This window comes from Poecilia mexicana, unplaced genomic scaffold, assembly GCF_051168715.1.
Source record: "Poecilia mexicana isolate PSO_F unplaced genomic scaffold, ASM5116871v1 scaffold_13, whole genome shotgun sequence".
In the NCBI taxonomy this organism is placed as follows: Eukaryota; Metazoa; Chordata; class Actinopteri; order Cyprinodontiformes; family Poeciliidae; genus Poecilia; species Poecilia mexicana.
Genome location: NW_028263382.1, coordinates 17,466,261 through 17,752,232, shown reverse-complemented (window position 1 = coordinate 17,752,232; position 285,972 = coordinate 17,466,261). Strand labels below are relative to the sequence as shown.

Sequence of the window (285,972 nt, the reverse complement as noted above, 5' to 3'; positions counted from 1 at the left end):
ACAACACTCCCAGAGTAGTAAACAACTAAAGAAAGAATGTACAAAACGTATGTACATTTGCATTTCAAATAAAAAAAAACTTCTTTGTATGTCAATATATTTTACACAGAACTGCTCAAGTAAAGCAATGCTTTGCCATTTTAGACAATCAAAGAGTTAAAAGGAAACGGCAGCCTTAGTTTATATCTTGAAACTTTCATTTTGTTCCAGCAAAATTAGCTTCTAATCTAAATGACAAATTAAATTAAAGTCATATGAACTGTCAATAAGCTTGTTCACACAACAAGTCATTAAAAATAATGTCAGCAATGTCTGCCCTGTTGTTTAGCATTAACTAAGGGTGGTCAAAGGTCTGATGCACCTGCAAACTAGGAAATGGCTGATATTTGACAGAAAAAGAAGACTAGCAAGACTTTTTCTTCTCAATGCCATCTTTTTGCTGTCAAAAGCATTTAATAACATTCCTTCAAAAACGACAAAACATCTCTACACGTTTAAAGCTTTGTTGAGTTTGAATCATACACAACTGTGTCATGCAAAAGCTGGCAACAGAGAAGTTGTGCATTTCTTTACTTTAAAAATAGGGCGGTAAGAGACTTATCTGCATTTATAGAATGGTAAAATATTAAAAATAAAATCTCTTCAGATAAACTGGATATAAATTGGAAGAAATACATAATTTATCAAATCTTCTCCATACTAAATTAAATAAATATTTTTGGATGACTTCCAATCTGTGACGTTGTTCTGTTTTATGTCTCGACACTACAGTGCCATGTTCTAAATGCTGAAACGTCAGTTATGACGCCAAACATTTAGTCAACCATGCAGTAAAACTGACACACCCATCCGACACCCATATTTCTTCCTTTATATGTTTATTTTATTTTATTTAAATGTCAACTCGAATGGGCAAAACAAATCATTCAAGTGCCTCAGAGGGAAAAAAATGTCATGAAAATGAGAAACTTTCTCATTTCCAAGGCACTGATTATCATTTTTTTTATGTCGGACTCGAGTGGCAAATGCCTCTTCTTGAATTATCAAAATTTTAAACAAAAAAAAAAATTGACCTGGACATATTAAAAGTATATATATTTTTTAATATGCTCATCCAGGTTTGCTCACTAATTTTAAATTATTTATTTTCTGAGCAGATGAAGAAATAATAAATGAAGTAAAAATATTATTTTTTGTATTTATGTTAAAAAATGTCTGTACTGAGTACAAAGTGTAATCAAAGTCAAAGCCATTGTTTATTCTGATTAAAGGGTGCCCTGCACACCCATTAGCCACAAATAAGCAGATTTATGTTTAACCACTATTCATTAAAAAAAAAAAAAAATGCTTTATTCCTGTGCTAATTTTGAGTCTTCGCATAAAATTTACACCACTCCAAATTTGTGTATTAGTAACCTTTTTGAACTGGCTCCAAAAATACTGAAGGGTAAAGGCAATGCACAGCCTGCACAGAACTGTTTTTTGGAAAATTTGAAGCAGGTGTGGATACAACCCGAACAAATGCTACAGTGGGACCAGTGAGGACTTTCTGGGATTTTGCGAGGACTGAAATGTCCCAGTCAAAAAGAAACTTGCTCTTATTCTTTCCTACATGAGAAAAAGATAAATATTCTCAGTTTCTCCTGAGCATATACAGGTAGTTCATCAGAGAACTAATAATTATTTGTTGATATTAATGAAACTCATAAAGCTTCTGTTACCATATTTTTATAGGCTGATTTTTTTTTCAAATGGATAGTTCTGGTTTTAAGTTAAGAGCGCATTATGGCTTCTACAGTCAACTCTAATTTCCCACCTACGTCCTCAAAGTTATCCTGTTTGATGTCATGAATTAACTTTGTTTAGAGGTCAAAAGTCACTATCAGGATTAGCTTCGGCAGGCAATTTGTATTGCCTCGTCGCTGAAAATGTGCTATGTAAATAAAATGACCTTTACCTTTACCTTCTGTTGTTTTGACCTTCTATATCACACACCAGGTGTGACATTCAGCTTTGGTTTGGTGTGAAAAATGTTACTGCAGACAAATGTTTATGAATGCAAAAATAAAGTTTATTTTATCCTTGAGTAAAAGCAATTTTAAAAAAGACAAATATATACAAAAACAATTGAGTTTGCTGCATGCAGCCAAGTTAGACATTATCTGAGAGATATGTTCTCTCAAAATATGTTCATTTGTAAAATAAAAATAAAAATAAAAATAAAACTATCTCACCACTCACAGCTTTGAAAGACTGGCTTAGGAGTCCAGCCTATCTGAACAGTTTAGCATACTGCTTCAAGTCAAAGTATCACTTTTAGCACATCAACCATCTGTTCATAATTTAAAAAAAACTCCTTCTTTGGTGACTTATTACATGTTTTTAATTAAAACAAAAATAACGCATGTGAAAGGTAAAAAAAAAATCATTTTCTTCATATAAATGTCATCACTGACAGAGAAGCTTTGTGTCAGTTAGCCATGTTTCACCAGCTAACATGACCTAACCTCCAAAAAACAGGTTTTTCATCAGATGATCATGACAGGTGTGGTTTCACATACAGACACATACAAAACTCACAAGAAGTGCCCTGATCCTTATTTGTAAATACAAAAGAATAACAAAACAATTGGTTAATCTGATTCAAGTTTAAATGCAAAGCATTTGGTTGTGGGCAAATGGTTCATCCACAGGTGCCTCGTGCAACCGTCTGTCCTTCAGGAATTCATTGTCGGGACATGCAATGGGCTACCAGTCAGATATTTCAGCCTACGCGAACAGTAAGTGTTTCACATCTTGGTGACATTAGGGGGGTTGTCAATTTCAATCACCTCAAAGCCCGGGTTGTCTTGTCCTGTTCTGGAATGGAGATGATGTCCTTTGATGTTGTGATAACAGTATGCACAATGTGACGTGGCTACCGGAACCACTTTGGAGAAGTTGGAGAAATCGACTCTGTACTTCCCTTCTTTGCTCCTGGAGATGATCGGCAGGAAGTTGTAGCCCCACATGATCTCCTGAGGAATGAAGGAGGTTCGCACCTGGAAGGAAGAACTTGTGGACTCTGCTGTGCCGTCCAGAAAGACCACAAGCTCGAACTCTTTGTCATGTAGTGTGTCCACTGCCATGTCAAAGAAAGGACTGCTCTTGTCAATAACGTGATGCAACGTGAGAGGAGTTACAAAGAATAAGTTGTCCTTCCCAGCATCTACCAGGAAGTCAATGTTCACTTGATCCATGATGATTGTCTCACCGTCTAGTGTGGTTGTTGTTCTCAGCAGCTTGCCATAGATCTGGCTTCCAATCATCAGTGTCTTGCGCAGGTTGGCCACTCTGATGGACAGGCAGAGAGTGCCATTTCTGGGACTGATGACAGCCATTTCACTAAACGTGACGGTCTTGGCCCTCTTTTTGGGTAGGGAGATCTTGGACAAGATGATTCCACACATGAAGCAGTTGATAACTGCTCCAAGAAGGGACTGGATAATGACAAGGGTTACAGCACCAGGGCATTCAGGTGTGATTGCTCTTCCACCATACCCAATAGTTTGTTGGGTTTCAAGTGAGTACAGGAAGGCTGTGGTGAGTCCAACGACATTGTCAACGCATGGAATGTGATCTGAAGGGGGCTCTTGCCATGCAAGATCTCCATTACTTCGGGCAATCCAGTACCACAGCAGGCCAAAGATAAACCAGCTGAGGGTAAAAGACGCAATGAAAATGAACAGGACAAAACGCCACCTGATCTCAACAAAGGTGGTCCAGAAATCAACCAGGAAGGCAAAGTGGGTGCTATACTTAATGTTTCCATACTCAATGTTACAGCGACCATCTTTAGTCACCAATCTGGTTCGCCGCCTTTTCCTCTCCAACATGTAGTCTTGGATCCGCTTGTTTAAGGCGCTCATTTTTCTCTCTTATTCAGTAATCTATGAGACAAAATTAGAAAGACATGCATTGTCAACATTGAAAAGCTGGTAAAATACCACACTAAATAATCAAATGTCACTGACAAATGGATAGGAGCTATCTAACATAGAAACATCTGATTGTGGCAGATGAACATTAGATGGTTCTGCTCAAATACATCAACTGCACAGTCTTAAAAATTCCTCCCCTCTTACTCCGTTTGCTGTCCTACCACTGTGCCCAACGTCCTTTTCTCAGTGTACGAAACACAAGATGTTATACAGAAACTGGTTTTGATGAAGACTCCCACATGTATTCTTCAAGACTAGAATCAGGTTCTTATTAACGTGTCTCAACAGAAAGAGGGGAGCTAAATAAGGCAGTAAAATTATTTAGGCAAGCCATTAGAGCAGTTCCCATGAATAACAACCTTCAACTTTATTAAAGCTTTAATGTCTCATAAGTATGCTGCTTGATATATGGCAACTGGCGGCGGTGGTGGCACCAAATTTCCACATTAGTGTGCAGTCCCTGTTCTTGCCAAGTCATGCAAAGAGCTATTTGGGTTATGTCATGTCTACTAGTGAAATGCTACTAAACAATCAGTGCAGAAGGTTTATATATTTTTTGGCAGTCTTCAAACACCACAGTAAAAACAAATTGGATAAGCACACTGTATTTCTTGTTTTGCAAGCTGTTAAAACCTCTTGGAGATAGGCTGGGTCATTCCATACCTAATCATTAGGTCAGCAGGTTTTCATGCATTAGGTCTGTAGTGAAATAATTTCAGGCATTTAGGGATTTTGCGTGTTATATGTCATACTAAATTACAGCTTTGTGTAAGAAAATGACCACATGTACAAGTGAAGGCATGCCGGGTGAGACTCATTAGATGCCTTACTGCCATCTTCAGCTCCCCATTATTCTATTTAATTTAATCTGAAAATATGCTCGATTTCGCTGTCCTATTTGACTGCATTAAATTCAAAATGAGGAGTAGTCACCACTCGTATTTTGTTTGGTTTGTCTAAAGACTTTTGGAACCTGTGTCAGTTTCTATGCGATTTAAGTACATGCAGTCTGATTGAACCTTTTCAGCTGGAAATCAAGGAAACGTCTTAGATTTTCATAACTGAGATTTTACATCGGAAATTGTGATCTTAATGTTAACCAAAAAAAAAAAAAAAAACTTCTATATTTTGTTCCATTTGCTATTTTTATTCAAAAACATGATCGAAGAATGCAAAGTCTTTTAACTCACCTGAATGGAAAACCTGTGAGGAGCATCCAAAGCTGAATGAATGACAGTTTCCTCGATTTCTCTGGTCTGAGGCAGCCGAGTTGTGTCCTCTTGTGCCAGACGAACCACCTCGTGTGTCTTTATACTGTCGTGTGTCAGCATGTTAGAATCAGTCAGGTGATGTTAACGCCCACAGGTACATCAACCCCCCCACCCCCCGCCCTCCACCACCACCATACACACACACACACCCACGCATATGCGTCGAATTTTCTAGCTCTAAAAACTTGTGTTTTGTCCACAAATGCAGGGCACCAAGGACTGAGATGACCTCTGTCATGTAACTACTGCATAAAGTGTTGCGCTGGTTTCAAACTTAGGAGTTTCATGTCTGAACCACAGTTTTTACGCTCTGAACTCACAGTAAAGAAGTAAGAAAAGGCAATATTGACAGTGTAAATGCGACGCATGCCCCTGTAAATGACTGGTTTTGTGCATCTCAATGTCAAACAGACATCAACTGTGAGAATGTTTGCACGTATGCATTCTTGAGGACATGTGATGACCCACTTTCGAAGCAATGAAATCCAGCTTCCAAGCTGTGAAGATGTGGCATTTTAAAATAATTTGAACCACGCTGAAAAAAAAAGTTACAAGTGTTTTCAACATACTGACATCTTTTTTTATGTTTCACTTGATCCAACGGAAGTCATAAGCCGCAAATAGAGTTGTCACCATCAATCCAAAATCAGCACTTCTTTACTCAGTGCAGACTTTTTCTTATGATACAGTGATAAAGCTTTTTCCCCCCAGACTGGGGATAGGGTAAGACACCAGAAAGTCAAGAAGATGATGAAACCAAACAGATTGCTCTCTGGGATTTGCTGAACGCAGAACCAGCTCAGAAGCTGCAGATGTTTAAATGCTGGGGGGAGAGTAAGTTGTAAATTGTGAAGGGATTCATTTTTCAAAGTGAATCTCATTACATATTGAGCTTGCTGCGGTATTACCTTACATGCTGTTCGGTGTTTGTTCTAGGAATATTTAATTACTATTGACATAGAATGACAGGGCTCATTTTTAAATCTTTTTTTTTTTTTTTTTGCGAGTTTGTACTGGTAAATGCTCAGTGATATCTGCATATTTTGTTGTTGTATATCAGTTTCAAAGGCAATTTACTGCCACATTTACACATCTTCTTGAATGTGGTTAGTTATTTTCCAGCAAATGGAGGAAAAAGTCACTAACAGATGACATAACTGTCATGACTGATAGACTCGAGCAGTGGCATATTTTTTCATCCAAGTAACTTTAGAGCAGAGAAATAAGATTTTGGAAACAATTGTTGCACAGTTGAAATAAATACATTTTGAAGAATCCAATAGTTCTAACCGCATCAAAACACACACACACACACACACACACACACACACACACACACACACACACACACACCCACACACACACACACACACACACACACACACACACACACACACACACCCACACACACACACACACACACACACACACACACCCCTACACGTGCGCACATATATATAAAAAACTTTTATTAATCACCGTACACTAGAAAAATCCCAGCAAATTATATTCAGTGAAAGGCACAATGCTTTGCTTTGTTTGGCACAAGCCGTAATTTAATCATTATGAAGGGCCTTCATTTATATGGTCGACATTTGTGGTTGTTGAGCACATTTTCTTTATTTTTTTTTTCAGGGCTTTTGAATTTGTTTCAATGAAAGAAACAGAGGCAGTTTCTGCATATATCAGAACATTCAAATGTCGCTTTTACCAGATGTTAAATAGCTAATTATACAAAATACCCAAACAGATATCTACTAGTCATTGTGCTCAGGCACAAGTCTTAGAACTAGGTTTCGTTAAAAAATAAATAGATGCAGTGGTCAGTCATCGCTAGGAAGTCAAAAGTCTAAAATCTACATACATATGTATGTAGATACTTTGTGTAAAGCGAGAATATAAAGCATTCTGGGAACACATCATGTACTTCAAACTTCCTATGGTCATGGTGATTTGTTTTTATATCACCATCTACATTTAATTTGTATATTTAACATAATATTCATCAGGTATTTAGTTCCAATGTCCAAGGCAAATAGACTTAAATTGACAGGACGATGGTGGTAACAATGGAAGGAGTTTGTGCTTCAATTGATCCCAATAACCTCACATTTTGAAGTCGTTGGTTTTATCCTTTTGCGAATGTTGTGTGTTTGTGAGCACAGGGAACAAGCTGAGAGAAGGGTGCAGCATTTTGCTGGGTCATTGTGTCACTGAGCATTCATATTCCATATCCATCATTCTCAGAGTAAAAATGGCAACGAGCTAAATGCCAACCACTACAGTCCCAAGCTGTGCAATGTGCTTGTAAAGCTTTTACCTCCTGTGGCAATTCAAATATTTTCTACAAAGAATTTCAAAAAGAAATATTTTTATCAATTTGCTGTCTTGTCATCAGTATGCATTTCTGCAAGATAATCTTATTTGGAAAGGCAAGATAAAGACCCAGAGGAATATGAAAGGTTGTTTTGATGATCCTAGGGTTTACGCATCCAGTAAGGTTTGCCAATGCAATGTGCATTCCAGTAGAAGGCCAAAAAAAGGCCAAGGACAACATCGTTAAGGCTTGAATATGAAGACAAGACCTGCCTGGCAGGTTGGGTTTGCTGTGATTATCCTCCAGAGTAATTTGATTACCTGTTGAATACAAGTAATCAAGGTCATGACCTGCAAATTAAGTCTGTAGATAATAAAATGGAAGATGCAGAATGCACCTATGAAGGTACAAATTTTATCTTTCAAAAATTAAAATCATTAATGAGATGTATTCTTCTACCCACACCCAGCTCCACTCTGACTGAGCAGGAAAAATAGCCTGAATATTTACATTAGTGACGAGGAGAAGAAATACAAAACCCTTTTTAAGCTTTAATCTCCTTCCTTATTCATTATTATTTCTCACCCTCATTCACGTCTCCAGTACTGTCAGTGCCAAGCAAAGAACAAGCTTTATTTCACCTCTTCATAATGTAAAATGACACCAGAACAAACACAAAAGAACATGTATTGTTCTACTGGCGTGATTAGAGCCACCTTCCTTAAAGTTCTGGTAACTTTGCATGTAAAGTATCACATTGCATGCATTTTCACACTTTGTATCCACTTTTATGGTTATAACCCTCTTTGCTCTTCACAAAGATAAAATCTGTGTGGTACTGAACAAAGGCTAAATCTCTAGTGTGTGGTGGGTATAATGATGGCCTGACAGAGCTTCTCTGCATAATAAAGCAGAGTGCTGTTAAAATAGAAGATGTCTTTAAACTTGTATAAGAAACTTCCAACATGAGCCCCAGAGGGCTAAGAAATACCAGAGAACTCAAAATCTTTTCACCTACAAGGCTTTGTGTCCCACTCAGAACAGACCCTGTCACAGGTTTCTTGCAGAATATAATGCCTCGTTAAAGTATTTGTACCGCTTGAACTTTTGCATACACTGCCAAAAACGCAAAACCTTACCAAGTAATGTAGGTTTAGTTTCTTGAGCAAATATATTAGTGCACTTGAAATACGACAAATTTAACTTACAAGTAACTGTTCAGCAAGATGTAAGAGCTGGCTTTTAGTAAATAATTTGTTAATTTGGCTCAAAACGTACTACTTCCATTGGCAGATTATTTCACTTATAACATGATACAAATGTCTTGTTATAAGTGAAATAATCTGCCAATGGAACTAGTACTTTTTCAACATTACTAAGGAATTATGGACTTGAAACAAGCTCTTATATCTTGCTGAGAAGTTACCTAGAAGTAAGTTGACAGATGACTAGACCAGAGTATCAACAAAACTGCAGCTCTTGTGGCAGTAATTTGTATCAACCAGAATGTGCATAAAGAAGAAAAAGGTGGTGAACCGGTAACTGGATAATGGTTCGTTGATGCACATGGACAGCAGAGGCTGATGATCCAATTCAGTCTGAACCACTGCAGCTCAAACTGCTGAGCAAGTAAATGATTATTGTGATAAAATGACTGAGAACACAAGTTGCTTTACAGTTTATTTTATATGATGCTGCACGGCAACAGATCAGCAAGTTTGGAAATGGTCTTAGAATAGTCTCTTTCAACAGGATATTGTGCTCTTCCACAAAGCAAAGATAAATGGTAAAACACTGGGTTTGAGGTTTTGACACGTCCTCCAGAGACCACAGATCTCAATCCAAATGAATTTATTGGAATTTGCTGGACAAGTCCAATCCATGAAATGCACCACAAACAAAATTAACGATCATGCGGAATTGGCTGTTAATATCTTGTTGCAAGAACCACACCAGACTTAGTCTAGTGTGGTCTAGTAAACTCAAACCTTAGTGGGTCAGGACTGTTTCCACTGCCCTGTCAACTCTCACACTCCTAAATAAAAAATACTGCATTCAGGCACCTTCAAAAGTCACCTGCTTGCTAAATAGAATCCGCCTATGTGTCATTATAAATGTAGCAATGTTTTACAAACGTTTCTATTGGTATGAACACTTCTCTAGCACATAAATGTCAGGGAGTTTGAGCGTTGACTGAATTACTCTGATGCAGTGCATATGCAGAACATCAGCCTGTGGGCAAAGAGATGAAAATGTCAAGTGGGCTTTCAGTCTTAGCTAATATATTTATGGTTTATTTTATTTTTTATTTTTTTACAAAACATACATTTTTATGTTTTGGCCTACATTTGCCATTTGAAGTTGAACTAATGCAGTTAATTGTTTTGCTTTAAATGGATATGCATGGTCCCATGTGGCATACGATTTTATTGTGAGAATATAATTAGATAAAATAAAATAAAAACTTGCCTTTGGAGGTGTTGCTGAAAAATGTGCGATGTTGCAACCTGAGTCTGCAAATGTCAACTTTTAACACTTCAAAGGAATGCACTTTCCTCCAAGGGTTGGAAAAAGCTTTATTTGTTCAAGTAAAGAGACAAATGTAGGATTCAGTTTTAGTTTATGAAAGTAATAGAAAAAGGATAAATTGGTCTGCATGCTTTTTTTTCCATCTTCATTTGTATTTACTTTATTAATACGATCACATTAGTCTTACAGGACAAGATTACCACAGTAATGCAGCTGCTTTCTACATTACTGTGTAGAAAAATACAGCACAGTACTGCACAACAGAGAAATACTGTTTTTTTTCTTTCTTTTTTTTACTTCCTACAGAACTGCAATGGTTTTTGAAGTATTTTATCTCACCAAATTACATTTCTAAACCTAAAGATGCCTTTTATCAAAGCTATACAGAAGAGGATTGGAGCCACTGAAAAAAATAATAAAAATAAAACAGTTCTGACTTTAATCTTAGAATCCTGAGATTAAAGTCAGAATTCTGAGATTAAAGTCAGAATTCTGAGATTAAAATCAGAATTCTGAAAAAAAGTTAGAATTCTGAGAAAAAAAAGTCAGAATTCTGACTGTTTTTCTCAGAATTCTGACTTTAATCTCAGGATTCTGAGATTAAAGTCAGATTTTTTTTTTCCAGTGGCCCTAATCCTCTTCCGTACTTCAGTGGACAGAGAATGGAAGTTATTTATTTATTTATGTATTTATTTTTCTCTCTTTCTGTTGGAGTCACATGCCATACCTTTTCCCTCCACATGGTGTCGCTGAGTCTAGGCAACCTGACAAAGGCAGGGATTAGTAACATTCTGTTCATCCAATGTCATAAAAGCAGATAAAGAAATGATATTTTTAGCATGAATAACTACAGCAGCTACAGCAGAATTTATGTTCCTTTTTTTTACTCGGATCGTTGCTTGGAAATAAAACATATGAACAGCAGTAACATGATATTATTATGTTAGAAAAAAAATCTCACTTATAAATTTGTGGTTAAACACTACCTGTGTGGAGAATAAATGGATGGAAAGATAAACTGCATGTTGACTGGGGAAAAACAAATTATTGCACTGAACTTTTCCTAAATAAATTAAGATAGCAAAATATGCAAACAGGAGTTCTGTTTTTGAAGTCTTCCCTAATCAGACAATGAGCTGACTTTATTGTTCATAGTGTCTTACTGTGTTAACAGCTTCTTGGTTAGAGTTACATATGTCAAAATGAAAAAAATTAAAAAAAATGTAACATGCTAACTCTAGATATTGATATGAATTGCAAAATTGTAACTTAAACTACCATCATACCATCCTAAATCTACACAGTTGTGTTTAAGGCTGTCTTTTTAAAGAATGTTTCTAGCAGGGTTTTATATTTACACTTAAATCGAATCTTTGCAAATTCGATTAAGCTCAAAAATAAATAGCTAAATCACAAATTATTAACTACATTAAGTGTATTCTAAAACATGATCTAAACTATTCATTGCACATACAACTGTTGCCCAGGTTCTTCATCAGTCAAAGCTGTAAGGACAAGTGGCAAAGAGAAAGTCACTATTGAAGGAAACTGGACTAGAGTTTTCCAAAGGGCATGCGGAAGACTCCATAACAAATAGGAAAGAAAAGTTCTTTGGTGTGATGAGACTAAAATTGATCTTTTTGGCCATCAGAAAAGATGCGATGTTTAGTGGACACTAAACACTGCACATCACCACAAACACACCACCCCAACTGTGAAGCATGGTGGTGGAGACAATTTTTTCCATCTGCCAGAGAGCTGCAGCTTCAGAGAATACGCATTTTCCAGCTACATCATTTTCCAATGACGCAAAGAGTAAAGGTAAAGCTGCAAAGAAATTGTTTGAAGATAAAGTGGATGTTCTGGAAAGGCCAAGTCAAAGCCCAGATCTCAGTTCAATACAGAAAAATATATATACTCTACTACAAGTTACAGTGTCCCTGAATGGCTTGTAGCAAACTAAGGACACTTATGTTCTTTAACAAATCTCTAGGACCTTCACACAAGAGCTGCATGTATACTTAGATTTACCATTTCTCTTCTACTTCTAAATTATGAAAACGTTTATGTTGATCTATCGAGGAAAACAAATAATCCACATTTAAGTTAAATTTGTGGTACTGATATGACAAGATTTGGAAGAGGGTAATTAATACTACTTGTTAAACTGATTGAGAGGGATGAAAAAAATACATTAAGCCAATAATCTAACAATAAATATCTAATAGAAGACTAGATACAAATGCCCTTTCAGCAGATTTTAAATAAGTCCCTGGTGTTTGTGGAGTGAAAGGACAGAGGAAGTGCATTCCAACATCTTGTGCTACTCTAAGCACTTTTCCAAGGCACTGCATAAATATGCTTAACTTACAGCTGGAACAGAAAACTCCAGTGAGTTCCAACATTTATGGAGCAATTTATTTTGTAAATAACTCTTGTTACATTCTCCCTTTTCAATATCGAGCCAGTCGTTTTCGTTTTCTTATCATGTAAATGAGCTTATATACTTCAGTATCTTTCAGATACCACCATACAAATATGATTCCTAGTTTTCAGTTAAAAACTTGGAACTTTATTTTGCAGTAAGAAACCTGACTTTATTTAAAAGATCTTTATGTCTGTCAGCTGATTACTCTTTAGACTCTGATTTGTGTCAGTGCAGTCCATCATTAAACCAAAGAATCATTAGGGAGCCTATTGGGATGAGTGTGGAAAAGTGGGCCGTAGTGGTCTGAGTGGTCAGGCTGAGCGGTCAGGCTCAGGCAACCAAGGGAAGCAGAGAAGATAAAGACAAATTAAACTTCCTAACATCCTAATACCAGAAAAGGAAGAACTAAATTCCCTGTCTTAGCTTGATATTTAAACCTCTTTGGAAGATAGTTTGGTGCAGGGCTCATTATTTGGGATTTTGGTAATTTATCCTCATTCGATACACGATTAGAGCAAAAATAACAAAAAAATCTCAAATGCTTTTGAATAATTTATCTTTGCAAATGATTCAAATTTGCAAATTTGCAATGCTTGAAAGTGTTTTCAAGCATGAAGCTTGAAAACACTTTCTGTCATGATGAGTGTAGCAGTAGTTGGACTCACAATGCCAGCAGAGTAGGAGGCAGCGGCGAGTTTGAGTCTTTTTAATATTGATAGGATAAATTTATAGGCAAGTAAACACAAGCAGCTGTCCAGGAGAAATAAAGAAACAATAACTGGAACAAACAGGAGAATCCAGTGCTGAATAACTGAAAAAGAGGAGATTATAGGCTGGGAACTTGATTAGGTCAGGCTGACTGGGAAAAGTCTGCAGCCGAGAGTAGAGACCAGAGAGGCAAGCTGAGTGAGACACAGAGAGATGGTATGGGAGTGGCAACGGAGAAGAATCACTAACTTGCAACCAGGAAAAAGATCATTCCAACAATAACAAAGAATAAAGTAAATACAACAGAATAAAGTTTCACTGTGAAATTTAAACACAAGTAAATAAACAGCTAGAAAAAAAATAATCTAAAGCAAAGAAAAGTTGACAGAAACACGAAAACAAGGCTGAGCACAATAAAACAAGAAATTGACGAAAAAAATACAAATTCTGAAAAAGACCCAAAAACCTAAATAACCTGGGATTCTGACACTTTCAAAAATAATGTAAGCACTGCACAGAAATTTGAAAGGGTTTCCCCACAGCCTGAACAGCACATGCAATAAAGTGGAAGGGACTGGGCTTTGATCGATAGAGCAGGAACCTCAGGAGGGGAAATGATGATTACATCCTCCTCAATCTGAACCGCTCGGTTCCATGATGCGGCTGATCAAACGGAAAATCCATGCCGATGATGCTCAAATTTTTATTTTCAACATGGTTAACGCGTGTGATAATTGGCATGAGTGTGATTCTAGCCCAGAGCTCTTATCCCTAAGCCAGTCACAGAGATCATCCTTTTTGCAGCCTTAATACTCGAGGTTCTGTAATCCAGTGTGATCACATCCACAGGGGCTGGAGGCTGATGAAAGAAGAAGCAGATCCCTGCAGTGTCACCGTGCGTTTAGCTGCTGGAGAACATGCAATAGAGAAGAACTTGAGGGAGGACTGCAAAGTCATCAATCACAATCCAGGAAGCGCATGAAGCAACTTCTGGTAGTAAACGGCCAAATTACTTGTCTTGTAATCTGACTACTTCATTCATTGTCGTCTTTATGTTTATATTTTTAAACACGCGTCTACCTGCTGAACATTGCTAAGTATCCATGATGCTGTCTTTTCCATCTATCACATTACCATACAAAAGAGTTCAAAATTTTGAAAAACCGCTGATTCAACTGAATATATGAAGAATAAATGATCCCACAGAGTCTCTTTTGTTTTTATGTCCGATTAATTTGCTATGAATTCCATCATTGCTTGGAGAGCATGCTCATCATCATCATGATGAATGGCATTATTGTTTTGTTAGGAAGTGCAGTTAGAGTTCTGGAAATAATTTGAGATAAATTAACTTGGCAGGTGATTTGAGCAAAGCAATTGAGCAATTAGCACAATGTTAACCTGGGAAGCTGTAGTCTTCCACTTTCAGGAAGAAAACAAAAATCCCCCTTGAAAGTATTGATAGTATATTCTTCAATATATATATAAAAATAGTATAGTAAGTGATTAAACAAATGCAAATTTCATTAATAACCTAATAATTAATTGTTGCCTCTAAGCTCTGTAGTTCCTTCAGTTGCCATGGGACTCTTTACTTCTCTGATCTCCTTGTTTGACTTGTCAGTTTGAGTGTAAATAAGGCCTTCAACTCACGTTTTCATTTTCATATTTGTGAAATCTAAGCTGTGACGGAATTTTGTTTTCTGGCAGAGGAAAAAGATGACGCTCTTATAAGAAAGTACGACACTTAATTGTGTGTTTATTTTTATTTGATAATTTCATTTTCTATTTTATGTCATTTTTATGGCTTAGATTTCTGAAAGCTCATTTGAACAAAATATAGATTGTGATATTGTTGGAAAGGATGTGCTGAAAAGAATATTGCTTGAGATGTTGAAACAAGTTTGAAATAAATTGAAGCAGTGCTGTCCTGCACTGAACTGGACATATTTTAGACAACACATGTAAATAATAGTAGTTGATTATGATTTGCATTGACCAAAGCTGAAAACAGAGGGCTAGGTGTTTAGCTTGGAGTCAGTTATTTACAATAAAGATCTATCTCTGCCATGGGATTTTGCTCTGGTTAGTTCATTTTTTAGCTTGTTAGGTTTTTATTCATTTCCGGTTTTCTGTTTCTACATTTAGTTTATTTCTAATAATAGAGTTTCTCTCCGTCGTGTTTAGTTCAGCTCCCCTTGCACTATCTGTGTCTTTCTCTCAGTTCCCCTGCTTAGTGATTTCCCCAGCTGGAGGAGCAGGATGGGAATCCCTTACCGGACTCACCTGGTTCCCATGATGCCATTCAGCAGTTCTCCATGTATATAAGCGTACTGATTATTCTTTATTCCTGGTTTCTTCTGTTGTTCCCTGTGCAGTTCAAAATAACATCCTGCTGCTCCAAAGCTCTGGTCTGCATTTCTGTCCTGCTTCAAGCTCACAGTGAATCAAAGTGGTTATTGGCAGCAGCAGCTCCTTAACCGGCTTCATCTACGTGAGAAACACAGCAAAACAGATCAGCTCTAAGTAGTGAAACCTACTAAATGAAAATGGGCACATATTTGACAGTAGCAGTAGCTGCTTTAGTTTATTTGTCTAGCCGGAGACGTAGAAAGGGGCCGTTGCCGATTTTGCTCATTAACTATTGAAGATGGAAATTTGTGACACAAATAGAGCTGTTGTGAGTACTTTAAGAACCCCCACGTGTCCTGAGTTAGATTTTGAAAACAGGTTGCGTCTTTAGAGTTAGAAGAAAATTTGGATCTTTTTGTGTGACATCCACTCAAGAACTTTAATGTGACATTCTGAATCTGCTGGCTTCTTTTCTTTATGCTCATCCTGCTTCACTTTTTTTCCTCCCCTTCTTCTTTTCTCCGTTTCTATTTTTTTTTATCACTCTTGCACCCTGCAGGCTTTTATTCAACTGCTGTTTTAGTGCAATTGATTATGCCAGCCTCCTCTTTAACACAGGTTTTTTTGTTTTTTTTTTCTGTCTGCAGTATCAAAACACACATACATATTCATCCCTTCTTCACACCATGTACTTGACTTATTTTTGGACCGATTTCTGTAAGCCTTTGCAATAGGAAGAAAAAGGCTCACACAAAGTTCAAATCACCAAAGACAAGGGTGGGAAAAGTGAGAATATCAGAGAAAAAACCCCACAGCTCGTAACATCCTTCACATCTTCTCTCCTATCCGCTCTCCCTTTCTCGCCGTCTCTCTCTTGCTCTCTCCATTACTCTCTCACTCTCCCTCACACACACAAACACAGACCCCCCTCTCGCACAGAAGTAGACAGAGAGCAGTGAAGAGCAGACGGAGCTGGGTGGCAGGAGGGAGGCAGGAGGGCTGTTGTTGATTGAACAAAGCCAGGGAAGGAGCGCACAGTCGTGGGGCGAAGAGCAGCTTTGAAATGCCTTGAAGGGAGCCTGCCAGTTACTCCTGCAGAGACCTGAAGGTAAGCCTCTACTGTTGAAGAAAAAAAAAAAAGAGGATAAAACAGAAGGGCAAGATAAAATACGAAAGGGAAGGTTTTTAAAGCTGCTGATGCATGATACCACTGTGGCACCACATCCAAGCTCCCCCCACCTATACATTTGACTGCAGTTGGCATCGCATGCTGCGTTTCATCTCTCCAATCCCTTCTCCAGTGACTTGTCGGATGAAAAGTGTGCATCTCCTTATGAGGGACCCAAAGCTGTGAGTGCCAAACAAGACTGTGATAAATAGCAAGAGAGGGAGGATGAGGGATACCAGGTAGTTGTGGAGCATGAGAGGTGGAAAACAAAAAACAACAACAAAAAAAAAAGTGTTGATGAGAAAAGTACACAAATTCCCCTCCTCCAGCGCTCATCACATCTTGCCCTGTTTTATCTTATGCCACTGCAGAGCTACATAGATCATCTCTATGCATCCACTCGCTCTCGTGGCGGGGGCAGGGTAATCAGAAAGGCAATGAATCTCTGACGCAAGCGGAGAGGAGCCTGTCAACAGTCCTGCTGTTTGGTCCTCCTCGGATTCTGCTCTGTAGTTCTTTCAGTGCAATGCAGGAGTTTCACGAGCGCAGCATCGGGGAGCAAGAGTAAAGCCGACGCGAACGTCGATGTGTGTGTGCCTCTGTGTGATGCAGCAGGAATTGTGGGGGGGGGAGAGTCTTCCACTTTACCATCATAAAGCACAGTATGTTGTATTGATTTTTGGTTTTTCACTGTGTTTTCATAGATGCTACAAAAGCAGAAAATAAAGTAACACGTTTCATGATAGCTGTTGGCAGTTTTCATGAATATTCGGAACTGCATTTAGAGAGAGATTTTTCATAATTCAAATCAATCTGTTTAGTATGTTGACTTACAAAATTTCTGCCTCGTAAGAGGGGTTGCTTGGAGCATTTGTACACGGTTGATGTCTAACATGCTAAAGCTGTGCATGTAGTCACAGCAAACACATTTTTAGAGAACAGTGAAAAGCAAATTGCAACTCGGAGGTGGATCAATTCAATCGTGAACTCTTGCCATACAAAACAAAATTAAATCGCATTTCTTTGTTTCTGTGCAGAAACTTTTAGAACAAGCTAAAAAGACAGAAAAAAAAAAAAAAAAAAACACAACTCCTAGCACACCCAGCTAATCATTATCAGGATTCTTCAACATCTCTGTGCAGTCAACATGCAATTAGCATATGGTGCATGTGAGAACATAAATTCTGTGTGGCGTAACAGTGATGAGGCATAGAAAGAAAAAGCATTGCTCTGGTTCAAACTGTTTAGAAAATCCTTCATAAGGTGGAAGCTAAATATTGGAACCTGCTCTAAATAGCTATTAGTGTATTTACTCCATGACAGCTATTGACACAAACTATGTCCTAAAGTTCACTGCATAGATTCTTTACTACTGTTTCTATATGGTAAAAAAATTAGCCCCTTCTCCTGCGCCATTTGCTTCGTACAGAGAGTCAAGAAGCGATTGCTTCCTGGAGGCTTGGCATCTGTTGAAGTTTTAAATGTTATCCAATTACTAACGTTTGCCTGTGACGTATGCAACACGAAGTTCCACATTATGAAGCTTAGTGGAAATTGCCTGTGCTGCTGTGAAGAGAGAAGCTGAACGAGGCAGCCCTTAACGTTAATTCAATATTTGGAAGCGTGGCCAACATGGACTGAACTCTGCCATTGCTAAAACTACAGGCAGTTGAACAGGAAGGCAATGGCCGGGCTACTGTTTCTGCAATTCAAAAATGGGTAATGTAAATTCAGTGGAGCCTATTGATTTGTCTCTCTGCTAAGTACAGTATGGACTGAAGGAGAAAAAAAATCAAAGAAATTTAACGGTTATTATCTAATTGTTTATCCTTATAGACAAAGCAATGTTTGTGAACTTCTATTTAAACAGGAAGTGAAAAACTCATTGAGAATAAAACAAGTTTTTAACAAGAGTGTCCTGGGCTATTCAGCAACAATTCAGTAAGGTTAAAACATAAAATTGTTTTACACAGAAGACGCGCCTCAGGTGAAAAGATGTGCTCAGTTCTGTGACAGGAGCGTGGGGCTCAACATTCTTACAAAAATTACCAGTGTACATATGTTACCATCATTGACTATTCCTTTGTGGCTTTAAAAGAAACATTATGCAATAAGAGTTTTCCAATTACTGCTGCTCATGCTGTGTTTTTAAAAAGGGTTCGTCAGAGGAGTTTTACTGTTTCACTCACGCTGTGCGCACTGTTAGTCTCTTTCAAACCATCTTTGTCCTCACCATTAAAAACTTTACTTTTCTACATTCTCAGACTAATAAAGAAAAGATAGAAGGTCAAACTGACTGAAGGATTTTTTAATAATTGTCCCTGTCACAAAAGCTGTCCATTTCCCAAAGTTACTTTTATCACTTTAATCTCCCGAGAGCGTGTTCACAGCTGATTGAGCCCTGACTGGGTATCCCAGGGAAGACAGTGAGTTGGTGAGATCTAATGCTTTTTGATGGACAGCCCTTTTAACCTTATTACCAGTCGTATCACTGTAGATTTAGCTCACGGTTGTGTAGATAGGTCCCGCTCCTTCTTGCCTGTCTTCCAAGCCCTGATCACCCAAATGGATGAGCAAAACAGGGCAAAGGGCCAGATATAATTCTCGCCTGGGTCAGAGGACATTCTCAAGAAGGAAGATACTGTGAATAATTAATTGGATCTGTTTTCTTAGTCAACAATATGCGTCTCCAGAGGGTATGCAGAATGCTCTGTTTTGTAGACAGATCTACATTTGCACATACCGCAGCAGCGTATTTGTGTCAAGAGCTTTGCCATGCGTGAATATTTTTTTCTTTTTCTTTTTTTGTACATAAAGCTCTGGAAAGTGTGTGCACGTAACAGAGTGCTGCACAAAGAAATAGTTCTCTTTTTTATAATACTGTTGAAAAATCTAAATGGTAATAATCTGTATTTGCAGCTCTAGCACTCTGATAGCAAGAACCCCCAACACTTGATACATGGCTGAATTTAAAAGTCACAGTCTTGCACTTTGTGGAGCTGAATGTGAATTTAATTCATTCCTGCGCTGTTTAATAAAACAGGCAGCATAAAATTTCCATCACAATCTTTTCCCTACCAAAGTGTTTACACTCTCATAAATCTGCAGCAAATACAAATCTGTGTCGACTCTATTGTCACCTGTGATGCCGGTGCGCAAGATTTGTAGTAGAAGCTTTGCCATTTCATATGCAGCCTCACAATACTTTCATACTACCTACAGCTTTATGACGCATAAGGTTTTAACAATATACGGGCCGTCCCTTCTGCCCACACGCAGAACAAAACAAAGCTTCACCTTCTGCCTGGTTTTAAAAAAAAAACTGTATAAAGGATGATCATTTTGTACTCTGGTTGCTCAGGACCTCTGTGTTAACACAAATACACATTTAAATAGACAGTCGCAGAAATGAGGGTAGTTTTTCTTCTTGCCTGGATTTTGCAAGAAAAATTATCTAATGATTATAAGTTGATCTGTGGTATATATTGAAGAGATGGTTAATTATTTTGTGTGGTATCAGTAATTCCTTTGCCTGTAGTGCAGACTTCGCATTGCAGTAAGATTTTACAAAATCATTTTAGCTGCTGTGAATAATTTCAAAAAAGTAAACAGTTTACGTCCATGAGATACAATTGCACGTTAAATTTTATGTTTGTATTTCAGCAGTGAAGGTGGTGGATTTCTTTTTTTCTTGAAGCCTTTTGGGTACGATACTGGTAAACTCTACGAAATCGTCTCAGCATGGTAAAATGAAAGTTGCTTGTTGCCGTCTGTTCCTATCCAATGGTAATGTGGAATTTAAGCTGGTTTGGAGTGAATCAACCAGGCTACACACAGCATTAATCCATCAGAGTTTGATGCTACGCAGGGAGTGTTAAACAAGATGAAGTACTTGTAAACTTCCATGGACCTCAAAACAGAGAGTGTCCTACAGATTACAATTTTAACACAGCGCAGAAAATTTACATCATCGTTCACAACTTCACCTTCTGTTTGCTGATTGGCCTCGTAGAAATTCTACCAGAGGCAATCCTAGTAAACAGGAGAAGGCCCAGACTCTGCTATAAGACAGATTTGAATACAGCAATGGCCAGGCTATCTTCCATGTGAATTTGCTAATGCTATTTTGGTTGTTATCAATCCTGATCAACTCATCAGCCTGGACAGCTGATTGAGAGTCAACCAGAATAATATGCATCATGTCAAGTCCAGGAAAAGCCCAGTACCGCAATGTCTTGGATGTCATTCTTCAAAATGACTCCAAAATCCCAAAGTTTTCTCCTCTAGACGATCTCCGATACAGTTAGCAGTGTCGACCGACTTAACAGTATAAAAAGATCATGAAAGATGCTTGTCTGAAATAACAGTGACAGCCTTTTCATACATACTGGTATGCCATGGATAAAATCGCTTTCTGCTCGAGTTCCTTTGAACACACTCACTTGAATATGACATCTGTCTCAAAAGTAAAGGAACTTTTAGCGACTTATAACATCACAGAATCGAACGGAAAGAAATAAGTCTCTTTATGATGAGATTATGCTTGAGCATTGAGCTTGCTGTATCCAACTTATCACAACAGAGTATTTTTATTGTTTTTTTTTTTTGTTGTTGTTGTTTTTACATTCTGCTGCAGTGATCGCTTCACCTACTTAGGAGGTGCAACTAAGAAATTCTATAACAGGAAGTGCCATAAAAATGAATATTTCAGGATAGCTACAGATTTCAACTCCAAGTTGAAATTATTTTGTGATTTCTGAAGTTTAAGTAACATTTAAAATGATTTTTTTTTTTTACCTTCATGCAGGCATACAGCTTCCTGTAGACCACTTGTCTAACACCGTCCTTGTTAACAGAATAGAATAAGACAGAATCCATCAGACTATAAATACGTTTTCAATCACTGTGTATTTTGTTAGACCAAAAATTATGTTAGCAGTCACTGTTAAAAGGTGTATGACTGTGAGAACAAAGGATCTCTGAATCGCTCCGTCATGCATCACAGTGCAATGAGCCTCTCACTTCAGTTGCTCTTCTGTCCAGTCAGAATTATGCACAGAGGATGTTTATTGTTCATTATAAAATATAACTTCGTCTTCATTTGCGGCTCCACCACAATTCTCAAGAGTCTATGTCCTTGCCTATTACAAAGCTGGCCACTTTATACTCGTTTGTCAAGATACCAAGAGGTTTGTCTTGTACTTTTTACTCCAGCAGACACAGAAAACAGTAAACTTTCAATCACAGTGTGACTAGAAAAAAAAAACAAAAACAAAAAAACTGCACAGCATGTCACTGCCAAAACTGAAGTAGAGGAAGAGACTGAGCCATTTCTCACTGTGATGGCTCAGTTTCTCTTCAGTTATTTGTTGTGAATAAAATGCAAGAAAATATGTATCTGTGAGCTGAAACCATTGACAAGTGGTCAGTGTGACACACTCAGAATTTATGAAAACCAACATACAACTTTCCACAGCTGTCTCATTTCCCTCATCATCTTTTAACCTTTTTAGAGTCCAACTGCAATTTTCTTTGTCAGACTGATATTGCTGTCTGTTGCGATTCTGCTATGGCATATTGGATTTTTTTAAGATCATATCATGTTGACCTTGCACAGTGAGGCATGGTCAGGTCTGGCACAAGAATGACCAAGAACAGCTTGCACAAAGCAAACTTTACCATTTGAGAGTGTCAGTGTGACCAGTGGCTGCTTTGTTCATGTTTAAAGGGTGGATCCACTTGCAAAAAATGTATTCCAGTACTTGAAACATTTTATGCCTTGGTTAGTGTTTTATGAGACCACATAATTATTACTGTAAGGTCACAGCGCTGTTTTCTTGATGCTGGCTTAGTGAACATGAGTGACATATTTAATTTAATGAAAGTGTGATTCCTCTTGCTTTTCCCCTTTAAACTTTGCAAATTATTGCAAACAATGTCACAGAGCCATAATGTGAGTTAATAAGAGTTCAGGTCTGGTCAGTGGGGGATAGAGTTAGTTCCTCTGGGTATTTGGTTGTTCAATGTTTTATATTCATAACATCTATGCACTTAAGACATCATCTTACAAGTGAAGGGAGATTTTATCATTGTTTGCTTTATGTTTATTGAAATGAGACTTCAACTCCTTTAACTAACTGTCTGGTATAACAATTGATTGATGCTTTGAAAAATGTGTACGTTCTTCCTCACAAATTGTGCATCTGGGGAATTTCCATTTCTTTGCGTATAAACAAAAAGTGTTTCTATTGCAGAAGAATCAATGGCAGGCGTAAAGAAGCATACGAAAGTCAAATTGATTTAGATACGAGATACTTCCATATCAAGCCTTCTTTCAGACTTGTGAAAACAACAAAAACATCCTAAAGGCACACTGAGCTTTTTAATTTACTTTAACTTATTATTGTAGTAAAACAATAATAAGTTAAAGTTAAAGTATTTATATATATATATATATATATATATATATATATATATATATATATATATATATATATATATATATATATATATATATATATATATTTTTTTTTTTTTTTTATCTAAAAGGAATATAACTATTTCTTAATGGGTGAGGGACTGAATGTAGTGTGAAGCCTTTTGGAGTCCTATAAATTTGACAAGGCACTATGCAAGTACATTTACCATTTACCCTAATTAAAATATCTGGCAACTCCTGCATAGCCCATATGCAGGGAAATAAGGAAATACAACCACTTGTCATGATACGTGCCCAAAATGTAGCTCTGTAATGTTCTCTCTTTGTGATGTCTAATTCATCTACAATCCATTGTGATGAAGTTCCTTGCTGCCATGATTGACTTCAGATGTCTCACTAACTGGTAATTATTGCTTCATGTATGAAGCAACCGCTTATGTCCTCTGGTTCTAGATGCACCAGTACATGCAGTCAAACGACTGACATAGCCACTGACACGCAAATTATGTCCAAATCAGAAGATTACGGCCTCTTGAGATGGTGTTTAAATCTCTTTGAGCCTTTTACATCTTTAAGCTCATTACTAGTCTGGCCATCCTGTAATTTTGCTTGTCTTGTCTGGGCTTTCTCCCACTGACAAGGATTCCTCCCGTAGAATTTCTGCTGAACCAATGGGCGAGCAGAAGGAGACGTTATGAATGATGACAAATTTCTGTGCCGTTTTAGAGTGGTAGTCTGCCTGCACTTTTAGCAATGGCAGCGGACAACGTGAACAAAGCTGTTCAGTCCGTGTTGCCCATGCTCTCTAGCATTAACATTTGGCTTGGCACTTCTCTCTTTGCACTGGAGGATGGTTGTTTACAGCGCAAGCTTCGCAGTGTCAAACTGGGACATTACATACGTCACAGGCAAACGTTTGCAATTGGATACATTTTAAAACTTGAACCAACAAACTCCACGCTTCCAGGAAGCCATTGTTTCCCAAAGCTGAGAGCCCAGACCCTCTGTACAAAGCAACTAACATAGAACAACGGGCTGATTTTTACAAGCCAGCTTATCATCCTCACTTCAGTGGAAAATGTGCTGCATTACTCAGCTGGAAAATACAGCACCCTGAAATTGTTCAACACATAAGTGACAGGTCCTAATCTAATTTCATTCTCAGATGATATGTGCTGACTATCGGAAGGAGGGGGAGGATGCTCAATGGGACAAGTATGGAAACACAACAACGCAATGAGAATTTTAATAGGGATCAATTGACCTTTGGGTCCCCCAGTATTCAGTGTGTACCACCTGACTCAGCAGCTCCATCCTGCCAGATTTAAACCAAGCCTCCCTGTTCTACGGTTCTCACTTGTCCTTTTACCCTTTGCAACAAGAATCATTGGATTTAGCAACTACAAAACTACACTTTAAATGAGATTAAATCCAGCGCAACTTCTGTGCATTTCAACCTCGACAAGGTGAAATGCAGTTTGCGGGAGCATGTGCACCAACCGAGTTTCACACATTTCAAGTCTTTTTTATCTCCATGTCGTCTCTCACACTACAGGTCAGCGTGGTTGAAGAGGGTGCTATTTGGCTCCTGTAGGTGTTGGAGTTTTAATAATTTTCCTCCCACTTAAGCAGTGATGTAAAATAATCCTTATCTTAAAAGAAGGGCTTTTGCAAGCTGCGGTGCCTAGCCCCACTGATGTATGAAAATACTGTAAGGAGAGAGAGAGAGAGAGATGAAACAGGGAAGAGTGAGGAAGATACATGTCAGTGTGTGGATGAGAAAGAGGAGAGACATAGAGGTATCATTAGGGAGATTGTTTTTTCACTGTGATTCGAGCTTCTTGATGCAGTGTCATGTCATTCAGAAGGTCACCCCATGAGAAGGACACACCACACACACTCAGCTCACTATCAGGCATAATAGGAAAATGGTTTAGTGATGTAAGTGTGAGTGCGTGCATGTGGATCTGTGGATGCGTGAGAATTTGATTGTGTGTTTGTAGGGCCAAGAGCCACACTAGCTGGGGATGAATTTAGTCTTTTGACCGAGCGACCTCATAGTGTCATAAGTGAGCAGAGATAGCCGAGGAAATATTCATAGCAGGTCTGGTAACAATGGCTCAAGGGGAGGCATGGAGGAAGGGCCGAGTAAGAAAGTTTCATTGCTTCCATGAACATGAAGAACAGAGAAGCTATGATGACCCCAATACTGTAGGTAGCTATCACACAGAGTGGCTGTGCAGATACAAATTGAGTCACAGAAGTCTTTCTAGTGAACATACAGTAAAATAAATAAATAAATACTGAAGAACTTTTTCACAATATTTAATATTACCACAGTGCAACTGCCATTTGGAAGTGTGGATTTTTTTTTACAAGGAGTTGTGTTAAATACTTATGAGTATTCTACATCTCACCCTCATCAGATTAGCTTATTGACAGAGAGCTAAACAAATATAAAGGCCACTCAGAAGGCAGCTAAGAGTAAAATGAGCTTTCATAATCTAAAACAAATCTGACTTCAAACATCAGCAGTATTTAATTCTATATTTAAAGTTGCACAACATTACTGGCAACATCGAGGCCCCATTACTATCTTGACAGCAGTAGGGGTTTTGCATTCTTTGAATTTCAGAAAATATTACATTAAAATGTAATCTAATGTACGATGGAATTTTTCTTACCATGAAAGCAAAGAAACATGGAGTAGTAAGGTCTTGTCACACATTAGCAAAATTGAACATTTTGCCCTCCATGTAAAATGCTATTTTGTGCAAAACTGATGATGCACATTACAAGGAGAACGAAGAACATCTCCACAGTGAAACATGAACATATTGCTGTGGGGAATGTTTTTCTTCAGCAGGGGCTGGGTCAGAGTAAAACAGAGGATACAAGGAGCTAAATACAGGATGGATCTCAGAAAACCTGTTTGAAAGTGCGGAAGACTTGAGACTGGCACAGATTTTACCCTTCCATTTAGAAAAAATGCTAAAAATACAGCAGAATAATAAAAAATAAAAATACATGTACTTTTCAGGTTTTTATTTCTAAAAGCAATTGTGCTCTTCTATATTGGTCTGTTATGTAAAATCTAAACAAAAATAAATTGAACAGTCCTTATATTACAGTTAATTAATTTTGATTTAAAACTAGAGAACATTATGTTTAAAGAAAAATAAAATAAAATACAGCATCAACTATGTCCAATTATGCTGATAAAGCAAGTATAATAACCAATGAATGTGCTTCCTAGTGTTTATTAGTGTTGTCATAATTAGAAAAATAAATAAAACAAAACTAGCTGGGTTAATTATAAAACAGCTCACTGAGCATTGGAGTTTTGCCAATGTAAAGAATGTAAATGACCAAGACAGCATTACAGACCCCAGGGAAAAATCATAGCACTCGTCAATGGTCAGACGGAAGAAAAGGTTTTCTGCTGAAGCGTGCTGTTCTCTGTTCAGATGATGGCTTTACAGTGTGCTGCGTCAGCAAATAAGGAAGAAATATGTAGTGAAGTTATCCCTCAAGAAACAAGTTCTGCGATTTGCTTGTACCCACTGGCTTTGAGCACAATGAGTGCTTTTGTTATCAGGATACGAACACAATTCAGCTAAAGCATCCTGTCACTCGTCTGGTAACAAGATAAATGCTTGTTACCCTCTTAAAGGGTGGAGATAAAACATCCCATCTGGTATCTCTATACGAACACCTCTCATTTGGGCTTGTCGAGTGTATCTCAAACAGACACAGCAATTACAGCCTTATTGAAAACACACATCAGTCGGGAAGTTGACAAATCCCCCAGAGAGCTATATTTAATTCGTGAGAAGATGTAAAACGAGCCTAATTCAGTGACCTCGCAACCCCCGGCGATGTATTCAGGGAGGGTTTTATGACAGCTTCTCGTGTGTCCCACGTCTCTGCTGTCCGCCTGTCCCTCTGTCTGTCCCTGCCCTGCTCGGATGCTCGTCACGTCGCTTTGCCCTTTGCTTTGGACCATCAATGTCAACACTACATTCCTGTGTGGAGCTCAGCTGTGACGCGTTTTCTCCCACCTCTGCAAGCTTTTGCATTCACTCTCCTTTCCTGTCGGTGATCAAATAGAATAACATCAAAGAAACATGACAGAGAAATGTCAGAAGTTGTTGAGGTCAGGACGCGGCCGCGAAAGTATCCATTTGCTTACTTCATCACAAGGTTGCATGCATCCATCTGGTTGGTTGGTAAATTTGCGAGATGATTTTAACACAGAGTCCAGGAGCTCTCTAAATTAATCACCTCTTGCGGGGCTCCGGAGGTGTTCAGATGCTAAAATTAGGGTTTTATCTGACACCTTCAGACACACACACTCATACCTCCTCACTTTATATTAGTTTCATTTATAAAAAAAAAAAAAAGTCACATGAATGAGATGACCCTTTTTACTTCTGCTGTTACACATGAAAGGTGTCTAAAAATACACTTTAAGAAAAGCAAAATAGAAAAGAGAAACAATCCCACTACAGAGTAAATTGTCAGCACATCATCTCATCGCTCCATCGGAGCTAAAAACAACCACAAAGACAATATCCAGACTCATGATTTCATGCAACTCTAAATGTAAAGCACCTTTATTCTCAGCGAGAGAGATGATTCATATTTACGTCCACAGTGGTTGCTGTCGCCGAGTTGAGAAACATACGGGAGCCGAGTGAGAGGTGTGCAGAGACTTGTGCGTCTGTATCTGTGCATGTGTGCACATGTACTTGAAAGGGACTTACAAGGCTGCCAATGAGGAGCCTGTGCTTTGGGAATATTACATCATTAAAAGCAGTGCAGCTGAGCCTGCCTCATCATCCCAGCAAATTAGCCAGCAGTGGATGCCAGGTCATCTCCCATGTGATGCAATACTTGGGTTATGCAGAGTACCGTGATATGATGGTCATAACGAGCTTAAATTTGGATGTCTTTGGTTCATTATTTTCATGTTGTGTGGGTGTTTTGCTACAAAGATTTTGAGGTAAATCCTTTTTTTATTTCTCTCTCTCTCCCTTGTGAGGTTAGGATTTGGTAACAAAAGTCCTAACCGTGTCTAATGAGACATCCAAACACTAGAAGGATAATTCCAGAGCTTGTTAGGGAACTAGTGCATTCTAAACGTAGGCAAGTACAGCAAATTGTCAGTGATTATTTTGACATTTTCAGTGTAAACATTTTGTAACTTACGTGTGAAGCTCATTAACCAGACCAGCAGCATAGCACACTTCGGTAATTGTGCTGTCAGGGTAGAGGGGCATTATGAAGAATATGTTTGAGCTACTATTTTCTAACACTGTGGATTCATTCATCTTCCATATGCCATTTAACCGTCAAGTTGTTGATGGTTAAGGGTAATTTTATTTCTAGTGAAATGACTGCTTCAACTAAGCAAAAAAAAAAAAAAATCTCTGCCTAAATATTCTGTTTTTCATATAACTGCATAGACCTACTATTTGGCAACAAAGCATTTGACATTAAAATGTTTTGTATGAAGTTAAAGTAAACAGAGGAATAGTGCATAACTCCAGTGAGTGTGACAAAGGAGTGTAACAGTTGAGAATCAGTACATGCAGAGATTAAGTTAAAATTTGGTGTTTATCCCAAATGAGGTGACCAAGATAATCATCAATAACCTGAAACCTAGCATACCTGTGTTCTGTCAACAGAGGTTCTCATAGATATTCTAATCTAGCTAACAATTGTAGTTTGTTCGCTAATTCTAGCTAACAAACTCAGTATTCCTTTATAAGAGCTTGTTTAAATTGGGACACAATATTCTCAGGGAGATTGTTAAATCTGTGCATAAGGAGGCTAAAATCATTGGACGTCAGAGGACATTATTGCAGATCCTCAGCTCCTCTGTCCTCCAGTTTCATGATGGTGATTGAGAACACAGCACTTACTAATTGTTTTGATAAATACAGATTATGTCTGTGGTTAATGGCATTTCAAGAATCAAAAACGAATCCATCTGTAAACTTTGTCAAAACCATTTTATGCCAAGGCAACTTGTTTTCATAAAAGTATTTTCACTTTCTTTTGAAATTATGCAAAACCTTTGGCCATGTAGATATGCCCCCCCCCCCCCTCCCCGTAACTTGCTAATACAGACATAACTCATCTTTGGACAGATATTTAAGAGTAGGTGGCTTAGTTTTTTTTTTTTTTTTTTTTTAACTGTAAATTTGGTGCATAAATGGCACATCCAGTTGATTGTGCTATTCGAGCAGGGATAAACACACATAGTTCTCAAACTCAGTTTTTGTTTGAGAATAAAAACTGAGGCATTGCTGGTTATAGAGATCTGAGAGGTGGAGCTCAAGAAAGGTTAGGTATGTGATGGTGGGTGGCAATTTCCCAGCCCACATGCAGAGTCACCCCAGAGATATCAGTGGTAAGTTTTAGTCACAAACAAAAAAGAATGGGCAACAGTTGGGGTCTCTCTGGACAAGTTGGGGTCATCCAGAGGGAAGTTATTGTAGGAATCGTGAACAGAGAGGCTGTATGCAAGCGTTGGGAGGGGCAATCAGGTTCTGGTGTGAGAAAGCATGCCCTGTGGTCGTATGATGGTAGAGCGCTTGTTGCTGGATAGACAGGCTAGGAGCTGAGGGCATCAAAGCTTCTGCGGATTGTTCAACAGGAGAATCTTGAGATGGATGGCAGGGGAACATAATTAAACCTCTGGAGCATGAAGACTGCATGACTCAAGAATCATACACTCTGACAAAAAGAAAAAAAAAAAGAAAAAAAGACATGCGGTCACATGAAGTTTCTGGAGATTTAAAGTCTACCATCAAGGTTAATCATCCAGCAAGGAGTGAAGGTCCTCCAGCTCCTATATTCACCAGAGTCCTGATGAGGTGACTAACCCCAGGTGTGCAGAGCCAGCAGAGCTCTCCAGCAAAGATCCTCTCTAAAAGGCTACATCCGCACAGTATCGATGCTCAATTACAATTTTTTTGCTGAAATCCTTTTTTTTTTTTTTTTTTTTTTTTTTTTTATGTGGTCGTTCAACACTGCTAATTAAGCCCGACCACAACAAGACTTCAGTGTGAACGGTTTGTGTCCCCAAAGTGGCCCAGCATGAGCAGCAGAAAAACATTGATGTCAGACACCAGCTCACTGTTTGGTAACAGTGAGCTGGTGTCTGACATCAGCAGCCGTTTAAGGACCAATTTTAAAGTTTATTCAGCAATGGAAGCCATCAGTATTGTCAGAGGATTATAACAACAAATAAAGATAATAGAAGGAAAGCAAAGCTAATAACGATGGCTTTTTGTGAAGCATCAACTGCAATTTCTGTTTCTGTTTGTATGTATAATCAGAGCCAGGAGTGGTCTGATTGTTATGTGATGCATAATATCATAGTCATAATTTTTACCATTGTTTATGTCCTCATTTTAATGCATCTGGCTTCTTCTGGTGCAGAATTATGACACATGTCTCATATCAATGACAGATAAGCAGAGTAGATTGCAACATGGCAGAAACTTTGAAAACAATCCGATATGTATTCAAATTAATACTGCACATGGAAGTGGCACATATTGGATTTTTTTGGGGTTGGTGAAAAGATCGGAATTGGGCTGTTCTAACTGTGACGAAAAAGCCAGATATAGGTCGCATATGGGCAGAGATGGTGGATTTGGGTCACATTTGCTTGCTGTGTAAATGTAGCCAAAGTTAAGTCACACTCTCAGCAAAATGCACAGCAGAATCCTGTCAGGGTGTGTCAGAGGTGGCTTGTGTATCTCTTATTACTCACTTAATATAAAAATATTTTCTAAACGCTGCTGATTTCTATTTTTTTTTAACATATTTAATAGATCCAACCCTAATTATCCAATTGACTCTATAGTGACTTGGTTTTCCGCAGAAACAAGATGTAAACATGTTTAATGCCTCATAGTAAGGACACTAAAGTTTGGGACAAAAAAAATAACCTATAAGTTATACAAACAAGTAAAATGAATATTCTGTCTTATTCATACACAATTGCAGACTGTGCCAACTTCCATTGGAGGGAGATAGAAAGATCACCCTTATACAAAATGCATTAAGGACGCCAAAGAGACAGATTTTCCTAAATTTGTCTCTTGTCTGTCCTCCAACACGGTGACATTTTTTGGGTTATTTATAGTCATCAATTAACCTAATGTGTCTGGTTTTGGACTGTGGAGAGAATCTGGGGAGAACCCAGGCAAATACAGACAATATCTTCAAATGCCACAAAACAAAACAAAACAAAACAAAACAAACAAAAAAATTACTCATGGAAACTAATCCCATCTTTTTGCAAGGCAACAAATGAAAAGTGTTGGCTGATAGGCAAAAAGCTCAAAGAAATAAATTCAGTCAGAAAATTCTTTGATAAGACTTAAGTTAAATTTTTTTTTTTTGTTTTCTGTGTCGGTTTAACTAAAATTTAACAAAAAAAACTTATAAAATAGAAATGTTTCACATCTAAGGTAATTAACCTGCTCTATGTTCCACAGGTGTGCTTCAGCTGAGGATGGCAGGAGATTCCCGAGTCCTCATGGACCACAACATGGAGATAGGGGTAACCCCTGCACAGGTAAACTGCAAATCCACCATTTTTCGCTGAAAGGTTGATGTTTGCTAAGCTGCAGTAAATAAGATGGGGAAGAATAAGAGGGACAGAAAACAGGCTGGCAATCTGTGCAGAAGCTTAACAGTACTCAAAGTAAAATGGCTATTAAATATGCAACTGGTGTGCTGTAAAGATTTGTTTGTGTATTTGAGAAGTGCTGACAAACAAAATATAATTAAATTTCCTCAATACTCAGATCAATGCATAATTCAGTTTTGCTAGCACTGAGAATGATAAAGAAAAGACATCCAACACTTGCCTCTATAACAGATGGTGGAGTCATGCTTGTTATCTGCACTCATTCCCCAGCTGACTGGAACTTTTGGCGGCTACTCAAGCCCGACAAAAAAAGGCTCAAAAAGGAAAAGGGAAAAAAAAACAAGAAACTTCCACTTACTGCTGCCATTCTGAGGCTGCTAATTAATTTGTTTATGGACCATCAACCCCAGGTACTGACTACAAAAGGCAGTACTGGTTGAGACAGCTACTTCTATGACTCAATTAGACCATACAAGATGAAATGAATGAGCTTGTTTTCATGAGTGGTGTAAAAAAACGGCTTTCTAAGCTACAAGCTTTAAAAATTGACTACTAAAGAAGCACTTTAGATTGCAGCGTATGCTGCTTGTACGATGTCATAATACACTATATAAAAGTGTGGCAGATGTATCTTAAGGTTGGACCATTCAAGCTTAACTGATTGTCCACTGTAATATCAGCACATGCTGCCACAGCTCAAAATCTCCTGCCCCCTCCTAGGGTAAGTTTAAAAAGTTGCAAGTAGTGAACTTATTGGCCCTGAATGTATAACTTTTACCTTGTGTTCATATGCTTTAATAACATTTCATCCAAACTGATCAAGCTGCTTCAATAAGTAATCGTCTCTCAGTTCTTCACTGAAATGTTCCTTTAACAAGGATGACCTCAAATCAATATGAAGAAAATCAATACAGTACACCCACATCTGACTAAAAGTGCATAATTAAACATAGGAGAGCAGTGAAAGTTCCCCTGACACATCAGTGATACTACCTTTAATAAACCTGTCTGGCAGGCTTTAATTGTAGGCTCCGTAATCGAAGGCACTGCAAGGACATTGTAGTGCTTTTGATTCATTTCTTTGCCAGCTAAACCGAGAGTGGAAAGCTGGTAAAGGCCAGCATGAACACAACAGGATGAAAATCTCTCAATGATATCTGCATGATACTGGACAACTACAGACTGCAGGTGTCCAATTAGCAGCAAAGTATATTGAGACGACACGTCATTTAAGTGAAAATTCCACTTTGTCACAGGTCATAGGTTTGTTTGAAAGCTCCACATGGCTTTGTCTTGATGTATGTTTGTTTTTGCTTCACTTCTATATGCTTGGGTCACTCAAAAGCAAAAAAAGGTCAGCCTTTGTTGAAATACATCACCGAAAGTGTGAAGCTGTAGTGCTATTTTCATTAACCCTGGTGGAAAATGACATTCAATTCGACAACAATGCATGGATGCTAATAGAAGCAGCTTGTGTCAATGATAACATAAGGGTCTGTTGGACAAGGATGGAAAATCTGCTCAAGCTAGCGTCCCTTAGCGTGCAAAAGGAGAGAACACAAGGGACACAGAGGGAGACAGGACACAGCTGTGGAGCCAGACCGCCTTGCTGGAGCGGGGCCAGCACAGACAAAGACCCCGGTGTCCTTGTGCTCTTTTGTCCTTAGTCTCTGTTTCTGTCCAGGTCTGGTCCATATGCACACATAGACTGGCACCTGCAATGTCAGTGGCAACCAGAGCACAGGAGGCAACTTTATGATGCAGCTATTGATTGCATTGGTGTCGCTGCCAGACAGCCAGGTGTAATAATAATAATAATAATAATAATAAATTTAATTTATAATGCACTTTTCATTAATAAAAATCTCAAAGTGCTACATGGTTCATCTAAGTGCATAATTAAACATAGGAGAGCAGTGAAAGTTCCCCTGACACATCAGTGATACTACCTTTAATAAACCTGTCTGGCAGGCTTTAATTGTATAATGTGTAATGTGTAATTGTGTTAGTTTTTCTAGTATCTCCGAGCAAATCCCATAAAGCAAGTTCACTTCTAAAAACGTTACCCCAGTGGTTCTAAAACTTTTTTATTAGAAAAAGCACCTCAATCTGTATGCGTTTTCAGGCGTTTCATTATCTTGAGTGACATTTTTGAATTATAGACTGAAATTTGTTGTGCCATGAAAAGAACATTACCAACATTTAATTATGTTTCCATTTTTTACTTGAAGGTTGAGATTTTAGGCAGTACAAGAACTACCCATAGCGCCTGTATTGTAGTTTGAGAACCATACACTTACAAAACATAAAGTATGTAAAGTAAATTTGTACAGGAAAAAAGTAAATGTTCAGTAAGAGCTTCTTTCAAGCTGTTTGTGCATGCTTATTTTGTTTTACCCTTTGTTTTTTCTCTCTCTCTCTCTTTTGTTGTCCATCTTAGGTTAAGAAACTCCCGAAACATCTGCGGGAGCCTCAGATCTCAACCGAGCGAACCCACTTGATTTCAGAGCCTGTAAAAAAGCCACGACAGCGGTATGTGCAGAAGGACGGCAAGTGCAACGTTCATCACGGAAATGTGCAAGAGACCTATCGTTACCTCAGTGACTTATTTACTACTCTGGTGGATCTGCGGTGGCGCTTCAGTCTATTAATTTTTACCTTGGTTTATGTGGTCAACTGGCTTTTCTTTGGGTTTCTCTGGTGGCTTATTGCACTGGTTCGTGGAGATCTGGTGCACGGAGATGAAGAGGGCTGGACCCCCTGTGTGGAAAACCTCAACAGTTTTGTCTCAGCTTTCCTCTTCTCTATCGAGACAGAGACCACCATTGGGTATGGCTATCGCGTCATTACAGAACGATGCCCTGAAGGTATTGTGCTGCTCTTGGTGCAGGCCATCTTGGGATCCATTGTTAACGCAATCATGGTGGGGTGCATGTTTGTCAAGATTTCACAGCCAAAGAACCGTGCCGAGACCCTCATGTTCTCAACCAATGCCGTCATATCGGTGCGGGACAACAAGATGTGCCTCATGTTTCGAGTGGGGGACTTGAGGAACTCTCACATTGTGGAGGCGTCAATTAGAGCGAAGCTCATCCGCTCACAGCAGACCAAAGAGGGGGAGTTCATCCCACTCAACCAGACCGACATAAACATCGGCTTTGACACAGGGGATGATCGGTTGTTCCTGGTGTCGCCACTCATCATTTCTCACGAGATCAACGAAAAGAGCCCCTTCTGGGAAATGTCCATGGCACAAATGGAGAAAGAGGAATTCGAAATCGTCGTTATCCTTGAGGGCATGGTTGAAGCCACAGGTATGAAGAAGGAAACAAATGAGAAAGTAGAATTGGAGGATATGCCAAGAATGAATAATATATATTTTTTTGCAAAGATAAAAAGTATGAAGTGACTTTAATAATGGATGGATGAGTAGATGGAGAGGAAATAAAGGTGTTCAACGGGTTTAATGTTGTAATTTATGAAATGACAAAAGGCTAATTGACTTTTCTTGGAGCATCAAAAACATTAAGACATTTAGTTCCGTAACATTAAAGTTGTAATGAGGATATGGTATTTCATAAGCTGATGACTGCTCTTCAATCAAAAGGGTTCCATGTAATTTTCTTAAATGGGACGTAACACTAAAACCTACAAAAGCATTTTAAGTGTTTCCTTGTGCTCTCAGCAGCCCTCATCCCCATTATTGCTACTTAAAGGTTTTGTCTTTGATTTTGTTTATTTCAAAATGAATAAAGTGTAGCTACCCACACTACAGGTTTTTGTTATGGGTAAATTCTGAGGTTCTGCCTGGTTACATTTACAAGACACGTATAACCGGAGCTGCTGCTGTGAGTAGTCAGAGGACAAGAATCCATAGTTAAATAGTCAGAATGTTGAAAAACAATCACAGTAAAAAAAAAATTTAAAAAATTAAACTGTATTTCTACACCAACAAGGATAATAAAGTTCTATTGACAGAAGATCTGGCATAAAATTCCAGTTAATGACCTAAAGAGAGAATCTACAGGAAGAATTGTTGTTGATATTCTGTAACATAGCAATGTGCTTTGAATGTTGTCATTTTTAATGATTTGTGTTTCAGTTGCTCTCTCCCACTTGGACATCTGTCTAAACACAGAATGCACAAGCCGTCCATTTGATTTTCTTTTGTGTTATTCAAATTTCTAGGGTGCATTGAACACAATGCCAGGATATGTCAAGTTTTCAGCTCATAGCTCTGCAAAAAAAATACCTTTGTTCTTAGATATCCAACTAAAAACTGAAAACACATATGTTTTTGCAACATTCTTCTTTTGTTTGTCTTTTGAAGGATTCTTAGGTCAGTGCAAAGATAGTGAGAAAATAAAACATTTCTCTGAAAGATAGTTTAGTACAAGAAAATATAATTTATGTATCGGTAATAAAAAATGCTGAAGCCTTCACAAAAAACTATAAAAGCTCTTCAGAGTGTCAGCCCCTTATTCTGCTCTTTGCTTTGTGCAGAGGGTCTGGATGCTTACTGGAAATTGCTTATAATGTAAATCACCACCTCCCAACGCAAAGAGAATTGCCGAGAAACAACTATGTTGTTTCTCGGCAATTAATTTCTTAATATTTGAATTATGGCCAATACAGATTGAATGGCCTTTACTGCCATTGCAAAACTACAACCACAGGCAGACTACAGTTCAAAAATGGCGAAGAAAATGACATCATACTTGTTGAAATTCATTCTGAGAACTCAAGCTAATTGGGAAATGGTTCCAAGAGACATTTTTGTAGATCATAAATTGCTACATGTGTTCCAAATTTCATAATACTGAATCGAAGCATGACTTGGAGTTCATCAGGTACTGTAGAGGAATTAGGCCCTGTCCACTGAATATTTGCATAAATATGTTGAAATTGGTGCAGATTGCATGTTAAATGTGTAAATTAAAGCTAAAATTATGACTACAGTGTGACATCTGCCTTCACTATTCCGCCAAGCCGTGCCGCCCAGTGAAAAGTCTCTGTTTTGGATATCGGGTGAGATCGACTGTGTCCCATATGACTCAAGCTCAAGTGAGGAGGAAAATGGGACCAGCAAGGGACCTTTCCAAGTGAAAAATGTGACTTAGATATTTTCAGGATCATACATGTCAAGTTTTTGACTTGAGAATATGGGAAATGTCGCCGGTGCTATTGTTGTTGGACACCCCATACAACATCAACATAGTTCAGATCTTCTATGCCAAGGATCTTGTGGCAAGAATGCAAAGTCTGAGGTCTGGTCTCTTTGTTCTCTGTAATATTTTGACTGAATGATGTCCGCCTTTCTTTTCTTGCTATCTCATGCCGCTGAGTACTTGACTCAGGCATGCGCTCACCTTTCATTTTACTGTGACATCACGCTGAGGTTATGCTATCACTGTCCTTGACTGCAAAGCAACAGACTAACACGAATTCCTAAATACCAAATTTTCCACTGTTATATGTTATATTCAGAGCATATGCCATAAAAATGTAAACTTGGTGAAGAGTTTTCCATCACAACCATTTTGTTATAGAGTTGTTAAAGTATTAGACCTTCACCTGACCCAAATACGTACACTCATTCCTAAACTGCCCTTGGGTATGAGTGTGTGCATGCTGGGTTGTCTGTTTTGCTCTGTGAAGGACTATTGAGGACTATTCAGGTTGCAAGTAAACACCCATTTAGACCTTCTTTAACCCTTGTGCGATCTTAACATTCTGTTTACTCCCCTTTTCTTACAGGTCAAAAATGACCCGCCCTGCCAAAACCCTAAAATAAAGCAAATTAATTGAATTTTAGATCCAAAATCTATTTTGCATGATAAAACAATCTGTCATTTGTCATTTCAACTCAGTTTAATTAATGTTTTTTTTGCTACATTATACAAAAAGATGATTGACAGTATTACACTCTTTTTTTCTTTCTACCACAGTGTCATAGCAGTTTTCTTTTACATAGTAAAGGTTTATTATTGTAATTAGATAAATGTGAACCTATTACTTCTGAATTACTGAAAGGGGGGAAAAAGTCAACAATTTGGAACTTTTTTGTCAATTCTTTAATGTTTTTTTAGGAAGTGAATTATAAAAATACCTCTTGTAAGACAACAAAAAAATGTTGCTTGATTTTGTGAACACTTTTCAACATCAACTCTTCTGTCGATGTTGACAACTTCAGCATCTTATGTTGAATAACATAAGACGTTGAACATCCTGCAAAATATTATGAGATGTTCGACATAAGATGAAGATCATCTTCTGCTCAACATAAGGTGTTGAACTTAGGAGGAAGAGCATCCCCATGAGATGAAGATGCTCTCATGTTGAACATATTCAACATAAGTCAAAGAACATCCTACGCTTAATCCCACGTTAAACATAAGATGAACACCTCATCTTGAACACCAAATGTTCAACACAAGATGTTCAAGAAAACCTTCAGAGCATGAAGATGTTCTTCACCATGTGAAGACGCTCCTACATTGAACATCTTCAGCACAATAATTTGTTCAACGTATGATGTCCAACATCTTATGCTAAAGATCCCATGTGCAAACATACAACGTAGCACCTGTTGGGCAGTGAAACATCTACTCATGACTTCAGCAAAGAACCAACTAGTGGTACTCAGATTCACCATACTTTCATATCTTCTATTCCTAATTTGTTTTTATTATGTCTGAGATTGTTTTCTGTTGTGTTTGGGAACTTGATATGAGGGGTTGGCTGCAGATTGAGAGTGTAGGTGCAGATAAAATGCAAGTTCAATTCGTACATCAATCCAGTTTCTTTGATATGTGTGCGTGCATGTGTGTGTGTGTGGGGGGGGAGGATGGTGCGTGTGTGTAGATATTAGAGAGTGTTTGTGTGTGGCCTTTGACAATCTGTTTTTGGTGTTTAAATGGTTTTCTAATTCATGGGTCCAAAATGACCCATAAGACAATCCCTAGTGGTGTACAGCCCACATGGAAATATAGACAAAAACAAAGTATCACTTTTTCTAATGATGGGGTTTTAGGAAATTTAGGAAAAGTCATACAATTTCAAGTTAGACAAAGATTGTTTAGGGCATTTTTCCTACAGCTAAACATGCTAATGGGTCACTTTTGAGCTAATGGGTCACTTTTGACCGGCAAGACACACAAGGGTTAAGTGAATGAAGTTGACAACAACTACTAAGCACAAACACACTTTTGCGGTGGCAATAGTGATTTGTTCTCACTGTACATAATGTCAGTTAACAATGACATTAAATATTTTAATGTCATTGGTCTCAATTAAATATTTTCACTACCATGTTTGCTTCCATCTAAGGAAGATGGTAGTCTATGAGGTAAAAATGAAAGAGAATAAACTTTCAAAATTCTGCTACAATAATGAAGCAAAAATGTTTTACACAACAACGTTATAAAATGAATGTACTCTTTAAAGTTTATTTTAAATCTGGAAATTGACTAAAATAAATTGGTGCAAAAAATATTGTTATACAATTGCAGGCATTTGTTTTTTTTATTTTTAATAGAATATGAAAAAGATCCCATCAATCAAACTCCATGAATCTCACACTAACAATTTCCCTTTTGGTCTTCAGGGTTTGCAAAAACAACTTTGCTATCTGCCGACCATTTATTCACTAATACATTTTTGCAGCAAATGTTTGCATTTAGAGAGTAAACATTTTTTTTTCTTTATTTCATAGTAAAACATTCCTTTCTTACATATTTTATTGTGTTGCTGCTATATTCCTCTTCATTTTATTAAATCAAATGAAAAACAATGCATCTCCACAATTGATTCACAGATCTCCAGTGCTGTAGTGTATCTCATCCAGTGTGCTTTATTATTTTAACAAGCCAGACACGGTGCAGCATTTGTTTAGCAGAAAACAGAGTCACCTGTAGGGTTGATGAAAGACGTTGTTTGACTGCAGCGCAACTAACAGTACGTTCTGAAAAATATGTGATGAGTCTGCAGTTTGTTGTAGAAGTACAATGATCTGCCAGAGGCCAAGTTATGTGCTATATGTGTTGCCGGCAACAGTTTTTTTGTTTTCATTATTTGATGCCTCCAAACCTGAGATGGAGGGTTTAGGTTTTTGCCCGTAGTAAAATTATTTATACAGAAAATAAGACTTTTTTTTTAAGACATTTCTCAGAATTCATAAAACATCCATGCTATTGTTGAGAAAACAAGAGGCTCTTTTCTTTTTTCTTTTTTTTTTGTAAGTTAGAATATTTTGCCATCTTTTCATGGAAGAGAACACATTGAGAAGAGACAAAAAGCTAAGTTTTCAAAAAGTATTTTACTGAATTATAACGGTAATGTAATGTATTAATCCCAAAAACGTATTATTTGCTTATTAACTCTGTGCTACAATCTGATCTTAATTGTTTCAGCATTGTGAATTCATTACGTGTGAATTCTATTGCAATTAGTTTTCTTTTGGGAACTATATCATTTGAAATCACATTAGGTTTTGCTTTGTAGGAAAATACATTACTGAATCCTTCATATCCTGTAACCAATAGTTGTTAAAAACAAGTTCCAGTGTACTGTATTTTTAATATTACTTGGACAAATGATGACATACAGGCCTCTACGTATGCAAAGCTGGCATGCCCTGATAGAAGTGAAGCTGTCACCATAGAAACAGGTAATTCCACAAAGTATTGACTCGTGGAGGTTGAATACAATTAGACAGCACAGTTGTTATATTTCGCTCTTGCAGTCTGAATTAGACACCGACGTGTCTCAAAATGCTGTAGAAAATATCTCAGTTTATCAGACATCCTTTTTTAGTTACCTCACTAATACTGAAAACAGCTAACTTTAAGATTTATTTGCACATGTAATGTGTAGTTCATTGTATGGTGCATTCACTGATTGGAACTATATTGGAATTATATTTTTTGAATTGAGCGATTAAATCTGAAAATAAAATCCTCTGGAGCTCTGCATAAAAATTATGAATAAATACATACAAGTTTCTTGATGGAGCTTAACATGTGGGACCCCCTTTAACTCACCTAAGTTGCACTTAGGTGTGAGTCTGTACATGCATAATTGTTGGCAATAGCTACTAGTTCTCCGTGGCCTTGCAAGGATTAAGGGTGGAAAATTATAATATGTGCGTGCGAATACACTCATTCCTGTCCATATCTGTTGCAGGAATGACATGTCAGGCTCGGAGTTCCTACCTGGATACGGAGGTGTTATGGGGCTACCGCTTCACACCTGTTTTATCTTTGGAAAAGGGCTTCTACGAAGTAGACTACAACAACTTCCATGACGTCTATGAGACCAACACTCCCGTCTGCAGCGCCAAGGAGCTGGCCACCAAGCTTCGGGACGAACCACTTTTGCCTCAGCTCCCGCTTCTAAGCCCCGAACCTAAAACGCAAACTTTTGACCCCCTGGACTGCCTGTCAGAGTTGAATCCACTAAGTCAGGATGAAAAGATGGAGGAAAGAGATTCAAGTGACAGGGGAGAGAACAATGGCTCAGCTGCTGCTCTCGAGGAGCCTCCAATCGCTGATTGACTTCCTGACTGCAGCGTTACATCAGCCAAGAAGTCCAGCAAAGACTGGAGCAGACGATGCTTCTTTTAATCAATGGCCATTTATTTACTCTGCAGTAATTTGAGACAACAGACTTTGTCTCCAGATTCCGACACATGCAATATTTCTCCATAAGAGCATCAATCTATGGCATAGATTGGTTTTGTAGACAAAATGTATTACTCATACAGAGGCACACATTTAAAATAACTATAACTACTCTTAGAGTTTAGGGGCTTTTTATAACCACAAGGATCACCAAACTGTTATTTCACATGAGTTCAAGTTTGATGGTTTAAAGCAAACTAAAGCTGGAAGCCCTGAAAGCACACCATGAGTTTATTGTGGATGCACCAATATTCTCATTTTAAGATGTTGTAAGTCTGCATTTTGTCTAAGCTTCCAGTCACTCCCATTGAGAGAACCTGTCTAAACAGTCACTTTAAAAAGCTCAAATGTCTGAGAGCAGCTTGCATGTGATAATAAAATCTTGCTTGTATTTCTTTTATTTTAAAATAAGAGACATGTTTTTGTTTCCTGTTTCTGTCAGTATTAATACAACATCTCTGCCACATAAAGGTAAAGACATAGAGCTTCTAGTTTGCAAAAGAAGAGCTTGGAAGCCACTGAAATGCTACACCTATTGGCAAGCATAGCGCAATTCTGTGTTTCTTTGTTCGACTCTTTTGTCATCGCTCTGCTGTCCTAAATACAGTCGCAGTGTGTTTCTGTGTGTAACGTCTTTGAACCACTGGGAGAGCTGACCCAAAAGAATCTTTATCGTACCTCATTTGGTATGCATCGTCTGAGTTTTAAAGGAACTATTATAACAACAACAACAAAAAAAAATGCTGACAAATGCTATATATGCTACTGACTTTACTCTTCTGTCAAGTATTTGGTTTGGTAAAGAGTTTATTCTAATTGCCATAGTAACCCAATAAATCCCTAAATTCAAGCCACTTTTTTAGGACAAAAAAAAAGCACAATTTCATGTAAGGGGATTAAACACTGACTCAACAAACCACAGAGCTGCTGCTGCTGCTGGCTGGTGCCTGTCATTCCTACTTAGAAATGGCATTTAGAATGTTTCAAAAAAGAGAAATATTTATGCCCATCTTCAGTTTGAAAGGTTTCTAAGTTTTATACACAGTGCAGTATATTAATATTTCAAATGTTTCACAAGCAAATTAAAATACTGTATGATTCCTCTTAGATATATTATGCTTATAAATCATGTATAAATATATGTTTCTGCCATGCAAAAAAAAAAAATACAAAGTGCCCAAATACTATGAAAAAGTGTTCTAACATTTATTGATTTTATGGACAACTCATTCTTTGATTTTTTTTTTTTTTTTAAATAAGTTTTTGTCTTGTGACTGGACTTGTAAACATGTTGGTTAAATGTCCTTTTTTTCTGGTTTTTACTTGTTATGTCACACCAAAATTAACATGTCAACTATTGCTCAGGTCAGAAGTTTGCATACACTCATGTTCATGAATGTCATTTTAGTTATTCTGAATGGCCTGTAATTCCTGCGACAGACTGGCGACCTGTCCAGCGTGTACCCCGCTTCTCGCCCGGAACGTTAGCTAGAGATAGGTACCAGCACCTCCTGACCCCAGTAAGGGAGAAGGGTGTAAAGAAAATGGATGGATGGATGGATGGATGGATGGATGGATGGATGGATGGATGGATGGATGGATGGATGGATGGATGGATGGATGGATGGATGGCCTGTAATTCTATAGCGCTTTTTCTGGTCAAGAAAAACCAAAGCACTTCACTCTACACTTCGTAGTGTGAAGTGCACTCATTCATACACTGATGGTAAACTGTTGAATATAACAGACACATTTTCTGTTATCCATGCATTGTGAAAATTGTAGAGATGGGCTATAATATTAATAATTTGTTAAACATCCCACTGCAGTGTTCAACAGCACCATCAACAAGGCTTTTATTCAAGGCAATATTCTGGTAGGATATTTGTGGATTTGGCCTTTTAGAGTAATTTCCTACTCTAAAGCCCTAATGTTAGCCCATGTTGTCCTTTCCAAAAGAGGTTTCTATATGTGTGTCCCTTGTGTTGTTGAAAAGGGGTATGATAAAGATGGAGCCATGTGTGGATGCAAGTGATTCTTGCTTAAAATTGTATAACCATTCAACTTTTAGACAGAAACTCCTTGAAAAATTAATCAAAAGTCAAAAAGTAATATGAGTGTATGTAAACCTGTTCACCAGAAATAATGACCTATGACAGGGATTATCGAAGTTTGCATTGTGGTTGACACAATAACATCGATTTTTAATATGTAACGCTACAATGAGTAAGGTGACAAAGTCTGGGGAAAGCAAAATTATAAACAGAAGAAAGTATGACTGATTATTTAAATTTGGGATTTTCATGGGCTGAATTCGAAGTTGCTCCACTGCGTGGCCTGCAGAGCCCCAGCTGTTTTTTTCAAGGAGGCTAGATGAACTGTGGTCATACTTTTGATACTGTAAAAAATGACAAGTCATCTGAAGCATCACGTAACTAAAGCAGGTAAACCCCCCAAAATCAGTGAAACATATATGAATGGATCATAAACCATAGCAACAGGAAAAAGTTGAAACAACAGCGATGATGTACTAGGGCCGGGCGCAGTTGTTTATTTGCTCTCTGAAGGGGCGGCTACGTCTCCCACACTTTGAAAACCTCTGACCTTTAACGTTAGTGTTTCATTAATAATTGTCATTAGAAGTCAACACTTGCAGGCATAAATAAAGCATCACTCCCCCTCTTTTAAAGAATCTACTACAAGAAATACAGGGTACTTTTTAAGCATGCAAGTTCTGTGATTTCTACAACATGATGCAGCGCTATCTAATATATTTAGAAGGAGACAAGATTTCCAGTGCTTAAATCACCCGCTCTCAAATCAGTGTTATTTTTCCAGAAACATATGTGTCTTTCTTTTCACAGTGACATTTAAGCACCTTATTCTATGTAAGTTAAAAGGCATCTGTTGAACAATACATTGGTTGATATTGAGGGATCATCTTCGATTTCTTAAATGTCATCTGTTTTCTGCGTGTTCTCATGGGATTAAACATGATATGGCCAAAAGAAGACAAACTGTATTCAGCATTTGCTTGCATAAAGAACTGGAAAAGTGTGTGACTGATTTTTTTTTTTTTTTTTTTTTTTTTTTTTTTTACACATGACTTTGCAAGTATACGCAGAATAATTTGCTTCACTCCGTCAGCTGTCTAGTTATGCAACCCACATGTCTGTGGGTAACACAAGTGTCTCTTCAACATATGCTACCTGAAAACTGGATTAGATCCGCATTTTCTCATGAAGAGGAATTTGCTTGTGTTGAAAGATCTTTGCCTGGTCTAAAGCTTCGGGTAGAAGTGTTTTCTCTCATCCTGCGAATAGATAGCATTGATTCTCACCATGAAATAATTGTGTTGACTATGAAAAGGTTGTGCAGTTAATAATCAATAATTTTTCACTAATATCCACTAGAAAATCTGAACAGTGTCCCTGAAAAAGCTTTGAGTGTAAGGGATTGCACTTATGTGCACAACTATCCACATTACAAACGGATATATTGGCATTTACCCTTCTGAAAACCAATATTACATCTGTTGCCCTTATCTGTTGTTTGCCCTGATCATGTTTGTTTTCCTGCATCTTTCCCCCAAATAAATGAACACCTACCTCATGAAGACGATAGAATTATTAATAATGCAAATATGACTTTGACCCCGAAAAACAGTTTTATTTCTTTTATTTAAGCAAAATCCAGTAAAAAAAAATTGTGAGAGTGGCACAAGGAGTGGACTGAAACTGGAATCAGGACATCGAGAGTCACATTCGACATGCGACATGTAAATAAAAATAAAGGTTATTCATTATAAAGGTTATAGTTATTGCTGCTATACAACAATTGCCTTGTTGCCTAGCAACAAGGCAATAGAAAGTGCTTTACAGGAATTAAAAGGAAATACAAGCAAAATAAACCAAAGGAAAGAGCAAAAGAAGAAAAATAATCTAATGTTCATCTAAAGTATGTAAGCTAGGTGCTCCTGTTCAGGGTTGCTATGTAAGTATCCTCTGGTCTAATTCCATTTCTGGGTTGGAAGAACAGGAGTCTAAAAAGTAGTAGCTAAGGTAGTTTTTCTGGATTCTAAGGTAGCTGCTCTAATCCTTGTTCTGGGTTGCTAAATAAGTGTAAGAGGAGTGAAGTCACTCTTGAACCCGAGCAGCCTCTTACCTGAGAAAAAAAAGAAAAAGAAAAAAAAAAACAGGGATGTCTAAGGAATGGACCTGGACTGTTGCTTAGTGGTCCAAAGTCCTTCTTCCAGATTAAATTAAAACTTGCATTTCATTTGGAAAGATGTAAACACTGTCTCCAGAAGAATGAGTCAAAGACATAACACCTTTTCTTTTCAGCAAATTCTTACTTGTATGTGTACCTTTCTTTTTTTTTTTTTTTTTTTTTTTTTTTGCAAATGTAGCCATGCAGAAAGAAGCAGAACAAGTGCTACACACATTTTATTAACCACAATGTAATATCGTTGGTTTAAATCTGTTTTTGAATAAAGAAGAGAGCGTTGTACAAAAGATTTCAACAAAAGGTCCATTGCTGGGCTTGTATAAATGAAGGAACATAATATTACAACTTTTGATAAGAGATACATTGGTCTGATGACTACACAACACAAACAGTAAAAAACATTAATTCTGATATTACTTTTAGCATTGACAGTGTGCCGAAAAAGTTCACTGAATCCCGGCAGCGTGCAGTCGAGGCTATTCTTGTCCAAGCTATTAAACCTTGGAGCTGGATCGTCAGCAGGATGACAGTCACCGATTCAGATCTGAATAATGTACGATGATGGATCTGACGCATCCACAGAATCAGTACACTGAAATAGGTACATTGAGGTGCTTGTAGCTGAGAGTGTGTGAGGGCCAATGAAAAAAAGAGAGAGAGAGCAAGAAGTGGGTGGTAAATATAAACATAATTACTCATTAGTTGGTCATTACAGCCTTAAGCCAACAGTAAATTTGTGTCTGCAATAATACATGAGAAATTTATGAATTATCTCATACATTCGTGCTTTAACCCCGCAATTTAAGAACGTTCTTACAGAAAATTAGGTTAAGGGCAAAGAACAGAAATAAATTCAATTTACAAACAAATTACCCAGCCGCTCATGGGTCGATATCAGATTCTTACACGAAGAAAAACATAAATAAAAATATCACGGTTTCATGGTATAACAGTGTCAATGTGAAAAATAGAGTATATGATCTAATACCTGTTAAACCAAAAGTGAACAGTTATCACGCTGACTAAGGTAAAATAGCACAACTTATTGCAGAAATAAAAATGGGGCATGTATTTATAATTGTTATTGTGAGCGCAAGTTAGAGTGTTTACATTAGTATTTAAATTATCTGTTCTCAGAGGGTCCGAAAAATATAACAGCAGGTCTTTGTTCACAAAAAATTAACAAAAGTATTACAGGCTTTTAATAATTGTTAGAATACAAAGATCTGCACAAGAGGAACATAGATATAGAAAAATGGCAATAACAAAGAATCACTATGGTAAATCCATTGCTGGGCCTACACAGTCACATTTGTTCCTTATTCCACAGAGGAACATGAGCAGGGACAACGCGACTGAGCATTTTCCTGTAAAGGAATACGATTTTTGATGCAGTGCCGTCAAAAGCCGTATTTATGAACCCAACTGAATTATTTTTTTTGGCCATGGGGTCTCCCTGCTGTAATTACATCATATTAAGAATTCAAAACATTTTTTACAAGGTGCTGTTATTCTTCTTCTGCTCTCATTCACTTAGAGCTACTACTGCCAGAGGAGAAGGTCTATGTGTCCCATTAATCCATGTGGTCTCTCTTTATTAGAACTTGTAGTTTAATCTCCTCTCTTTTTCTTGCAAGGTGCATATTAACTGGCGACAATTCTCCACATTCCTCTTTCAAGACTAGCTGTGCAAAAAAAAAAAAAAAAAAAAAAAATAGCAGTGGCAGTCCCTTAAAGCGATTCTCTGCAGCATTTGTCAGTGCGAAACCAACGTGCCCCCTGAATCCGTCATGTTTCAGAACCTTATGTAACACAGCTCCCACCCAGCAAAATGAACCAATTACCAACCATGCAGTGACACAGTGTTTTAGTCTGCTGTTTGCTCTTGGTGAACATTTGTCGGAGTTGAAGCGTTACACGCCGTGATAGATCTGATTTTACACATGTCAATGCAGGAACACCGCAGTGAAACATTGCAAACTGTAAAACACATGCACACCCTCTATTACCTCTACTAAACAAATGATTAAAGATAATGGATAGAAGTATGAGGAGAGAAACCTTCAGGCTTTAATGAGCATGATAAAGTGCTTCTTTTTTGACTTTGGGTTTTAATGCAGGCACAGGAAAGGTGAGAGAAACTTGCACCTGACAGAGCTCTGCTCTTTGATCTCTTTAAAATATGGCAGCTTTTGATGAGAATTTTTATGACTGAAGGAAGACTGGATCTTCACGATGAGGAGGGCAGGCATCACCTGCTTATAAAAACAGGTAGGAGTGCATTTTGCAGAACAGCCTTGTTTTTTTTTTTGTTTTTTTTTTTTTTTTCCAAAGGTAAATAAGAAAGATAACTGATGATGCTGATAGACAGTTTTAATATAACACTTTATCATCTTGTTGCTTGTTGAACAATTTCCTTTGTAATAGCAAATTAAAATGAAGAAAAACAGCTTACAGTGAATAGTTAGCTAAAACCCCCAAAGTAACCTTATGTAACAGATGAATTTCCTAGATAAAAAAAAAACTTGTCATAACAGCAATTAAACATTTTTCTTCACTTCCCCTCAGAAACTTAAGTCACTGCCCTTTCAACTGATTTGTCAACTGAGTCCTCGTTTAAAACAACAAAACCCAGCAGAGCATGCAAAGTAGATTTCATTAGTGCTGCCATTCTTAGTATAAAATTCGGTTGTAAGTTCAACATTAAAACTGTAGCAAAGGAAAACGCCACAGTATGAGGCAGTAGCTTTCTGCAACCACTTTGAAAACTGGCTCTTCCCAGGGAAGGAAAAGAGAACTGCAGCAGAAATATTTTTTTTTTATTTTTCTTTTATTTATTATTATTATTTAGCATGCTTTTTCTTTTGTATTTTTGTTAATTAGACAAAAAAAAAATCTTATTGTTAGGAAAACAGAAATAGCGGGTAATACTTATTTTCAGCCTCTTTCAAACACATAACAATGTCCTTAAAGTGTTTTAGACTGCATATTATTATTATTATTATTATTATTATTATTATTATTATTATTATTATTATTATTATTATTATTATTATTCATAGCTGCATATTTTTCAGTACACTGTCAGTCATAGCCTCATGGAATATATTACAAGCAGTGTGAACTTCACACATTTAGGTCCACTTTTCAACTAACTTCGGGTGAAAGAAAATCATAAATTAAACTTGCAAAATTTTCCAAAAAAGAAAAGTATGCTACTTTTTTTTTAACCCTGAGTATTGAAAGAACCATTCAGATGCTTTAGGCATCTTCCGTGACACACCTCTGATGGGTGACATACATTATGCCGCCAGGGATTAGAAGCATTCAGCATTTCAACAGTGAGTTAGGGTGCAACATGGTTCAGTGAGTTGCAATAAATTGTTTGAATTTAAGATTTGAATATGTAAACACTAATGGGAAAATTATTATCCAAACTTATAAACAAGGCCAGAGGAATAACATCTAATCTGTTTATGATCATCTAGCCAGCACAGACAGAAGTTGGTTTATATTTTCTTGTTTTGCTTCTTTACGTCAAAAACTCAGTAATAAAGAATAACTTTCAGAGGCTTAAAGTTGTCTTGACATAAAGGAAGTGCCCAAACTCTGCATAAATCTAGTTAGCCTGTAATTTATTCTGGCCATAAGAGCTACCTAAAATTATAGTTATTCATTACATGTTTTTGTGAGGCTTCGTGTTTAACTTTGCACCAATATTTGTGCAAAAAGAACTGTTGTGCAAGTAAAATCTATAGCACAGCATGTGAAGTAAACCAATGCTTTAGAAATACTAAAAGTGGACCACCTTTCAATTTTCCAAAGAATTGTCATGCTAGGAAAAAAAAGAACTACCTCATGCAATCATTTTTTTGCGCACATATTTCCGTCCTTTTGTATTTCTGTCGATTTCTCTCGCTCATTAAATGGGTAACACTTTTGACTCTTCTGCCTCCTACGCGCCAAAACAATACCAGAACAGGAAAGAACGCTGTCCAGCTCTTACCTGAATGTGTATGACTAACACTGTTCAGGGTACAAGTGTGGTCACAAGTACAAAATGAGCACTCAAAGTAATATGTTACAGGTTTTCGCTCAGATTTGAACAAAATTTGGATATACAGAATGCTCTGTAATTATCTAATGCAGCATGACCAGAAATGACAAAGAACAACAATAGCTCTACCTTTATATGGTCCAGATTGTCCCTCTGGCTTATTTTACATTTCTGCTCACCACAAGTACATATCAAATTTATAATCCATTTTTTAATATATATTTCACAATTGCTTGGTCTGAGAGTAGGTTTTGGGTTTCAGCTAATAAACTAGCTGTATTTGGCCATTTAGGGAAACAATTTGGGATTACGTAGGACTCAGATCACATCACTATGCACCTATGCACGATGTATTGATTATATTTGTTCATAGAGGATTATTTACTTGTTAAAAAGTTCTGGATTAGACAAAAAACGAATGAATAAAAGATAAATAGAGGTGGCCATCCAGGGTGTGGCCCCAGAGGATGAAAACATTTTTAAAAATATACAGATCCATTCCCATTCAATAACTCAGAATATTACTGAAGAGTCGATATATTTTAGGAACTTTATCACTAATTGAAAGATATCATATAGATTATTTATGCAAATACTTTTATTTTCTGTGAATTATGCTGATTCCCCACTTATAACAAAAACATGAAATTCAAATTTAGAATGCTAGATCAGACCAATAAAAAGAAGCTATTCTTAAAAACAGAAATGCGGGCTTCATTAAAAATATGTTTAACACATACTTAAGTATTGTTATTTTCAAATGGTATTTTTAAATTTTCCAAATGGGCTTCATGTGAATGCCGACGAGGAGGAGCTACGAGTTACGCTCCTTTCTACCATGATTCCTGATGCGTAAAGCAGCCATCCTTACGTAGGTATAATAACACCATGTGAAGAAAATGCTGCACAACCCACATATAAATTCTCAGAATTGAACACAGAAACTACCTCTAGGGGAAAACCTTCCCACATTGGATTGCATTCATGCAAACTCAGCCGATAAGTCTCAACGACTCTTGAGGTCCCACAGCCTTTATGCATCTTCATCACGTGAAGCTTCCTTGTCACTGCGTATCGCCCCTCTAGCCAGTTTTGTCTCTGACCTTTTACCAAATCCCCTGGCATCGCTGAGGCCTGCAGTCATTTTCACAGCTCTTTGTCACAGGCAGCGTAGTAAATGTTTCCAAAAGGGTCATAAACTGTATGTCAACTATGCAGCTGATGATTGTTTTACAAATTGCAAATGTTCTTGTCATCATGAAGCATTTCAGGGTTGAAGAATCAGCAATACCCCCACCTCACCACAACAAAAACATGCACACTCACGCACTGTGATTTGTTTGTCCTTCAGCGTCGGAATAGGACTATTTTTAGACGAATGAAGTATGCTAATGAGCACCTAGTTTCTGGAAGGCATATCTGACAGCCTCCAACACACGCTCTGCCAAGTCCATAATCTTTGCCCACAATCCCTATTTTTTTTTCTCTGCTCCCGCTTTCTTCTTTATTCGGCTTTGTAAAAATGGTTATTGAGCTCCATAACCTTGTGGTTCACACGGGTGTGTTTCGACAGCGTTACTGGAAGCATAACTTGAAGTTACGAGCTACTGAACTGTTCTTTGTTGAGAGCTATAACAAACCTCCCGAGACAGAATATACTCATCATATCTGCACTAAGTCAAATGTGCTCCCACAGCCCCCACCCATGTCGTCAGGATTACTCTGACTGTCCTGATGAATCACGCTCACAACCCCGGTGCCTTTTTTTTTTTTTTTTTGCTAATTCCGTCATCCACATCATGCTGTGAAGTCATGTTTCCTTCATGTAATCCACTTATTGTGGGAGAAAGTGGAGTGTACAGCTCTATTATGAGTGCAAGTTTCCCTGGACGGATGTGTTTAAATCTTGTTTCACCTGAAAATATTTGACCTGATTTTTGTGAGTACTTTTCACAAAATGGTTAGGGGTTGTGCAGGCTAACTAGGAAAGACAAGGGCAACCAGTCAGCTGAAGAACTACACACAGCGATGTTAGAATCTGATGAAGATTTGGTTAGGGCAACAAAAAAGTCTGTTCACTCTTTCCAATTAAGCACACGTGGCGTTTTTTTTTTTTTCTCAAATCAATACAAATCCTATCTACAGGAAGCCTTTAAGCCTCTGATACTGATTGCAAACACCCACATTAGTCTGAAAATGTAATCTAGGGATGAATACTCTCTTAAATTGGAACCTTTTTCCATGAGCAAAGGGGATCGGATTGTTCTTTTGAAAAATGTATTTACTGCTCCATTTAGCATTTTTACTCACGACTCTAGTCACTCCTTAAAATGTGTGAACTACACAAAATATGTTATAAATATCTTGCATTATGGCCATAGAGTACAGTCAGTACTTCAATCAAAAAATGCGAGGAACAAAATTTGAATTATAAAGTCCTCAGAAGTCCTCTGGCTGTTTGCCCGTGACTCAGTGTATTAGTGCAAAGGTAGGCTCATCAAGCAGTGCCGTTCCCTGTTTGCAGATTTCTGCATAATGATACCTCAACTCCCGTAGCCCGTGTGTCCACGCCTTACCATCATCTAATCAAGGAAAAAATAAAATAAAATAAAATAAAAGAATCTCATGATAGTAATGGCTCTCAGGAGACATTGAATATTTTCTGCTGAACTTTCTGTCTACTCATGTGATTTTTATGCTTGCTGCAAAATGATAATGGCCTGGAAAATCTTTTTTTTTTGCTCCCACTGTCAATGTAATATGTTGCCATTTTGATTAAAATATATAATGCAACCCAGATTGCAGTTATTAGTATTATTGCCACAGATATAGGTATTAGTCTCAGAAACAATTTTAGCTAAAACTTTACCCAACATGTCATTACCCAATTCTGTTGTGCAAAATTCAATCCAGAACTGGATCAGTCTATACTTGGCCCAACAAAGTGTTGGCAAAATAACCAAAACTGTGTTTTTCTTAACACATCGCTTGTTAGAGTCCCAATTTTGATTGTCTGTCCCTGTATGAATAGTGGGTCAAAGGATCACATTGACCCACTATGTGAGTCAATGTGGGTCCATTAAACCTCCTAGGAGTGGGAGACACCTCACAATTTCTCCAAAATCGGATCAGCGAATCCAGAGATAAGCTACTGAGGCAAAACCCACTGCTGATCAAGAAGAGCACTCAGGAATGACACCGCTTTCCAAAACAGAATTAGCAAAATTTGGGAGGATTTCGGGAATATTCTATGAAACAATGAGGTTAAAGTGGACAACATTTTGTACTTGATGGAACTACCATAAAAAAAAACAGAAATATGCAAGTATGCAAATGCTTTAGAAACTACCGTTGCTTTTGTCATGTTTTGCATGCACTGTGTGTATATTCAGCTGTAAAGGGTCTTTAATTAAACAGCAAGGAAAATAATAGGTATATGTCACAGGGTTTAAAAGGGGTATTATGTATTTTCCAGGCACATATGCCATTTTATGCCACTGTCATGTAACCATTTTTCTCTCAGTTGTTATGAACTTTACATCATGCAGACTTGATATATCCAGGGGAGTCCCTTACACATTTTATGAGCAGGGGTGCGATACACCTGAATGGCTTCCACAGGAGATTCAGGATTTTTCAAGCATGCACAAAATAGGCAATGCAAAACTTTGGATATGTGTTTGATGAGAAAAATTGCATTATATTATAAAGCTCACAAAAATTGATTTTTCATAATATCACCCCTTTAAAAACAAAAATGCTTTCTGACATAATCACAGTGATGCCTCCTGTTGGGCGCTGAACCCTCATAGGATGATGGTAAAATGGCATCTAACTTGATGGCTTGAGACAGTAAGGGGCATTTATTTTCTATCATTCCATAAAACTACAGTAGATTTGAAATGTAAAACTTAGGTATTGTTTCTAAAGAACACAGGATAGGTAATCTAGGTTATTGTTATGTATTTTACACTGTTGGTTTCTGCTTATTTGTCTTTCACTGACGCTTTGTTTTTTTATAGAAAAGCTTTTAACATGCCATGCTAGTTATAAAGTTATCAAAGACTTTGTATAAGATAATTATTCTTACTGCAGTCAAAGCTGAATTTGTAAGAAAACTTAACACAAAGCGTGTTCTTGTCAGTTTTGGAACTCTTTTTTTGCTGATCAAAGTCTGCAATAGACATTTTATTTTTGCAGACACTGACAGAATCTTTAAACAACTGTCACGGCTAATTCTATTAGAAGAGCTAATTTTCCCCTTGTCATCTATTTTGCCATCTATTTTGCTCACTGTATTATTTCTAAATTGTTGAAAATCATTTCCAAATATAGTGCCGTTTTGATCTGCTTTAGGCAGCCTTTAAGGTCCAGGAAGAAAATTCTGTCAGTTCATTTAGACATTTTGTCACACTAAATATAAAAAGAGATTTTATTTTTCTTCTCAAGAAGACCAAGAATCTTGAAATCCAGGAATCAAAAGCTGGCGTCCTGCAAATTTTAGATGTTTGTCTGGTTCTGGATGATGCGTGTTGGTCTGTCACTTTTGGGAAGCCTACACTTCCTTCTTTCTGTGAAAAATGTGCCAAATTGTGGACGTACAACATTGAATCTCTTTAGGTATGAATTAAATTTATGGCTCAATGACCATTATGCTAATCCTCTACAACAGGACGCCCACTCACACCTGATTGTGATTCTGAAGAATGGAAACATGTAGCGCTTATGTTCACCTTCAAATGCATTGCAGATTACCAGCTTCCATTGGTATGTAAAAATCCTCCAGCTGTTTTCATATTGTGCTGCTCGCCGCTCACATTTTTACTTGTTACATACACTAATTGGCCTCTTTTTTTCTGAATACCGTGCAAGTGCTGGGTCGAACCCCATTCTGCCTTCAGCACTGTTTCATTATGCAAAGCTCCCGTTCCACCTCGTCTTCTGTCTTAGATTGAGATCTAGTGACTTCGTAAGCCACTGGAATAATACAGTGAACTCACTGTCATGTTCACAAACTGAGGTGTTTCAAGAATGTTGTTGACATCAAATGCTAACACCCCTCTGAATGCATTATGTTGGCAAACATATTTTACAATCTGTCATTGTCCAGTTTTGGTGAGCCTGTGTAAACGACAGCCTAAGATTCCTTATTAGCTGACAAGAATGGCAACCGATGTGATATTCTGCTGCCAATCATTTATTTATTGGTACTACATGAAGTATCAATTTTAGTCTTAAGAATATTGAAATTTAGAAAATTAAGTATTAATTCCAACAAAGAATATATTTTTTTGTGTGTATTTTGTCAGTTGGCACATCCAACTGCAAATAATCTACCATAGTTTTATAACAGGGATTTTTTTTTTTTTTTTAAAGAAGAAAACCAACAAAGTGAAGAAATTTAAAGCATTGCAGGTTTGTTTTTTTTTAATATATATTTCCTTTCATACTAAAACGGCATGTAGTGCTACAAAAACTACCATGAACTGCTGCTGTCTCTGCTGAGACTCTACTTTAGACAGATGGACAGATCATCAACATGAGTGACGCAGGCTTCCCTCAAGCGTTTCTCCAATGAACCTGTTCAGTTTGGCATAAGGATGCGTTCATTGCCTCCAGCATTATCGACATTCCTTTTCTTCCGTATAGATAATTCTATGGTAACATAGTCATGTTTAATACACTTTTCCTAAGTAAAAAGTGAACTTTGTTAACAGCAAGTGTCAGACTTTTCAGTTTAAATCCAAATATTGACACTTTTTACTTTTGATTCACGGAGTCATGTCTCAGTGTGACAGATCTATGTTAGCATCTGTCAAGCTACATCAAGTATTTTTTTTAACAATGAAGAGCTGTTGTCTGTATTATGTAAGCATGTTTTTGACAAAAAATAAATCCCTATTATGTCCTCAATCAGTCCTCGATCCACTGCTTAGCGTCCATGTACATGCAGATGTCCAGGACATCTAATAATGCCACCGAACGTTCAACAATCTGTGGCGTCATTATCTGTCCTTGAGATCCATCTTGCTCCTACTTTTAATTCTGTGTTTTTTGGTTGGGGTTTTTTTTTTGTTTTTTTACATTGTCATCCTTCTAACAAAATCCAGCCGCAGAGGAGAAAAGGACAGCCTGTCTCTATTTTGCTAATGTGACTCTTTGATTCTTGCACTAATTACTGGACCAAATCGTTACAGCTGACAGCAACTCTTTGATGTCTGACTAAAAGAATGTAATATACCCCTGTGGCTACATTTCTAATAAATCATGTTCCATATAGTAAGCTGAGCTATGGTTACAAGAGCTCCTTTGGTTCTGCATCTTTCCCTGGGGCACATGACACTGATATCCCTTTACTTCTTCAGCAAGTGTCACATATTTCTTTATATTTATTGCATAGTCAACTTGTTTCTCCCCCTCCAGTCCCTCCTTATTCTGACTGCTGTCAGTCACAACCAGACAGATGGTAGCTTTTACAGAGTCTTCGTAAATGGGACTAAAATGGTACATCAATGCAAATTTGTTTCTCCACCTGTTCTAGTTGGCTTCCTCTGAACGCATAATCTAAAATTGTAAATTAGTTGCAGGTTTAGGTAAGTGGACAAGTTAGTGTTCATAATGAATTAAACAACTGCTACATTTCAACAGTAAAAAATGCAAATGTGTTTATATCTACAGTTAAGGGTTTAAATAGAAATTCAATACGTATGCTGTCTTAATGGATTAGAATACTCCCACCTCCATAAACTTATATGGTTGTATCCAAGCATAAAATTGAAATCTGGTAGTAATAATTTCTCTCTGCCAAGCTTCATCCGGCCCACCTGCTGGAGAACTGTTTGAGAAAATACTTCACTCATTCTCTCAGCTTTGAATGGAGTTGTTTGTTTTTTTAATAACAGTCTGAATTTCAGGCTTAGGAAGCTCTCCAAAACACATTAAAAGGATACAGACATGAACCCAAGGCAAATTGTTATCATAGCTTCAGCTGCTGGCACATTTTTTTTCTATCTTTCCAATTGAGTTAAGATGTTTACAAGTTCTGTAAAAAAATGAAATACAATACAATGTGTTCTCACTGAAATTAAGTACGACTAAAGCCATATTTAGGTGACCCCTTTTAGGTCACCTAAAATTTCATGTAAATATTTTCTTTTTGACATGCAAATGCTAGAATAAGAAGCTGAGTACATGCAGAGAAAACAATCAATTATGTCTATGATGTTCAGTATCATGTTTGATTTCCCAGATGACTCTGAAACGTATGCTGAACTTCATTTCTTTATTTTATGTAGTAATTAATATTTTATTCTTCTCCTCTCGCCTCTGCCAGTGTGACACTAGATGGTGGTCCAATAGTGTAATCCTTTGTTCTATTACTATCCACTTTTTTCATGTCATTTACACATTGTCGTTTTACTTCATTCTAAGTATGTTACACGTTTACTGACGGAAAAAAAACGTGTTTCCTACAGAAGACTTTAGGTGTAGATGCTTACTGATATGTGAATGTTTTCTAGTTAGCACTGGAAAATGCCTAGGTGAAAATAAACCATTTAATGGTTGACATATTTGCTTACTATTAGCTGTAGGGTATAATCTGTCCTTCCATCCCCCGTAGGACTCGCAAGCCGTCGTTTCACAGCTCGAGGCCAGGCCTAGTTTTGCCTTGAAGGTCATCAATATTTTAACAATGGTTCTAAATTGAATTAGTGTCCAATGAAAGGAGGCTAAGATAGGCGTCACGAATGTAGCGCTTCCCCAACTGTCTCCCTTAAGTATACTTAAAGCCTAATGAAGTAAAGTCCTCTAAGAGTGACTGAGATGTCTCAAACACTAAAGTGATTAGCCATGATCCAGGTGCATCTCAAAGCAAATGAAAGCAAACTCTCGCCTGATTTATTGAGCTGGAATTGCAAACATTTATGCTTTTAGAATCCCTGTGGTCAGACCATAGACTCTTTACTGTAGCATACTGTACATGTGATGCCCATGTATATGTGCATGCGTACACCGACGTCCATTCTAATTAATTGGGGCAGGAACCAAGGGAGAGCAGATCTCCAGCTGCTCCTCCCTGCTTCTGCACCCCTGGGTTTACACATTCCCTTTGGGACCACTGCACACTCTGGCACATGCACACACACTGTGAAGTCTCAAACAATTATGCAAGATCTAAAGAAACAGAGGACCTGAAGGTGTCAGGAGAAACACAATATCTTCATGCTAAATGAGTTTTTTTTTTCTTCCCTTTATTGCAGCTAAAGCTGATCTGAGGAAATTACATGTTTTGAGAGCTATTCTAAAAGTATATTACTATGGTATTGCTGTTGTAATGTATGTTTTTACCTGCATTTTTCTGCATTTATTTGAAGAAATATCTTTATTGTTTGTTTGAGTGAGAAAAAAAACTTACACTGTGCAATGAAACATTGTACTGGCAGCATCAGAGTGTGGGGATGCTTTCTACAGCAGAACTTGGGTTGCAGTTCACAGATGATAGGAAGAGAGTATGCAATGAAAAAGTGTTAGAATGTCCAATGGATTTCAGATTGAGGTAGAGACTCACCTTAAATGAAGGACAATGGCCCTAAACATAGAGGCAAAGAAACTCGTCAGAGTTGAGGGGTAAATGGATTACGATAAATTCAGAAAAAAAAAAAAAAAAAAAACTTGTAAGAAGCTGCAAAATACTGGAAAACTTGACATGACATTGACCCTACACATTGTCTTTTTTTTCTTTTAATGGCCTCATGAAAACTCCAGGCCCAAACCCAAGTCAGAATCTGTGATATGTCTTAAAAATTACTACTCACAGACACTCTCCATCAAATCTGTTCGAGCAACGGTATTTAGAAAAAAATTACATCATGTTTTATTTTCCTTCTACTTGATAAAAATACACTTATTTGTGTCTGCCTTTTAAAATCCTAATGAAATATATGTGGTTGTGTTATAGCAAAATGTGAAAGTCAAGAGGGTTTAAACACTCATAAGCAATTGCTATTAATTCATGACAAAACATTCTAGTGACTGAAAAGCATTTTTTTTGTTTTACAATTTTGTATGTGTGACCTCACCACACCTTGACAGGGCACGGTAAATGTTTTCTGCGTCCTGTAGCTTATACTGTTTCCACTGACACTTAAAGGTCTGTATGGAAACGCAGCTTTACTGAAAATACTACTTCATTCTTCTTGTGTGTTTTGCTGGGTACTCTCCATAGGAATAAAGAAAAAAAATTCCACAACATTCCTTTTCCACTTTCGCCTGGCAGAAATTGTACACCCTTCACGTGAAGCATGACCCAGAGTCGCACTGTAAACAATGTTGTTTTGGTGACAAAAACAGCTGTACTTGTTGCTCCCATGCGTCTGACCATGCCTGCAGGGGACACTGCATATAGCATTGCCGTAGAGAGCTTACTAACATAATGAGGTTTATTTTTGAGGCGGTGTAAAGTTTAGGTTTACAATTTAACACCATAACATAGGGATGCATAAGAAATCCAATGGCAGCTTTTATGAGAATTAGATTCCCATGAAAAAACAAAAAAACAAAAGGGTAAATCTTACACCAAGGTTCTTTTGATAGCAACGTGGCAGCTCTAGCACGAGGGCATGTAATCAAGGTCCTCTCCATTTCTCTGTTTACCATCACATTTTCTCTCCTTTGTGTGGCAGGTAAGATGTGTTGAACAGAACAGAAAAAAACATGTGACACTTAAAAAAAAAAAAAGATTTCCTTCAAGAAATGTTGTCTTTTATCCTTGCTGCTGACCAAAAAGTGAAAATTTGTAGCATTTAGTTGAGAAATTTGGCCTCCATCAATTTTCTGCATTTAGGGACATGTTGAAACTGTTCTGTCTTCAGAATGGATAGATCGTACAAACAATTACTTTAATGATTTTAATATCAAGAATTAGGTGCACAATATATAACTCATTGATGTCAAAACAGTTCTGAATATTTTCTTTGAAATATTGAAAGTTCACGAGGATTATTGTTAAGGCTATTTTAGATCATTTAACCCAGAAAATTGTACGAAGTATGACTTATTTACCCAGTAGGTCTCTTAAGACGGCTTTAGGAAGATGATAAAAATCACACTTCATTGTAATTTAACAAATAAAAGACATTTTTATGAACTTTTAAACATAGGAGTATATGTCCTACATTAATTTAAAATAATGTGAACTAAAAGCATAAAGTCAAAGTGATGTAGCAGTGGTTCACTGTGGTTCACTGAGGCCTCAATTTGCAGGGATGGATGATTGCTGGGACTGAACACGATTAGAAAAGCTAGAAAAAGATGCACAAAATTAAAAGCACCAATGACAAGAAACTATGAAAAATGAGGATACAAGCTTATGTCAAATTTTAATTAATCGAGTTTGATGGATTAAAATGCCACGCCCAAATCAAAATCAATAAATCGATGCTATCGCACACGACCATCTGTTACATCCAATCTGTTTTGATTAAAATAGATGTTTTATACGATAAGCATTTTATGACGCAGATTTAACAGATGGTCGTGTGCGATAGCATCGATTTATTGATTTTGATTTGGGCGCGGCATTTTGATCCATCAAACTCGATTAATTAAAATTTGACATAAGCTTGTATCCTTATTTTTACTATGTGAAATTCTATCACAGACATTTTACATGTTACAGATGTTGTTTGAATGATTAAACTCCTGAGGACGCTATTAATTAAGAAGAGGGATGAATTACCATTAAGGATGATGGTGAAGTTAAAGTTTTCCGTTATCTTTCTGTTCACGTTTTTCTCTCTTACCTGTTGTTTTATTATTCATACAGTTAACTCACCAACAAATTATGTTTCTATGTTTGTATCATGTGGATCATAATAATGCTCTATTCAATAATCTGAAAAAATGTCATGCTTGAAAACAACAAGTCCTCAGAGCTGACTTGATAACAGGAGTTGCATGTCATCTGCCAATTCCTTTATGAAATAGGCTAAAAAAGGGATAAGAGTTCACAGAAATCAGCAAGTACGGCCAGTAAATGAGCTGCCCGGCTTCTAATGGCAGCGTCATCTATCACTGTCGCTTTGGGGCTCAAGGAGAAGAGGATTTAAACCTCTGTGAAGGTATCCCACATGGCTGAACCTGAGCTCACGGAATAGCAAGATTCCTGTTTTCAAGTGAGTAGTGAGAAGCAAAGGAAAGAAAAACTTAAACTGGATATTCAGATTCAGTCAACATTTTACCAGAAAAAAAATATAGCAGCATAAAGGGCGTAATGGAGTTGTGTCCAGATTGCACAGGCATGCAATTTACATTTTTTATATTTATAAATCTGTATAGATATGATGTAAATTGCCTTGTAACAACAAGATTACAGTCTGCTATGTTTCCGGAGTTTATATCTTTTCCATTTGTGTCTTTGGGTTCCTCCCAAGTCAGTCAACGGGTTGCTCTAAACTGTGTTGCCCTGTGATGGGTTGTTACTCTTCCAGAAACCAATAGAGATAGGCACAACATCCGTCAGGGTTTAGTACATTTTCAGTACACCTCAATCAAGAGAAACAAGCAAAAATACTTTTTGTTACCTTACTCAATAAGCAAAAATGTTTCAACTTTCCTGACACTAATTAGATTTTATTAATGCTTTTAGCTCTGTGACAATTACAGAAGTCAGTGGAGATTTGGTTTATTTTTGTTTCATAGTAAAAAATAAATATGTTTAAACAATATGAAATAAAATTAGACTAGTGCTTTTAAATCCTCAAAGGGTTCTCAAAGATGCTTTACAGTGAAATCAGTTATTCCCATTCACACACACACATCCATAAGCTGATGATGACTACTTGATAGTAGCCACGGTCCTGCAGCACTCTGATAGAAGTGAGGCTGCCATGTTGTGCTCTGCTTTGGCTTTCTATATTCTGCTTACTATGTCCTTGTTTTCCTGGATCCCTTTCATTTCTATTAGCCATTATTCCCATTTCCTCAGATCAACTTTAGCTACTTCTCTTCTCTCAAAGCTGCATCCTGTTTCTAATTAACCACCTCCTCCATGTTCAGTAATCAGCCACCAGTATTTAGGGCTCTTGGTTTCTGTCGGTCTCTGTTGTTCCCTCCCTGGTTCCTGTGTGTTTCAACACATTCTGTAAGTATTTGAGTTTCATATTTAAATACCATCTTCATCATGCATCTGCCTCTCTCTTGCTGCATTTTGGGACCTCGAAAATAAACTTAGCAAATTTGTTAACTTAGAATCATCCTTGAACTTTCCACATGAACAACTGCAAGTCAAATGTTTCTCATGAGAAATGTTCTTGGTTTTAATCTCTCACCCAGAAACTTGATACATAAATGTATGTGCCATTTGAATGACTCAAGAAATTTCATAAGAGCTATAACCGCAATACCACAGAGTGACACAGTTTATACTTCAATATTCCGGAAACACTGTCTATTTTGTGATGGGTTTTGTCTGCTTAGAAACTAATTTTCTTGGATGCATTTTGTTTGTCATTTTGCTTTTTGTTTATTTTTGATATCGACCAATTTGTCTGACATTTAGGTGAATGAACATGCAGTGGCGTTAAAGTGTTTGCCCCATCTTGGTTACACTTCAGTGTTTGAGAACATCAACTTAAATTTACTAATTTAAGTTTAAATTCGCTAATTTTAAATTTGCTAATTTAAGTATTAATTAATGTAAGTATTAGTAAAAGGCAAAACAAGTCAAACACAAATGCAGTTTTTAAATGTGTTTAACTTTAAGGGAGAAAAAATCCAAACCTACAAGGCCCAATGCAAGGAAAAAGGAAATCAGAAAGAGGTAAAAACACTTTTTCACACCACTTTGCATGCACACACCACTTCATTTGGGAAAGTGCAGAAATCCTGCATAAGAACTGGTATCGCTATCACTAAAACAGTACAAAGCCTCCGACTAAATAGAAACTCCCACTTTTGTGACAGTGCTGTCAAGTGGACACCATAAAGGGCCTGTTTTACCCCACTCAAAAAAAATACTTTAGACCAGACCGGGGAAGTCATTTTTAGGCATTATGAAACACTCCACTTCATAGTGGCTGTAAATTATTTTGTGTGGTCATTATTCCTGCAGTTAAATGACACACAGACACAGAGAGGCAGGGGGGAACAAAAAAAAAAAAAAGAAAAGAAAATTGACCTTTTGGCATCGTAGGTGGGCATTGCCACATTTTGAGTAGGTTGACAGGTACAAACGGCTTCAGCTTACTCCAAAAATATTCTTTTAGAGACAGCAGAAAGGGATATCGCATCATTATGTAAAGTGTAACATCTTTTCATAAAAGCACAATTGATTGTGCAAATATAATCAACATCCCTGAGCCTATTTCTAAGAAAAAAAGCCTTGAACTTACAATGTTAGCACTGATGCAAACTTTTATTTATCTGTATATAACAAAAACATCAAGATTTCATGCAGCATGACTGATCCAATCACTACCTCCTCTGCAGCCACTTGTCTGGATTTACAGTCAACATGACCTGCTGATGAAATGCCCTCATGTGTCGGCAAACAATTTTTATCAGGGAACAAATACACATGGTGTGTCATTAAGGAACAAAAAAACATAAGGGACTGTCCCCAGTGATCCCTGCTGTCATCAGTGTACCACTAATGTGGTGTGGATTAACTGATTGTATGGGTAAATACAGGAAGCTTTGATGGTGCTTTCTAAATTTTGCTGAAGCACCTCTTCTGATGGGCTGTAAGATGAGTTGTATTAAACTAAAAGCAAAACATGAAATGTTATAAATCCCTGTAAATGCTTCAAAATGTTTCCACTTGCACATGTCAAGAGTTTCTGGAGATTTCTGCAAAACGTCTGGGTTGTCTTTAGAATGTGTTGCACAGAGGCACATCCTCCACTCTGTCAAATGCAGAATGCAGGGATTCCTGACCCTGCTGAACACATTACAAATTACATCACAGAAACATTTCCTGGATGACAGGAACATTAAGCTTGCACCAAATAAAATATTTCAGTTTTTACATCCTTGGGCAACATCGGATAAGAAGTCCACAGCTGTCTCTTTTTGTTTTAGTGTTGTGGAACTGTGGGTTTGCCTCTCCCGAACAGACATGTTTAGCCTCTTTGTTACCTCTTTGACTTTTTATCATCACCATATTAATGTTGGATATGATGTTTTATAAATCAACCTTTATCTGCCTTTCCTCAAAACGTTGTTTCCAACATGTTTTTGGAAACGGCTTGGTTTTCTTTGAAACACTTCTATTGTATTTTTCCATTCTAGAACCTTCCACAGGTACCACATGCATGCAGTGAATGGTTCATGTGATGCTCTGGAACCTAACTGAGCAAACTTCATTAGGCATAGAAATGTATGAATATTGTACCTATGTGATGGGGTATCTACTCTTAGATAAGCTGTTAGCCTTAGCCTCCAGCACCGATTAACTTGGATTCATTTTAAATAAAAATACCAACAGTTTTTTACTGCAGGCAAGAAATTAACTCTTTACAACTGTAAAGCAGAAAACAATGTGAATTTCCTTCTGAAGTATTTCACCTCATTCAGGGCTTTACAAATGTATGAAGAAGTTTAAACTACACCCAACTGGAAGACTATTTCTGTTCTCTTTGGACTTTTCTACCATTGCATTATTTGATAAAATAGATACTTACAACTTATATTAAAAAGAAGCATACGCATATGTATGCAGCAACGATGAGAATGCAAACCTATTTACGACTCTGTTCTGCCATTTGCTCGTTTCTTTGATCATACTGTCCCACAATACCAAAATAAATGCATTTCTGTTTATCAGTTTCACTCCACCAGTGTAGTCTAGAGATTACCATTGCAGCATTCAGATTATGCAGCATGCATGTGAATTCCTCTTCAGTGACGTGAAATAAAATAAATGACGAGACCCTGTTATCACAGAGGGACTGAACGCTCTACCACCTCCAGTCGAGTGATGCGGAGTCTAAACTCAACCCACTCCTTGTTTATTACTCATTATATGTTGAGCAACATGAACATACAGTGATGACCATGCAGTCCAGACACAAAAGCCAAGATTTTATTTTATTTTTTTCATACCATATTCACAATCGTATCTAATCTGGTGTGTGTCTGTCATAAAATCCTAATAAAACACATTAATGGTGGTGGCTGCAGCCAGGAAAATGTGCAGAGCATCGCATTACTTGAGGCAGTAATGACCACAACCACAGACCAGATGGCTGTATTAGAAACCATGCATTCATAGCTGACCAAAGTGCAACACAAGAGATGCTTTACAGAGAATGGCTCAGTTTACGAGATTGCGCCGCCTTGGTGCTGACAATATTTTATCTGTGATGCAGGTTTTTATGAACAATTTGCAGTAGTAACAAACTGCAAGCCCTTATTTCATCAAATTGTTGGCCGTTGTGAAGCTGCATATCAGAATGAAAAATCTCCCTCCTCACAATTTGCTTTGGGCCACTTGAGAAGAGTTGACCTTTCTTGTTTTGTTTTTTGTTTTTTTCAACCCACACCATTATTCTTTGTATTTCAAGTTCAAATGTTTGCTCTGCTGTTGACAAAATTTGTAACAGGAGACTTTCAGGACATTCTGATACTTTTATGCATGTTTTATTTCTACTCATTAAATCAGTAAAAGCTAGAACAAGGCACTGCGATGAATCAAATTGGATTTTTTTTATTGAAAATTTAAACAGATACTGTCTACCCAAAAGGACTTGTAAAAAAAAAACTGACAATTTGTCAGTTTTCTCATGTTCAACGCATTCATATTACAAAAGGCGTCTGTGTTAAGTGTTCCTTTAGCTGGCCTTAAGGAAACTCTTGTGACATTTTAAGCCTTTCAATGAGCTCAGCTGGCTGGCCTTTTAGTCTGTGCAGCAGATGCAAGGAGCCACTTAGCATTAAGTGCTGTGGCCGTCTCTCTTCCCATTTCCATGGTTCCAAAGTATTTCTATCTCGAAATTCCATAATCTTCACACTGAAATATCCATATTTATTTCTACAGTTTTTACAACATTCTGAACCTTTGAGTAATTGAATATTAATTCAATTAATTGACTTGAGTAGTTGTCAAGTATTATCTGTGCTACCGATTGAGCCAGTCTCATCAGATGATGGTATTTCAGACATTAACCTCAGAGCAATTCTGACAATTCCTGGTTGTGACAGAAATCCAGATAAAATCTGTATATGGTCACAAAGTTCTCCTTGGAGCCTCTCATGATCCATGGAATCTGCAGAATCTCTGTATTTGTTCTAAGCACCTCAATACACTTCTGAAAAGCATTATAACTGTTTCCTTGCACCTCAAAATAAAACAGTAGAATGGAAAAAAGAAAACAGGATAAATTTGTCTGGTTTCATTATGTGGTTTTGCAAATTAGCATTCTGTTTACATATCCCAAGGAAGTATTATGTAGTAATGAAAGAGTTATTTTCTGTTGGAGAAAATAATTTTTTGTGTCATGATTTAATCCATTGAGAATAATGTATATGCATGCACCTATACATAATGTATAGGTGCATGCATGAGTGTGTGTGTGAGAGAAGAGAAGGTGTGTAAAAGGAAGAATATATGCATGTGCTGGGAGAAAATGTGTATATTTCAGACGAAAATATGTTTTGTGAAAAGTGAATATATAATATATATGTTTAAGTGAGAGTGGCTGAATAAGCTATGGCTTAAATGGCCATATGTACAATTTGTTCACTTTGGTGCATCTACTTTGTGTGTGTGTGAGGGGGGGGGGGGAAACAACTCCTCAAAGTAGTTGATTTAATGTACTGCTCTTCATTTATTCCAGGGCCACTTTAAGAAATGCAGTACAACTATACATATATATATATATATATATATATATATATATATATATATATATATATATATATATATATATATATATATATATATATATATATATATATATATATATATAAACTGCTCGAAAAAATAAAGGGAACACTCAAATAACACATCCTAGATCTGAATGAATGAAATATTCTCATTGAATACTTTGTTCTGTACAAAGTTGAATGTGCTGACAACAAAATCACACAAAAATCATCAATGGAAATCAAATTTATTAAGCAATGGAGGCCTGGATTTGGAGCCACACACAAAATTAAAGTAAAATGTTCCCTTTATTTTAGCTGGAATGGAAAATCAAAGATTGAACACCTCAGTTTAATTTAAACTTAATGTGTGAAAATAATGGCATGTATTATGCAGTCATGTTCTTTATAAAATGAAAGAAGGAAAAAAGATTGAGTATAAAAATCTTGTTTTTTTCTCATATTGAATCAAGACAGTGTGAGTTTTACATTACTTTTTCAGATGAAAGTCTCTAAAAAAAAGGGATAAAAAAAAACAATCTTACAGGAAATACATGATCATATGAAGGCAGTGCCCACATGGTAGCCAGGAAGTCTTCACTAGAAAACAATAGAGCTAGTAAAATCCTCATATCTTTTTTTTCCTGACTCACACTTCTTAATTCTTATTCACAGAGCTGTTTCCCAGGGAGCAGCGTTGTGTTTGCACAAGCACCTGACCCACAGTGGCTCTCTGGGCTGTGGGGGTGTTATTCTGCAAGCCAAACCAGATGCCCTCTCACTGGGTAGCCTGATACATACTGTACCTTCCCACACAACCCAGCCTTCTCACACAGACATGCAGTAAGACTGCAATGTGTGTCTTCATTGGCTTCATTTTTTGACAATGATGTGGAAGGCCTCAGGTGTTGTGTTCCTGATATTGGCAAATGTATGCACACTCTTTCTTTCACATTTCGTCATGTTACAACTAATAGCCTCAAAGAAGCCAATATCTATTGTTTTCCTTCTTGCATTTATAGGCAATCAGCATCAAGGAAAATGAATGGTGCTCCTGGATTGGCTGTTGCAGACACCATCCAGCAGAGTGTCAAATAGCATTGAGCCAATGTATTTCAGCGTTCCAAGTTGCATTTTATTTTTGAATATTTAGCAGATGCTATGCAAAAAAGTTAGTGAAATGGCAGACTTCGATTGTCTGACAATAGAGCTAGTACCCATTAATGTGTTTTGATCTAAGCAATTTCACTTTAGCCTTGCTTTATGTTTTGTTTTGCTGCGCTATTGAAAGGTTGACCTTCACCCTTGTCTCAAGTGTTTTTCAGACTCTTCTTTTAGGATTTCTCCCGACAGAGGTCAGCAGATTTCCCCGTCAATGCCGACCAGCTTATCTGTCACTAGTCAAGAAATACCATGTTTCACAGAATGGTGTGTTCAAGGAGATGTATAAGGTTATATTACTTGACATGCAGTGTGTTATATGTGGGCCAAAAAGTCACATTTTGGTCTCATCTGACCACAACATCTTCCACACATTTGTTGTGTCTTCTGTAGGACTCTTGGTGAATGTTTAACTTGATCTTTTCTGATTTTTGTTCAGGAAAGCTTTTTTTTCTTGCCATTCCTCCACTGTAGGCAGATGTGATTTGTGTGCAATCAATAGTTTCCTGTCAACAGAAGTTCGCCACAACTCTACATCTATGATCTTGATTACGCTTTTTTGCTCACATTGGTTCTCTAACAAACCTCCACGGCAGGGGTGTCAGGCTCATTTTCATTTCAGACCACATCAAGATCCTGAATGTCCTCAAAGGGCTGGTTGTGGCAGAAAAAAGAGGCAAGACTACACATTAACCAGCTGCATCGTTGCATTTGATGAGCACTTGTGAAAATTGAACAATATTGAACATTTTTCATACTGATGTAATTTGTTCCAATACAAATAAAAACACATTTTATTTTATTTGACTGATTAAAAAAATATATCTATATAGGCACGCAACTGGAAGGTGTCTGGGGGAGGAGGAGCTAAAAAACTGCCATGTATCTTGCACCTACTTCACAATTATGCACTAATTTCTAGTGGTTGTTCAAGATTGAAGGTGTTCAAACAAATTTGAATAATCAAAAAATGAATTTGGACTGCTGGAGAAAGGCACCCCTCCAGATCCCACTCGGGACACAAGTGTAAGATAATGGATGGATGGAATAAATGAATTTGATGTAAATATGGAACACTCTCTCATATCAAACTACACTATGAGACATTTGGGCCATTTTAAAAGCAACTACTTTGAAATGAGATGTTGCGCTGACAGACTGGGGATGCTGTGTAGAGCAGATGGGGTAATGAAATATATGTTCTACAGCAACTTTCACTTACACAGCTACTGACAGGATTAGCCTCAGCAATCTATATGGACCATGTACTCTTCTATGATATATTTGTATGTTTATGCATTCAGGGTCATGTCATGGGGGAGGGGGAGAGGAGACTAAAAGTTCAAAGCTATGCATTTCAAATTAATATTTTTGTATAAAGTAGCATCAGACTCATTGGATCATCTGCATAGCTCTTGCATAAATATGCTTATTTAGAGTTCAGTTGATGGAGCACAGTGCGATGAGTGCCAAGGTTAAGGCCTCATTTCCCCAAAGGGGCTGCTTTTAGCCTAAAATATGCAAACTTTCTCTCCAGAAGATCACATGGATAAAAGCACCGACAGAGCAGTGGCCCTCTGAAACGCCCGAGTTCCAGGTTCAAAGGTGTGCTTACAGTACAATAGATTCCCCTGAAAACACCTGACCTGATTCATTGTTGTCACCTAAACACACCTCTGGTTCACACAAATCCTGTTCAGTTATGAAATTCCCTCTTGCCAAAAAGGAAGTTACCACAGGCTGCTGAGCATGGCGAGAGAGGGCTCCTCCAGAGTGTCCCGTGTTGTTGGGAAAACAAAAGTTTATGAGCAGTCTAAATAATTTTGTGAATCCACAAAGTACATGTCTTCTGAACGCAAGTGGGCAATCACATGACACCAAGAATGGAGGCCAGACTCACCATGTGCTCCACTATTTTCTCGTTAGAGCACATGAGTAGAAGGTGACTCATGATTGATTGCGTTATTATCCCAAAACACCATTTCAGCACAAATTGAGTGATTTCTTTGTCTGATAAGGATTTTTCACTGTCATTCAGATTAGGACACAAAACTGAATAGAAAAGTTTGAACTACCTTGTAAAAATATTGGTGCACCTTGACCATTTTCGCATTTTGACATGCTGTAACCACAAACAAAAGTATCTGTCTTGCAATTGAAAGGTTTCGTATTCAATTCCAATTGCCTTCTGTCACAGGCTGATGTGCCCCTGGGCAAATTGTCTGCTGTATAAGTTGTTGTATGCAAGGTGTTGACCCCCCTGACCTCCTGCTCTCCAACTCAGGGGTGCTGGGATCCCTAGGTCTGCGACAGAATTCATAGAAAATATATTTTGTTGGTTTATCAGACCATGTGCTAAGACTGTGTTTCAACTACTGAAAAACTTATTAACCAACACAATACCAGACTTCTCTAAAATTTTACATGCCTTTAATTTGTATGGTTTAACTGGGTTCAATAGTTTTATTTAATAGCAGAAAAATAATGAAAATAAATCTATCTAACCTAAACTATCTTTCCCTAATTCTGCAACTGAAGGATTCTAAGTGGAGGCTTTTGACGAATCAGGCTTTTCATACCCCAGTCAGAGCAGATCTTCTGGAAGCAAAGGGTTTGATGAATTTCTTGATTGAAGAGAACTACATAGGTCATACTTTTCTTCACCTCTTCCTTGATTAGAGGACTTGGAAAAAAAAATTGGATGGAGAGAACTGCAGCAGATAAGACTTTTCTTCACCTCTTTCTTGATTAGAGGATTTGAAAACTTTCTTGATGGCTGCCCTCAGGGTTTAACCACAGGTGGAAAGGGGTCAGAATCTTGGTTCACAACACAGTTTAGAGAAACAAAACACAAAGAAATATACTGTAATACTATACATGTATTGCTGGTGGCAAAGTTTGGACTTCTAGAGCATAGTTAAGTTGTGCTTAAAAGCTCTCCCACATCCATGTTTAGACTTCAAAGATAAAAGAAATGCAGCATGATTTTCTAAAAATGAAAAGTCAACATGCTGTTGGAGATTTGGAGCTATGTGGTTCTTAATAACCATATGTCACAGTTAAATCTTTTACATTTACCTCGTGAATCTATCTATTGCATTTACTTCATAAATTATTGTACTAGTTCCTCTCGGTCTATCTCTAAAGGTAGGCCAAGTACTACTAGTTGTGGTTATAGTTGCATTACTATGGTGGCATTGCTCTAATTTACCACAAAAAGGACTTCAAACACAAATGCAGGCAAAACATCCTCAAGTCATGTGGTGGTTCCTGCCAATGTCCTGGTGCAGTATTTCTCTTGTGCAGATGACCTCTCTCTCCCAAAAGTTGACCTTGAGTAGAGCACATGCATCATTGCTCAAAACAACAGCAACATTTCTATTCGATAGCAGAGAACACTGGCACCAGAATAAAATGCCCCATCAAAGTATGTACTGGGTGTCATTGGACTTATTGGCTGCTGCCTTTACTGTGCATCACAGAAACAGAAAATATACTAAACTAATTCAGCCATAGGTTGGTCACAGTCATTGCTGGACCAAGCATAAAATAGCTACGTTTGCAGGTAGTAAAGGTCAAACTTTATCAATGTTACTACAATGAGAAAGGCTTGAAATGCTAAAAACAATCTGGATCCAAGTCATTTGCTAATATCATGCATTTGTTGTTTACACAGCATGCGTTCTTCTGCACGTCTAGCGGTGCATGCTTTACCATTCTCACAATCACAGTCACATTACAAGTGCTGCTGCATGACTGCACCATGTGCAGTGCTGAATGGATGGTTGCTGCATATTATATATGCAAAAGAGTCTCTGTGCCATCTAGTGGCAAAACGTTAACATAATTCATATCCATTTCAAAACAGTGCTCCTTCACTTATTAATTCTGAGAAGTGTAGCTGTTTAGTTACATTAAATATGTTGTCAAAAAAAATGAGAACTAATGGAAATTCATCTTGATCATTTTTAATACTCCAAATGTAGTTTATTTTGCACATTTTTCAATAAATGATATGAGCCATATACTCGATCAAACATCAGAAATTAGCAAAGTGAAGCAAGTATTTCCTGTTCAAACAATATTAAAATGGAACGAATCTAAATTTGTGAGCCGTTTGCTTCTCTGACGACATGAAGTCATCCAGTGTAACTCCCCACAGACCCGAACACATCCGTACACTAAAAAACTAATTTTCTGTTTTTAAAAGAAAGAAAATAAAATTTGAACATCAATTTCAAACTACTGGGAAGAAAACTGTAAATGCACTGCTGACATACGTGTATGAAATTCAAGGATGAATTCATCCTCATCCAAATGAAGAAACAAATGCTTGGTCCTGTAATTTAAGACTCTATTATAAGGTTTTTGGAAGTTAAAAAATGTACTACATACAGAAGTTCAGAGGTATAATAAGATATCTAGCAACCAAGACACTACTAAAAAATGTAAAGCATACAGTCTTGAATCTCAATGCAAAAGTCACTTTTCGTCTTTGGATCAATTTCAGTGACAAACCTTTCTCCGAGACATGGGTAAGTAAAAACTGGCTCCTGAGGCAGGAAAAAATATTTATAATGCAAGACCATGACCGCCGCCCACCTGCATGGATTTTACTGTGTGGACTCCAATTCAGTGTGAACCACATCACTGTAACCGACTGCAACAGACAGCAAGGATGCCCGTGGCAGGATGTGAAGAAATCTGTTGTGAAAAGTGGAACGTAAAATCCCACTGTCAGCGCAGCATCAACAATGAGAACTGTTAATGCTTGATTTGATCTTTTGTATCTTCGGCATTTACAAGAAGTCATATTTTAAGAGGAAAAAGGTGAGCTTAAAACATTAGATATGTCAATCAAGAACATTCTCCAAAAGATTATCTGCATTTCATAAATCAAGATGTTTCATAAGTTTGGCTCTCATTTGAAAGTTTCTGATTATTCCCTTTTACTGGCCACTAGACAGCAGCAAGACACACAAAAGACTGAAGCTACCTTCATGAAAAAAGAAAAAGAAACTGGAGTAATTTTACTGTGCTATACTTTTTACTTTTACTTTGGGTGTGAATTAATTGTTGATCTTATGTGATTTTTTTTAAGAAAAAAGTAAATTAAGCAGATATTAAACCATATTAACCCCATATTTCTGTACAAACATATTTTATATTGGCTTCATGTAACATTTTAATTTGAAATGGGTTCTTTTTATGTTTTATACAATCATCATATTTAACGAGTATAAAATAGTCTGTGTGTAATTTATCAAAATAATGTTTAATTTTGTTAACCGAGTTCCTGAAATAAATTTAAAAAAAAAACAATATTCTAATTTTCAAGATGTACCTTAACCTTATATATTGTCACTAGAAATACTTTGTACTGATCCAACATAAATACACACATAATTTTATATTTTTGTCAGTCTGATTACATAGTTTTCAACAAATTTAATTAGAAATTATGAGCAAATGTTTACTCAGAACTTGAGTGTCTTTTTTAACCAAATAGTTTCTAACTCCTTGACTAGCTTTTGGATGACTGCTTTTCCCTCTTCTGGAGCAAAAATACTTTAAAGCAATTCTAATCAAGTAAAACTCTTGGCTACTTTACCCACCTCCTTCAGTTATTAGTCTCCTCTTCTGTGAAAACAGCTCTGCAAGGCAGACGCCCGGTTTACGTTTAGGACGAAGCTTCAACTGTCCCTTTTTTTAAAACAAAGCCTCGTGGTTTAGTTTACTCTCAGTTATATTGTGTTATATTTATGCATAAGTGCAATTATTGCTGTCATTAATCTTCTGTTCTCAGTTCAGTGAATTGCCGTTTGTCTGGTTCCGTTAGTGTTTCCTGTGGAAAATAGTGATGTCCCACAGTTTCTGTTTTGGTGTGTCTCCTTTCTGTCTTCGTAACCACTAAATCGCTTCTGCAGATGGTCTGGTTATGCTTGGCTGCAAAGAGAACATCTCATTTCAATTGTCGTTTACACCCACATATTACAGTAAGCTTTGCAAATTTAGCTATTATAAAGCAGGAAAGCGATAATAAAAATAACTCTACTGTTGTAGCCAAAGCCAAAGTAAGCATCTGGGAAGAGGGCCTTTGCATTCTCATTTTTTTTCAAAACTATGAATATCTGTCTCATATGTAAACACTGCAAACAGCATTTTTTTTTTTTTTTTTTTTTGGTTTGTTTTTCAAAAATGTGAGGTTGGGAGGTCCAAATGGAAAAAAAAAAAAAAAAAAAAAAAAACACATTTCTGCAAATGATCAAAATATGTATACCATTGTTTCCTAAGGACCAGGTAGTTCACATGGAGGCAGAGTATGGAAAGAAAACACTGATGGTCTTTTCACCTGTTATCAAAGTTTATATTGTGTAGAGATGTTGCTGTGAACTCATTACAGTAGTGGCACACTCAGTCAGTATCTGTGTAATGCAATCAGAAAACAGGAGAGCAGTTAATTAGAAAAAAGTTTTTAATTCATTTATTTCCTTCCATCATCTGAAGTTTGGTTGACAAATGTAACATCTGAGAGAGAAACCCAGACAAATAATCATAGGGTGAGAGTTAAAACACTGATTGAGTTAGCAAAGGAGTTCATACCTGACAGGGCAGTGAGAACCTGACATTTTGGCTACAGCAACATAAACAGGAATTGTGACAAAGGGCAGCTATGGAGCAGTAAGATTTAGAATGGAAACAAGGTGAACTTTAACATAAACAAGAAAATGACATGACAGGAACATGTTGGACTGCAAAGTGACCACAGTACAAAATTCTGCCACCTGGCCACCATACAAAAAGTCTTCTTCTACAAATCAACAAAACTTGATAACCCAACAATGATGGCCGTCTAAGTAGTTCTGCAAGTGTAAAGATCTTTTTCCAGTCATTTCTTGTGCTGACGTTGCATAAGAAATGCAAACAGAAAATATAATAAGAAACCATACAGTCCATGTTTTCATTCAGAAGAATAGGAGTGTGGGTTAAACAATTATATAACTGAACAGACCTTCTCTTAAGAAGACAGGGGGGTAAAATAAACAATATTTTGAGAGCCTGTAATTAATATGGCAGGCTGTAATAAGTTTTTTTTTTTTTTTGCTTACTGCCTTCAGACTGCAGCAGTTTATGACCTCATGTCATCTACAATAAATGTCTTAGACATATTTTCTTCATAATGAGATCATGAAAAACCTCCCTGGAAGGAAGAAATGTAGAGGTATTAACTAACCAGCACAGAACCCTAATACTATTTTGATTCACATATGGCGATTTGGTTTGGATTTTAGTTTCATGGCTGTGGAAGACGCCATGAAACTAAAGGTAATAAATATTTACCTCATAATATATAATCACCATATAATTTTTGTGTAAGAACAGAGGCTACAGTGAAATAACACCTAAACTCAACGATAGAAAAAATAAAGATAGGTTATTAAGCAATGGTTGTGTAATAGACATGTTCATGCACCTCATCAGGAATGCATTCCTGAGCCAACACTGATGGTTTTGTTAATCTTTTTTTTCCCCTCTTGGTTACTTCATCAAAACTTTCAGCTTGAATGATGAAAATGTGCAGTGAATTTTACAAAGTGCCTTATTTCTCTAACTAAGATTTCTTTTCTTTCTACAACTGGTAAAGAGCAAATGCAGGTCGTATGCAAGTAAAAACACTGACATCTGTTTTTTTCCCCTCATCTCCACCCACTCCTTCCAGTTTTTGTGTGTATGTTGGGTGGGGGGTAGCGTCTCATTAGTGGCGAAGGCTCTCCCACCGTTTTAGGGTTTGCCAGCCTCCTTACACAGACTTGCTACGACTTAGATCATTACTTTGCCCTCCACAACTAAAAGATGCAAAACCACAATTATTTTTTTTGTACTAAAACCCCTAAAATGCAAAACATTTCTACACCACTGAAAAAGTGCAACAGTTGTCACACAACTGAAACCAGATATTTACGTACACTATATTTAAAAAAAAAAGTACTTTTTTTTTTCTTCCCTCTCTCTGGTAATAGGTCAGACAGAACATTGACTTTATTTTCCATAAGCTAAATTAGTTTCCTTAAATAATTTGGCTATATAAAAAGGACAGATGAATCAGTGACACCATCGGATCCCATTTTAATTTCCTGACTGATGTGTTGATCTGTTTCCTTATGTACTTTAATTATCATGCCATCTTTTTAGTGAATGATATCAGTTCCTCCTAAAGCAAAAGACAGACATGTTGCTCTAACCCATGCTAACATTAACTCACAGTTGGAATGGTGTTCCCAGGCTTGCAAGCTTTTCCCTCTTTTCTTTTCCCAACAAATGTAACGATGGGTATTCTGGTGAAACACTTTGGTTTCCAGTTTTTTACACCCTACAGTTTTAAACTTTTTTTTACACCCTACAGGGTGTAAAAAAGTGTCTGTGCATGTTTGCTAAATGGTAACCTGGCTTTTGTTGCTTTTGGAATGGTCCTCGCAGAGGAGCTTCTCAGCTCATGGACAGGACTTGTTTGTGAATAATATCACTCTCCAGCCAGCATTTTCACAAGGTCTTTGGTGCTGGATTTGATATTTAAATTAGTATGAAGACATGCTTATAGCTTGAATGTGGTTTCACATTTTCTTCAGTTATTTTTGACAACCTTCACTCTGCCCTGGTGCGTCTTCCCCCCCCCCCCGTTAGCTTTCAGTACTCTTCTCTGTTTTTGGGTCGACCCTTGTGACCTCTGCAAACTGTGGATTTAACCAATTGATGCAAATTGGCAAAATCCTTCAAGGGCAGATAAACATTTTAGGTCATTCATAATAAATATAGTTGATAAAGTGACTTAGGAAAACTGAAAGCTGAATCAAAAGTATCAGTTTAGGAACAAGCACACTGAAAACAAGTCGTGCAAGCTATATCACATGTGTAGAAAAAAACTATGATTTATCTTGATTACAGTTTTTTAAATAAAAACCTACAGGGTGTAAAAAAGTGCTCTTTAACTCCACTTGTTTTCACTACATGTGGAATATCAGTACTTTAGATGCTGTTGCATGACTAAAATACGTACCTCGCTGTTCTGCGTCAGTCGCTTGTCATACAAATACATGCAGAAGAGCCACTGTGCCATCTACTGGCAAAAAACCTATGGCAAACACAAATGTGCTTCACTAAGCTGTGGCCGTTTCCTGAACAATAAACGCGATTAATGTCAAAAATCACAAACATCAGAACGGTGACAAAAAACTGAATTTCATTCAACCAGGTTTTTATTTGCAAATGCACAAAATTTGTACATACAAAAGAAAAAAGAATCCAGTGGAGCCATTTTCTCTGAACTAAATAAATTACAATGAATCACCATATGACAAATAAGCCATTGATGTAATGGGACAGAAAAGTGACGTTAATTTTGTCAAGTGTGAGCAGTTTAACCAAAAGAAATAACTGAACGTGAATCCCCATACACTCCAGACACACGGTTACACTGAAAAACTCATTTTCATTCTCAGAAAATGAAATAACAGATTCACACAGTTTTAAACTTTATAGTGAGACTAGGAGAACAAATCAGAGCATGATTATAACAAAGGTTTGCAAAGGTTGTTTCCAACAATACCGCCTGAAATAATCCGGTCCACTGCAAGAACTGGAGAAACAAATGCAACAGATTAACGTTGTACGTTCTGGCACAAGGATCTCCTGCACAGCGAATTTGTTTCCAGAGTTAAAGATTGTCATGCAAGTTAAACAATATGCAAAATACAGAGCCTGAGTGAAACCTTTAAGAGGCAAAGTATCATAGAGATTTAGAGCGCAAACTCAAGATTCCCAAAGGCACTTTGTCAAATTAAGATCCAAAGATCTATATTTGTGATAAATGTTATCAGAAATGGGACTTTACTTGGAAAAGTGTTATCATAAATGTGGGTGTAAGTAAAGAATGGCTCCTGAATCCTCCAGCTTTTTTAAGGCTTTGGCTTCATGGTTGAGATCGTGGTAGGAATTCTGTAACAGCAAAGAAAACGATGTTGGTTCAGACAGACACAGATAAACTGAAGACATTTAAAATGCAAAACCATGACAGCCACCCACCTTCATGGATTTCATGGTGTCGTGTCCATAGTAGTGGATGGGTTGCCGTGGATTATTTGAACTGGGATATCCAAATCCAGCGATGTGGACCACATCACAGTAGTTGAGCGCAACATAGACAGCAAGGATGCCAGTAGTAGGGTGAACAGAAATCTGTAGGAAAAGGGGGGAAGATGGTAAGTGATGAAAAACAAACAAACAGTCACTCCTAAGGTATATCCCAATATTAGGTCAGATCCTTTCTGACATCAGCAATAACAAGAAATTAAAAAAAAATAAATAAATGAGCAAAGAAAACATCGTGCGAAAAGTCAAGGAGATGCTGTGTATTTTGAAAAGCTTCATGCATGATTCATGTTTTCCATTTACAAGCAGGATTTCAGCAATGACTCATCTGCCACTAGATGGTAGTAGAGAGAAACACTTGCTGATGCACTGAGCTTCTTTCACACCAGTATCACCCTTGGAATGTGCCGAATTCAAAATAAAAACATAATTTTAAGAATTTTAGATAGATATTTTAAAAAATATTTTTAGTTTTTTCAACCGATTTTCAATCATTTTAAAAAACATTGCTAAATACAGATGTTGGTACATAACTCTGCGACAAATACGACAACATGCTAGTCTTAAAACCACCAACTGAGACATTGTTCTATTTAACTTGGAGGCTTTTGTGTAAAACAAGATCCAAAGAGGAGACTTAAGAAAAATGGTTAAATACGCAAAACAAATACTGGTTCAAAATAAACATCTATTCATTTATTTATTGTTTATCATTTATGTATTATTCAACCAAATTAACTTAATGGTTGAAACTATTGAGCCCAAATCTGCTGCTCACTAATTCATAGCTGCCAAGGTTTTACACCGCTTTGTCACACAACAACCGTAAACTTCAGTGTGTTTTAATGTTTATGTGACAGATTATCACAAAACAAAGCAAAATTGTGAAGTAAAACAAAAATGATATGCCCTTTGCAAACATCTCACCAAATTAAAATCTAAAAGGCGTGACTTGAAAATGTATGTTTCACACACATTCTCCTCTCATTCTGTGTTTGAGCAAAGAAGTCAGACTCTGAATGCACAAAACTGTTTAAGACAAAACTGAAAGATTTATAGCTGTAAACTAATTCAGGGGGGCTGAATATAAATAAACACTTTAATAAAAAAAGGGTTTCTCTCCGCTTCCCAAATATGCATACTTTGTATTATCCAAATGAATTAAATCCCAATAAAATACGTACAAGTGTGTGGGTGTAATGTGACATAGCTTAACAACGCTGAAGGGATATGAATAGTTTTGAAGGCGCTGTGCAGTTTATTTTAGTCTACAAAATATGTATCTCAATTCCAGATAGATTTGTGGTCCTGAACCACATCCACCGAAAACATTTTAAAAACCCTCTGAATGCAAATGCTCAATAACAGCTCCACAAGATAAATGTTCCACTGCCAAAAGCTAGTAATTAAACATATTTCAAAAGTACTGCACATTGGACATAATTGGTCATACGAGAAGTGCAACAGAACCATAGTTGTGAAAGAAAACTGTAAAGAAAACGAAAAACAGAACTACAAGTATAAACACTGTCTGAAAGGAACAATACATAAAACTGGAAGTTGATACTTTTAAGAATGACACACAGCTAAATCTGTTGCTGCAGAGCAAGTCTACAACATAACTCAACCAGCATGTCAAACTGTGTCACAACAACTGTTAAGAGGAAGGACAGCTTGCAACCACCCCCCGCCCTACAAAAACCAAAAACAGCTAGCGGTACTTCCAAAAGTACAGAAACGTGTCTGTTCAAATCTGTCTCTTTCAGATCTGTGCAAGAATTAAGTAACCAAATACAGATTTCAAAAATAAAACAAGGTCTGCATTATAAAATAATCACTCTGAAATAATAAGTCAGGGAGACAAAAGGCAGAAAATATTGTACATGTTGCCATGTTTCCTTCTATCCTTAGGGACTTTGCTAAGCTTGTCAAGGTTCTATTTTTTGCAGCTTTCGGGTGAACATCCAAATTTGGTGACAAACAAAATGACCCTTACACATACCACAGTTATTTTACAAAACACAGATTATCTTGTCAAAAGAGAGAGAAAGTCTTTTGACAATTATCTCTGAGACCATTTGACCTCAGCTGGAGGTCAAAGTCCAGTTTTGTGTCTCTGCAAACTGCCACATTTCCAGTCAGAACAAAAAAAAAAAAAAAAGTGTTTTTGTTTAATTTAGGGGGTTGAACTGATCCGTGTTTGAGGTAGATATAGGTGTTTTTTTTCTTTTCCCCCTTTATCTCAAGTTTTGGATCCAGTATAGAACATTCTGAGATAAATGACACTACAGGACTATTGGCATAAAATGGAAAAAAAAAAATGCATTATGCATAATTTTCATCAGCAATCCTTCTAAGACCGATGTCATAAGAGTAACTACTCATGAGTGACGTTTACAAGGTCAAATCGTATGCAGAGTTGATCAGATTCTGCGTTAAAATACTTGAGGCAAAGAGAAGGCATGATGGTAGGCGGACCAACAGAAAATACAACAACAGTAACTGGCTCAGGAGATAAGTGATTTGAGAGGTGGGGCAGCCTTATCTGAGCCGGGTTTACCGTCACCAAGTTTGAACCCAACAGTAATCCAGCAGCCGACGAACCAGCCGACTCCCAGAGGAGGCAAAAAGTTGAACTAAACAAGCAGAATGTTTGCCCATATGTGGTGGCAATGGCGAAATTACTGAACTGATCTGTCAATATAACTGTCAGGAATTACAGAAAAGTATCTGAAGAACGAGCTATATCAAAACTGCTACACCTAGATCTATTAAGTGCATTATAACCACAATAAACTGGTTTATGACGTAAACACACGGAGTGACAAGCTTTTATTTCATTTAATTTTTTTACAGAGTCATCGCCCCCAACTTTTATTTGTTGTTCAGCAGAAATTAGTGAAACATTATTAAACTGTGCAGCTTTCTGGTGCTTCTGCTTTTGAATTCATGGATCCGTTTGCCTGATTCAAAAAGCTCTTCAAGAAGGGCTGACGAATCTCTGGTGATGTTCAGTCATGTTTATCCACAGGTAGCGAAACCAATTAAAGCACAATTATATGATAAATAAAGTAAAGCAGATCATCATCTGACTGGACTGGATCATTTTTATAAATGTAGTTTAAAAAAAAAGAAAACTAAAGACACTGAAGACAGAATGACTCTTGTTTCTTGGGCAGGTCAGTCTGACACTGCCGGGTGAATAAGTATTTCTGCATGGAGAGCAAAGAATATTCCACCCACTCATTTTACCTCTTGGAGGACATGATCAGCACTGGTTCGGTAGTATCTCTTCCCTCTGCTGCTTCCTCTGTTATCAAATGGTTCTAAAAATGGACTTGGTTGCTAATAAGTTGCTTTATCCTGCTGACCTCGCTGATGCACGTAGCAGTCTTTACAGTGGAATGTTTCCCCCTCCCTAAAGCTGATATCCTGACCAAGCTAACTTTTTAAGCATACACACTCATTTAGGCATTTATAGGATTTTTGGCTGTTGAATAAGTGAATCTTATACACCTATACACTGAACTTCACACATCAGCAACTGGTCAAAAGTCACAGTTTACCGTTTATGGATAAACATTTGAAGTACCAGTAGTATCTTTTTTGGCACATTTTTTGAAGACAAAGATAGCTGGGTATTATGTTCATCCAACCATTACCTAGCACACTTGTCTTTGCATGGTTGCGTGGGGTGATGGTGTCCAGCAGTCACAGGGCGAGAGTGGAATACACCCTGGACACATCGGCAGTCCGGACATTACACTGAATTACTTAAAAAGGCCAATTGAACCTATATTTGTCAGTGAAAAAGCTTTAGGAAATGTTTCTAAACTTTCTTGTTATGCATTCAGCCCTAGATCAACCACAAAACCTCAAGGTCATCAGAGCAAAAACCAACTCAAAAAGAGATCACTTATTTTTTATTCATTTATTTATTTACTTATTTATTTATTTATAAACCTCTGGAGATAGACTTTCTTGTAAAGTTTTCAAAGCGATCACAACATTCCTCCAGGCTTGTTGACAATCTTTCAAACACCTAAAATTAGCTGCTACTTCTCCCTAGTGCCAGTATTTTTAATAGGAATGCCTATAAAATCATATAACTTTTACAGCATGGAGAGGCTGTTAAGCTAAAAAGATAAGGCAACATTATTCACAAGGAATAAAGGTTGCTTGACATCAGCAAAATATTCAAATCATTAATAAATATTATAAACAAGATGCTTGCTTAGTGAGGTAAAGTGAGGCGACGTTTCATAAAAACAGGAGACGTATTAATCCACGACAGAAGGCGGCAAGACAGTTTAACTTCTTGGAACAGACAAATGCAAAGAAATGGACTGTTTAAAACCAGTATGCACATTTTACAGCTTTCTGGTACCAACTCCTCAACTATTAAACAGGAGTGGTTTAATCATGCTTTGGGTTTGTATCACCGCCAGCAGGGTAAACAATTCTGGAACTGAAAGTTGTAGAGGCAACCAAAAACGTGAGCGTCAAAAAAAATAGAAAGAAGAGACAAAAGACGACTTTTACGGAGTAGAAAAAAACTTTTACACGCACAAAAAATGCATAAGAAAACAAGCAACAGAACATTCACCTTCATGTATTTTGCCTTACAAGAAAAAAACTAAACAAACATCCTATGATAGCACTACACAACTTATTCATGTTATTTCAGCTTCAAATGACCACATAGAGATCTATTAAATTCTGGCATATTCCAATTTAAAACAATATTCTTATTTTTGCAATTTCTCTTGACTGGTGATCTGCTTTGGAGAAAGAACTGCGTATGTTTAAGATGGTATCGTGTTGAAAACTTTATGTAAAATGACCAAAAGTCATAAGGGGATGAAATGCATCACTAACAGACCAATAAAAACACAACCACATGATAGATGGCATAGACAGCATTTCAACCAAAACTGCAAAACCACAAGAAACAAGCAGAAACAAAACACAAAGGAAGTCGATTCATTTGTGTCACTACATAAGTTATAAAAAGAAGGAAAAAAATAAAAAATAAACATACAGGATTCAATGAATTGCTTATTTTAATAAATACCTTGTCTATTATTTTAAAGGGAGGATTCAACAAGAATGCATCAAGGAATGATTTGTTTCAAACCAGAATTTTACCTCCCATATTTGGGTTAATCAGGATCCTCAAAGCCAGCACTCAAGGCCCTTGTCCGGCAACGTTTAGATCCAGGACAGGGGCCATCTCTGGTGCATCGCACCCGAAGCAAATGGAGAACTTCACTACACACTGAAAAGGTAATTCAGTCAGAGTCCTGCTAGTGACCAGATTATTTCAAAACTTTCACAGAAAGATGTTGCCAATACAGCCTTTATCAAACTTTTAAAAGCTTTTGATAACTTTTGTTAACACGTCAACCTGAACAGACCTTTGTGGTTAAAACCTCCACTTTGGAATCAGTGGAGTGTGCAACAGCAACGACAACAAGTCACAGAGCCAACCTGTTTCTAAGTGGATCGCGTGTGTCAACATCAGTTCTCTTTGTTGCGTGTGTGTGTGTGTGTGTGTGTGTGTGTGTGGGGGTGTGTGTGTGTGTGTGGGCTAAAACGTGTCCCTCTCTTGAGATTAGGTTTGGAATAGTGGTGGTGTGTGAATGTCGCAACAGATAAAGTGGGGGAAAAAATAGTAACACGTGAGGCTTCAACACACCAGAAACTTCCTTTCCATTTGGCACAGACGCACAAGAAAAAAGACTAAATTAATCACAGATTCTGCAAAAAAAAAAAATTTAAAAATGTGTTATGTAAAATTCAAAACCTTAGTTTAGACTCAAGTCCCTCCCATTCCAAACACTTTAAACCAGCATCTTTCAACTCATTCTTCCTGCCCACATTCCTCACTCTGGCCCTTCCCGTACAGTCTGAGCAGATGTTGCAGGGCTCCTGTTGGGTGAGCCCGCTGACTGCCTGTAGGATCCCCATCTTCCCACTGCTCACTCCTCTCATGCACCAACCACTTGTGTTTGGTGTTTGTGTTGCAGCCCAAAAGAGTAACATCCCCCAGTCACTGTTCAACAGGAAAGATCCAGAACAGAGGGGATAAGCAGGACCAAATCAAGGCGAACGAGCATGACGAAGCAAAGTAGTTGTGAAAGGAAAAAACAAGAGAATTCAGTCCAAATATGTGTAATGAAATCCAGCTTAAGGCCGAGGATTTCCAAATCCGATCAATAAGCTTTGCACAACAGTTGCTCTTTCATAACCGTGCAGTTAATCTTTCTACTTGTATTTGTTTTGATAGTTATTTTGTTTATTTTTTATACCATTAATCAGTTCGAACACATAGATCTGGGGAAAAATTGGCCCCAAATAAGGAGATTTACCACAAAATAATAAAATAAAGAGACTACATAGGCTTGGCACTGGAAGAAACTGTTAAAAACAGAAGCATCTGGTTAAAATCTATACAAAAATCTTGCTATGAAACTGAATTAGGCATGGTTTTACTGTGTAGCCCCAAAAGCAGGAGGCACTAATGACAAGCAGAAGGTAATCTTCACCATGTTGTACTGTATTTATAAATACAAAACTTCAACTTTAAATATATAGCCAAAATGTCAAGCAACTTGTGTTTCAATCTGACGTATACACAGAGTTAAAGACAAATTACTGGAGGAACTGTGGCTAATCTGTGGGATAATCCATCCAACCTCCTTAACATTCATGTGGGAAACAGTGATGAGCAAGCGGAAAACAAAAAAGAAGCAAAAAGAAAGAAAGTTCTTGTGGGAAAACTGGAGTTTAGGATGCAGCTGAGCCACAGCACAGCCATCAAATGGTGCTCATAAATACTTGCTTGCAAGCAGAGCAGGTTTCCCTCAAAACAGACGGTAGAGATCTATTTATATAGTAGTAATTTCAACATATCAACGTGTAAGAGCAAGAAAGTGTATTTTTTTACTACTTTTTTTTACTACTAATTACGAGGTGATCATACCTCGTAACAGCTTGTTGATAAAAACCTATCAATAATAATTGGATATTAATTAATGCAAAACACAAACTTAAAAGCTTCTAGAAAACTAGTCTGGGACTTTTACTTTTTTGGGATTAGTCCATAAGACTAGCAGGTGCCTGTATCTGCAGTAACATAAGCAAAGATGGATTCCCTTGAGCCACCATTTGCATGTTGCTGGAAAAATCAATCAGGATGTACCTCTGCGTATAAAAGTCAAACAAAAATGTTTTTAATATTTCCAATTTTGTGTGTTTTGAGGAAATGGAATGAAAATTTTAGACCTAAATAAATAAATAGTTTTGGGAGGTTTTTAGTCTGGTCAAATGACAAAACTAGTCAAATTTGACCAAAAGATAATGCAACAGTCAAATGAATAAATAAACCTAAATAATATTTTAACTAAAGGCTTTAAATATAAGTTCATAATACCCACGGTACTATAAACGTTTAGGTAAAAGAAACCCCTCACCTGTTTTCCCTTTTGAGAAAGAATCTTGAGAAGTTTATCTGCCGTTTGGTGCAGAAAATAGGGATCCAGCACTCGGATTTTACTTACATCACCCAACCAGATTTGGGGCGGGGGCTTCCAGAAACCTTTCCTAACCTTTGAGGGCAACATAGAGAGAGGAAGAGGGAGAGAAAAAACAAAACAAAAAACAGGACATTATGAAAGCAAAAGCAACAGAAAGATTAATAAGCATAAATACGACATCTATTCGCTTGGTAGAAGCATTTAATGCACGCAAACTGAGATGCAACTGAACCTAATGTCTGCAGGCCACTGAATCGATGTGCAAATTAGCAGGTAATGACCCTGCAACTATTAGCGGTAGGAGGCCGGAGATGCCGGGAGCAACCGAGTGAAGGATGTCTGTGATGGAAACACCATTAACTTTGAATAGCAGTGGCTTTGTCCAAGTTTACCCTATTAAGTACTTCTTCCACATATGGAAGGACTGGAGGGACTGTTTTTTTTTTTGTTTTTTTTTTTAGACAGAGGGGAAAGTTGAATAGAGTTAAAATGCAAGTGTGGGAGAATGTGCGTGCTCTCACACACAAACATACACACATTCCTTACCCTTTTTTCATTATAGATTATCTCTTTGAGCCAGCGTAGGTCTTGTTGTTTGAAAGGCACTAGGACCATGAGTGTGTCCGGGTCGTTATGCAGCGCAGGGTTATAGGAGGCGGACTCAGGGTAGAAGAACCTCATGGTGGTCTTGTTTCCCACATCCTCCTCATAGCCTCTTACAGGAGCATCATTCAACCTAAAGCACGGAAGAATTTAGGATTTGAATAAAAATCTTTAGTCAGAAATGTTCTTTGAATAATGCACTTGCATTTCTTTAATCGGCTTCATTTTTGTAAGGCATGGCTTTCCTTTGGATTCATTCCGTTTTCCTTCCGTCTCAATATACACCCTCGTTTTCACTTCCAATGCGATGACAACACCTTTGGACTCCAACACTTCCATTCAAGAACTGCTCATGCCACGTTCAACTGAAAGCTGTAGGCAAAGCTCTGCATGGGGTTTACTGCTACAAAATGTTCGCACTCATTATGGCAGGCCAAACATAGCTACTTGAAAACTCACTTGAGAGTTTTAATTATGTATTCTGAAGTTTTATTGTTTAAAAACAACCATTTATAAACAATGAAATACTGTTGGAACATGATAGTTTGCACTGTTACTTCTCAGCAAGACAAGCTTCTGGGCTTAAATATCTGACCATGACTCTCTCCATGGAGTTTGTATGTTTTCCCTGTGCATGTCTGGGTTTTCTCTGGATACTCAAAGTTTCTCCCACCATCCAAAATACCCATGTTAGGTTAATTTACTGGTCCATATTGTTCTCAGATCAAAGTGTGTGTGTGCATAGTTTTTCATGGACTAGACTGGCAACCACCTCCAGTTTATGCAACTTTATGTCCACTAGCTACCAGACACGGGTATCGATCTACAAGCAATCCTCTTGATTTTTTTTCTTGAAATGGTCTCTGATCGCCACCATTTTCAAAACATTGACAGCCAAAGGTCTGTTTGATTTGATGGGTCAGTTGACTGCCAAAGGTCAGTTTGATTCGATGGGTTAGTTAATTTTTAACAGTGTGCTTCTGTTTTACTGGAATCCTCAGGGTCCAGTCTTTGGTTACTGTTGATGATGTGGCTCAGCTGATGTCTTTAAGCCACGACCTTTTAGCATCGTTCACTGGAACAGATCACAGCAAAACAGCTGGAAATCTGAGTTTGTGTATCTCAATGGAGCAAAAAAGCAGAGTGGTATCCAGGGAGCCCGTATTTGTTGATAGCAGGCAGGAATGAGAGATGTGAGATTAATTTGAGGCTTTGCTTTTAGTAATGAGGGTGCTGGTTCAATCCGTCATATTGAAGAAGAATCCAAAGTTTTTTTTAAAAAAGGTAAAGATCTTAGCTTACTGATCCATTTAGATTCAAACAATAAGGGGAGCAATTGATAAAATGATCAAATGCTAATTTAAACAGTCCCCAAGATTGAAGAAGCAACAATTAGCATCCTCTATAGGGGTCCTTCAATGAGGAGCTTGAAAATATTGTTGGAGAAAGACATGTTTGAGTTTTAAATGTTAGATTCATTAGGTCTGTCACCCAATCTCAAAAATATGAAGTGAAACTGGTTGGATATGAGGATAGAAGGAAAGATTATTATGCCCTCATATTTTTAGTGACAAATCTGTCACCAAGGAAACAAGTCTATTGTAAACCTTAATGTGATTTCTGAGGACAGGCATATTGGCTTACCGATTTGCAAACTTACACCGACATGTCTTGTGCAGTAATATTTTTAAAAGCAAAAACTGCAATTTATGATTCAACACATATAGACACTTCACTATGCACTTTAAATCATGACTAGTATTTGGTGTTGGCATTTCCTTAAAAAAAAAAGAAAAATCAGTAGACACATTTTATCAGTTTGAAGACATTCTTGCCATACAAATCTTTCAAATCCAAGCAGTGGTAAAAACCCTACCAATCGGTGCTCAGTCAGATATTGTTTGGCTAGGTAAATAGTTTGCACTTTGAAAGCTTAAGAAACAAAAGTCAGATTTTATCCAGCTGAGTTTTCACACAAAACCAGCATGACGACATCAAACTCTCAGGCATGCACTGGATCCTGTGTGTCAATAACCTTAGTCTATTTGGCTGGGAAATCATTAGCTCCTTGGAAAAAAGGAAAGATGTGAGGGAGGAGTAGAAAGGGGCTGTAAGGGGAGACAAATGCCTCGTGAGCAGGCCAAAATCTGCTTTTCAAAGCAAGTTTATAAAGACTGCAAATCTGACTTTACAGCCTTGGACTGAACATGTGCGTTCAAAGTCTCTTTGATTTTACCAAATCCTTGGCTTTATCTTGAAACTGAACGTCTACACCATCAGAGGGGAGTTTTTGTCAGCATCACGTGGGAACATGTTTGAATACAGTCCTATACTCAATAGTTTAACTTCTCTCTTTTCTTTAGTGATCTGAAAAAAAAAGACAAAAAAGTTCTTCATTTTGAATTCTAAACTATCCTGCAACATGTCGAAGTATAAAAATGCTTAATAGTTTCAATACTTTTCTCTATGGGAAGACCTTTGTTATTTCTACACCTCATTTTCAGTCCATCAAAAACGTTTGCCACAAGTGGGAGTGATGGAGAACATAAAAGGTCATCAATGGATTTCGGTTCAACATTTTATGTTTGAGTTGTAGAAAAAGGCTGTTTTCAAACACTTGACTAGTTTGTTCAGTCTAACCACACTGGGGCACTGAACTCCTTAAGGGGCTGGTGGGTATTATGTAAAATGACTTTTTTTTAATTCCCTCATCAAAAACATACATAGAATGTTGTTTTGTTGATTCTCTCTTTTATGCATGTTTGAAAGAAAATGGAGGCAATCGTCATGGTCTTGCAAATATTTGAACTCTCATGTTTTAAAAGTGAGCATACAATGGAAATTTGGCACCATTAGTTTGTGTCCCAGGCTAGCAGTTTGTAGTTTTTAGCTAGAAAGGAATACATTAAGGAAAGATTAATTAGTTTGATCCTTGCTTACCTAATGACAACATCGTACTTATTGATGATGCTTCCCAAGGAGCTGTTTTTAATGACAAATCCATTGCCGATAACTGCGCAGGTTCTGCACTCAAGGCTGAGGAGATAAATAGCACATTAATACATCTGGTTTCAAAACGGACACGTTCGGTGGTTAACAGCTTTTCTGTGTCTGCAAATTGGAAACAATAGGGCTCTTAAAGCAGTACATCTACCACATAAATTGGCAACTGGCAAAAAATGTATAGTTTCTTGGAATCTGTCAGAAAATGATTTTATAACCAAAACATAAATTTTAATACCTAAAATATCCACAGAGTGCTGGGAGCAACTATAGAAAATTAACCTTAGCATTTTCTGAGATTACTTACTTTTCAATTTTGGCTGGCACATCGTAATTGGAAGAAACAGCAAGAACTTTGAGTAGCAGCAACTCTTGGAAAGAAGAAAGAAAAGTTACACAATGAAAGCGTTTTACAGTTCCAAAACCTCAAAACAACACTGTACATTGATCAGATGAGGTTCTGTAAATTAAGAGATAAATTATTAATGATCTACTTGTGTCACGATTCCAGCAATCATGTGCACACACACAAACAAACACACACACACACACACACCATCTGCAAAGAAGACGGAAGCCTGCACCAGGAGTGTTAAATCTGTCATCCAAATTTAAACAAAGCATGTAAAAGCCAACTAACATTACTTGCCAAAGCATTCATATCTTTTGAACTTTGTCACGCTTGTTCACATTAAAACCAAACACTTCTGCACTTTTGATCTGGCTTGATACAGGATAGATGGTTCAACATGAAGTGGTTTATAACTGAAGTGGAAATAAAATACATGGTTTTCTCAAACTGAAAAGTTACAATCCCTACTTCTTCAGCCCCCAGATTTAAAATGTCTGTGGAAGCATCATGTTCAAATAATTTAAAGTTATGTTACTTGGGCTCTAGTTGAGTAGAATGACTTTTGGCTGCTGAATACAAAACAGGATCACAGGAAGTGAAATCGAGTTTGATGAATTATCCGGACAAAATAAGAGCAGATAAAGCCGGAGAGACAACATTCCTGAGCTGTCACTGGGTCTGCTGCCAGGCAACACTCTCAACTACGCTGTTTTTCCACAAGTAGATCACTAATTTACAAAATATATTTACTTAATTTCATATCTAAAAAGTTGAAAACACCTAATTTCTGATTCTTTCTAAAAGCCAGGGAAAACTGAAACACAAAACAAGAGAGCTCTCTCATGAAGAGAGCCCCTAGAGGTCAGTGACCGTAACACCAAGTTCGGCCAAATCATTTCCAGCAACTACTAACGAGAAATATTTATGAACATGATCATCATGAGGATGATGTGAGAGGACCTGAGCTGAAAGGCCAGAGGAAAGAAGAGCAGTGCAAAGTACATACCACTGCCTTTAATGCCATAAGGTAAAGGCAGCTTGGACAGATGCTCCCGCCAGAAGAAATCCTTCAGTTTCAGAAAAAGCTGCGTCTGCCTGCTGATGCTGCGTGAGAAGCACAGGGCAGAAATTACAGCATGAAACAACTCTTCCAGGCTTCAGCATTTAAATAATTTATATTACAGTACATGAGCCCCGCTTAAAAAGATTGTTTGAATTTTTTGAAAAGTTCCATAACGTTCGTGACGACACAATTTACTGCTATTAGATTAGACAGAACTACTTTAATCCCTCGTGAAGGATCCTCGGGGAAAAATCGGTTTCCAGCAGCAGCACACCAACAGAAAAGAACTGCTTTGCAAAATCCATATGACAATACAATAGAAAAATGAAGAGAATATGAAAATGGGAAAAAATATTCATATGCATCTTTAAAAAAATAATATTGTATAAAAGTGTAATAATCTCGCCAGCAATCTCAGAAAGTGAAACTCATTACATAGAAAGAGATATATTCCAAGCATTTTTTTTTTTTTTTTTTTTTTTTTTTGTAATTTTGATGATCACGGCTCACAGAAAATGACAACCAAAAATTCAGCATCTTGGAAAATGTGAACACTGAAAAAAGTTATTAATGGAAACACCCAATGAGACACCCTAAATACCTAATCAACTCAAAATCATCTGCAAATATTTCCTGAGCCTTTAAAAAGGTTTCACTCTGTGTCAGTGGGCTACACAATCTTGCATAAGATTGCTGGCTTGACAGATGTCCAGAGGAAGGTCGCCAACACCCTTAACAAGGAGGGGGGTAAGTCACAAAAGGTCACTGTTGAAGAAGCTGGTTGTTCAGAGTTGTGTGTACAAGCATATTAACAGAAAATTCAGTGTAAGGAAAAGTTGTGGTGCACCGGAAACAAGAAGGACTGCAGCTTTGAGAGGAGTGTCAAGCAAAATCCATTCCAGAAGAGCCAAGACTCATACGAATACTAAAAATAAAATAAAAAAAAAAGTCAAGTCACTCCTGAACCAGAGTCAACTTCAGAGGCATAAAGAAAAAAGGAACCAGACTGTTGCTTCATAGTTAAGAGTTCTGTTTTCAGATAAAAGTCAATTCAGCATTTTGTTTAGAAATCAAGGAGGAAGAGTAGAGATACTCCAATAACTCTCATGAGAGATGCTCATGTTGCTTGAAGTAGAATGTGAAGTTCCCACAGTCAGCGATGATTCAGGGTGCCATGTCGTCTGCCGGTGTTGGTCGACTTGTGTTTTCTGAAGTCCACAGTTGATGCAGCCGTCTACCAGGAAATTCAAGAGCACGTCATGCTTCACTCTCCATGGAGATGCTGATGTTATTTTCCAGCAGGAATCAGCACATGACCACTGCGTACGGTGCCAAAATCTTCTTAAATAACCATGGTGTTCCTGTTCTTGACTGGTCAGAAAACTTTCCTGACCTTTAACCCCACAGAAAATCTATGGGTTGTTAAGACCCAACAAGGCATATGACCTGATGGCAGCTATCGAAGCAATCTGGGCTTCCATTACACTTACACAGTACCACAGCCTGATCAGCTCTGTGCCACAAGTTATGGATGCAGTAATTGATGCAAGAGGAAACCCAGGCAAGTACTGAGCTACAAAATTGTACATACCACCTGTCAGAAGCCTGGCATTGAGCTTAAAACACGTTTTTTGTGATATTCTAATTTGCTGAGACACTGAAATGTGGGCTTTTACCTGTAAGCCAAATTTATTAGAATTGGAAACAAATAAAGCTTGAAATATTCTACTCTGAGTATTGAATCTCTATAAAATGACCACTTCCCTTTCTGAGATGCAAGACGGAAAGAAAACAGTATTTTTATTGGGGGTTTTTTATGCAATACCGTAATTTTTGAGACATGCATACTATGCATGTCACATGGTATATTGCACAGTATTGATTGCCTAGATGTGCTTGTGTTCTAGTTTTCAATTAGGGTAGACTTAACCACAACATGACAGTCAGACCGGCACATGAAAACCAACCCTAATCATTTACCTGAACCTGCTCAAATGTTCTTATAACCATTCTTAACATTAACCAGACTCATGAGATGATCAGCAATTTACATGATGTCATTCAACAGCAATTTTTCCCTCTTTAAATTGCTTCACTGACGGTCTCTGCTGAGGAGAGGGAAAAGCGGGAGAAAAAAAAAAACATTAACACAGCCTGTGGAGTGAAACTAATGTGGCAGACTGTAATACGTAAAACAAATTCTTTCCCGCATTCACTGGCATCACACTGCAGCACTTTATGATCTGCTGTCTTTGACAGAGAGTCTCCCAGACATTTATTACCCACATAAGGGAGCTGCCTCCCTGCAGGACATCTGCACAGGCCTCTGTATGAGAGGTCTAATTAGTGAAATGTCTCTGTGATTGCCAGGAAAACCTTCTCATGAGTGTAAAAACATAGAAACAATGGGCAGATAATCTTAAACTAATTGCATGCCTTTGCAGAGATCCTCAATTTGAACTGCTTCAACTGGAAAACAGTGGAAATTTTTTTCCATTGTTTTTTTTTTTGTTTTTTACTTTTGGTCTATTCGAAATAAATAAAAACCCACTGGGCAAACAAGCACTGGTCGGATCACTTCACAGATAGTCACCATATCTATATTTTCTGAGAGCCGACAGAAATACCAGCAATCCCTTGATATTATTGAAAAGAATGAATAAGAAGGGGGTTGATGACATCAAGCAAGGATTCCTCATCAAACCATGGCTTTGTCTCTTTCCAAAGAGTTTATCAAGAGCACATTCATGGAAGAGTTTTTTTTTTTTTTTTTTTGTCTTATTCATTCACTCTCAAATTACTTCCTGGATGCATTCGACTTGAGGAAATGAAAGCTGATATAAAGCCTGTCTGGGTGGAAACTCATTCCTTAAGGGTGTGCTTTGCTCCGGTTCTTCCCAAATATGCCACCCATTTGTTCCTGTAATTGAGTGAGTGAGGGATTGAGGGGGAGGAGAAGGAATGGTGCAGAAAACACAAAAATGCCATTACTCACTTAAAGTTAAGGCTCTCCCATTTTTGTTGAGTAAGCCAGCCTCCACACAGTGACTTGCTACTGCTCAGAGTCTTACTGGGACCGCCATAACTGAAAAACACAAATACCACCACTAAAAAACTGATGTTGAAAACCCAAAGAAAATGTGTGCCAGTAATAGTTTCCAGACCACTGAAAAAAAGTGCAGGAGTGGGTATATATGAGGTTTCATTTTGCCAAAAAAAAAAAAAAATGCTGAATGCTCAAACTGTGGGATGGTTTCTTAACCTGAAGTGACTCGGCAATGTCACTTCAGGCCTCGTGAGATGACGGTTTTACCAGAAATGGGCAGCATGCAGACTGTACGACTTCAGTGTGTGTTGAATTACCTCCGGGGTACGGCGTAGGAGTAGTAGTATGTGACAAAGCAGATGAAGAAGACGAGAATTGGGAGAAGCCTAAGGCACCATGCTGGAGTGACGATAAAAAAATAAATAAATAAAAAACTGTTAAAATAAAAGTACATAATAAATATTTTGTTATATCTTTACGGCATTTTTTTTTTCTTTAGTACAGTGAAAGATGTAAAAAAAATAGACAAAAAAAGTTAAACACCTTTACAAGATAATCTGGGCAGGTGTACATTTGTGCCAACATAAGCGAAAAAAGAAACAGATACGCTTACTGGTCTTCTAGTATCAGTGGCTATTTAGAGTCACACTTTCAACTTCACAGTGGAGTACCCACATATTAGAGTTTCAGGTTTCAAGCAAGGTGGATCCTTTGACTGTTGGAACCGAACCCATTAATTCAGGCAAAGTTTCAAGAAATGCAAGCTAGACCACTAAAAATTTGAATCAAAAGCTAATGGGCAGATTGAATTTGATTAATTTGTTGCTGGTGGAACTGGGTTTGGAGCAGTGGCAGCAGCTGGTGAAAATAAACTATTTGTGGGGCTGATGTGCCAATAGATTTCCCTCCTATATCTTAACGTATTTGTTGAAAATGTCACCATGTCGTGACAGTATGGTACGAGAATATAATGAGGGGGAAGAATCTGCCAATCTGCCAATCTGTGTGGTGGTGATTTTATGTAAAAGCCTTCTATCATCGTGGCTTTTTTTTTCAGGAAGTTGAGCCTTTTTAGGTCCCCGGCTCTGAAGCTGCTACCCCAACAGATGACGTTTGAAGAGAGGACAATCTCGACAGACATGTAAGCATCTTGTTGCAAACCTTGAAATATAAGCTTTCTCCAGAAGTAGTCTGCCCTGTCCTTTCATGTAGATTGTGTCTGCTTTCCAGTTGGTTGTCCACATGGACACCAAGGTATATTCTGCAATCACCTCTACCCAGTTTCTTCAGAAATCTACAATTATCCCCTTTGTTTTGTTCACAGAGATTTTTAAACAATGAAAGCGAAAAGAAATATGTAAACTAAATCTAAGAGAGCACAGGGAGGAACAGAAGCCATAGCTTACCACCTAGTTTGTAAAATTGCAAAATTCAGAAAGTACCAAGAACATTAAATGCAGCAATTCTGATTGGCCAAATGTTTATTACATTTCCCCAACAAAAACATGCGATTGGTTAATTAGGTTCCTCTCAGCTGCCATTTTTGCTGTTATTAAATGTGTCACCATGGTGAGCCAAAACCTTCTGGGATCTTCCAGGCAGTGGTGAAATTTGAGAGTCTCAAAGACAGGTTCAGTTGGACCAAATGTTTATTACTTTCCTCTAACAACCAAACAAGATTGGCTGTTTAGCTCCACTACTTGGTTGCCATCAGCAGCGCCAAAGAAGAGAACCGAGTCTGTTGGGAGAAATTTACAGCAGGAGCAAAACACCCGTACTAATTCCGCTCACAAACATTTAGATTCCAGATAAAAAAAAAATAAATAAATAAAAAATAAAATCTGTACAGGAATTCAGAGCAAACAAACATGGAAGATGATTTAGAAGCAATGCAGACATTTTGTGGATCTCTTAAGCAATACAAATGTTACAAAAGAAAAGGCTTTGGGTAAAGGAGCAAAGCTCTGGCTGAATTAATAAATGTATTGTTATAATCAACTGGTATCAAGTTAATGATGGTTAGCTGAAAAGTTACCAGGTACATCAATTGCTGTCCAACTCTTCAGCTTGTCATTTCGGTTACAATATGCTTAAGATTATCTGTCATGCCAATAATTGGGGCGTTCTAAGATTGTCAGAAAGGGGAGATGAGGACAGAAATCGGCATAAAAATCTTGTCGCGTGAAGAGTTTAGTAGGTGAAAATGTGTAAATAATTCATATTACACTATTAAGGAAAATAAGCTAATACAATTTTGAATCATGTTTAGAGAACATTTTTAGATTATTTTTTCCTCTCCTCATCAGGGACCGTGCCACTTCAGTGCCCCCTGTGGACCAGCCACCGCTGGTTTCAAGATTTTTGCTTTTGAAGGAGTAATCAATTCTACCTAACCTAACAGAAAGTCTGGCATCTAAAAAGTGTAATCAAGACTGGTAAGAAAGTACAATATCCGAGCATAATCGCATGCAGAGTAGGCATGGCAGGTTACTGGTATACTAATGTTTTAAAAGTTTGTGGTTTTGAAACTACTGAAGTAGATTTTAAACCATTAAAATGATTTATGTTGTTTTTTTAACAGCAGGTCAGATACAGTGTCAATGTGGTTTGAGTTTTCTCCAGTTGTATGAAGCATAGACTGACACCATTACACCTCTCATATGATAGACTATTAGACTTTTGGCAAAAATTTAGCTGTTTGGAACAAATTACAGTTTTTAGAAAAACCTAGGGTCTCAGCATAGAAAGCAAAAGAGCACCACCCTTTGCTTTTATCACAGCAATGCCGTTTACAATCAGCAGTCTACAAGAGGCAGGTCTGTCAAGCAGCTGACTGTTCGAGATGACACCTGGACCAGTTAACTAGACAAAAAGTTGCAACAAGTTCTTAAAAAACTATTACTAAATATTTGCAGAAAAGTTTAAAATCAACATATGCAAGGAATTGCTACTAAAATCATTTTGACGGAAATGTTTCTTAACACAAACAGGACAAGACTTTATTGTTTGTTTTTTTTTTACAGTTGACTTTCTTTGTGTCCTTTTTGTTTAATGCAGATGCAGACGTTTAAACATAACCATCTGCAGCCGCAAGGAAAGCTAATCGCAGGCTGAGGATCGAGTCCACACAAAGGGCACTTAAAGATTATGCTGCCAGGAGAGGCCTGTGAATGGTACAGTTTGGTCTCCGAGCCTTGGTAGTTGCCAAGGAGATTAATATAAATTACTTTCAGGCAGGCCGTCAGACAGCATGTTGCTGCTGGAGCAGAGATGTTCCCGACCACCCTGGACATCGGTGCAGCAGAAACTGCCAGCAGACTTCCAAACCAAGCTGAACTGGTTCCATTAGTTTGTTGAAAAGCAGGCAACTGAACACAACTTGTCAACATATCCTGTACTTAACATGGTTAAGGTCTCCCTTACGTTTGACAACTTCTAAATAAATGTGGCCAGCCAAGGGCAACTGTCGTTTTTTCCTTTGGCTTTTTTTGACTGATGCAATTTATTCTCCAAAATATGGTCATTTAACAGCCATTACAAAAATGCTCTCTCTAATATTTATTTATTGCTTTCAGGATTTTGGTATATGGACTTGACCAAAAGTAAAACGACATGCAAAGCTGTTCTGTCATTTTAGCGTAAGGGAAAGTGACATTCATTTGTGAAAATTAATGTTAATATCCCATCAAGACAGACATCCAAATCTAATGTAATCCCAAGTGTTATAAGAAAGTCTTACTTTTAGCAGTGGTCTGGGACATCTTCACATCCTACTTAGTCTGCTCATGTCTCCACAGTGCATGATCTTACCCTGTGTGAGACAAACAAATGCAAAATACTGAGATTTACTGGAATAATGTGCTCTCTGGAAAAGAATTCTAGTAAAATCAAGTGTGCACAAAACACTTAAAAGATTTTTTGGCACTAGTGTCCTCTGTTGAACAGCAACTTGTCGGGAAACTAGGAGGAGAGAGAGGGGAAGATGAGCAGCAAATGGTCTGCAACGCATTTGGTCTACTACCTTATGTACCTCGGATCTTGTCTTTTTTCTACCGACAACTTATGTGTCAATGACCTCAAATCACATCTGACTATGTCTTGAGCAAAATGCATCTTGTGTATTTTTTTCTTGGACAGAAGATTTAGAATCCCATAAAAAAAATAGGGTTGATTCACAACTGGCCCATAGCTGCAAACCACTTTCACTGTTCAGTTTCTAGTTTTGGTTATGCAGTATGTGCGAGTGTGCTTGTTATGTTGGAACAGAAGTAATGTAATACTGGTGTACACAGAACCATGTTCTTTTTACCCATGCAGACAGCAAAATAGTGAAAACCACATGACCAGTTCAAATAACTGGTCAGGTTATTACAACCTGAAAAATGATACAGTCTTCTCAATGAGAATGAGGCCATAATGTATCCATACTGAGCAGGATATGGGGCATTGCATATAAAAAATGGGCAAATTATTAACAAGTGTGAACAGCAAGCAGCAACCTTTCTTGTCAACACAGAATATGGACAGAACCATATTATTTTTATCCATTAGTTACTCAAAGCTGCAGTCAGTAACTTTTTTTTTTATAACACATCTGTCAAAACTGTCACTATGTTGTGAAAATGCAATACGAGAGATAATCTGATAACAACCCAACTTTACAGGAAAACTATCTGCTGTTATTGGTGGCCGTGCAACTTAAACCCTCCTCTTGGCTCAGATCAGTTGGTTCTGGCAAAGCCTGATGCATTTCTGCAGATGGCAGTAAGACCACAGGGAGGTGGCAAAAATGTAACTCAGCATTAAGACAAATTGTCATAGCATTTGACGATCCAGCGCAGGTTGACTTCCTCAGCAGCACCTTAATGGTAATACAGAACCGCTCACTTGGAAAGTAATGCAAAACCTGTCACACTACCCTGATGACTTTTGTTTTTGTAAAAATCTGAAGTTGGAAAAACAATTTCTTACAATAAAACTAGAACAAAACTTGTTGAATTTTTTTTTTTTAAATAGCTCAATTTCAAAGTGATCTCAGCAACAAAGTAAATCATAAATTAATATTTAAAATTGTCTTGATACCAGTAAAATGGTTATAGATATTGTAGTAAATTTTCACCCTTACAAAAGTCACAATTGGAATTTAACCAAAAAAATTATATATAGCTCAAGTTTTTTTTTCCCCTTTTCCTGTTCTAAAATGCTGCATCACATCATTCATGTCAAATTAAATAGACAAACGGATGGCCCTATACCAACGACAAAACTCATTGGGTCAGTACTCAGCAGTCCATTTGCATTTGACATGTCTGAAGACTACAATATGCACATTTTGGACAGGGAACTGTTGTGACTTGAGAGAAGTAAGAAAGAGCCATCTATAGTTGAAACCAGAAGTTTACATACACCGAATGCTACATACTCCCCTTATAGTTGTTTTTTGCCTCAGTTTGATGTACAGTGTTTTAGCATTTTGCTGGATTCTCCGATGAAATCCTGTTAATGCAAACTTAGGTTCCTTAGAGAACTATTTGCTCTAGATAAAATGCTGATTGCCAATTACAACACATCAGAATCACACAATTTTAATTATTCCTTAAGTTAATTATTCAAACAATAAATATGCTACACTGTGAAATTCACAAATTCCTTATAGACATGTTATCCCTTTATGGAATCAACTTCTTTAAATACAAATTATAGTCTTTAACTTAGGCCATGTAGACATCTAAGACCTCTTTAAAGTTATCTCTGAAAGTACCAACAATACATTCCAGTTTTAATTAGATTGCCATCCTGAACGTAAAGTACTAGATCAAGCCGGAAGGTAACAACGGAAGCACAATAGCTTCTGAGATACAGTGTTCAAGGGCAGGCCAGACTGGGAAAAGGAAGAGCGCACAACACCGCAAGGCTCTCTGGATAGTTGGCTGAAGATGTTTGGCACCAGCAGAAAGAAATATTTAGTCGGGTCAGAAAAGCTCTTCAACAAATACGTGCTTAAATTATTTCTGTACATCTAAGGATAAGTCGAGACAGTAACGTAGACAGACAACTTGAGAAAAAAAAAACTAACACACTGTGATTAAAGAAGAGTCATGCAGCTACCACAAAATGGCACAGAGGCAGTGATCGTGTCAAAGGATCTCAGAATTTATTGCTACTAATTAATTAATCCCACTGACAGGATAAAACCATTTACATGATTTAAAAATATGAACTACTGTGATTTCATTCTGTGTACACAAAAGCTTTTAATAATAAATATTTCTCACAGACTGCTATAAATCCCACAACATTGTACAGTGTATGTTATGTAGTTGAATTTTGAGCCAGTCTGAGAAGAGCACCCTTTCACACCCTTGGCCCTACTCTGACCCCCATAACATCTGGTAATTCATGACCAGAAGTTATAGTAACTTCAACAGTAGTTCCTCTATTGAAGACAGGTTTGAGGTTAGGCCACTAGTAAGTAATTCAGGTAGCAGATTCTGCCACAGTAGCTGTGTTTCCATTAACCATAGAAATGCACAAACTGAAATTAGAAAAATTAGTTCATTTAATGGAAAATGCATCAATTTAGAAAAATCTCAAATTTTTTTGATAAATTGGTGTGCTGGAATAAGGTGGTTTATGGCTGTATCAATACAGATGCATTTCACAGAACTGCAATGGAAACAACTTTTTTGCATCACAAAAGACACATGAACAGCCAGATGTTACTACTAGCAAAAACGGTGAAAAAGACGACGACAAGATGTAGATCTATATTATATACGTTTATGGAAATAATGTGAGAAAGCATGGAAAAGTGCAAGGCACCATAATACCAGGAATAGTAAATACAGTGAGGGCAACAGGGCCTCTCACAGAGTCTCTGTACAGAGCATACCTTCCTGACAGATTGTTGTGCAGTTTATTAGATTGATTCTAAAGAGGGTAAAGTTCTGGCAAAATGCTTTAGGACTGTCATAAATTATGACCTTCAGTGAAAAGCCTACTCCAGAAAAACTCGTTCTCATCCGCCAGCTGCTATCATTAAAGCACAGACGCACAGAATAATAAAAATTGTGCGTTCTTTCAAAATAGAGGTTCTAAATATCTAGAGGATTTATAATCCGTGATTTTAATCCAGTCAAACACACTTAATCTGTTGACCACCTGACATTTTGAGCACTGTGATAGAAAAAGCTCTCACTTTGACAAACCCATGGTAACGTCTTGAAGCATCTCCATGTGACAAGGCATCTTTGCAAGCAAAAAAAAAAAAAAAAAAACTGCAGAAAGTACTGTAGATGTCATAGAGAACTTGGGCATTTGTCTCAAACATGGTACAAAATGTAGCAAGAAAGTATCAAGTATAAACGGATGCAGACCGTTTTGGTGGCTATAAACGGTCTGCATCTGTTTATACTTGATACTTTCTTGCTACATTTTGTCATGAACATAGAAGTGCAGCAAAACTGTGCTGTACTTCTATGTCAATTATTGTGTTACATAGTGTTGCGTCCTAACACTTACGCTCATCATGCCGTCTCATGTTTCCTGTTAATGATGATCTTAGTGCTTATGGCGAAACAGTGTTTGTTTTAAAGCTTGCATTTCCAGCCAAACAAATGTCATTTAAAAACCAGCAAGGGTTGGACTTCTAATGGACTTCTAATGGACTTCTAATGGACTTCTAATTTTATCACAATATTTTGTGCTACTATGCAATAATAAAAGCTAAATACTATTTGTTGCTTTTTTAGTTAACTAATGACTGCAATCATAACTTCCTAAACAAATACTGCTCTTGAAAAAACACCCTTTTGACAGCAGCCACATGAATAAGTGTGATTTGTATCACTAAGTAGACCAGTCACAGGAAAGCAATTAATCGCATAATAAATTAAAACAAGCTTAATTTCCATTTGCGTTATTCAGATCGGAGAAAAATTGTGTAAAAAAAAAAATAAAAATAATAAAAAAAAAAAAAAAAACATAAATTGGAATTTATAATAACAACAAATCCTTATTTATCATCATGTCAAAAGATAGAAGGTACAATAAATGCCCACTCATAGCAGCAACATTTACTTTTTACTGCTAAAGGCCACATATACAAACAAAATAAATGTACACATTGGCTTCACCTATAAATTGAAACGTCTTGTTGGATTTCCATTTAGCATCAGTTTCGGCTGTTATCACATGACTCAATCAGGCAGGTGGCTACATGCCTCCTTATCCATGCATGAGCCAACAAGGTCCACCAGGTATGAGGAAAAAAAACAAAAACAAAAAAAAAAACACTTCAAAAGATTCATTCCGTTTCATTTTGGCATATTCTTATTTGCTAACATGCTCGTCTTGTAATGTCTCTCCATTAAAATAAGCCGAGTGATCTATTGGAAGAATAGAGAAAGTAATTGGAATTCATATTGCCCAAATTTTAGATGTTTCCATCACTGTACTAATATGATTAAATGTTAATTTAAAATAACGGGTGGCATTTATTAATGTTATTTAACATTTCTGAATTTTTAAATGCATGTGTAATTTGTGTTTATTTTTGTTCCATTTTAGGTGCAATGGTTTTACATGTTGAAGCGAACATTTAAGTAAATAATCATACAATTTTGGCCATCAATCAAGCAGCTCTAGCTTAATGACATACTTTTAACATGCTTAGGGGAACTTGCTCTCAGTTATCAGGCTCAGGATTTTCAGGAGTTAAACTACGCTTAAGTCACCTAGTTCTGTTTTTCCACAAGTTTAAAATGGCAACTCTCTGACAAAACATTGCAACCTTTTACACCGACTTAATTTTGAGACCAGCAAGCAAAGGTAGGGTCTGCAAAGACAAAGTGCAATAAGGTGCATCTGTGCATGTAAACAAATCCAGGAACAACACTTCTAGTGATTCAGCAGGTCAATTCCAGTCACTGCTCTGAAACTCGATCAGATATTTGCTGTATCTACAAAAAAAGAAAAAAAATTATGTGATGTTTCCATTGGTGGCTCACCCGTTTCCATTGCTTTAGCTCTGTTCACTCAAACATGCCACAAAAAGGGGAAGTATCTTCAGGATTCACCATCCTCATCTACCATTTGCACTGAACAGCATGTGATTTACCCGAGCCATTATTGCTTTTGGGTTGTTGCTCAGCAAATGGTTGCCAACATACAAAAGACAGTAGGAGATTCCTTGGTTACAAGGTGTGTTTAAACCTCATTTATAAGCCTGAAGGATGCCATTTCAAAAAGGCAAGGAGCTGCTAAGCTGTTGCTAAAGCAAAATACACAAAGATGCTTTGATGGTAAATGAAATGACTTCCTGCGAAACGGGAAATGTCATAACAGGAAAGTCTCAGCAGCAGGTGAAGTTTGTTTTTGTCTTACTCTTTAGATTGTGTGTTATCTTTGGGAGAACTGTGCAAGAGACCTAATGTGTGCAACAATATGCAAGCATTTACTACATCAGTGGCCCTCAACTTCTCCCCCTCGCCCCAAGGTCCCCAAAAAAGGGCAATGACAGTTGACAGTTTACTTTGGGGGGGGGGGAGGAACAACAACACCAGTGGTTGTGTAATGTGATGCCATACAAGGGGCTGTTGCATGTTCAAAAGATGAACATTTTGAGGCCAGATTTTTCAAGTTGCACTAATTGATTCAAGCAGGAATGAGTCACTGTTGTACGGGGTAGATCATGTGCTTCAGCCGCTTTGCTGAAAAGTTCCCATAATCTTAAATCCCATTAATTTCAACATATAACAAGGCCTTCCTCATCAAAAAGCCTGCACCAACAGAAAAAGATTCCAAAGAGGAAAAGGTTTTAAGCAATCAAGAGCAAAACAAAATAGAAATTCTAAAATTCAACAATAAAGTCAGAAGAAAATAGATGTATTGAATGCCAGCAATGAAAGTCAAGCTCTCACCAAGATGATGGTGGCGCCTAACACAGCAGATGAAGACAATAGCTGTCAAATCAGGTGAAGAAGAAGGAAAAGAAACAAACAGATCTGTTTTCCAATTATGAAAAGGGATGTACTGAAATTGTGGTGTAAAACCACTACTCTATCTTGTTAGTAGTTTTTGTTTCCACTTTATCTGAGTAGACCAAATATAAACAAGCCTATCATATAAAAAGTTGTAATAAAGAAACTTAAATCTCTGAGTGAATTGGGTGGTTTATCTGAGCTAAAATTAACAACAAACTACTAATGCAGTTTTAAGTAAAGGCGTTGGCAGCTATGGATGAAAATATAAGTAATGTCACAAACAAGGTTTTTTCAGGATGTGCAGAATTTTCTGTATTAAAACAATTATTTGCATTTATTTTCTTGGAGTCGATAAGTTGAACAGAAATCATCCAGAATCCAACTTGCTGACTCCAAGTGATCCCCAGAGAAAATATGTTAACATATCAGAAACAAACAAATTGGTCTCTATTGGACCAGATCCTTATCAATACTGCTAAAAGAACAGCTCATCAATTACTTGTTCTACTAAGTTCAAAGTACGGTTTCCAATCAGTAATCACGAACTACTGTCCTACATAAGATAAGATAATTTATTAGTCTCCCATAGGAGAAATTTGTCTAGGAAGCAGGGGCAGAACTGTAGTACAACAAGCACATCCAAAAAGGCCAATAGCCATAAATACATAAAAGCATAACCACTTCCCTTCACATACAATACATATTCTACATGTTACTTTTGATCACCATCTGGACCTCCTATTGCTCTGTACAGGTGCCGCTAGTCGGCCATTTATTAGGCTAATAGAGAGTGGTACAAACAAATGTTTTAGACTGTTATACTTACACAAAGGAAGCCTGAACCTGCATGTTTAGAGGAATCTCTTTCCAGGACACCTTATTCAAATGATTGCATGATTTCTTCTGCATGCCATCAAGCGCTGCAGAAGACTGTTGATCAGCCAGTTATATGTGACAGCTGCATGTGGCAGCAAGGAAACACCTAAAACTGCAGGACAGCAGTCCTTGAGGACCAGGGTTAGAAACCGCTGCCTTAAGGGGCCATTATGGGAAGACTAATATAAAAGTAGAGATCCATCAATTTGAGTTGCATCTCTAATTAGATATTCTTCTAATATATCTTAATTTAAGACCATCTTCCATCCTTCCTCCTGTCATAGGAAGGATGGAATGTGTTTCTCAAGGGATAGTAGTTGTTTTATTTCACCACTATTTACATTTTAAGATTCTAACATTCTAATTTCCTGAAAACATCCTTGAATTATAGGTGGAGGTATTGTGGATAAAGTCTGTTTATTAGGAATCTAGGCAACGATATTTTTTTAATGACAATGCCTCACTGAACTGCTGGTATAAGTATGCCAGGGCAGACAGTCCCCCATTAGCAGATGCAAACTAAACTTTCAAAACCTTACAGCTATGGGGGGGAAAAGACGTTTTCCATGGGGTGATGTTTGTCAGTCTTATCTTCATATACAAACTCCGCCCAGCTCATTTCTGTCTAACATTTATCTATATATGGTGTTTATACCGTCATAAAATAAAACTGCTTGAGAACTGCTTTGGTTAAAAATGCGCAACACGTTAAACTGTCATGATGTGATCAAAATAAGTTGATCTTTGCTTCATCCCAAGCTCCCTATACTCCTCCAAAAAAAAAAAAAAAAAAAAAAAAGCCGTTCAAGCGACTCCTCCCTGCCCGACTCTAAGCTGTTCAAATCGATCCCACTTACCAGCGAAGCTGCTGGGCAGATGCGACCTAATCCACACAGAAGACCTTCTCCGATCTACAGCAGTTGATGTTGCAACCAAGTCCACGTTGCTTTTGTGAGCGTCCTTTTTTTTTCTCTCTCTCTGGGAAAAAGCGAATAGTCATAAAACGCACACGCCTGTTCCCTTTACATGCGATTGGAGGAAACTGTGATGCGGAGAGGACACAAAAACGCTCGTCACTTCACGAACCTCTGGCAGGCTCACACCCGGACTGTCTCATGTACTGGAAGGCAACTCTCTCTTTTAGCAGCGAGTTCCTCTATTCCCCCCCCCCCCAACCTTTCTTTTAATCGGTCGAAGGACGCATGCGCACCTAAATACACACGCTGGAAATGTGAGGTTAATCAAAATTCTTGGGGAAACTGAGCGAATCCGAAAGTCATGCATGGGCTAACATAGAAACACTATATATTTACAACAATAAATTATAAGAATAGTAAAGTAGCTTTAAGATTAACCTAAAATCTATATTTCCTCCATTTAAGCCACTGAAGGAAACAGATTATTGAAACTCTTCCAGATTAGAAAAGATGAAATAAACAGCAACATAACGTAGGTAAGACTCAAACATACTGACGTAGTTTTAAAAATTCGAAAATATGATAGAGCACAGTTAGAAAATGAGGTATAGATTTCCAGTGCAGCATTTATCAAAATACAATTTTGTTCAATGTCATCAAAAACAAAAACTAGGTTGTTTAGCTTTGTGTACATTTGGGATGATTACGTCACACGAGACACACAATGGAGCTGATCAGATGGCTCAATGTCAACAATGTGGCAAAAGAGTAAGCTGTTAACATGTCAAAATAGACTCTAAATTATAACTGTTCAGTTAATTTGAGTTTATTTTTAATGTTCTCATTCACAACAAAAATCATTTTAATGCATTCTAAAAGAAAAATATCAAATTTACAATCATACAAAAATACATAACAAAGCAAATCCATAGTGCCGACCATAGAGGGATTCCTTTTGGTGACACACAATAGACTACAATATCATCCTAAATATGATACACTTCAGATTATTTTCCCATTTAGAATAAATAGCAACGTAATTAAACCTAGATAACTACATGCAGAAACGGATTTTACTGCAGTTTGTTACAGACTTTTGAATTGCAAGAGGTTCAAATTAAGATCTTTCAGAGAGAGAGAGATCCTGATGAATCCTGAGCCAAGATGGATCACAAAACTGAAGCATATCTATATTAATCATATTGTCTTCAGAGTTTGAAATTAAATTTAATAATTGTAATGTTTTATCACATTGTGCATAGTCACCACACCTAAAATAAGTAAATAATATATTTGTGACATTGTGCTTTAAATACTTGTTTGATTTCACGGTAATGGTACTGCCAACTGTCTGAGTTCTCACTACTTTAGTGCACCTGAAGAACTCATTGCTTTCTCACTGGTGAATGATGGATTTGTTTGGTTTTTGACTTCTTCCATCAGGTGTTGGCTGAAAAGATGGTGAAACTGGCTAAACTGCCATGCATGCTGGGAGTGACTAGTGAGAGCTGACACACATGAATCTGTCTTTCTGCCAAGCAGTTTTGGCAGCAGTAGCAGGTGATGGAGCGGCTCTGTTTTAAAACATTGTTGGGACTTGAAAATAATCTTATTGGAATGGATCGAACATGGCTTTCTAAATAACTTGACTTTAAAGAGAAGTGAAGATCTGGCCATCCCAATCCAGCCTGGTCCTCTTCGCACACTGGTTTGAATAACTTTACGGATGAACATATTGTTCCCAGTTTATACTGACAGTACTACTTTGATTGCACAGTACAGCAGATTTTGTTTTATTTAATCCACTATAAGAAGCTTACAATATGTAAATTTAATCCCAACTGTTCTGGGCACGATTCAGATTTACACGACAGCTCAGACATTAATAAAGATAAATGTGAAAAAACATAAGTGCCAATGCTTTACAAAAGTATTTGCATCCACGGAACCATTTTACATTTCATCATGTTACAATGTATTTCCTTTTGAGAAGTTTTCCTCCTTTATTTCTTTTTTTTTTTTTACAAAGAAATATTTCAATTCCATAATGATAATGTAATGATAAAGTATTTTAAGAAAAACACTTTAATTTGCTTTTTAAACACACGTGATCTGCAATTATTGCATGCAAAAGCTGCTGTCATCAGCTTCCAAAATGCATCGTTTGCACTGTCCCGTATGTCACATCTGTTTCTTGACAGAGAGACACCTGTTGTGACGGGAGGGGTCTCAACTAGATTCCAGAGGGTAGATTGCACCCAAGAACAGATAAATCTTGCTCACTTCTGAACATGAGAAAAGAAACGAGAAAGAGGAACAACCTGCAGCTGTTCCTCTACCCACTTTGAATTTTGATCTCTGCTGGCAGATCCAGGCAAATCCAAACATGACGTTGGCTGAGGTATTGAATCCTTCCAGATCAGCGATCTTAGGCAAAATTGAACAAACTCTGGCAACCCTTCACATCCAGTCAGTCTTGGTACAATAAGCAGACATGCTTGGTGTCTGTTCAGTCTGATCTGTTATAACTACACAGAGAGTTACTACCTATTTATACAGGGATTATCACAAAGTTTCTCACAGAGAGTCTGTGAACCAACATTTCCGGCACAGCACTAGAATACTGACAAAGACCTTCAAAGCCTTTGAAATGGAGGAAGTTTCCATATTTATCTAAACCCTCCCTAAGTTCCAGTAGGGAACTCAGGGAGGTTCCCTATTCGAGCACAAAAAACCTCACATAAATAACTGAAATAAACATTTTTCTCCGTGCATATACAAATGATTGGAAGAGACTATTTTCTCAAATTCCACTGACACCCTTAAATTATGCTAAGGTTAAACTTGATCAGTTTTAAAGAATGCAAAGTACTCTTTAAGTTCCAAAGAATATTTCATATCCTCAGAAACAACAACAACACAAATAATATGCACCTGTGTTATGAATTATAAAGGTTTCTAAAAAGAAGAGACATTGGTGGTGTTCTGTGTCAGAAATGTCCAAAAAGAGAATAGCTGTTGCGTGCTAGTTGGATTAAATATGGCTTAATCTACTACTCCACCAGGCACTCACATCTTTTATTGTTTCTCATCTGTCCATCCATCCACGCTCATTGAGAGAAAGCTCATATCAGCTGCTTCTATCATCCTTTCAGACATGATCAAGACTTCATGACAATAAATGAGAGTTGTAATTTTGATGGATTGTAGATTAGGAGTTTGACTTTTTATCTCAGATCTTTCTTCACCACAATGAACCGGAACAATTTCCTAACTCTTCATCCAATCACTGATGAGTAAAACACCAACAAACTTGAACTGCACTTGCTGTAAAGAAATACTCTCCCATCTGGAGGGGAAACTGTTTTTTTTTTTTTTTCTTTTTTTTTCCGGTTGAGAACAATGACCTCGTGCAACCGCTCAAATGGAGATTAAAGGTCATTGTTTGAAGACACACACAAATCATGAAATCATCGGCAAAAAGCAAAGATCAGACATTGAGGCTCCCAGTCTTACACCCTCCTGTCAATGACAACTACATGGTTGTACATTTAATTTCAGAGTCTAGTCTAACATTCACACAAAAAAGCCCACGCCCACAGCACACACTGTAACTATGTTGTTTATTATGTTTAAACCTGGTTTAAACATAGTTTATTTAACTTATGAGTAAAATAAGTTGTTTTTCATCTTGTTCCCTAATGCCAATCTATACAAGACAGTTTTGACCTGTAACAGCAGATGTTGCTACGGTTAATATAGCAAAAATGCAAGTAATTTGTTTTTTGTAAGTGTGCTATAATAGATTTTAGAATCAGATAAGGTACTCAGCAATTTATCAGTTTGCAACAGGACACATTACTGAATTTAAACAGTATCTTAAATTGAAAAACAGTCATATTGTAAGACAAAATGTCTATGAAAACAAAAAAAACACAATTATAAGTTGTTTAAATCAATTTAAACAGTCACTAAGTTGGCTTACAAGTGAAAAAGAATGTGAAAATTTTGACCTTTAACACTAAATATGTGTGCAGCTTTCTAACATTGCAAAGTTGACAAACTCACACAGACTTCTGCTTTTTTATTTTGTTTTCATGAGATTGTCCAGAATCGATAATTAAATCCTGATACAGAGGTTACTTACCTTTTTGTACTAAATAACAAAAACGAACAATTAAATATAAATTGTGGAAGAATACTGCAAATTTAGGGAATTAAAAATGAAAAATGAAAAACAGTAAGGTAAAGTGCAAAGCTTTCACAGAAAAGAAAAGGGAAGCCTCTATATTTCTGTTGTATGTGTGTCTCTTTCTTAATTGTAAGGGATCAAGATTTGCGAAAATAAGGGATATAACTGTCTTATTGCAACCTTTTCCTCACTGTTCCGTCCTGGAAACAAGTTAATGGGAACAATCAAATGTCAACCAAGAAGGTTGAGTCAATATTTCAAAGAAAAAAAAAACTTAGTCAAACCTATGATTGTTTTCATTATGAGCACACAGAAAATGGCCCTAAGTGATGGCTGCTGTGGAGATGGCCCTGTAGTGTGGAAAAATCCTTTAATAGAATATGGCGACAACATTTCAGATCAGTTAAACATAAGAAAATAGGAAAAAATATAGAAAACATATTACAATAACCTCACAAACAACAATCTTTTGGCATAGAAAATGCAGGGTAGTAAAGTCTTCACATATGAATTTATCAGTCGAACAACAGTGCACCGATTCATTCTGTATCTCCTCCCTGGTGGTAAAAATTTAAACAAGGCCCAAAGTGAATCGCTGGCGTCAGCACTGATCACTAAGATTGTCAAGAGAGATGCCAGCAATTTTCATATAATTTTTAGGAATACTTGGCAAGCAATTCATATTCCTGACTGAAAGTGACCCATGCCAATCAATAAGAGAGAGTAATGATTGGCATAGAAAGTGGTCCCATCACTTTCTGTGTGCTCCTAATGAAAGTTATGTTTACTAAGACAAATCCAAAACACTTACATCGCACAAATAAAATGGGAACTCATTTTCACGCAAAACAGCAGCTTCGGTAAGAACGAGAACACAAAAGAAAAGCAAAACAGCAAATCAAGTAAATGGAAGGATCTGGCGAGTAATTAATTTAGTTTTTAACTTCTCAGGAGGTATTCAGAGACATTCAGTAACTGAGTACAGTGATCAGATTCAGAATAATATACAGCAGGAAGGAGACAAGAACTGGAAACTTGGGAGAATCAACGAGTGTCCAGGGGAACTAAACAGAATAAAAAATAATCTATTAAATTTAGGTTAAGGACCAAAACCAGTGCTTTAACAACTGATAACAAAGAATAATATATTCCAAAACTAAGAAAAGCAAATAATCTTTATAACATTGTGACAAACTTAGTAATGATTTCAATCCAAAATAATTAAAACACAAAACCATACATAGATCTCAGATGATGATCGATAATGCATCTAACAATTCACTGATTCAGTGAATTATCTAACCTGCTTTTGAATGAACCCTACAGTATTTTTACTCACGTCTGATCTTGCTCATTGTGGAAATTAATGTTCATCACCAACTGAACATCTCCCTCATTATCTGTGTTCTCACTGATTTGGCGTCCAGTAGTCTACAGGAAATGTGTGCACCTGCTTCCCGTTTTGCTCACAGTGAAATTTCTCATATAGTTACACAAGACGATAGGGGCTTTCCCACGCTGAATATGTTACAGTTTCAATGTATATTCCAACAGCAAAAGTGTTTGAAAGTTCTGTTGCATGTTGCATGTCTCGGTCTACCTCAGTAAAATTGATACTCTTTTGTCACAACAAAAAACGTCAAGGAACGAAACCATTTCAGTCAATTTTAAGTCGATAAATTCAGGCAGAAATATATTTTTTGGCATTTTATGACAGGTTCAGGTTAACAGTTAAATACATTTTAATCCAATCAGAGGAGCTCCTGAAGTAAGGAAGAACTATGACTGGAAGAAAACAGAGACCTGAGGTACACAAAGCAGTTACGATGTCAGTTATTAGCTTGTCTATAGTTTGTGCACTCTGAGACGTAAAGCAAGAAAAGTTTCACTGATGGAACTCCTTTCACAGATAAGTCACAATATACTTTACCATAAAAGAGTCATTTGTGCAGCAAAAAATGAAACAAGCACAAAAAAATCCTAAGTCAGAACTTCATTAAGAGTTGATACGAAAAAGAAGGTACGTTCATTCAGCTAAAAGAATGTACAACCATCCCATATTTTGACACAATATTTCCTTATTACAAATTATTTGATACTACTCACCATTTTGTAGATTTTATAATAACCCGAGCAAAACTTGCAAAGGTAGGAAGTAAGTTGTAAGGAGAGATCAAAAACCGTATTTACATGCGGAGTCTTGTTCCACAAAGCTGTTAAGTTGCACATATTAAAACATCAAGTTAAGTTGCATGTCATTACATCACATTTTGTACTCAAAGCATGTCACTGCATGCCATGCACCGGGAAGGAATGATGCCATGCCCTTTGCTTTTAGCCTAACCCTAAACGCTTAATCTAACAATAATACCAACCGAAAGCTTTAAATCCATTCAAATGTGCCACAAATGGAGGAGTGTCCGATGCTATGTGAGGTAATAAATCCATGCTGTTTTTATCATAGTCTGTAACATTTCTAATGATATCTCAATCGTGTAAGCTTAAGTAAAAGGGACATTTTGAGGATAAAAACCTTATAAAGAAAATAAAAAGGAGACCTGAAGGGCTTCATAAAATGATTCTCAGTCAGTGTTTTCTTTTTTTCATCTAAATGTAAATTTTATTTCAGTGAATTGAAGATTGTGTCCTTTTCATCCAGGTGAAGATCTTGATATGACTGTGAGTGGTGTAAAGATTGCCTCAAAGTTGCTTTGAGAAGTTGTTTTTCCTCTGAAATGTCAAAGTTGTATTCCTATTTTGTAACCACTCAAATTCACTGTGTGTGCGTGTGTTGTATGTGTGTGTCATAGGATTTCTAAAAGCCCTTGAGAGCATCTGTGCCTTTTGGAGATTAGTGACATTTTCACCATTAAAATGCTGGCTCACCATAAAAAAGGTGATTATAGAGGGCCTTTTCATTAAGGACCTAAATGTCTGCTGTTGTTTAGGGGGATTGGCAAGCGGGTAGGATTAGGCAGCATCAATAAAATCCAAGACATGGAAGCGGCACAAGCCATGTGGGGAAATATAGAACGCTCTGTCCACATTATAAACAACACTTCCCTATTTATCTGTTAGATTCAATGATAAGGCTATTTGATGTTGTATCTTTAAATAAGCTAATGTTAACAGTCGCTTCTATCAGCAGTCGCTTCTATCAGCAATGTAGGTCACCACCGTCAGCATGTGAATGTACGCATGAATGAGTAAATAACAGTGTAAAACCCTTTGGGGTCCTCTGAACTTGATAAAGTAGAGACCATTTACTACTTCCCATAACGATACCTGTCCTGACAAGAAAACAGGGTGCCGTCAAGGACATTTGGTGCTCCTTAAAGGTCCTTACACTATTTGACTTGGAAAATTAAAACAGGCTCCATTTTTCATAATGTTGGACTTTAGCAAAATTATTAGTCATTGTCAATAGGTGTTCAATCATTTAGATGACTGCATGAGCCTACTGACTTTGGGTCTGTGTTCTGGCATTTACAGTTGCAAACACGTCATTGCAGGTCAGGTTTATTGATAGTCAAAAACAATTGTTTCAGTAAAAAATAAAAAATAAAAAAAATCATAAGAACAGTTTGCTGAAGAGAATTGGCAAACAAACAAGATCAGTGAAACAAAAATACAGAAAAGGCTCTAATGTTCCCAAAAATATAATTAGTTTATAAGACAACTGGTAAAAAAAAATTCTTAACTAACTTCAAAAGAGCTGCAGCAGGACTTGATAGCAACAACCACTGAGATTTTAATCAGCACAGTGCTACACATAATATGAAAAGGTCAAAGGTTGAATGCCTGAACTGTAGGATGCGTACTACTACTCCCCAAAGAACTCAAGAGCTGAATATGAAATGCACTAGTATTAATTTAGAGAAAGAAAAAAAAACACTTGTAATATTAGTTTGTCATAAGATATTTGTGTTCTTGAATGTATGTTATACCAATAAACCTACTTTAATTTGCAGTGGGTGTGAATAATTTTGATTCCAACTATGTGGTTTGAGTTATTACTGTGTTTTTAATTAGCTCTTTGTTTCTTTACAGCTTCTTTTGTTTAGCTGTAATTTCACTGATCCCAATTTCCTTCCGTCTTCTTGTCTTTTTTATGTTTACAGACCAACTTCACATGACTTTACCACTTCTGCTTCCTGTTGGTTATTGGGTGTAACACCACAAAAGCAGTTAACTATGGTTACACTAGAAGTAAGTCATTATGATGCACAGAGAAAATGTACCATTTAAACAGATAAAAAATATTCAACATTCACTTCCCCCCCAAAAATTAAAGCCAAGTTAAACATGAAAATCTGATAAATATTTCAATGAGATGAGTCTGAGAACCTATTTTTTAAAATATATTTCTATACATAACCATTTCTCTAACTTCAGGCCAAGCGTAAACGTGGATTATATTTTTAAAGGAATTTGTTATGGGTGGGTGCTTCATGTCCAAACAAAATTTTTTTTAGATCTGACAAAGAAAAGAAGTCACAGTGCTCTGCAAAGATGACTGTGTGTTGAGGTGTGAGAACATCTTGAACGCACCACCCAGTATGACTAAAGAAGTCCCTAGAGCGAAACAGCTTTTCAAAACACTGCAGGAAGTGACCAAAAGTATCCGTAATGTGGGTTTAGTCATCAGCAGCAGTGTCTTTATTGCACCACCGTATAATATTTTAGTCTTGATCACAGCAAATGTCTCTGATGCTTTTATCTCTCTGCTGCATCCCTTCTGGTCATGTAGAAATCTTGAGATCTACACCATGTGATGCCTGGTTTTGCACTGACATCATGTTGCTTTCTTGCGTGTTGTCTCTTCCATCTGATGCACAGCTTCAGATGAGCCACCCAAGCTGTGGTTCAGTTTCTCTTCACTTTGAATCAACTTCTCCAAATCTAAGAAAAAAAAAGGCTATCAGTCAAAGATCTCTACCAAAGTATGCAATATAATGCAGCCATCTATGTTCCTTACTTTTCTGACAACAAACAACAAATGGGTGAATGTAATTCAACTCCAAGCAGACTCAATGTTTATTGTAGCACGTCATATGCCATAAAAAGTTTGTTTTCACTAATGTAATCTGACAAAACTCCGACAAAACTCCTACATGTCTGAAGGTTACTTATCAAGGCCATTTCAATTTTGATATTCAAAGTAAACGGGGCCTATAGAGGGCCGTGTTGGCTGTCGACATGGCCCTCAACAACTATCTTAATTTGTGTACTTACAACTTTGTACGGTCTTATTGACAACATTGAAACCATAGTCAGGATTCCTGCTCAGGTCAATGTAGTAGTAGAACCTCAGTTCCTGTGGGTACTGAGAGTGGGCCAAGTCAAGAAGAAGGGGTATCATCGTGTTGGACATGGGTCTCTCTGCCAGGGTCTGGTGCATCATGTAACTGCACCAATCATCCTGCACAAAGCTGGGAGTGATGAGCAGAGCCTGAAGGTGGCTGTTTTCCAGGGCCTTGCAAAACTCTGTGGATATAGCACTTCCTGGACATGAGTCCCTGTGCCATAGGAAGCACCTGAGGCTGCGGGGTGGGGTCTCGAGGAACGAAACCAGGCGTTTGGCCTCCTCAGTGTCTTTCTCGGCGAAGCTGTGGCACACAAACACATCATATTTCCGTTTCCATCTCAGCTCTGAACTCAGAGCAGTATTTAACTGCTGTGGTTTTGCAACGGATGTTTCTTCTGATGATGCAGATGACGGTGATTTAGATTCGCAGCTAGCAGCCCCTGCTGGTTTTTCGCTTGTTTTGCTGTTCTTGTTTTGCCTTCCAGATTTAAAAAGTTTTAGGAACCACCCTGAAAAAAAAAAAGCATAAAAAACGCATTTAGGACTTGGTCACTTATATTCATCTATGTTAATCTTGAAGGGGAAATACATTTTAACAGTGGCTAAGAAGCAAAATTGGACTAAATAAAGAATGTTGCATAAGTACATCATAGACCCTTTTCCCGATATCTCTATGCCTCATTTGTATATATATATATATATATATATATATATATATATATATATATATATATATATATATATATATATATATATATATATATCGTTTAACAGTTTTCTAAACACATGTCAATGTAAAAAGCTCCAGAAACTCACTACCTGGTGTTACTACATAAAGTAAACTCCTCCTTGAGCTCTGAGCTTACATTGCTCCTTGATTAGATCAGAATTTACTCAAAGTTATCTAAGACAAAAGTGAAAAGTCCAGAGTGACTGTGGCAATTTATTGAAGAACATTTTAAATTTCCACCATATACACAAAAGAATGACTTCACCAGGAGAAAATTCAAGTTTCAATGCAGTCCTGCCAGGGTGTAGAAATAAATGTGACAGAAAATCCATTAGGTCACCTGATGAGGGCTCAAGAGATGACCCTCACAATCTGATGGACTTGGGGATAAAGCTGGCAAATGAATGCTTAGGTTCTACAACAAAGTAATAGAGTGGGTGTGCATAGTTATGTAGCCAAGAGAATGCAACTCTGCAATGTTTCATATTTTGCCCTGATTAATTTGTCTTTTGCGCTAAACAGGATAAACAGGAGATTCATTTATATGTTTTTCCATGGTTTTCTATTTCTACATCACAAGGTCTTGGTACAGTATCTCACAAAAGTGAGTACACTGCTTTCGCTTTTAAAGATGTTATATATGTTCGTGGGACAACACTGAAGATACTGTACAGCTTGAATGCCCTTATTATTATTATTATTATTATTATTATTATTATTATTATTATTATTATTATTATTATTATTCGAGATACAGCCTTTAATGTGTCTAAATGTTTATAAACAAAAGTACACCACATGAGTCAAAAATATAAAAATTGTGCCCAAAGTTTTCTTGTTTTTTCTTGAATGGCCAGGATGGCCAGATGTAGCTGGCCTTATAATTTTTTGAGCCATATAGTTCAGAAAGCAAAGATGACTCCAACGTTTCTGTAGAAGAAGGGTGTGAGTGAAATGTTGGAGCTGCACATCTATGGCCTCCAAATCACTGACTGAATATGAATATCCATGAATATAATAGTTATTCATCTTTTATTGTGGATTAATTCAAATAATCCAGTCACTTTACAGTAACTGGTTGAAGACCTGCATGTGTTCCAACATATGAATATTCTGCATTCATTTATTGGAGCCTTCCCATTCTTCTTATTTCCAGGTCTTGAGTTTGATTTTTTTTTAGTTCTAATAACTCTATAATCTTGTGCAGTAGAGGGATTATCAGCAACACCAACATCAATGCAACATCACTACACCAAGTGGACTGATGCCTCCAAACCCATTCAGTGGTTTGGAGGTGACAGATGTGCAGCTCCAACCCTTCACTGTTGGACCCTTCTTCCTCAGAAACATTGGCGTCATCTTTGCTTCCTGAGCTATAACGCTTAAAAAAATAGGGTTCCAGTCCTTCAGTAGAACCAGCTCCCTCTTCTTCATCACTGCATGACTTCTTCCTCCAAAACCGCAGAAAAATCACTCAAATCTTCCTTTGCTTCTGCGTGTTATCTCGATTAAGCCACAAGATGGCACTAAGTTTGACTTAATTACTGCAGAGAAAATCAGTGATGCTGATACTGCATTTATAGTAAAAAAAAAATTTTTATTAAAAGCTTTTGTGCACATGGAATGAAAGCACAATAGTTCACCTTTTTAAGTGGTTTCATCATGTCAGTGACACCGTCAAACCACTCTATACCACTCTACAGATTGAGAGTTTATGACTTCTCTTTCACCCCTCTGTGGCGGCAGTACAAAGCTGGTGGATGTCAGAGACTTTGTACTCTGCTCTGTAGATGCTCAATAGGATTTAGCTTTGGAGACCTTCTTGGCCAGACCTCCTTTCCTTTCCTTTCCTTTCTTTAGCTAGGCAATGGTCACTTCAGGATAGGTTTCCGAAAGGAAGGGAACGTACTCAGCTTCGGCGTGGTATCCTTGAGGAAGCCTCCCGCAGCTCATGTAGCCTCAAACCATTGACATTCACATCACCGCGCTTGATTGCGTGTATGACACACTCCTCACCTATTTGCCCTTGACACTATCTGAACCAAATAAGTTTATCTCGGTCTCACCAGACCACAAGACAGGGTTTCAATAACCAATGTTATCTAATGCAAACAGTTTGAGGACTTTATTGTGGATTATTTGTAGTTATGTAAACCTTTAGTTTTTAAGACACTAAATAATAGTACACTTCACTAAATAATAATATTCTCTGAATATCAATATTATTTAGTGAAGAGAAGTAATTTTGCTAAATCTAACTCACATAAAATAGAAGTTTCACCTGATTTAACTTCAGATAGTCAGACATGTATGTGTCTTTATATTCACTTACTGACTTCTGGTCTCAACTGTATGTCTTCAAAAGACAACTTTGGTATGAGGCTGAGTATTGTGCACTCAACTTCTTTGGTCGACCATGGCATGACCTACTTTGAGGGCGACCGGTCTTAACCAACATGCTGCTGCTCATTTTCAGAGCAATCTTCTTTTAGCTCTTTAAGGCCAAAAGAAGAGGCCATCTTTATGTATGGCAAAAATCATCTCTGTCTCAGATACTCAGGGAACTGTTTGCCACGTGGTGCCATGTTAAATGTCCAGTGACCAGTATGAGAAAGAATCAAATCAAAAACACTAAATTTAACTCACCTGCTGCTCATTCACTCTTGTGACCATGTCATACTAACTAGACATACGACACCTGCGAAGGAAAATTGCTATTTGGTTCAGAATCTGGACATTTTCACTAGCGGGTCTGCTCACTTTTGTTGCCAGCAGTTTGGACTTTAATGGCTGTGTGTTAAATTATTTTGAGGGAGCATCAAATTGACATGGTTATACAAACTGTCTACTGACTTCTTTGCATTGTACTTAAGTGTCATATCTTCAGTGCTGTCCCATGAAAAAATATATTTAAAAAAGACATTAAACAAGTATGACACAAGTATTCACTTTTGTGAGATGCCGCATCTTAGCAGGGGTGTGTAAGCTTTTGAAACCAACTGTGAATGCTGTTAAAAGAAGATTAGGTTGAACTCCTGAATACATCCATTCTTCTAAATGACATGTCCAGACTACCTTTTGAACGCACTCCGGCACAGAAAACTCACCCTGGACTTAATATTATGTCAATAGCTTGGTGCAACATACACTCAGAGACACACAGATGGCTTGCGAGCCCTCTCAGTTTCAGTTTTCTCAACTGAATTCATACTTGTTCTTATAAATCCTTCACTCCCTTGCTAGAGGAGAAGTTGGGAATTACAATCTACACCCTGTTACACATATTACCCATACAAAACCTTCTGATTTTCTTGTTTTTTTGGGGGGGGGGTTTAACCAAAAACAACAACTTGTAGAACCCATGCAATTGTCAACCTTTTAAGGAAATACATAATCAAATAGATAAAGTAAGCTTGGCGTGAGAAACATAAAATATATGAACTTACCATGCATGTTGTTAATACCATCATGTCTGTTTAGCTCTCCAAAATCTTTCCAGCGAATAAATAACTGATGTAACTTCACAAAACCTTCATTAGACACACACGTTACTCAGAGAAACTATAGCTCAACAAACAGACTGACACTTAACATCACCCTAAAAAAGAGGAAGTTACAATTTGCTGGAAGAGACGTGCGCAGCAAACTTTCAAATGCAAAGTCAGTTCTAGCTTTATGCTTCGTTGACATTGCAATTAACCCTTAAGTAGGCCAAGTAAACAGTCAGAAAAGTACAAAAAAAATGTATTAAATTCTATATATGTGGTGGTTTGAAAATTGTTCATCATCAGCTAAACAAAATAAAACTGAGCAAAATAAAAAGCAACAATAAAAAAACCCTTCTGAGATGCTTTCTCTTTTAAATTTAGCCTTCCAGACATGTTCACAGGAGGGGAAAGGAAACCGCAGTTTTTAACTTTAAATGCAAATTACATTAACAGGAAGCTTTGTCTCAGGTTCCCAGGGTGTGAATTGAAATGAATCACAAAGTTTGTTGTTTTTTTTTTTTCATAATTTCTTTGTAGATTCTGTCGCATCCATTTGGTCATAAAAACAGTTCAATTGTAATATTTATTTTTTCGTAACAGATATTTCAATCCCATTATAGTGTGAGCTCATTCAGAATGGAGGAATATTTAAACACTGCAAATAGTACTGGACATTACATTAAAGGGCATCATGTCAAAACAGAAGAAAACTCTGACTAGCTGCCAAATAAAAAGCAATACTTAACATGGTATTGATGTTTTAGCAAACCTGACAAAATTTACACCTCTGAATTGTTGCATATGAATAACGCCCCCCCCCCATCTCCCCCACTTTCATACCATGGCATTATTATTGAACAATTTCAGCTAAACATTGCTACACACAAAAATCTAAATGTACTAAGAGTTTATTGAGGGATGTTCTTCATGCTTTGACATGCTTAGGGAGCAGACTAAACATCAGTAGGTGACAACAGGCTAAATAAATTATTCTGAAAGGCTAATAATAATAATGTTGGGGTGGAAGTGACAGATTGAGAGATTAGGATTCAAAATAAATTAAGGTCATCATTGGGCAACACCTCCTACTCCATTAGAACACAGTTATTCCACCATAATTTGACACTGTACTATTTTTTGTAGTTGTAAAACTTGTGTCTTATGTGTATTTTTCTTAACATGTGCTTCTTCAACAAGTTTGAAGTACTGACACAAACCAGTTCTCCCCTTAACTTGATAAAGCTGATCTGAATCTGAACCTAAAATTAGATAGTGTGATGTTCAAAATTATATAGTTAATTAAATAGTTGCATTTTAACCACGTGTATTATCTTGAGAATTACTCACTGAAGACTAAAGTGAAGCTGGGAGCGGGGGGGACTCAGTTTGACGCAACACCGGAACTGAACGTCACTTCCCCAGTGATCATCTGACGTGTCTAAAACAGTTTTCCACCGGTGTTGGGGGTTTTTACGCGTGGGATATTAATCAGACGTTAAACTGTAAGCTCTTAAGATTTGATCGTTTTACTGTAGGCTAACGGGGCTAAATCTTTTATTACAGTATTTCCTTAGTGCTTTTAATACATTGTATGTCTGTGTGCTTCATCAAATCCAGATACGTGGTGACAAGATGTTGGATTTCTTCACCATCTTCAGCAAAGGGGGGATAGTGCTATGGTGTTTTCAGGGAGCCGGGGTTAGTGAGTCTTTCACGGGGCCAGTCAATGCTCTGATCCGCTCAGTGATCCTTCAGGTGAGGGTACAAACACGGAGAGGAGAACTTTCTCTGATGTCTCTTTTTTTTATGGCAGTCTGCATTCGGCAGCTAATTCTAAGCTAGTGCTAGCGGTTAGCAACTGCTAGCTGTTAGCATGATTATAGTAAAAACAAACGTAGTTTTCTTTGCAAAAGTGCACTCTTTTGCTTTTTATATTAAAAATTGTCACATTTTCTGCAACACATTCATATTTTTTTTCTGGAAACCTTGCTGACCCAACATACGTCTTAAAATATAGAGCTCACGATTACATGTCAACATTGGTTTTGTTGTTTTAACAGGAGCGTGGTGGGAACAATTCCTTCACTCACGAAGCTTTGAGTCTAAAATACAAACTGGACAATGAGTTTGAGTTGATATTTGTGGTAAGTCTCAAATTGACAACAGTAAGAGTAATATGAAGCACGACAAAGGCACAATTTAGAGAAGCCTAAACTGTGCCTAGTGCTTTGTATTGCCATACGAGATGTGATTAAATTTGCTTTAACCTTTGTCTTCTTCAAACCAGGTGGGTTTTCAAAAGATCCTCACGCTGACTTATGTGGACAAGTTTATAGATGATGTCCAGCTTCACTTCAGGGATCGTTATAAGAATGAATTGGAGCAAAAGGGAGCTCTGAAGCTTCTCAACAACACCTTTGACTTTGAGGACAGATTCAAAAAACTTCTAAGGTAAGGAAGTAAACTTAACCACTTGGAAGCAATTCATATAGGAGGAGGAGATGCCTGCATCACATCACATCACATGTGACATCTAGCCTTTTTTATATTTGTGGCGCTAATGTCAGTTTATTCATCATGTCATGACTCAGTTGCATCGTTTTACACCTGATATTAATACAGTGCCTTTTCAACAACTGACTTTCCTGTACCTTATTTTTATTTTATGTGAAAGACCATCACAAACTAGTGCATGGTGTTATGCTGTAGGGATTGAGTGTTCAGGCTGATGTGCAGTGTAAGCTTGTTTATTTTATTTTTTTTGTGTTTCTCAACATCTGTTGTTTTGCATTTAGCCAAAAAGTTCAACTTTCAGCTGATCTATCCAGAGCACCTTTTTTCCAACTGCAGATGGGATTCCCTCTGCTATTCTTTCAACAATGTCTATCTCGTTGCCACTCTTCTATGAAGAATGCGTTTACGGGGTGCAACACTAATAATTCTGCTGTCAGATTTTTCTACCTGAGCAATGAATTAATGCTTCTTCTCTAAAGTAACAATTGGTTGTCATGGCAGTTTCTGATTCTTGCTTCCTTTGCATAACCTGTCATTTTTAGGTGGACAGCCCTGAATCGGTTAGCTCAAAACTGTATCATACCCTTTTTATTTGTAGGTTATGGGTTGAACAGCGTCCTGTGAGCGTCGCTTAGAGGATTGTTTTGTTCCTTTGTCTTTGTGATGTTTGTTCAGCAATGTTCTCTGAGAAACCTTCGAAGGTTTCACAGAACGACCGTATTTGTGCTGATACAGTTGGATGGCATTTACAAATTAGACAACTTGATTGCATCTGATTTTATTTAGGGGTATCAGACTAAAAGCAAACACACACCTCACTTTTCTGAATATTTATTTGCAAAATAAAGTCCTATAGATTTCAGACTGTTGAAAGGCAGGTACACAGACTAATTAACTTGACTTTTATAGTTTTGGATTGTTGGAGGGAACCAGAGTAGTAGACGGTGCATGCCAACCCAAGGAGCTGACTCCATGTAAAAAAAGGCCCTAGCCTTTGCTGCAAGGCAACTGTGGCATCACACACTCTTCACAATCATTGCTACTTTGTGTTGGTCAGTCACATATAATCCCACATTTCCATTGTTGTCACATTTCAAAAAGCCAGGTATCGGTACTTTAGCCAGTAACTGTATATTTCTGCTATTTGAATGTGGTGTTTTGCACAAATACAACCCCTGGCAAAAAGTATGGAATCACCAGTGTTGGATGAGCAGTCATTCAGACATTTCATGCTGTAAAACAAACTCGGATCAAAAACATGACACAATATTAAGGTCGTTCCAAAGTGCAACTTGTTGGCTTTCAGGAACACTCAAAGAAATGAAGAGAAAACATTGTGGAAGTCAGTGAATGATACTTTTATTGACCAAACACAGGGAAATAAATATGGAATCACTCAATTCTGAGGAAAAAAGTATGGAATCATGAAAAACACATAAACAAAAGACCATTCAAAATACATCACTAGTATTTAGTTGCACCATCTTTGGCTTTTATAACAGCTTTTAGTCTCTGAGGCATGGACTTGATGAGGGACAAACAGTATTTGGTGCCTACTCTCTTTGATAGCAGTTGCCAGATCAGCTTTGCAGGTTGGTGCCTTCTTGTGGAACATTTTTTTCAATCTCCACCACAGGTTTTCTATTGGGTTGAGATCTGGACTATTTGCAGGCCATGACATCGACTGAATGTGTCTTTCTTCAAGGAATGCCTTCACTGTTTTTGCCCTATGGCACGATGCATTGTCATCTTGGAAAATTATTTCATCATCTCCAAACATCTGTTCAATTGAAGGGATGAGAAAACTGTCCAAAATGTCAATGTAAACTTGTGCATTGATAGAAGAATTAACCACAGTCATCTCCCCAGTGCCTTTGCCTGACATGCAGCCCCATATCATCAAGGACTGTGGAAATTTGGTTGTTTTCTTCAGGCAGGCCTCTTCATAAATCTCACTGGAACGGCACCAAACAAAAGTTCCAGCATCATCACCTTGTCCAATGCAGATTCTTGACTCATCACTGAAGACAACTTTCATCCAGTCATCCACAGTCCATGATTGCCTCTCCTTAGCCCATCGGAATCTTGTTCTTTTATGGTTAGGTGTCAATGCTGGTTTTCATTTAGCTTTCCTGTATTGAAATCCCACCTCCTTTAGGCGATTTCTTACGGTTCGGTCACATACATTGACTCCAGCTTCCTCCCATTTATGCTTCATCTGTTTAGTTGTACTTTTTTGGTTTTCAAGACAAATGACCTTTAGTTGTTTGTCTTGACGCTTTAATGTCTTTCTTGGTCTACCAGTACGCTTGGCTTTAACAACCATTCCATGCTGTTTGTGTTTGGACCATATCTTGGATACAGCTGACTGTGAACAGCCCACATCTTTAGCAACCATGCGTGAAGGGTTACCTTCTTCAAGAAGTTTCACAATCCTCTCTTTTGTTTCAAGGGACATTTCTCTTGTTGGAGTCATGGTTCTCGCCACTCCACTTCGTCCAGCAGCCCTCCAAGGTGTCATGACTGCAGGTGTTTTGATCTGCACACTAACGGGCACATCTAATCTGGGGCAGGTGTCCATTTAGGGAAAGGAAATAGACTGGGTGTGTCCTTTTTTCTACCTCCAATTTGAGTGATTCCATACTTTTTTCCTCAGAATTGAGTGATTCCATATTTATTTCCCTGTGTTTGGTCAATAAAAGTATCATTCACTGACTTCCACAATGTTTTCTCTTCATTTCTTTGAGTGTTCCTGAAAGCCAACAAGTTGCACTTTGGAATGACCTTAATATTGTATCATGTTTTTGATCTGAGTTTGTTTTACAGCATGAAATGTCTGAATGACTGCTCATCCAACACTGGTGATTCCATACTTTTTGCCAGGGGTTGTATTACAGCAGTTTATGCATTAAATGGAGGCGAATTTGTTGTTGCACTGAGCACAGAAAACCATTGAATCTTTTGCTGGAAGTAAACTCAAACAGATGGAGCAGTTTCCAGTGTTTGTGCCTGTTATTTTTCACTGATGTTTCTGAAATGGGCTGATGTCTTGTGACATGAGGGTTCCCATTGTAGCTTTGGTCTAATAGGCAATAGTCTATATCAGTCGTCCCCAACCACCGGGCAGCTGGACGGTACCGGTCAGTGGAGCAATTGGCACCGGGCCGCACTAGAAATAAATACTTTCGTTTTACGTATTATCTGAGTCTGGAGGATATTTTATTTTGAAAACCCTATAACCGGATTCTCTCGGTTACGTCTTGCGCGCCAACATTGAGCCCACAATGAGTAAGAAACAAATGTCTTTGGAAAGTTTCGTTGGAAAAGAGGAGAAGGACCAGAGACAGGAGAGTGGATTTATCCCGGATCGGTAGGTGACTCCCACGTTCCAAGCCCCGCTCTCATAATATGCACCGGCTCGCTAATGAGGCAATGAAGCTTCAGACTGCTTCGTCATTACAGACCAACCACCCTATGCATCGGGTGTCATTGTTTCCCAGATAGGACCGTCTCCTTGCAGATAAACAAGCTCAAGTCTCCCATTAATTTGTCGTTGTCGTGAGTTAAAAGTTTCATGACAGTAAATGTTCGTTTTCGTGGCGTATCCAAATCTTATTTTGAAGGGATGTGTAAACGTTACCATAGCGACCAGAGTCAAAGAGCTTTAGGGCAGCGGACGAGAGGAGAGGAGTAGAGCTTGTAAGTGTTAAGTCTGGTTCACACGGCGTGATTTTAGATTTTGTCTAATTTTAGGATTGTCGGCCGATTTTCAAAACGTCTGTGACCACACGAGCCAATAAAAGTACAACAGGGTCGGTCGAATCGTGTGTCCAGCTTCATTGCAAGAGCAAATCTTGAGCAGGTTGAGTTCTCGCTCCCAATCAGGGAAAACCCACACGCTTCGAGAATATGCCCGATTTTAGATCGGAGCAGTCCCAACGTTCTACCGACTGGACGCGATCAGTCTTAGCATACCACACACGGCAGGATGATCGGTTACGATTATCGCGAGCGACGTCCTAAGATTGTCGTAAGGGGAAATTCGGGGCAAAAAACAAAACAAAAAAAAAAAAGAACCCGGGTGTTCTGTCGATCTGGCATACCTCGTAAATCCATCATACCTTGTGGCAATGCGCATGCGCACATCGATGTTAAGTCTTATAAATTCGTCAGACCTGTAGAAGTTTAATTTTGTGTGTTTTATTTCTCAGAAGTTAAATTATGAAAACATTCATGTCGGTACATAAAAAAAAATCAGACAAGTGGCATTTAAAAGAAAAATAAGAAAAATCTAGTTATTCCCACGCAGCGTCCAGAAAGAGGTGTTGTTCTGCTTGTTGTCCAACAGCTTCGGTTCAGCGTTATTCATGTGCTATTTTTAGGACATATTCCGTGCAGTTTTCTAAAGAGTTATTAAAATATTAAAAAGGTAGATTAGCTATAGGGACAAAATATCCCGCGGGAGACCAAATTTGTAGTCAAACAGTATTTGTAGTGATAGTGACTAATGTCTTTTTTACGGTGTGGTAACGATAGTGGAAACACCAAACGTCATTTATGTTAATATGTTTGATTAACATAGCGGCTTAATTACATAAAATTTACCGTAAACTTCTGAGAAATAAAACACACAAAATGAAACTTCTACAGGTATGACGGATTTATAAGAAATCTGCTGAGTAAGCAGTATGTGACGTAACATCGGTGTGCGCATGCGCATTGCCACAAGGTATGCTGAATTGACTGGTATGCCAGATTTTCAGAACACCGGCCGCAGAAAAATTGCCAAGTCTTGACCGGTCCGCGGTGATAAAAAGGTCGGGGACCACTGGTCTATATGACAAAACGTTTGCTTTGTCCTTGTACATTCTGATTTCAATTTACTGTTTAATCTAAAGAGAGGCGGAGGAAACCAGTAAAGCTCGAAGCCCCGTCCCCATGCGGTCCTTTAAGGAATCCGAGAAATCCCAAAAAACTGTGAAGTCAATGATTGAGACTAAAGGTGGAGATAAGTCAAAGGAGCAGGGAGGCAAAAAGAATAAAAATACCAAAAAGGAGGGTAAGTGACATTCTGGAATGGCTCATTTTGCATAATGGGAATGTCTCAGAGCGTAATTGAATATTATTTTCCAAGCTTCTGCAGTTGAGCCTCCCAAAGGGGATCAAGGTAAGACCCCACCTTCTGGTCAGAAGGATGTTATGAATGGTAACCAAGGCTTAACTCCTGAGGAGATCATGGAAAAGAAGAGGGAGGATTTCTTCCGGAAGCGCATGATGGGACCTGCTGAAAAACCGAGGTGAGGAAGCTGATCATTTTAGTTTCCACTTCATCTGCTCCAAACTGCATAGTGCAATACCAAGAGACAGAGAGGCTGCTTGTATTGTAATTGTATTCTTTTCATAATGATGATATTCACTACTCGCAGCAAGTCCCCAAAGCCCCCAAAACCAAAGGGGAAAGTGAACCGCGTTTGGGACAACGGAGGCAGCAGCACCAAGAACCTGGACTACAGCAACAAGAACGGAGAAACTTCTCTCGGAGAAGACCAAAAGAACCTGGAAGCACAATTTGACCCAGTAAGTTCACCTTGGCCTGAACCAGTAGAGGTTTGCTTGGTGCAGCATTGTCTGCTCAGACAGCGGTACAATCTAAGATCTGGGATGTCTTTCAGGAAATGCAGGTCAGCTCCATGAAGGGCGACCTGCTTTCTGTGGACTATGAGTCCAGCGAGGAGGGAGAGGTGGAGGAGGAAGAAGAGGAAGTGGTTATCAGTGAAACAAGCAAGATAAGGTGAAGTGTTTCATTTGTGCACACAGTCTCGGCCATTAAAGCTGATTCTGATCCTATGCCTTAACTTTTCATGTCAAACATCAATCTAACGGGTATTAATTTTCCTTTGTTTGTTTTCACCACTCAGTCCCAAAAAGAGTGGTGGTTTTGGGGGGATGTTTGGGATGCTGAAGGGTCTGGTGGGCTCCAAGAGTCTGTGTAGAGAGGACATGGAGCCAGTGCTGGAGAAAATGAGGGACCACCTCATTGGTAGGACTCCATGCCCCTTTCTGTTTTGGGGAGTTACACCAGATGATCTGATGTTTCAGTTTACCATTCATGTTTTTTTTTTTTTCTTTGATTCTCTAGCAAAGAACGTTGCAGCTGATATTTCTTCCCAGCTGTGCGAGTCTGTGGCCAAGAAACTGGAGGGCAAAGTCATGGGCACATTCACCAGTAAGTGCATTCACCACACCCAACCTGCACCCACAGCCAGTCCTGATCCCCTGGTGATGCAACTTTTTAAAGAATTACATCTGGTTGCTGTGTTTTCTGAGACATCTCCTGGGAATAGTGGTAGCAATGCATTTCTCTCCCTCAAAAAAAATAAAATAAAAATCTTCTACTCTGTTTTGCATTCAGATTTATCTTTTTTGTAGATGCTGAACAAAAGTAGCCCATATGTTGCTTAAGATTTGGCGCAACAAAAAGCTTGTGCAGGTCATCATCAGCCAGTCTGGGTAAAGTTTGATCTTCAGTCTGGACCCATAAGCTGAAGTTTATTACATAAATCTGTGCAGATTTAGGTAATCCTATAGTATTTAATTATTGGGTTGCTCATAGTGTCAGCATGTTGATGTAGCTCTGTTGTGTTAGTTTTAATTTGCTTTTGTTATTTTATAGACTTTTGTGGTTGAGACATTGTGTTTTTGGACAATTATTCCATTTGGCTTTGGATGCTGTGCAGCTGGAAGATTTTTGGTCTTACTTTTTTTATTTTCTGACATTTTTCATTATGCCCGACCATGGTAACAAAGTCTTGTTGTTGTTGTTGTTGTTTATAACTGGGAGCAGCTAATTTAGTTAGCATCTCAATAGCTCAAATAATACCTGAATTATGACTCCGAATCCCAGAGGGTTTGAAGAGGCTTCATGGGTACAGAGCAAGACCAAAGAGCAGAGCAAGAAGGAGGAAGTTCAAATCATCTCTTCCATCCATCATAACGTGCGATGATCATGACACTTACCATCTTCTTGCTCGGACCGTAGCCAAACCAAGATTTAAGGAGGAGCGGCAAAAGCAAGCATGGTGGATTAGTGGTGTTAGTCAACAATGTCATCCTGGAGACGCCACTGTGAAATATCGTCTCTGCTGCCAAGATATTGAGCTGTTGGAATATCCAGACAGTCTTTAGACTGCTATACAGCAACAGTCAGAGACTCCTTTAGATTCTTTGCAACACTGACTGCTACTGGAGAGCTTTTCTCCTTTTGGGATAAGTAAAGATCTTTTAATTGACGTGAACTGAATTGCAACAGAAACCATCTTTGGGGTTTTGGCAAAGGCATCTGAATGATTTATTATGGTGAATAGATACGTAAACAGAAATCTGCTTTAGCTTGTTTATGGTTCATTTAGATACATTTTCCAAAATCTGTCTTGTTGGTGGATCTTTATCTATGAAGTTGAAGTTGAGATTGAAGTTTAATATAATAAGATGAAACCAAAACCCAAAGAAGCAGTTTGTATCAATTCATTATGCTCAGGATTTTACTACCCAGCAAAATGAGGGACATTGAAAGTGTGGTTGAATCATAGTGTCGATAATTTCATCCTTTTGATTCTAACAATATCTTTGCAGAGACATTACATTCTCATGGTTTTATAAATGTATTGCTATTCAGCAATATACATTTATGCGTATCTGTTGTTTTTCTGACTGCTAGACTTGAAATGGTTTCTCTCTAAATGGTGCCAAAGAATCTGTTTCCAACAGAAGCTTGTGTGTGTTCATAGCCGTGGCTTCGACGGTGAAGCAGGCCCTGCAGGACTCCCTGGTGCAGATCCTGCAGCCCAAGCGCAGGGTGGACATCCTGAGAGACGTCATGGAGGCTCAGAGCCAGCGCAGGCCGTTTGTCATCACGTTCTGCGGCGTCAACGGCGTTGGCAAGTCCACCAACCTAGCAAAGGTGAGCTAGACGGTCTGTGGTGCCACTGCCTCCTGTTTGCGATTGTTGCTTGCTGATATGTATGGCAGCACTTCAAAACTGTTGTTAAATGTGGCAAAGATTAGTGCAGAATAAAGTGGTGGCACAGAAAGACTATATGCCTTGACATTGACATTTATTTCAATACTTTTTATCGTTCACATGTTCCTCCTCCTACCATTTGGACAACACGCACAGTTTTTCCCTCACATATTCTGCTCCACTTTCCCTGTTTTGGTCCAGATCTCCTACTGGCTGATTGAGAACGGTTTCAGTGTGCTGATCGCAGCTTGTGACACCTTTCGTGCGGGCGCAGTGGAGCAGCTTCGTACCCATCAGCGCCGCCTGAACTCTCTTCACCCCCCAGAGAAGCACGGAGGTCGCCCAGTCGTCCAGCTCTATGAGAAGGGCTACGGGAAAGACGCAGCTGGAATCGCAATGGAGGCCATCGCCTACGGTAGGAGAAATTTTTCCTCTTTGGGCCATTTTGAATGCTTTGCGAAATTATTTGCAGACTTTTTTTTTTCTCAGTTTGTCTGGTTGTAATAAGATGACTCGGTGTATTAGAGATTTTATATGACAGACCTGCTCAGATGAAGCGCATAATTAAGTTCAAGGAAAACAAGAAAAATTTGCAGTTCCTGCGAAAAAGCATTGTGAACGCTGTAAGCTGAATATTTTTAGTGAAAATTGCAGTAGCATTTGAAGTCGGCTGCAGAAGACTTGCAGAAATCTAAGAAATACGCAGAACTAGCAGAATAAAGACAAAGCCTGCAAAACTGAGCTTGAGCCACTTTACAAGAAAATAAAAGCAGTCTTTACATGTTCAAAGCAGGGGAGATTCCTTCATAATATGTGCTGCTTCATGTTGTGGGTCTGTTGTATAAAATCCCAATAAAATGCATTAATGTTTGTCTTTGTAGTAAACGCAGACAAGTTCAAGGGGCATAAATAGTTTTACAAGGTTGTTCGTTGGTTATGAATACAACCTAATTATCAATGTTTGTCTTCTCCCCATCCCTCCCAAGCTCGGAACCAGGCATTTGATGTGGTGCTGGTGGACACTGCTGGGCGAATGCAGGACAACGCCCCTCTAATGACGGCTCTGGCCAAACTTATTGCTGTCAACATGCCTGACTTAGTTCTGTTTGTTGGAGAGGCTCTGGTGGGCAATGAAGCGGTTGACCAGCTGGTAAGACCCCTGATTAAGTTATAAAGTTTGGCTTCTGTATTTTCAGTTGGGGTTTAGATGAATTAATATGTTTATTATTATGTCCTGTTTATTATTATGAAGTGATTGATAACAGTTCTGTGAGATTATTCAGAGATGTTTATGTGCATCTTCCACTATTCTTTGGTTTTAAATGTCTGATGTTTAATGTGGCCACCAGAGGTCAGCATCGCTCTACTTACCTGTTGCTTCATGGAAACTAGTTTTTTGTTGATGCAGATGTGTTGCTTCCTCTTCCTCCACACTGTTTTTTCCTCTGTGGCTGAAAAGATGATTTTATGCATTTCTCTCCCCCCCCACCTCCATCTGTCGGCCTCAGATTTCAGCTGAATATTTCAGTGTTCTCCTGTTTGTGTCCTCAGGTGAAATTTAATCAGGCTCTGGCGGACCACTCCATGTCTGACAAGCCTCGCCTCATTGACGGAATCGTTCTCACTAAGTTTGACACTATTGATGACAAGGTATCTATCCTTTTTTTTTTTTTTTTGTTTCCTCGTTATTTCACACCCCCTTGTGCTGCACTTGAACAGATCTTCCAGTTGATTCCGGTCTTATAAATAATTTGCGTTTGGAAAGCCAATAGTCCCTCATGAGTCTCCTTCCTCCGCCGCAGGTTGGCGCAGCCATCTCCATGACTTACATCACAGGCCAGCCGATTGTGTTCGTGGGCACGGGGCAGACCTACAACGACCTGCGCAGCCTCAACGCCCGCGCCGTAGTCGGCGCCCTGATGAAGGCTTAACAAGCGGCTGCACGCTCTGCTGAATATTCATCGGTTTTCAGAAGAAGCCAGCGGTACCATTTGCGACGCTGCCATGAGATGTTCAAGCCCACCCTTTCATGCTCGTGTCCTGCCCACCCAACCTTGCATTAAATAAACTCGAGCGACGGACAGATGGTGCACTTCAAGAGAAAGTTTTATCCAGTGGAGCCTTCCTTTTGAATTGTTATTTATTTTTTTTGGGCCAAAATAGTGTATTTCAGATCAACTAACATGGCATTTTAACTGGACCTTGGTCGGATCACCGGTTTGCTGGTTCACACAGCAGAACTTGTGTATTTTGTCCCTCAGTTTATCTCCACTTTATGGAAATTGGGTTTCCTGTTCCCAAGGAAAGCTCAGCAACCGTAGTGCCTCTCTCTTTGGATATCTTGGTTAATACATTACAAGGATGATTACCTACCAGCTGGAGTTAAAATCAGCATTTATGCAGGTTAACAGGCAAACTAAACTGCTTAAAAGAAGCTAAGTAAACTATGGATTGAGAAATCTTAATTGTGATTCTCTATAAATCAGAACAGTACATCTAAATCATAAATTAACAACCATGCTGTCTTTGTTTCATTTGGATGTTTTGTAATTAAAACCATCTTTTAGAGATTTTTACATCCCCCAAATTCACAATTTACTTTGTACAGGAAGAGTATTTATAGCCATTTAACTTTTTCACATCGTCACCTTAAAACCGCAAACCTCAATATATTTTACTCAGATTTTATGTGAGAGGAATTCATGATTATGAAGTAAAAGAAAAATTACGTAGGTCTTCAAAATTATTATAAACATTGAGAAAACTGCACTTAAGTAAAACTAGCCTTACCATAATTACAGATTCAGAGCTTGAATCTGAAAAAAGATTCAAGATTTGATATTTTTGGTATCAAATCTTGATACCAAATGTTAATGTAGATCAGGACTCCCACCAGCTTCACTGTCCCTGCTGAAGTAAAGCTTCTGCCCAGCATGATGCTGCCATCACCATGTTTTACTGTGAAGATGGCGTGTTCAGCATGATGTACAGTGTTGGTTTCTGCCACACAGGTTTTTGTATGTAGGTCTCATCTGAGAAGAGCGCCAAAAACCGTCATGTTTACACATTCTCCCACCATTTCCCTTAAACTTAAACATGCTGACTGCACCATGACATGAAAATCTGATAAAATACACTGACGTCTGTGGTAATGTGACGCGATGAATTTGTTCTTGTCTGTCAGTCTTAAAGATTTGAGACTAAGCTGTTTTCTATCAGAGTTATGGTACCCCTTTATTTTATTTTCCCTTCATTTTTCAGAGTAAATCTAAGTTTTAAAGATCTTTAGACCATCCTTTTAAGGTGTGGTAGTGCAATACGAGAAAATCAAGGGTCATACTGGCATTTTGAACTAATTTATGATTGTAAACATTTCTTAATAAAGCTGCTATATGCTTAGTTGGTCTGGAGAATGGAGCTTTCTCTTGTTACTTTTACAAAATGAAAGTAAGCGCCACGCAGTGATGCTCGGTGTTACAAATGAGAAGAGTGGGATACCAAAAGCTTTATTTTTAAAATAGTTCTTATAAATACTACACCAGAAACGCATGCGGGTTTTAAAAATACATAAAAAAAAGCTTACAAAGAACACTTGTTTAAGAGCGAAGGGGCCATTATGAGAAAACTCCTGACCTTTTTTTTTATGTAACACAGACTCATTTACTTGTCATATTTCTGGAGAAATGATATTCCATCCGTCCCTTTCCTTAATTATTCTGGTAACTGGGTTCAGGGTGACGTATTGAATCCATCGACGCAGGGCTTGTTTTCAGTCAGGAGCGCATGTTGTGCCTTGGAGCGAATACAGGGAAGGTACTTCCAAGGTGATGCATTTTTTTTAATGCACATTTAATTTGCAGAGCTATGAGCTTCGTCAAATCTGAGGTGAGGACATACCAGCCTGTCCTCTGAGTACAGTTGCACGCTAAATGCACCAGCATTTAGTTTCTCCCAAACACCAGGATTTCTACGGCGTTTAAATGTTGGGAAATGGGGTTTGAGGTTTTTGGTTTTGGTATTGACAGATTTATCTCAGCTCATTTTAAAATGAAATAAAACGAGCATCGGGGAAATACTGACGGCTTTCAGCTCACCCAACAATCATCTAGTAAAGTATTAGACCAGATAGCACTTGGTGAACTAGATCCAGCACAAGCTGTAAAAGAAACAGATTACAAAAGTCTGCTGAAAGAAAAAAAAAATATATATATATATGATTTGAAAAATTAAGAAAATCAAATATTCTTTCACAGCTGACACTTTCCATGCATTAAGGAAATGAGTTTTGGGCCAAGTTTAAGTTGTGTTATTCTGAAAATGTCTCTTGAAAGTGGCATCTTCTCCGAGTGAAGGAGTTGGATCTGGTCTTAGCCCTGTAGGAGGTTTTTCTGTGTGCTGAAGCCATTCTGCTGTTCCTCTGCGTTTTGTGAAGGTGATCCTGTGGATCAAAATAAAAGATTTATTTATATAATAGTCGACATTTCTTTGGAATCTTCCTTACATGGAAAAACATAGCACATAAAAAAAAATGTACAGTTTCAAACTGAAGTATTGCGATCAGCATATCTGTAGCAAATGACATATTTTTCCTCCATCACCATATCCCTGTAAATGTATGAGATTATCGAACTACGAATCAACCAGTCACTAAAGGGATCCAGAGCAGGTTTGTGTGAATGCAGTGTTGCTCACACTGATGCTGCCTTGATAATTGCAATCCAATTAATTGTGCAGTTCAACTTCAAGATCTGAATTTTTCATGAAGGTAGAAAAGTTTGAGGATATTCATCAAGCATTCTCTGAGGTATTATTAACACAAACCTAAACTTCCCTTTGTGGTTCTGACAATAGATTTATGATTGACTGCATGTTGAACAAATAAATATCCATGTAAAAATCTAAACTCTGAGCCAAACTGTCCTTATGGATTCATAATTTATGCAGAATTCAAATATTCTGGGTGTGACTACAGATTCATTCTATTGTTTCAAGATAACTTGCCTCTTGGAGAGCAGTCAGTTCATCTAGATTTAACATCACACAAAGATAACCTGTTGAAACACAAAAGGCTTTCAAATGATGGCTTGATTTATGAAAGGAAAGAAAAAAATGTAAATCTGTGAAAATGTTATTGCCTTTCTCCCCTCTCCCAACAGACACACACACACACACACGCTTGTAAAATTTTCAATAAACTTTGATGAACCTACTTTTATGTTCAATTTTCCTTCCATCTATGCAACAAAGCCCGAAGTGCAACATGATGAAAGGTTCAAGAACTCAAAAGGCAACACATCATGCATCAATCTCAAGACCAGGCGAGAATCAAAATCATTAGCATCTATCCATCTGAGAATTGTTACTAAGCCATTCTTAAGGTTTTGGGACTTAAAAGTGAGATGAATGAAGAAAACACGGAACAGTGATAAAACTTCCCAGAAGAAGCCAGCTTATAGAATTACACTGACAACTTAATCATGGGCGTCACGAAAGACACCAAAACAAGATCTAAGAATTACACGTCAGTGAAGGTCAGTAGTAATGATTCAGCAGCAAGACAAAGATCAGGCGATCATGGCTAGTCTCCCATATCCATGGGAGCATCCAAATGCAAAACCACTGCTGAAATAAAATAATAAAGAGGTCTGTCTTCCATTTTCCGAAAAACACTGAAATCCTAAAACCTTTGGGGAAGTATTCTCTGGACAGATGAGACCAAATTAGAACCTTTAGGAAGGTGTGCAACTGTTTCATCTGGTGTAAAACTAGCATTACTTCAGAAAATGAGCATCATTCTGACAGTTAAACATTGTGGCAGTAGTATGGTGATCTGGGCTGCTCTGCAGATTCAAAATCTGGACAGTTTGCTTCAATTTAGGATGATCTCTGTTTCTACCATAAATTCCTGAAGGATAATATCTGGCTATCAGTTTGTGACTTGAAGATCAAGTTTACTTGGATTATACACCAGGAGATCTGATACCAGTGACTAAAACAATAAAGTGAAAGATTTGGTGTTACCAAGCCAAAATCTTGACTTAAATTAGATTAAGAAGAGGAGGCACAGTATTAATTTGGATATTAATGCTCAAGAACCTTTAAATTCTGCAAAAAAAAAAAAAAAGGTCAGAATTCCTCCACTCAAAGCCAGCTATCTGACATGCTTCATAATTGTGTTTTTGCTTGTGCTTGGATCGAAATCATGATTTGAAAACTGCTTGTTGCATTTACTCAGGCTATCTTTGATAACATTTGTTTGATCTCAGTAGCAACATCTACAGCACAGTAGATGTTGCTGTAATCAAGATTAGCAAAGCAAAAAAAAAATCTCCCTGACTAACTCCTTGCTTAAAACGTACCCCATGTAGAGCTTACAGAAGGAGAAAGTGGAGCTGAGCCAAACCATGTGATGGAACAGGGACTAGTATAGCTCAAGCTCTAGAACAGTATGTTGTTACTTAAGTCTTTTCATTCTCCTGTTGAGATGATTCAGAGCTTCTTTCAGTTCTCCTCACCCACACAAACTGGCCCAATTAAAATGTAACAATAACTGATTTAAGGAGCTAAAACCAGATCCACTGGCTCTCATGCAGCTTACCCCAGCCGTTGGTAGAGACGTCGCGGTTGCAGATCTCGTTGGCCAGCCTCTCAAAGTACTCAGGGAGGTCACCGTACTCGTCGCCGTATGAGATTACCTTGATGCCCTTGTCCAACATGTTGTCACGCAGCTTCTTGAACTCTCCCACGTCTTCCCGCCGCACAAGCATGAAGTGTTCCAGGTCTGACTTGTGCTTGACCGCCTCCAGGAACAAGGCCTGAAAGGTCGTGTCGTCCACCGTGCGTCCGCAGCCGAGGAACACAAAGGACTTAGTCTCGTACAGCTTCTGGATCTCACGCTGTAAAAAGAAAACCAAACACTACTAACGATTAGTGCCATCTTTAAGCAGTAGCTGGAATATTAAACAAACTAAGGTATAAAAGAAAATTACAAAAAAGAAAGTCCAGGACTCACCATAACCTCAGTGTTCCTCAGTACATTCTGGTAGCCAGCAGGGTGCAGCACAATGCCACACGGGTTAGTGTAAACGCCGTGAATATGCAGAACGCTTAACCTCCGTTTCTCCTGAGCCCACTCCAACACCTACAAACAAGACACGTACACTTAACAGTCCACTGCACAAAATCCTGTTCTGGCTGGGCAGAGAGTACGATCACCAAGTAGTAGCGAGGGAACATTAGTCCCAGTGGAGACAAGGCATAAATACCAGGGCTGAGACGGAAAGCATCAGGTCACTCTCAGATCTAACATCTGCATGACTAAACTCTAAGCTGAGGCCATTGCAGATGACAGGACAACTCTTTGTGAAAGACTGATTCCTGTTCAGCGCCGTGGTAAACCAAAAGTAAACACAGTAAGATCTATAGAATCTGACATCAGCGGCTTGAACTTTAACTTTCTTCCTCCTGTCAGAAACAGAAACGGCTTATCTTTGTTTCCCCTAAAGCTGCCAACACGGAACTTTGTATACTTGCAATGTCATGAATGGGAAGTTAGTCACCACTGTGTAAAATTTCAACATTATGCTTTAGAAGAAACATATTTTTTTTCCAGGCGTATTACCGTGCGTGCAATACAAAATACAAAACTAAACTTGTATTCCCCACAGGTCATTATTTTTAAGCTACTGTATGAGACTTATGTAGTAAACTAGAAATCACTGCTGGACATGCATGAGTGACCTTTGCACTTCTATAAGGGAGAAAAAAAAAGCTGACATAATGCGTTGTTACAGGACAGACTAATTAGTGCCCCAGTCGAAGCAGAGTTTACCTTCTTTTCATCGGTCAGGTCTAAAGACTCCAGCTTGGTGCCCTGGTGGGCTGCGTAGATCTCCAGCAAGTTGTCGAAGTTGGTGGTAAGCACCAACGCGCCGCTCTCCATCAACTGCAGCACAGATCGCAAGAGGTGTTTCCCTGCGTGCTCCATCTTGCACTCCAAGTTGTCAAACACTTCGTACAGACAGTCTTTGAAGAACGTGGATCGAACATTTCCCGTCCTCTAGGAAACATAATGGCACAAGGCAACCGCAGCCCTTCTTTAAAATGTCTTGGTACACAGCACACTCCCCCTTGGTGCATTTCTCAAAACAGAACTGAAGTCCTCAAAGCTGCTTGTTCAATCCTCAAATCATTGTGTCACTTGTGCTTTCTACACTTTCCCATTGGATTTTATTTCTAAATTTTTGATGAACAAAGCTGACCTGAAAGGACGTCACCAACAGGTGCTGATGAAACTGAAAAAAAAAACAAACCCACCAGAAATTGCATAATTGTCTCTGAAGTTAGACACATAGTCTGTGTGCAATGTCTTCCCTGAAATAAAAGTTTATAGAAAACTTTGACTACATTATTAATAATAGAAAAGCTTAGATCAAACTCTACTTTATGGTACACCTAAGGGCAATTTAGAGATCATTTAACCTAACTGTCATACTTTTGGACTGCAGGAAGAAGCCAGAGTACCCTCAGGCAGTAGTCGTGCCATAGCACAAACAAATTAACTTGGGATTCCCTCCCCAAAAAGGCAAAAAAAGATTAATTTAGCTTTACAATCTTACCAGGGGTGCCACTTATCGCAGATGGTGACGTTTAAGTAATTAGATGAGTCTGAAATCAGGATTTAAACACTGAGTGGAGAAAAAAATACTGTTCTCCTCGAGCAGAAAATATCTTATATAACCAAGTTAAGTATATGACATATTTTCATATGACAAGACATCAGAACAAGATGGAGAAGGACTACTTAGAAATAAAGAGACAAAGATATGGACAGTGTTACTTGAACATTTATCATCAAGTATTTACTGGAGCTGAAATGCTGGACTGGTTTGAACATAAAGATAATTATTCATTGAGTCACTAGAGAACCAAAGTACATTAAAAAATGCCTCTAGGCCATTAAACAAAGTTGACCAAATGTGAAGCCAAATTTTTAACTCGAAACAAAATGCCTTTTGATCAGAATGACTTATGATTCAACGTGACCAGACCATGTACGAATCAAGTCTCTTAGAATAAAAATGTGTATCTGAGGACTGAGGTGACCTGAAGGAGGATTATTCACTCTAAGTACTGCTAAACAGAGTAGCAAGAAAAAAAAAGAAAAAAGAAAATCTTCTGTTCTAAGAAAAAGGGGTTAGTTCGTTCTAGCTTTTGAATTGGAAAAATCAGGATTTCAACACATTTTTTCAAACTCAATATTTTCAGAGATCTCAATCCTTTTCAGAAAAGAAATCACCCCCCCCCCCAAAAAAAAAAAAAAAACAAAGAGTGAGAAAGATGCTGGTAGCTAAGAATAGCAAAGGCTAGCGCAGTGACCAAGGTGATCTGAGATTGGAAGGAAATGCTCCACCGACTTCCACAGATTACAGCTCTAATGGGCTAAACAGCAGGAGTCCCTTCCAGAGGAAGAAGCTCATTATCCGCAGCTAGTGTCCGCAGCACCCATCCTGATCACTCTGTCCTTGGGCTGACTCACAACTTATGTAATAACCAACAAATGGACAAATAAACAACCCTTCTTCTCCTTCTTCTTATTCAAAATATCCATCTCAAACTGATAAAATGATCTTTCATTCACAAGGAAGTCTCACTAATTGCTTTCAACAAATAAATGTTTTATTATTTAAATAATTACTATAAGCATAACAGTTGATAACTAATCTATAAACAATAACAGATGAATGAACAATTTATTTTTTGCTTGGAACAGCACATATTAAGAGCCTTGCTGTTGCTACACTCATTACTTCTACAGAGTGCAGAAACTTGGCCGGTACACAAATCCATGAAAGTGGGTTAAACCTCTAACTGGCTATAAGGCAGGTGTCTCACACCCAGACACATATTAGGATTCCAAGTACAAGTGATTAACGACGAGTGCAGTTTATGGAAATGGTAAAACACAGTCATAAAAATGAGGTTTCATTTAGTAGGTCACCTGTGTCTGAACGTAACACCTTGGGAGGACAAGTCACACGCAGAAGAGTAAAAGTATCTCTATAAAACAAGAGAAAAAACATTAACGCAGGTTTTGTGAATGGAGTGACTAAAAGTTCACATGCTCTACTATGACCCACTGCAGTCACAGGGGGAGCTTTAAGTCTGAATGGAAAATCTGGGCTACAGGAGGGGAGGAAATGGGGTGGCGGTTCTGGTTCACATTATTCCCGGTTTGTTTGTTTGTTTTTTTTTTGTTTTGTTTTTCTTTCTTCCCTCCGGCCGGCTGCGCTGGACCCCGCTGTGTCTGTGACCTAGGGGAGTGGGCTGGTGTCTGCACGACTGTGGATCGAAATAAACACAACGGATAAAGCCATAAAGGCGCTGTTTGTTCTCTTTGTCCCGACAGGCTGGGTGCTGAAACAAAGCGTGTTTTTATCAATGTCAAAGGTGCGATGAGACATGACTAACACAGGAGGCAAACGGTATTAAGACTCCCATCTGCCAGCCCCGCTCCAGAACAGACCGGTTTGGTTGTATGTAAATACTGCAGATTTTTTTATTTTTTCCCCCACCTAAAACTTTTTACAGATCCATTAATACTATCAAAAGCTCATGAGAGGCAAAATCAGTTAAAGTACACGACTTTATGAGATACCTTCCAAAAACTAGCGGTGGTCTCAAAATGATTGTGACTTCCTATAAACGTACAAATGGTCACTGTTAGGATGTGTAATAGTCATTCGTAGCAGTAGTTTGCTGGGATTTTCATGGGAATTAGCTGAAATTAGTTTTTAACAAAAGAAGCCTAACAATCAAGTCTTGCATCATGACAAAGTTCACTGAGAAAGTATGAATAATGTCTGGATGTGAATCTGTGGAAGTAAAAACATAACATCCCTGGTTCCAGGAAAGGTCACAGGCAGTGCTGGCAGTCCAACATGTGTTTGTGCGTGTGCAAAGGAGAAATATAGGAAAGGGAAGAAAGGAAAAAAAAAAAAAAGGAAAAAAAAACAGACTCAGATGGTCTTACCGGGGAAAGTTTCTGAATGAGGTCATGGGCCACATGCACCAAATTCTTATCTTCCTGCATGTGCTTCTGGAAACGCCGGCTCTCCTCCTCCTCCAGCAGATCAAAATCATTGGCTGCGTCGAGGAGGGCCTGTATAAGCCCCTTCCAAGAGCGAAGAGCAGGAACCTGCGGAGCCACTGCAGAGCTCACCCCCGTACCAATCACCAGAACAAGCTCGGGGGCTCGTTTGGTCTTCAGGCTGGGCAGCAGTTTCCTTTGGGGCAGGCAGAAATCGAGTGATAATGGATCCAAATACGGCGCTTCCCTAATCCCTCTGACAGCATGACGGTTAAACAAAAGCCTTTTCAAACATGCTAGCATGCAGTTGGAAACTAATATCTACCTTCTACCTTCATTTAACCCTTCCAATGATTTGAATTAGTTCTGCAAAGAAATCCTGAATATGTAATAGCAATGGCATGCAGGTGCACCTGAGCTTACCTGGGCTTTTTAGCGTTTGATTCTGCATCCTGAGAATCAGCTGCAGGACGCTTCTCAGTTTTCACTGCTACAACAGAGGCCATTCAGCTCCTGTCAAAAACATGACCAACCACTTAATATCTCTATAGAAGCTGGTCTGACCAATCTACACAATGGCTGGTTTGAACCAGCCATTGTGTAGATTGCCAACATTATTAGTTTTTCTAAACAAGAAGCTGAGTGACTCTGAAATGATGTCATAGGTCAAACTCAGGACATTAAGTTCAGACTTATTACAAATACATGTGGGTGTTCCATAAAGTCTATTTGTTGCCTCAAATAGATGACCTTATATGTAAATAAAGCATTTACATATGCTTTATTTACATATCTGAGCTCAGTTTTTCAATTCAGCGCTAATGGAAGGAAGATGCACATCAAAGTTGAAGCTCTAATTAGGATTGTATCAAAGACAAACTCTGCACCTCTTTTCTATTTTCAAAAGTAATTTTGAAAACAGTTTTTCAGAATTTTTTGTGCATCTTAGTAGTAGTGAAGGTCACAGGACAATGACGTCACTATTAACCGTGGTTTTCTCATTCAATTTTGTCTTTTCCACGCTAGTGGAAACTAGACATCCCTACATGGACATCACCTCAGTCATGATGTGCTCACATGCAAATCGATTCTGACAAAATTACGTCTTAATTTTATGCCACAAAGGAAACAATGGAGTCACAATCTCCGTTCCAAAGGAATTTTGAAAATAGTGATTCAGAGACTACAAACTGAATCAGGGAAAGGCAGTTCTTGTATTTTTGGCATGAGACAAAGTCTGAACTTAAGCTTTGTAGTATAACTTACTGTTGCTTTGTGTGATATTTAAGTTGAATGCCACCCCTACTCTCTTGGCTGGATTTCCCTTGGAAGAGAGGTCTGAGATCCCCAGGGGAAAAACTTTATTACCCCTTGGTTGTCACACCAACTAAGGGGTCTGTGAGGACACCACTGTCCTCATGAAAGTGAAGGAGTTTCAAATCCAGAACATTAATGAATGAATACGTTTTGTTTGTTGGTTGCCATTAGAAAATCACTGTGCTGAGGGTTAAAATGCCCATAGAGTTTGAAGGGTGAGTTTGACTTTGTACCATGAAATAATTAAATACACATTTAATTTTTATATGTATAAGTTTGCATTTTAATGATTTAAAGTAATATTTTGTCTACTAAATAAAGTATTTCAATTATTTACATTACCTATGAAAATATTAAATGATGTGTTTATTTTATTTTGTCCCTTTCAGCTCTCCATACTGCAATAAGATAAATATCTTATTGGTTTGCAAAACATTAATTCCTGAAACATAAAACAAAAACAATTACTGCATCCCAAACAGCACTTTGCACTATTATTAATGCAAAGTGATATTGCAATGATTATTGTGATGTGAAGTTGTGAAGTCCTAACACAATACATAAACTCTTATCAGATAAAATTATCAGTATCATTTCTCATCAAAGATCCCAATAAATACTTCATCCTGTCTTACCCAACTCTGTCCATGCCATACAACCAGGAAATATTTTATTCATTTCCTTCCGGAAACACACTTCACCTAATGGTAGAGACTATAGGCTTTTTATCAATGACATTGTGGCCACTACATTTTTTAACTTTATAACAAAATATTTTGGTTCAAATAATTTTAAATCTATATTCTCTTTTAGTTCAGAAATACAGTATAATTACCGTAGTCTTCCTAGTAGATGCCCAATGGTAAATTATGTTTGTGACCGGACACAAATAAACTTTAGATGTCCGATTGAAGAAAACAAAAAGAAAAGAAAATGTAAACGTCACTTACCTTGCTCCAGGTAACTCCAGTGTTTACTTCAGCTTAGTTTTAGGTGTCTTTCGATTTTAAGTCAGATAAAGTCAGTCAAGATTGAACTTGATCCACTTTAATTAGTTCAGAAATCAATAAGCCTTCGTGGCGTTTTTCTTCCTTCCTTTTTTTTTTATTAAGTCTTGATGTTAATCTGATAAATGCCCGCTTTTAGCTGTAAATTGGGAAATAAAAACTCACCACTGACAGCCCAGGGACAATAGCCTCGCTGTTTTCTCAGAGTAAGTTTAATGGGGTTTTTTCATCAAAGTCCAAAAAAAAAAGAGAAAAATATCCAGGGTTGTTAAACGCATTAAACTCCCTCGACACCGCTGCCTCCGGTCATTGTGACAGTAGAACAAGCACCTCAAATATGTTTCCAATAAAAATAGTTTTAGTTAATGTTTTCTCCCCATGAGTCATGTGCCATAAACGCTCTCGACCTCTGCTGCTGTCTGAGCCACTCGCAGCTCTTCTATCTATTGACGGTTTTCGGACTGTTAAAAGTGACCGCCCGCCGACCGTAATGTGCGCCGGGTTTTATGACGCCTTCACGTGCTATAGTAAAACTGTGTTGCGCTGCCGTAATAGAACGTCACCGTAAAATACATAATATTTAATGTTTTGTAAGCTTGGTCAAGTAAAATATTTCAATTAACTTGACCTCGTTTCAAAATTCTATTACATTTTCAGCGATGGAACAAATGTTTCCCCAACAATATTTGTTTTATTTTTATTTTTTTACGTATCTTAAACTGGATAGTTTTTTTTTACTGTATAGCAAAAAAAAAAAACCTGTCCAACTTCTAAAGTCAGAAATTAAATGTTTACAAAGCGCATTTCAACATAGCATGAGGACTAACCATATATGACTGAGACGCAAACACGCATTACTTACATAATTTAGGATGTGCAGCTGATAAACACATGAGTATGACACAATACTTTTCACCTTTTATTGCACTCATTTCGAAAACATATAGTTTATGAAAAAATATTTTACGTTTCTTCAGAAAACGGTTAGCTAAAAAGTAAACTTATAGTTATTATTTGAAAAGAAGTGGAGAAGAAATACATTCGCCACAAAACTTATTTCTCAATTGGCCTCTTTCACCATAGAAAGTCCATACAGTCTCCTTTTAGGAATTTACACGTCAGCATATCCAATTCTGGCAAATCCCACGGCCAGGTCGCCATCTGCTGTTTGAAAAATAAACTACATTCAGAAGGTTGATGGTTTTCAAAGACCCCTTTTTAAAAGAAAAAAAAAATATCTGAGACTACCTTTAGTATTTTTTTAGTTACACTTCTTAACTCGAATTTAGCAAAAGCGAATGCATAAAAATGCACTTGTCTTTTCATACCAAGTAATATTTCATTAAACTCTGAGACACTTTGTGGTATATATTCCTCCCCAGACAGCAGGTTTGTCCACATCAAAGATAAAGTAAAATACAAATTTCAATTAAATGTTTCTACTGCCTATTTGTTTTGTTTTTCATAATACTGCATACAGTGAAATGACTTGAAGGTTTGACCTAGATGTCAAAAAATATTTTTTGTAATCACATTTAAAAGGAAAACAATTTTTTAAAAGTCAGTATTAAACATCTTTAATTTCTATTGAATCATCAGAATCATTTCCAATGTATACACAGCAATGCATATTAAGATACAATCAAACATTAAAAGGCAAACCGTCTGTCAGGCGACAACATTCACAGAAACATTTGTAGCTCAGGTAATTCTTTCTTCAAAGCATTTGTGGAGGCTGGAGGTCACAGCTCCAACATATCCTGAATCCCCCGTTAAAGGCCCAGTGTTCATATCCAAACAGTAGAAAAAAGGCATTCTGGTCACTTTGGACAACTCAAGTCATTGCTCGCTCTGCACATGTAATCCTGGTAGCTAGTTTATTTACAAACTTGCACAGGGTTGTTTAAATTTTAAAAATATAAGAAGGGATTTTCCTAAATAGAGCAACATATCTGATTATTAACAATTTCCCTTTCCAAATTGCAAGACTTGCTTTCTGCAACCTTGAAGGTAGCACGATGAACAGCATCGTGCTACATGAACACGATGAACTTCAAACTTTCAAAGTCTGGAGAAGGTTGTTGGTATCACTGAGGTAAACAAGAATGACCGTTATTGCAACAAATGGGTCAACTTGTCAAAAAATATGGTCCTAACGTCTAAGTAGAATCATCAAGGATATATTAAATGCAATTCAAAATTAAATCGTAAGCTGAAATCCCTTATGAAATTGACAATAAAAAAAAAAAGACATTGGAAGCGAAAGTTAAAAATAAAAGAATACGAGTGCTTTTAATGCAGAAATGCTCTACACAGAGATGGATCCTTCTCTGAAATTGGTCTTCCCTATCAAAACATTGAGAAGAGTAGCCTTGCCCTCCTTTGCATCCCTTTGAGCCAGTTTTATGATGTCACTTAGCTGGTTCTCGTCTTCTCGTCTGACAAGGTAGCCCTTACCGCCATAACCATCTGCCACTGTATGATAATCTGGAAAAAAATGGAAGATGACTTTTTCGCATTGAAAAAGTGTTGTTGCTTAGCAATATACAACTACATAAACAATGTTCTTCGGATTATGGGAAGAGACACTGTGGACGTTACAACACACATCGGCGGTCAAATACGTACCTGTAAAAGCAAGGCCACAAGCCACATTGCTACCGAGGATGGGAACCTGCTCTCTGGAGATCTGACTCCAACACGCATCGTTTCCAACCACAGATATAACTGGTGTCTGAAGAGCAAAGCGATCAAGTAAAATAATCACAGCACAGCTCAGTTTCGAGTAAGCTCCACCTAAACTATCATCTTAGCATTATCTGTACCTTTGTCAGAGGAAAAAATTAAAGACAGCATCAAGACAAGTAATTAAAAGCAACCGGGTGGAGCTCACCAATGTGTTCACTGTTCACACGCCCAACATTTCTCAAGACAAACACCCCAAAGGTAAAAATAGAGAACATTACAAAGTTTACATCTGACAAAACAACACAACACATGCAAAAGGTTAAAATATCCACATGGCGAGCTCAACCCTTCTCTGCTCTGACCAGTAGTGTTGTAATGTTTCAGTGAAAGCCTGTTTCAGATCAAATGCTCTCTTGCATAGCAGAATGGCAACCTCAGCTTTCACTATAGATAGTTTTTATATATATATATGAGCCCTGATCTGTGCATCTCTAAACCAACGAGGATGGTGAGAAATCCTAAAGTGTGAGCAAACACAGTGTGATAAATCAGAACCAAGTGTGACCTTTTTCTTGAATCAGATGAATATCTGAGTCTCTTACATGTTTAAGTCAAAGATTCACGTGTTTACCTTGTGCCGGGTAAATGTGTCATACTCTGCAACACTGTAGCCCAGGGAGCCGTCTCCATAGATTATCCACACCTGCAAAGCATGCAAAAAAATGGCTTTTTTTTGTGCATAAGGAATGAAATGTGAGAGTTAATGAAATAAATAAATGTAAACATTATACCTCAGACTCAGGACGGCACAGCTTTGCTCCCAAAGCAAAACCTCCTCCAACTCCCAGAGTTCCAAAGGCTCCTACAGGAAAATTAACCAACTGGATTAAGACATTTCAAAGGAAAGAGAACACAACACATTGGTGCTAGTGATTCTGTAGCATAGCTATGACACTGATTAAATTAACTACAAGAGTTTATTACTATGATTCTGCTGGTTTAATCATCTTGTTGCTTGTATATTACCTGGATCTAACCAACGCAGGGGTCCTCTTGGTCTCATTATATAGGCAGCACTTCCCACAAAATCTCCCCCATCTGCTACAATGATGCTGTCGTCAGCCATCAGCTCATCCACACAGTGGAGGACTTTTAAAGGATTTAGGTGGTGTTCTGTCTTCTCATTAGCTTTAGCCCTGAAAACAATTTGAGGAGTGATTTTGTAATTAACAGTGCATTATTTATATTTTCTGCACCAGCTGTGCAGGACCCCCTCTCCCTCCCAATGCCCACCTGTTTGCATCTTCTTTGGTAGAATCTCCAGCTTTGAGGCTCTGAGGCCATTCCTCAGGACAGCGATGGCCCTTCAGCCCCTTAGAGAGACGCACAATAAATGAGCCAGCGTCACCTAAAAGAAAGAAAAAATACAGCATACATATCATCAGACCCGACTTCAAAAGGCGTCATTTGTTTTAAGAATCCACAGTTGGGAGAATAAATAACCATAATTAAATTCACAATACAGGGCTCTCACATTTTTAACTTCAAGATTTTCAGATTAAAATTTCTTTATGTTTTTACAAAATTCTGGACATTTGGGCTTTATTATCCGTGTATCTGTTACAGAAATAATAAAGCCACCCCAGTGCCAGCTTCAACAGTGGGATGATGAGCTACTTCACTTGTATTTGTGGACTTTTAATTATGATATTTAAAAAAAAAAGTTAATTCTTGATTGTTTACATAATAGAACAAGAAATACAAACCATATTTTCATATTTATCCCAACCTGGAAAATTATAAAAACCAATTCTATCATTTTCCAGACTTTTATTATTACACAAGAAACCTGACAATTTCATAAATAATCCAATTTATGGGCAAACAATGAGGTGGTACTTTAATTATGATAAAGACAGCATTTTACAAATGTACCCTGAATTGCTATAGTTGGTTTCCAGAACATGTCGGAGTTTTTCAGCAGCTGTGACTTGTCCCTGTTGACAGCGATTATCTTGCTCCTTCTGTTCAGAACTCTGCCATAGCTCAGACGGAAGTCACACACAGTGCCTACAAAATAAACAAGGACAAATATTCACAATCTTTCATTATTTTGTCTAGCAAAGCAGTTTTGCCTCACCGTCTGTTTTATTGGAAAAATAAAACTCTTAAAAATGTAAAAAACAAAAAAATCCCCCTTTTCCTTTTCTGAAACAGCTCAGCCAGATTGGAAGGAGATCACATGTAAACATAAATTTTCAAGTCTTTCCATAGATTTTGTGTTTAGAATAAAATTTACACATAAATTGACTCTGTTATTAAGGTAATGCATGGGGTTTTATTTAGGTGAATAAGTTTGCAAGGCACTGTCATCCATCCCATCTCAATCAGCTTTACTTTTCTGAGTGAACGGCAACCATCATTACTAAATTAACTTCACGGTAAAAATTAACCTGCAAGGAGAACCAGGTCGGCCTCCTTGAGAGCATCCCGTCTGTTCTGTCGGATGTGGATAGGGCTGTCTTTTCCCAGCATGCCCCGGGACATGCCCCCGAGAAAGCAGGGGATACCTAGATCCTCCAAAGCCTTCCTGTAAAAAAAAAAAAAAAAAAAAAAAAACATATTTGCACCCTTTCATACATCTCTGTGGCGCACAAAATGACATTGTTAGACTTTAATTAGTGAAAGACAAACACATGTTCCTTTACCTGATGTCTTCTGCTGGCGTAGGGGGGAGTGTAGCTTGGCTCCCAAGGAGAATGACGGGTTTCTTGGCTCGACTCACTAGCTCTATGCACCCTTGTACCTGAAAAGAAGCAAAATATTCAATTGAGTCTGTTCCCTTTGTGTCCCATAACATGATGCTATCTGATCATGTATTTACTGAAAACGACCAGATCCTAAAAGCTGAGATTACCTGATCATCTGTGGCTTGAGGGATGTGAACAGGAAGTGGGGAAACATCCCTGGTCTCCCAGGCTCCAGCAAAAAGGTTCATGAGGTGATTATTGAGGTACCTTACAAGTAAGCAATCTATTAACTGGATAATCATAAATACATTATGTCGTCTAGATTCAACAAGTGCTTATTTTTTCACATCATATGACCCAATTTTATTTCTCTATTAAAAAAAAAAAAATCTGCATTTTCTCATACCATGAGACAAATTTTCCCATCAGCCCTTTGGGAGGATTTTTAACAGCAAACTCTTTGGACACCAGGTGGTATGGGTACAGAGTATCAATGGGGAACTCGATGAAAACAGGACCAGGAGTTCCTGACTGAGCAATGGCCAGAGCCTTCCTGAGTGTTGGCACGATCTCCCTGACGGTCCGGATGGAGGCACAGAACTTACATAGAGGCTTGAAGAGAGACATCTGGTCGATGTCCTGCAGTGCCCCTCTGCCCTGTGACACAAACGGGCAAAAACAGCTCATTTCGACAACTAGAAGGAGCACCATCGGAGATCAGCACCACCTACTAAAGTTTAGTTGTGGTATTTTATTAGATTTAAACTTTAAACTAAATTCTGAAAAGAAGGTGACACTGATGTACCTGCAGTAAAGTACTAGCAGCTCCTCCCAAAAGCAGCAATGGAGATTCCGCCATTTGAGCATTCTTCACTGCTGTGACTGTGTTAGTCAGGCCCGGGCCAGCAGTCACTGCGGCTACACCAACAGTACCTTGGCAACACAGCAGAAAGAGATGTGCATTAATATTTATGTCTAGCAATATATTTTCATTTAAACCAGATATTGACATTTCCGTGAGCTGCACCTGTGTTTGACAAGTCATAACGTTGACCAGTAATGCACACCCTAAAAAGGCTGCAGAAGACTCAGTTCCTTTCTTCCCCACAGCTACTGATAACATGGTATGTGCTAACAGACGCTGAGGTCAAATATTAACTCGCGCTCTTCTTGTGTGGCTGAGCTGTGTGTACCTGAGAGCCTCGCCACAGCATCAGCAGCAAAGACAGCAGTGGCTTCGTGTCTGGTGTCAACGATGCGGATGCCAACCTTCTCGCAGGCCACCAGGATGGGAGAGATGTGCCCACCAACGAGAGTGAAAAAGAACTTTATTCCATGTGCACGGAGGACTGCGGCAACACTCTCCCCTCCATGCCGGGGGCTCTTTGTTTCAGTCTGAATTCAATTAAAAAAACACACAAAAAAAACAAACAAAAAAAAAAAGGTAAAAAGGTCGGTAACACTTTATTTGAAGGGGTGTGCATAAGACTGACATGACACTGTCATAAACATAACATAGCACCTTTATGTTATGTCATTCTTTATTAACATAAAGAAGTCTTTATGAATATTTATGAATGTTGTCATGAAGTGTCATTCAGTAAATAATGACACTTTTGAAAGTCCACTAAAAGTGCCAACTTTGCATGATTTTGTAAATAATGACAATTTAATGCAAAGTTGGCACTTTTAATGGACTTTCAATGCAACTTTTAGAGCAACTTTACATTAAAAGTGTCATTATTTACCGAATGACACTTCATGACAAATGTCATAAACATTCATAAAGACTTCTTCATGTTCATGACAGACGTTATCAAATAAAATTAGACATCTTACCATCCTTTCTCATTAGTAAATTACAGTAATTTTTCTGCAAATTAAAATATGAAAAGAAAGCACTTGAATCCAGCTTCCTTTCCTCTGATACCCCTAAATAAAATTAAATGAAACTAGTTGACTACAGAATTTTAATTCAGAATCAGGTAGTCCCAGATGACCACAGGATTACTCTCTAGTGATAGAATCTGTCAACATGGTAACTCTACTGCCTGCCCCAAAAACACTCACCCCATAGATTTAACATTTAAGCATTGTTTCACTGATTTAATCAGAACTTTTAAAAAAAGGTGTGAAATAAAAACAAAAACAAACCAACACATTGTATAGGCCGCTGTCCCAGTGACATGTGGCCATTCCCAAGGTCACCTGTCACATTATCTCCCTTTGACAACAGCACTTATTGTTCAGGCCTGCAGCTGTGATGTGCCCCTTTACTTTGTGCAATCCCACTAACAACCACTGTGTTTGAATAGCCTTTATGAGACAACCGCAGGGCTGATCAAAGTTTACACGAATGCAGCCCAGGCTTTTCTTTGACATTTAACAGCTTAGACGGAACAGGGGGACTAAAAATATTGCAGAATATTTTCACAAACAGGGCATTGGAGAGCTGCTTTGAATTATAAAGAAAGAAAGAAAAAATGTCTTGGATTTGATGATTTCCAATCACCTACCTTGTGAAACAACTGGTAGATTACACCAAGATTGTAGGCAGCAAACAAAACACCAGTCAGCACAACGCAAGCAGAATATCCGAGAATACTGGAAATGCATCCGAACAACTCCATGTCGGCAGGAGGAACCAAAACCCCGTTTGTCAAAACAAAACTTGACCACGCTTAGGAAAAAAAAAAAAAACTGACCCACTACTACTACTCCACTTCAGCAGCTCACTTTTTATGCTAGGCTATGAAATTGCAAAGATGAGTCTGTAGCTGTTATAGACTCATTTCATACGTAATATTTGGGAAGTACATTCAAAGCATAACTGTCTCGTCTTAGGTTAGCAGATAAATGCTTTAAAGAACATCTTGTCGACTCCTAAACAAGTTCAACCAGAACAACGCTCCTTCACCTGCAGAAATGTCAGTGCTCATATTCAGGTCAAGCCAACCGAAAGAATAACACATCTTTCCGAAAATGTATTTCAAAATAAAATTCCATCTAGAAACTACAGATCTTAGCAGCGTGAACCGGATGACTATATGTCATATTTTGTTCAGTTTGATCGTAAACTTTAGAAAAATTACGTTTTACTATGATGACATCCGTACTTTTGTTTTATTATAAATAGCATGACAAAGACAGCAACTTTACTGTGAAAGTTAATATTCGTTTTCCGTTTACTCTCACAGCTTCCTGTGAGTCTGTCGTTAGAGCGTGGGCGGGGCAATTTCTACACATCCAAGGAACAGTCGATTTCCCTGCTCCCTGAAAAGCTTCGCACTTTTCACATCCATGTCTAATGAGAGTAAAGTTCGTGCTAAAATACAATCTCCTAGCCAGACTATTTGGTAAGAATCAATCAAATTCACTTTAGTCGTAACCTTTCACCGAACACGACTTCTTATCAGGTCTTTTATTCATTTTGCTGATTTGTTTTGAACTACTATTTTGTAGAGTCAAAATTTACCCTCGCAAAACGTCACATTAGGAAACAAACTGATCGGTTTGTTGTGTATCTATATTTTATTAGCTACAGCAAAATATTTGAGTCATATATGAAAACACTGCACGGGATTTAGGAAGATTTAGCTATAATAAAACGTGGAAGTAGCTTGTGTAACAGTGATTCTTGAGAATAGGGACAAAATGGGTTTTAATTTTCCCATATTTTTTTTAAATTATTTCTCAACCTTATGTATGCAAATATGACAAATAATGTTTAGAAAATATGAAGATGCTAAGGTACAGGCTCCCAGTTGCGAATTTTTTTTTAAAAATTACATTTTTAATCGACCTGACCCAAAACTTTGTCATCACCATCTGACAAAAATTAATCTAAAATGATTTTTAAAATACCCCATTAGTGATATTTTTACTCAATTTACAGACAAATGCTTCTCAAGAAATAAAATAAATATTATTTAAAACAAAAAACAAGAAAAAGTCCATCTGATGGAGTTGACAGTGCATGACGGAGTTGACACAGAACTGAAGGTGGTGACAAACTAGTGAGTAAAATGAAAAACTTGGTACATCTGAAGTAATGCAATTCATGTAAAATACATTAAAATGAATTAGTTGCACAATTAAGTGAGATTTGATAACAATTTCACTGAAAGAGTCAGAAAAACTCTGACGGAGTTGACATCTGACGGAGTTGACGAAATGCCAAACTACCTCAATTTATATGATGTTATTCTGAAGGAGGCCATATTGTAGCTCGTCAGGTCCATGAAATCTTTACATTATACCAAAATTAAGCTTTTATTTCGCAAAATTTCATCAAAGTTTTGTAAATTATCAGTTATGGAGTTGACACATCATGGTTGTGACAAACAACTTAGGAATAAAACAGAAGAAAAAACTAAAGAATAACTTAAGCTAACCGGAGCTAACTAGCCCTCCTAGCAAAGGAAGAGAAAAGACGACGTCATGGGGTCCTCAGAAGTTCTGGTGCCCCCCAATAATGCCTGATTTTTTTACATTCTTTTCATTTCTGACGGTGTTGACAAAAACTAAGGACAAATTTCAACGGAGTTGGAAAATATCTAAAAATTATTTTTAATTCAATTTATCGATACTTTTATAATTATTTATATGACTACTTATACTTAATTGTCATAATATATAATTTTAGTATTTCTTTAATTGTTTTAAACTATAAGAATGTGTTGAGTTCTGCTCCTGGACAAGGGCTTTTACAGGCATCATCCACCGACTACAATGTTTAAAATAAAAAAATATTCAGCAAAAAAAAGAAAAATATACATTGTTGTGCTCACATGACCCAGGTTAGTTTAGTTAGATATTTGAAAAAAATATATTTTGTGTATATTTTATTCAAATTTCATGCTTTATCCATAGGACCTGTTTTGTCCCTATTTTCAAGAATCACTGGTAAAAGACTGGCATGGCTTTATTAGACATCTGAAACCTTCTGGAGAAAAGCTTTCATAAAAGCCATATGAAACCATTACATGGACTGGAAATGATCATCAGAGTAGTGGACACTTTATTATTAAGTTATTGTCAGTGTACATTTGTTTAAAAAAATACTCCATCCAACATTCTTTATAATAATGTAAAGCATTGCAGGTTATGGAACTAAATTAATCAATAGCAAAAAACATTAAGCTCTGAATAAATTATGTTAAACTGCTACAACAGGCAACTACAAACAACCCTAACTATGTTAACTGGTTTATATAATTCATATTCAATTTCAGCAACAATGAATAATTCCTTAGTGGGTGTGTACAATGTTTACAGCAGACTGCAAAAGGGAAGTTTGTAAACATCAATAGTTTTCCCATATTCAGGATTTTCAGAAAACATAATTTTTCCATCCGCTTTTTCTTCTTCAAAAATAATGATCTGAAAGAAAGCAGATATAATTTGACCCCGATTACACACAGAAACACACACAGAGAAAGACAGAAAGAAAGAAAACTGCGGTAGAGAGCAAAAGTCAAATTCCTTTTCTTCTTCTGAAGATAACAATAGATAAATTGAGCAATACTTTCAAGTTGAACATTGTACCTGGTTGTCTCCACTTCTGAGCCAAGGTCCTGGGAGATAGAGGAAATGCTGGGGACCAATGAACCAGTAACGTCCAAGGTTCTGGCCATTGACAAACACCACTCCTTTACCCCAGTTCTGTGGACACATGCACGGCACATACAGGTGCTGGTCATAAAATTAGAATATTGTGATAAAGTTCATTATTTTCCATAATGTCATGATAAAAATTAAATTGTCATATATTTTAGATTCATTGCACACCAACTGAAATATTTCAGGTCTTTTATTGTTTTAATTTTGATGATTTTGGCAAACAGCTCATGAAAACCCAAAATCCCTGTCTCAAAAAATTAGAATATTATGAAAAGATTCTCTGAACGAGCAATAAAAATAATCATCTGAATCAACAAAGTAACTCTAAACACCTGAAAAAGATTCCTGAGGCCTTTAAAAACTCCCAGCCTGGTTCGTTACTCAAAACCGCAATCATGGGTCAGACTGCTGACCTGACTGCTGTCCAGAAGGCCATCACTGACATCCTCAAGCAAGAGGGTGAGAAACAGATAGAAATTTCTGAACGAATCGGCTGTTTGCAGAGTGTTATATCAAGGCACCTCAGTGGGAAGTCAGTAGGAAGGAAAAAGTGTGGCAGAAAACGCTGCACAACGAGAAGAGGTGACCGGACCCTGAGGAAGATTGTGGAGAAGGGCCGATTCCAGACCAAATTAAATTTTCATCTCCATAAAACTTTTCAGCAGATGGAAGCATGAAGTGCTCCAAAATCTTCTGATAGCGGCTGCATTGATCCTGCCCTTGATAAAACCCAGTGGACCAACACCAGCAGCTGACATGGCACCCAGACCATCACTGACTGTGGGTACTTGACACTGGACTTCTGGCATTTTGGCATTTCCTTCTCCCCAGTCTTCCTCCAGAGTCTGGCACTTTGATTTCCGAATGACATGCAAAGTTTGCTTTCATCCGAAAAAAGTACTTTGGACCACTGAACAACAGTGGTCCAAAGTGCTGCTTCTCTGTAGCCCAGGTCAGGCGCTTCTGCCGCTGTTTCTGGTTCAAAAGTGGCTTGACCTTTGACCTGGGGAATGCGGCACCTGTAGCTCATTTCCTGCACACGCCTGTGCACAGTGGCTCTGGATGTTTCTACTCCAGACTCAGTCCACTGCTTCCCCCAAGGTCTGGAATCGGCCCTTCTCCACAATCTTCCTCAGGGTCCGGTCACCTCTTCTCGTTGTGCAGCGTTTTCTGCCACACTTTTTCCTTCCTACTGACTTCCCACTGAGGTGCCTTGATATAACACTCTGCAAACAGCCGATTCGTTCAGAAATTTCTATCTGTTTCTCACCCTCTTGCTTGAGGATGTCAGTGATGGCCTTCTGGACAGCAGTCAGGTCAGCAGTCTGACCCATGATTGCGGTTTTGAGTAACGAACCAGGCTGGGAGTTTTTAAAGGCCTCAGGAATCTTTTTCAGGTGTTTAGAGTTACTTTGTTGATTCAGATGATTATTTTTATTGCTCGTTCAGAGAACCTTTTCATAATATTCTAATTTTTTGAGACAGGGATTTTGGGTTTTCATGAGCTGTTTGCCAAAATCATCAAAATTAAAACAATAAAAGACCTGAAATATTTCAGTTGGTGTGCAATGAATCTAAAATATATGACAATTTAATTTTTATCATGACATTATGGAAAATAATGAACTTTATCACAATATTCTAATTTTATGACCAGCACCTGTATATCAACACAGGCTCTTTTTTTCCAAAGAAATTCCAAATGCAAGCAACAAATACGTCTTGGAATCCCAGCTCTTTTGGAACAGAAATTAAAAATTGTTTGATTCTGGCTTGATTTGTTCATTGAACAAATGTAATCATAAAGAGTACATTTGCTTATTCTTTTAAATGCAATTAGATTACCACACAAATAAATAAATTGTCATATTCACAGGAAGCTTGATGAAGGTGTCCTTTGGAGGACTGTCCAAAACGAGCTTGGCCTGGAAAAATCCTGGGACTGGCCCTGACTTAAGGTTGGTTTTCCACTGACCAGAACTTGACAACCTAAACAGAAACACAAGAGGGATGCAGTGCATTCGGATTGCGATTAAAAGTGAATTGATTCCGATTGATGCAGATGCTTAATCCAGTACACAAGCTATTGGTATAACAGACTAATATAATCAAGGTCAGACATTTTATATAAAGTGATGTCATGAACAGATTCAGGTAAATTGGCATACCTTTTTATGAAGCTTGGCTTTAGATCAAAACAGAAGATGGTGAATCCTCTTAGTGGTGCATGATTAAGCACAATGTCTCCCACAATACCTGTAACCATGTTGACAAGACAAACACATGTCATTCAGAGTAGCGTGGACACTAAAAAGACATGCAGATAAATAAGTGTGTGAATTAGAAAAAATGCTCTGGATGCTCTGGGACACTAGATGAAAAGGTCAGATTTCTTTTAAGTTCTTGTGCTATGCTTTATGTAAAATGCCAGAAAAACAACTCTTAACTTGTAAAACTGGAAACCTCGCTGTGACAATGATTCTAAAATGGCTAAAACATGGTTTTGAGTATGCAGTAATAGAAAGGTAATAAGCATAATGTGCAGTAAATGAAAGTGATCCATAAATACCTTTGCGCTGGTTATCAAGAGCTTTACCATAATTCACTCTTCCACAGTTTTCAACAAGTACAGCCAAGGTCCTCTCTCTCTGTGAGGCACACACACATCAGTGTAATTTCTGGCAAGGGTTATTAATGAATAATACAGTTAAGAAGGTTATTTGACAGTGAAGTGAGCTGTACGAGAAACCAGAAAGTTTAAAAGGTTTGTTTGAAAAAAATAGAGAATTAAAAATAAATAAATAAAGCAGACCACAATGTTTAGAACTTCTCCCTATAAAGTTTTTGTTTAACTAGTCTATAACAAGTAATTCCATGTTCACATAAAACGTGATAAATAATACCTTGGCATCAGGCAAGATGACTTCATGAGTCTTGTAGTCCAAGCAACCTACATATTCCCGATCCAAGAACACCTGGAGAACATCAAGGTGCATCCAAGATGCAACTCATACGATATCAATTTGCATTACGTCAAGACATTATGTTGGTCTTTTGGTCACTGTTCTCACCAGTGCTCTGTCTCTGATGTTGTTCCCAGAGTTTAATGCTCCTCCACTGCTGATGGTGGTTTCATACAGTGTATAACCATATGACTGACCATTGTTGTTGTTGACTGGGAGATTCTCCATGTTTATTGGCCTCTCTGACCTGCATGGCTAGATGGGTAAATAGTCAAACATAACAGATGTGGGAATTTAAAAGGCATTGTGTGTTACGATTGGGACAAGACATAGATTACACCTTCACAAATTTGGTTTTGTTTCATCCACAGGGGGAAATTTATTGTGATTCTATGTGATAGACCAACACGAAGAAGTGTGTGAACTGAAAGGAATATGGTTTTGAAAATGTCTTACAACTATAAAATGAAAACTATTGGATGATACTTTTTATCACCTTCTGCCACAATTACAGCTGGAAGTCTTTTAGGATATGTCTGCCTACTTTGAACATGTAGAGACAAAGTTTTCTTCCTGTTCATCTTTGCAACTCAAGATTGGTTCAACAGCATTTATGAACAGCAATTTTCAAGTTTTATCAAAAAAAGAAAATCTGTCGGATATAGCCTGTGGTTTGACTGGGCCATTCTAACACATAATTTGGCTTTGATCCAAAATACTGTTTGTGACTTTCTCTGAACAGAGACTTTCTTCTTGCAGCTACTCTGTAAAGTCCAGATTGAGCTCCCTACAGTCACAATTGCTGTCTTGTCTGCTTCTAATACAAATGCTCTCCTTGCCTAACGTTTGGTTCAGATGGATGCAGTGGTTCGTACGATTGCAGTTGTTGCTCAGTACCTGTATTCTTTTTGGATGATCTTCAATGAATTTTCAAGGATGTAATATTGTTTTAGAATCTAACCTCACTTTTAACTTTTCCAGAACTTTGTCCTGTTTCTCACTGTTTGTTCACAAATATTCCATAACTAATAGTTAGCTGTATTACTAGCTGCCTTAATAAATTAAGTATCTGAATCAGATAGTTGGGCATTTTTTTGTTTATTGTTCCAACTGTCATACCAGACAGGTGCTTACCTTATCTATGAACTGTACGGCGTCCCACAGAGAAAGGAACAGCTGTGTGCACACTGGCTCATAAGCTTTCCTCTCCTGAGGAGAAGGCACTTCAGGAAGAGGCTCCGCTAGAACGCAAGCAGGCAAAAACATTTAGTCGAAGCTAATCATGCCTCCTTCAGCTTTCGTGGATAACGAGAACAAGAAATCGATTGCAATTTGTTTATTTCGTATGATAATTCGTATGAGATGTTGAAGAGCTTACAGTTGTACCGGCTGAATAAATCCCTCAGAATTTCATATTTGAGAGTGCAATCTCCAGCTTCAGATAGCGGAGCGTCATAATCTGCCAAGAAACAGATTACAAACCAAGTATGAAATGTTTGTTGCTTATTGTTGTGAAATGTATTAGATTTTGGCGCTCTAATGTCACCTGCCTACCATAACTTGTGACCTGGGGTTTGTAGGTGCCAAAGTCCATTGCTCCATTCATGAAGCCAAAGTTGGTGCCACCATGAAACATGTACAGGTTAATGGAAACGCCTCTCTCCAGAATTTCTGACACCACGCCAAGCATGTCTGTTAAGGGCAGCACATGCAGTATTCATTGTGTTCTTGACAAGTTCAGATAAGAAATGTAGTCATGCAAAAAGGAAGACTAATTGTTAGGTGAAGTGTACACTCTGAGCATGTTCAAAAACATGAGTGGAAACGAGAACGACTCAGAAAAAGACGGACGAGTACCTTCTGCATGGAACACATGATGATGCTCTCCCCAGACATCAAACCACCCAGACCAATATTCCATCACCATTAGAGGTTTCTGGGGCTAGAAGGAAAACACGTGTGTAAAAAAATAACGTTAGTAATCCCATCAAACGTTGGCCAACCTGTACAATGGAAATGTTTGTTCATTCACAACATACACACACAAATGTTGGCACTCATGGCAACGATGTTTAAAAACGCCCTGGTACAGGCTAAATACATATTGTATTCCTAGAACCTCAGATCAACTTTTAAAAGTATATAGTTAAAATGTATACATTATACTAATTTAGAATATATCAACAACTGTGCCACCAGTGATAATGTGAAAAATATGTTTCTTAACTTTTAATTCATTTCCATGTGAGATTGTTCTACTAGAATAAGAGTGAGACTTAATGAAAGGCTGCAAGCAAATTTGTCCAAGATGGTGTGATGTATGCAAGAGCAATATTAAATCATCCATCACCACTACTTACCTGCATGCATGCCAAGTGCTGGATGGCTCCAAATGACAACCTCTGAAGATTGATTGTTTTTAGAACTGAAATGATCAAATTCACAAACTTTTCAGACAACATTAAGACAAAAATGTATAACCAAAACGATTCCTGAGATCACTTTATGTTTTGTCATAAGTCATGTAGTTACCTCCCTCCATCCTTCTGTATCTCAAACCTTCCCAGTTGTCAGATGTTAGCAGGAGCTCATTGACCCCTTTGGACTGGAGACACTATATGAAAGAAGGTAGAGAATGTGCATTTAACAAATGGAATAAAAGAAGGGTGCTAACAACAAAGCATGTAATTAACTCACATTCTTTAAAAAAGGCATATACTCATCGTCCTTTGCATATGATCCATACTCGTTCTCTAATTGGAGAGCAATGATTGGTCCTCCATTCTCAAACTAAGAGACACATTACGTATTAGTAAAAAAATAGGCTATTCTTTACCATAAAACTTATTAAAAAAGTGCAGTTACCATCAGAGGCTGGACAACTGAGACAAGTTTGTCAAAGTACAAGTTGACAGCATTTACAAATCCAGGGTAAGTTGTTCTCAACTGAATGTCTTTATCTTGTAGCAACCAGCTGGGAAATCAACCCCCACACCAAAAAAAAAAAACAGTGTTAATTAGACATTGATATAGCAAACAGAATAGAAATGTGACATCACCTTGGCAAGCCACCCAAGTCCCATTCAGCACAGATGTAAGGTCCTGGACGTAGGATCACCCAGAAACCTGTCTCTGCTGCTAAACTGATATAAGCCCTGAAAGAGACACAGAAATGTTCTATTCAAAACTGATAACTCAGAAAGCCTTTTGCTGTATTCCAGAAGAAAAAAAAAACATGATTATGCAGAGCCTTTCCTGAGATCTAGCTGATCTTGAAAGTTAAATGTCCCTCTTTCAGGCTCATGCAGGTTCCATGGCACATATCTGAAAAACATACCAAAGGAAATGGCTTCGCTGATGTTAAATGAGAACACAATCCAGCAAGGTAAAAATAATCTGATATGTCCAACATTGCTGAAATACCTTTTTTTTTTCAGGGTCAAATGGCTATATACTAAATATAATGATGTCTGAAAACCAGAGTTTGTGCACATTGTGTTTTTCCTGATCCACTCAGCTTTAATGTTGTGGAAATAGTTACATCCCACTTTGCTCTGTCTAACTATAAAACATTTTTCTCCTGGCTTTGGCTTTTTCATGTGGGCATCTGCAAATTTCAGTAATCTCTGAAGGTGTTGATTAGGAGCAGATGCCACTTACTCATTTTACTTTGATGACTGTTGATAGTCAAATTCAATAAATTAGAATATGTGTTCTGATGAGGTTCCTTTGCCAGATTAAAAGTACCTTTTAAAATGATTAACCTTTAAGCAGTTGTCAAACATTTTCATTTAGCCTACATTTCTGCATTTAAAAAAAAAAGTTGTTTTTTTGCTCTGATGTAATATGCTAATCATATATCATGTTTTCATTTGCTGTAAGCTGAAAATCATCATAATAAACAATAACTTGTGTGTAATTACATACAAGCAGTAAATGTACTGTTAGTCCTAATTTATTGAATATGTCACTATATAAACAGCTGATCAGCACTACATAATTTTAGTGTATGACAAAAAAAAAAGAGCATTCAGACGTTTCATCCATTTGCATCTTTACAGATATACACACGTTGTCAGAGTATTGAGACCACAGGCCTTCATCTTCAGTAGTCGATCCTTCCAGTACAGTCTGGGAACGCGGAAGTAATGGATGGAGCCGCCCAGGATGCGGAAGGGCTCCCCCCTCAGAGTGAACTGAGAGGTGTCGGCCCTCAGCCCCTCACAACTGTTCATTGTCCTCACGTAAATATGAGATCTAATGGAGCAAAATCAGAAATAGCAGGACTCATAAGCTAAGACCAAACTTAGCACTGTACACAAGCATTTCAGAAGGTTTAACATAAAATCACTGGAACAATCTGACTTTTGAAGAGAGATATTGTTGTTTGGATAGTCTTACCAAGCCTTAGCTTTAGTATCCAAAATGTTGAAATCTTAGAGAAAATCCAGATTGCATCCAAACCACTGTGAGCCTGATCAGAGAGCATCTGAGGGCCAAATGGTGCTGGGAGGCTTCGAACACAACACTGTGGATAAGGCTAACTATTGTTGTAGGGGAACAAAAGTGTCATAATGCTCTCCCTCTTTTTCTCTCTCCCTCTCTTTTTTCTCTTTCTCTGTCAGAAGGGTAAAGCATTGTTCAAGTGTGACGTAGATGCAGCTTACAGATAAAAATTAAAAAAAATTCCCCTCTCACCCTCCGTGGGTGGTCTCTTTCATCCTCTGAGCTCGGGTCCTCTACATATATAAATATAGAAAATTATATATATATATATATATATATATATATATATATATATATATATATATATATATATATATATATATATATATATATATATATATATATATATATATATATATATATATATATATATGTTTAACTTAGCATTTTGTTGTCCTGCCAGTAGTAACATGTGCTTTATGACTGTCCACTTCACTTTGTATACTGAATCTCAAAAAATTGGGGAAAGCAATGTTTTGAGGTTATAGTGAGTGGGGCTACAATAATCTAACAGAATTGTTATATATTTACGTACTTATACTTTTTTTTTTTTTTTACAAACCAAACACTTTATTATGAAAGCGTCCCTATCTTATTCGTTTTAGCAACATCCGTGTAATTTTGTGACAGTCCCTAAACACAGCTATGGTTGACGAGCTGTTTGCGTTACGCTGGTTATTTCTGACCAAGAGGAAACAAACACTTCTCTTTCTTAGCTTCCTGTCATTGTTGGTAAAATAAATAAATAAATAAAAAATTATAACAGAGCGACAATGTCGCGTTTTGTAACAACTCGGTATAATTAGACCTGGCGTTGAGTGTTAGCTCAAATGTATGTCTACAGCAGTTTTAAAGAGTGTTACGTATATGACGTTGTGCAAACCGTGTCCAGATTTGTGAAGAGGACTGGACCGCTCAGATAAGCGCTCTGACACTCTGCAAACGCTCAGGGAACAGTTGTCCTACTGTTTTGGTCCATGGAAATCTCATCGATCCTTTGTGTTCGTCTGTCCTTAAAGCAACGATATTTTCTCCTGCTTTGCATCGGTGCTCTGGCAATAGTTGCTTATCAAATTACGAGGTAAGGAAGGCTCCCTAAAGTTCGCATTTGAAGGTATGGGTTGTTGCAGAACCCCGCCCACTGCATGGAGTCCGTCCATGCGCGCTGGGTGTAATTTATTTTTCTGCTTCTACAATCTACAGATTACAAAATGCAACCTACTATGTCCACATTGAAATGAATGCAGATTTATAAAATGTGATTGTTATCAGAATACTTAAACACTCCTTAGCAACATCTGCTTACATTTTCCAGTGAATTATATTTTATTTCATGATAAAATGTGACTAAAATTCAAGTTTTAATCTTAAAATATTGTAAAAGAAGGAAATGAAGTTGTACAATATGCCAACACAGTCTGATTCTGCACATTCTAATGAACATCTGTGACAACCTTCACATGTTTTGATTTATTTATTTATTTTAGTATGTTTGTTTTCCCTCAGTGATAAAGTGTGGCTGAACATCATTAAGTTCTGTACTGGTAACTTGTTTTAAATTACCATAACATGATGAAATCATCTGAAAACTCCAATACTGTTTTGGTAACAAAACCTTTGTGACTCAAACACGAAAATATTCCACTGTATTCGTAAATTTGTCTAATAGCCAACAGCAAAACCACATGGAAAATGTTGCATAACAGATCTGCTGAACAAGACTGCAAATTGTGATCTGTAAACTTCAGCAGTGTCTTGTTATTGCAGACAGTATACGTGACCGTTTACTGCTGTGCTTATTTTGCCATAAAATCTTATTGAAAATCTGGCTACTAAATAAAATGTCATAAAATAATTCAATCTAATTTTTTTGTCAAAAAAATGAGACGCAATCTGAAATTACAGATCTTAGGGGACAGTCTGGTTGTAATTGGTCATTTTGACTCTGCATTATCTCAAACTTCTACAATGTTGCTAATTTTGCATCAGACATATTGGGGTTTGAGTCAGTGCCGTACCTACAAGGGGGCACTACGCCCCTACTTAGACAGCCATCGTTTAAATAATAACTTCCTTTATGTTTCTCTTAGTGTACTGCAATGAATAGCAGCTATATTAACTAATAAATAGCAGTAAGTCACTCAGATACTTTGGTTGTAATAAAAGTTCACAATATTTTATGACAGTCTACAGATAAAAGAAAGAACAGAAAAAATGTCAGTGCTTAGATACAAAACTGGGGTGTGGATTGGCAAAGAGGCGACTTGACCCAGAGACATATGCAATTTGTCTAATTAAAAAAAGAAATGAAATTCTTGAACTACCTCCCCAAACCCAAGAGCTGTTGAAACAGACACCGTGGATTCAGAAGAAGAAGAAGGAATTTCGATTAATGTTGTATTTTGGTTTTAGTCAATAATAAAATATGACTAAAACTGCAGTCATTGAACATTTGATCACATTTACAAATGCAACCCGTTGAAAATTGTCACAGACATGTTAGGACATGTACATTAGGATTGCTTTGAAGTTTTTGATCATTTGAATTTGTTATTTTCTACCGTTGTGAACAGTAGAACTGGCAGAAGTTTAATGGGATTTTATCATTATTAAAAATCAAAATAAAACAGTGAAACTGTTTAAAGCTTGCTCTTAGCAACGTGAATTGACATTTGTGTTGCCGTGTCAGTGCATGTTATGTAGTCTACAAAGTGCAGGTAAACGCACCTTGATGTTTTGACTTCACGCAGCCAGAAAATATTGCGTAATAGCATAGTCAAATTTTTAAATAAGCTGGAGCGTTGATGACCGCGTTGTGTTGGGATTGTGGGATTTCTTTCACTCATGTCTCCTGAATTACTGTCCCTTTTCATGAAGCTCCTGCTGTAGTTTCAAAGAGATCGGCTTAGTTGTCTGTGAACTTTGTTATGTTTCAGTTCCTTATCTGTTAGTGTTCAATTTCAAAGGTGAGTTTTATTTCAGCAAGTTACACCTGATCTCCCACTTCAACAGTAAGAGATCCAGTTGGCTTCTTGCATACGGCTCACGGCGCAGCAAAAAGATAAAACAAATCTGTTTGTTATACAGTAACACAGCGATACCGTGATTTTTTTTTTTTTCTTTTAGTGAGGTTTATCTCATTGAGGGAATCACTATGTTAATTCGTAGGTGCTCTTATGAAGAAGGAACCTACATCTAAATTAGTCTTAGTGGTTTATAAATAGAAATTTTAAGAAGAGTTTAATATAATTTTTATATGTTTTTTTTTTAATTATTATTATTAAATTCAATTAAACTTTATTGTCCACTAAGTTCAGTGGATTTTGGTGCTGGAAGTAGGGACCCAAATAAAATATCTTTTTAGGGCTCCATAAAATCTTGGACCACCTCTGGTTGCATGTGATACAATCGCATGCAAAAAACAAAAAGTGTATTACAAGAATATGTCAAAATTGTCTATTTATTTGGTGGATACTGATTCCCTAGGTAAACTGTTCACCTGCAGACCTTATATCACCACATGGGAGTGGCCTTCCCGTAATGATTAATAGATAAAACCTATAATAAAACCCACAACATTTTATGTTAGTATACAGTGTAGGAGATATTGCAGCAGGTGAACCTAAATTATCAGAGTGGCAAGAAAAATAACGTAATATATACATATATATATTTTTTAAATAATTCTAAATTTGTTTGTCTTATGTCATACTATTTCTCTCCTCAGAGACCATCCACAAAGAGCAAGAATGAAGCGCGTAGAAGGACTGAGAGCCAACTCGTCACAGTTCAGCTTGGAGAAGCAACCCTTCCGCATCCTGGGAGGCTCTGTCCATTACTTCCGTGTCCCCAGGACCTACTGGGAGGACCGACTTCTGAAGATGAAAGCCTGCGGCATCAACACTCTTACAACGTGAGCGCCCTGTGCAACTCAGCCATGACTGAGAACATGTCGGAGCACAAAGGTCAAGAGAGCGGGAGGGCAGATAAAATGCAGCACTGTTTTAATCTGAACATGAAAGCTAACCAATCAAGCTCAGGAGTCATACTCATGTAAAGAGCTGTAATACAAAGTGCAGTGCAACATTATAATTGACTATAAACAAAAATGCTTAAAACACACACACACAAAAAAACAAACAAACAAAAAAAACCAAACAATTTTTTGTGTCTTCTCAGCTATGTACCATGGAACCTGCATGAACCAGAGCGAGGGGTGTTTGACTTTGAGGATGATCTGGATTTAGAGTAAGGACTTGCTGAAGAAAAAATGCTCAACTAGAGGTTTGACACAAGTATCGCTAATGTCCAGCAGGGGGCGCCATTGCATTGAAAAAAAAAAAGTCTGGCTGTCTATTGCATTGATTGATAACTACTAAGAAAACATTTACCCCTAATAAGCACTTTGCATTTGAGTCAATGATTGTGTGTCTCCTGATTGTGAGGTCAATGATCAATGAAATGTGTTGATTGTTGCCGAGGAATTAATAGAAACAAATGTCAGAGTTTTATTTCATTGGAAAATTAGGGGGTGGGGAGATATTTTAGAAATGATTTGCTGCTGGAGATGAGCTTCTTCATAATTTGAGAACAATTATTCTTTTCCACATTTTATTGACTGTTGACAGCATTGCAAATATGAAGATGTATAGCCCCTCCCAACTAAAATGTTTTTCTAAATTGTGCATCTCTTCTCAGAGCCTACCTTCGCATTGCAGCCAGCTTAGGCCTCTGGGTGATTTTGCGCCCTGGGCCATACATCTGCGCTGAATGGGATTTTGGTGGACTGCCTAGGTAAAAAAAACACAAAAACTACAATAAATCAGTTTATATATCGCGTGACCGATTAATCTAAAGTTGCTTCTGAACGTCTAAAATTTGACGGGAAATGTATTTTCCATTCAGGTGATCAGATTCTCAGATGTGTCTTCACTGCAGGGTAAAAAAAAATAGAATTTCAAGTGTGCATTTTAGGAGTTGTGTTTCTATTTGAGAATATTTTTCTCAGTGACCCACTTTACAGGGAACCATATACCCACATACCTACTTTTGAATATACGGAGTACAGAAGATGCACACCATTTCAGTGAAGCACTTCCATTACTCTGCTGAAAGCCACTGATGACTTTTAGCGAGATACCGGATCACGCAATAATTAAATCTGGCAGGCCTTATCCCTTAAAGGATGAATTCATTTATTTCTGTAATCAAAATACGCTTAGACCAATAATTGGGTAATTGTTGGCTGAACAAGACTGAAGGAATGTATTTTGGAGTGCTCTCGCCTGTGGGAATGTTAGGTTTAGAGTCCGCTTAGCTGATGAGCATTATTATGAGGTGTTTAAAAGGACATGCAGCAGAGCATGACCTCATATCAAGGTTACCACATTTTATTTTATTTTTTTCAGCTTGAAACCCAAAGAAAGTTCATGCATGTCAAGAACTTATTTGACGTGGTTTATTTTTGCAGTTGGCTGCTAAGAGATCAAAATATGAAGCTGAGAACGACCTACTCAGGATTCACAGATGCAGTCAACTCCTTTTTTGATGAACTCATAAAGAAAGTTACTCCATATCAGGTACTCTTTTTTATTTAATTTATTCATGCATTTTTCAATACTTGGTTTCTGGTGCCAATTGCTGAGAGGCAGAGCACGCACTGGACATGCTGGCAGTCCACCAGAGACTTTGTGTTACTTATATAATAATTAAAAAAACAACGTATTTAGCTGTCGACCAATACATTTCTCATCACTTCAAATATGTGTTATCATGTAGTTCAACTGTTGCTGCCCCTCCCTCCACCCCTCAAGCCTGTAAGGTCAAGCAGACAGTGGATGGATAAATGGGATGATTTATGAAACCATGTTCAGATTTCTCAAAATGACAGATGACTTTCACATTTACAAGATATATATCTTGTAGTGTCTTTCAGATATACAGCATAAATATGCATGTCAGAAAAATACATTGTTTTGTTAATAAGCAGGAAGTGGATGCTTTTGGCAAAAGTGTGTAAATAACCCAAAGCAAAGATTACAAACCGAAGCTGAGAGGTGAAACCGAACGTCCACTTGCTCACTTGCGTGTACAGGCCAGTGTGAGCTTTGCAGGACATCTAGTGGTTTCAGGAAGTTAAAAAAAAAGTAACAATTTTATGTAACAATTGCTTCTGATGTACTGGGATTTGCAGTCATAGTAACCTTGATTCTCATAGCATCACAAGGTGGTAGATATTAAAAGAAAAACAACCTGCGAAGTTGTTTTCTGTCTAACGGAAGGTAGTGCTCGTGTAACATCGCCTTTCACACTAACTGGAACCCCTGAAACCATGTGTAAAAAAGCTTTAAAATTGTTTTATTGCTTTGCGTATTTTTGAAAAGCCAACTTTTAGTTTATTCTGTGAGCAAAACATACTAAGTTAAGAAATAATGAATTTCTTTTTTTTTTTTTTGACAAAGCCCGGAGTCATGGATTGAGGCAGATTATGTATGATGTACTGCTTCTGTGTTGATTGGCTGTTCAAAGACCAAATGTCGAACTGTTCTCAGTTTTCTTACAGAAGAATAACTAGTATTATTCAAAATGTCTTGACCACGACATCAGGCACTTTAACAAAGTCTTTTTATCTCTAGAATAATTCCAAGGCTTCTTCAGTTCATACTGCAGCCTCAATAGCCTCATTTTAACTGTATATTTCCTCAAGATTTGATCTAAAAACTACATTAAATATATATTTTTGTTTACTGCTATGCAACCTTTATGCCACATTCAAAGAACTGACATATAGGCAAGAATATATTTAATATTCTCATCAATATGCCTGAGATCTTCAGATGGAACAACTCGCACAGTTCACAATGTCCTTTCAGTGGAAAAAAATATGCACTTTTACTTTGTGCAGATCACTTCCCCTTTCTTGGGACCACGAGTTATTCATTTATTTCTGCTATATCTCAGCAGGAACTATTTGTTTTAGAATTCTGTCAGTTTTCAGTTCTCGTTTTCTGCTCTCCTTACCGTCATTAATAAAATGCCTTTTTTTTTTTTTCTGTCTTAAGAGGAGAACATCTTCAAAGTCAAGTTGAGACTTTCCCCCTGAGTGGCTATTTCAAACATGCCCTTTATGTTTTCCTGCAATTGGAAAGTAGGATGTCGACTTCACAGAATGCACAGACAGCAGGTCAGGAAAGTATGCAGAGGAAATTACAGTGTTTTGTTTGCTTCATCTGCGAATGGCCGGCGAGGCTCTGTGCCCATCCGTCAACATCTAAATGAAAAACAAGATTCAGGCCAACAAACAAGAATAGAAAGCAATGCATTCTTTTTTTCTGTAATGAGTACTGTGGAGGTGGGAAGGTAAATATATGTAATACTGACAGACATTTGTTTCTTGTTTGAACCCCTGAAGAATATCTGTAAACACATATCAGGGCCGTGTGTGCACGTGTGAACATGGCTTAAACGAACTCTTTCAGTGGCTAATTAGATTGTTTCTCCTTTTCCTTTGTTCAGTGTTACTTGAAAAAAGCAAAAAAAAAAAAAAAAAAGAAAGAAACTTGGATTCACATATAACCGTGTTTAACCATATCAGGGGTAAGATCGGTCCAAGAGCAGGCGCCAAATCCTCTAATGTGTTTCGTTTTATATTTGGCAAATTCATATGCAGTACTCCCAGGGTGGCCCGATCATAGCAGTTCAAGTCGAGAACGAATACGGCTCCTACGCTAAAGACGACAAGTACATGCCTTTTATAAAGGAGGTGAGAAACACTGTTAAAATAAACCAGATTTATTTTAATTGTTCAAACTTTGTTGAGGAAACGGATCCAGTTTTGTTTGGCTGTCTCTTTAATCCTTCCTCTGTTTAGGCATTATTGTCCAGAGGCATCACAGAGCTGCTGCTGACCTCTGACAACAAGGACGGGCTGAAGCTCGGAGGAGTGAAAGGAGGTATTGTCAGATGGGCTAACGGACCAACGGTCTCTCTCTCTCTCTCTCTCTCTCTCTCTCTCTCTCTCTTTCTCTCTCTCATACACATAGACGTACACGATGTTGGTGTGTGGTTTGTTTTCTTGCACGGTGGCAAGAGGTTTGATCCAAGGGCAGCACAGTGTCATGCAGCAGCAGTTCAGAACCAATTTGTCGACAAAGGATTCTGTGTTGCACCAGAAAGTTGCTCTTTTTGCATCCCACTGGCAGGAAAGCTCAGTTAAAAGAAACACAAGCTATAAACGCAGTTGTTCTTCTTTCACACACTTACAGTTTTCATATGTACGCATTAGCGACAGGTATAAAGGTTTTCTTTGTAGTTATCCGTGTGTCCTTATGCATTGTCATCATATATAGACATTTGTTGTCAAAAGGGACTGGATCAGTTCATTCCCCTTGCCAGTTGGTGCCACCAATACACACCAAACTATTATCATTTCAACGCAAACCTGCCTCCATTTTACACTTCTTAACAAACAAACAAAACATTTACTGTCACTTATGTGCTTACCTTTTGTTTTCCTTTTGTAAACTAGCATTTTGGTGACTCATAGAGTTAAGCAATTATAAACAATGTATCTACTGATACAGGATTGTGATAGCTAATTTTATGAAATCGTTATCCGCCGAGCTTCTTTACAGTATCTACTCACTTTAAGTGATCGGTTGTGGAGCAGATACCACATTCTGTGAGGTGAACACCAATGTTTGCAATGAACAAAACAGCAAAAAGTGGAAAATGGGGTGAAAGGCTTGGGACAGTAAAACTGCTCTTAAATCAGCAGTGTTGTTGGCCAAAGCTGCTTTCAAAATCACCACATTATTGCTGTAAAGGGGTGGAGCATATGTATTTTCCACATTCTTCTTAAACAGCATACAAAAAAGCTATGTTAAGTCTTAAGCTGGGAACTATTGGTCATTCCCCCAAGTGTATGGCAAATATTATCATTTGAAAGCAAGTCAGATGAACTGCCTTTGGAGAAATAACTCTTCCACCCTGGGCTGAAAAAAAAAGGAAATATCTACTTGGATACTTCATAGTGACCCTCCTCTTATATTGTTCCATCCATTTTCTTTACACCCTTGTCCCTTGGTGGGGTTGGGAGGGTTGCAGGTGCCCATCTCCAGCTGATGTTCCAGGTGAGGGGCAGGGTGCACCCTGGACAGGTCGCCAGTCTGTTGCAGGGCAATACAGAGACAACTGTGCATATGCACACTCACACCTAGGGGCAATTTGGAGAGGCCAATTAACCTGACATGTTAGTTCTGGAGAATACCCATGTATGCACAGGGAGAACATGCAAACACCATGCAGAAGGACTGGGGTTGGGAATTGAACCCAGAACCTTCTTGCTGCAAGGCAACAGCTCTACTAACTGCGCCACTGTGCAGCCCCTCTTTTATTGTTACGATGGAAATTTAATCAAGTAATTTGAGCATTTTATTATAAAGCTGCTTTAAGTTTTTAAATTAAACAGTTGTTCAGTTGTAATATAAAGACAATAGCCAGCTTATGAATCTACTAATAGTTCTGGTTTTTGTCGTTTTTCCTCTGAAGCACTGGAAACCATCAATTTCCAGAGACTGGACATAAACGAGGTCAAGTATCTGGATGAAATTCAAGTAAGTCCTGTTGGTGCAAACTGAAACTCAGCATTTAGGAACATTAACATCAACATTAACTCTGGCAGATTTTGGAATTTATTTGTTTCAGTGAAATCAAAGACCAAAACATTATATAATATGATGACGGGTTTTATCACAAAGAAAAATCTCACAGAGTATGACTGCTTCTTTTTTATTTCTATTTGAATTTTTTTTCTTTTTTAGTGTTGCTGGTGTGCTTTTGAAATAAGTATTTAGAAATTCTGATTAATTCCTAAACGTGTCTCCATTACAAAGCAATAATTTCAGGTGCTGTTTCCTTGGTTTAAAAGAAAAGTTGGAAACACGAAAGAATACATTGAGGCAATTTGTTTAAAGGTTGTACCAGAGCATCCAGTGCATTCTGTTGCGCAGAAAGAGAAAGGTCATTCAGACACGTTTCCTTGTTCACGTTGGTGCTCTACCAACCTTTGCCATTTTTCTTGGCTCTAATCCGTTTTATTTGCTCTAGCCTCAGAAACCTAAGATGGTTATGGAGTTCTGGTCTGGCTGGTTCGATCTCTGGGGAGGCCTTCATCATGTGTTCCCTGCTGAGGGTAAGCCTTATTTTAGCTTCACTGAAATAATTAACACATGAGATGGGAAGTGGGTTTCTTTTTCTGTTGAGAGACACTCAGAGCTGCTAACAGGGGCATTCACACAAGAGAAAGGCAAGCTTTTGGGAGATGGATTCTTTGTTAAGAGTGGAGCTGTTCTTCTCTGTGCAGAGGGTCGATAATTCCAGCTAATTTGAGATAGGGAAAGACAGGTGTGCTCCAAACCAGTGCTAAAGGTAAAGTTAAAAGAGCCTGTTTTCGGGTTAGACAGAGTCTCTGTGCCTCAGGAGAAACAGAGACTTCAGACAAGTCTTTTGCAGTGTGAATAAAATAATTTGTTTGCCGAGGAACGGCTTCGGGAAGAACACAATCAGTGTGTGTAGGGTTGCATAAGATGAATTATCTGTCTCTTGTTAGAAACCACATGCAGTCCACAAAATTCTCTCACAAGGTAAATTTAGCCTTGTTTTTCAAAGTCCCAATAGTTTTAATATGTAATTATTTAGAAAAGTAGACTTTTTTTTTTTTCAACTGTTTACTAATTTGTTATGATCAATACTGTTGGGGGTTTTTATGATTCGCGATTAGTTTAACCCAACAAATACCCATTTGCTTTGTATGGATAACATAATCTATTTATTTATTTTCCCAATTTGAAGAGTAACTAAGAGGAATAAACATCAATGTCATGTCATGTTTATTATACCATAGAAAAACAGACAGTTTTGGATTACTAATTCAACTTTTCCCCCTACTGAATACATGTGCTCAAATTAAAGGTGCCCGGAAATAGCACACACACACACCTCTGCAGGGCTGTCGCATACAGGATCTTTTGCATCAAACTGGCATCAAACAGCAGCACACAGAAAGCCCCCTTGCTGTGTTTGCTGACAGCGTCAGCTTCTAGGCAGGAAAATAGCATTTGAGCAAACAAAGAAATCCGAAATGTAAATTCACACACAGAGAACAGACCGCAAGTCTAAGCCTGCTAGTCGTCAAAAAGGCCGCAAACAGGCAAGGACTTAGACAAATAACACCCATGGGGAAAATGGATTTTTGTTGAGGACAATCGGTAAAGAATTGAGCTGGTGTTAGTATCTGTAACCAACATTAGTTAATGATTGTTAATGGTGAGCTCACTAATCCACCTTTTGTGTCCCGTCTGAAGCTCAGCCTTGTTCCCTGTTACATTATCCTCCTGCAGAAAAGGAGAGCCACACATGAGAGTGTTTTTTTTATTTATTTATTTATTTTTTATTTAAAGGGTGAGATTTATGCAGGTGTGGAAAAGTAGGTCAGAAAAACTGCAGACTGTAGGATATTGTGTGTAGGTTATTTTCAGCAGAACTGCTCATCTGCTGATTCTGCTTATGCATGCATTTGTGTCTCATTTTATAAATTGTTGCATGGTTATAAAATGAGGCGCATTGTAAAATGAGACATATAAAGACATATAAAGATATAAAGTCTCATTATAAAGACAAGTTATAGCTCATGTTTTCATCAAATGTTGGTATTCCTATTTCTTGTTTAAAGCAACTAAAACATCCTATTTAAAATGTGCTTTTTGGGGAAAAAATGCATTTTGTTGAACATAATCCCTTTTGACATTTGCAAAATCACTTAATTGTGTAGAATAAATATTATTTTAGTAATTTATACATTAGATCTGAAGTTGATCCAAGGGTCTAGGAACTACAAATTAGTTCTGCCACAGGTATATAAGATCTTAAAATGTTAAGATCTTATGTATGCACAACTAAAAATAGATATGATTTGTCCTTTTGTGGCACAATGCTAATAAAAATGGTGCCAAATTTTAAAGCAGTTTTTTTTTTGTTTCATTATTTTTAGTAAATATATTATTGCAGGAGTGTGTTATTTGCTCGAATGATTTACAGCCCACAGTTAAATGGTGTACCAAGCAATCCTTTAGAAATGATTTGGTACAAGCGCTGAACTAAAGATGAGATAGATACTTCGTCATCTTAAAAGGCCTTTATAACAGCTTGATGAAGCTGACTGCATCACTGTAGGATTTTATTTTTGTCATTACCAGCAGCCATACACACACATCTTACACAAGATATGCTAAAATCTGTGGGCCATATGTCTTGCCTGCTTTGTTTTAGCATTGAGAAGGAGCAGAAAATGGAGCTTCACCCCTGCAGAAAATGTCACAGAAAAAAAAAAAAAAAGTCTAGTGTTTTCAGGGGGGATTCGTATCCTTGACAGTTCAGTGCTCTACAGACTGCCACACATCCAGCAGCTGGAACCACCACGGGGTTAACGGACTCACAATGGACAGCTGATATTCACTGAGGCTGGGATTTTTTGATTCAAATCACTAACGGTCCACTATTATGCTTCCTTGACCAAACTAGCTTTACAAAACAGGTTCATTGTATCTAACACACAAAATTATTCTCAGATATTGAGATTTCACCCAATCAGTATTGCCTGATTCGAGCTCATGTAGGAATGTGCTGTTATAGGGCTACGTCACGATTAGGCAAATAAGCTGTTGCTGGCCAAGCCTTCTCAACTCAGTGTTTACATTAGCACCTCAGACATGAGGAAACGGCGACAAGCAGATGCACAGTGGTACAACCGTATGTAGAAGAAGTGGAACCTCCTGAACAACCGTCAAGCCACAACCACTGAAGGGTTAAACGCTGCAGATCTGGTGTACATTTATTATGCTATTAATTCAAATTCTGAGGATTTTGCTTTGCTTTGGGCAGCGTGAAGTTATGCAGCTGGCACCAGCACAATAATTCGGCACAAGCTGAGGTTTTTTTGTTTTGTTTTTTTTCCCACAAATGCAACCTTTTTTTTAAAAAATGTATATGTGAGGTTCAAAGAGAAGCACTTCTCTCAACATGTGATGTCTTGAGTGTTTTCACAAACACCGCACCTTCTCAATGTAGGCCATCACTTTCAGTTTATTACAATTGTGGCAGTAAATGCAGAGAGGCACTAACAGAGGCTACTGTCCAGCGTTAGCTTTCTTTGGTAAAATCGCAGGGATGTTGCGAGCAAACATAAAATGAAGCCACGCAGCTCTGTTCGCTGTGACTGGGAGAAAATGCATGCTCTGTACTGTTGTAATGAAGAACATTTTAACGTTTCTCTATTTTCTCTTTCTCTGGTAGACATGATCTCGGTGGTCAAAGAAGTCCTGAAGCTGAACATGTCGATCAACATGTACATGTTTCATGGAGGGACCAATTTTGGCTTCATGAATGGTGCATTTGCTGTTGGGCTGCCAGCACCTGAACCCATGGTGACAAGCTATGGTATGACTGGAATAATTAACAATAAACTTTTCTGAGCGTTTCAAGTAAAATATGAACTTTGTTGGGCTGAGCTTTTTTTCCACACTCTAACCCAGATGGCTCAGAACATTCTGAGGTTACTACATGTTTGTTCGATTTGATCACAGCTGCGCTGGGTAAAGCTGCGTTTTTTAATTAGATTCTTATTTAAAGAATTCTTTATACTGGAAAAAGGATCCTCGGCATGCTTTTAGATGAACAATTTCTGCTCTTGATCTCCTACTCTGTCTCTCATTTTAAAGACACAAACAGACTGTTTTAGCTTCCTAAGCTGATGTGTGATACACAAATCATTCTCATCTTTTCTTTTTACGTACCCAAGAATAATGTTATTTTCTTGATTTAAGTGGTTTGTTTTAATACATAAAGTTGTTGCTGAACTGGAGAGGTGTTTTTTGACCTTTTGTGTGAACCTGCACATGTTGATGGTGCTGCTGCATCTGAATTTCCCCACTGTGGGACAATAAAGACAATTTCTGTTCTAATCTGAAGACAGAAAAGTAAGTGTAATGCCCTCTTCTTAGAGTGCATAACACTGCAATTACTTCTTTTCTCATTCAGGAGAGTCAACAACCTCACTTCTGACCTCCAGAGGTCTTTCCACTTGTGCTACTACTCCCTGAATGCCTTTTACCTTTTTGCCTCCGAAAGGCTCCATTTTCTGTCCAGATAAACCCAGAATGTGTTTCGGGCTGCTGCCGCTGCCTCAAGATGTTTGATAGGGGAGCGCAGAGAAAGCATCTGCCACGGTAAGAGGCATCCGTGCCTCTCTCCGGCTCCCAAACCTGCTGTTCTGATAGCGTATTATCTTTCAGATTACGATGCTCCATTATCCGAGGCCGGGGATTACACCACCAAGTATCATCTTCTGAGGAATTTATTCAGCAGCTACCACAGTGAGTGTTGCATGCTGTTGCTGAGACGGGCCTGGCGTCTTCTTTCTCTTCTGTCTTCTCCTTCCCTTTCATCTCCCCACTTAAGTTAATTCTTCTTGTAGAACCTGTTCTCTGTTGGCTCAAACAGGATAAAATTGCACATGATTACAAGGAGGGATTGGATTCAAGGGTTTGTGTGCTTTTCCTCGTGTGTGAGCTCTCTGCCTTAATCAGGGACCCTCGGCGTGACTGGCAATCGTGAAAACAACATACATGTCTTGGATTCTGCTCGCTGTTTGTGCAGTTTTTCCCCTGTTTGTAAAACACGCCGTTTGTGATCGGGGGCAGAAGTCTCAAGTGTTTTGTGGCCAGGGCTGGCTTTTTGGAAGCCTGAGAATGAATCCAACATAACAAAGTAATAATTTGCCTGCTGCTGTGGTGATTGAAAACGTTTTGAAAGGCTGCCTGAGCGTGATGCATCCTTATGCTTTGAAGTCTGTTGAACAATAAGCATTGGCCTGAATATGACAGTGAGTTTGAGAATCCTCTGTGTTCTGCCCCACCACCACAAAGACCTGACCTAATTCTTTAATTGGATCATCTACATGTTTTATCATTGTTTGGCTGTCAAATTATGTACATTATGTTACTGTTGTGTATGCAAGCCTATTCCTGTAACTCTGGTAAAGCACTGGAGTTTCCATTGGACGCACTGGTCAAATGAGACCAATACTGAATTTCTCGTCTACATGCAAAATAATTGTTTTTGGCAGAAAACTAATACTGCACACAATTTATGACACAATTTTTACTGTCATATATAGTGGAAACAGCATTTTTTTTTTTTTTTTTTTTTTTGCTGTGAAGATGGATGAACATAAATAATCCTGGAAGAAAAGCTGCAAATCACTCGAGATATGAGCTTCACCTTCCACCAGGACAATAGCCACAAGATTAGAGCCAGACACTCGCGTCAAAGCTGCGTTACAATGGCCTTGACCTAAATCTAATTGAGAATTTCGGGCAAGGCTTGAAAATTGCTGTTCATAGACACACTCCATTCAATCTGACTCAATTTGAGCTTTTTGGAAAAGAATAATGGGCAGCATTTTCAATCTCATCACATTCTCAGAGCTGGTAGACGTAACCCCAAAAACCTGCAGATGTAATTGCAGTGAGAGGAGGTTGTACAAATAATTTAATCATGGGGTAGAAGGCACACAGTTGCCTGCAATTTCAGATTTTTATTTTTAAAAGATCTTGGAAACCGTGTATAGATTTTCTTCGAAAAGTACTGCTCTACTTTCTGTTGTTTGATCACTTAAAATTCTGCTAAGATATATTGAAGCGACAGCAAGCAGACAAAATATGAAACCCTTAGGTTCCATGAACATTTTCGCAATGCTGTGCATGGTATGAAATATTACACCAGTACATTATACAGTTCTAGTTTACTGGTGCTGTCCTGGTTCTATCAGTCTGAGTAAGAAAGGAATTTATTTGAACCTTTCTTACACTAAAACCAATTTGTTCATTATATTTTATTTGGATTTTATATGATAGATCAACTTAGAAAAAAAACAATGCATGGTTTTACTTTTTTTTTATTACTAACAAAACAAACTTAAGTTTGTGGTATCCATTTGTATTCAGCCCACCTTACCATGAGACCCCTAAATAAAGTTCTGTGTAATCTATTACCTTCAGATGTCATGTAATGAATAGAAACCAGTGTAAATAGAGCTACTGTGTAATAACACATAATACAAACAAAAGCCATTGCATAAGAATTATTCCTCCAATCAGTCTGGTGATAATATTTTATGATGAAGCGTTGCTTTTTTTTTTTTTTTTTTTCCCAAAAAGTGAAATTGTCAGTATGATTCAGTCTGTGGCACAGTTTCATCTTTTCATTCTTGTTGTGGTGAATTTGACAGAATGTAAGAAGGGTAAATGTTACACAGTTCCCAGACTTACGAGTGTCGAACCCAGGAAGAGTTGTTTAAAGGAAGAGTCGGCCATCATTCCCAAAGTTTCCCCTAAGTGAGCCTCCTTTTACCACTCGATGACAGGGCAATGCTGTCAGGCCGTCTCCAGTGCTGGTATACCTGTGAGATTTAACAGCTTTAAAAGCAATTGATGATCCTGGATAGATGCTGTTAGCGGTTGTTGAGAGACCGTTTCAGAAACTGGTAAACAAATTGGCAAAAATGCTCCCCCACAGAGACTTAAAAGAAGTTTTCTGATGTTGCTTTTTCATGTTTGATACTGAGTCACACATATGAAGGAAAACATAAAAATTTCTTTCTATGAATGCATTACTGGAAAGACTGAGTTACTTTGATTCTCATGTAAGAATTAGATTATTTTTTTTTCCTTTTTCTTCCCAAGACTTTTAACTCTTTGAAGCTTTTCCAGAATGATGTCTCATCTCTTGACACATAAATGAAAGGGAAGTTGCCTTTATCCCCCTTTTCCTTCCTTCCAGACCAACCACTTCCTGAACTACCCCCCACTCAAGAAAGGAGAGCCTATCAGTCTGTTGTCGTCCAGCAGCATCTCTCTCTTTGGGACAGTCTCCATTCAACTGAAAAGGTGAGAAATGCACATTCAGAAGAACCTAAAAATAAGAATACCATCAACTTATATAGGAATAACTTACCATGGTTCGGAGAAAAGCTAAAAGGTTGCTTTTTAATAAACACAAGTCTACCAGCTGAGAAGGCAATCGAGGAAAGTTAATTATGTGTGTCTGGTGAACAGTTTCTGTTGTTTTGTTTCAATATGTTGCAAAATGACCCACTTGCAAAACATTTTCTGCTTTTGCAAACAGTCCGCTAGAGCTTTTTTTTTTTTTTTTATGTCCAGGGATTTCAAATATTTGATGGTGCTATGCACCTAAAGGTGTATTTTCACTGTAGAAAACTTTTCAGGGACCAAGCTGCATTTTTGGGATAGCTTTTTGTGAATCAGTCAAAACCAGTAGAAATCTACCTAAAGAACATCGCCGCTCTAGATAGAGATCTTTTTGAACTAAAGGTAAAGCTTTGGAAATGCCCTACAGCTGGTTGAACAGTGCCAGCAATTTCTGCAGTTATCTTTCAAATGACCATTCTCTGCAAGTCATATTTTATACTAACTACAAATGCCAATAGGAATTTTATAAACTTAGTGCTGAAAATTGCTTTTTTTGTGTGTGTGTGTGTGTGTTTGCATTCAAATACATTGGCAAAATCTGCCATCCTTAGTGGAAATATTTAATTTAAGGAAGCAGCTTGTGTCCCTGGTCCAAATCAAATGTCTCTATTGTCTCCTCACCATGTCATTAATTTCTGCTGCAGCCTGCTAATGATCTAATTATTTGATTCAGGTGTGCTGAAGCAGAGACACATCCATAAGAAAACTGCAGTTTGACACTTGTGTTTTAGCTGGTTAAGCGTAAAACATTTTCAGTGTTTATGTTCTCAATGCTGAATAAATCATTCACCTGCTCACGATTGTTGGTGATTCACCAGCCTTTAGTCTGAATGGAACAGAAATCTGTGTGATTAATGTTCCTATGAGACACAACTTCCTGCTCTAATCATAAAAGATCTGTGAATCATTTAGACTTCCTGTGAGTTAGAAGTGATTTAATTTAGTTGAGAGCTTAATTGCTCTGAAACTGTCACAAATTACATTCTTAAGTTGTAGATTGTAATCCTAATGAGAGCAGTGTTGTTGTTTTTTTTTTTCTTATTGTCAGATATCAGTCTTAAAACTGAATCAACCTAAACATTTCCACAGTTTCCAACTCTACAGTGGAGATGCACATAAACACAACAGCCTGGTACAGGGGTGTGCAGTCATTACAATCCTAAGAACCAACATAGGATTGTAAAAGTCCAGCAAAATAAGACTTGTTTAGAGCTGCACTGCTACATGACCTTTTCAAACAAGGAAAACATATCATTTTTGATAAATATCAACTTCAGTGGGTGCGTTTCCTTAAGTGGGATGTTGAAATTTATGAAAAATAATTTAAAAGGCACATAATTTCCAAATTAATGACAAAAGTAATAGAGTTAAAAAATATATTATTTTTAGTGTCATTCTGTTGTGGAAAATCAATTTATCACATGCAAAAACAACAGGTAAAACCAGCACTTGTTATATTTCTATTAAAAACATTTAAGCCAGAGTCATTAAGAGCCATTTTGGAAGGTCCAAAGAACCACTTACAGCTCTGGAGCCACAGACGGCAGACCCCTGCTGGTCTTGTAAATAAAAAGGTTTCAGGGAGTTAAGTTCTGGAGAAAAAATGTTCAGGCAGGCATAGTCGAAAACATTCTAACATTTCTAAACATTTGTGAAACTTTTGAAAGACAAAAAAGTCCACCTGCTCATGGCATGTGGTGCTTTTCCTCATACTAATCCTTCATTTTATGCTAGAACCAGTTGGTTTGTTAGTTGCTGAAAAAAATCAACCTTAGTTTAATCTGAAAATTCTGATACTGTACTCATACAATGTCATGCAATCTACAAAAAGTGTCAGATATTAAATCCCAGAAAATGTCATCATGTCCAAGATGGGCTGTGAGGTTTAATTCACTAAATAAACGTCAACTTTTATTTACCTATTAAACAACTGGCTGCCTGGTAGATAAGGACATATAGTGCTTTTAGAGCATTGGTGACCCCTAGGTGCCACACTTTGCTGCAGTTAGCTTGTACTTTGCAGATTTCTTTTTATTTTTTATTTTTATCTCCCTTACATCCTCTTCACTCGGGTGGTAAGATAAGCTCATGTCTTCCTCCAGGGGATGTAAGTGACCAGTAGAAAACAGAAATGGGCTTGTGAGTCACTATAATACTTGGATTTTTTAAAATGGTAGAACAGTAACAGCTTCAATGTGAAATTGTGTTTCGGTAATAAAATATAAATTCATTTTTAAATTATTTACACATCGTCAGCAAACATAGATGGTGGAATATTTGCGTTTTTTCTTCTACCTGTACTGACTAAGTCAAACAGATATTTGATTTGAGATCACTTTTAGAATCTGTCTTTCTGATATGGGATCATTTTATTCAGATTATCTTTAAATTTGCTTTTAATACTTATATGAGACAGTCTGACACAAGGGGACCTTCAAAGCCTGACCAAAACATTTCTCATAAGTTATACTGGAAAGGCGGTCTTCATGGGAACCGGTATTATTCCACCATCTGAAGCTTTATGATTGTAAAGTAACCTGCTGTTGAAATAGTCTGATGAAAACCTTGAGTGGCTCCTTGCCAACAAAAAAGATGGAAAACAAAACAATTGGGGGAATATCCCCTTTGAACCTTCCCACTTGTATGCCCACTAGCTTAGGTATTTATATCATGTCCCCTTACAGGCATTTATATTCAAGCCAGGTGTAGCACGTCTGGTGACTCCAACTCCATTAATTATTCAGTCCCCATCGCAATAATTTGCTCCCTATGAGATGCCAATTACTTTGGCCCTGACCAGGCACACACCCTTGTTTAAAAAGAGTGGTTTCTCTCAAGTTATAGAGTAGGCTGTTGTGAGTCTAATATTTTATCTAGGTGTGTGTTTGGAGGTGTGTGGTGAAGTGTGTTGTAGCTGGTAGTGTTTAGATTAGCCTGTGAGACATGCGTCATGTTCTTCCCAAAGGTATGAAGGACAAGGATGCTTAGTAAAAAATATGTATGAAGACTTGCATGGATTTCCTTCTGAAGGATGCTGACAATAACAACTTTGACATGTGGGGGGCATCAAAGGGACTTAATATTTGAGCAATCACCTTACCCACTCTATGCCATCTTGCATGCATATATATATATATATATATATATATATATATATATATATATATATATATATATATATGCAATCCAAGCCACTAATTGCATTAGAAAGAAGTGATTGTCACTGAAATTTGCTTTTTAATCTCGCCTCGTTTAACTGTAGTGTGTGGGAATTTGACAAATCTGGCTTATTTGCATTATTCCATATAACGTTGCTGGCATGGCTTGGCTCAGGGTTGACTGGCACATTCCCATTCAGTCTTCCAGTTCCCTCTGAAATAACCCTGCTGCTATAGGAACCCCAGTGTGGTTGGCAGCTGTATGGGTACAAGCAGTACACTGCTCCTTTCTGTGTCTGAGCACATTGCCAAAACAATTGGCACTGCACTATTTTCACTTTACTATATTGTTATTTTTATGATGATGATGATTATTATTGTTATACATGCTAATAAAGAGTAATAATGCCACTGCTGTTAAAAAATATGCTCTGCATCATTTGTCACATGCTCTACATTTGTCATATTTTTGACTAAATAAATACCATTGCCAAGTAAATATCAAAAAATGTGATAAAAACTCCCTGCAAGGTATACCTCTGACACTTGAAATTAATTAGCTGGCAAACATCATATTCCAGATAGTCTAATAATCCAATTGATTTTGCAATATTAAGGTACATAGAGTACAATTTGTATGTCTGGTTTTGCAGGTGTGTACAATAACAATTTTCCAGCCCGACCTCTAGGGGTCGCCAGCAAACAAATGACTAAAGAAATGTGAGACAAAGGAATATAAACTTTTCCGCTGTCGGTTCTTCGTTACGGAAGCGCTTCCGTACTCTTCTTGACACAGCTGAAGTTTTTTTATGTTTGCAGTCTTTGTACATGAGGCCCCTCCTCTTACTTTGAAGTTTTAGTAAAAGCCATCACTTCAGAGGAAGTAACGCTGCAAAGTGGAAAACGAGAACACGTACTCTGAGAGTGAATTCTGTTTTAATTAGAGCCCAATTTAAGTAGACACTTTAAACCATGTGCAAATCTCTGCAAACAATAATTCCTGCAGCTCATTTTTACTCGTTTGAATTGTCGTTTTATGCACTGTTTGTTTGACTCTATGGTTATGCTTTTGCATACTCTGCAGCCTTTCAAATCTGAGAGGCCAATAAACATGGAGAACCTCCCTGTCAACAACAATAATGGCCAGTCCTACGGCTACACGCTGTATGAGACGGTCATCACCAGCGGAGGAACTCTCAACTCAAAGAACAACATCAGAGACAGAGCACTGGTGAGAACAAGGGATCGAACACATTTTACTCTTGTTTATTAGAGCACTTGTTCAGAGGAAGCTGCAGTGTTACTTAGTGAAGTTCACACCTCTGATTAGCTTGTAGAGTTTCAACCTAATTAAAGCAATGGTTTTATTTTTGGAATAATTGCCCTATCTGTGTTTTCTGCACATTTTCTATTCATTTGTGATTTAAGCGGTTGGCTGTTTTTTTGTTTTTTTTTTTATATGTAGCTCTTTCTGTCTTTCTAAATATGGATTTTTTAATATTTTTTTTGTCCTCATTGTTCCAGGTTTTTGTGGACAAACAATACGTTGGTGTTTTGGACTATAAGGTGCAGGAACTTGTAATACCTGATGGGAAGGTAAAGAGTTTTTGTGTCCTTCTGTATATATTTCAGACCCTGTGTGCTGTTTCAGAGAGATAAAGTTTTAAATATTTAACAACCTGCAGCATGTGAACGCTTCAGGGGATACTGATAGATGTTTTCTGGCAGCAAAGTGCGAGTGTGAAGCCAGCAACAAATCGTCTTCTAAGTATTTATTTAGCAAAAAAAAAATTGACAAAATCTGCAATCTTTCTTGGAAAGAACTTGCTTAAAATTTCATAAGAGCTTGGCTGTTTTCTATATTTTTCTGGTTTTTTTTGTTTTTTTTTTGTAAACTGCTGCAGTTTCCTTGAATGCAGCTCATGTTTTATGTATGTTTATACTGAAGGGAAGCAGAACTCTGGGCTTGCTGGTGGAGAACTGTGGAAGGGTGAATTATGGGACGACTCTGGATGAGCAGCGCAAAGGTACAAAAACATCAAAAAGCTAATGATTTTAGAGATGCTCAAGTGGAAGCAAGATTTTCAGAAAATCTTGAATATAATCAACTACACGCCATATTTTTATTTACTTATTTTTTTTTTTGAAGAAACTGAAAATGGCATTGACTCATATTTTCAGGTCTTGTTGGTGATGTTGAGTTAAACTCGAACGTCCTCCGAGGCTTCATTATTCATAGTCTGGATATGAAACCAGGCTTTGTAAACAGGTTTGTGTCTTTAATTACGCTTCTATTGCTCCTTATGTTTTCGTTTCTTTTTCACTAACGCCTGCCATCCTCTCATTCATCCCAGCACATTTTGTCTCCAATTAGTATGATTAGAGAGGCAACAAAATGGCAAAATTCACAAAATAAAACACAGTCACTTTTTAAACCCTCTTGAGTTATCAACCCCAATGATTTCCTCAGTGATTTCAGCGTTGAGGCAAGACGCATGATTCCCATTTCTGGGTCCAATTTGTATGGCCCCTCTTTTTATTTATTGCTTAATGGTTTTATAGATTGAGTATAATTCGAGTTCTTGTTGTTGTTGCGTGCAAAACTGACAGGCTTGTAATCAATAAGTCACGGGGCTGATCCTGCGTTTGCTGTCCTTTAATCTTTGTTGCCCATCATGGCTAATTCATATCTAAGAATAAACAAAAGAGAAACCAGTGCCATTACAAGCCGGCGTTCTCACAACAGAAAGCAGAAATGTATCGGCGAGTCTGCTGGCATGCAACGTCTCTCGGCTTCTAGCTCCAGTTGCAACATAGCAGATGATTGTGAGGGGAACTGAAAGTGTCATTAGAGCATTCCTGCCAGCGCTCCATAGGGCCTGTTTCAGAACCGCCTCAGGGACGGAGCTCTGAACAGAGATTTCTCAAAGCCTCTCTGTCAATTTTTACTGAACTCCTGCTAGGATTATTCACCTGATACTATTGCACATATTTATTTTATTTGATCTGGTTGTATTTCACTACAATTATGTTGTGTGCAAAATATCTAAAAAGTATATTTAGTATTTTTGTTTTCATATTAAGTGGCAAAATCTTTCTTTATATACTTAATTATACAACTATGACAAAACAAATGCAAGATGGAGTAATAGTAGCTGGATTGAAATAGTTGTGAAGCTGAACTGTTCAACTTGAATCTCTGAGTTTCAATGCAAGATAACCAGGAGATCTGTTGTTGCATTATCAAAATCTCTAAGGCGCTGTGCTGGTAGATCATTTTAGAGTGATCCAGGAAACACGTGACCATCTTCTTTACTTAGTTCATGTTCTTTATTTACTTTACTTTGTCGTCATGCTGGAATCGGGGGAAATTCTTTTGATTGTTTTCACCTTTGAGCATTCTCACAAGAATATGGAGGGTATCATCTGTGGTGTGAGGAAGTTATTTCCTTGTTTTTTTTGTCTGTCTTCCAAGCCAGAGACAGACCACAGAGAGGGAATCCCTAAAGCAGATGTCTGGTTAATTTAAATCAAGCCAAGTCTATATCTGTTAAGCAACTCAGATTCTTAAAAGCATCTAAATGTGTGTTTTCCACTGTTGTTGAGTATGGAGGTCATTATTAAGTGTACTACACATCTCACAGCAGTCATTACATCTGATGATGTTAATACTTGGAAGGATTAGTGTTGAGATTTTCAGGTGAATTATGCAAGAATAAATTCACCCCAAGGCTCAAGGCTTATTCCCTCATTAATATTTCAGCATTGAAATAACAGAATGCACCCCTCTACACAGTTTACATGAGAATTGTGTTTCTTTACTGTATGCGTAATGCATTCCTGCTTGGATAATAATGACAACAATAACAACATGGATGCTTTCCCCAAAATTGTAAAATTAAAGCTAATAGAGCACAAATTGTGGATGTGCTCGGTTTTAAAGCCACTGTGAGTCCCCTTCGGTGCAGATGTTTTTCTTTTCTTTTTTTTTTTTTTGTTATGAATGTGTGCATCTTTGTGTGTGTCAGTACCTTCCTGAAATGTCGAGGCCTGAAGCCCCTTATAATCGAACACTAGAAATTCCTACTTCAGGAAGAACTGTTGGTTTTCTATTATGACTGCCTTTTGAATTTGCTCGGAGGCGAAGCATAACCTACAGTCTTGTTGAATATGAATACTTTCCCTGAATCCATTTCCAGACTTTCACTTGGCATTCACTGCAGGCCAATAAATATTCTATGACAGACAGAATACCATGCTGGCTCACAAGCAACCATATTGTGCTAAAGATTGTCGTATATTATTTTAGGTAAAAGTGCAAGTGAATGCATCAAAACAATTCATCTGTTTTTCTCCCCTCACAGCCTTCAGACCACAGGCTCCTGGGTGCCTATGCAGCAGCAGCCCTCGTTCCCGGCCTTTTTTCAGGGCAAACTTTACGTGAACAGCTCTCCTAAAGACACCTTCATCAAACTTTCTGTAAGTTGGGGCTTGGAGTCAAAAACATAACCGGTTAAAACCTTCCATGAAAGTCCTGTTAATATATCCTCATCGTAACTCAAAAAGGAGCAGTCCTGGGTTGTAAGTAGCAGTACGACACCTATTCAGTTGAACAATCAAATACACTGTAAGATACATCAACATTAAAAAAAATTACAGTTCATTTCTGTAACTACACATAATCTAGAGAAATGTGTCTACTTAGAGCTCTACCTTGCTGGATTAATTTATCTACAGATTTTGCTTTACCCTTTTTGGGATTCTGAGTCTTCCCATAAATTGCTCGTGATGTTTTGTTTTTTACCCACTAGATCTCTCGTGGGTTCTAAAATATTTATAGGGTCTCTTTGAATCTTAATATATTCTCAGAAAGAATGGGACTAAGGAGACATAAGACAAATAACACTTTGGACTGTTTATGTTTGCGTTCTGATTTGCAACCTCGTTTCACAGGGATGGACCAAAGGGGTTGTGTTTATAAATGGCAGGAATTTGGGAAGATACTGGTCTATTGGACCGCAACAAACACTATATGTCCCAGGGCCCTGGCTTCACAAAGGAGACAACCAGGTACTGTGTAATATACACTCGTCCACTACAGTATACTGCAGCATATGCAGCATGTTATGAAAAAGGCTATTTTTTTCTTTTCTGTTCTTACACATCTTGCCATGTATGTTGGGAGATCAAACTGTTAACCTTACATGCATCTTAAACATAAAAAAAATAAAAAATAAACAAACATCTAGTCCGATTATGTGTGTGACATATTTACTGCATCAGGAAAGGGTAATCCATATATATATATACATATATATATATATATATATATATATATATATATATGTGTATATATATATATATATATAAAGTTTGAGCCCCTTCTTTCACTGAACATGCAGAACGTGGGGAGTTTTTATGTGTGCGGGCCGAACATCTGGATAATGGAACATGGGATTGAGTAGTGATAAATTTGGGTCATTGCTGCACCATTGACCCTGCAAAATGGTGTACATTTTGTCTCAGAGTTGTGACATTCATAACATCGATTTTTTTTTAAACATTAAAAAAAAAAAAACGTGGCAGTCTTTTGTTTATGGGTAACGTGTGTATAAAAACAGCATCAGGAATCAAGAAGGTGATGCTGGAGCATCGTGTACTTAAAGTTGCCAATCTTCCTAAGCCACCAAACACACGGCTGATAACAGCGTGACGAGGTTGAGTTTTATAACAGAGTCTGCCTTTCATGAAGTGAAAATGACTTGAAGGGTATTTATTATTTTATTAGATTAAGATGTAACACCATCTTGCAAAAGATGTGCACTACTTATGCAGTCTGTATATTTTTACCCAAAACTGGTTCATGACATTTCTGGTGACAGCTTCTCAAGATATTCCTGAAATAACAGCACATTACAGAGGATTTAAGGAGTCAGCTCTTAGTGACATATAAACGAGGTCATGATAAATCAACTCAAAACTTTTTTTTCATGTATAATTTCACATTTGTCCTATACTATCAAACTGAAAAACAAACATGTTTGGGGGAGGAATGGAACACAAAAATGCAAATAAGTGGTTGCATAACTGTGCACACATTTTAAGTGATACTTGATTAAACCATCTTTTTGTAGATTTTTTTATTTTTTATTTATTTTGTCAAATGTTCACAGTGATGCTAAAACATAACATTCACCTTGAGCTTTCTGGTATCCACGTTAAGGGTGTAAGCCAAGCTGACTGGCATGCCGCAGCTTGGAGCTACCACCACCATATGTTACTGTGGATTTGATGTTCTGTTCCTAATTTATTGTTTTTACCCAAAACTTCTGGTTTTGGTGTATAAGGACATCTGGACTTGATTAACAATAAATCAGATACAATTGATGACAGTCAGTCGGATCTGATGACAGTCGTATGTCCAGAAGATAAATTGAGGAATTAAATTAAGAGATGTTTCAACAAAGCTCTGTTTTATTAGTGTTCAACTCTGGTTGTTGCTACTTTCAAGTGAAAATGCCCCGAAACAAGATTTGTTAGATTATTTTTCAGCTGGATCATTTGTAATATGACACCTTAAAGGTGGATAAAGTTGTGAAATATATGATTAATATGTGAGTTTCTTGTGACCTAAAAACATGTCATTTTAACAGTGTTGTCTGCAAGCTATTCAGCTGACAAAGATTTAGAAAAAAAAAAAAGCAAATAATTAATCTATTAATCTATGTTTGCATAATTATGGTTTTGATTTCTTGCTAAATACAAACGGCATGTTTACATAAAGAATCCATGCTTAGTATTTTGAAAAGTTTTCATGTTTACCACTGTGCACTTTCTCGAAAATTTCTTAGGCCACTTTGTCCATATTACTTTCCAATTCCTTTTAAGAGTGTGCTTACATTAACACAAAACCACCCACTTTCACTATCCTTTCATGACCTTGGCTGAGCTTCTTTTCCCTGTGCTGTCATAGGTCGTGGTGTTTGAAGAGCAGGAAGCAGATGGTAGACTCCAGTTCACCAGCAGCCCTGACTATGGCATGACTGTTGATGTCCAGTGAGGATAAGAGGGGAGCGTATGCTAAGGAAGCATGAGCAGAGCAGACATGACTGCTGTTGGTTATGTTTACGTGGATCTGGACTGCCTGCCCTGGTCAGCAGCACCAAGGTGTAAAGACTACTTTAAATTGATTTTCCCAGTTTGTCTTACCGGCCATACTCATGGCACGTTGTTATATTTAGTTGATAGGTATCATTCGCTCTTTGTTGAAAAGATAAATCAATAAATCTGGTTTGACCTCTGTTTGTAACCAAGGCCAGCGAAGCTTGTGAGCTCTTTATTTTTTCTCTATCCTTTCCTGCCTCATCCTTTGATGATGCTCTGAAAGCCTCTGCAGAGAAATCAAGGTTACAAAATCCCTTTGAGGATCTTCTTTTTTTTTTTGTAAACCTTACACCATGATGCTTGTTTCTTGAAATATTTTTGCTGCGGTTGTTTTTGGGTAAAAAAAAAACCCCAAAAAAACCCTTTAGATAGCTGTCTGATTCCGACTACCTTACAGTGCTTTTAAAAAACTATTCACACCCCTGAAGCATGAACTTTTATTGTATTTCATTGGGATTTTATTTGATAACATCATATTTGATAACATCATGTTATCAAATAAACTGCACAGTTGTAAAGTGGAAGAAAATTAATAATACATGTTTTGTTTTTGGTTTTTTGGCCCAATGAATTTTTGAAAATATGGCATGTTTTTGTATTCAACAGCTCCGAGTAAATACTTTGTAGAACCTTTTAGCAGCGGCGGCGTTTTCAGGTGATGGATTAAACTGTGCTCTGTGAGATGTCCAAATCTAGGATCAAAGGGATCGTAACGCATATGGACTCAACAGTTTTACTGGAAAACCTCACATCCTTTTCCTTTCACTTTACAACGTACAACTTTGCGTCAGTCTAACACATAAAATCCCAGTAAAATTTGTCAGTTTGTGGTTGTAGTATGAGAAAAAAAAAATGGGAAAAAATTCTGAGGTAATGAATATATTTGGAATCCACTCTGTATTACCTGTTGCCCCTTTTATATTATTACTAATTAAGCAGATGCAAAAAGTACTTTAGTTAATAGGTAATGAAGTGACGAATACTAGATGACAATTCAAATTTGCTACCTCTGTGTAGTAAAAAAAAACAAAAAAACTACAGTTCATACAGTTCAACGTGCTTTTTTTGGGTCAGTAACCTATTTTAAATCTCCAGCCCTAAAGGAATGACTCCTTGGGACAGAAATACAGACAGTTTCACATCTTCTGGAAACACCACTCTGGGCTACATGAGCTTTTTTTTTCTCATTTATTTATCTTGATTCAACTAACATTTGTCTGAGAGAGCTGCTGTGGCAAATAAACAACCTTAAGAGTCACATGCATAAAAACGTGAATGAGAACAGGTGACGTGGAGATGATAAAAAAGACTATGTGTAAAGTGTATTGTGCCTTAGAGGATGTTGGTGTTTGCTGTGGGAAGGCTGGTTAAGTAAACTATTGCTTTATGCAGTGATTGTTTAAAAAAAAAAAGAAAAAAAAAGGATCAGATGTGAAGAGATTTTTGTAACATGTTCAAGGTGAAGCCCTTTCAATTGTTCTGCTGCTCTATGACACAACACACAAAATTACATCACATAACCGTATTCAACCAGTCCGACCACATGCTGATCTGTACACTGCAGTATCATTAGTCAGTCTGCACCTTGACAAAAGCAATATCCAGAAAACAAGAACAGTAATTTACTTTTGCCCTGAATCTTGGTCAGGGGGGAACAAGCAACACCTGTTGTCACTATGTTTCTATACAACCCGACATTTTTCCACTTCAGACCACAAGTATTGTTTTGGTGCCAAACACTTCAGGTGGATTCTTTCATAAGAAACGCGTTCGAGTGGAACATGATTATCAGCGTCGTGCCACCATCCTGCTAACGATCTACATAATCCATGTATGCTGTGTGAGAGCGTCCTTTTCTAGAGAGACTAAAACAAAAAACAAAAAAACAGTAGCTGCTGTAATTAAATTGCACATCCAAAGTTGAAATAAATATATAAATAAATATATTAAATTTTGACACTGAATAAATAACTGGAGGGTAGCTGGTGATGTTCATCATGGCTAATCCCTGCGCGGGGGTAATATCATGCGGTCAATGAAAGCAGCCCAGCGTGGTTAGAGAGATAACAACTATTTTTCTGCATGTGTGTCTAATCAGTGCCAAGTAAAATGTGTAATAACTTGGATTCTCTTGCTGAGCTTTAGAATAACATCTGGTTATGTTTTTCTTGTTTTTTTTTTTTGTTTTTTGTATTGTGCAGCAGTTAACATTACATTCTGTCTCATAGGTTAGAGAGCTGCACAGAAAGAGTCAGGCAAAGCACAGAGGCTTAGTGTTTAAATTATCTCCAGTTTCTACAGCGGGACAGCAATAGATAAGGACCACCACTGGGTATTGCAGAAGGACGATCTGTCAAGCAGAGGAGAGATTCCATTAAATTATGAGGCGTGGAAAAACTTTGTAAAAATGATCAGCTGTACTGCGTGATTACTACTGATGTCTATCGTTAGGGCTGCAGATACTCTCCTCGGTGGTCCAGTTAATGTTTGACATGAGGCTACGTAATAATGCATCAGATACTACCAGCTGTACTAAAGATACTGGGTCCACATTGCAACCAGGCAGAAAAAAAAAAAAAAAAAAATCTTGTGCTTTTCATTTGCCTACAATGACTTCAGAGCTGAATGTTCATTTTTTTTTTTTTTTTTTTTTTTTTTTTTTACATATATCACATTTTCAGGGCCATGCATTAATGTTTATGCTTTTTTTTAACTCGATTTCTGATGCTTCTTAATTTTTTTTTTATTTTTAATATTCATAGACAATGGCATTTAGCCAATATCTGATGCAGATTTGATGTGCCCAGACAAAATAAAACAACAGAGTTAGGATTTAGATATATGGAGAACCAAAAGTGCCACAAAGTAATACATAAAAACAACCAACAGAATTTGCCTAAATGGGTCATGATTACATTTGTTAATGTACTGCGATGTATTGTAAAGTAGTTTGAATTGTCATTGAGATTACCAATAAGACTTTAGTTGTGAATGAATTCTAATTTAGCAAAAGACCATATTTGATTAGTATGTAGCAATATTTATTTGTTTTGTAATGTTTACTTGCTTGTCTGTTGTTCATAAAGACACTGAATATCGGCCATTCACTCTTCAAATGTCACCAGAATCCAGAATTTGGACAGTAAAAGTGAGAAGAGCTGCAGTATTTCAGAATCACTGACACATTTTTAAAGAGCTGCATTGGATCAGCACAGTAGTGAATAGATTCTTAATTACATGACCTTATAAAGAATAGGTTTCCTTAAAAAAAAAAAAAAAAAAAAAAAAAAACCCTAAGGAGTGTGAAGATTTTATTTTAATTAACCTAAATTTTTATTCCAGCCGTAGAAGCATACCAAGGCAAATCCTATGAAATCCTAACACCCCCAAAATTAGGAGTGGCTCCTATCTAGACACTGCTTAAAAAAACTTTCTGGTGGTTTAAACATCCAGCCTGTTCCTGGTGGTGCTGCTGTAGTATTAATCTAGGTAAGATAGTGGAAGCGCACTCAGTGAATTAAATGATAAAGGTTCTGCCATAAAAGACTGTTTAATTTGTTAAAGGTGGTTTTCCCAAATGTTTTTAATCTCCATTTGCCCTGCGAGAGATATTTTGTTTATATGCAAGAACAATGATCTGAAAGTTGTGCACATAAATCAGGAAAATCATCCTTTGTTACAGCAATGAGATAGATGCCTAACCAAAGAGAGTCCATGTGAGTGTAAGAATTTCCTTCAGACCAAATCCGTCATCTTCAGAATATCTGCGTCAGCTCCGCCTGCGGACTGACGGGCATGCAGAAAGAAGAGAAAAACTAAATTCATTTTGCACTGCAGCACAAACTCATTAGATAATTAATGACATGTTTTCTTAATTATATATTTGGTAAGGTATTTTTTTCTCTCTAATAAATAAATTTCAATGTGGCACTTTTGGGCCTCTGTAGGAGTTTGACGTTTGTGAATCTGAGCTTGAATGAAAGATTCTTCATTTTGAAGGTGCCGCAAACTAAATGTTCTCTTAGTAAAGTCTCACACATTCCACCAGTATTCTGCAAGACGAGTGCAGACAGTAAATGAGCTTTATCTTTCAGTTTCAATAATTTAATAGCTTTGCATTCACACATAAATACAATAGTTCAGTGCATTTTCCCCCAGGCCTCCGATTGGTCTCATATTTGTTTGCTACGTATAAACCCTTCCTCAAGAGAAAACCCCTTGTTAATTTTAAGTGCTAAGAAAAGTGTTAAGTTTTTGGATTTCTATATTTCTTAAGTTGAACACCAAAGCTGAGTTTCTCTTTTAAGTGGCCCACTGTATATGCATGAGTTTTAATGATGGCGTAAAGTTGACGATGATAACCCAACAGGACATGAAGAGAAGAGTCAATACAGGTGAACTAGCAGATCAAGTGTTCATAAAACTCCTAAACCAGTTAAATTAAATTACAGCAAACATTTGTAGTTATTAAAACAACATTTCTTCCTTGCTGAAAGTGAACTCAACTTTTTTTTTTTTTTCTTTTTTCTTCTAAATCCAGCACTGATGATGCGTTCCACATCCTGAACCTCCTTTTGTGTGCAATGTGCAGATCCTGGTCCGTTTCTTTCAGATCCTTTGCGTTATTTGCGGAGGAAGGATAGTTTTCAGACCTGCTCGCTTGTTCCCGTCTGCTGGCTGTATGCTTTTCATATTGTGCTGTCCCACCCAACCCCCGGAGAAGGTGCAGGAAAACCTCGTTAGAGATCCGTCCTCTTTGCTCTTCAGTGGTAGATCCGAAGAACGACTGCTGCCTCTGCCTGCTGTGCTTTGATATGATATAGTTGACATGTTTTTGGTCCATATTTGAAAAAATATTTTTAACCCATGTCGTATTCCTCCATTTTGTTTCCTTAGAATTAAGACTTCATCACAGTTGAACAGTTCTATAGAAACCTGACTGTTTCTCTCCCTCCCCCCCACCGCAGATGCAAGGCCCACCACCTGCAAAACAAAACAATTAGTTAGCTGAGAAGTAGCGTTCATGTTTAATTTAACTCCATTACCCTCTTTATTTCAGAGAGCAGCTGCTGTAATAAAACATTTATTACAGTTGCTGCACAGTTTATTAGAAAACATCAAAACACCTGTTCCTTTCATACTGTAGCCGCAGTGCTGTGAAGAAGTGTTTGCCCCTTATAATGTTTGAAAAATCTGTAGCTAATTACAAAAGGCTGACTTGAATTTTACCGGCCACACAAATGCCTTATTTTTTTTGCCAAACTAGTAGAATCACAAAATCACTTAAACAGACCGTGTTTAACAACAGGAAGCAGGCTAAAAGACCTCAAAACGGAGCACGCCTTATCCCAAGCTATAGAAATTCAGGGGCAGATTAAAAACTAAATTAGTGATGGTCAGAAAATGATCCCTCAGCCATTTGTGAGACTTGTATGGAGGAACAAGGGTCTATCTGTGCACATTTCTGCTCCAATATAGCATTAAGTGGTCATCCAAGTAAAAAATAAAAAAAATAAAAAATGCACCACAGGCCTTCAGTTAATGACAAACTTCCCAACTCAACTATGAGACAGATTCTGGATAAAAATAGTATCAATGGGAGAATTCAAAGGTGAAAATCACTAATGACAAAAAAGAGACACAAGGACCTGCTCATCTAGACCATCCCCAAAACTACTGGGAAAATATTCTGTGTACTGATTGGAAAAAAGAGCAAGTCCACCTCTGACTGCCTGATAAAAATGAGCAAAATTATGGTTTTAGAGTCAAAGTCCGAACTTAAAAATTATTAAAATGCTGCATTTGCTCAGGTTATCTGTATCTGATAGAATTTGTTGAAATATTGGCAAAATTAAAATGTGACAAAAGAAAAAAAGATGAAATCTATAAAGGCGGAAATGCTCTTTCTGCACATTAGTTAGACAAAGTAGAATAATAATAATAATAATAATAATAATAAATTCCTCCCTTTGATGCATCACATAGTTTCAATATTTACCAGAGTTTGAGGAAAGTACAATCAAATCTCCATGTTCGGATCTGTGAATCCTTTCTTCCCCTCATTCACAAGGACGGGTTTCTCTGTCCTTGTATGCCAAACGAGAATCTGGTAAAAAAAAAAAAAAAGAAAAAAAAAGCATGGAAACACAAACAGCAGAAACATTAGTGGCATGCTGTTCCCTTAATGCACTGATTCAGCCTCATGTTCTGCAACTACAGACGATTCTGGACGCTGCTCCAGCAGTACATTCACCACCACGGGGCCTGTCTATGTGTAAAGAGCTACTTGAGCGTGAACCCTGCAGAGTGAAAGGAGGCAGTGTTGAAACGGGTTTTCTTACAAATTTAGCACAGCCCTTTTTCAGCTTGTCCTCTTCTGACCACAGAATAATTGCTTCCTTCAAATGACTGACAGCTCTAAATTATTTGTTGTATAAACTTTTCCCTTTGTGGCACTGCTACAGTTTTCTCCCCGGTTCTTCTGGATACGTTTTTGTTCCATTACATCCTCCAAAGTCTTCATGCTGGCTTGCTTTTGCCCCAGAGACAGAACAAACACGCAGGAAAACGCTTGCAAAGGGTGGGTGGGGGGGAGAGGGGGAGGGAAACAAACTCAAAGTGTCAAGCTCATTTCCCTCTTCTCTCCTTTGTGTTGGTACCCTTCCTTCTTTCATCTTGCCTTGGCAGCAGTCATGAAATATGCATGAGCCGTGCCAGGAGCCCACTCCCTCTCTGCTCAGGTGTAGTGAGGAGGCGGGTAACCGTGACGCTCGCATCTGAAGTGGACGATTATAAGAAAAAGACATGCACATACACGACTTAACCCCCACCCCCTCCCTTTTGCTCCATCTTCACCACCCTTTTTGTCCATCTCCTGCACTCATCTGTAATCAGTGTGACGTCTCTGCCTCCTTCACCGAGTCCAATTCAGTTCCGTGAGCAGTTCCCTGAATCCCCTCTTTTCATTTAGGCCTGTGAAAGGCAGGAGAGGAGCAGGATGAAAACCTGGCTGAGAGTGCGTCCCTTCCCTTCCCCTCCTTTTCTTCTCCGCTCTATCTTTGTCTGTGTGTGTATGGGTGCTTGTGATGAGGACTGGCTTGCTGAAGGCCTCTGGCTGACTCCTCTTTGCCCGGAGAGAAAGCTTAGCGAGGTGACCCAGAGCAACAACCGCAAGAGGGAGCGGTAAAGCTGGAGAGAAAATAGTCCATCTGCACCAAGTGCTTATGGGAATAAATGCTTTTTTTTTTAGTTTAGTTTAGTTTATTTCAGACAAACCTTTCACCGACAGTGTAAACAACACAAAGTACATAATATATTTCTTAAAAACACATCACATCGGTGATTATGAGTCTGAAAACGAGTATGATGAAGTATAACTTATGTAATCATACCCCTTTTCCAGCTGTAATTTATCACAGTATTTTCAATGTCCAATATCCTTCCTGACAAAGGAAATAATAAATGTAATAAAATTTCCTCAGCTAGATGAAAATAGTGCAAACACACACATACATATTTGTACACATACATATATACATATTTACATATACAAACATATACACACCCATCTGCTTATATGCAGAATACACAGCTATTTACATACCTTTATATATTTACCCACACCTGCACCAACATGCCACCTACTTGATGACATCATACCTAAAGTTTTAATTCCCAGCCAGGATTATCCCCCTTGTTCTTCCTTATACCTTTGAATAATAGCTGTTTTGAGACCTTTCTTAAAATGTCTCATACTTGGACTTTGCTTCAGCTCTTTAGAGAGTTTATTCCAGATCCTCACACCAACACCAGAAATGCACAATGTTTTCATTGTTGTACGAGCCTTCAAAGTTCTGAAGTTAAGGTTTTCTCTATAGTCATATCCCCCCACTCTATCAATAAATAATTGTTGAATCTTTTCTGGCAATATTTTGTTTCTGACTTTAAACATGATCTGTGCAGTTTGAAACTTTTTTTGAAACTAGATATATTAAAGAATGTATATAGAAAAGGTTTTTCTGGTTCCTTGATTAGCAACCAAAAAAAAAAAAGTTTTCTATAACGAGCAACGGCTATGCTGTATTTTACTGATGCATCAAGGATAAAAGGGGCTCAAGCCCCCTGCGCCCCCCTCTGCACGTGCCTGGTGCATGTTAATACATAACGACCCATATTTTGTACTTTTACTGTTAAAATACACAAATATAAATGTTTCTAGAGGGAGTCTCAAGTTTTAGCAGATTTTAGCATTTGTTGATAATCACCGTGAATACTGGGGGTCCATAGAGGTTAAATCTTTAATTACTGTGAGCCTCATGTCAATATTTGTGTGCTTCAGCAGTGCTTGTGCTTCTTCTTTAAAGTTAAAAGAAGCCGCTCAGTGACTTGCACTGAATATGGAATGCAAGTATGTACATTTGAGAACCATTTTTCCATGTTTATTAAAAAAGGCACCAACGGAAACTCTGTTGAGAAACAGATTTCTTGAAAAATAAAGTTTTGATGTTTTAATGATGTTTTAAGAGGACTTCTTGCAGTGTCCTCTGTTGCTGCAAGAAAATTTTATTTTGTCGCTGTGATCAGGATAACATTCATTAAAAAACCCCAAAACAAAACAAAAAAACATGGTCAGCACAGCCATTTAGGGGAATTTCTAAAAGACTGGGGGAAGGCATTAGATTTTAAATGTTTTTTTGTCATTTGTGCAAACATATGAAATCATGTTGTTTCTATTGCTTGTTTCTTAAAAGAATACAAAAAAATATTTCTAGAACCACCCTGTTTGCGGTTTTGGTCATAGTTGACAATGTTCACATCATTATCACATCGTTAAAATGACACTGGTGGCATGCAAGCCTCTACATTTATTGCTACGCTAAAACTCAGATGCAGCAACCGGAGGGGGGAGTATGTGTAAATTATTTTGCCACTTGATTTTTTTATTTATTTTTTATTTTCAACAGATTTAAATTAAATCTACATTCAACTAAGCATTTAACATAAAGTACTTTATAAGATTAATGCTTTATGTTAATTAAAGCAGTGAACATGAAAACGAATAAATAAATGAATGAATGAATGAAGAAGTTCCCAACTCAAAACCAATTTACATCCTGGACCTTATTTTGCAGATTTTGGACTGTGTCAAATACAGTTAAACTGTTTTCAGTTGAGCTGCTGAACTTTCATGATCATAGAAAAAAACAAAACCTGAGGTTACCTTAGTGCAGTTGGCAGCTTTTGGCTCCAGGTCATTGAGTGTTACAAGTTCTCGGAGCAAGCTACTCTCCTGGTAGCCTCCCTTCACGCCGCGGAGCTTAAAGTACGCCTGTGGTTTGGCGAGGATGAGCTTCAGGTTGATGGCGAAGCCAGCCATGTCGATGGCAAATGGCCGGTGGGGGTCGAACACCGCCTTCCAGCCGTAGACCTTTCCGGCTGCGTTTACCTTGGGGGACTCGTAGCGCAGGCCACCCACGAAGGCCACAGGCCACACCGAGACTTTCCGAGTCGACCTCATCTAGCCGGAGGAGAGGAAGAGGGAGGGAGAGAGAGAGCATATTAGTGATCTGAAGGAGCATACATGACAGGAAGACAGTAGTTTAGCCTCAGTCAGCAGCGCTGCAGCAGAGCATGGACGGAGATGATTCATTCTGAAAGACGGTGAATATTGACCGTGCTGCTGTACCAAGTGCAGCTGACACACTGTTCAAGGGCTGCAGTACAATAAGATAATGAGGCGCAGCCATCTTAAGAGGGAGTAAACACGGGCAGAGCCAGGAGGCTTTAAAGGAGCAGAGCTATTAGAGAAAATGGCTCAGCTTCCTGGTTGGCTCAAAAGATTCTTTAAGGTGGAATGGCACCATCCTCCTTTTTACTTCCCCCTTGTTTGGTCCTTTAATCTTCTGCGATCAAGCACTTTTGCCGCCCTCTCCTTTGTCGGTTGCTCCTCGGGTTCTTGCCACTCTGACAAAAAGCTGCAGCTGTAATAAAAGGTGCATTTTTATAATGAGGGTCGAAGAGGATTTAGAAATTGCAGAGGCATTTAGTCAAACTCGATGCAGCAGAAATAATGATGCCTCTCAAGTACCTCTGCAGTCACTGGTAAGATGCAGTGCTCGCCTGCACTGATGGAACAAGCAGACACATCGGACGCATTCGTACCTTTTCCGTTTCTGCTGAGCGTTCAGGTCAGGTGATTTAGGAGAAGCACAGTTTGAACATTACGAAGCGGCGGAAAACCTTGGGAGATTCATGGATGTGAGCTCCTGGGAGAAACAAGTAGCTGAGTCTGTTCTAATGAGCTCTAGGAAGTAATGGTGACACTGAAGAGATACTGGGTTTGTATGTGTCTACGTGCATGGTTGGGCTAAAAATATCCTCTGCCATTGGTCACATTTTTCTATCCAACATCATCTCTCATCACACTCTTATTCTGTCTTTTCGGTCTCCAGCTTGCTTTGTCGGCTACACAAACCGTTTCTCCCCGCGCCGTTTCAAGGATGAACGTTCTTTGGCAGGGAGTAAATCCGTCTATCGTCTGGCTGCGACGTCACTTGCCAGCTTCCTTCTTGCAGATATGTTTACACCTTCCCCCACAACAAGAGAAAACAACAAATCAGGCCCCTTGCAGGTGGTGTCAAGAGGTTTGCCACTCTCCCATCCACGCTGGAAATGTGAAAATGAGTGTTCCGCTTGCTTCTTCTGGAGGGAATATCAGCCGGAGTGAAACTGACACAAATCCCCTCTTCTGCTGGCAGCCAAGCAAATGAAAATGCAACCAAGTTTCCCACCGCCTCACTCAGGCGAATATGATGGGTTTGTACACAATTCCATGTGTGGTGTTGCTCCAGTTTCGCGAATGCATGCCAGTCTCGGGATTTAAGCTCAGTTTCCTGCTCCAGTTTGCTAGGGGCCTACAGAGACACAGTACTGTGTTTGAGATGTTAGACTGAAGAAAGAAACAAAGTCCTTTGGTTGAAAAGACACATAAAAACCAATTATTCTTCTGGATTGTTCAGTCCTTAAGGATATTTCGGGAGACAATGGAAACTGCCCTATACACTTCTCTAATTTGTGGAGTCTATGGGTTATTATCCAAGTGAAAGATTTTCATAAAAGTTTCTCAGACTTTTCTTTGTTTCGAAAACATAATTTATTCAAGTTTAATCACTCCCCAGTGATTAAACTTGGGTAAACTTCAGCAAGCCCAGACCCGTTACATTCTTGTTGCTGAGAGGAGACAAAAACTAGCCCAAAAACTAAATAAATTGACTCTCCAAAAGTTTAAAATTATAAGCCTTTCTTTGATTCAAGACCCTTTGAAATTGTTGATACTTTGGATAAACAATTTTCTACAAAAACACAACTGTTTTTTAACTTGTTTTGTTATATTTTTAAGTATTAAAAAATATAAACGATTTACGTTTTTATTTTAAAAAAATATACGATTTTTGTGGTAAATTACTTTGACCATCTTGGCAAAAGGTTTGGACACTTCTGCTCCTGGACATTGACACAGACTGCAGATTTTGTACTGCTCGCTTTGCTCCCCCATTAATAACAGCTAAGGTTATTAGCCATTGATGGCTAACAACCTTAGCCATTAAGGTTGTTCGGAATGTAAGCGCTATAATCATTTTGTCTTTAATTTAAAATTAAAATAGTGCTTTGTTTTGAAGTGACTCGTCGTTGCTGTGCTTATTAAAAGCTTTGGCTTTTCTAAAAGTGGAGATAGGAAGTTATCTCAAAATTGACAGGACTCCAACAATCAATCATTCTACGGGGCTTGTCAGCAGTTGACCAATCGGCGGTCGCAATTTGTATCGTACACGCACCTATCTGGAGGAAATGAACCTCCAGATAGGTGGTTGTCAGTGGTTGCTAATGGTAACACGCTGCGGTCATAAAGATTTTGAGGAAAATAATAGGAAATTATGGTTCAGCTATGTCAGTAGAGAACATGCAAACCTGACAGCTGTTACCCAAAGTGTGTAGAGGCGCAGAATTGAACTTGTTACATTTTAAAAACCCAAACGGAGTCTGGAATAATGCAAGAGATGAACCAAGGCCTGCCTGCAGTCGACCTCATCTCCACTTGAATGAAACTGTGATCAACACCTACCACATGTTGTCTGCCAGAAGGTAACTGATAGTAAATATCCCTTTCCATTGTCATAAGGACACTTACTGATAGTCAAATCAAAGATTAATAAGTGAAGGTAGTTATCCTTGATTGTATGTGTAAATTCCAATGGTAGCACTATGGCAGCTTGGAAACGTGCTGCAGTAGCTGTGGTATTTACATTTAAGAACCTTTTTATGCTACTGTTTATTTTTAAGTATTTTCCTGAAGGCAGAGTTTCACAAGCTTGTATCATTTAAATCATTACTCACCCGCTTTGTACGTGCAAAATAGTCTGACAGCTTTCACACTCACATCCAAAGAGACTTTGTGCCCCACATTCTTCCTCTGGCTGCAAAAGACTTGGGCTTTAACGTTTCTCCGTTGTTTCACATAAATAACCTTGTAGACCTGATGCACGACTCGTTAGAGATTTTTATTTATTTTTTTTGCTTGTTGTCTTTGCCTGAGTGTTGGCTCATAAGGCAAAATGACTCAAAAAATGTCTTAGGTAAGGCATCGAGTTTCCCTACTTCCGCCATTATTACATAGTTTGTCGGATATTCGCTCTACTTCCGCATGGGGACGGTGTCGGCATCAGTTCAATTTTTATGCATCCTTTATTCCATGAATGTTGGATATTTTTAAAGATTGCTTACTAAGTGAAATGGTGACAAGGGACAATAACACTACAGTACACTAAATAGTGAATTAAAAATAAGGTTTTGGAGGAGAACTTTGCATGCATCATTATTCTTTTATTAAGTATTCGCAAGATTTAATTAAGGACTGACCTAAAAAGTATATTCACATTCAAGAATATATTTATCATTGTCTATGTTGCTGCAGTTGATGGATTTAAATATCTTAGTGTGCATTCATGAAAGCAGCATAAAAATGTTCTCCATTGCTTCAAAATCTTAGCAGTATTACTTGTTTACTTATTGTTCTCACTCTTTACAAATCAAACTGTTCTTGTCTTGAAATTTATGAAGTTTAAATAAATTTAAATTAAATTCAAATTCTAGTAACATAAACATATACAAACATGAGTCAACCTCCTCCCATTTAAACATTCGTCAGTTAATTTAAATGTTGGTAAATGGGAAACTTTTAATTCATAAATGCTTATTTTTTTCTTTCTTACATGTAATTTGAAATTTCGAAGATGAGCAATATCTGGTTTGCACACAATTAGCACACTTTGAATTAGCATTGCAGCCTGTGGTTGTTACTGTCTTATTGACTATGAGTGAGTGCTGGGGCTCGTTTGTGGAAGATTTTCCCTTGGGGACAATAATGTCTGAAGTGTAAGACTCAAAGGATCAGCAACATGAAGACCCTGTTGAGAGTGCTTTTCATATAAAACTCCTATTAAGCCAGGGGTGTCAAACTCAATTTCACCGAGGGCCACTTCAGCATATTGGCCCCCTCAACGGGCCACATTGACGGTACAGATCAGGAGTGCATCCCAGCTAAAACACCCCAGACAAAAGGTTGACTCCCTCAGTCAGGTCTGTAGAGGCTTATAATGAGTCAATGGTCCAGGTGTGTTAAGGAAGGAATTCATTTAAAGCTGCAGATGGTAGCTCTGGAAAACTAGACTTGGGCAGCGCTGGCATAAATGTATGAAAATACAATGTTAAAAATAAATTAAACACCTCATATTGTTAAATAACTGATTTTATGTATTGAAGTTTTAAATATTACATTTGAGTTTCCATGGATGTAAAATTACTGCTCAGTTTAAAAATTACAATATTTAAATCAGTGTTTAAAGGTAAGCAAGCAAATAATAAAAACAAGTCACATGGGCAGACATTATAGACTTTACACAGAGATTTAGTCTCAGAGGCAACTGAAATCAATTAATTAAAAAAATCCTTTCTGAATATTATCTCATGGTCTCTGAACTAAATGCGTCTTTCTGACCGGGAGCTGACGGCGTGTTGAAGAGTTATGGACGGACGCTTTGGAGCGTCTGGATAGGAAGTGCATTACAAACCTTTGGTTGAAATGTAGTTTGTAGTCAATTCGTGCTCAAAACCTATTTTAAGTCAATCATCGGCCTATAAAATGCTGTGGGGCCACATGTGGCCCGCGGGCCTTGAGTTTGACACGTGCATTACACCATTGAACTGCCAATTGGCAATTGAAGTAAAGTAGCTTCGATTTCAAAGAAGCCGACATTGAAGTCGATTGGCAAATGAACCATCACCAAAGAGGAAGGCTCTTGTTGTCTCACTGCACCCCAAGAGATGCATAACCTACAAAAACTGTTTCTGTCTGGTTTTGAACCAGAGACCTTTTGCATGTAAAGCAAACATGATAACCACTACACTACAGGAACTGAACTTCTCTTGTTTGTTTCAGTTTGAGGTTCCAAAGTGGATGATGTGAGATGCAACGCATGAAAATTTCAACTGAGGTTTGCACTCAGATACCTGGATTCAGAGTATAGACCATGACACCACAGGACCCTTGTTGACCTTTAGTAAACACCTCTGATGAATAGAACATACAAAATCTGTTTCTGTCTGGTTACAAACCAGAGACCTTTTGCATGTAAAGCAAACATGATAACCACTACACTACAGAAACTCATGCTCTTTGGAGTGTTCCTGGTAGATGATCCACATTTTGTTAGAGACTAATGTCAACGATAGGCATGGAACAATGTCAAATACTTACAGATCCTCTCAGAGAGCACAGTAACTTGGTGAACAAACTGTCAGACTTATAATTGTGCCTACTTTCACATTACAGTCCATAAACTAAGCCTGGGATCAAAAAATTGTATTGAAGATGTCATTAGCAGAGACAAATGGTTCTACAGAGACTTGGCTAAATGGCTATAAAATAAAATTAATACTTACAAATAAAAAATGGTTCAAAAATAAAATTAACACATTAAAATAAAAATATCTCTGAAATACAATCAACACTTGAAAATTAAAAATGGTTCAAAACTAGAATCAACACTTCAAAATACAAAATCTCTGGAAAATAAAATATTATGTATGTTGTTTTGAAAAAATTAGAATATAAGCACTTTATCAAATCTTCAATGTGGTAAGATCATGTAAGTTCTTCTTAAATCCATGGAAACTCAACAGTTTGTAAGGTAGGTGAGTTAGCTCAGCAGGTTAGAGCACTGTGCTGGTAATGCTGAGGTCGTCAGTTCAAACCCCATATGGGGCAATTCATGTCTAAGGTCTTTCACACAATCAACACTTCAAAATAAATAAGGTTTCAAAAATAAAATCAACACTTTACAATAAAAAAGGTTTCAAAAATAAAATCAACACTTCAAAATAAAAAATGGTTCAAAAATAAAATCAACACTTTACAATAAAAAATGGTTCAAAAATAAAATCAACAGTTCAAAATGTATAATGGTAACTGTTTCTGTCTGTTCAGTCCATAAAATAAGCCTGGGATCAAAAAATGTATTGAAGATGTCATTAGCAGAGACAAATGGTTCTATAAAGACTTGGCTAAATGGCCAACAAATAAAATCAATACTTACAAATAAAAAATGGTTAGGAAGCGCATTACAACCCTTTTGTTGAAATGACGCATTAAATTCAAGTCTCCATTACAGACCAGAGAAAACTAAAGAGTGTTTATCCATTTGAGGAGCCGGCAGTTTATCTTGAGGAAATAAATGACGACGGAGAAGTTAATTAGACTGTAACATGCGCAGTCCGCTGTTCAACCACTGCGGAAACCGCTGGAAGTAACTCATCCAGCGGATTTAACAAATGGAGCCTTCTGGGTTCACGTTACCCAGGAGAGCGGCGCTCTGGAGGAGCTGCAGACGTAACATCTGTCCGTTTTGGAGAAGCGAAACCACGCACAAAAAAAAAAAAAAAAATCCTGGTAAAAGCGCACACCGGACCGCACAGGGTAAAACACTCAGAGTTCAGTTGATCTGTTTGGATCAGACAGATCCAACTGACTGATGAATTAGCGCAGATTTTTCTGCAGATGGGAACCAGGAGGAAGTGCGTTCAGACCCCAGCGGGTGAAGTGATGCTAATTTAATTTAATTTATTAAAAGTTATTGGGGTGGTTTTTGTCACTACAGAGAAAAATGTAGATGCATTTATCTGCTTAATTTGTGATGGGATCTGGATTCATGGTGAATATTAACTAAACCGCATAAAATGCGGCTAAATGGCCGATGTTAATATGATTTTAATTTCACGGATAAAAATAGTATATGACCGATATTTTTATGTTGTCGGTCAAGATAACGGATAACAAAAAAAGTCTAGCGCCACCTGCCGCCCTGACACCAATTCACACATCTTCATTCACAGTCTTACTTGTAAATCGATTTTTCTTTACTTGGACGTTTTGATGTTAGCTTGTCGATGTTTTATTCGCTGGGAAAACCAATAAGCAGTTTGAGGTGACTCTGCAGCTCTCTAGTGGCGAGAAGCCGTAATGTTGGCTTGTAACAATCGGAATGCATTGTGGGAGATGCAGTTTGTAGTCAATTCGTGCTCAAAACCTATTTTAAGTCAATCGTCGGCCTATAAAATGCTGGGGCGGGCCACATAAAATGACATGGCGGGCCGCATGTGGCCCGCGGGCCTTGAGTTTGACACGTGTATTAAGCTGATAGTTTTTTGTGTGTGTAGGATTTGTCTATCTTCAGAACTCTAATGAAACACTGCCTAGCAGCATTTTAGTTAACAGAGAGGCAGTTTACTAAGACTATAAAATCGTGATTTGCTTTCTCTGTTTATGATGCAATCACGATTTGCAGTGTTTCATTACTTTTTGTTCTAAGTTAACTTGCTCAGGTGTGTATAATTCTGTTTTATGCAACCTTATAATCTTTTCAAATTACCTTGTATAAATACAGAGCTTTTTTCAAGTGTTAATAAGTCACCTGCATATCTGACTGACCCACATCTACTCTGCTAATGCCTGTCAGGATTTCAGTACGCTGTACAGTAGTTTCATCTATTCAGCTGTCGCCTTTTATTTTTCCCTTTTTCTTTTGTCACACTCCCGTAGCTCTGTCTTTGCCCCCCAGGGTTTTAACTTTGGCCTCTGAATAAGCTTGTTGGAGGTGATGGAGGATCTCAGAGGAAGGCAGAGCACTTTGGCTGATTTCCAGAGAAAGGTAATGACAGTCACCATCAATACCGGCCACTCCATTTGCCACAGACAACGTCTGCAAAACTAACAAGACTTGAGGTTAATACTGGCAGGACCTACACTGTTTCTGCTCAGGTAATTCGACTGATGTCGAAACGGATGGCTTGAGATGTGCTGATTACATATGCTAACATCACTCGGGCAGCTTCAGATCCCTGACTGGGCATGTTGTGAGCTAAGGAATTGTCTGACAGAAAGGAGAAAGGGTAGCTGAGCAACATGCTATAAATATACTGCACAGGAAAGTGATGATGTAAAATGTTTAGGAGAAGAAGTGTGAACCGTATGAAATAAATGAAGCAACATATAAAATTAAAAGCTTTGTATATTTCCTACACAGATTAAAATGGAAGTTGAGAAGTATGGCTGCTTGTGTCAACCTGTGCAAAACGGGCAACTCAGCTTAGAAAGAATCTGGAGCTAATGCTATGATGGGGCCAAAACATAATATCATATGTGTGTATGAGTGTAAAAGGAAAATTGCATCTTTATATATCATGCAATGTATTTTTGCATGTTTTCACACATGCAGGTTGTGAAATCATGTTATTCCCTTTAGACAGCATAGCAAATCTAGTATGTGATCTTGCACAGAAAACTGAGTTTTCTGAACCACAAAACAAATTAATAAAAAAGAAAAAATGTTGGAAATATTTTTAACGACTGCATTTTCTGACTTTAACCCGGTTCATCTGCAGCGAAACACACAGTGCAGAAGCTTCCCACACAGTGAAAGTTATGAGTTGGCAAAAGTACCAAAATTAAACTTTTAATATTTCTGCATACACTATGGAGAATTTCAAAAACTGAACAGATTTCACTTGGATCATATGTCATCTGAACTTGAGATCAGTTGCCCGTGGCAACTGAAAATGAAGCAAGCTGCAAGGCAGTGCTGAAATTGCATCATGGTTCTTTCGGTAGAGCAAACTGTAAACAGAAAAGTTATGAAAAAAAACATTCATAATCGTGCTCAAAAAATGCAAATACATTAACCAAAATTTGAAGTGCAGCATTTTATATTTCATAAGTATTTGTGTAAAACACCAGAATATACAGTGATAGATCAGCAGGATTGACAAAAGTATTTACCTCCTCAAATAGCTCCAGGCTGTACGAGTTGTCATCGTCTGCAAAGTAGACGATGCCCGGCTGGCTGTTGTTGTTTTTGAAGGTCTCCCTAAGCCAACGCAAGGCCAGGTTCCGCTGCATGGTTCCTCTGGGAATCCTGGGGTCACGAGTGTCACCTCGTACCTTAAAGTTCTTGGGAGTCTCCACGTTGAGGTGGGTGTAGTTTAGCCCCGTCTCTCGGAGGAGACTTGTGACGAGAGGAGTTCTCCTCTGCGAGTCTTCTATCAGAATCCAGTGCAAGTTGGGGACATGGAGGAAGGTGTTTGCGATGCGGGTCAGCTCTGCCTTCTGCACCGGCCGGCTGTATGTGGGAGTGATGATGTGAATCGTGGGCAGCACATCTGACCAGGGTGGAGGCCGCGTGTACACGTACTCTGTCCTCACCACTTCCACAATGTCCTTATCTGAGGCACAGTATTCTTTGGAGTCCTGACCACCAGCCTCCCTCCTGCCCTCGCCGCCTTCATCTGCAGATATGGGGATAAGAAGGCAGGTAAGGCATTAGTGCAATCCTGAGCTGCTCTGAATATTTGCCTCAGGTGACTTAAACCCAATGGGGGTAAAGTGTACCTGAGAGTCGGTGGTGGTGGACCGCAAGCCTCTCTGGAATGATAAAGATCTCTTTTACTAGGTGGTGACAGGCTGCAAGAAGTGAAAGCAGGCACCGTGAGAGGACAAAACAGCTGGCGGAGAGGGAGACAGTGCGAAACGACGGAGGGGAAACATGAGCTCAGCTATTCTGAAAGCATTGCTTATGGACTTTTATTCAAATGTAATCATAAGAACAAGTACATGAGGACTGATTTTTTTTTTTGGTCCAGACTCCACCACAGACTCCCTCTCCATTATTTTGCCTTTTACTGCATCGTTTAGGTGTAGCCCTGCTATAATTTACCGCAACTGAGGATATCTTTGACAAATTTCTGAACAGATAGGGCATACATAGGATTTTTCTGACAATTAGAGTTGACTTGAGCTGTTCTCTCTATATCCTATGTAGTAACTTGTCCAGCAGAGGGCTCTTAATTTACTTTTGTTAATATATTTAGTTTGAAAGGTACTGAGAGAAAACGTGCTCCATATGTGATGCAACTGAAATAGTTTGTTGGGTTTTATTTTGCCTCTCAGTGATTGGATGCTGAAATGAATGATGCATGACTTTAAATTCTGATTGGCTGAGGGGAGGGAGCGGCATCATGAGTATGGGATGAGTGAGGAACGAGGAGAGACAGAAAGGTGAAACTGGAGTGAGCAAAAACAAAAAAAACTAAAATTGCTGAAAGTTTTAGTTGTGAGTTTTTGAATTAGGTCACAATTGCACATGCTTCAATGTGGAACAGCCAAACATCAAGAAGCTGTGGCATGCTAAAAGCATTATAGTGAGATTTATGTGCAGCTACACTAGACCGAAGTGGGAGTGAGACGCCGCCGAATCAGATGGCGCTTCAGGCTTCCGAAATGTCTGTTAGCACCTCTGGCAACATGGAATAAGTGACTTTCATGGTTTTGTGAACCTACCGGAAGATACTCGGTGGCAGTGTCATGTACAGGCATGTTGGGGGGGCAGGTGCTCAAGTGGAAAAAAAGGGCACCTTGTGTGGCATATGGAACCACCAGCTGCCTTAGTAATGTGAGATTTTTTTCTTCTAGGCACAGCTTGTGCATCATCTTTGCATATCTATTTCAAATCAATAGCCATGTATTGTCTTGGGCTACACCCAATAGACTGTAAGAAAAAATAAATAAATAAATACAGAAGGGCACTGTTTTGTCCAGAGGAAAAGGGGGCAGGTGCTCCAGCGCCTCCTAGTGTCTATCTGTGCAAATCCCCTGCTCAGTGGCAGAAACAAGGATAGCTCTTCAGGTGACCAGAAAGTCTGAAAGCACCTCTGGCAGTGAGGGAGACAGAAACGTGCCATCCTGACCATCTGTGCTGAGCTTCACTAGATCCATACTGCATAATGTCAGGAGGTGACACATGCGGACACAGAAAATATTCCAAGGTTGAGTGAGTACTCTCATCTTGTTTGTGACTCATTGGATTTAATGGGTCTCATTGAGTTTGGCCCCACTGCTTCCAAGTGTCGACGACCAGGCCGACAACGGGGTTTCATTTGCATATCCTAATTTTTGGGGACTGGTAAACAACCCTGATTTCTATTTGGCTGTTTTCTTTTAATGTCACCAGCATGTGTAGTTTTAAAAATGGTTCCACAAGTTGACAAGTGCAGGGTTTCCCTGAGACCCTGCACTTGACCAACATCATGTTTTTATGTAAAAAAAAAAAAATTGTAAAAGTTAACAAAACATTTTATGACAATGTAATTGGAAGACATTGTTGACAATACTTAAACACACAACTGCAGACACTTAAAAAAAACATTCACAAAAATATATTTTGTAGCCATTTTATGTTCCTCAGTTGAATCCTAATTAAGTAATCAGAAATTGGCTTCATCTTAAAGCAAGCTGTGTAATGCTGGTCACATTCGGAGCTGATGTAAGGCAGAATGAAGCGGCAAGTAAAACCCACGCGGCCAGCCACCACGCTTATAATGCAGGGGGCCACCCTGAATTGCACTGTAAAAATTGATTGTTAAATTTAAAAGGGAAAATGTGTACAGAAGTGTAGAAGTTTGGTTTAATTGTTTATCGCAAAATGTTTTATAAAAATACTTTTAGGTTTAAAGCTGCGGTGTGGATTTTTTATAAGAAAGAAAATGCAAATTTGTTGAAACTGTCACCATGTTGTGACGGTGTGGTCTGAGACAAATCTGTTTAATCTTGGATATTGAGGTTGGTGTACATGTAAAAAATTAAGCTGAATGTCTGCTAAGTCAAGTAAAATAAATTAGTTGGACTCAGTACTATTCTTGGGGGTACTACACATACATGCTGCAAACATTTACATAAAAAGACATCCCTCAGGGATCCCTAATTAACTAAAACAGTGGTTCCCAAAGTTGAGGTCAGGACCCCAATGACACCCACACCCTTTATGAGTCATGAAACAAAAAGTAAGGGGCTCTTACAATAAAATTATGACACATAGTGATGTACTGAGAGCATATTTTCAAATTTAGTAAGAAGCCTGCTGAGGCTGCCAGTCTTGTTTGATTGGGTTCATGGTGTTTTACAACTTCAACAGCAATAGACGTAAGTGTCTGCCAATGTTTCTCTGTAAGTGGGAAGCTGAAAATGTTGCAACTTACTGTAGTAAAGTTTTGAGATGACTGAAAAAGGTCATAGGAAGCCTTGATGTCCAGTTAAATGGCACATGAATAAAGCAGGACGTGGCCCAGTAGGATGTCTAGATCAGAGGTAATGGACAGCCTGAAAATGTGTTAACATGCTGGTGATATTATTTTATATTACATATTACAGATCTTAGTGGCAATAATATGTTTTTTATGTTGTCATTTACTGTGTTTCACGTGCTGTTCAGTGACAAAAAAGTTATCGGTATCATTGTGTTTCAACATTTTAAAATTTTGATGCTACGAAATTTCTATCACCCAGTTATTAAGGATTAAAGTCTCAGATAAACATCCCAGAGAAAGTGAGGACCATATACAAGCACAGTGCTGCCTCTCCCCCACATGTTGATGCACACTTCAGATCAGCTGGTCTGTTACATTTCGCATCAATAATTTTACCATAAAATATCTGTGGTCAATTATCACACGGATGGTCACAAAATTAAAACGAAAGGAGCACCATCTATCACTTCCAGTGAAGTATTGCCAGTTTAAAACTACAGTTGGCAAGCTGTGAACGGCATATGTTAAGCAGCCAAGTGCAGGCTGGCTACCGGAGCAGATAGCCTGACTGATTATCCTGCTATACTGGTTATACGTGCTTTACTCTAAGGAGCCATATATACAGCAACTGGGAAAGACCTCAAAGGAGTTGAAATTCACTATAACTTCAACAGCTGTTTATTCCTGATTTTTCACTTATTCTCTGTGCCAGAATCAAAATAATAATTAAATGTTAGAGGTGATAATGACATAGTGTCATTCAGCACAGGTGTGAGTTGTTAAAGTGGTGTAGTGCATAGGTAACAAACTCCACAAACTGTTCAATTTTTGTTTATTTTATATTTTTTGTAACAAAAAAAAAAAAACCTGGCAGGTTTTTACATCACATGTCACATTCTTACTGTTCTTATTGGAAATTATTTCTGAGTTTGTTCAGAGGAGAGACAATGATTATATCGAAGGATGCTGAGTTTGGAGCCCCTGGGCAGGAGGCTGAGTGAAATGCCAAAATGGACATTTATGGATGCGGTGAAAGAGGACATGAAGTTACTTGTCGTGAGGGAATAGGATGCAGAGGGTAAGACTTAACGGAGACAAATGATTTGATGTGGCAACCGCTGAAGGGAAAACCAGAAGAGGAAGAAGGAGAAGATTTCTAAGTCTCATTTATATTTATCCTCATTTATCCTACTGGCTGGTCGCACACACCATACGTCATCACTACATCACTCCCTCCACCCTCAAAGCCAGCTTGCCCCTGTACATTTCAAAGTGATGCTGGCCTGTTACTATTTGTGAAACTGTTGTTGTTTATACTCAATCATGTCACTCTTTGAGAACCTCATACCAGTACATAGCTATTTTAGTACAGATTTTCCTTCGTAATTTTTCAAACGCTCAGGATTTGTTTGATTGATGAGGAAATTAGATGCTTAACAGCTGTTGTACCAGGAGCGCTATTGTGCATTTTCAATAAATCTGAAAATCACAGTGTTTAACTGTGGATGTCAGTTTAATAAAAAATAAATAAATAAATAAAGCAAGCTGACACAGCAAAACAAAATGGTTTAAGCCCAATGCAAACTCCCCATAAACAGCACAAGACAACTTGTGCTCTCTCTCTCTCAGGGTTGCTTGTTCTTGTATCCCTTTTGATGTTTCCAGGAAATAAAAAAACAGATCTGCTGCAGTTGCAGGGAGCTATGAAGACTTGACAGTAGGGGAGCACCGATTGCAGTTTTCTGGCCGATTGCCAGTTACCAATCTTTGTTAAGTTGACTTAGCAATTCCGATTTTGGTTGATCTTGATAATTTTGTTTTAAATATTGCTAAATATAGCCAGAATGTCTATATTCTGGCTATATTTAGAATATAGCCAGTGAATTGGCAACAGTGGAGTGACTATTGCTAACAACAAACATGAATACATGACTTGATGCTTGGGTTTGTCAGTCAAACTTTTCTCACAGCAGAGCAAAAGAGGACAATGGTTGGTTTTTAGACATTTGCAGAGGTAAATTAGATCGCTTTCACATGGAAGTATTGGCCAATCACAGATCTCCCAAATTAAGGAAATCAGGGCTGATTTATAAGATGTTCGTTAAATCAGCTGTAGGAGAACTCAATGTAGGAGTTCTCGTAAAATGTGAAATGTACAGGCCATAAAGTCCGTTGTTGTTTTTGCCGCTAGCTTGCTTTCAAGCACCACATTTTTCTGTTTTGTAGAATATCTACAGGCCTAACAAACTGCTTCGTTGTGATGCTGTTTACACCCCTCTTCCTGGACTCTGTTGGTGTTTGCTCATATTCTGCTATCTTCTGCTATTTAAAGGGTTTGATTTTTTTATTTAATCAGTCAGAGCCTGTCATTTATGCCTGCTCTTAAACGTTCCTTCCAGCATAATTCGTGACAAGTTGCATCTTAATTGCATCTGTGACTTGCAGGGCTAGAAAAGCTGCAGATTGTGTTTGAAAACATGCTGACAAATTTGCCTTAGAAAAAAAATGTTCATGTGGAGTGGAAGATATCATGCTGAGCATCTCTTCCGAATGGACAGATTTATGCCCTAATTAACATTTCCTTTGCTAATACTGTAAATATGACTTCATATGACTCACTATTTTATTATCTGCCTGGTGACGAAGGTACGGCTTATTTTGACAGATTAATCTGTCCCTTTGGATTGAATCTTATTTTGAGTGCTAGTGTAGCTTTACCTGCATAGCTTTCAGCACAGGACAGAATATGACTGTAGCATCACCAGTGTTGTTTGTTATTGTCATGCCAAAGTTAAAAAATGTCTTTGTCACTGCTCACACTCCAAGATTTTTCTGCATTACAAAGATTAGCCCAACGTGCTGATAGCCAGATGTTGAACAGAGCTGCCAGGGAGCACTCTGCCAAAATAATAATAAAAAAAAAAGATCAGCACCCTTTCTCTTAAGGTCTACACAATTTGAAGCCTACAGGAAAAACTACATCAGATATAACTGTAAAGAAACAAAACAAAAAATAATTACTTTTTTCCATTGTACTCTCTGCAGATAAATTAACCCAACTTTTCTTAGCGTTTTAAAAATGCTATACGTTTTCCTGAAAGGACACTATTTAAGGTGCTTTATTTAATGTCATCCGGCACATATCTAATAAAATTATTGCTTTTTGAGTACGTTTAGAAAAACCTGCAAAAACAAACAACCTCAGATTGTATGCATGTGCATTATCTTCTGTTTTGGATCATTTGAGTGAATGTGGCTTGTTTGCTAATCCCTCTACATGCCCTCTTCGACACCACGAGTGGAAAGCAAACAGCTTCATTGATTCAGGTCGCTCTAATTTGGATGTTTACTCTGCATCGCAGTTGACATTTTACACAGTTCGTTAGTGGTCTCTGAAGATGATCAGGACACTCAGTAGGTGTTAATGACTCAGGCGGGAGCGCAAACACGATACCAGACGTGGACGCAGCATATTCTACGAGACTGAACGATAAGACTCATGTGGGTGGCCACACTGTGGGAGGACATTGTTGTGTAAGCTCATATGCAGTGGGCAGATTTGCATTAATAGAAAAACAAATGCATATGAAATGCAGCTATGCAATCAGCTCCTATCAGCTGACTGACAGTTGGACATAATCGTCTACGCTTCCACGGCTATTTTGTTCTACGCTGTTTACGTGCACAACTCTCTGTGATGAGACTTACAGTCACTAGATAAGTGGTATTGAGTTGTGCTGGTCATGGCTGATGAGTGCCTCCACATGAACAGCCTTTTGTCTGAAACCTGAAGTGCAGTGTTAGGTTCAAGGACCCACTTGAATTCTGATATTGCCAGTGAAGTGTGGTGTTTGGCGTACCCTTTCGGATAGCGAGGAGTGGAGCTATAGCGCTTTGGTGCCAAACGGTGATGAGTAGAGTCCAGGGTAACACGATCAACACGATGGCAAGAATATCTCTTCTCTTCGGCATCTCAATGATTGGTTGTTTGGCTCCGGATTATCTGAAAAAAACAAAAAAAAAAAAAAAAAAAAACCAGAAACATCTTTACTCTATACATTGTAACACAAAGCTTTCAAGGTAAGTCATGATGTGAAAATTGCAAAAGATAGATGAATAATGTTCACATTCCCAGAAATGGGAATTCTATAGAAAATTATTTCCCTCCCTAACAGATTTTTTCTTCTTCTTTTGCTTGTTTGTCACACTTCAATATCAGAGCTTTTGGGTGATGAACTGATGGACATCACCCGAAGTCATTCTCCATCAGTTACAGCAAGTTCATCCTGAAGAAGCTGGGGATTATCACACTTCTGTGAGTCCATCTGACAGCAGAAGGAGAAACTGGTAACAGACAGTAAGTGGAATCAGCCATTTCTGCAATACCAAGAAAACCAGAGTCCTGTCCTTTCCCAAATGCAGACAAAATACTCTAACCACAGATCAGCTGAATATTGAAACTCTAGTTGTCCATTTGGGAGCTAATGATCTGGCAAAACAACAATCGGGGATTCTGAAAACAGACCTTACCATTCTTTTGAATACTATTGGAACACTAAAACTTAAGATTTTTCTTAGTGGCCCTGTCCCAGCAGCAGGATGGGGTGACCTGAAATACTCTCGACTTCTTTCTATAAACAAATGGCTGATAAAAGCATGTACTACCTGCATAGTGGCCTTCATTGTTAACCACTGGATCTTCTGGGAAAGTTTGCACCTTTTCAGACTTGGTGGACGCCATCTTAATAACCATGGGATGAAGCTATTCTCTGCCAATTTATTTCATTTCATCAACGGGAACAACGTGGCCACAGAAAAACTGGCTCAAGGACACCTGATTAGGATGGGACCCACCGCATATCAGGAAGCTATTCCAAAACAAACTGGCAAAACATCAACTGGAGAAGAAGTGGCAGATCTCTCCCTTCCTCCCTGCTCTGGTTCCCTCCCTGTTCTGCTCGTTCTTCATCTCTAAAAGCCTCTGATGAATTGTCCTCTCCAGGAATTGAGTTTCTCACCTTCATGGATGGCATGAACCAACAAGTTCTCCTAGACACTTCCCTTCTTAGCACACAAATAACTGATTTTAATCTCTCTAAACCACCTACTCGCACAACAAACTTCACCTCATCGAAACCACCTGACCCCTGTGAGGAACCCCCACTTGTTTCAGAAGTCTGAGATCGGGGTCCAGACGGTAGCCTTACTCCCATCTTCTTCCAGAATGCATCTTTGAATTAATGACTGAGCATAATATTGATGTTATGTTCTTGACAGAAACTTGGCTGATTGACAATAACGATTCACCTGCACTAATTGAATCCGCGCCTCCTGATTACGATGTTTTAAAATGAGAATAGAAAACAAACAAGGAGGTGGCATAGCATCTTTTTATAGGAAATATCTGATCTCCAAGCACATTATTTTGAATATCTTGGATTTGAAGTAAAAACCCTTAAGCGAACTCTGATGCTAATTCTGTACAAAACTCCAAAACACGTGAATAATTTCTTCACTGACTTTAATAAGCTTTTATCTGTCATATGCATTCATTTTGAATGTCTAATAATTGTGGGAGATTTCAACATCCATGTTGACAAGCCCAAAGACAGAGGGGCAAAAAAGCTGTGTGACGTACTTGATAATTTGGGGTCTGACTCGGCATGTTAAACAAGCGCAGACACATACTGGACCTGTTTATCAGTAAGGGTGTGAATATTTCTAATGTCTCTGTCACTGATGTCGGCCTGTCTGATCATTTCGCTGTTATCTTTGAAAGTACAATCACCATTGACTCTTTTAGCACAACAGCTACTATCTCAAAACAGTGCAGCATTTGACACTGTTGATCATGACACATTACTGAGATGACTGGAGAGTTGGGTAGGACTCTGGCTCAGTTCTCATCTTGTTCAAATCGAGGAACAGGGATTTAGCTGAGCTATGGATGGAAAGTTAAAGAATGGTCTTTTTGCCCTCCAGCTTTGTGTGCAGGTGCAAAATTTTTGGATGTAAACAACAGCATGCAACATGTCTATAGCTAGACAGAGAGGCCAAGAGTAAAGCTTTCCCCTCCTGTCTAATGTGAATGCTATTTTGAGACCCTTTAACCTGAAGATCAGGCAGTTACATACAAGCTGACAAAAGTAGAACGGAAATGGAGGTGGGAGGAAGTGCGCCACTATTATCAATCCGTTGTGTAAAAGTGTAGTAGTATAAAAAGAGAACATTTTATAGTGGCTTAAGAGAATGCTATGCCATTCATTTTTAAACTACCTTGCTTTTCTATTTGCTACTTTTGCTGGAAACACTCTTCCATTCTCGGTCTGTTTCATGCAGAAAGATTCCAATCCACATAACCTTTGGCTTCTCTGTAAAAAAAACCCCCCAAAAAAACAAAACAAAACATCTAATCCTAACATTATAACTGTTTAAAGATTCATATAAACCACTCTGATATTCACTGTAAATCTGGAACATGGTGGAAATAACACATGGTTTTGGGGACACCTCTGTCTCCTCCAGGAAGAATATGAGGAAGTGGAGAGAGAGAGGCCTCAACATGTTCTCTCCCTGTTCTCCAAAGTTCACCAACACTGAGTTTAAGACAGCAGACCTCCGTCACTCCTCGCAGGGTTTGGTTTTCTCAGATGCTTAAAAAAGCTCCAGTTATACCGACATCATAACTGGAAAAATGAAGTTATTAAGTGATCTGCTCAATGAAATAAAGAAAAAAGTAAACATAAGGCAGTCAGATGTTTGCTGTATTCATTTAAGTTTTGCTCGAGGAAACAAGTTATCATATGTCCCTCATTGATTCTGCTCCCGCTGCTGAGGAAGGTGGCAGAATGCCAAGATTTCACAGAATTGTAAAATCATTATATGCATTCTATTTGTTTGCAGATAAACACATTACTAACGTCTAAACCTTAGCAGGTGGCTCTGACCCTTCAACAATGCATTTTGAAGGTTTGTCAGCTTCAGAGGCAAAGAGATAAATCCAGAATAAACGTATTTATTTTAAATTACACAAAATTATTTTGTGGAAGATCTGAAAGCCCAATAACTAAGGCAGAAATATTTTCAACGCATTTTTGTAAGTTTTAAAACGATTAATTAAGCCTTGAACCAAAGGAATTTGGAAGAAGTTCCTAATAGAATTATTAATACTGGAGGTCAAAACATCGAAAAATGTTTAAGGAGAAACATTAAGTCTGATAAGGTTTCAATGCCACCGGTTGTTTTGAGAACATTCACTAACTAAAGGGGCAGAATATCTTTTCAAATTGTAGCTTCATTGTGTCAGAGTAAGCATGAACACATTTTCCACATTTTTATTCAAGATTTTACGCTTTAGCCTTTTCATACAGTGCTGTGCCATCCTTTGGTTACTTCTTTCATTGGCGTTTTTTTAACATGCAGTGAATTTTTAAAACTGATTAGTCTTATATGAACAAAAATGTAGAAGTCAATTTCTAAACATTATTGCAATTACCTGCTTGTGTTGTAAATGAACTATAATAATGTAATGGGGACACTGCTTAGACCTTGGTGTCCCCACTCTTTATGTTGCATTACTTAATCTTATGTGCAGATTTATGTGGAGATTACGAGATTCTACAAAAAAAAAAATCATCATCCTGTTACTAATGGATACTGCACAAAGCTCAGTCAGGTCTAAGTTCAGAATGTGGAACAATTAGTGTTTTAGCCTTTCTGCAAATTTGTGACTTAAATTTGTATTTCATTTACTCATATTTTATGAAAAAGGGGTATGAATTCTTGTCCAAGACACTGTATGTGTATTTAAATGACTTACCCACTGTCAGAACTGGTTCATTGCGGTGCTGTTGATGCGTGGCTGAGAAGGCAAAACTCCATGCTCGATGGGCTACCTAACGGTGACTGTCTCCATGATACTTCAACATTACCCGTTTCTCTCCCTCTGGCTGCTTGCACACGCAGGCCACCAAAAGCCCCGATCCTGAAAAATCAAATCATTTAGTTAGAACAACCCAAATATAACACCAAAATAGCAAAAATCATTCAAAGAACAAAAATACTTTAGTTACGGAAAGTCCAACAGGACTTGTCATTTGACTAGATAGATATGTAAAGGAACACTGAGGATTATCCAAAAATAAAACACACATACAACTATTCCTTTTAATTTAACATCAGGAAGCCAAAACTGAATGTATCCAAGCTACTTTTTTTTTTTTTTTTCAAAAATACGACAGTTCTATGTGTCTGAAATGAATAATACATCTCTTACTGATATGTCATGTACTTAATTCATTCCAATCTAAATTGCACAAAGACTCAATTTTTTCATTGTTTGAATTCACCAAATGTGAAATGCAAAAAGGAGGTCAGTCAAAACTCCTCCGCCTGCCAGCAGTCTGTGTTGGGGGATGAAGCAAAAATAAGACATCATGTCTTATTCAAATACATCAGACACAATGCTGCTTCGGTGGAGGTTTCCAGTGACTCGTGGATACAGCGTCAACACCCGAGCACTTCAGTATTTTCTATGTAATGGAAACTTATATAAAATGCAAATGTTTGTTGTGCTGAACAGGAGCAGTCCTGAACATATCACTGATGCACATTGAGGTATAACATGAATCAGAAACGCATTGGTGCGTGGTTGTGCTTAACTTGCCAAAATGTCAACCAGACACTGGCTTTATGGATTAGGATCAAATTCGCTTTGTTCAAAATAGAGTAGCAAGTAAAACGTCAACTAAACGGCAGAACAGAAAACCTTAGCTAAGGGTGCCAGACAAAATGATCGCTGATCGCTAATCTCAGTGAAACGCTTCCTTTCCGAAAATTCTCTGAAATGTATCTTTTTTTAAACATCTGCCTGTTAAAGGACTCTATGAATGAAATACTAATGTAATTCCATTCGGTGTGTCTTCTCCTTTGACTGAGCTGTTTATTTTTTAAAAATAGTTTATGCACAAAACTTTTTGAAGGATGTTTTTATACATAGCTCTTGCTCTGCTTAATTGGAGACTTATTGTTGTCACTAGAATGAAATTTGTTCTCACCGTATTTCTGCCTCTCCCTCTGATCCCTTTTTGAATAGTTGGTGCATTGAACCAGTTCGATTACGACATCGTTGGTTCATAGAAAAACTGTGCAGACATAGAGAAATTTAATGTGGCACTTTACGCGCTGCTTTTATTGTTCATTACTCATTTTACAAGGCCAAAGTCTGACAGTATGGCTCAGCTGTCTGTCTCTGAAGGCTGGAGCAGTGGGTGGTACTGGTCTAACTTCAGCTGCGTTTGGGGTGGAATTTATGGTGTTATGGATTCGTTTTGCTGTATTTATATGCTAAGCGGCAGTGCTTTTGTGATAGATGTGTTAACAATACACAAAGGGAGAACCACAGCTTCTGTTTGTAGAGCCAGCCATCACTTCAGACTGGGTAATTTATTTAACATCAAACCTGGGTTTATGCTGTTGAGGCAGAAATTGGGATAGTAGTTTGGTAGTTGAAATCAAACATTATGTTTGTTGGGTAGAAGATGGTGATGGCTGGTGGGGAAAAAAAGAAAATCTTAGTGGGGCTGATGGGCCAATAGATTTCCAGTCCAGTAGAGGGAGCGTCGAACAGGCTTCATAGCACTAGATCGATGCTATGAACCCTACCGAAAATGGCCTGGGCTGTAAGCAGCCTCCACCACTGCGAAGGGAGAAGTGCTGAGTTGAACGAGGCGGATTTTAATGTTAATTCAATATTTGGAAATGTGGTCAACTTGGGCTGAACGACTTAATTCACTACCTCTGCTGCCATTGCTGAAACTACAGGCAGACTACAATTCTAAAACAGTGCAGGAAATCAAAGTCATCCTTCACAACTTGACTGGCACGGTAGTATTCTACCAGAGGGAATCCAGATAAACGGGGGAAAGCCCAGACTGTCTGTGAGGTGAGATTTTAATCAAGATGAATTGCACAGGAAGGTAATGGCTAGACTAAATTGTGGTCTAACTCACGAGTCCTCAAAATCTGAGACAGAGACAAGAGAGTACTACAATACTGTTGGACAGTATGTTGGATATGAATTTAGCTATCTGAATTCACTTATTAGTAAAAGTCTTACTGTGTTTTTTTTTATTTTTTATGATTAAATTCACAGAGAATTAGATAAAAAATGGTGGCGAGTGGTTTCAAATTATGGGTCATTCTTTCAAATCCTCCCTTTGACAGCCTTCATGACATCGGCCACTTCAGTCCTATATAAAAAAAAAGACCTCTGTTGTTTTTACAACAGGCAGTTAAGTGGACCTTGACTGCATGATGAACATGCAGCACAGCACAGAGAAGTATTAGTGTGCATTCAGCAAGTCCCTATCACCCAAGTGCCATGTTTGCTTCTGTGCCACCTGAAATACAGTGTGATGCAGCAAGAATACAGAGTCAGTCCCAGACTGCGGCACACAATGAAGCCTGACAGCCTTTCACATCAGCACGAACTAACCAGCTGTGAAGGGAACACCTGCCGCTGATTAATACAAGATCAGAACAACAGTAGCGTACCTGAAAATTGTTGGACTAATTGCTGAACTAACACCATTAACCCCAAAAGGTTAGACATGGGGGTAAAACACTACATTTCTTTGGTCAGTTTTAAATGTCAGAGAAAATTGCACCTTATGAGATGAAAAGATATAAGATATCTACTCCCATTTTTTTAAATAACTGATTTTATCATTGGTATTAGCAGAGTAGAAACTGCTTATCTGCTTGCTATAATCATCTTGAAATGTGTTTTGCTAAATTATTGTTGTCTGGACTGTAGAAGCCATTTAATAGAGATAAGATCTAAATGCTGACTGAAACACCATCAAGTTAAATACAATCACTTCCTTCCCTTCCCATAAAATCAGCCTGGAGATGAAGTAGGGGCAAGCCTCCAACTTTGTCATGAGTCTACCTCTGACATGTTAACTCCCCTTTGCTCTGTGCATCCCCTATGTCATGAAGACCAGAAATAACTTAATCCTTCCCAGCCTTGGCTTGCTGTAGCATCTTTTTTCTGTATTCTCCAATCGGCAAGTAGGAGACGCTCTCTGGAGATGCTGCGTTGTGGAATGTACAATTACTTTTCTTTTTGTACACATACGTCTACGGGCTACTCTGAATTGCCCCGAACAATTTTCTGGTGGGGTGTCTCGGGATCTGTAGAGGACAAGCTGCTACAATAGATCATTATTGATGATGCTGTCACAGCTCTTTGAAACAACCTCGCCAAGAGGTATCATTAAATGTGAATTTTAAAATCTGCATTGATTTAAGTTGGCTAAATTGCTTTTGAAGGACATGAAGTCAGGAGTAGGTGATCTGTCTCGTATTTCTCTGTCGTTAGTGCTTTGTTTATAGATTCAAAGCTACTATGATTGGTAATTAATAAGGGTCTACCTTCCGAGTAACACAAGTTTTTACCATACATAATTGTGCACTAAAATGAGACAAAAAAATATCATAGTTTTTTTCAGCTAAAGTTGCTTGTTCTGGTAAGTTTGACAGTAAATCCTATGTCAACTAGTTCCTCGTAAATGAGAATATCTCTTACAATTACTGGCACATTTCTTTAAGAACCTACTCTTAGAACCAGGGTAATCTTTGAGGCCATTCTTATTTATTCCTGCCTTTTTCACTCCATCCACCAGCATAAAAACAAATGGGCTAAATAGAAATTTACCCAAGGCAGTATTTGCCATGTTAGGAGGGAAATAAATTGCCCTGAACCTTTAGGCTGAAGGGAGGCTGCTAAACAGGGTTTAGAGTCAGAATACCTAAAACTGTGAAAGTATGGAAAGCAAATTAATCACAACTACCCTGTTGTTTTTCAAGGCTGATAAGTAATTGTCAAATACACTTTTCTGATACAAAGGGGAAAAAAACTCCTTTTGAGTTATGCTTACGAAAACACAAGTAAAAGAAGTCTTTCACCATAATCACATGAATTGTTCTTTTGATTAAAAAAGCTTTTAAACCAAATTATGTTAAAATAATCTATGACCGCTAACTGAGAACACAAGAAATGGATAGGGTGAGCAGTTTTTATATAAAGATCATCTTTGCAAGAAATGGGGGGTGAGCTACGTGGAAGTAAACCAGTTAAGAGAAGGATTTCTTTTCAGAACCCTGAAAATAGTTTTTCTGCAAACTGTTTTTAAGAACCAAGAGAAGAAGATTCAGTACTGTTTATACAGATAACTGATTCAAGAATAAACAGCTAGTGCAAAGAGCTGACAACAGCTGTAGTTTGTGAGCATAAAGTTTATAATTGTTAATAAGAAAAAAAAAATCCTGATTGATTTAATCCCCAATTGATCCTCTGAATAAATATAGGTATTTTAACTTCCCCCCCGTTCATCCACCACATGAGTAGCTTTGACTCAAGGAGAAGGCTTAAGGCCAAACAACATATTCTGGCTTCAACTATAGATGAAGAAATGATGCTTAGGTAGCAAGACAGACGTTGTCCTCAGAAATATAATGTTTTTATAGCTATAGTACTGCAGTGTTATTAAAACCAGCTACAGTTCCAGCTACAGTGAGACGGCCTGCCTGGCTTGTTTGTGGCTCTGGGGAGATTTTTCCCTGCTTGGTATTGGATATTTTGCTGCTGGTACTTTGTGCGGGTGCTTCCAGGGTCTGGGTTTAACCTGCATGAGGGGACTGACTGCATCTGCCTGGGGATGGTGAGGCCTTCTGGAGCCAGGTCCACCTGCTGTCTGCTGCTGGTGGGTGCTGAGAGTTGCAGACTTTTGACATTTCTCACCACTCTAACATCTGTACACCTCCAGGTGACAAATTCACTCACATACACCCAACAAATGTGCTACTACACAAAAGCTCACCAAAGCTCAAACCCACACATACACACACACAGACACGCACACATACACCAATCTACGCACAAATACAAAAGTAAACCCAGTGGTTGAAGGTCAAACAAAGACAGGTTAGAGAAACACTGGATTCAGTCTTTAAGAAAGTAAATCCCACAATTAGGATTCTGTCTGTGTTGATAGATTTTTTTTATGTAGAACACAACATTTTAGGACAACCAGCTATTCTACATAGTATGCCTGGGATGCCGAGACAGGGGGAAAAGAACTATACAGTGATTTAACTGCACCTAAAAGTATGAATGTATGAAAGTATGAATGCCTAGATGGTATTATCTTGAGTCAGCTGCTAAGTGATAAATGAGGCCTTATACATATAGGACTGAGTGCAACCAGCCGACCCAAATAACTACCAATATGAGTACATTTAGGGATGAGTTGCCAGGCAAGGTCAAAAAAGGTGAGTGTAAATCAGATGCCATAGCTCCTCATGCAAAATACTTACCTTAAACAATCTGTATCGACTTCACCTATTTTTAGAAACACAAAAATAAATTTAGCTAAACTATACAATATGTGTATTGCTCAAAACCATTCTAAGAAACAGGACAATGCGTTTAGTTGTGTCCTGTTTTCTTCCTCGGACTCTCATTGTTCAAATGGGCCCCTGATGCAAAGCGAGATATCCAGTACAGCTCTTGTATCGTCTACCTTCCTTCACCACCTGACACTATTCAAACAATGACTTGGATCATTGTGGCTCCTTCCAGTGCATATGCATCTGACTCCAAGACGTAAGGCCCTAGAGTCAAATTAACTCTATATTGGAGATCTCTCACCACTCTTTCCTACTTCAGCAGCAGTAGTGGTGTACATAGGGTCCAAAAATTGACTCTCCCCAGTCACACTAGTGTTTTAGTTTTTTTTTTTTTTGTTTTTTTGTAATTACAATGAAATTTAAAAATGTATATTTCACAGAAGTCTTGTCTTAAATGGTTGATTACATATCACTGTGTGAAATCTACCTCAGTTTGCTGTTGCTGCTGGTCCCATGCCAAACACATCTGCCATGTTCAAAATATTACTCAGTGTGTCTACTTCAGAAAACACCTGTGGTAATTAGCAGAGTCTACCAATCTAATTAAAATACTGTAGAAAATAAGTTATTCTCTGGAGACCAAACAGAATATTTTCCATTTTTGTGCGATTTGGAAATATTGTTTTTTCTAAAATGATTTTAATTTTACATGAAATTTAAAGAGGTGCAAAACCCTTTGAAATGTTAGAATTTTATTTCATCAGTCCGCAGAGTATTTGACCAAAGGTTTTGGAGGTTATCAAGATGTTTGTTGGCAAATGTGAGATGGAGCTTTGTGTTTTTCATATGGCTTTGAACTCTACTTTTTGCCCGTCTCTTCCTTTTCGTTGAATCGTGAACCACAACTTGAAGCAAGTCCTCAATCGACTGTTGGTGTATATTTTGCAAGTCACTCCTGAGACGCTTTACCACTATTCTACTTGTTCTCCAGCGGTGTGGATTTTAGTTGTGTGACTTAAAATCAGTTCAGACTCGAGTAAAACATGTACTTAGACTCAGCTTGACAAAAACACAGTTTTGGGACTTGACTTGGACCTTGATGCCAGTGACTCATAACTTTACCATGACTGGAGTCGCTGATCTTAACAGTTTGATCTCTTATATGAAGCATAAAGTATGCTAGATTGGGACTGCACCTGGCGCCCCAAAAAGACTGTGTCTGGAATCCAACCCACTGCACATCTTTGGCTATTTGCTTTCTCTGCTCTCCAGTGGAGAGCACTTTTCAGTCTTTTTGTCAGTGCTACCGGTATTTAGCTGTGTGCTAGATTCTCTGCCGTGCCGCCTGGTTTGGATTGTCTGAGCATCTTCATCATTAAACTCATCGTTATTTTCATCTACATCCTGGGTCTACTAGCATCTCTCCTCACCACCAACCACACCTTATGACAATTTCCACATGTAATTTTTAAGAATTGAATGTTAAATAAAATTAATTTATATTTAAAAGTTCCACAATTCATTTCCAACCATTTTATAGGAATCTAGCACCGCAAATAAACAAAATGTTTGTTTTTTTACTCGCTCAAATTGCAACATGTTTAAAATGCAATACATTTCAGTAGGTAAAACATGTTAACTGAAAACAATGGGTAGACTGCCAAAGTTAATTTATTTTTCCTCATCTTAAATTTTCATTAAACATAATGAAGTGCAGTTAATTTAATTACTTCTATGTGGGTAATATCAATATGTAATAGTAAAGTTACGAGGTAAATCTACCAGTAATTTCATTATTCAGATTAACACGATTTATGTATGATGACCAGGTCTGTGGTTTTAGTCTGAACCTCAAACATAAATCTTTTCTTGCTATTCTAAGTTTTTGTTTGTGACTCAAAGTTTTGCTTGTGATTCTCACATGACGTCATGGGCAGGGCCCAAAATCGCAACAAAAGATTTCTGAGTGCAAATAAAAGTTTGTTTGGCAAATAACTTTTTAAGTTCACGAGACAAAAATTAGTTATTTAATTAAAAAAGAAAAAGCTATTAAACAAAACATTTAGTTTTTTAAAAAAGAAATCAATACAATTCCAAAAATTTGATTACAGTTTTATTTTACTTAACTGAGGAATTGGGAAAACATTTTTATTTTTTGTCTGGATCATTCCCCCTGATTTGCGTTTGCAAACTAATCACACTCTAAAGGCCTTTTTTTGTTTTCTTTTTAAGAAATATTGAACAAAGTTTGAAACAGGAAAGTCACTTCAAATGTGCATAACGTTTTAAACAGCTTGGTAGTCATTTAAAAAGTCATGCTTCCTTTGCATGTATCTTCCAGATGAGAGCATCTTGACTTGTGTTGACTGTGATTGGTGTCATTTAGAATTTGGTTTGGGTGCACCAACAGGTCCCCATCAGTCTAGTCTAGAGTTACTTGCATCATCAAATAGATTCACACCTGTCACTGGAGTCTGTTCAAACTTTGATCATCTCCACATGAAACGAGGGACTGGATTGAGTGAGGCTAATAATAGATCCAGGGAGAGCAACTGCTCTGGGTTCCTACGAAAGAAGACGAAACAGCTTGTATAATACGGAAGAGCCATATTAGGTTTCAACAACTGGAACCGACTGCACTGGTGAAATCTAATACAAACAGAAGTAAATATAAATTGTCTAAAACATGATTCAGAAGAGCTGTAAGGTGCCAGATGACCTAGAGTCAACAGATTTTTTTTTTTCCCGCAAAACCAGCAAGTGTAATCATTTTAAATGCAGTTTGATACACAAATTAGCTAGAAAGTGTGTCAGCAAATGCTGTTTCTCATGCTTGATTTAAGAAAGCATGGCTGTTTTATTTCCAGAAAACTTAAATAACCCATTAGCATCGGCCTTGATTGATGGCTCCAGTCCATATGCAAATCTGGCTGCCTCAGCTCTGGTGAAAGATTTAAGAGCATGGCCGCTCAGGCAGGTTGCTCCCAGCTTATAACTGCAGGGTGATAGCCTGCTGCTGCTTCCTCTCAACTTATCATAACTAATTTATGGTCCAGCTAACCCAGGGCACTCTTCCAATGTCGGCCTGGGTAGCAAACTGAAGCCTCTCACAGCTGGCTCACTGGCCTGAAGGGGCTCCGGTAGGATTTGGAGCTGGACCATGCTGAGCCCACGTGTCCTGGCTCTGATCAGAGTGCAGTCTGGAGAGATGTCGTCTTGGGGAGACGACACAGGATGGCAAGAGTAATAATACCACTGGTTACTCTATACGGAGGTGATTATAAAATGGTAGTTTATAAATGAAAAATGTGCCTTTGGACTGCGTGCTACAATGGCCAGTTAGTTTACATAAACGTATGATGAAATGAACAAATAGAGAGTAGATTAAAAAGGTTAACATAATGCATGTGTTCCTCTGCAAGTTTAAGCATAAGCAGCTGCTGACTCTCTTATCTTGTTATGCTTGTTAGATGTCTAAAAAAGCGTGTTTTGTGGAAATCTCAAGTCATTTCATGTCTTTAAAATTTGAATTGCTTTTGATGTGCCCCTGGTTTTAAAATGAGTGTATTTATGGGGATGAAGGGTGTAAAATTGTGTTCTGATGTGTCAGAATGGGTTCTGTTTGCCATGACATTTCTGTCGTCTTTTGTTTCCTTTTCAATACCTCGGGATGTTGGAGAAAAAAGCTCAGTTACCAGTACAAATTCTGTGAGAAGCCCTATGTGGTCGGATAATAAAATGGCTGAATAAATCATAAAGTAGGACTTTTCTTCAGGCGTATACTTGCACTACATTTTTTTTCTGTATTCTAAAAGCTTATTCAAAAGTTTATTTTTTATTTAAAAATTAGAATTAAATCATTTGTTGCTGCTTTTGAGCATATTTTAGGCAAAATGACAGATTCAAAAACATTCACCTTTTTACAGTAACTAAAACAAGCAGCAGTATATAGACTGTAATATGTCTGATTTGAAAATGTAAAAAAAAAAAAAACTTCCATAAAATCCAAGCATAACATTCTCCAGTTCTTGTAAGAACAGTTATAATTCATCTTGTAACTAAATAGTGATATTTAGACAGATTTCTACTAGTGAGTTATTTTTAAATTGCTCTGCCCGGCTGTTGTTCTGAACAATAAAGGGGGCAGTGCTTACCTCATTAAATATGATTTTGGTGTGGAGGGCGAGACATTGATTTCAAATGCACATGACATGTCTCACACTGTGAACAGGCTTTTTATGCTTCAGCATAAGGTCAGGGGCATTCAGGGGGAGCTTCCACATTCATTAGCTAATTAAGGGTTGCTTCCTGAGTGGGTGTTAAGGTGTTCTGCTCTGTTCTGCACCTCTCAGACTTCAACATCCTCGATCTACTGAGTTCTGAGTTTCTTAATGAGGTTAGGCCATGGATTTTTCTCATGAACGACTCCCCAATGTCGAAATCGCCCAATTACACGCCCTTACGGAAGGAAAATATATACTATTATGAATCTGATCATCACTAATTAAACCTATGGGATTTGATCAAAATGCAGTGGCAGCATGGATGAGAGTTTTGTTTAATTGCTGTAAACACAGAAGATGAATTAAAAGACAAGTGGATGCTTTCTTCAAATAGTCTGCTGCAGCTGCTTCTTTGTTAAAGGACCATTTTAAGACTTTACACCAGAATTAGTGGTTGCATTCACATCGAAATCAATTACCTGGGAGATTACATACTTGTTCTTTAGTACACTGCCCATGAAAATAGAAGAACAAAAAGAGAGCCGAGTGGAAAAGTGATGCCATGTGGGGATACATGGCTGAAGAAAGAATGCATTGGGAGAAGCGCAGCAGCTTTGAAGACAGCATGCAAAAATCAACTCACTCTGAGGTGTCAAGTGCAAACTCATGTACTGCTGGCCTTTGTGCGAAAGTGAAGTGAAGAAACGTCTCTGCCAAGGAGGAAGATTTGAACAACAAGTTTTAATATGCAGTAAGTTTAATGCAGAGGCAAAATAGGTTGACTCATAAGACTTCCAATCTGCTTTTCTTCATTTTTCTGGGCATTAGTTTAATCGTTGGTGTGTTTGCAGGATTTTCTTCACCATGGTTGTATTAGAAATTGAACCTTCCAAAGAAACAGAACTTGGGGAGGAGAGTTTTTTTCATGCTTTGGTCTTTCCATCTTACATATTTGGATCATTTTGCTGAGATATTTGTAATATTGTACAAATTACTTCATTTCATTAGTAGCATGACAGGATACATCTGCTTTGGGCAGCGGTTTGGTCCCCTCCACCAAGCCTAGAGGCAGCCAGCCACCCCACTCCTCCAAAACACTGTAAATGCATAAAACGCCAAAGAAGTGACATCACCAACAATATCCTATCTAATTATGTGCTGTCGTATTACATATTAGTTCTGGCCAGGACTTTCGAAAGATTACATATCATTATTTGATCAGATCTGACATTACATGTTCACTGAAACTCATAACGCATAAAAAGGGTTGACATTTAACATTCTACGATAAAATGTCAAATAAGCAGTGTTGATAAATGTACGCCTAATAAAGCAGCCAGTCAACACTGATTTCACCTTTGCAGCAGAAACAAGGCACCTTTGACATTCAAACCTAAGCTATCATAATGTGCTCTGCATAGGCATTTCAAATCACTTACGATTATTATTTGTCCTTTGACTCTGCTTGTGTTCGGCAAAACAGTTGCACTCGAGCAGTTTCCTAGGGGCACAGAAAGATGACACCGGCAGAACAGTGTTGACACAGCGACTGTGTCTGCTCGCTGCCGAGGTGTCAGACTCAAACGAGCAGCGACTTTGCAGAGATAAAGAGAATGCTAGTGACTGATGGTGGGCCTGTACCAACAAAGGTTGCATCAAATCCGCAGACAGTTTTAAGTTCTCTGAAGACTTTGCAAACATCTGAGCACTTGTTCTCTGCTATGAGGAAAGCATAATTTATATAATACTAGAAATATCCTGAAATATATTGCAACATTTGTTTAAATACATTACAAACATGCACTGCCGTATGGGATGTTAATGTCTGTTGAAGTTCTTAATATTTTTTTTTTTTAGCATACATGCTAATAGTCAGAGTCAGAACAATTCAATGAAAGAAAAAAAAAAAGAAACGCCTTAAAAGCTATTAGCTAGGGAGAAGACGTGGTGCAAAGGTCTAAAAGTCTGGAATTGAATTGTGAACGGCTGCATTGGGGATCAGTCTAAACACCTGGGGCGCCCACTGTGCCAGCTGCAGTCCTTGACAAACATTTATAGAAATCTTTGTACTTTTATTGCTGAAAATTTTTGCATAAGAAAAATATTCTGATTACTACTTTTCTATTGAGAAATTTTCACTGTAGATTATACCTACAAAATTGCCAGTGCTTTGTACAATAATCCTACAAGAAAGGAATAAACATTGTAATTTGTTCCTGTTAGCTTAGCTTTGACATATGAGAGAGTCATTTCTCCATTGCCTATTATGGTATCTATAAAGCCACAGGCGCACCTTCACACAAGCACAGTCATACATCACGGTATCTGTGACGTTTCCACTCCTTAGTGGCGATCAATTGCCTGTAGGATAAAGGAACCCCACTGTAGCTTCCACAGGTCTGAAGGCTTGGGGATGTGAAGGGTTGGAGACAAAGCTTGGGGAGGTAATGCATGGAATATAATCACAATACAGTTTTAGCAGAGCTGCATTTAGTCAGTGTGCCTGGGATGATTTATTCTTTGAATGACATCCACATCTGCCTTCAGACTATCGCAGATTTCATGTTAATCAATTGTTATTTCTCTGTGTTATTTCGCTAACTTATGAAATGTTTACTTACTTATTTTACATGTGAGATTTTAGTCTTTGTCGCAAAGTTTGGGACAAAGCCACCAATGTAGCCAGATAGTTTCAAGAGAACTGATACATGCTGTTTTAAAAATGTACAGAACAGATTGCTAATGCGATTTTCGGTATGTTCTTTCCTTCACCGTCCTCATGACAAATGTGGGGGGAAAAAACAACCTTTATCTCTTTAATTCTGTTGCATTATGGAATAACCTCAAGTTGAACATGAATAATCTTCATAGACTATTAACTAGCTCCTCTGAATTCATGCAGCAATAGATTTTATTGTCATTCAGAGATGCAGCAGCAGGGGCGCGGTAAAGGGGTGAAAAGTGATGACGATTCCATGGGCCATGACCAGCAGAGGGCCCTCCACAATTTAATTATTTATATTTTGTTCATAGACATAAAATTAAAAAAAATGGGGTCCTGTCAAATACAAAATACAATATGTACAATAAAAATGTTATTGTTGCCCCTCCCAGACCAAAAAAACACACATCCGTTTTTGCCCTGAACCCCCTTGGATGTGCATGCAATGGTTCGTTCCTGTTTGGAGCTTAACAGTGACGTATGCAGCTACAGTCAGCAGACGCTGCAGCTGAATACAGCGGCGACTGTGGCAGTTACCATGCTGCTCAGAAAAGTTATAAAATCAGGTTTTCAGAAACAAAATAGAGAGAGGGAGAGAGAGAGAGAAAAAGGTAAGAGTGTTAATTTATAACCCAGTTTTTCTCCGAGAGGTGGGTAGACTGAGATTATCAACAATTTAGCATAATTAGCTTAGCTACAGACTACAGTTTGCCTCATTTTCACTAGCATTTAATGAATTAAAACTACCAACATATTAATATTTAACTTGTCCCTTGTACCTTTTACCACATCCCTCCTGACCCATCCTCTACTGAGTGAAATTAAAAGCTGCAGTATGTAACTTTTACATAAATATATTTTTTTTTACACACACACACACATATATATATATATTTAACTCATTATGTTGTGACAGTATGGTATGAGAGGTAATCTGTGAACAATCTATTTCCTCTGCTTTCTCCCAGTGCTAGAAACAACCAGCCAGTGGCAGGAGAGTTTTAGTGCTGTAAATCACAATCTTATGTGGTGCTGCTAATCCTTCCTCCCCCTTGATTTGTGCCATGCTGCAGTTAGCATAACACAGACCTGTGCAGATTCAAACTGTGAATGCTCAGTTTAGTTAGCATAGCTACCAATGACGGCAGATAAACGGTTTCTTGTAATGATAAGTTGTTTCTCCACCATTAGCACATTTAGCAGTGAGGGAATGAGGTTGATTGACAGCGCTAAGAGCGTTCTACTAGTTCTGATTGGTTGTTTTGGTCGGTGCATTACTTTAACCAGTAATTCAGGAAGGAGGTGGAGGATATTGATTGTTTTCACAGATTATCTGTCTCATAACAAACTGCTACAACATGGTGACAACTTTAACAAATATGGAGAAAACATATTTTTTATTAAAGTTATATACTGCAGCTTGAATAAAATGCAACTACTAGCGTTTTTGAGAAGCCTGGATTGCTTTATGTGTAGTTGCACGTTGCTTTTGACTGTTGCTCATGGGGAGAGACATTTCAGTATCTAAAACTAATAGAACAAAATTTAAGCAACCTACTTGCATACTGGATGTGGACTGTTGGATGTTAAATTCATGAGCAGTAAATATTGTGCTATTTATCAGTATTGAACCAAAGAAAGCAAGAGATGCAAGCCTTTAAAATTGTGACGCTTTTTATGAGTCAGGTAGGCTCAGAAAATTGTAACAGCAGCTGCGCAGGGGTCCCAATCAAATTTTTTGTCAGGGGGCCCAAGATTTCTGACAGCGCACCTGTCCATACCTTTTATGGTACCTTACCTTTCATTTGTTTGGAGGCATTGTTAGCACGCAGACTACAAAAAACATGCCACATACAGCACAAAAGAAGCAAAAGCTCAAAGTATTCCAAGATGTTAAACAGCATAAAAACTGTTAAACTACCCAACTTCAAAATGGCCACTGCCTTGTTTCCTCAATGGCAGCCCTGAAACTGGATGATTGATTGCCATTCATAAGCAGGACCTAAAACATTCACTGTGAAACACAATGGACATTTTATATTATAATTCTCAAATCTGCCACTTTTGCAGAGTATGATATTTGTTTGACCTTGTTAATATTAGACCCAATTGTTTGATTATCTCAATTTAGTTTGATTTCGTGTGTGCAAGAAATATAGTTAAGTCCTTTGTCTGAAAGAGCGGTGCGTTGGCACCATAATCAAAAACGTCCACTAGGGGGACTCGTGCACTCTTTACAAACAATACAAGCATAAGTAAAGGCATTATAAAAAGTATGAAGGTTATGAATACCAAGAGATGTGAACAAACAGGTGTTCTGTCTGTCACGCCTCGTCAATCCAGCATACCTCATGGTAATGCGCATGTGCACATCTATGTTACTTCTTTGGCAGGTTACTGAAAAGGTTGCAGACGGACTAACTCTGCATATTGTGAGAGAAACCTTTTGGGAAGAACACATGGAAGTTTTGGCCTTACTTCTGAGAAAAACAGGAGAATTAAATGTGGATGTACTCTTGGAGGTGTCAGAAGACCTCAGAGAACGGATTTTCCAAAACCTTGCTAAAGATGAATTCCACTTTCTTCAGGGCTGCATTTAACTGGACTTCTTGATTATCCAGCAGGACGTGAAGTTATAGTGGAAAAATTCAAACATCAGAATCCTTTTCCTAAAAGGACAATGTTTGTAGATACAAAAAGAAAGATCAGAAAGACCTTTTTTTCCTACTGATTCAAATGAAAACTGCCTGAGTGAGGCTTATACTCAGGCAGGCATGGACCTTTCACGTCCCAGAAAAGTACATCTGAAGAGAAACCATCTTCAAAAGGGCTGGAGGTGGATTCAACTGTGGAGACAATTCAGACGACTGTCAGATTCTAGGACCCTCTCACTATGACTAGACACTGGACTCTGACTCGGAACCGGACTATGACTCGGGAATGGACACTGAACTATTTTTGAGGGACGGAACACAGATGGGTTTCAAACGTGGAGCTGAAGAGGAAAGAAGAGCTCTGGTGGAAAAGATTCTTTGGCGATTAATTTGTAAGTCCAGTCTTCGATCTAGATATGCTGCCAACAAAATGAAGCACACCGTACTTGTCCAGAAGAAGCTTGCTCCTAAACTTTGGGAAAAACTAAAGGGCATAGATTTAGTCTTTTTTGACGACATGGAAGAAAAACTCTGCCAGGACATCCTTCTACTGCTGTGTGGAAATGGCAATACAGTTAAAGAATTCCTGTTTAAGATTATAAAAAGTGACAACCAAATAGTTATCCACAAGATAATAGAAAGTTTCAAGAGAACCCTTTCACGTCCCAGAAAAGTACATCTGAAGAGATACCATCTTAAAATGGGCTGGAGGTGGATTCAACATGCCATTTGCTGTGGAGACAATTCAGACGATGGTCAGATTCTAGGACCCTCTCACTATGACTTGACACTGGACTCTGATTCGGAACCGGACCATGAGTCGGGAGTGGACTCTGAGTGGGGACCGGCCTCTGTGTCGGGACCTGCCTCAGAGTCGGGACAAACCTCAGTTGGTACCTGCCTCCGAGTCGGTACCTGCCTCCGAGTCGGGACCTGCCTCAGAGTCGGGACAAACCTCAGAGCAGGGACCGGCCTTTCAGTCCCTACGAGTCAGAATCGTCCTTCGAGCCGGGACCTGCCTCCGAGTTGGAATCGTCCTCTGAATTGGGACCGGTCTCTGAGTCTGGATCCAGCAACACATGGAACACCAAGGAAGAAGAAATGCAGTGCCCAAAAAAGTCCAACAAAAAACAACCCATCAGGGTGGGTGGAGGGGCGACGGAAGGAGGGCCAGAGTAAAGAGAAAACAAAAACAGAATAACTTGCTCCATAAACAAAAAAAACAAAAAACAAAACAACCCAACAGGGTGGGCGGAGAACCAGAGGCATGGAGGCGCTGGCACAAAAAGCGGACCCAAGGAGGCTCTGGAAGACTGGGTGGAGGCGTGGGCTCTGGAGCACAGAGAGGCGGAAGCTTGGGAGTGTCTGTCTGTCTGTAGATCTATCTAGCCATCATCCATCATCCATCTATCGTGACGTAGAAACTGCAGCTGAATACAGCAGCTGTGGCAGTTACTATGCTGCTAAGAAAAGTTATAAAATCGGATTTTCAAAAACAAAATAGAGAGAGAGAGAGAGAGAGAAAGGCAAGAGTGTTAATTTATAACCAGGGGTGAAAGTAGGGGGTTCGGTAGGATACTGCGTACCCCTTAAAAGATTTAGCGGGGGTACGCAGTACCTGCAAGAGAGAGGAGCGGCTGTCAGCTGTAAAGAATCAATGTGTTCACCGTGCAGCCGTGAGTGCACCCACTAATCAGCCGTGACTGATTAGTTTTTCAAGAACAATCTAAAACACAACTTAATCAGTTGATAAATAACTTTTTCCCCATTTCACATTGTTTCTGAACTGTTCGTTCTTTGCTAGAGCAGCGGTGCAATACGTCGATCGCGGAAGGTTTTGAGTCGATTTTGGCATTGGGTGACAAACTGAACGCTGCCAGGAGGCTGAGACCAGCACGTCCTCCTCTGACTCGTTTAAAATGTTCGTAACTTTATTAAAGAACAACAAAATCAACAAAACGTTTTCAAATTAATGACCCAACAACAATAATAATCTCAGTGATTATTGTTTCAACAAGGTGTTGCGCAGTTCTGTGCGTTTCGGTTCCATTACCAAAATGGATCTCCTGCTTAAAATTAACTCCTGCTTAATTTTAAGCAGGAGTTTAAAATTAACTAATCAGCCACCGCTGTGTCCAGGGAGTGCTTATTAATGATCGCAAAATAAATATCAAGCCTGTAAACCTGATATCGTAACGGACTGAATTATGTTTTTAACGTAATCTCTGGTTGGCTTGGGGAGCGCAGGCGGTTGCCACGGCAGCGGGTGTGCTTAACTGACAGAGAGAGACGTAAAGTAAAAAGGTTCAAGTGGTTTTGAGTTGATCACTTGTTCAGGTTATTTTACCTTTGTTTCCCTTTGCTGTGACTCATTACACCTGCTGTACTTTCTGAACGTTCAATAAACGACAAACTTGGACTAATTATCAAGTTCATCTGCGAGTATACGTCATTCACAACAAACATCAAACACGGGAAATATGTTTCATTAAGTATTTAGCAAACAAATGGCTTCTACCGCGATAATTATGTGAAATTAGATTAATTGTCTAATATAAAAAAAAATAGTGGTGCTGTCGGACTCAGAGCCTGAGAGGCTTTTCCTTTATCAAACATTTTTTTTGCCTCTTATTTAGTGGAAATATTGATGTTGATGAGACTTTCTCCAAAATGATAACCTTTTTCAACCTTTATAGCTCCACTGTTGAAAATGAGGCTCTAACATTCACAAATGACATTGAAATAAAATCCAGTTGAGGTGATTCCTCTGGAACCTGTTGGAGAAAAAATATCCCAACTTCAGAAGATGTGCTTTTAACTTAACATAGCTCTGTGGTTCCTACTGTCGGTATGAGCGTCAGGATGAGGAGGCGCCATGTTAGGAAGACAAAGTGGAAGCTGCAGGATCTTCAGAACAAACAGGTCATGATGCTAGGTCCACTGATTATCCCAAAACTGTCTGGACACAGGATCAATATAACCAGTTTAAAAGCTAAAATGAATGGTTATATTCCAGACATGGAAAACTGTGATGCGCTCCATGCCATGATGTTCAGAATTTAGGTCTCATGGCATCTCAAAGTGTCAAGATTGCAGCCAGTGGGGCTGAGGGAAATACAGCTTTATTTTGTAGCAATTCAAGAGCCTTTTATCGCTTTACAAAACAATTCATCAGCACACACACACACACACACACACACACACACACACATATATATATATATATATATATATATATATATGTGTCATAGTATATATATTTGTCATAGTACCCCCAGGAATTTAAAAACTACTTACACCCCTCTTTATAACCCAGTGTTTCTCCAAGAGAGGTGAGTAGACCAGTGTGAGATTATCAACGATTTAGCATAGTTAGCTTAGCTACAGACTGCTGTTTGCCTCTTTTTCACGAGCATTTAATGAATTAAGGAAAAAAATTACCAATATATTCATATATTTAACTTCTACCTTTTACCACTTAACAGAGGAGTCAGTCAGCAGCAGTTATAACCCATGTCCCTCCTGATCTGTTCTCTTCTAAGTGAAATTAAAGCTGCAGTATGTAACTTTTAAAAAAAAAAAAAATCACATTTTTTTTTTAAACTCTCATTATGTTGTGACAGTATGGTATGAGAGGTAATCTGTGAAAAAATCAATTTCCTCTGCTTTCTCCCAGTGCTAGAAACAACCAAACAGTGGCAGGAGAGTTTTAGTGCTGTCAATCACAATCTCATGTGGTGCTGTTCATCCTTCTTCCTCCTTGATTTGTGCCGTGCTGCAGTTAGCATAGCACAGAGCTGTGCAGATTCAAACTGTGAATACTCAGCTTACTTAGCATAGCTACCAATGACGGCAGATAAATGGTTTCTTGTAATGATAAGTTGTTTCTCCACCATTAGCACATTTAGCAGTGAGTGAATGAGGTTAATTGATAATGCTAAGAGCGTTCTACTAGTTCTGATTGATTGTTTTGGTCAGAACGGTGCATTACTTTAACCAGTAATAGTAATTCAGGAAGAAGATGGAGGAGATCGATTGTTTTCACAGATTATCTGTCTCATAACAAACTGCTACAACATGGTGACAACTTTAACAAATACGGAGATAATATATTTTTTATTAAAGTTATGTACTGCAGCTTGAATAAAAAGCAACTACTAGCGTTTTTGAGAAGTCTGGATTTCTTTATGTGTAGTTCCACGTTGCTTTTGACTGTTGCTCATGGGGAGAGACATTTCAGTATCTAAAACTAATAGAAAAAATTAAACAACCTACTTGCAAACTGGATGTGGACTGTTGGATGTTAAATTCATGAGCAGTAAATATTGTGCTAATTATCAGTATTGATATTGATAAGAAAGCAAGGCTTTAAAATTGTGACGCTTTTTATCGGTGAAATAGACTCAAAAAATTGTAACAGCAGCTGTGCAAGGAACGGAACGGAACAGCACGCTTTGGTCCGGTTCCACCCGTACTGCAGCCCTGTTGTGTTTGCATATAACTTGAGGGCACCATCGAAGCTGTACCTGACGTCATTATTTTTGAAACTAAACAATGGTTTCGATGTAGACGGCCGAAGCCTTTTCCTCAGAGATGTGGTGGAAAACTCAATCCTCGTTGACCGATCTAACTCATTCTGTACTCATTCATCAGCGAGTAAGCGGAGGAAAAAAGTACCTCATCATGGGACCAGGTAACAGCAGAATATTGAGAGGAATTCATCGCACATTAAAAATAATAATAAAAATATTAAAAAGAGCACTCTTTACAAAATACAGTAAAAACAGTTTAGTGAGAGCCAGCTAGACCCGATCAACGGCTGACTGCAAACAACCAACGGCTAACTGTAAACCAATCAGCTGCTGATTCTAAGAACAGTTTAGTGAGAGCCGACTGCAAAAAGACCAACGGCTGACTCTAAACCAATCAGCTGCTGATTCTAAGCAGCCTTACTTGACAGGCCATAGCTCTTGTGGTTCCAAGGAGCCGGGTGGAACCGGGTCGTAAGTTATAATGCAAACACTGTCGGTCCTACTTTGAACTCGTGTCATGCAGTGCGAAAACGGCTAAGAAAACTATAAGGAGTTCTCACTTTTATAGTTCCCGGAGAACCTTGCAAGAAAAACTACAAATATATATTTGCTAAAAATTTATATTTGTCTTTTTAAGTCATTAACCTGTGGTGTATTATTAGTAGAGGTGTGCCTATCGATTGGCCACCGATCATAATCAGCCGATTTCCGTGAATAAGAATAAGAATGATCGGTGATGGTCGATCGCGGTCTCTTGTTGCCGATCACACAAACTGATCACCTGCATCTCATTTCCCAGCCTGCCTGTGCAGCTGATCTCCTCTTTCCTTCTCACTGCGCAAACGCGCAGCAACAAATCCTAAGCGATGTGGAACTATAACGCACTGAGTGAATGGGGAAGTTTGAGTGTTGCGGCGGAAAATTGAACCACTCAAAATGCATCAACACGACGAATCTAATATGGCATAAAAACAATGCCATACTTGACGGAGTTTGGCTACATCGAGGCTAACTGCAGTAAAAAAGACATATGGAGCGATCAGACAGCAGGTAAAGAAGCGCGCAGCTACAAATACTCACCCGGATTAGCATGACGGTCAGAAAGCTAAACAAATAACCCGCAAAATTATTTAAGTCATCGAGCTGCGATGTAAGACGCTGGTTCTGCTCTCGCTGTTGAACCGCTGCTACAGGTAGTAATATTTCTAACTGGGATCAACAAAATAAGTTCCCATTAAAAGTATTTTATATTAATTTTGCACGTCGCTCAGTTGTGTGTTTGCTTTCTTGTACATTATGTATAGAGACTGACAGACGAACAGGAAAACAAAATCTCGGTATGGATATTTTATCAATCAATTAATCAAATTTTATTTGTGTAGCACATTTCAGCAGCAAGGCATTTCAAAGTGCTTTACATAATTAAATTAAAAACAGAAAGAGATTTAAAAAAAACATAACATCAAAAACATTGGAAAGAGATTTAAAAAAAACATCATTAAAATGTAAACAGTGAGAAAGAGAAATAAAAAGCTGTAGAATTTTAGTTGAGACGCCGTCAACTGGGACTCCAACCCTTTGGACTTTAGTCAAAACGCCGTTTGACAGGACTCTAACCTCTCGGACTTTAGTCAAAACGCCGTTTGACAAGAACTCTAACCTTTCGGACTTTAGTCAAAACGCCGTTTGACAAGGACTCTAACCTTTCGGACTTTAGTCAAAACGCCGTTTGACAAGAACTCTAACCTTTCGGACTTTAGTCAAAACGCCGTTTGACAAGGACTCTAACCTTTCGGACTTTAGTCAAAACGCCGTTTGACAAGGACTCTAACCTTTCGGACTTTAGTCAAAACGCCGTTTGACAAGGACTCTAACCTTTCGGACTTTAGTCAAAACGCTGTTTGACAAGGACTCTTACCTTTCGGAAACAGTGAGAAAGAGAAATAAAAAGAAATTTATAAATAGATAAAAAGAAAAGATAAAAACATTATAAAAACAAAGATAAGTATAGATAAAAACATCGAAGACATCAAAACTTCTTTAAAGTTGCTGTAATTGTACCCACTGTGCAGCAGTACCACTAGGAAACAAATGGCATGTTTCCTGTGGCTAAATGTTTCTGCGTATTTAATTTTGAACCTGAAAAAGAGAGAAGGTTTCATTAATCTCAAACTGTGTTTTTAATTTAAAAAAAATTATATAGACTTATCTATGCTAAATAAGTCTGTACAAATAAGCTTCGGATTGCTGCTGTCAACAAACTGACCTGACCTGACTTGAGTGACACTTTGAAAGCACTTTGAATTGCCTTGTTGCTGAAAATGTGCTATATAAATAAAATTACCTTGCCTTACCTTACCTTACACGAATCACAAAACTTTCCATTGCAGTTTCGGACAATACAAAAATTTCAATGAAGCTGAGAAACCACTTGATTTTTTTTAAATTGGCGAGTTTCCATTCACTTAGTTTGTAATTTCAAGTTGTGCAATGTTATGGCCAATTGACATGCAGCTATTCAGAACCTCTGTAGTGTCTTTGGCTCTGTGCCTGTTTCACTCTGAAATAGATAACGCTCTGAATCTCTAAATTGTGTTTTTGCAATGAACCACAGATACGGTCCTTGATAGTGTACTGCGATTAACCTGTTTCTGGCTCTCAGGACAGATGGACAAAAAACTGTGTTCGTGTGCATAGACATGTATGATTTTGAGCATTAGTGAGCTTTTAGTCTTAGGTGGTTTGTTACAATTCCACACCCTCAATTACTAATTTGTGTCCTTTGTCAAAAATATTATTGAATATTTTCTACAATACCAAATTTGAGTTGTACATTTCAGTATTGCTATAATAAGCTGAGACACAGCTGTGTTTCAGTGAACTTAATAATACCCTTAAGGCAATACATTTCCCTTGAAAGGTGTCCTTGAGGCTTATCAGTGGCCAAGATAAAATAATTTTGACATATCTAATTTTACTTTCAAATGCATTGTTACAATGGACTGTGCTTACAGACATTCACCTTGTTAATAGCCATGCCTCCCATTGTTTGTTTGATAATACGTATATCTGAAACACTAATGTGGTCTGATGGATATCAGGGTGATTTAAGCTCTTTTAAAGCCCCAGGGGTTCCCTGGTTAGACTTTGCGTGTGAGCGCGTTTCATATTTGCTGCGTCTGCCCTGGTAGCTGCATGGTGTTTTATCAGAAAACTTAACATTGACTTCTGCAATTCCCTTGGACCTGAAGGTCTGGAAGAAATATTTATAGTTACCTTGCTGGTATCATGCAGTGATGGATCATTAGTCAGCTGGGTTCTGTTGATTAATCTAAATATATATGTAATGTTGAGTGTTTTATTTCTGTTGTTGCCTCAGGCATAATGGAGATGTTCAATTGCTAGGCTTTTAAAGTAATATTTTTGTAGTCATTTGGGCACTAACATCTCCTACAAAATTGGTCATATGTTTTGTTTGTCACCAAATTTGTTCCATTCAACTCCTTTCTTTTGATACCCCAAAATCTATCTGTTGATCACTGAATAATTAATTCATTAAGAGAGATAAATATGAATATACTTTTATTCTAATAACAGCCAGTTGCATCATTGCCCAGCTTTTACTCTTTACAACTTAATAAAAAAAATAAAAAAAACATCCTTATGTGAGAAAAGATTTTTTCTCTGGTATAAAATCTAAATTTTCAAATCAACTTGGAGTTGCTGCAATAATTTTCTATTTTTTTTCCAAAGCTTCTGTTTTGACAGCCATGTAGAAATGACAAAGATTTCCTAAAGAGCAGATTTATTCACAAAGCATTTCCACTGCAGTGGATTTTTCCATCATAATTTTTAAGATTACCGTTCATATTCTTACTGTATTTGAATGAATTAACACAGCAAAAAAAAACTGCCAAGGGCACAAATGTAATTGCAGTGTAGGTGGTAAAGCCAAGCAAATATTGATGCATTTAGGAGCTTGGTAAAAAAAAAAAAAAAAAATGTCATATGCGTTTTTCATTATTTTTGAACTGCTCATTTTCCCTCCAAGTAAACAGTCATGCACAGTTATTATGTCATTGTTGGAAATGGATAATTAATCTTTGGATGATTCATCAGCTAATGTCTAAAAACTGAACCTGAGAAACACAGGCTCTAAAATGTCTCCATAGTAGTAGGGTTGTGTCATTGCAAAACAAAGAGCTTTTCGCCACTGAGGGCTGAAGGAATACCGCAAGGTATTACGAGTAACAGTCTCAGACAGCTGAAATTAAAGTAGGAACTACAGTGATCTCCTGTTGTGCAAGAATAAGCAGAAAGGAATGTGGGTGCTTTGTGGACAGCTGGGGATTTCTTCCTTAATATCTTGTGTTCCAGGTTCTTGTTCTGCAAAATTCCTGCTCTCTAGTAGATTTATCATCCAGGGCAAGGCAGCAACCCTTATCTTTTAAGAAGAGAATATTGCCATCCTTGTTAAAATATAACAAATGTTCACTGAATCATCTTAAGTGTTGAGTAAAATTTCTTTATTTTTCCCCGCATCAGTAAATACATATGCTGTGCTATTTTAGATGGTGTGAAATGCATAAAAATTTCATGTTTAAATGAGCTCAAGCCTTCCTCAATATCTAAATAATAGATTGGTTGTAGGTGCTAATTAGCTAAATGTGAGTGCATTAACAAATGCCAATAGTTATTTTGATTTAATTACCTTTCAGATCACACAAACAGGACAGAAAGGTTATCTTATTCAGCGATTTATCTTGCTAATGCATAAAAAGAAACAACAAACACATAGCTGAACATATTGAATCAAGTAGGATTTGACTATTTAAATATTCCGCCCAGAAAAAAAAAAAAAAAGATGCCCCTGTATGATCGGGTGGGCTGAGCTTTTGTGTCTTTTTCTGGCAAATGTGCACACACACACACACACACGCACACTGCCATACTCCCACATGCAGTTTCATCTTCCTTCCCTATCTCTCACTCTGGAATCGTCTTACTTCTCTCACAGGCAATCTCTCAATCCCTCTCTTTTTATTAACCTCCTCCTCTTCTCCAGCCCCCTGTCTTCAACCTGCTATCTTTTTTTCTTAGTCCTTGCTTCTTCCTCCCTTCTCTCTCTCGCAGCCGGTGTGTTTTTGACCAGCTCTCTCTGGGGGAGGATGTGTCTCTGTGGCTCTGCAGATCAGTAAAGGACATCCTCTCAGTATAATTCAAGTCAACCTCGGGCTCCTGGTGCTCCAAGACGCAGCATGTGTGACAGCTCTACAGAGACAGCCAGGAGGAACAGACCAGTCTGATCTGCGTGTACGCGTGCACGGATTTGTAAATACTACAGAGAACCGGAAAACATGTTTAGCCAACAAAAGGAGGTCAATTTTGAGATGCGAGGACATTTTCCTGGTCCTCATGTTTTGTTTTGTTTTGTTTTTTCACTGCTCTGAGTTCTACTGGTCAGGTTTAGAGGTACAGTGGGCATTTTGGTAAGGAATGTACGACTAATGGGTAGGGTGAGGGCAAGAGTTACTGCAAGTCAAAGATGCAATTGTTAAAATTAATAGCTGTCAATAAAATGTGCAAAAATGTGTGTGTGGGGGCGGGGGTAGAGTGTTGGTGTTAGTCGGTGAGAGGGGATGTGTATTTTATTCAGGCATCTTTTCAACACCCCTTTGTAGTTGGTATGAGTTAATTTCACCCTGACAGCAATCAAGGCCATCTATAAATCTGTGATGAGGAGCTGCCATGTTGATTAATTTGTGTGAATGCAACTCACATTTATAGGGGGAGGTTGGTGCTACTTTATAAATCATTACATAACATATGTGTTAGTTCTTTTTTTGTTGTTGTTTTTTTTGAAAGGTCAAAGTAGGGAATCTAAATTATCCTGAAGGCATTATTGAACACTGCCCTTTTCATGTGTGTGATGCACACAAGGGATTTGCCTTCAAGCCACAACATGTCAGGCTCTTCACATTAATATTGCATAAGAGAACATTTAAGGCAGAGGAGTCGACTCGTTCAAGAAAAATGTGCATCCTCAAGCTGTAAATATTTTTTTTGGCATTTGCAGGTTTCATAATCTTTAAAAATGACAATCATAATTATATATCTACAATACTATTTTTTTTATTTAATTATTGTGATTATATGTTTCACAAATATTAGTATGTAGGTTTTTTTTTTCATTACTCAATTTTATTTTTTGCTGGCATTTAACTACTTTTAGACCCTCCTGAATTGTTTTCTAGTGCGAGAACGTATAAAAATAAAACCTACAACATATTGCAAACATCTGCAGTAAAGTGACTTAAGCTGATTCAGCACAAGTTAGTTTGACTGGACCTGTTCCATGTTTGCAACAATATTAACTTTATGTAAATTAATATACATGACTGGCTATTTTCAGCAGTGATTGCACATAAATTAATTCCAATAGATAAACTAATAAAGAACTAAATTCTTAAGTTATTTGATAATAGAAACACCCTATTCTTTGAAACTAAAAAAACAGTTTGCAGAGTTGATAATGTGATGCCATTGGCAAGAGACTGTATGGCTGACTGTTGACAGGATGTGCTGGCAGCTAAGTGAGGACACACAGAATGCGGTGTCCTCAGAAAGGGAGGTTTGGAACTGTGGCATGCTTGAAAGAGCTGCACTGCTGCTTTCTCTAACCAATTTTCCATCCATTGGATAACAGGATGTATTATTTACAACTGCAGGCGCACATGCACACACACACCAGCAAACAAGATATACCTGTGTTTTTGTTTTTGACCAGCTCCATTGCAAAGATCTCTAAATTCTCCTGAACAAACTAGCAGAGAGCTGAAGCTGTCATGAATGTCTGATTTAAAACCTATTACAGTAGTAGAAGTGGTGAAGACCTCCATCAGTCTTTGGCCATTGCAGCTGTTGGTTATCCTGGAAATCAAATATGAGCCACAGAAGAAGAGATACAATGTAACTCAGACAAAATTGTATACATACTTAAAACAATGATTACAAAAATGTTCAGCTTCTGATCCCCAAAACTACTGGAGGCTTATGATCCTGAATACATTTGTCATTTTATATGCAGTATCGCATAAAATGGCAAATGACAACATAAACAGGATTAACTGCTTATATGCTGTTTACATAATTTTTTTTCTCTGTTGCAGTATAGTAGAAATATTTTAAAGATTGTCATTTTTTATTTATTTTGTTAAAAAATTACAAAAAACTTTAAAACCACAAACTTGTGAATCCTGTCGAGGTCCTAAACCCAACTCTGGGGTCATAATTAAAACACAGTTTGACGTCAGCATTCCCCTATTGTTGCATTGTATATTTTTCTATGTGTATGACATGTGAATAATATATTGTTAGAATAATTTTGCCAGAGTGACACCCTTTCTTTAACAATATGGGAATAATAAGAGTTTGGCAAAATAAGGGTTCAGTAGAGATATTGCAAATGAAAAACACCTGTAAATTACCTTTTGCAAATTGTCTTAGGATATGTTATTCTTTCCACAAGTCTGGTCTTTTTTATGTTTGATTCCCTCAAATCAATAAACCTCTTAATTTAGTGAGCGGAAAGGGAGGATCAACAAAATCGATAGTATTTAAGGTGACCCTGACTGCTTGCAAAGTCCCATGAATGCTATAAAAACATCTACATACAATATCTGCTTTGCTCTTTGTGGTTCGTGCTTGAAAGAACAAGTCTTACATTATCCAGACACGTTTATGTCTTTGCACATATGTCTGCACAACAGGTTTTTGTGCAATCTCTTTATGGTGTCTTTCACACTCACACAGAACTAATATTGCCACCTGGTGGATAAAGCATATACTATTCAATCATCACATAGTTTTCTTTAAAGCAACAAATCAATAAGGATAACCTTTCACATGGATGATGACATATTTCGCATGAAACATATGTAATGTGGCACAGTGTAAAGTAAATTTTAACCAACTCTGAGCCTATGTGGACATATTAACACAAATCACCAACACAGTGTCACACTACTCCAGATGAATATTTTGTACTTCTAAGTTCAATGTTAGTTTTTTTCCACTTTACTGGTGGATATTCTCAACAAAAGTTGACCCTCTCTGGTCACGTCTGTGTGACATTCTTTTATTTTATTTGTCATAATGGTCTCTGAGTCACTTTTCTGTTAGCTCACCTGGTAGAGTTTATGATAAATATGGCAATTATGTATAAGGTTCTTCCCATTCTCAGTTTATTTTTACCTTCAATTAACATAGAGCTACTTCCTGCTGAATGGTCACTTTAGTCTTCCATCATCATTGTCATCATCATCATCATAATGACACTGGCTGTGTCATGTTAGTGGATGGTTGAATCTTGGCTGATTTTTTTTTTTATTTTTCAATAAAATGACTTTGCCTTACTTTCTGCGTTTGTAGCTTATATTTTAACCTGGTTGGTATTGATTTGTTTTTTGTGTAACTTGGCAGGGTGGTATAGATCTACCTGCTCATCAAAAGCTCAGCAGGTCAAAGTGGTGATGCTGTGAGGCTTAGTAGAGCCATATATAGACCAGAGTCAATGTCTGCAGCTATGTTTAACAGTGGCTCAAGAATTTGAACCCTCGCTTTTCTGCAAATCACAGTAGGTAGAATGCCAAGCATGGTAAAGAGTGATTTGCCATGTGTCATGGCATACTGTAGTTCTGATATTCTTGCTAATAAAGCCATTTCAAGCTGGCTTGAGTACTGATTATCCCAAAATAGTCTTTCCCTACATCTGTATTTAATTTGAGCCATGGTGCTATTGGTAGATCAGCTAACACCATAGGCTATTTGCTTTGCTTATCAGCATCTCAATGTCCTTCTTGATTCCTTGCAAGAAAACAGACTCTCTCACGCTTCTTTTAAACTTTGCACTGTCGATATGTCCTTCATATATCGGCAGCATTAAAGCTTGTGGGAACATAACTCCACCATTTTTTTATTCACCTGGCATCCACAATGCTGAGGTTAGCACTGACATTTTAAAACGGTGATACATTGCAGATCTGTGTTGTTTGCTGTTGTCTCAACTATCTGCTTCAACTTTTTATCTAAAACTGGCAATGGACAACATTACTTGTTGTAGCTGCTCTGGAGATGGTCCCAGTGACAACCATGTGCCTTCCTTGGGGTGTGGATAGAGGAAGTCATACCTCTACATCTTCATCATTGGACACTGAGTTCATGGTGACATCTTATTTAGATTCTTTTTAACGATAGTAAACAGTGGTTGGTTATGACTTCAGTGTACAAGATGAAAGTCCATACACACAGGTGTGTAACTCCTCTAATCCATAAGCCATTCCCAAGCATGTTTTTTCAGTCTTTACATGTCTAAATATAAGCCACTGCCTTCTGTTTACTTTTTACAAGGTCACACAACCAGGCAACTCTTCTTCACATCTTTATTCAAAATAACAGTCTCAAACATTATCCTAAAACGCTATCTTTCAGAGCCAGGGGTCAAACTAACGGGTTGAAGGAGCAATGTTATGTTTTTTTTTTTAATATTGTAACATCTCATGCCGTACAATTGTGTTATACTTGCAGGTAAAGCATTATGCTATGCAGCTCACTCTTTAGTAGAATTATTGCCAGACAGACAGACATAAGTCAAAGCCATAATTTGTGTTTTCACATTAGATTTGACAGTGAAATACTCTGGATCCCAGAACTGGTTTAGCAGAACATTCCAACTTGGGCTATTTTTACTGAGCAGTTTATGTAGTGTGATATTGCGCGGCACTGTGTTTTATGTAATATCATATGGATGTGTTTGCCAACATGCCTTTTTTCAGCCAAAACTTTCTAAACTGTAAAGGAAGAGGTTGAAACTTTAGATTCTTCATACCCCAGGCTGTCCAGTTACACAATCACAGTATTTTTCCTTAGTGCAGCGATGAGACAACAGAACCTAAAAGCAATTTAACAACTCAATCTATTTTCCCCCTCTTCTTCACACACCTCTCCATCTAATCATTTACTGCCTCACTGCCTTAAGATTATCTGCAGCTTTAACATCAGCAGATCAAGCTCCTACCATTTTGCTCTCTTTTCTATCTGGCATATACATATCACTCTCAAATAGTATGGGAAGCCGTTGTAGGCAGGAGAAGCAATTGGATCTGTGAGGTCATTTTGTCTGTGATCTGAATAATTCCTCTAGATTTCTGGAGCAAATTGTAACTTCCAGTGGACACCAAGCAGGACAGAAAGCTGTGAACATGCAAAAACAACAGGAAGAAAGATGCCAAGAATGTAGATACTATCAATGTTACCACTGTTCCTTTTAACCACATTTTTTGAAACTATAAGTTTTCAATATAGCTTCTTTTTAGAAATGCAAAGAATCAACTATGGTGTGACAGTTGGAAAAATGTGAACAAAAGCATGATTGTCAAGGTCAGCTCTGACATCTTTACACAGATAACAAAACTATCCTGACACAATGGGAAAACATTTCTGGATGGATTTTTCACTGCTTCCACCAAATAAACCAATATCTTTACTTCATTGTTTTCTCAAGTTATACGCACCTTTGATTTTTTTATTTTTATTTTTTCACAAAAACAAATCATTAAATGAGAAGCATAGCCCCGGTGACTTGTATGGAAATGTGTTCCCCCCACAACAACAATGAGAACAAAACAGTACTCACAAGCAGGAGCAATCACAGGCCCCTCCTCCGGTTTTCTTCTGTCCTCCTGTGCCGTCAGATACTGTCACCAGCTTTTGTCTCGTGCTTGACTGTAGGCGCTGCTGTATGCGGAGCAGAGATGTTCGCAGCTCAAGATGGTCAAACGCAATGGAAGATGCGTCATGAGTGACATCCGAAATCTCCCTACGGTTTTACATTCTCAGACCCGGCCCCTGGAGAAACAGGAGCACAAGAGAGAGACAGAGAGAGCAAGAGAGTTGTGAGTAAGAATGGGCCTCCTCTTCCACATACAATGAAGGCATTGAAAAAAAAATGGAACGAGCAGGATGGCAGCTGGGAGGAGACGCTGCCATACTATAACAGCCAGTGGGTCATTGTCAGCCCTGTGGAGTGTGACAGATTTCTGTGTTTGTATCTGGACAGCTGTCAGTGAAGATAAACACTGAGAGTTAGTTCTTTGCATACGTTACACACCGCCTCAGGCCTCGTTCACACCGGACTAAGACCACACCAAGACATTATCAACCAACCAGAACTTGGATGGGTCTTTGAGGGTTCTTGGGGTGTGTCAAGAATGCAATGTTCTCCCCATTACTTGTGAGAAAAGTTAAGCATTCAACTTCAGTGGTAAGATTGTGGTGGTTCATTATTGTGGTAATAGCATATTTGAGTTCTCTTTGGAGGATTTTGGGAGCAGCAGCCACGTCTAAAATAAAGTCATGGCCTCAGGCCGGCAATTCTCTAGGTAAAGCGGCTGTCTGCAGAAAGGTGTGGCGTGCTCTCCATGGCTGTTTACCAATATCTTTAGATTGAAGTGGGAGTGGTGTCCCCAGGTGGTCTGGAATGTCCTTCAACCATATGACCAGGCATCAACTACTTGGTTTTGGATTAATAGCCTCAAAGCAAATCTCCTAAAGTATCTAAAACTAACTGTCCATAATCTCCTCACCAATACACAGGACACAATAATTTGGCCCCTTGCACAGAGATGCACTGGGCTCTCCTGCATCCTCTCACTCTGCCAAAAAAATTATAAAAATCACTATAATTTTTTTTTATACGTTAAGTCTGAAACTGATGGCGGAGGTGCAGAAATCTCTTTCATGTATAGACAATTTTTGTAGATTGCTAGGAAACATTTTAGTTCACATGTGATACTAGCATTAGTGATAGACAGCTTTCTGAAAGAATTTTGGTAGCATCCGGGTACCCATGAATGCCAGCTAGATTAATGTGTCTTAGATTTGACGCAATCCGTCATTTGGTCATACATCCCAAATACCACAAGGCAGTCTTTAACCGCTGTGATAGAAGAATAAAGGAAAAGTGATGAGATATTTCTTTTTTGCTTTACTGCAATTTCAAAACAACAAGTACACATTTATAAATTCTTATTATAAATGTTTGGATATGTAAATATTCTTTTTAGCCTCTGACACACATGACTTGAAGTAATCTTAGGATAATCATTAATCACAATGCCCGTTATGTCCTAAAAACCTTACAGGCACGTCGTCAAATAGCAATGTGACAATTTATGCAGCCTATCAGCTAATAATATTTGCCTTTAATGTAATGCGTATCCTCTGGCGATAACTTCATTCTAAAAAATGTCCATTTGGGAGAAATGACACAAACATACCAGCTGCAATGCACTCTCACTCCAACACAATTCCTCTGCATGACTCCCTCAGCTACCGCTCTCCATTATTGATGAGACTTCCTCTGTGGGTCTCATCTGCCACTGTGCTGGCTGCACTCGCTTGTGGGCAGCCACTGTGGATGTAGAGGGGGACCAGCTGATGCCACGCGAGGAAAACCAAAAGGGGTGCGCACATTAACAGCCTAATGACAGGATGTCATCTAGCGCTGCATGCCACATTTGTTATTGGTTTAATCTAAATTCAATGGGGTTGTCATCAAGGGGGAAAGTAATTACCTTCAAATCCACAGGGGAATGGCCTTTGTACGAGTCCAACTGAATTGTGAATGCTCGCCCTGAGCAGCGTGATTTAAGCATACTCTGCTGTTCCAAATCACAGGAAAGGAAGAAATCATGTGGGGAATGATTGTAGGGCAGAGCGAAGAAAAACAACTTACAAGGTCATCCTTTTGGGTAAACTAAAATGTTTTATTTATCACGCCGTGTGGCAACAAAAACAGACAAAGACGAACATTTCTGCAATGTCAGCTGCCGTAAATGTATTAGTTACTACACCGACTATCAACTCAAGGGACGCTGAGGAAGGTGTCAAAAGACTAAACACCTGCTCCTCCTACATGACAGGGAGCAATATATCACTCCACCACCGATGATATTATTTCATGTTCAAAACACGGTTGGTGTAGTATCTCTATTACATCTCCCCCTTCAGCTGCTGCTTTATCAGGGTGGATCCTGAATGGTTATTAAATCTGAACATAAGAGTGAGGAAACTTTGAAATGAAGGGAAAAAAGATAACTAAAAACGCATTAAAAAACTGAAATATTAAAAAAACAAAAAAACAAAACAGCAATAAATGCAGTGTGAACAAACCAGGGAATACAAATGAGAGTGTATATCAAGAATAAAAGGATTATGAAGTTTCCTGCAGGTTTTTCCAATATGGAGACCTACTCCAACAAGAGTAATCCTTTTATAAGGTGGAGTAAACAACAAAAATAGGCACAGGATGTCAGGCTGTGCCACTGTTATGTACGAACCCAAAATCTCTTATGCTTTGCTTTAGTTGATGTTTTCTGCTTACATTATTTAAGGTACCAGTAGTGCAAAGAAATAATGAATGTTTTATGGTGAAATAATACCCATTAGTTCTGTCAAAGAGTTTGGATTTTGTAAATCCAAAAACTTACCAATCAAAATGTCTGTAAACCATAAACAGCATGGTATTTAAGGCTCATTAACATCTTTATGGTATAGGAAATATAGACTGATATCTATTTGTTATTTTGGAGTGGCAGTAATTTGTGAAGTAAATTTGCACAGAGTGTAAATTTTCCTGTGGCATTAAAATCCGCAGTGCTCCCAGAAATGCCTGATGTATTCCGAGCAGAGAAACCTCAGACAGCAGCAGCTGGCTGTAACACTGTTCAACCACTGTTCTGTCATGTTCTGCTCTGTGGCCAGACACTGAGCACGTAATCACACCAGAGCATGTGCGTGGGTGCATCCACACTTTCACACACTTTTTGAAAAGTTCACACTGTGCAGGAGGATGTGGTGTGTGTATGTTTTTTTTTTCTTGTCCGTGGGCTGACCATGTCAGTCTGTTCATCTGACATTGACGGACGAATGGACAAAGTCTGAAAATAGAGGGTTGGATAGAGGGAGCGGAACAGGTATTGACTTACTTCACACCTACTTGTAACTCTTTCGAAAAGCGGTTGACCTGTTCCACGCTTATTTTAACCAGAATTTTTTAAAATATAATTTTATGTACTTACTGTCAAAAGATTATTTTCCACAGCTACTTTGCAAAAGAAGATCATAAATGAAATAAGCAAGGCTGCAAGTATGTTGTAGTGACAGTGCCCATTTCACTCTTCAGCTGGGAGATACAGTGCTTTGCAAAAGTATCCAACACAGTATTCTACTATTAATGTGCAGTCACAATAGAGAAAAGCTGTTGTTTTAGTGTTATTAGTTATTTGCATTCTCCACAAGCCAAACACAGCAGACATGTGGCACAAGGGGCTCTGAAAAGATGAGACCAAAGGTGGATTCTTTGCCTGCAAATTCTGTGTAGAAAAGAGAACTAACTCTGTACATCACCCTAACGATACTATTTACACAGTAAAATGGGGTGGTGGTGATATCATTATGCCGTACGAAAAGAGTTGGCAAGATGGATAGAGCTAAAGTTGGGGCAGTACTGGGGGGGAAAAGCCTGCTAAAGATTGCAAAAGACTTGAGACTTGGGTCAAAGAATTACTTCCCTATGGGACAGAGACCTTCAGATAATGGCGCTTAAGTGTTCTCTTAAAAATGCCTCCTTTTGTCCCTCATAAGGGCAAAAGAGATATGTGCCTTTGCTTTAAACCTGCTGTACACACACAAGTGTGAAGTCCTACTGTGCAGACATTGGACTGAAAACTGATAATGAGAGTTAATGGCTGAAATTGCCTTCTGCCTAGCAGTCAATTGCAACGATTTCTTGCTGAAATTATTGCAATTACAACTAGTGCTGTATTTTGAATGTATATCTAAACTCTTATTGGGTGCTTCACTCCGCTGCACACTATATGCACCTATAGCATAATCAAATCATTTTAATGCCACAAACTAACAAGAAGTAAACTTTGCCATGACGACACCATGACCTGAATAGAGAACCCATCAAACATAAGCTATTCTCTTCTAAAATGTTGAGGGCACATCGGATAATGCCCAAGATAACTGAGCTGAGCCGGTGGCCTTCTTCATTCTAAGGACATCTGTCATGGTAGAGAAAATTGCCAGGTTTTCCATGAAAGAGAATTCAGCGATGCCTCTTCAGCACGGCTCTATGATTAATTCAAGAATGTCACTCGGTGGGTAAATGCTCCTTTATTCTTGTGTTAGTGGTTAATATTAATAATGCATGGCCGGGTCTAAGTTCAACATCCGTCTTGGCAAAGTTCGACATGGAAAGGTTTCACCAGCTGTGCATGCTTGTCAACACATCCCTTCTTTCCCCCTCTGCCTCTCTTTCCACTTCAGGCTAGCGACTCTATTGCTTTTCCTCCTCGACTGCTCCTGGCTCCAACACATACCCCTGATGGGAAGATGTGGGCCATCAGCAGTAATTGGAGGAGTTGTGCTGGGTGAATTTCTGTTGCAGGACGCTGCGACGTGATCGATTCGGAGAATGCTGGAGGTGGTGTGGCGGTTTGCAGACCCCCACAGCCCCATGACAGTTCAATGGAGCTCGTGCCACAGAGCGTAGAATATCCGTTTACAAGAACAATCGTCAACTGCAGGTCACCATTGAGCCCTGAGAGCTCCCAGCTATCCAGTTAAATCATAATTACCCATTTAGTCCATTATCATCTGGGAAGAGGTGCACTGAATTTAATGTTAGCATTTCATTATACTCACATTAAAGAATAAAGGAAATGTCAGAGGCTTAATGGCAATGATGTGATATAATTATCTCCAAGGTGATTTATTTGAAAGATTTCCCAATGATAATCTCTTGACACCCTCATACGTTCTGCGAGATACACAATCTAATTGCACACACACAGTGTTCAGCGGCACAATGAAATAGCATGAGATGTGACTGATGGGTGCAGTGAATGTCAAGATCCGTGTTTTTGTGTGTTTATATTTGAGTTTTCTGTGTTCAGTCCCGTTTCCCTGTGAGTCTCTGTCCTGTCCTCCCCGTTGATTGCTCCCCAGGTGTGTCTCATTCCCTTAATTACCCCGTGTGTATTTTTACCCACCTGTTGTCTGTGTTCCTCGTCGGGTCCTTGTCTAAGTTTGTCTCACGTCTAGTCGCCTCCAGTAGAACTGTTAAGTCCTGGATAGCGTAGCTCCCCGTCGTATGTCGTCGTTTGTCTATGTCTGATGTTGTTTCACTCGCCAGTAGAACTGCTAAGTCCTGGTTTGAGTTTGTTCCCCGTATAGTCCTGTTTGACAGTTGCTACCGGTATTTAGCTGCATGCTTGTTCCTGCCGTGCTGCCTGCCTTGGACTGTTTGAGCATCATCATTAAATATATTCATCATCTTCACTATAACCTGGGTCTCAGCGTCTCTCCTCACCGCAACCACACCACCTCACGACAGAAGGACCCGACCACAGAACCGGTGAGGAACGCTTCCATCATGGACCCAGTAAGCTGGAACGCCCTCACGGAACCGGATTACCTCCACCTCATGCATCAGTTCAAGAACCAACCGGCCATATTGGAAATAGTTTTTGAACTCTACGATTCATTCATTCAAGAGAAACATACCTCATTTATTCCGTCTCCAGCCACCTCCGTCTGCCCGTCTCCAGCCAGCTCCGTCTGCCCGTCTCCAGCCAGCTCCGTCTGCCCGTCTCCAGTCGCCACAGTCCCCGTGGTGCTGGGGTTTCAGGCAGCCAGGCTGGCGCCTGGGCGACAAGCGGCAAGGTTGGTGGCATGGCCTGCTCCAGAGCCCCCCGAGCTCCCCGAGTCTGCTGCCGGAGCGCAGCCGCCCGAGCTCCCCGAGTCTGCTGCCGGAGCGCAGCCGCCCGAGCTCCCCGAGTCTGCTGCCGGAGCGCAGCCGCCCGAGCTCCCCGAGTCTGCTGCCGGAGCGCAGCCGCCCGAGCTCCCCGAGTCTGCTGCCGGAGCGCAGCCTTTCCCCCGAGCCAGAGCTCCCCGAGTTTCCTGAGTCTGCTCCGCCCGAGTTTCCTGAGTCTGCTCCGCCCGAGTTTCCCGAGTCTGCTCCGCCCGAGTTTCCCGAGTCTGCTCCGCCCGAGTTTCCCGAGTCTGCTCCGCCCGAGTTTCCCGAGTCTGCTCCGCCCGAGTTTCCCGAGTCTGCTCCGCCCGAGTTTCCCGAGTCTGCTCCGCCCGAGTTTCCCGAGTCTGCTCCGCCCGAGTTTCCTGAGTCTGCTCCGCCCGAGTTTCCTGAGTCTGCTCCGCCCGAGTTTCCTGAGTCTGCTCCGCCCGAGTTTCCAGCCGGCCTTCCTGCCGGCCCGGCGGACCCGCCTCCACGTCTCGGCCTTCTGCGCCGGAGACGCCGCCCGCCGGATCCGCCTCCACGTCTCGGCCTTCTGCGCCGGAGACGCCGCCCGCCGGATCCGCCTCCACGTCTCGGCTTTCTGCGCCGGCGGAAGAGACCGCCGGACCCGCCTCCACGTCTCTGGTTCCTGCGCCGGCGACGCCCGCCGGACCCGCCTCCGGGATTCCGGTTTCTGCGCCGGCGACGCCCGCCGGATTCGCTCCTCCGCCCACCTGTTGGGTTGTTTTTTGTGTTGGACAGTTTCTGGACTCTGGCCCCTTCCGTCGCCCCTCCGCCCACCCCGTTGGGTTGTTTTTTGTTGGACTGTTTTTTCTATGGACTCTTGCCCTCCTTCCGTCGCCCCTCCACCCACCCTGTTGGGTTGTTTTGTGTTTTTGGACTTTTCTGTTTTTGTGGGCGTCTGGTATCCGCCCTTGAGGGGGGGGTACTGTCAAGATCCGTGTTTTTGTGTGTTTATATTTGAGTTTTCTGTGTTCAGTCCCGTTTCCCTGTGAGTCTCTGTCCTGTCCTCCCCGTTGATTGCTCCCCAGGTGTGTCTCATTCCCTTAATTACCCCGTGTGTATTTTTACCCACCTGTTGTCTGTGTTCCTCGTCGGGTCCTTGTCTAAGTTTGTCTCACGTCTAGTCGCCTCCAGTAGAACTGTTAAGTCCTGGATAGCGTAGCTCCCCGTCGTATGTCGTCGTTTGTCTATGTCTGATGTTGTTTCACTCGCCAGTAGAACTGCTAAGTCCTGGTTTGAGTTTGTTCCCCGTATAGTCCTGTTTGACAGTTGCTACCGGTATTTAGCTGCATGCTTGTTCCTGCCGTGCTGCCTGCCTTGGACTGTTTGAGCATCATCATTAAATATATTCATCATCTTCACTATAACCTGGGTCTCAGCGTCTCTCCTCACCGCAACCACACCACCTCACGACAGTGAAGGCCTCTCTGAGCCAGGATGATTTGCATAGTTGTGACAGTACACAGGCTTGTGTCTTCTCATCACAGCTTTGGAGAACAGCCTTTATTATTGTCCTCCTGTTTTTTGGGAAGGGGGTGGTTTTCTCTCAAGACTAAAACAACACTGCACTGAGCTGAGGCTGGTCGCCGGTTGTCATGGCAACACAAGGCAGCTGGGACTAGTGGTGTTTGAAAGAACAAAAAAAATGTCTTGGCAAAGGTTAAATCCAAAGAACAATTTATTTATACCACGCTGGTGCATTACCCTTTATCACTGCTGGGGTTTTGTTACTTACTGTAAGGGACTCTTTTGACAACCCTCCCAGGAAATACCAAAATGACTTTAACAGCTTAGAAGGAGTTTATTTTCCAAGATCATTTTATTGAGAAAATGCACTACAGGAGCACAACCAAACTTAAAAAAAATAGTTGAACCAAAAACTGGTACATAATTCAAATGCAAGTCTTCCAGGAGTGGAAGAACATCCATCCATATATCCATACATACATACATATTAAATGAGCACATTATTGAGTGATTACATTTCTTGAGAACTTATGTTAAGCTGATTGGCCTCTACAGGCTCTAAGTACTTCAAGATTCATCATTATCTACCCTGGACTGTTGTCCATGTTCTACAATTAAGCCCACAATTATTCATACCCATAGCAGAATTAGACTTAAAATGATTTTTATTGAAACCAAAAATTTGAATTTGCTTGTGATGCAACATAGGTCAACGTAGACATGTCTTAAAACATCAAGATTCAGAGAATTGTTTCCTCCTATCTACATTTTGTGAAAAAGTTGTGTGTTGAAATTCATTCATACCCTTCAATGATCAAGGGCATGAATGCACTGTAAAATCCAGTAATCAAACCCTTCTAATAATTGTAAGTTAATGGATGGTTTGTCTTTGGCGATGAGCTCCACAAACAAAAATCACTGCTCTTGCTAAACCTCCAACACACACAATCTTTAGAAATATGGTCTCTAAAATCCCAAACCCAGCACCTTCTCACCACAAGGCAACAGTGCTACCAACTTCATCACTGTGCAGTCTCTCTCTAAAATCTTTCCTTCAAACAGCTGATCTCACTTCAGTTTTTAAATTGAAATTAAGGTTTCTCTATTAAAAGCCCATGACTTTGTTCATAAGTACAAAAAAAAAAAAAAAAAAGAAAAGCATTAAAGACTTGTTTATGATAACCCTAAAATCAACTGTGGTTTCAGAACTTCCTGTTGAAACCCCTTGGGGATTCACAGCCAAAATACGGGGGAAAGTCATGGGTTTAAAGGTAATCCCCTGTAAAATCACTTTGCTTCCCCATTGCCAGACACAAACACACACATTCAAAACTTACACAAGTTCTGGAATATTCAGATCCCTGAGTGAGAATTTCTTGCCTGAGCAAGAGCTGTGGAGCTGTACCAGAATAACGGCAGAAGCCTGAAGGTGCTTCAGCATGAATAAGTCCATCTCTGGGGTTTTAAACACATAATAGCTGGTAGCTGTGTCCCGCAGGAACATATCACTACTCCTCAGTCTGTTTTAAATGCCGGCGGGTGGAAATTCAGTTTCAGGCATTACATTTTTAAAACACCGTTGGTGAGCCAACAAAATTTACACTTGAACAATATTGAATCTGTCAATAAAATCTGCCCAGAGCTGCTGTAGAGTTGACTTTTTTCCCCTTCTGTAGTGCTTTATCCTTGGAGTGACTGATATGGAAGACTAGTGTTGATATTTGGAGTGCCATTACACTAATAGTGCATTCACTGCCAATGTGAAGCAACCACAACCTTTCTTTAGATGCCTTTCATCTTTGCAGCTGTCGCTCAACTTTCCTGGGTCATTTTCAGTATGAGTGATGGTGCAAATCATCCCACGGAAATAGTCAAGGAGGGCAGTAAGTGCTGTTGTTTGCCCCTGAAAACTCGGCCCATCATGTCTGATTTACAGCAATGCAATAGTATAAATGGGTATTGTATTGCGTAGTGTAAATGGTCAATGCCAGACACTTTAGGAAACTTTGAAGATGATAGGATGCTTCAGGACTATAGCTTTCATGGGCTGGATACTGCTGTGGCAGTGGCTGCATAAAAGGAAGTGCATGCTGACTGAAATCCTTACAACTTAGTTTCATTTGGTAAGGCTTTTCTTAGTAGTATTTTATTTAACAAATAGTCCATTTAGAATCTATGTTCATCCTGACTGAGATATTGAAGGTATATCAATGTAGTCAATGAGTAAACTGTGTATGCTCACCCTCAGATTTGTGTTACTTCTCAATATTAGCAGGCCATCTTGGTTTCGGACTCAAAATTATACCCCCATCCCTGTGTGAAATACTGAAACAAAATAAAACTAATGCCTGAGGAACTTCCTGAGTTTTCTCGTTAGTAACAAAGTGTTGCCTAACTCCTTCAGGTTGCTGAATGTTTCCCTCCACCTGTGTGCACTGACTGCCTTGAACAAGGCCGTAGCTGCTGGTGCAGTCAGGCAAACAATAAGAAAATCCCTCCAGCTTGCTCTCATGATTGAATTCTGCGCAAGCTGCAATTAGATCGCTCCTCAAGGAGGAATCCTTGACACCCCTAAAAGGTAATACTATACTTTGGGTCTATCAACACAATCACATGGTTCATTCTCCTTGTTGTCATAATTACTGCAGCTCAGGGAAATTGAGGGGCTTTTGTTTCTGTAAAACTGGGGTTTAAAAATATCTTACAGGGAAGAGTGCCACTGGGAGAAACATGTCCTGAAAAGATCAGTGCTTCTGTGAAATATATGACAGTATCTCTTACACTTGAGCCGCTTCTCCAGTCGCACGCTGACCATTTAATGTCTGTTTCCGTTCTGGCCCAGTTTGGAGCATTTCCTCACTGTGAAGGGTGTGACTGTAGAGGGGAATATGGGTGGGCTGTTAGCGCGCAGAAGCTGTGGTTGACTCTTCAATTATGTTGGCAGCGACACTCGGCAGTGGAGAACCTGGAGGTTGTAATTGTGATGGTCTAAGCACAGATATATTATTTTCTCTTACAGAAATTGATTGCTGCTCCAAGCATACTACACATTAGTTATTTTGCCACACATATAAACATATCTATATTGTGGCACTTATGTTTTGAACATAGCAACCCTTTGGACTAAGGTAATGCAATCAAAAGATGTAAAACAATATCCACGATGAACTTTATTTCAGAGAAAATTTCCAGAAAAGAATTATATGCACATCACGCCGAACTAATATTATGTAGTTTCGGAGTTTCCCACTAGAAGTTTTAAGCTATAGCTTTTGTCTTCTGTCAGAACGCTGACCAAAGCTACGCTGACCAGAGGTACATTGACCAGAGCTACACTGCGTCTTGCTTCCTGATTGTGAACCCATTCTGCAGACGTGCTTCTTTGCAGGGCAGCGACATCATGGTGGCTCCACTCTGAAAGTTGACACCTGTGTGCCTGGCAATGCTCAATATTAAACTGATAAGTACGCTCCTCCACAATTTGCAGCTCTTTGATAGCAGATGGCATGTTCATTGCTCCACTGTGGTGGCTGAAATGTTGTTTGGAGTTTGCATGCAATATTTCTGTATGTATGTCTGTCCGTCTTATTTATCTTTTCCATCTTATCAATCAATTTATCTCATCTTTCTTATCCATCTATCTTACTTATCTTCTTAGAAAGCAGTTGCGTGTGTTTCTCAACAGAGGAATGTACTGACAGGTCAGATCAGAGCCCAGATGAATGATGAAGCTGAGTCCTCCATCTGCCAGCGGCTGGCCGGACGCAGCTCTGTCTGGTTCACTCAGCCGTGTTTTCGGATTTTAAGAGTGAAATGTGAACTCTGCCGTCCTATTAGCATGATGCTTCCTCCTTAGTCACGTCTAAATGGTGCCAGCCCTGGTCACTGCGGAGGATGTCATAAGATGAATCTGAGTAATTGAGGCAGTCTGTCTTGATTTGATGCAGCTACGGTCACTTGGAGAAGGACACTTATTCTCTCTGTTGACTAAAGATCAAGGAAAACTTTTACTCTGAAGAAATGAATGTGTCTGAATCCATACGGGTACATTCCAGGCCACCATACAGTCAATTTATCTGACAGAACCACAGGAGGCTGATGTGTCTATTCCAAAATGAGAACTTTTTAAAATGCACAGTTGAGCACATTTTGCACTCCCCTGAGGCTCTATATGCTGAAAGCTCTAAAAAGCCCTCTACAAATATGTCAAATGGATTTGTTCATTTCATTGCTAGTCTGGGCCTCTGCTTAAGGCATTAACATTAAGTTTTTTTCCTCATATCCTTGGACTGTGAACTGTTATAGCATAGCTCAAAATGATCAAGGTGACAGGCCATGATTTGGACTTGAAAGAACTCTCCTCTACTAGTTTTCCGTAAAAGCCTGCATGAGAAAATGAAATTATGTCAGTTTCTTTGTTCCCTCCACTTAATGGCTGCCAAGGGGTTGATTTGTCAGCTCGGTCCAAGAGAAGACCTTCCCTCTGTCTAAATTGCAGGTTGGATTTTCCTCTCATACGGAAGATCCTCTTCTAATTGCCTCTCCTAAAAAGTATCTTGTGAAACAGCTGCTTTAATGAAGAGAGAGAGAGAGACGATCCGAGCTAGCAGAGCACGTTGCAAACATTCAACTTGGAGGTGTGCTATAATTGCTGACCACAAAAATGAACTTCTTTTAAGTATTTCAAAGGTCCAGAATCCGTCGGGAAACAGTTGATGCTAGATGAGATAAATCCTGTGATCTGCATATTTCACTGCACAGATTAATTGCAGGACACATTCCAAGTCTGATTATCTTGCAGAATCTAATTACATCTCAGCTGTGCACTTCAGGTCCCTGTCTTGCTTTAATAATGAAGGTGTATCTGGCGTGAATGGTTGTTTTTTGGAACTAAAACATTAAATAAACAAGCGCACAGAGCATCTGTGTGTGCACGCATATCTACAAGTCTTCTACAACAATGTGCAGCTTCAGTGGCTAATTGATGTTGAAATAATTGCTATTTGGGAACCAATTTGTCAAGCTTAGACTGGATGTTCACTCAGGCAGTGTACACTCATGTGGAACACTTGCTTAAGGCAAAAAAAAAAAAAGCCAGTTTCCTGAAGTGAGTGATGGGATTTGCTGGAGCAACAAGACCTTCAATTTTTCACAGTGTTATCACAGAGAAACTTACATCTGTGAGGAAGCCTGACATTAAATTGGGGGTCATGAAGGTTTGATCTCAAAGAGACAGCTTTAAGATCTGTTCGGTATTTACCGCATTTAACCAGAGGGAAACGGGTTCCTCAAGTAGAATTGGTTACTTTACCGCAAACTCAAAAAAAAAAAAAAAAAAAAAAAAAGATCTGACCCTTGATCTCTTATTATTATTTTCCAAAAGCAGTGAATTTACAAAGAAGTAGTAAGGAAAATCTACGTCCCCGTCAAAATGTTGGAACACAGCCTGAAAAGAAACCCATCTGTAAGGTATTTAGTGTGGCGGTGGCATAAATAAGACTAAGACCCTAATTTAATCTGACCCAGTACATTTGGATTTCATTCTTAAAATGTTGTGTAATACTACTCCACGCCAGTAGGTGGAGCCGCTGACAAGAATGAATGAGAAACGGTAGGAAAAGTAAGAGAAACAAATGCACCGAGCTGTTCAAGAACGTGTTTTGCTTCCACACCATTACATAAATGTCTTTTGTAACTGCAATAAAACAGTGTAAATATTACTGCTGTATGGGAGAAAACACTTCAGGATATCCTAAAAATATTTTTTTAATTACTGTTTTTGCCATTTCGACCTTCGTTTTCCACTATTCTTACTCAAGTAGCACATTTTTAAGTAGCTAGTGTGACAGTAGCCCAAGAAAAACAAACATTCTGTTCCTTCCTTTTCTTTTTCTAAAAGCTCTTAATTTTACATATTATATGTCTGCCATCTGCTTATACACCACCACTCAGGCAAACACAATTCCTGGTTAATTTCAGACACTCTGGAAGCACTTGAAAAAAACATGAAAATTACCTGTCTTAAGTTGAAGAACATATCAATTAATTATTATAATTAAGTGTACAATAAATCACAACATAGTGTGAATGGACAATAGTTCTGTATGGCAAAATAGCTTTTCACACAATTGTGTAATTTCTGTAGGTAATAAGCTTACTTTAAGAACCCTCCTCCAAAAAACAAACTGCAGTAAACAATGAATATGATGGAAAATATGAATGCCTATGAGAAAATACAGCACATAAAATGAACCACTTACATCCAACAGATGGCAGATTCTCAGAAAAAATAAGTTTTTAACATGAACGTTTTAATTAACCTCAAATTTATAATTTAGAGTAGGACAACAGGTGAGGATATGTACAAGTTACAAAACACAGTAATTTTTAAACTATAAACACTAACAATTCAGAATAATTCTGAATTCAATAAAGCAGACAATAAAAATAATGTAAGCTAAGCATATTAGCAAAATCCAATAAATTCCCAAATGAAGCTGCTTTGAGCACTAAACAGAGCAATTAAACAGCCGTGTCTGTAAACAAAGCTAAACTTGGTTAGAATGCAATATCGTTTGTGATTGTTTAGTATCCTGAGCACTCAGCAAAAACTCCCAATAACACATGCAAACATCAAATCAAACCAGACAACATTTACAAATTGATCTTCATAAGACAAATTCAGAGAAATAAAAAAACACTTTAGATTTCACCTTGAATTTATAATAGGATTTATACTGGAAAGTTTGAAGCTTTTATTTTTTTTTAGGACAGGGTCAATTTAAGCTTGAAATGAAAATCACAGTCAAAGGCAGTTTGCAATTAAGCTAATGCAAAGTGTGTGTGTGTGTGTGTGTGTGTGTGTGTGTGTGTGTGTGTGTGTGTGTGTGTGTGTGTGTGCCACACACACACACACACAGAAGCGTTTGTCTGAACAGGCACAGCTGATTACATTCCTTTTTTCTAAGCAAACTTATCAGCTCAGGAGAAAGAAGAAGTTTTAAGCCTTTAACATTAAAATTACATCACCCAAAGATTTTCTTTTAAATGACACCGGGTCACTTGTAGTGTCAGAATAACCAGCACCAATAGCAATTCCCTGTTTCTTAGGATCTTTCTGGCCTCTTTTCATCTCTCAAGTCCTTTCATGTCATGTCACATACTTCTCACCACCTAATACAAGACTTGGCTCCCAACAAATCTAGCCGTTATTACACTGTCTAAAACTATACAAAAAATGCCACAATTTGATGATGTTTGTAAAACCTCATTCAACTTGCAGATGGTCCTGAGATGCCTTGTTTAGGCAGGTGAATAAGGAGTTAGAACAATCCAGTACCGAAGGCACAAATGGATGAAATACAACTTCCAAATTGGATTGCGAGTATGACCATCGAAAGCAAAATCAGAATCAAAATTTACCCCAAACTTACCAATGGAAGACATAAGATGTCATAAGATTGGCATAAGATGCTAAATCGACCAAGGTTTTCCATTATTAGAGATGTATGCTTTTCTGGAGGACAAACAAGAGTTAGAGAGAGTTTGAGAAAATGTTTTGCCATCCAGCTTTTGACACAATCAAAGCACTTCTGCAATGATTATGGCTTTCAGCTAATAAATATCCAACATCCAGTTTCTCAGAAAAAGCGAAATACAACATAGGTGTAATAAAAGACGTTTCTTTAAAATGTCAGGCTAAAGTTTCTTCTTGTAATTACTGTGAAGATTGCTGATTTGACAGCTTCCCCAGCAGAGAATCACTGATTGAGGAGGTCGTCGCTGAAGAAGCAGTTCAAAGTCCAAGGTTATTAATGGAAAGTTGGGTGGAAGGAAAAAGGTGTGGTAGAAAAAAGTACATAAGAAGCAAGGATAGCTGTGGTCTTAAAAGGAGCGATAGAAAACCTATTTCAGAGTTTAGGACTTACATGGTGTGCAGCTGGATTAAGAGGTTTAAGAGCCACCACACACAGTAATGTAGGACAGTTGCTTGAGGTCCAGTGTGACGTTTCCACTGTCAGAACAGATTTGACTGTCGTATGATATGTTGGCGTTTTGCACAGCCATCTACCACCGTATTTTAACGCGTTTCTCATAATTCCCTCCCATGTCGAGTTTTATTGGAGCTGCTGATTCCATTTTCCAGCTGGACTTGGCACCTTCCCACACTGAAAAAGCACCTACTTTAATGCCCATGATTGATGAGATAAAATTAAAGTATTATTGTCCATAGAAATGGAAATTCGATTTACATACTCTGTCACACGTTTCTTCTGTAAAAAGGCACCCTGAATCGCCTCTCAGATGGCAGGAGTTCAAAATCACTGCTCATCACATGAGCTGAGCCCGTAGAGATTATGTCTGTCACTTCTACTGCCTTCTTTTCGCACAGCTCAGTAAATTTGTTCTGCACTGAATGACTTACAATTGGCATGATTGGCCAGTAAACAAGTCTGATTGAACCTATGAATCAATGGGGGTAATGTCAAAATGAGGAATGAATGCAAATGTGGACCAAGGTCTTAGCATTCTATCACAGCTACAGAATGATCAACCCCATGGCATGCTGCACTAATGCAGTCAGTAATGCAAACTGAGCTCTGATTAAGTAATGCATGCTACACACAAAACATACTTTAGCAAGCTCACATTTCTGTATTCAAACTCCTTTGAGTTTTTGGGTTTAGCTGTAAGCCATAATCATCCCACTTGTAATTTATCAAGTGGTAATAAATAGTAATAAATAGTTTTCACCATTTTAATGGAATTGCTGCAATAAATTTACTTTTTTTTTTTTTTTTTTTTTTCAAATATGTTTAACGTGTCGAAACAACTGAAAAGAGCACTGATGTAGTTGGACATAAGATGCTGCCTTACATACTGCAAAAGACAGAAGAGCCCAACATTCACAGGCTCTCCAGACATAAAGTGTGAATGCTTGATGTTGGAACTGAACGCTGCTTTCTGCCTCTTTTGTTTTAAGCTTTGAATGTATATTTTGACTACTGACAAGTCAACAAGTTTTAAACTCCATTTATCAAGGCATACTCTTACTGACAGGACAAACAGTAGCTGCTCCTTCAGCACAGTAAGCCACTCTCTGGGAGGATAAAGATATACAACTATTAAGTTTGACTGATGGTTGAACAGTGTCTTCTCTGCAGTTTCAATCTGTTTGCCTATCATTGCTGTAACGGTGAATAAGACATTTTATAAAAAACTGTCTTTTTTCAAAGGGCTGCTTAAGGATTTCATTGATTGTCTGCATTCCTCATTCCTGCTGTTAGTGCATCTTTTCTCCTCTGTGACCTGCACCCTTTTTCTCGTTTTAACAGATTTTTTAACAGCTTCTGGGTAATGCAGGCGCTGCCTCACAGATTCGCATGCAAAGTGTCCTTTAGGCCGACACGAGTCTGCGCAGCATCCGTCAAGCACCTCTGTCTTCCTTCTCACTGCTCATTTTTAAATAACTACTTGGAGCCCTGCTGAGCACAGCCCACAGCGGACAGAGCGATTTATCATGCCGTTCATTGGTCACGACAAAACATTGAGTGCCTTTTTATAAGCCGTGAGGCAAAGCTAGCAGCCAAAGAAGAAAATATAGCTTTAAAATAAGCACCTTTTTGCCCTCGCTGGGACTTTTTCCAGTGTTCCTACCCTTTTCACACTGCAGAAAAGGTAGTGGTGCTCATTTTTCACAGAGGCCACCAGACTCCAACACGTTGTCTGGTTTTGATGAATAGCGTAAGGGTCTCTGTCCTTACTCTGCCATCCATCAGCTGCTGAGGATGTACAGCATCAAAGACAGACAACTCTTGCCACAAAAACTGCACAACTTCAAGAAGGGATTTGACACTCCATACTGAACTTAGCGTCTTCTCGAAAGACCCGGGTGGAGTTCTGGTTGAATAGGATTCAATTCTTTTATGTCGATTTTTTTTTTCCCATTACTTCGACTGACTTTGAGGCGAAGTTACTTACTGGATTTTGTGTGTGTGTGTGTGTGTGTGTGTGTGTGTGTGTGTGTGTGTGTGTGTGTTCTGCCCATTCAGCCATTTGTAAGGTACACATTTGGAACTTTTTACATTTCATCATGTAGCAATAACAAATTTTCATCTATTTCACTGAGCTTGTATGTGGTAGAAAGACACAAACTATGATTGTTGTAAAGTGGAAGAAAAAGCATACATTGATTTCTTGATAGCATTGGTGGCTACAGTAAATTTGGGAACATGCGCTCTGTTCAGATTAGACCAACATTTATTTTATACCATGAGAGGTGAAAACAAACACTGCACATCACACTGTATGCACTGTGAAACACAACAATCCTTAAATACAGCGGTTAATGGCCCTAAACTAACAATCAAAGCTGCTAGGAAAAAGCTTAGATTAAATTGTCTTCAGGTGTTAGGCACTTTGGTTCATTCTATATCCATTTGATAATCTAAGACTAAAAGTCTCTTCATCCACTCTGCTTCAGCTTGAGTTATTTGAAGAGGAATGGGCAAAACATTTTACTCTCTAGATGTCCAAAGCTACAAAACAAAGTTCAAGCTACTTGCAGATGCTATTGCACAAAAAATGTGACTGTATAAAGAAATTACTAAACAAGACTGAATTTACATTTTACAAAAATAATTAAAAAATAAATAAATAAATAAATCAAAACTGTATGAATGCTTTTGCATGGTCCTGTAGAAGACTGTCTTTTCATGCAATTCCAAAATGTATACCACTGATGCATCATTTTCTGCTTTAAAGTAAGTATATCTCATACAAATGCTATTTTATGAATTAATGACATGCGGTATACAAATCTCAACACAAAAAGCCAAAGTGCTGCATCCCTTTTAGGCTCTGCTTGATGTACTCTTGCCTTTTTTTTTCTTTTTTTTTCTCCATCCGCAGCACAAAAGGTTCTGAGAGCATTTCACTTGTATGTACAATGCGAAAGCCCTGTCTTTTATTATTTTGTTCAGTCTGCATCAAAACCGCACACATGTTGTATTTTGAGCCGGATTGATTATCACAAGGAACCGTCACTCAAAAATATCTATAAAGCCAGCAGTGGCCCTCAGATGAATAAAAAAAGAAGAAAATCAACACACAGAGGCTGCCTGTCCCCAGTCCCTGAATGAAATCTTTTGACAGCTCACACTTTTTGACAGCTCACTGTTTTTTTTTCAGACTCGACACAAAATCTCTTGATTACAGAATTGACTGAATTTCTTTAAGTTACTGGCATATAAGGTCTAATTTACAATGATATTCGCAGCTTTGTTGCATTACTACCTTTCATAACTCAATATGAAAGAGGAATATTTACAGGAGTAATGAAAACTTTACTACAGAGGTTAACTGCTAAAATGGACCTTTTCTGTCTCAACCTGGCATATCTGGTTGTAGCAATTATCATGATTTAACAAATCTGGCGGTTGATTTTCATTTACATATCACAATCCCATTTATTCATAGATTATGCTACATGGATGACCAACAGACTGTAAAATAAAAAATATATATATATATTTCAGATTTTAAAGTGACAGCATTACACCAACCAATTGCCTTGTTCGCCCCTGTATTGCCCTGTGAACATGTCAACCAGTTTACCACTTTTGGATAGAGGCATGAGTCCCACTACAACACTGTGGGTGAAGTGGGCATGGATGCCAGAGTGTAAAATAGTATCTATAAGGGGCTTTTTATGTATTCCTTTATGCACGTCTCTAACATATTTCAGCACCAATTTAAATGTCTTGAATTTATTCTTAGATGAAAATTTACCTCCTGTGATGAATGCTGCCTGCTCACCTTCAAGTCCAATCAGCTGAAGAAATATCCTCCGAGAAATTCACTGTTGGTCGTCTTTTCAGTGCTACATGCCACCTCAGCAAGGCTTTCAAATACAGTTGTGCATTTCTATACTTTGTTTTTTAAATGTACAGAGGCTTGTTTTAGGGGAGCAGTGAATAGTTTTTGTTTTAAACAAAGAGCAATTTTATTAGTTGTAAATGAGTCAGTCATCTTCCCAGTGTTATTACCATATACTTGCATCCTAATATTAAATTGGTTTTGTCAAATATGGAAAATCAAAACGGTCAACTTATTATTTTATTTTTTCTTCATTTTCTTGGCTTAGGTAGGAGAAATACAAGCCTGCATACACACTGAATGAGCCTGTGTCTAATAACATAAAAACCAAGCCCTTATGAGTCTGCAGATTGCAGCAGCTGCATAAATCCTCACACATCACAGAAGTCTCACAGGAACAGAGAAGCACAAACGAGCCTCTCATCCCGTCTCCTCCTTTCAGAAAGATGCTGAGCGTCCAGGTTCATGTTGCTTCTATCCAACACCTTTAGGAAATGTATGCATGCAATGAAATATGTGATTAGGGTTAATGCAGTCTCATGCAACAGACACCAAGCATGGCAGGCCCTTCGTGACATTAAAAAAAAAAAAAAAAAAAAAAAGATAAATTAATTTTCCTCACCTTGTTATTGTGAATCCTCTGCAGCAGAGATTTACTGCAGGAGCCACTTAATTTTCAAATTGAGATGCATAAGCCTTCTTTTGGATTTCATGCATGTACAATTAGCTATAAATCTTTAGACAAATTGCCTTTTACTCTCTGATGGCTCTGTCTCCCAGATGAGACAGCAGAATGGAATCTGTCCATCATGACATTGCATTAACCTCCCACACACTGGAGGTTCAGCTGTAGATAAGCCTTCTATCGCAGTGGATTCTCTTTCCTTGCTCCCTACATCACTCTCTGCGCCCCCCCCCCACCTACTGATTGACTGCTTTCTCCATGCCTCTGTATTTCTAGTCCAATTAACATTAATGGAGTTTGGACGTCCAGTCCGTATCTCCTGCCAGTCTGCCACGACTTAGCCCCATTTCTTTAAAATCGGGCGATGTTGCAATTATGTTATAACCAAGTGGTGTCAGAGGCACCTGTGTCAAGGTGTTAACCTGTCAGAAAACACCTGTGTATTGACTCCGACCTCCAACCAAAGGCATGGCTCCACAGCTGACACTGTGGCTCAAATTAACCTTGGTGGACACATACAGATGAGGACCAGTGCCTGGAAGGAATAATAATAATAATATAAAAAAAAAAAAAACACAAGAGGCTCAGGTGGTGTTAAGGAGTAGGTTGTGTTTCCGAGAATAAAGACGTCAAGAATGGCTTCTCTTAACCTTGAGATGTAACCTAGGGCAAACGGATTTGAGGTAACATTTACTGCCATAATTCTGTTGAGGGGGGAAAAAAAAACAGCTTTTGTATTTAAGTGAACATTTGTGCAGAGAATGAGATTCTAAGTCAGTCTACGTTTTTTTTTTTTGTTTCCTTCCCCTCTTTCACATCAACACGGATTGTGCAGGATGCGGATCTTCTCCCGCCGTTTTTGCACAGCATGTGTGGATTCAGTCACGGCTGGCAGTTTCAAAGGCTTATTAGCTTCTATTGTCTTGATTAGGGTGTAGGTGTACGTTTCACAGCCTGCGTTTCGATTTTATTATCAGTTATTATTTTGATCAGTTTGATTTGGGTGTTTTGCCACGACTCTTACAAAACAACAGATTGTACAAACAAAAGGGGAAACATTAAAATAAGAATATGCCATTCAGATCATAAGTCATCAACAAAAAAAATCAAGAGATTAACCTTTAAAGCTGTACTGTTATCACTACGTGTTAAATACTCTGTGTATGTTAACGTAGATCAACAGCAAGCCAAACTCAATTTCATGAGCCAGGAAGCTGAGCGTCTTGCTCCTTTATTACGTTTTCTTGACACAACTTTGAGCAGTGGTGTGGAAAAGCTCAATGAAAGGTTGAGTGAAACTATAAGAAACAGGAAAATTCTCCTTCAAAATAAAATACAGAGAAATGAATACTATAGAACTTTTTAAAACTAATTAAGACATTTCCAACTTCCAGCCTGGGGCAGAACAAAAGCCTTTTACCTCAAGATGTCAACCATACAATGCGTTGCAAAGTCTAGTCATGAGATAAAATTACCCAGTCAAAGTCCAAGTTTATTTTAAAACAAGTATCTGTGGCAAGATTTGAAAACCATGGTTAACATATATTCTTATCTCATCTAAACTATCAATAACATTGAGGTAAAGTTTGTGGCTGTAGTATGACAAAATGTGAACAAGTCAAAAGGATGTAAATATAATTGCAAATTTTGCATAAAATGTTAAACTCTAATCCGTTTCGGATTCATCTGAACCCCCTTCCACAATTTGCTGGCAAAAACAAAGCATTACTTTTATATCAATCTGCAAAGGCATGTTAATGTTTGTGAGTTTACCTCCTGAGTGAAAGATGGATCCCTGCATGTCTGTCATTACCAATTTTGTTGATTAGGTAGGTCGACCAGCAGGTTATTAGTCGAATGTCTCCTCTGGCAACTACTTAATCACAATTATTATTAAATTATGATTGTGACATGAAGCTTTGCTGACTTAATGAGGACAACTTTAATTAATTTTACTTGTAGTGACTGGTTTACGAAGAGGCACATAAGGCAACTTTGCATAAAACGTGAAATCAGAAAATAGGCTGCATACCGCATGCCATCCATAAAGGATTGAAACTGTGGCTGAAAGTCTGGGACCTTTTCTGCCATCTAATTTAAACTGAAAGAAAAAAAAATATCAGGATGTTCGATCTAAGTGAATATATTTTACGTTCTTTTTTTCCGGTGTGAGTGTGTAAGGCTGGGTTCTTAGGAAATTGCATAAGAACAGAATAATCCTTATTGTCAACGAATAAGGAAATCCAGCAGCAATTTATTAATACTACCATTTCTTAAATGTGCCACGAAGCCGTTTAAATATCTTTGCAAACCATCGTGCTTAGTTGGAGTTGTGTTTCACATTTGCTGCACTGACCATATGTTCAGTTTTTTTCAGCATTCTAACATGAGCTTTATGTTACAGGAAAGATTCCAGATTGACTCAAAATAGAAGTGGAGGAAGCAGAACAAAGTGATAAATTGGTGGAGTGTTTGTGTCTTCACACTCACAAGGTGACAATGACAGTTTTGTATCTGCAAGGAAAAAGTGGATGAGGCATATTAACAGTGTTAAAAATGGAAGGAAAACCAGCTTAAATTCTCTGTTTCACTTTCACAAAAAGAAGAAGAAGAAGAAAAAAAAAACGTCCAGAAATTTCTGGTTTGAAGAAAAGCATTCTTCATCTCTGTGGTGTCTTTTTATGAAAACAAGAGATTGTCTGTGGAAAGCAAATTTATGAGAATCTCAAGATCGGCATCTGGATATGATTTGTGTTGTGGTAGTTAGTTTTCATAAGTTAACACCACAATTTAAATAAAGCAAAAAAAAAAAAAAATATTGGCACAGCAGTGATTCGGACCTGTTGTGATCTGTTGTCACACATCAGCAATTACTTTGTTTTCACTCTGGTTTCCCTCTTCCTCTGGTTCATGGTGCTGTTCAGTGTCTGTTCCTTTCTGAGTCCTCCATCTTCAACCAATAATCCTACCCTATATGTTTATATTGAACAATGCATATTGTACACTTGCAACAACAATAGGACTTCTGCTTCGGTGTTTAGCAAGTGTCATTCCTTCTGCACACAGAGCATTACATCCAAAAACTTACAAGGAACTGCAATTCTACCATGAGTCATTGTGTGTGAGGACAGAGGCAGCATGTACAAAGCAGATGTAAGAATTCTGAATGGGCCAGATGTCAGAGAATGATTGAATGAGATATCCAATCATTCTGGACTGGTGATCTGGCATACCAGGCATTTTCCCCATCACCAGTGTGACCCTGCACCTTTTGAAAATATGTAGCTTGAGTGTTTGATTGCAGAAAATTAGATGCCCCAAGGAATCAGCCAGTGAATTGGCCAATTTTCAGATTGATTGGCAGGATCTCAAAAACCTGATTTTGGACCTATTTTCAATCAGAGGAACACAGCACTAATCAGCACCAGTTCACAGTAATAATATAACCCTTTGGTGTGGAAACGTTTGCAGAGTGAAAAATGTTCAAAGTTAGAAACTGTCTCTGGTTTTGCATGCACTTGGGTCCATCTGAAACATAAGATGACAGTGATTGTTATAGTGGAAGCTAGCCAGAAATTGCATATTTCTGCAATTCTGAACTACAACCTTTATTAAATGAGTCTGTGAATTTGGGGAAGTTTGGCTCTTGCAATTCAAGAAAATGTTGTTTTATTGTAAGGCTATTTGGTGCTCATAAATGTGGAAGGTAGTATGCATGTAATTTAAAAACAAAACATTTAATCAGAAACACATGAACATCAAAATACAGCAACCAAATTTCAGCTATGTACATAATTTCACTTAAAATTTGCCAATAAACCCATATTACTTAGTTTTTTTTTTTTACTTATTATTTCAGACTTTTACATTTTAAAATGTAAAGTGTACTATGAATAAAATTCATTCTTCTTCTTATTATTATTATTATTAACGGTCAGTCTCATTTGATGAACACCACTTTGGTATAAAATAAGCTTGGACAGTAATGTGCATACTGGCTGCTTCAAATGAATATTTTTAGCAGTTTCTGCTGTTAATAATCTCAATAATAATAGGCTGATTTTGACATGTGAAGCCAATCTTATCCACTGATCTTATCTAGCTCGCCAAAGGTCTAAGAATCAACCACTGTCCTCTTTTGCTCTCTGGTGAGAAAGGTTTGACTGACAGACAAATGCTCCAAGTTCTGTCTGCACGTTTACAATTAACAATAGATACCCCATTGTTGCCAACTCAACCACTTTCTCTTTCCTCATCTTAATGTTTGCAAGGCCATAAAGGAAAATATGTCACATCACCAGGGGGAAATGGGTAGAAAATAAAAAAGTTAGGAACGACAGTTTGCCCGTCTTTTTCTTTTGTAGTGAAACAAAAGCAAAAACAGAGACGCACATATGTCCTAAAGTAATTTGCCAAGCAAATATTTAAGATCCAGCCCCGTGATTCTCACGTACAAACACACAAACTAGTCAAGCATGAAAGATTGTCACCCACAAAGGCACACCAGGAGGCCAGTTGCAGAGTGAGATTCTTGCTGATTACAAACGATATGAGGCATCTCAAGGCTGCTATCCTGCTTCTCCCAGCAGGACAAATATTATGTTGCGCTTTCTCTCTTTATTCCACACTGCCTTTCGCACTCAGGTATTTAGCTTCCCCCCCTGCATCTGAGCCATCACTTAAACAGGAGCCCGCGAGATCATCTGCATTCTGCCTTCACCCGAGTCGACCCCTGACAGCTACAAATTACACGGGGAGTAAGAGCACAGCATTCTGGGTCCTCCCTGGCCCTCCAAACCTGCTATGTTAAGCTGATTGAAATTAAAGGAACAGCCACTTCGGAAGAGCGCACTCAAGCCATAATAAGTGATTATTTTTCTGCCTCTTCACTAAAGCAATTGACCAACTTCTAAAACACATCCCAGCACACAGAAACACACCCCCACGCCTTGAGGCCTCATCAGTCATCATGTGTTGCAGTGGACACGGAGATCGGAGCGCTGCACGAGCATGAAACATGAGCCTCGGACCCAGAAATCCATATCCATTATCGTTGCATGCATGCTTTTCATTTGCACCAGGGCCGTATTGATTTCCCTCCCATTTCCCAGCTTTAAACAAGGTGTAAAAGCATGTTTTCTCTTTTGCTGCTGTTAAATTCATCATAATTGAGATCGTATGTGGACAGACTGCCAGACGGTGATAAACACCAACAACATGTACGAAAAACTCAGTGAACTGAGGGATCGGGAATTTTTGATCATTTTTGATGATTTAGTTGCATTAAACATTGTTTTTATCTAAACTCAGTCATAAACATTTACTGTACTGGAACTAATATTCAGACCAGTGCATTAACTATTACAAATGGGTTTTATAACAAATGTTCTTTTCCTGACTGTCCTGCTCTATTACTAATGTAAAGCTGAGCAAAATTATAAGTAACTGTGATATATTGTTGATACCTAATTTTTTTACACTTTACCTTTAACTTTATAGAAAGGTTTACATTTTTTAGGTGAAATGTGAAAATGTTTTTAATTTGTTTCACAAATGAACCAAAACACATATAACATCAAGATTAATGGCCCACTCAGCCCATGTTTCTCTCCATCTTTCATATGCACACACACTTTTTGCATTTAATTGAAATGTCAGCCTTACAGAAAGCATGTAGAATAGTTGTGCATGTAAAACTTCCATCCGTTTGGGGACAGGAACCCTGGTTGCGTAACACTTGCCTCGTTCAAAACCCTCTGATCAGACGAGAAAATACATGACATTTTTGTATGCTGTTTAAAGTATTCCCCTCCCAAAACCTTTTGTAACACATGGTTTAGACAGACATCTCCGTTCTCTTTGTCTGCTGTGTGTGCAAAAAAAAAAAGAAGAAAAAACTGACACTGCATTGCCAGATATTCCAGAGCTGTAGCTCTCCTTCCCGAACAGTCTGTCACAGATGACTCACTCCCAAATGTCCAGACCAGACTTGAGTCGATCACAGTCAATTAAATGTGCCTCTTCTGAGAATCCAGCCCCTATTCTCATCATACCTCCCTCGGAGTTTGATATTCAGACGGCAGCAAATTCAAAGTTCACCCGGTTTTATCAGCTTTCATCAAGCGGTGACAACATGCAAGTCATTGCACTTTGTTGCAGTTTATTTACAGGTACATTTAATTAAGATGTGTGGGCACAATGGGTATGATTCCCATATACAAAGACTTACTTAAGATGTATTTACTTTTCCATTGTGGACTGGTTATAAGGCATACAAATGCAAAGGTTCTTAAAACAAGAATTTGGTGCACTAGATTAAATGTATTGTTGATTTTGTCTGTTCAGACAAAATTATACAGCTAGAAAAATATGCGTACATGCCAAACAAATATTTAGCTAAATAATCATTAGCAGTTTATATGCCGACAAGAATATTTTATCGCCAATCTTTAAGCCTCTGGAGTTATTCTGGCTGGATATTTGACAAATTACATGGAAGAATGGATTTAAGCTACTGTCTGTATAGTGTTTAGGTCAGGGCTTTGGGAAGGCTTTGCCTCAATGCTAATGTTAACCTTCTTTATAGTTTCAAAAATCCATTTTAAATGATGTATCAAGGATTATTTTTCTGAGGAATGGCACTTTTTTTTTTTTTCCAGTGAAAGGAATCTGGTTGGGGAGGAAGAATTGAGCTACCTTATTCTAGAAATAAAATAAATCGAACTTATTCCAATTCAGTCAGACCCAGATTAAGTTACATAGAGGTCCATCTGATCCAAATGATAATCAGTCAAAAGCAGAAATCTCATAATAATCACATGCAAACAACATTTTTTTTGTTTGTTTTTCTTGAGAGGTGGGGTCAAGGGATGAGGTTTATGTTTTTGTTCAGACGGCTAAATTGCTGATTTAAATGGAAGAAAATAATGGGATGTAAAAGAAAACAACAATGTTAAAAATGTCTGGGACACAAAATTTCCTCCTTCAAGCCCTGCAGTGGATGTTTTTCAGTCACCCTGCACTGCAGCCCAGACGAGCTCAGCACTACACATGGCACCCTGCCCTGTTTATCCTCTTACAGTGATCCTGGTGAGGCGTAAAGGTTTTAATTAGTTAACCACAACCTTTTTGGAATATCAGCCATTATCTGCCATTACCGAGTGAGCCAAACGGCTGCAGCAGCTCCACAAAATAAGTCTGCAAGCAAGGCTGACGGTCATCCACATTCTAATTGTGACATGCTTTATCACTAACTGCAGTTCAAAATGCTCTTTCATGCCCATCTGTTAGTTCACAGTCGCCTGCTACACACCACCCTTATCTTGTTTGTCTTTGACGAGAAAAGAGCTTTTCTTAGCAGTGATTGTTCAGCAGTAAGTACTCGGCTTGTCAGATCCCATCACAAGCGTTTGATTTGAGCCGCATCGACCCTGATTGCAGCGCTGGGCAAAGCGGCTACATTCAGAGAGAAAGAGGACACAGCACTGTGTTTTTTTTTTTCCTGCCAAAACTGCAGCCTTCGGATCTCTTTCACTGGCTCTATGAATATGAGCGTGTCAATACAGTCGCTGCAGACAGCTGCATATGCCCCTGTGGCTTGGTTCCTGCCCGACTGAATCGATTCAGGCTCTGTTTATCTCATTAGCTTGTAGCATGTCATAAATCACACAATGACATTTTGTTTCAGGCCTGCAGCCTGCTGTGTAATAAGACTCAAATCCTCCCCTCAATGTGAACATTATTCTGTCTACAGTTTTGCTCAGTGATGATGCAACACTGAGCTGATTGTAACTAAGCGCAGCCTCTTGGCATACATCCCACTGATGCCGTTTCACCCACTGACTTAATGTCCTCAGAGACTGGAGATGGAGGACACACTTCTGTGGTCTGCAAGTATTCATAAAGACAAAGAATTAACTCATCAACAAATAATTTTAAAAAACAGCTCATAATTAGCCTAAGAGAAATCGAGATGTTAAATTGTGTGATTTGGTTCAGCATTGTACATTTAAGGAAAGCAACCAAAAAAAAAAGAGTAAAATAAAAAGAGGTTCAGGATCAAAGCAGATTAATTTTAAACATCAACAGCTGTCAAAAGACTCAATCAGGACCACTGAGTTCTGCCTGAGGCCCACCATCGAATTCTGCATCTCACAACATGGCTTCACATTGCCACAGTCCACTTGTGGTTAACCACCCCATCAACATGTTGCACAGACATTCATTACACAATCTTAGATTCTGAGATGGGATTTTTTTAATGAATATCCACTCAGCATAGTATGCATTAATGAATTGTAACAATTCCAATTGTGTATTTGCCCCATTTCCTCTGCTTTACTAAATGGAGACAGACATAAAGTATCTCATGGGAACAAAAGACAAAAGTGTCTGTCTCATTGAAATCTTCTCAAACTGCGCCCTTGTTTTAAACCCTTGTTTTAAGAGGATAAAGTACAAGTGGCCCCTAAAGGCCAGTTTATTTTTGTTTTAAAAGGAGAATAAACTAGGTAAGATATTTAAAATCACTTCCCTTATAGGGAAAACACCATACTCTGGTATCATGCAAAATTATGTCCTTTGATAAATATGTCCTTTGACCTTTTTTTCTGTTTTGTCACATTATAGCTCTTACTTTTATCTGTTATAATTGGAATGTTATGTGATGCCCAGAAAACCATTATGTGTAGGATGACTGCGAAGTTGAATGAAACTAGTTTTCCTATACTTACAAACAGCAAGTTTAGCAGGATGTCAATGTGATGTGGTGTTTTCAGGGTGGTGTACAGTGTTAGTTTTTTACCATAGTGTTTTACCCGTCAACAGGATGCCACCCTTGGCAGTTGCCCATGTCGCCCATATCAGAAATCGTCACTGAACCTTTGAGTTTAGATGAAAAACAATGTCTTGGGAAGTCAGCAGTGCTCCTATACACTTTTCATTTTTGGTTAATAAATTGGGAATTTTTAACATTTTTCAATAATGTTCTCCAACAAACCTTCACATAGCAGCTTATAGACACAGCAGGTGGGCTCTATTTACAATTGGTAAATAGGATTGTGCTCAGGTAAAGAGAGCTTGATGCATGCCACACTTTACAGACTTGATTTTTTTTTCTTACTTTTTTTTTTTCCCTCTAGACTTTTCGTGGCCTTACTCACAAAGTACAGACAAAATATAAGATTTCTAACCGGTAAGTCCTTATTATACAATGAGCTACTTAATCAAATGCATGGGAAGCATTGGAAAACCCCCGCTGTCTTCCCTCTACATATATTTAATGCTACTTAACAGTTTTATTAAGTTTGCACACTAGTGCTTGAGGCTGCTGGGAGAATCGCCTTAGGCTGCAACAACTCAACCTTTCAAAACAACTGACTACAGATATGCCAATTAACACAAACCTGATCTCAAAGCAAATGATGCACCCAAAATTGCAGAGTGAAAAAAAAATACTAGATCTGATTTTGATGTTTATTTTTACAAAATGTAACTAAACAGTGAATTCAAGAAGACAACTAAATAGGAAAAAATGTTTCAATGAATGCTTGGTGCCAACTGGAGTTATTTAAGAAACGGACAGAATCAAATCCTGCGTCTTAATTACCACTAAATTGACCAGGATGTTTGTTTAGATGTTCAAAATCCTGACAGTGCAAAAAATATGACTTTTTGTTTGAAAGTAAGATACAACATCTTCACAACTGGCATTTAATGTTAGATCTCACTGTGAGCTATGTCCTCCGGAAATAGGTGCAATATTGTTGCATATCTGGCCATCGTATCTCTTCTATTTAAAAGTCAAAGTCTGCTTTAATTAGTAAAATAATAGAATAAATAGCTTTTGGCTCCTCATAGGCATGAAGAATTGTGAACGAGTGTATTAATATGGAAGAAGGTTCAAACTATAACACTCTTTTACAAGCTGGTTTTGTTTTGCTCTTTTTGAGACTGTATAATTTATGAAAATGCAAATTTAAATACAGGATGGGAAAATAAAAAAAATAATGACAATAAAGGCAATATGACCTATTTTGAGTCCAGAACAGAACAATCCGATCCCGTGTTGGTAAAGAAACCCTCATGAAATCATTACGGACATGAAGAGTCTCAGCTCTTTATTTTCTATCTACAAATTTAGAGTTTGTTCACTGTAATTAGTTCCTGTATAGTCAAGAAGCTTAGCAAATTAATGCTGGTGCAAAACAGGTCAGACTCACAGCTCACTGCTCTTATTAAACTATTAATTAAAGTCCAGCGCAGAGAGGCGGTAAATGAGTGCGCTAGCTGCTCCAGCAGGTCACCTTGTCCTTTAAATGTTTTGACTTTCAGCCAATTGTCGGATTTTTTACAGAAACACACAGCAAATATCGTTAACGAGGTCTGGAGGGAGGCAGCGCAATCTGAAGAAAATTTTTGTAATAAGTTTTACAAAAATTACCATACTCGTTTACCGTGGTAACAGCAGCGTTACCAAGAGTTTCTCTGGATTTTTCACGGGACACTTTCTGGCTCTGACATGTAACGCTGGGAGCGAGGTAGAATGGGCACATTCTTTAAACGAAACCGGTAGGAAGAACAAAAACAACGAGCTTCAGTAAAGGGGTTGTCATCATTAACTCCAAAGTTGGCGATCTAGCGCCACTTGACGTCTCTGAGCTCACCTCTTTGCACAGGAACTTCTTTTGCAGGCTTCTGCAACTCACACAGCAGCGTGTGTTTACGTTTCTGAGCAGCCTCTCTTTCTAATTTCAGTGTTTGACAGGAGATGGATCATTTTGGCGTCACACAATGACCTAATTTAACTGCGTAATGCAATTCAAATAGGTCCTCCTCCCCCCTTTGCTTTGACACATTTCCTTCATTATTTGCACTGACTTGAATGTTGCTGTTCTGGTTTTGTTGGTTTGGATATGTAAATATCCTATGCACAATTTATCAATATTTAATCTGTTTTTTTTTTTTTTCATTCTGCAAATAAGTGTGTACTCTGCGCATTCAGTATTAAAAGTCACCAGTGCTATGTATGTGCATAAATCTTTTTTTTTATGTAAAAAGGATGTTTAAGCATGAAACATCAATTAATTATATATATAAAAACATACTTTTATTTCTATCTATATTTGATGGATTTGAGAATCAGCCCCATCTCATCTAGAGAAAAAGTTAAGAGCTGAGGCTCTATTGCTGGTGTGATATGCAAAAGGCATAATATAATGCTCATAGCTGTGAATAATCACTTGGTTTATTAGATCTTTAGACCATGAACTGAAGTAAAAGGCAATTGGACAGTGAATGGCCTCATAGTCAGTCATGCCTATAGGCGGTTTTGCCTGAAGTCTTTTCCAGAGCCTTTACACCCATTTTAATGAAATCACAAGCCACACTGCCCAGCTTTTTTAAAAATTTTCCTGGCAGCCTTTTAACATTTTACAGGGTTTGTAGCAATAAACAGCAGCTCAGTCAAGAGGTATGTGATACACCCAATTCTATGACCTCAGCTTTAAATGACAAGCCATGCGAGTTTCCCCGTTCAGCTCAGACATGATTCATGTCGGACAAACATCCTGTTTATTAACTCTGGAGATTAAGATCAGCAGAAAATGAGATTGCTTTTGTTGATGAATTCACAAGCCTGGCAGCACCATTAGCACTAACAATGGATCCGCAAGATACATCAAGGCTCTGCTTAATGATGAGCAAGTTGTTCGCGGGAGATAGCGCGGCATGTCAGCCTCCGTGCCATACATCGTGAAAACAAAAGCGAAGGATCAGAGGCAGCACTGGTGAAATATCAAGTTGATGAATGTAATTTGTGCAATCAGAAATGGTTTTCTTCCCAGGGAGGGCAAAGAGTGTTTTTCCAAAGTTTGATTAAGTAAGATTACTTTTTTGTTTGCTAATTTTTTTGTTGTGTTACAATGTTTAAGTATCTTCTGTGGAATAGACTTACGGCATTCAGTCTGATTATGCAGAAATAATGTTATAATGCTGAAACCCGATTACAAAAAAAACAAACAAAAAAACTGCTTTTCCACAGCATCAGTCAGTGGAGGCTCATTTAATTTGCAGGAATGACTGAAATAAATGCTCAGTCAACTTTACAAGTAGGACATATTAGTGTGTCAAATCAATTCTACTGTAAATGCCAAGACTTACTTCCTTTAAGCATGGCTACAATTGACCTGTTCTTGTTCTACACTTCACACACAATGATAGTTTACCCATGTAGATCAAGTAGAGGTGCATGTAGTTGTTTGCACTTTCAAAAACTTTGATCTTGTAAGGTGAGGCATTCTCTACATGATCCATTCAACTGGAGCTCTGAGAAAGATATCAGCACTCTAAGAAATCTAAAGTGCACTGTAGCATAGCCTGGACCACAGCTCCTCAAAATTTATGGTTTCTCCTTACAATTTTTTATTTTTTTTTGTACTTGGATACAACCAAAAATAAGTAAATAGTGGCCATCTTAAGCGTATGAGACTAAATTTTAAATAAAAAAAAAAGATAACCTTTTTTTAACCAGATAAGAACCTTGTTGAGATCTACAATCACTTTGCCAAGAGGGGCCTGGCAAGATAGCTGCATCGTCTCAAATAGTGTTGATAGAATTTTCATAACTGTAATAATCAGTATGTCATTATTTTAGCAGCTGTAATGTTTCAAAAAAAGCAACACTTTTGTTTTAAATATTAACAGAAAAAGGTGCTTAGAATTGTACTCACATGAGTGGTGACTAATTATGACTTACTTGTATGTGGTTCTCAATTTCTTTATCAAATTTAACTCAGTCTGTCAACACAGTTGCAATGGGTAGAATCTCTGCCATGACTGGGTGAGGCCCATAAATTTGTGCATTTGTTCATTTGTTCACTCTAGTTAATGTTGCTCTGGCAAGTGGAATAATCTCCCAACCTCTTTATACAGCAATTCTTTCCTCTGCAGAGGTGCACCAACACTTGTTCTCATTAAAGCTGCGGATTTAGGACAAAATCCTCAAGGACTTTCTCAAAAGAGTAATTTAGAGAGCTTGTTTGTGCCTCAGACCCTAAGCTCTTTTTTTCCCCCCTTGATCAGCGCAGTGTTTCCCTATCTGCCTGTAATTGCAGATGCTACATGTGCATCAAGGTGAATGTTTATCAAACTGAAAAAAGTGTTTAAGCTTTGGAAGATTCACCATCACTGGCATTTATATTTGGCTTCTGTTGCAACCAGAGGTACACTAGAAATGACCCGAGTTCGAGTATATTCAATGTGACTGACTGGTGAGGGGACATTCTGAAACTCTGACTCTATCTGGATTATTTTCTTCCCTGCCATCTCTGCCTCAGTATTGGCTGATACAGCAACAATTACTCATTGTCTCGGGTAACGCATTGAGTTTCACTACCACTGCTATTATAGCACTGTTTGTTGGAGGTTTGCTCCACTTCCGCATCGGGGCGGAGCCAGTGTCGTGCCAATTACTATTCTGCAGTCAAAACTAACACGCCTGCGGTATTCGCCACCACTGTCGGGTCACATTATCTTCACTTGGTTAAGGGTGTCGGTAGGCAAATACCTCTGTCGTCATGGGAAATTATCATCTCCTTCTGACACCTTCTGTTGCGCAGGACATATTAAACTAAATCTATGGCCCCACAGTCAGATAAATGCAACACCTCCTCCTGCTGGGTTTAACACAATGCCAAAGACGCAAATTGTGCCAGTTCTGTTACCGTGATTATAGTTTAAATTCATTTTTCTTTGAAGGACGGACGGGGACCCTTTCGCTTTACTTCTCTATGTTATATGATTGTAACATGACAAAATACGTGAAAATTGTCCAGACAGATGTCAGAGGACTGTTTACTACTCTTGTCTTTGTCTGTATGAGGCCCGTTTTGGGCGGTAAAGCTTGGTGGTTTAGATAAGAGTTTTACATTTGTTGTTTTTGTGCCTGTAGACCGCGTGAATCTGTGTCATGTACATGTGATTACACATACCAAATGCCTCCAGTAGCATCTTCAAGCTTTTCCCTAATCTTCAGCAAAGGCCTGATAAATGCGAGCAAAACAAGCGATTCCACACTGCCAGCTTGTCTGTAATACGCCGCTCTTTTACAACACAGTAGCAGTAGCACCACCCCAAGGGATCATCGGTTAACCTCAAACACACATAGGGAGATTATACTAAAAACATTTCATTAAGAAAAAGGGAAAGTATTGTAAATCACCCAGCAATAATAGCTGAATATTTCTCAAGAGCCTTAGCGTTATAGATGTAAAACTAAATATTGTATTGTTTCATGCATCTACCTGTTTAGGAGGTGATGAGCAGGATGAGTCATTTCAACAATACTATGTAGGCAAACTGAACCCTCTCCAGTTTGCCTACGGGGCGAAACGAGGCGTGGAGGATGCAAGCTCAACTATTTTAAACATAGTGATAACAAACACGGTCTCTGCAATACCAAACACCCAGATTTTGTTTATGGACTTCTCCTCTGCTTTTAATACTGTAAACATTAGCACTCTGTTGCATTGCCTCCAGAGCCCACAGATCCACTGAAGTTTGATCTTATCGATAAAAGCCTACTTTTTAGAGGATAGAGGTTTTCCAAATGCACCGCTCACACACTCTCCCTGGCTCTCTGCTGTGCTGTGGCTGGTTCACCACAACGTGACCTGCCACGAATGCTCAGACTAGTCTCATCTGTCTCACTGTCACAACATGGTGACTTTTAGAACAAATGTGAAAAAACATATATTTGTAATACTTACATACTGTGTCTGTAAGTCAAGTAAAATGGCTTTGAATACAGGGTTCCAACAAGGTTATGTTTTATCCTCCATCCTGTTCTTTGTCTGTACCAATAGCATTACTTTTAACAGGGAGCCTTTTTAAATATACTGATGTGCCTTGGCGGCACACATGGAGAGCGTGGGGTCTCTCACCCAGGATCAACTGGCTGTCAATGACCTGGTCACTAAAGTCCAGCACAAAGACAGATAAGTTGTGCTGTGCCGGTGGAGACAGAGCAGTGCTTTTTAAGCCTCTGATTATTCAGGGAAGGCAGGTTTTCCAGGTAGAGTCAGGAAAGCCATCCTGATCACAGAGGAACCCTCACATCCCATCCTTCACTCCTCCCATCAGACAGGAGATACAAGCTTCCACTGGTCATCGAAGCAAAATACAAAAAAGAAAATCATTCATCCAAACCACAATAATAGCCAACAATAGCAGAGGCATTTATTTACGCGTTTGTAATTTTTTATATTTGTCTCTGTTGAATGTTTTACGCGTGTTTAGAGAGCCCCGTCGAAGAAAAAGTTTGTGTCAGACAAATAAGACTTTCTGTTCTATTTTATTCTAAAAGAAATAACATTTTAATGTGACTTTTCTGTCAGTAACAATAGCTTCTATGTGCCCGAGAACACAATATAGGCTTTCATTTGACAGTGATGAAACATAATTGAGGTGGACACCTACTGACTCAGCTTACCTATAGCGGTGGAGCATGTCACCACCTATAAAGATAACGACCAAACCCAGGGGTCGACATTCTTGGCATTAGGAGCAGCTTGACACCGTTCTCTGCCGTCTTTACAGTTCAACTGGGAGTCTGCATGGTCATTTCCAGAATCTGTCATAGTCTTTGGTTTAGTTGTCACTTCCCTTTTGAGTTTTGTGTTTTATGTCTAATGTTTTATTACTGTGCGTTGTGTTGATTGCTTTTTTTTTCTGTTATATTTTTATTTTTGAGCGTGTTCTAAACTTGTGGTTCTCTTGCTGCTGTTTCCACCAGTCTAATTACTCTTCTTATTGGGTGGCGAAGGGATGGATCATGCAAAGTGAAATTCATAGATTTTCGTTTTTAAATATGCATACTTGTTATGAAATTATATAATCTATGCCACTACAGGGTCATTACATGGAGCTCCATCCTGCACATATGCACATGTGGGCACATAAGGTATGGACAGATTTTCTCAAAGTATTTTTAAAGAACTAAAGTCCAAATCAACATTTGGATGCTTTCTTTAGGCGTTGGTGCAAATTATGACATTTTTAAGTAAACTTGTTTAATTCTGCAGTATTATGCCTAAAACTGTCTTCATGCTGCCCTCTTTGGGTTGAACGGTGGCTGCTGCAGTTTAATTTTCCTATTGGTTAGAACGGTACAGCTTGGTGGATGTTTACATCACAGCCCCACTTTCAAGTAGAAAACTGTCTCACTCAGACACGAACACATGGCAAGTCAGAAGCTGGAATTATGGGCGTTGATCAACAGCATTTTTCATGTTTGTACAAATATGATTCAGTTGCAATGTGAACATGGAGTGGAAAGAGTCTCTTCTCTGCTGTGACTGCAAGTGGGATATACTGCAGGATGATTGTGAAACTGACCACAGTGCTTAAGAAGCAGGAGGGACTCATGGCAGCATTCGCTTCTCCTTCAGGACTAATGCTACAGGGTGATTGGTGCTATGTGGTGTTGCCAAAATCTCCAATAACATGGCATAAAGTTCCCAGATTTGTTACTAGTTGCTTTTGGGAAAAAAAAAATATTGCTACGTACTGTGACAAATGACTAAGTCCACAACTTCATGCAGACAGACTAAGTAGATATTTTCTGTCAGATGGTTCCTTGAACCAACCCCTCCTGATTTTCCCCAAGGAAGGACTGGGATTCAAACCAGGAACCTCTGTGGCCACCTGCTCTACCACCGGAGCCACTGCTGCAGAGTGAGAAGTGTGTTGAAGCAACACAGTGCAGGCTAGCTAACATACAAATAACCCAGTTATTTCTTGGTAATACCACTATGTTACACTTCCAGTG

The 285,972-nt window shown here is 38.2% G+C and overlaps 10 protein-coding genes across 11 annotated transcripts; 3 read left to right on the top strand and 7 right to left on the bottom strand.

Annotated features, from left to right (window-relative positions):
- Nucleotides 1–2,049: 2,049 nt before the first annotated feature.
- On the bottom strand, nucleotides 2,050–5,350 carry LOC106933469 (ATP-sensitive inward rectifier potassium channel 1-like). The gene is made up of 2 exons (XM_015012738.2): nucleotides 5,171–5,350; nucleotides 2,050–3,929 (listed from the first exon to the last, which is right to left on the bottom strand). The coding sequence occupies exon 2, from the start codon at nucleotides 3,906–3,908 to the stop codon at nucleotides 2,790–2,792; it is 1,119 nt and encodes a 372-aa protein (XP_014868224.1). The 5' UTR covers nucleotides 3,909–3,929; nucleotides 5,171–5,350; the 3' UTR covers nucleotides 2,050–2,789.
- A 25,614-nt stretch (nucleotides 5,351–30,964) lies between these two features.
- kcnj5 (potassium inwardly rectifying channel subfamily J member 5) lies at nucleotides 30,965–41,420 on the top strand. Its single transcript, XM_015012744.2, has 3 exons — nucleotides 30,965–31,791; nucleotides 34,307–35,180; nucleotides 41,050–41,420. Exons 1-3 carry the CDS (start codon nucleotides 31,729–31,731, stop codon nucleotides 41,418–41,420), a joined length of 1,308 nt encoding a protein of 435 aa, XP_014868230.1. The 5' UTR covers nucleotides 30,965–31,728.
- A 35,666-nt stretch (nucleotides 41,421–77,086) lies between these two features.
- On the bottom strand, nucleotides 77,087–105,636 carry st3gal4 (ST3 beta-galactoside alpha-2,3-sialyltransferase 4). The gene is made up of 11 exons (XM_015012739.2): nucleotides 105,322–105,636; nucleotides 97,345–97,416; nucleotides 93,923–94,004; nucleotides 93,555–93,644; nucleotides 90,503–90,600; nucleotides 89,452–89,515; nucleotides 89,082–89,177; nucleotides 86,085–86,274; nucleotides 85,476–85,610; nucleotides 77,935–78,087; nucleotides 77,087–77,847 (listed from the first exon to the last, which is right to left on the bottom strand). Exons 2-11 carry the CDS (start codon nucleotides 97,364–97,366, stop codon nucleotides 77,758–77,760), a joined length of 1,020 nt encoding a protein of 339 aa, XP_014868225.1. The 5' UTR covers nucleotides 97,367–97,416; nucleotides 105,322–105,636; the 3' UTR covers nucleotides 77,087–77,757.
- Nucleotides 105,637–113,076: 7,440 nt separating this feature from the next.
- Nucleotides 113,077–119,911, bottom strand: tirap (toll-interleukin 1 receptor (TIR) domain containing adaptor protein). The gene is made up of 3 exons (XM_015013936.2): nucleotides 119,058–119,911; nucleotides 114,809–115,390; nucleotides 113,077–114,475 (listed from the first exon to the last, which is right to left on the bottom strand). The coding sequence occupies exons 1-3, from the start codon at nucleotides 119,062–119,064 to the stop codon at nucleotides 114,369–114,371; spliced, it is 696 nt and encodes a 231-aa protein (XP_014869422.2). The 5' UTR covers nucleotides 119,065–119,911; the 3' UTR covers nucleotides 113,077–114,368.
- A 579-nt stretch (nucleotides 119,912–120,490) lies between these two features.
- Nucleotides 120,491–133,032, top strand: srpra (SRP receptor subunit alpha). The gene is made up of 15 exons (XM_015013933.2): nucleotides 120,491–120,601; nucleotides 120,717–120,854; nucleotides 121,160–121,243; nucleotides 121,387–121,550; nucleotides 126,512–126,672; nucleotides 126,748–126,910; nucleotides 127,040–127,190; nucleotides 127,286–127,404; nucleotides 127,532–127,653; nucleotides 127,753–127,839; nucleotides 129,401–129,573; nucleotides 129,835–130,048; nucleotides 130,620–130,783; nucleotides 131,185–131,283; nucleotides 131,436–133,032. The coding sequence occupies exons 2-15, from the start codon at nucleotides 120,732–120,734 to the stop codon at nucleotides 131,562–131,564; spliced, it is 1,953 nt and encodes a 650-aa protein (XP_014869419.2). The 5' UTR covers nucleotides 120,491–120,601; nucleotides 120,717–120,731; the 3' UTR covers nucleotides 131,565–133,032.
- Nucleotides 133,033–133,118: 86 nt separating this feature from the next.
- On the bottom strand, nucleotides 133,119–143,583 carry siral1 (SIR2 antiphage like 1). Of its 2 annotated transcripts, none has more exons than XM_015013935.2 (7): nucleotides 142,990–143,583; nucleotides 141,146–141,235; nucleotides 140,666–140,918; nucleotides 137,465–137,692; nucleotides 136,646–136,774; nucleotides 136,232–136,529; nucleotides 133,119–134,071 (listed from the first exon to the last, which is right to left on the bottom strand). In XM_015013935.2, exons 2-7 carry the CDS (start codon nucleotides 141,226–141,228, stop codon nucleotides 134,001–134,003), a joined length of 1,062 nt encoding a protein of 353 aa, XP_014869421.1. In that variant the 5' UTR covers nucleotides 141,229–141,235; nucleotides 142,990–143,583; the 3' UTR covers nucleotides 133,119–134,000. The 2 variants fall into 2 exon arrangements, with proteins under 2 accessions (XP_014869421.1, XP_087867944.1); XM_088011818.1 differs by having other exon boundaries at nucleotides 143,212–143,583.
- A 1,013-nt stretch (nucleotides 143,584–144,596) lies between these two features.
- Nucleotides 144,597–151,438, bottom strand: hacl2 (2-hydroxyacyl-CoA lyase 2). The gene is made up of 14 exons (XM_015013927.2): nucleotides 151,001–151,438; nucleotides 149,678–149,879; nucleotides 149,290–149,417; nucleotides 148,891–149,141; nucleotides 148,652–148,751; nucleotides 148,443–148,540; nucleotides 148,188–148,324; nucleotides 147,670–147,804; nucleotides 147,028–147,142; nucleotides 146,761–146,930; nucleotides 146,526–146,596; nucleotides 146,366–146,437; nucleotides 145,675–145,780; nucleotides 144,597–145,533 (listed from the first exon to the last, which is right to left on the bottom strand). Exons 1-14 carry the CDS (start codon nucleotides 151,112–151,114, stop codon nucleotides 145,355–145,357), a joined length of 1,878 nt encoding a protein of 625 aa, XP_014869413.2. The 5' UTR covers nucleotides 151,115–151,438; the 3' UTR covers nucleotides 144,597–145,354.
- A 2,048-nt stretch (nucleotides 151,439–153,486) lies between these two features.
- Nucleotides 153,487–161,773, bottom strand: LOC106934180 (beta-galactosidase-1-like protein 2). The gene is made up of 19 exons (XM_088011817.1): nucleotides 161,471–161,773; nucleotides 161,141–161,326; nucleotides 160,321–160,393; nucleotides 160,129–160,220; nucleotides 159,935–160,043; nucleotides 159,767–159,859; nucleotides 159,602–159,683; nucleotides 159,430–159,494; nucleotides 158,927–159,011; nucleotides 158,624–158,761; nucleotides 158,448–158,528; nucleotides 158,204–158,310; nucleotides 157,178–157,324; nucleotides 157,010–157,081; nucleotides 156,676–156,754; nucleotides 156,275–156,362; nucleotides 155,981–156,095; nucleotides 154,032–154,148; nucleotides 153,487–153,866 (listed from the first exon to the last, which is right to left on the bottom strand). The coding sequence occupies exons 2-19, from the start codon at nucleotides 161,302–161,304 to the stop codon at nucleotides 153,756–153,758; spliced, it is 1,818 nt and encodes a 605-aa protein (XP_087867943.1). The 5' UTR covers nucleotides 161,305–161,326; nucleotides 161,471–161,773; the 3' UTR covers nucleotides 153,487–153,755.
- Nucleotides 161,774–162,242: 469 nt separating this feature from the next.
- LOC106934178 (beta-galactosidase-1-like protein 2) lies at nucleotides 162,243–189,156 on the top strand. Its single transcript, XM_015013925.2, has 19 exons — nucleotides 162,243–162,656; nucleotides 165,303–165,488; nucleotides 165,755–165,823; nucleotides 166,274–166,369; nucleotides 167,046–167,154; nucleotides 169,245–169,337; nucleotides 169,446–169,527; nucleotides 171,125–171,189; nucleotides 171,683–171,767; nucleotides 174,926–175,069; nucleotides 175,924–176,004; nucleotides 178,472–178,578; nucleotides 182,923–183,069; nucleotides 183,363–183,434; nucleotides 183,787–183,865; nucleotides 184,020–184,107; nucleotides 186,203–186,317; nucleotides 186,792–186,908; nucleotides 188,812–189,156. The coding sequence occupies exons 1-19, from the start codon at nucleotides 162,553–162,555 to the stop codon at nucleotides 188,896–188,898; spliced, it is 1,926 nt and encodes a 641-aa protein (XP_014869411.2). The 5' UTR covers nucleotides 162,243–162,552; the 3' UTR covers nucleotides 188,899–189,156.
- Nucleotides 189,157–193,084: 3,928 nt separating this feature from the next.
- On the bottom strand, nucleotides 193,085–215,885 carry b3gat1a (beta-1,3-glucuronyltransferase 1 (glucuronosyltransferase P) a). The gene is made up of 5 exons (XM_088011816.1): nucleotides 214,550–215,885; nucleotides 207,391–207,896; nucleotides 198,223–198,519; nucleotides 195,001–195,108; nucleotides 193,085–193,985 (listed from the first exon to the last, which is right to left on the bottom strand). Exons 1-4 carry the CDS (start codon nucleotides 214,659–214,661, stop codon nucleotides 195,022–195,024), a joined length of 1,002 nt encoding a protein of 333 aa, XP_087867942.1. The 5' UTR covers nucleotides 214,662–215,885; the 3' UTR covers nucleotides 193,085–193,985; nucleotides 195,001–195,021.
- Between the last annotated feature and the right edge of the window lie 70,087 nt (nucleotides 215,886–285,972).

Excerpts from the sequence above, each read along its gene's own strand:
- LOC106933469 (XM_015012738.2), bottom strand. The coding sequence starts at position 3,908 with ATGAGCGCCTTAAACAAGCGGATCCAAGACTACATGTTGGAGAGGAAA.
- kcnj5 (XM_015012744.2), top strand. The coding sequence starts at position 31,729 with ATGGCAGGAGATTCCCGAGTCCTCATGGACCACAACATGGAGATAGGG. Across the intron at positions 31,792-34,306 it reads TAGGGGTAACCCCTGCACAG|GTTAAGAAACTCCCGAAACA; the intron begins GTAAACTGCAAA and ends TGTCCATCTTAG. Across the intron at positions 35,181-41,049 it reads GGGCATGGTTGAAGCCACAG|GAATGACATGTCAGGCTCGG; the intron begins GTATGAAGAAGG and ends TATCTGTTGCAG.
- st3gal4 (XM_015012739.2), bottom strand. The coding sequence starts at position 97,366 with ATGTCCCAGACCACTGCTAAAA. Across the intron at positions 94,005-97,344 it reads GTCCCAGACCACTGCTAAAA|CATGGTGCCTTAGGCTTCTC; the intron begins GTAAGACTTTCT and ends TCGTCACTCCAG. Across the intron at positions 89,178-89,451 it reads GTGCCAGCCAAAATTGAAAA|CCTTGAGTGCAGAACCTGCG; the intron begins GTAAGTAATCTC and ends TTATCTCCTCAG.
- tirap (XM_015013936.2), bottom strand. Across the intron at positions 114,476-114,808 it reads CAATAAGACCGTACAAAGTT|ATTTGGAGAAGTTGATTCAA; the intron begins GTAAGTACACAA and ends TTTTTTTCTTAG.
- srpra (XM_015013933.2), top strand. The coding sequence starts at position 120,732 with ATGTTGGATTTCTTCACCATCTTCAGCAAAGGGGGGATAGTGCTATGG. Across the intron at positions 126,673-126,747 it reads TAAAAATACCAAAAAGGAGG|CTTCTGCAGTTGAGCCTCCC; the intron begins GTAAGTGACATT and ends TTATTTTCCAAG. Across the intron at positions 126,911-127,039 it reads GGACCTGCTGAAAAACCGAG|CAAGTCCCCAAAGCCCCCAA; the intron begins GTGAGGAAGCTG and ends CACTACTCGCAG.
- siral1 (XM_015013935.2), bottom strand. The coding sequence starts at position 141,228 with ATGGCCTCTGTTGTAGCAGTGAAAACTGAGAAGCGTCCTGCAGCTGAT. Across the intron at positions 136,775-137,464 it reads ACCTGACCGATGAAAAGAAG|GTGTTGGAGTGGGCTCAGGA; the intron begins GTAAACTCTGCT and ends TCTTGTTTGTAG. Across the intron at positions 134,072-136,231 it reads CGTCTCTACCAACGGCTGGG|GATCACCTTCACAAAACGCA; the intron begins GTAAGCTGCATG and ends TTTGATCCACAG.
- hacl2 (XM_015013927.2), bottom strand. The coding sequence starts at position 151,114 with ATGGAGTTGTTCGGATGCATTTCCAGTATTCTCGGATATTCTGCTTGC. Across the intron at positions 149,880-151,000 it reads TCTACCAGTTGTTTCACAAG|ACTGAAACAAAGAGCCCCCG; the intron begins GTAGGTGATTGG and ends AATTGAATTCAG. Across the intron at positions 145,534-145,674 it reads TTGTGGCCTTGCTTTTACAG|ATTATCATACAGTGGCAGAT; the intron begins GTACGTATTTGA and ends ATTTTTTTCCAG.
- LOC106934180 (XM_088011817.1), bottom strand. The coding sequence starts at position 161,304 with ATGAACAGTTGTGAGGGGCTGAGGGCCGACACCTCTCAGTTCACTCTG. Across the intron at positions 159,684-159,766 it reads ATATGCCTTTTTTAAAGAAT|TGTCTCCAGTCCAAAGGGGT; the intron begins GTGAGTTAATTA and ends TCTTTCATATAG. Across the intron at positions 156,755-157,009 it reads TCATCTTGCCTGATGCCAAG|AGAGAGAGGACCTTGGCTGT; the intron begins GTATTATTTATC and ends TGTGCCTCACAG.
- LOC106934178 (XM_015013925.2), top strand. The coding sequence starts at position 162,553 with ATGGAAATCTCATCGATCCTTTGTGTTCGTCTGTCCTTAAAGCAACGA. Across the intron at positions 166,370-167,045 it reads GATTTTGGTGGACTGCCTAG|TTGGCTGCTAAGAGATCAAA; the intron begins GTAAAAAAAACA and ends TTATTTTTGCAG. Across the intron at positions 167,155-169,244 it reads AGAAAGTTACTCCATATCAG|TACTCCCAGGGTGGCCCGAT; the intron begins GTACTCTTTTTT and ends ATTCATATGCAG.
- b3gat1a (XM_088011816.1), bottom strand. The coding sequence starts at position 214,661 with ATGCCGAAGAGAAGAGATATTCTTGCCATCGTGTTGATCGTGTTACCC. Across the intron at positions 207,897-214,549 it reads ACTCCTCGCTATCCGAAAGG|ATGAAGGCGGCGAGGGCAGG; the intron begins GTACGCCAAACA and ends CCATATCTGCAG. Across the intron at positions 198,520-207,390 it reads GCCTGGAGCTATTTGAGGAG|ATGAGGTCGACTCGGAAAGT; the intron begins GTAAATACTTTT and ends TCCTCCGGCTAG.